The 208,491-nt window shown below is 40.6% G+C and overlaps 12 protein-coding genes across 20 annotated transcripts; 9 read left to right on the top strand and 3 right to left on the bottom strand.

Annotated features, from left to right (window-relative positions):
* Window positions 1-20,235: 20,235 nt before the first annotated feature.
* On the top strand, window positions 20,236-30,039 carry hao2 (hydroxyacid oxidase 2 (long chain)). Of its 5 annotated transcripts, none has more exons than XM_004572995.4 (9): window positions 20,236-20,349; window positions 22,077-22,130; window positions 24,642-24,794; window positions 25,994-26,145; window positions 27,517-27,800; window positions 28,206-28,424; window positions 28,772-28,930; window positions 29,065-29,134; window positions 29,592-30,039. In XM_004572995.4, exons 2-9 carry the CDS (start codon window positions 22,084-22,086, stop codon window positions 29,645-29,647), a joined length of 1,140 nt encoding a protein of 379 aa, XP_004573052.2. In that variant the 5' UTR covers window positions 20,236-20,349; window positions 22,077-22,083; the 3' UTR covers window positions 29,648-30,039. The 5 variants fall into 5 exon arrangements, with proteins under 5 accessions (XP_004573052.2, XP_004573051.2, XP_012780702.2 ...); XM_004572994.4 differs by having other exon boundaries at window positions 28,203-28,424; XM_012925248.3 differs by lacking the exons at window positions 20,236-20,349; window positions 22,077-22,130 and adding an exon at window positions 22,997-23,112 and having other exon boundaries at window positions 28,203-28,424.
* Window positions 30,040-30,537: 498 nt separating this feature from the next.
* On the top strand, window positions 30,538-42,087 carry si:rp71-68n21.9 (kelch-like protein 9). Its single transcript, XM_004572993.4, has 11 exons — window positions 30,538-30,688; window positions 31,574-31,627; window positions 32,783-32,913; window positions 33,978-34,162; window positions 34,253-34,385; window positions 35,590-35,786; window positions 36,039-36,114; window positions 36,321-36,878; window positions 37,091-37,270; window positions 37,498-37,611; window positions 40,727-42,087. The coding sequence occupies exons 2-11, from the start codon at window positions 31,623-31,625 to the stop codon at window positions 41,224-41,226; spliced, it is 2,079 nt and encodes a 692-aa protein (XP_004573050.2). The 5' UTR covers window positions 30,538-30,688; window positions 31,574-31,622; the 3' UTR covers window positions 41,227-42,087.
* A 2,756-nt stretch (window positions 42,088-44,843) lies between these two features.
* On the top strand, window positions 44,844-48,748 carry hsd3b1 (hydroxy-delta-5-steroid dehydrogenase, 3 beta- and steroid delta-isomerase 1). The gene is made up of 3 exons (XM_004572996.6): window positions 44,844-45,203; window positions 45,502-45,666; window positions 47,171-48,748. The coding sequence occupies exons 1-3, from the start codon at window positions 45,053-45,055 to the stop codon at window positions 47,977-47,979; spliced, it is 1,125 nt and encodes a 374-aa protein (XP_004573053.1). The 5' UTR covers window positions 44,844-45,052; the 3' UTR covers window positions 47,980-48,748.
* A 330-nt stretch (window positions 48,749-49,078) lies between these two features.
* pla1a (phospholipase A1 member A) lies at window positions 49,079-70,452 on the top strand. Of its 2 annotated transcripts, none has more exons than XM_014409948.3 (11): window positions 49,079-49,808; window positions 50,994-51,210; window positions 53,281-53,458; window positions 53,612-53,720; window positions 58,558-58,659; window positions 64,859-64,951; window positions 65,194-65,376; window positions 65,904-65,993; window positions 66,301-66,406; window positions 67,435-67,590; window positions 70,000-70,452. In XM_014409948.3, the coding sequence occupies exons 1-11, from the start codon at window positions 49,742-49,744 to the stop codon at window positions 70,085-70,087; spliced, it is 1,389 nt and encodes a 462-aa protein (XP_014265434.2). In that variant the 5' UTR covers window positions 49,079-49,741; the 3' UTR covers window positions 70,088-70,452. The 2 variants fall into 2 exon arrangements, with proteins under 2 accessions (XP_014265434.2, XP_014265435.2); XM_014409949.3 differs by having other exon boundaries at window positions 49,292-49,808; window positions 65,212-65,376.
* Window positions 70,453-70,737: 285 nt separating this feature from the next.
* Window positions 70,738-85,887, bottom strand: popdc2 (popeye domain cAMP effector 2). 2 transcript variants are annotated; one of them, XM_004573000.4, is made up of 5 exons: window positions 85,458-85,887; window positions 84,278-85,275; window positions 80,824-80,932; window positions 78,286-78,871; window positions 70,738-72,783 (listed from the first exon to the last, which is right to left on the bottom strand). In XM_004573000.4, exons 2-4 carry the CDS (start codon window positions 84,769-84,771, stop codon window positions 78,335-78,337), a joined length of 1,140 nt encoding a protein of 379 aa, XP_004573057.1. In that variant the 5' UTR covers window positions 84,772-85,275; window positions 85,458-85,887; the 3' UTR covers window positions 70,738-72,783; window positions 78,286-78,334. The 2 variants fall into 2 exon arrangements, with proteins under 2 accessions (XP_004573057.1, XP_076731126.1); XM_076875011.1 differs by lacking the exon at window positions 85,458-85,887 and having other exon boundaries at window positions 78,427-78,871; window positions 84,278-85,308.
* Window positions 85,888-87,028: 1,141 nt separating this feature from the next.
* Window positions 87,029-89,045, bottom strand: cox17 (cytochrome c oxidase copper chaperone COX17). Its single transcript, XM_004573002.2, has 4 exons — window positions 88,906-89,045; window positions 87,903-88,028; window positions 87,708-87,818; window positions 87,029-87,194 (listed from the first exon to the last, which is right to left on the bottom strand). Exons 2-3 carry the CDS (start codon window positions 88,019-88,021, stop codon window positions 87,734-87,736), a joined length of 204 nt encoding a protein of 67 aa, XP_004573059.1. The 5' UTR covers window positions 88,022-88,028; window positions 88,906-89,045; the 3' UTR covers window positions 87,029-87,194; window positions 87,708-87,733.
* Window positions 89,046-92,564: 3,519 nt separating this feature from the next.
* On the top strand, window positions 92,565-100,015 carry hcn5 (hyperpolarization activated cyclic nucleotide-gated potassium channel 5). The gene is made up of 10 exons (XM_004573003.3): window positions 92,565-92,914; window positions 93,843-94,029; window positions 94,606-94,710; window positions 94,882-95,019; window positions 96,457-96,618; window positions 96,809-96,902; window positions 97,015-97,142; window positions 97,589-97,735; window positions 98,015-98,252; window positions 98,722-100,015. The coding sequence occupies exons 1-10, from the start codon at window positions 92,730-92,732 to the stop codon at window positions 98,892-98,894; spliced, it is 1,557 nt and encodes a 518-aa protein (XP_004573060.1). The 5' UTR covers window positions 92,565-92,729; the 3' UTR covers window positions 98,895-100,015.
* A 556-nt stretch (window positions 100,016-100,571) lies between these two features.
* Window positions 100,572-106,602, bottom strand: LOC101487746 (uncharacterized). Of its 2 annotated transcripts, XM_004573004.3 has the most exons (7): window positions 106,487-106,602; window positions 105,851-105,904; window positions 105,623-105,725; window positions 105,437-105,518; window positions 105,115-105,304; window positions 103,678-103,881; window positions 100,572-101,428 (listed from the first exon to the last, which is right to left on the bottom strand). In XM_004573004.3, exons 4-7 carry the CDS (start codon window positions 105,487-105,489, stop codon window positions 100,700-100,702), a joined length of 1,176 nt encoding a protein of 391 aa, XP_004573061.1. In that variant the 5' UTR covers window positions 105,490-105,518; window positions 105,623-105,725; window positions 105,851-105,904; window positions 106,487-106,602; the 3' UTR covers window positions 100,572-100,699. The 2 variants fall into 2 exon arrangements, with proteins under 2 accessions (XP_004573061.1, XP_076730777.1); XM_076874662.1 differs by lacking the exon at window positions 106,487-106,602 and having other exon boundaries at window positions 105,851-106,009.
* On the top strand, window positions 106,582-116,673 carry ska3 (spindle and kinetochore associated complex subunit 3). The gene is made up of 11 exons (XM_004573005.2): window positions 106,582-106,816; window positions 106,905-106,966; window positions 107,727-107,898; window positions 108,022-108,451; window positions 108,585-108,646; window positions 110,097-110,296; window positions 110,372-110,578; window positions 112,619-112,807; window positions 112,956-113,035; window positions 113,380-113,507; window positions 115,636-116,673. The coding sequence occupies exons 1-11, from the start codon at window positions 106,699-106,701 to the stop codon at window positions 115,791-115,793; spliced, it is 1,806 nt and encodes a 601-aa protein (XP_004573062.2). The 5' UTR covers window positions 106,582-106,698; the 3' UTR covers window positions 115,794-116,673.
* A 100-nt stretch (window positions 116,674-116,773) lies between these two features.
* LOC101463720 (uncharacterized) lies at window positions 116,774-121,752 on the top strand. The gene is made up of 2 exons (XM_004573006.4): window positions 116,774-117,065; window positions 117,770-121,752. Exons 1-2 carry the CDS (start codon window positions 116,780-116,782, stop codon window positions 119,107-119,109), a joined length of 1,626 nt encoding a protein of 541 aa, XP_004573063.1. The 5' UTR covers window positions 116,774-116,779; the 3' UTR covers window positions 119,110-121,752.
* Window positions 121,753-122,335: 583 nt separating this feature from the next.
* On the top strand, window positions 122,336-149,974 carry lats2 (large tumor suppressor kinase 2). Its single transcript, XM_004573007.5, has 9 exons — window positions 122,336-122,546; window positions 128,430-129,181; window positions 140,834-140,966; window positions 141,074-142,671; window positions 143,395-143,622; window positions 143,829-144,183; window positions 144,566-144,748; window positions 144,874-144,980; window positions 145,764-149,974. The coding sequence occupies exons 2-9, from the start codon at window positions 128,822-128,824 to the stop codon at window positions 146,319-146,321; spliced, it is 3,522 nt and encodes a 1,173-aa protein (XP_004573064.1). The 5' UTR covers window positions 122,336-122,546; window positions 128,430-128,821; the 3' UTR covers window positions 146,322-149,974.
* A 397-nt stretch (window positions 149,975-150,371) lies between these two features.
* xpo4 (exportin 4) lies at window positions 150,372-206,828 on the top strand. Of its 2 annotated transcripts, XM_004573008.4 has the most exons (24): window positions 150,372-150,527; window positions 154,445-154,550; window positions 156,030-156,171; window positions 156,327-156,465; window positions 161,759-161,875; window positions 161,980-162,133; window positions 174,640-174,752; window positions 184,961-185,118; window positions 191,787-191,961; window positions 192,085-192,261; window positions 192,347-192,489; window positions 192,656-192,801; window positions 194,120-194,297; window positions 197,811-197,970; window positions 198,128-198,297; window positions 198,613-198,787; window positions 200,139-200,345; window positions 201,675-201,761; window positions 202,168-202,348; window positions 202,445-202,566; window positions 202,664-202,794; window positions 203,219-203,336; window positions 203,466-203,558; window positions 205,232-206,828. In XM_004573008.4, exons 1-24 carry the CDS (start codon window positions 150,435-150,437, stop codon window positions 205,427-205,429), a joined length of 3,483 nt encoding a protein of 1,160 aa, XP_004573065.1. In that variant the 5' UTR covers window positions 150,372-150,434; the 3' UTR covers window positions 205,430-206,828. The 2 variants fall into 2 exon arrangements, with proteins under 2 accessions (XP_004573065.1, XP_076730857.1); XM_076874742.1 differs by lacking the exons at window positions 150,372-150,527; window positions 154,445-154,550; window positions 156,030-156,171; window positions 156,327-156,465 and adding an exon at window positions 159,083-159,152.
* Window positions 206,829-208,491: the final 1,663 nt, after the last annotated feature.

The raw sequence follows: 208,491 nt of genomic DNA, 5'->3' as shown, positions 1-208,491 counted from the left end.
GTGAATAATATCCCTGCTAGACTGCAGGAATCAAGTCCGAATCCTAGATCTGCTCAACACATGAGCGGACCCATCATGACTTCAAGGAATACCCAACAGCTCGTGCAATATGCATTCTACAACTGATGCTGCAGAGGCTGCTGTGTTTCTACACCAAAGTGACCTGATAGCCAGGAGATAGAACTGAAAAAATTTTAAAAACTGATATTTCAGTATTTAAACAGAAGCCTGTATTGAGTCATTTTCTAATTGGGAGCCGCACTAACATTACAAACTGCAAATACACAGTTTGTCTCCTAAAAAAAGTTTTTTATTACAAACATAAAATATAAATACTGAATATGAGAAATATTCTCACTGGCTGTGAGCGGCGGAAGCAGAAGTTTTTCCCCGAAAAAGTTAAAACATTATGTACAATGTAAACAAAAACAGAATGCAATGCTAGGAAAATGAACCTTTTTTTAAATAGTTACTAGCACCGAATTCAAAATAAGCATACATTTTTAATTTTTTTTAAAAAGGTCAGATTTTTATATATTTTAAGCATCACAATTGTTTTTGAATTCCTGCATCTACTTTTAAGGTGATTTCTTTAGAATATGTAGTAATAATGATCTGCACATATCAATCTTATTGCCTTTTAATTGAAAAACATTCTATTTATGTCTAAAAATAAACAAATCAATCATTTTTTATTGCTACATGTCTTATACCAGGTGAGTGATGAAGTGCTGTGATCGGAAGAACACTGAATCCGGACAGATCGTTTTGATTTCTGTATATGTGGTAAAATAAAAGTTTCACAAAAATTGCAGGTCAAACTGGAATGATTTGGTTGTTGACAAGCGCACTGATCAGAACATTTGCTGTGGTAAAGTTGTGATGATTTGTGAATTTTTTTAAGGCAACTATAAGGGGCTTTTGTGGGTAAGGAGTGGTGAGTGGCCAGGTTCCAGCCTACGGTTGAGTTCGAGGAAAGGAAATGCAATAAATCCTGCTTTTAAAACATGGACTGTGTAGTGTACAAGCAACAACAAAAGACTGAACAAATGAGCTAGCCCCTAAATGATTTAAGTGTGCAAGAATTTCTATAATTGAATTGTAGGTCATGGATGTGGGCAAATGATTTCCACTGGCATACTTTGTTTTTAATGTCTTTTGAAAGTCTGCAAGCTTTATTCAGCTGGAATAAAGCTTTAAATGAAACTCTCGAGAGTTCCTTCTAATAAGCTACTAAAAGGTAAAATGTTTCCTGTTACAACAACAGTTTACAGTCAGTGCTCCAGTGAAATACAGTCTTCATCAAAGCAGTATAACATCATCAACATTCTTAATCTTGAGTGTTTTAAAAAGGGGATAAATGATGAGAAATCTAGTGATTTGTTTTCTTTGTGGGAAAATTGAAGGCAATTCCTAAATAGGTTTTTATCAGGAAGTCACAAACCTCAAACACACTACTGTAACCAGGATCTCCTCAGAGCCAGGCTCCCACTACTCTTTTATCAGCCATGGTAAGTAAAGCAGGCATTTTTCTTTTCATTCTCTTTCCTTTTTTTGGAAGAAGAGAGGTGAGGAGAGGCAGAGGGCAGTTTTCCGCCTTTCCGTCTATCAGAGATGCGGAGCGGAGGACTTCTGCCAGCAAGCAGAGCTTTGAAAGTGAAACGTAAGAATGGCAGATCACAGAGGCCAAAGAAAAATGATATTCTCCTCGTTATGACTCCCCCGGCCAGGGCCTTTGTTGTGGGGGCTTCTGCTTTTAACTAGAAACAGGTTCCCTGTTTCTGCGGTGTCCCCCGCACACACACATATGCACACGCGTGTACATATGCTTGAGTGTACAGTACATTCAAGTACACTCACACACGTGCATGCACATTCAAACTCTCCATCATTTCTCCATTCCCTTAAAGCTTGGTGACAGCTGGTTAAACCTGATGCCATGTGCAAAGCCTTGCACTCTGCAGGATCTTTGTCCTCACCTGTCAGTGAAGACGAAGGGTGGCCAGGTGGGGGCGTCCTACTGTAGATGGCAGGTGGAAACTAAGGACTGAGATGCATTTACGGAATGCAATGCTCAAGGAGAGGAGCCTACAAAACCCCTTCTAAGCACAATATCTGTCAACACTGACCTGTTCTCACTATCAGTCGCCTCCTGTTAAAGTATTTCACAACCTGAGAGCTAAGTGGATCTGTAAAGGTGACTCTTCTTGCTGTTTTTGTGTATTGTTATCAGATTTAGATAACATTCATATTCTAAACATGTTATTACACAGATATGCAGATGCATTTATTTATTTATTTATTTATTTATTTAGGACAGTGCATGTTAATGAACATAAATGTAAAAAAAAAAAAATTACATGAATGTAAACATGCCAGATTATAGCCAAAGGCTAATTTCCATCTGTTGTCCTATTTAAAGATCAGGCTGAAATGAAAGCAAACACTGAGCTCAAAAACATCAGAGTAAATTTAGGGTGTTTGTCTGACTATAAAGTCTTCCTGGGATGATATTCCAAGTCTATTTTTTTTTTTTTTATCCTTGCTGATTCCATGACTGGAGCAGTGGTGGCATTATGGCTTCAATAGCTAAACCAAGTCAGTATTTTATGCATTTCCTATGAAAAAAATTATTAGACTATTTATTTGATTATGATATGAGACAATTCCACTTTAGTTGAGCAGTTTTACCTGTTTTAGGAATTTGTTAAAGGCCAAGATGATTTGTTCGACTCATCGATGACTCATCAATCCCAGCAAAGCAATATTTGTTTTGTATTATTCTTTATTTATAGGCTAAAGTCAGACTGCAGAACTCTGTTTTTTATTATACTCCTACTTTTTTATAATTATATTTTTTATGCATATATACAGCACTTTAATGAAACACCCCTCTGCTAAGACAAGTACAACACGTCTCACTTCATCTTTCCAGGGGATACTAACGCACACACACACACACACACACACACACACACACACACACACAAACTGAAATACACAGTCATAAACAGTCATGCTTTCCATTTGCTATCCGATATGCCTTATTTTTGTAGATTTAATGCTTTGAATCAAACAAAAATGTGAATTATTAATGTGGCGCCACTATTCATTTGATAAATATGTCTTTTGTGCCCGTCATCCTGGAACCATATTTTGGGTTAAGAGCAGACAAACAGGCTTCAGAGGCAGTGCCAAAGCCTGTAGCGAGGAGGGTGTAGCTTTAGCATGTGAGCGCTCATCTTTTTGGAATTAAAAGAGGAGGTGATTGACAACTTTCAGTGATGGCTGCAGGGGAAATTCAGAGGCCTTATTTTGACTGATTCACACACACGCATGCATAGGAACAAAGGCACATTTATGCACACACATACCCCGCCAAAGCCAACCGATCCTAAGAAGAGCGCACAATTTGTCCAGTTTTCATCAGAGTTGAAAATGAGATTTTAGCATAATGTCTTTAATAAATAACAAATCCTCAGTTCCCTCAGCCAAACCATACAATCAAAGGCTCAGATTTGACTAAAACAACTGCAGGCTTTTTGTTGTAAAACCCTGTTATTTGAGGTTTAAGAGTTCATACATACAAGAGTCCCAGTAAAGGATATGCAGCCTTTAACCTCTATAATGCTAACTTGTCGCTCAGTCATTTCATATTGGCACTGGCACAATCAGTAAAGTGTTGCCTCTCGCCTTTTTCTCATTCCACATCTGCTGCATATCATTAAATGGAAAAATCCAGTAAAAATATTTACTTCCCGCCTCGCTCTTTGAGCTAAATATATATAAATATATATCAGTCATCAGACTGATTGGGTTCTTAGAAATGGTAATGGTCTTTCTTTATGTGCAGCTGTCACAAATCAGGTGTCTGATTTTCATCAGCCAAGTCCATCCTGTGACAGACTAGTGCTGTACAGCAGCTTGCTGTGGGCATGGACTGGTGTCAAAACTGAAGCCTTCGATCCTCTGAAATCACAGTTTGGAGTTTTTCATTTTTAAACTCTTAACAAGCAGCTGTTTTTTGTTCTGCTGGAGAGCTGGTGTGAGAAAAATGCCATTTCCAGATCTAAGTGAACCATTCCTATAAGACCTCAAGTTAAAATATAGAACTTTAGAAAATAAATGAACATGGTTGCACCCTGGTGCAAAAGATGGTTGTTATCACTACAGGTACATCTCCAGCTATTTTAGTGATGTTTGTATCATTAGGCACAGCTGGATGGATGGATGATTAGATAGATACTATATTTCAGTACACTCCTCAGGCACCCCCTCCAAGCAAAATATGGTTACTTGTGCCTCCAAAGTTATGGCAAAAATGCCAAAGCTCCAGGCATCAAAACAGGGAATCCAGAAACCATCTCGTATAAAAAGTGTTTGAGACTCAGCACTCGAGTAAAATGTGGTTTAAAACATTTTCAGATGTTCCTACGAAAGCTCAAACTTGTTCATACATTCAAATATCTACATATCCAAAAGCTCCTAGGTCCATTTTGAAAACGTATTTTTGTCATATTACACCATATTTAATAACACCACTGATATAAAGCATATACTCAAAGACAGCAGCACAACGCATGAGAAAAACCAGACCTTAAATGTTAGACGGTTACTGATCTTTGTTTTGTCTGAGGTAGACAGTAAAACAAACGTACAGGTATCATATATGTGAGTATGCATGTTGCCATGTGTGCATTTGACTATCTACAAATCAGCATACTTGCCTGTTCCTACTGGACGCCATCCAGATTTAATGAGAAGTCATGGGTAGAGGCTGTACAATAGCACTAAGTTTTAATAGTAAGAACATGGCATCTTGCTATATCCCTGACTTGTGTACAGATCAAGCAGCACCCACCAGGGTTGAAAAATGAACACAATGCAGACGGGCCAAAAAACACAACCCCACTAACTTGAGGTTGGCTCCACAAGTGAGTCAATCCCCCTAGGCCACCCTGTTAAAATGCCCAACTAAAACCATAATATAGCTGTTTTATAGCTAATACGGCGGGTTCCGTGTCGGGCTCGTAGCTGAAAAATAGCTTTACTTTGTTGTCTGGGTCAACTTTGCTAGCGAGAGGCAGAGAGGCAGCACGGACTACACTGCCCATGAGACTACATTCTTTAGGGCTATGCCAACAACAACAAAAAGGCGCTCTCTCACCCAGGTAACACACACAGAGAGCGTCACCCTGTAACCATGGCAACCGCAACGCTGCCACCTGGAACAACAGAACACAGATGTCACACAAAACCCTAACAGTCCTGACCCGCACAATATGAAACAGGAAATTACCGCCGTGTAATCCATTTATTTCAACAAAGGAACTGTATTCTAAATACCACCTTTTTAAACGGTAACTGTAACGGAATACAGTTACTCATATTTTGTATTTTAAATACGTAACGGCGGTACATTACATTACATACATTACCGTTACTCCCCAACACTGCTTAGCACTAATTAGCAGATATGTCTATGCTTTGCTCTCATACAATTTTTAGACATCTCTGACCTAAATAATGTTGCTCCTCTGACTAATTATAGTCATGCCTGATTCCAAAGAACTAGCATGGCAATGGTCAAAATGCTATTGCTGAGTCAAAACGTACGGTCCAGAAACCCACGGGTTAAAACCACTGTGATTATGTCCACGTTTTATGTACAGCAAAAGATTTTGGTTTGATTCTAATTGGCCACATTATTTCTCTGCAATCTGCATAATGTGTCAGAGGATGGAAAGTCTTGCAGAGAGCTGATTACAGAAAATGTCACGGTAGATTCACATTTCAGCAACAAGCAATTGGATGTGAAGGTTTTCTAATGAGCCTCAAGGGCACACGAAACATCTTCAGATGATGAGCAAGAAGAAAAGAAAGAAGACGGGGTCAAGCGAGAGAGTGTTCTTATCCTATTCGTATTTCATAGAGGCACTAAAAGCTCAAAGCTTTAGCAGATTTTCAATGATCAGAAAGACTCATTGCACAGCATTTATTACATATTATGAAACACGAGGGCTGCGCACCATGAGTTTTATGTGTTCTTCATGTGTCTTTTTCATTTTCATAAAGTCTTTATGTTCCCACGGCAAGTATTCACCCCAATAAAAGGGTTCATACAGAAAGGCATTAGGACACATTTTTAAGCGCGTTATTAGACAAGTCCAGCTTTTTGGCCCTCGACTTCAAAGAGCTTCTTTTTTTATTGTGGAACATTGTTTCCTCTTAGAGAAAAAAAGCAGAAGAAAAACAGAATGACAACAGCACACACACGCTAACAATCCCTGAAGCTGACAGGCACTTTTCTCATCTGCGCTCATACTACAAGCACCACAAAACCAACTTATTGTTCACTTTCAAAAGTAATATGATGGTTTATCTGACTCTTCACTATATTGGCAGAAAATTCCATTTTTGTTCTTTTTTTTTGAAGATGATTACTGCAATATGACGGTTACAAAAGACCTTTTAACTTCTTTTTTATAGTAGCGCTAATAGAAGAATGTGGGTTGGCAATTCTTAGTTTACTTTAAATTCGCCTATATTCATGCATTCACCTTTTCTAAGCATTTCCTTTATTCATTAAATTCATTTAAACATTTATAGAAAATCCTGTCCAAGAAAAGGAACAGCTGTGATCTGTCAATGTCTGTATAGCAAATCCATTTTGATTATTACAAAGGCTTGGCCATTTAAAAAGTGGCTAATATGTATCAACCAGCCAGACCTCATAATTTTAGATTTTATAGTTCTTTCAGTCAGATGATTAGCATATTGCCATAGTTGTTAGAAAAGCGTGTTTATGTCCTTTAACCTTCTTTTTCATGACTGTTTATGTAATGTAGTGCATATGTTCCAGTTGTATGATTATGAAGAGTTTTCTGTTGTATTAGTGTTCTAGACAACATAGCAATGGAGACACTTAATTAAAGTATTGAAGCAAAAATGGTGAGAAAATGTTCCCATATCATGTGAGTCAAGCAAGACACTGAAGATGTGGTGGAGCTGCTCAATACAACCAGCTGTGGCTGTGGTGAGCACACACTCTGCCTCGAACCGTTTCAGAATGTTTTGATGCAATATACAGAGTAGCAATAGATGACAAATGTGATGCAATCTATTGTTATGAGAGATGACAGTAAACTATAACAACACAGGGCTGAGCTAAAACAACATAAAGAACTTAGAACTGTCATGGCTGCCTCTCGAGAAAGATTCCCAAACTCGATGTCAAGCCTGTTAAAACTCTGCTCCTCTTCAAACTGCAAATGTAACAATGCGTGCAAGTGTGTCAAACCATTTGGTACAAGACGTTCAGTTCAGTAATACTTACCAAGTAATTCCTTGGTACAGTTCATTCTGTGATTCAAACAGTGACGCAAAATAATCCATTCATTCAGTCTGGGTCATTTTGACCCAGCATTTTGAGTTCTTATGTTTTGGTTTAATTTTGTATTATGGGTTACATTCGGATTCCCTTGTTGAGCTTTTTTGATCATTATTATAAATCTATGTTTTGATTGGTAATTTATTTCAACATGTGAACAATATACAAGTACATTTAGAAAAGAAAATAAGAAAGAAAAAATACTATACAAATTACATACAAAAAAAAACGTTCTGATTAATTTACATGTTGAAAGGGAGTGGGAAGAAGTAAACACTCCCACCCCTTTGCCATAAATTAACAGTTAATATTTAGTCAGCTTCCTTACTGATATAATTTGTAATGAAAATAGTGAACAGATTTCTGATATACTATATACTATAATATCGCATCATGAGGGTTTTTTTGTTTGTTTGTTTGTTTTTTAAATAGAGACATTCACTTAATTTAAATATTTTTGTTTTCTTTATAGTTCGAGAAGATCATATTTTTATAACTCTTTTTGAACAGTTTTATGTTTGGACATTGCTTTAATTCCATATTCAGTTTGTTCCATAGTTTCACTCCATGAACAGAAACACAAAAGCCTTTTCTTGTAGTACGTACCTTCATTGTTTTGAAGTTACAAAAACCCCTTAAATTATAACTTCCTTCTTTCAGAAAAAACATACTCTGAATATTACCTGGCAGTTCTTTATTTTTTGCTTTGAATAGAATTTGTGCTGTTTGGAATTTCACTAGATCATCAATTTTCAATATTTCAGACTGCAAAAATAGTGAGTTTGTATGTTCCTGTAACCTGCATTGTGGATGATTCGAATTGCTTTTTTTTTGAAGAGTAAAAAATGAATGTAATGTGGTTTTATAGTTGTTGCCCCAGACCTCTGCACAATAGCTTAAGTATGGTGAAACCAGTGAACAGTAGAGAATATGAAGTGATGTTCTGTCGAATACCTGCTTTGCCTTGTTTAGTATTGCAATGCTACGTGATACTTTGGAATGAATATATCTTACGTGAGCTCTGCAGTTACCATAAAGTTCCAGTTTTCTTATTAACATATCATGATCTGTAGTGTCAAAGGCCTTTGTCAAGTCTATGAATAACCCAGCCACATATTGCTTTTTGTCTATGGAATTTGTGATGTATTCTATTGAATCTAATAGTGCCGATGATGTTGATCTGCTTGATCTGAATCCGTACTGACTCTCAGTGAGTAGTTTATGTTTATCTATAAATTTTTCCAGTCGGTTTTTAAACAGTTTTTCAAGAACTTTTGAGAATTGAGGTAGTGAAGAGACAGGCCTGTAGTTTGTGAAATGGTGTTTGTTTCCAGGTTTGTATAGAGGTATAACTTTTGCTATTTTCATTCTGTCTGGAAATCGACCAGTTTGAAATGATAAATTACAGATGTATGTAAATGGTTTTATAATAGCCTCAATGACTCTTTTAACTCATTCACTGCCATTGACGTCTATAGCCGTCAATTGCAGTGAATGAGTCAATGGGTTTAACTCATTCACTGCCAATGGCTGGCAGTGAATGAGTTAAGCACTATCATATCAATATCATTACAATCCAAAGATTTCTGATTTTTACATTTTTTGACAATTTCAAAAACTTCATTTTCATCAACGGCTGTGAGGAACATAGAATATGGATTTCTGTCTATCAGTGTATCCGGTTTTCCTGTGCTTTCCCAGGATGAGTGATTGTTCTTGCTAAATTTGGTCCAGCAGTTACAAAGAATTCATTGAGACTATTTGCCACAACATCCATATTGTATTCTTCATGGTCATTACAAATGAAATACTTGGGATAGTTCTTTTGTCCAGTCCCACGTTTTATAACACTGGTCAGGATTTCCCATAATCTTTTATTATTATTTCATATCTAATTGCTTCATATAGTATTCCTTTTTACTAAATCTAAGTATATTAGTTAACCTATTTTTATATCTTTTGTATCTGATTTCAGCATCTTTACTTCTCGTTCTTAAGAACTCTCTATATAGAGCATTTTTCTTTATACATGCATTTTGCAGACCTTTTGTTATCCATGGACAGTCCATATGTTTATGTTTCCTACTATATTGCTTTATTGGACAGTTGGTATTGTACAGTAATGTAAATATTCTAAGGAATTCATTATAAGCACTATTAACGTCCTGTTCCTGATATATTTCACCCCAGTATTCTTTCAGTAAATCTTTTTTAAATGCATTCATTCTTTCTTCTGTTCTTACTCGTCTGTACTCTTTTTTACTGTCCATTTTATTGATCTTGTAATTCCTATCATAGATTGTAAAAATTGGAAGATGGTCACTTATGTCGTTAATCAGGAGTCCACTTACAGTCTTATTTCCAATGAGAGTTGCACAATGTGATGTAATCCTGGTAGGTCTAGTAATTTTAGGGAATAGGTTCATACAGTGCATTGTGTTTATAAATTCCTCAGTGGTTATATGTTTATTTGGGTTTAGCAAATCAATATTGAAGTCTCCACAAATGAAAACTTTTTTGTGAGCTATTTCAATAAATGTTTCTTCTATCCAGTCTTTAAATGTATCAATACTACTACCTGGAGCTCTGTAGATACAGCTAATGATTACATTTTTACTTTTTTCTTTACAAATTCAACTGTAATACATTCTAGTACATTATCAATCACCATCGTCATCTTTTCCACCACATTAAATTTCAAGGATTTGTCCACATACAAGGCCACTCCTTCTCCTCCTTTGTTTCGCCTAGTTATAAATGTGAATTCTTAACCCTCCAGTTCAAAGTCTGTTCCTTTTTCCATATTGATCCAAGTTTCTGATAAGGCAATGACACTAAATGGATGTGAAAACTGGTTAAGATATTCTTTGATATGATTAAAATTAGCATAGAGACTTCTACAGTTAAAGTGGATAATTGATAATTTATTCTCAGTTTTAATCCTCTGATTGTAGTCTTTATTTGTATAGTAGCAGCAATTGTTATTGCTAGATGAGAAGAAGTTGTTGTCTGGATCTATTTCATATTCCAAGTCCTGTGTATTGTGATCCATATAGTTAAATGTTTTCAGTTCCAATTGATCATATTCTGCAACTGTCTGACTGATGCAGCTGTTTCTTCCAGATGTATCTGAGTTCTTCCTTCCAGTGTGGGTCATAAGTGAGTGTGTGGTTGTCTGTTACCTTGTTTGCTGTCCAGATCGTGTTGCTCACTGATATTTTTCGAGATCCGCCATATTTTTAATGGTCTGGTGATCCGTTTAGTTTAATGAATATTTTACAGTTTGTCGTCCAAGTGCTTTGGATTTTTCCCAGCTTCTTAAGGTGTCGCGCTTTTTTGGCTATTTCAGCGTTATGTTTGGTTAGATGTTCATTGATAAAGACATTAGATCCTTTTAATTTTCTTCCTTGTTTCAGCAGCGTAATCTTGTGCTTTCGATTTACAAACCTTATTATAATAGCCGGTATGTTGCCGTTCCTCCTGGGAAGAGGGTGGCATGCTTCGACAGAGTTACAGTCCAGGGCAATCCCTTTGGACCGCAGGAAAGCAGCCACCTGTTGTTCCATGGAGCTAATGTCAAGCTCTCCAGGTTCCTCATTGCTGCCGCCTGAGCGTATGACCGGGGTTTAATATGGAGCCCAGTGATGATAACGTCGTTTATCTTGGAGTATTGTTCCAGGTCAGCGACCTTACTTTCCAGGTATGCAATCTTTTTATCTTTTTTGGCATTTTGGATGCGGAGGAGCTTTACCTCCTCCACAATTTCAATGATATTTTTCTGCTGCAACCTGATAGTAGAAATTTCCTCCATTATGAAGTCAAGAGACTTTTTAATGTCCTCGACTTCCTCAGCTCTCGGTGTCCTCTTCGGCCCCATTTTATCTGGTTACCCTGGTAGCAGGTTCAGTCAGCTGATTCCTCAGTCAGCTGTTAGCCTGGTAACGTGTTGGCTAGCCTGCAATTACCTTGTTAACTCCGTTAGTCCAGTCCAATATCCTGTATCAAAGTCGTAGTCCAGACAGGGTTGTACCAAAAGTTCCAACAATTTGAGTAGTCTTTGCTCCAGAAATTGATGGCCAAATTTCAAAAATTCACAGGACACAATCAAAACACAACTTTCAAACAAATGGCAAACAGGAAGTGAACAAATGGCAAACAGGACCAGTATATTCTGGTTAAGGGTTTACTTCTTAGGTTTTGTTCTTGTGCCCTCGTGTTTAGTATAGGTTTAGTTCAGTGTCAAGTCTGTGTCTTTGGGAATTGTTTGCCTCCATGAGTCCTGCATTTTGGGTCCTTTTTCCCTGCCTGCCTGCACACAGCCATGACATAGGCTACGTTCACACTGCAGGCGAGCGCATCAAATCCGACTTTTTTGACCCTATTTGACCCATATCCGATCATGGTATGACAATGTGAACGGCACAAATCCGATATTCAAATCCAACCTGGGATTTTGTATATGGTACTGAATCCGATACATATCTGATGTTTTAGAAAGTGACTGCTGTTTGAATGGTCATGTACTATTAAATCTGTCTTTTACGTCGCTGACACAAGACCAGAGATGTAACGCGTTACTGTAATCCGATTACTTTCTTCAAGTAACGAGTAAAGTAAGGGATTACTATTGCAAAAACGGTAATTAGATTACCGTTACTTTCCCATAGGAACGCTGCGTTACTGCGTTACTAAAACCGTGATTTTTTTGCGAGAATGTCTCATGATAATGACATAAGCAAGTGCGACGTTTGTAACGACAGCTGTCTGCAGATCAACAGTGGATAATATATCGATTGTGGGAGAGAGTATGAGCGTGCAGCATTTAAAGCGTGGAAGTACTGACCTTACTTTAAATTTGATTCCGTAAAAAGTGACAAAAACATTAGTGTCCGTTGTGCGTGGGAAGAAAACTTCTTTTTACAGCGAAAAAAAACCCCTAAACTTCCAAGCAAGCACCGAGTGCGCAACGACGTAATGGGAAATTCACAGAGAAACTCGCGGATTCTTCCACTGACCGCCGCGGCACACTTGCACCAGGGTAAACCTCCGCCTACCCTACTCCTGTTTTACAGGTGAAAATAGAGCAACAGGACCGCTAGTCTTTGATTTTATTTATTTTCTGCTGTGTTTTACTTGCATCTATTTGAAAGAGTGAGTGTAAACACACACACACACACACAAAATATGTGCTGGAATGTGCAGAAAATAGGTTTAAATATTAAACAAATTTCTATCAGTCAGAGAATGTTGCATATAATAAAATTTTTGCTTGATGCATAAAGTTAAAAGATTAAAACTAATAAAACAAGTTTTAAAAAGGGACTTTTCCATTTGATTACATTTTGTATGATGGATTATGCAGAAAAAGTAGAATTGGGCTGAAAGATCTATCACTTTATCACCTATTCAGGTTGTAAATCGTGTTTTTAAAAAGTAACTAAGTAACTAAGTAATTAATTACTTTTGAAAATAAGTAATCAGTAAAGTAACAGGATTACTTTTTTGGGGAAGTAAACAGTAATTAATTACTGATTACTTTTTTCAAGTAACTTGACCAACACTGCACAAGACAGATGCCAATTATCATCGCTGGAGACGACAAACCAGAAGAAACTGTTGGGAAGACAACGTTGGAGAAACGTGAACATTTTCATTGTACTGTATAATCTGGAGATTTTGACAGAAATCTGCAACTATCCTTTGAAGCACCGCTCCTCTCAAAAACAGCCATAAGGATAATTATTAAGCCATATGTAAATAACAATATAACTTTATAACTTAAAGCAGTGGTTCCCAAACTTTTTTTGCTAGGCCCCCCTATGTTTTAGAAGAAAAATGTTCCATTCAGTACCGTAATCTGAAACTTAACGTTAGTAGGTAGCTAATATTCAGAGGTCTGTTTTCCCTCTCGCCCTTAGTTCACGTATAGCATTTTTGTTTCATTTACCTCTTTCATGGTGTGCCATTTTTGAGTGCCAAATAAATTGTTCGTTTGCACTATACCTCCGAGCCTCCGTGTGGTGTCTGCATTTGAGTCCACTTACCTGTGTCTGGCCGCCCGGTCGTGACAGTGAGGCTTCGAACGGCGACAGTCCAGTGGCAGATGAGGTCAGGCAATTATGGGCGTACTCAATCCAGGGGAGTCGCTCACTCCAAGTGGTCTGGTTGTGGGAGACGATGCAACGGAGTGCAGCTTCGAGCCCCTGGTGGGTCCGCTCTGTCTGTCCGTTGCTCTGAGGGTGAAAGCCAGAGGAAAGACTAACCTTGGCGCCAATCTGCGTGCAGAATTCCTTCCAAACCCAGGAGGTGAATTGGGGTCCTCTGTCTGAGACAATATCCTCTGGAATGCCATGAAGTCTGAAGACATGGGTGGTACATAACTGGGCAGTCTCTAAGGCCGTAGGGAGCTTTGGGAGGGCGACGAAGTGAGCTGCCTTAGAAAAACGGTCAACGATAGTTAGAATAGTGGTGTTACCTGAAGACGGTGGGAGCCCCGTAACGAAGTCCAGAGCTATGTGGGACCAGGGCCGCCACGGCGTGGGGAGCGGTTGAAGAAGCCGGAGGGTGGTTGGTTGGAACGCTTGTTCCGGGCACACGTGGCACATGCCATGACGTATTCCCTGGGGTCCTTGTCCAAGGAGGGCCACCAAAAATAACGCCGGAGGAAGGTGATGGTGCGGCGGAAGGTGGTTCTCAGAGCTTCAGGGCCCCACTTGGTCTGCGCAGCTAGGGTACAGAAATCAACAGAAAGGTCAGCCATGCTTCGCCTACCTTGCTTCAGATTGATCAAACAATAGCCGGCAGCCTCTGTACTTGAGCCTTTGTCAAACATAGACTTGAAGCGAGACAGGAAGTCATCGTAAGACATTCCAGGGCAAGCCTGCAGCTGGGCCTGGGCCCAGGCCAGGGCTCAATCCCGCAGTAGCTGGGTGAAGTAAGCAATCTTAACCCTGTCAGTAACAAATACATGAGGTAACAGTTGAAACTGCATGGAACACTGCAACAAAAATCCTGCACATTTCCCCGTCTCCCCAGAAAAAGCCTCAGGTGTTAGCAAAAGTTTATCCAGCAACACCGCGGAAGCTACTGAGGCTACCGCACTAGCAGCCGTAGTAGCTGTAGCTGCTGTAGTGGCAACAGGAGCGTGTGTTACCTGGGGAGGGGCCACGGGAAGTGGGTTGTCAGCCAATGGAATCCGTTGGGCAAAAGCCTGAGTTAGTGATGCCACCTCTCCACTGAGCCGTACTAGCATTTGTTCATGTCGGTGCAGAAGCTCCTCCAGAGACAAAGGTGCTGCCGCTGCCGAGGCTGAGTCTGCCGAGTCCATAATGGTGGCTGGATTATTCTGTCAGGCACAGGAGTGACTCAGAAGCAGACCCTCTCAAAAGTTCACAATTTATTGACAAACTGACACCAAGTGCAGATATATACAGGTGAAGGTCACAGGAAGGGGGTCTCCGGGAAACACAGGCATGGGGAGGGAAACACACGGGGCTCCTTTGACGCTCTAGTGATGACACTGACGAGTGTTACACAATAATCCAGCGATGAAGCATTCTTAGCAGCCGCCTTAAGTAGTGAGCGTGATGATGAGATGATCGTTTGCAGGTGTCAGAGCCAGGGGCTGGAGTCGCAGTAGAGCGCAGAGCGCAGGAGGAGAGAGAGACACAACACAAAGGAAAACACTTGTGGCCATACTGAGTCAGCTGAGAAGGCACAGGGACCATGACAGATTCAATGCAGAGAGGTCTATTAACACATACTGAGTGAGAAAGGTGACTGGAAAGGAAAAACTCAATGCATCATGGGAATCCCCGGCAGCCTACGTCTATTGCAGCATAACTAAGGGAGGATTCAGGGTCACCTGGTCCAGCCCTAACTATATGCTTTAGCAAAAAGGAAAGTTTTAAGCCTAATCTTGAAAGTAGAGATAGTGTCTGTCTCCCGAATCCAAACTGGAAGCTGGTTCCACAGAAGAGGGGCCTGAAAACTGAAGGCTCTCCCTCCCATTCTACTTTTAAATACTCTAGGAACAACAAGTAGGCCTGCAGAGCGAGAGCGAAGTGCTCTAATAGGGTGATATGGTACTACAAGGTCATTAAGATAAGATGGGGCCTGATTATTTAAGACCTTGTATGTGAGGAGCAGGATTTTGAATTCAATTCTGGATTTAACAGGAAGCCAATGAAGGGAAGCCAAAACAGGAGAAATATGCTCTCTCTTTCTAGTCCCTGTCAGGACTCTTGCTGCAGCATTTTGGATTAGCTGAAGGCTTTTCAGTGAGTTTTTTGGACATCCTGATAATAATGAATTACAGTCGTCCAGCCTGGAAGTAATAAATGCATGAACTAGTTTTTCAGCGTCACTCTGAGACAGGATATTTCTAATTTTAGAGATGTTGCGCAAATGGAAGAAAGCAGTCTTACATATTTGTTTAATATGTGCATTGAAGGACATGTCCTGGTCAAAAATGACTCCAAGGTTCCTCACAGCGTTACTGGAGGCCAAGGTAATGCCATCCAGAGTAAGAATCTGGTTAGATACCATATTTATAGGCTTTTCAGGGCCGAGTACAATAACCTCAGTTTTATCTGAATTAAGAAGCAGAAAGTTAGCGGCCATCCAGGTCTTTGTGTCTTTAAGACGTTCCTGCAGTTTAACTAATTGGTGTGTGTTATCTGGCTTCATGGATAGACAGAGCTGGGTGTCATCTGCATAGCAGTGAAAATTTATGCTTCTAATGATACTGCCTAGGGGAAGCATGTATAGTGTAAACAGAATTGGTCCTAGCACTGAACCCTGTGGAACTCCATAATTAACCTCAGTGTGTGAAGAGGACTCTCCATTTACATGCACAAATTGGAGTCTCTTAGATAGATATGATACAAACCACTGCAGTGTAGTACCTGTAATACCTACAGCATGTTCTAATCGCTCTAATAGGATATTATGGTCGACAGTATCGAATGCTGCACTAAGGTCTAGCAGGACAAGCACAGAGATGAGTCCACTGTCAGAGGCCATAAGAAGATCATTTGTAACCTTCACTAAAGCTGTTTCTGTGCTGTGATGAGCTCTGAAACCTGACTGAAACTCTTCAAATAAACCATTCCTCTGCAGATGATCTGTTAGCTGTTTGACAACTACTCTTTCAAGGATTTTTGATATGAAAGGAAGGTTGGAGATTGAGGATCCTTATTAACTGATATGTGGTATGATAGGTTATTAGATAAAATGCCTTATCATGCTTCAGTATGATAAGTATAAGTATGATAGTATGACTCAATGTACGACGTCAAGAAACGTGGTCTTGGTCATGCAGTTTACCTAAAACTTAATGAGAAGCTTTTATTGACAAATATTAAATTAGTCCTTTTGTAACACTGAAAATTATATGTGGAATTTCAAAATGCACATCAGTTGCTCTGCCTGTTTAAACCCAACAATCCCACAAGGACAAATCAGACATGTGGATTATCATCTTCTGGCATTACTAACTTTTGCAGACAGTAAGTAGTACTACATTTATACTTATACGACAAATATATATGTCAAATACTTCAAATTCGGGAGTTATTAATACATGAAAAATTAAACTGACTTTAGGACAAGGAACAACATGCTCATCATACTCACTGGTCAAGCACTAGACCACACCTGTCCTTGTAACCTATAACTTTGCATTCAATTTATTCTTACAGCTGAAGGTTCATGTCTGCTGTGACTCTAACACAAACTCTGTCTAAAGACACACAGACATACACATAAATACATGCCAAATCAGGTTTGCGGTAGATCCCGTTATAGTGTCTCCAGGATCACATTTTACCATAAACACATGAGGAGCAAGCAGTAACGGCAACTGTGTTATGGATGGTAACAACCAAAGTCAACAACTGGTTTCTGACTGTGGTTAAAGAGGAACAACTTGTCAAGAAATTAACATTAAATAAAAGTCGCAAAAACAAAAGTTAAAACTCTCCTGTCATCACGTTTTCCTCATGCTTAGATTCAAAAACCAGTTAACTTCCAGTTTTAATGTCATGTCAAACTAACCCTCTCCTGAAGACAGACTCAAACTCTGACTTGTGCATTAAGCATGCATTTAAATTTCAAGACGTCATATTTCCTTATAAATAATGTCAAACATTAGCATGTGACATTTACCACAAAAAGTAAAACTTAAAGACACTACAAAAAGAACTGGGTAAGAAAAATGATGTTTATTAGCAGCATGGCAAACCTAAGTGGATGTTAATGCTTTAGCTAAAACCCACAGAAGAATTCATGGTCATCTCATTCGACTTTTTATAACTTAAAGCCCGCTTGAATGAGTCTTTCAAACAAATCAAGCCATGTGCTTCTCTCCTTTAAGGGAAAAACTGAGCACCCAAGTTTAACACAAAACACTACTGCCCCTTGATAAAAAAGTGAACAAATCTGCTGCCAGTGTGTATGGATTAAATCATAAGTCTGAAATGGCATGACTGCACACTGTGAGTTATACTCAGATCTGTCCCAGACATCAAATGCTCTGGACATCCGTCACTCAGCCGCTACATGACATTTATAGCCGCTGATGTGTTCGCTACTTTGCCTTTACTTTGATACTCAAACCAATACTTTCCACTGAAACAAAGAGACACAAAAGTTATCCCAAAAAATACAGAAAAGGGACAAATTTTATAAGTGGTCTTGATTGTCTCCCTAGCTAGCATGTGTGTCAGATCTTAAAACCATGATGCACAGTTTTGCTGCAGAGACAAATGAAGGGCTGCATGGATTTGCAGGCCTATTTGTGGACTCTGTTTTATTTAGTCTGATAATAAACCTGAGAGAGACAGAGGTGGAGGAACTCGGAGCCTCGCCAGGGCATGATAACACCTTGGCAATTCAACACACATGTGCCGCAGCATGCTGGGCCACAGCCTTGGGGCAGAGCCTCAGCCAGCATGTGGAAGAGGTTTTCCACTCAGCTGAACGTCCAGTACCTCCAATACGAAGGCCCTGGAGCCAGACCTAACTCTGTGGTATTAAGCATCGAAGCCAGCTGTGGATTAACACAATTTGCACCTCCTCTCGGTGCACAGCCACACCTCCCCGTGCAGGTCCTACTCGTCAGATTTAGCCTTTGGGTTTACCTTCATGGTCTTTATGTTAAAGCTAAAATGAAATTTTAAAAAGAGAACATTTCAGGGACATGCCATACACAGAAAGACAGGCTTCTCTCAGGAAGCCAGGTCTTGTTACTGAAGATATTGTATTTACAAAGAGCAAATTCAATTCAAACGCTGAAGCGTAATTGGAGCGAGAGAATCTAATTTAGCATCGCTGCACCCCACTGCTGTTTTAAAATGCTTGAACAACTTTTTGAGGCATTTTGTTACATCCAGAATGAGCTGAGACACTGTGGCATTCATACCATTTTCTCTCATATCTTTCCATCAAGCCATCACTCACTGGTGGGGACCTAAAAATAACAAGCTTATTATGTCAAAGGTTGGGACATCTGTGTTTTATATACAGAGATTCTTAAAACACCTGTCATAGTGTCCCCACTCCACTCAACAGTTTGACATTTCCAGGAAGAGTCTCTTATCTCACAATGCTTTTTTTTTCTTAAATTCGATGAGATTTGGATCAAATCTATTACTGTACACTCGTGTTTAATAATCCAACTAGCTATTACAAAGCTATTCTCCTTTCTTGTGCAATGAAGATTCAATATGGAAGGGTCATTCGTTTTACTTTGCTTAAGAGCTTTTCAGAGGCGCACACACACACACACACACACACACACACACACACAGTCACATAATTGTTGACTCTCACAAAATATTCAAAACACAAGAAGGAATGGTTTTCAAGAGGAGAAAATAAGCAAGAAAGGGGAAACTGGAGGAATAGAAGGAAAGAGGAAATGCTTTAAAGAGTGAAGCATAAAGAAAGGCAAAAGAAAAGGAAGGAGTGTTTATCGGGAGGAAAAACGAAAGGAAGGAGATATGAAGATAGGAAGGAGGGTTAAAGAGCGCATGTGAGAGAGAAAAGTAGGAAAGTTGGGAGGGCATCAAGGAGGATGAAATAAGCTTCAAATAAAAATCAAAAATAATAAGGGAGGGATGTCTGAGAATAGTCGTGCCTTTGCTGAGGAGACAGGATGGCTACATGGCATAGACCATAGGTGTCAAACTCTGGCCCGCGGGCCAAATTAACAACGTTTTGTTGTTTAGTATTAAGCTTTGCTTGTTCCATATTCAGTTTTCCAGCAAAACTTATTTGAGTCCATAAGAAAAGATTCATTCTTATATCTGGAGGAAGATTTTTTTTTCAATGAATATTAATGTTAGCCCGTGACTTTGTTCCAGTTTTGAATTTTGGCCCACTGTGTATTTGAGTTTGACACCCCTGGCATAGACAGTTAAGGGGATTTTCATGCAGCAGTGATTCTGGGGATTTTTCAAAGATAGAAGGAAGCTTTCATACAAGTATAAAGAGATTCTGTCTCATTGTACAACCAGTCATATTCTTCTGATGTGCCCACAGCCTCCCCGTGTTTCTGTGTTAATGAACTGTTAAACTTGAAAACTTGCTGAGACTTATTTGCCACAGTTTAAATAAAAAAACAAGAACAGGAGGTGTTTGTTGCTCCAAGTGTTCTAAGTATTTCTGCATGTCAAACACTAATCGATATTGTGAGTTTGGTATATTTATGAGTGATGGATCAATAGAATTGACCTGACCAAGCTTTTGGTGGTTTTTGGCACAAAGAAAGACCAGCAAAAAGAGTGCTGACAAGTGGCTTAGCTGTTGTTGACCCACTGTGGGCGGAGCCTCACACTGTGAGAGAGCTTGTGGTGGGGGAGGTAGGATTCGGGGGCTGCACTGCCCTTTGACACGACCTTGCCACATGAGAAGGGAACCAACACCTACTGTAGGCCTGCCAAAGAGCACAGGTTAAGGTAAGACACTGAATTATCCACTTCAGCAACTATCTACTTACACTGCCTTCCCGTTATTGGATTCATCTAAATGTAGGATCTCAGGATTTAGCCGCCAAATAAATTAAAAACAGCAAAGTGTCAGTTTCTGTTGACTTCTTGGTGAGCAGCATTACTTAAGCCAGTGTACCATACACCAACCTACTGTATAACAGTAGCTCATTAAACCTTCAAATTGCTTTGTATCTTACATTGAAAACCAAACACCAGGTATTCTAGAAATCTACTTGGACAATGTGCTCACAGCTGCCATTCAATGGAGCTAAATAACTGACACCTTTCACAGTCTACACAGGACAGAGGCTCACATTCATCACACACATTCAGCCACACTTAAAAAACTGAACCTAAAAATAAACATAATATCTCAGTCCTGCCGAGCTGTAAAATAAACAGTGCAGTAAAAGCAGGTTATTTTTGTGTTTTACACATTTTTAGTAAACATTTTTTTAAAAAAGGAGATAAGAAAAATCTAACTGAGCAAATTATCCCATTTGTATTCAAGTATTTTTATTAAAAGGTTTAAATAATACATAAAAACTGGGATATTAATACATTCACGTTTAACAGACCTCTGAGCGCAGGGTTGAACAAGGTTTATTCCGTGTTGTGCTGTAGTCTTAGATGTATAGTGTTCACGGATGACAGACATTAAATACAAGCTCTTTATCTGGTTTGCAGATGTTGACTGGAGCTTTAAGAAAGGACCTTCATTCAGTATTAGACTGCCCTCAAGTGTTCATAGCTGAAAGCTATTCTGAAAGGTTTTCTGTTCTAAAAGGTTTTTGTAGGTTACTATTAAATAATACTTAACACAGTGGATTAACTAAAAACAAATGCCGCCTTATCTCTGGATATGATTTAAATTCACAAACTTTGTCTTCACTTTGGTGAAAAATCTAAAACAACCAATTCTTTAAAAAATAGTAGGCACAGCTTTTATATCTCAAATGCTAGTAGACGTAAGTATAGCAGCATAGTTACTATATAGCAGACACAGCAATAATACTTTTTAATGCACCTTTTTTCTGACAGCGGATGTCAGAAAGTGTTATTTCCCAACAGACATTGGAAATAACAGTTAAATTAACTGTTTAGGTGAACTCCTTAACTAGTACACATCAATTGTTTTAATTGATATAAAAAGAAAAAGAAATGGTGTACAAAATAACAGAACTACTAACAGTATTAATTTCTGCAGTGTTGTTATTTTATATGTATGGATTTGAAGTGCTAGTAGTATTTAGTATTTAGTATTTATTTATTTATTGTCATTGTCAAGAACAATGAAATTGCGTTTGGGGCTTCCATACAACCCAAAAAAAAAAGAAGAAAATAATAAATACCCCTTAAAACCCAAGTGTACATATTTAACCCAGTACATGAGCAGAAGTCAGAAAAAGTATCAGTACTATTAGCTGTAATCGTAGCAGTATTATGTGTAGGAAAGAGCTGCAATGTCCGTTTGTCTGGTGGTTGTAGTTGTAATACTTGTAATACTACTAAAATGTAGCAAATGTAGCAAAAGAAGCAGTATTAAAAGCACTGGCATAGTACGAGTGTTAGTGCTGTGGAACTAAAAGCAATGTGGGTCACATAATTGGCAGTAACGGTAGCAGTAGTAGTTGTAGTAACAGTATTGCCAATAATCATGTTGTGCTCACATTTTGGTTGTGGTCTGTTTACAGGTTATGAATGTGTCAGGAAAGAAGCTCTGCTAAAAGAATGAACAATTGTAATCGGTGAGTAATTGATACAAATTTAACATCCGTTTTATGCTTTCTGTCTCCCGATTCATTGACTGCACTGCCAGAAAGTTTTTGTCAAGTTAGCAGGGATTGTAAACACATTAGTTTTCTGCACAAGTCGGCCATCCAGCACACAGCCTCTGGATTCCAGCTTTGTTCAAGCTTTGGATAGTTAAATGGTCTTAAATGTCATCAAAGCTTTCTTAGCAGTTTTACAACTCCATGGTGTTTTCATAAAACGTAACATAAGAAAACCGTTTTAACATTGATTAAATTTTTATGGTCACGTTAATAAGTTAATAAAGACAGAGCATGCAGGTTTTCTATATCTAAAATTTAGATACAGTGTTAATTACTGTCATGGATAAAAGAGCTAATGAGTTCATTTTCAAAACATTTTGTTGCTTTTCTTATAACAGTTTATCAGCTAGCTTGTCGTCCTGTTTCGTCAGACCTTTTTTTTCGTTGCTGTCACTTTAAACAGAGAAATTCTTTCTATTTTATACATTTATTAAGATAAAAACATATTTCGTAGCGTGAGTTGAGAATGAAATTTGTTTATTTATTTACTTAATTAACTTTTACTTACACTTAAGTTCATTAGTAACGCATCTCCAGCTGGAACGAACCAAAAACAAATAGTGTGTGGGGGGATTCTGTTTGTACAAGACAGACTTCAAGACAAATATAAACATACAGAGAAGTGTCTTTGGTTTTTAATTTGTACTTTAGACCCAATTAAAACAGTCAAACACACTTTAATTATTAAAAAAATATTTTAAAGTATCTAAAAATGTTTTTTACGGGAGCCTAAAATTCAATAGGCACGGCCAAAGATTTTGAGATGAGTCACAGGTTGGTTCGGGTTTAACGCTAAGAGCTAACAACGTCATTCAGCACTTCTTTCTCAACTGTCCCACCTGCTAACGTGCTTGTATCAGCACACCGAGAAAGGGGAAACGGGCACCTGTACCTGGTAGGCCCATGTTCATGTCACAATTACAGCTTAGCCTTCATATTGGCTAAATTTAAGCCTGTAGCGTGAAGACTCAAAGGGTCTATGCTGTGGTCATAAATGGACAGACGTGGTTATTAACAGATAGGCCGAGGCATTTAATCAATGCTCAATTGGTACTAAGGTGCCCAAAGTGTTCTAAGAAAATATTCCAAGATGAATCCATGTATTCACAGCTGCTCTTCTAGATATCTTAGTTGTAATGGGTAGTTATTTGAGTTAGAATTGTATTCCTGTCAGGACAAAAGATTCTGGTTATTCACCTCTGACCTCTGGTATCAACAAGGCATTTTCTTCCAGAGAACTGCTGCTTGCAGGATTTTTTTTAATTTTTTTTTAGCCCTGTAAAAATAAGAGATGGTGGTGCTGGAAAGTCCCAGTAGATCAGCAGTCTCTGAAATACTCACACCAACCCATGTAGCACTAACAAGCCTGCCATGTTTAAAATCACCTTTCTTCTCCATTCTGACGCTCAGGTTGAGCAGGTCATCTCATGTCTACATGTCTAAACGGGTTGCTGCTTTGTGATTGACTGATTAAAGACATTTTCATCAACAAGCAGATGGACAGGCGCACCTAAACTTTTTTTCAGCATAAGTATGTTGAGCATACCCTCATAATTTTATGCTGACTGTTAAGAACATGTAACAAAACAGGAGCTCCCACCTGACAAAAGCCCCTGTTGTATATATGTTAGCATGTAGGATCCTGGGTAAACAGTGAGTAAATATGTATGCCCATATGCTGTATGTTCCATCTGGACCACACGACACTGTCAGATGCCTCTCGTCCTCACTATAGTCGCAGTCATCATCAGCACATTTCCAGCTTGTGTAAACACAATAAGGCCAGGGGTCACCTGCTGGTCGCTTACACTGTCAGCGGCTCTCATAATGCCGCAATGAAAGTTTGATTTTGATTGAGACAAAAGCAAAGGTAGGAAAACAAGAACTTGGACGCAAAGTAGAGGAAAAAGGAAAACTAAACCAGTTTATGTTTCTTACTCAGATGTGCGGAACTTTAACTGGCGGGTCATCGATTGCACTGCATTCACTGATAGGAGGGGCATTTCAGTTTGAGCAGCGATGTCGCAATAGTTAGTGCTTCACAGAGGCTGTGTCCTTTTAGAGTAGGGGAATTTTGTTGTTGGAATATCAGTAGCTTGTGGTAAGTCTTGAAGCTGTAACTTTACACATGCAGAGTGACTGGGGCTGTTTATCTCGCATGCAATGCAGACAATTCTGTTTAGCCGGTTGAGTGAACAGATAAGATTAAGCTGTGATGAAGTCAGCAGTGCTTGGCATTGACCAGCAGTAGAACACTAGAAATCTTTATTTTCAGTCAGTCACTGGCTATATAGCATGTTGAAATGCTTTCATTTAAAATGATATGCACAGATCTAAGAGTACACATATCAATGCTTGATTGTATTTTCTGCTGCTTTGTTGCCAAGATTACACTGAAATCTGAAAAATTCTGCTCCTACACAGAGAGGGAGTTTGTTGTGGAGGGATGCAGATGGTATGCCTGACAGACTTTGAGGAGTATGCTAAGGAGCATCTCTCAAAGGCCACCTGGGATTATTATGCAGCTGGAGCAGATGAATGCTGCACCAGGGACGACAATCTGCTGGCTTACAAAAGGTACAGTGAGCAAAATAAAGTTGATCCAGACATTCAAGGTTATTGCACAAGCATAATGCACGTGTTTCCATGGTGATTTTTTTTTTTACAATGTTTGTCAGACCGTCTATCTAAAGGCAGCACAAAGGAGAAACATTTTTTGACCTTCATTGTGACCACAGACATGCAGGCAGCACTGCAGTGGTGCAGCTTCAACACACTAAAGAAATAATCTCTACATTATGAATAGAATAGGAGCAAACACAACTGAAAAACATTTTCAGTACCGAGCCAAAGATCATGTGAGTGCACGGCCTGTTTCTGTGGACTTTGGATGGCTGTAACTGATTTCTGTAGTACAGTTTTTGTTGCTGTGATACCAAATAATCAGTAACAGGCTGTTTGGGTTTTACTCAGTGTTGACGCTGCACCGTTCCTCTAACTTCCTGTGGTGAACAGTTTGGAAAGTTGCACTACTGCTGGGATAAAGAATTTTGGGGAGGATGTTTTCTCCCGTGTCTCCTTCTGCATTCCTCTCAGCTTTTCTAATGTCTCCATGAAGACTGATAAAGTGCCTATTTTGTAAAGTCACAGTGTATGTTTTTGCCACGAGTCTGTTACCATTTTGCAGATAACTTTTGTCCCTTTGAGAAATGATCACATTGGATTGTTTCCTTAATATATCACCAGTAATAGCTTTGGGGAAAACAGAATCCCCAAGTCCTCTTCACATTCAGAGGAATATAACTTCATTAGGAAAGTGTCTGTGTAGGTTCTCAGTCATCCAGGTCGTAATAATCCAAGGAGCTTGGAAAGAAAAGCAGCTAAGCTAGACTCGTCACATGAGCCAAGGCGTAAAAAAGGGTTTGTGTCATTTTTCACTCCTTTCCTCGTGTAATGAGGCACATGATCAGTAGTGGGTCAGCAGCCGTCTTAGGGACAACTCCCACTAGAGCTTTAAATACCTGGGACCGTCCACCATTTGGTCTTAGAACTGAAGAAGCTTCTCGGATGAGCGTTTAAACGTCTTCAGGAAACTTAAAGAAGTCCAGTTGCTTCCTTACTGATGTGTTATCATGACAGGGTTTTGACCCTGAGACACATTGTTTTTAAAGTGAAGCTTCTGCTGAATGAGTATACACAATACAGTAAAATATACAAAGATTTTCTCGTACCATGTGATCTTATTAGTTACATGTTCGACTGTGCTTCACGCTCAGGATCCGTCTGAGGCCTCGTATCCTGCGGGACGTGTCAGTGAGCGACACACGGACCACTGTGCAGGGGACAGAAATCAGCTTTCCTGTCGGTATCGCACCTACTGCCTTTCACTGCCTGGCCTGGCATGAAGGAGAGGTAGCCACAGCTCGGGGTAAGGACTTTTGTGTCAAGATTATGTGGGTCGGTGAATGGTTTTCATATCTATATGAATCAGTCTTTCTGTTTGTCTGTGTGCTTTTTTTACTCACTAGATTATTTTAAAGTATAAGAGTGTTTCACACAGAGTTAAATCCTTGCTAATTAGTGCTTAGTAGCAGCTAATAAAATGGTAGAATTTAATTGACTGAAGCGCAGATGGCGTGAGCCTTGGGACAAGCCGTTTTTTGTCAGAGAATTTCATTGGCAGCTTAACTGTTTAAATGGATTGGATTTATATAGTGCTTTTCAAGGCACCCAAAGCGCTTTACAATGCCACTATTCATTCACTCTCACATTCATACACTGGTGGAGGCAGCTACAGTTGTAGCCACAGCTGCCCTGGGGCAGACTGACAGAAGCGAGGCTGCCATATCGCACCATTGGCCCCTCTGGCCAACACCAGTAGGCGGTAGGGTAAAGTGTCTTGCCCAAGGACACAACGACCAGGACAGAGAGCCCGGGGATCGAACCGGCGACCTTCCGGTTACAGATACGCTTCCCAACCCCCTGAGCCACGGTCGCCCGTGTTTTTAAGGGTGTTTTTACACCTGTAGTTTGTTTCCTGTGGTCTGAATCAGTTTCAATTTGTAAATTTGTAGCTTTTTCCCATGGTTAGATTGTTACACAGAGAAAAATTGAAGTGAACTCCAAGCGAACTAAAAAGCATCATTATACACAAAGTGAGAACATTCACTGAGCTTATAGGCCAAATGTGTCTGGGGCAAGAGCAACAAAAGTGAATGCAAGAGAAAAAGTGCCATGTTATGGACTTTTGGAGACTGTGGAGAAATTACATTAATTTCACTGCTAGCTGGCATCTATGGTACCCTGATACATTCCAGCATGCAAAGCATACATGGCTAGTGAAAGGTGTTTAGCTCAAACTTGTAATGTACTTCTGGTAGTTGGATCAGAGTTGAACTTTGGTTGGCACTCGTTCACACCGTAAACTAATCACTCTGGAGTTCGTTTGGAGCCCGACTGAGACAAACTCCTCGAAAAGCTCTTGGTGTGGTTGTTGGAGTTGTTTTGGTCCACACCTGAGTATGATTACCGTGTTGACACCTGCACAAGGGAAACACACTAAGGGGGAAAATGAACCAGTGTTTGAATTAAACACACTAAACACTGAAAACACTCTAGGAGGCTTCAAGCCTAATATTTCATAACCCTAAGCCTTGAGATGTGTGTTATTGAGAATCTCACCCACATCTGCTGTGGACACCAAAAACACTTTTTACATGAGGCTGTAAGTATGCTTTTGCTGTAAAGTTGGACATTTAAATGCGGGAGTCATAGTAACACCCCAGCCTTCATCTCACAGCCACCGAGGTGCTCAACACCTGCTACATCACCAGCACATATTCCACATGTTCAGTGGAGGAGATCGTGGCGGCAGCACCCAACGGTTACCGCTGGTTCCAGCTGTATGTGTACCGAGACAGGAAGCTGTCGGAACAAATGGTGCACCGCGTAGAGGCGCTCGGGTACAAGGCATTGGTCCTCACTGTCGACGTCCCCTATACTGGAAAGCGCCGCAATGACATTCGCAACCAGTTCAAACTTCCACCACATCTCAAAGTAAAGAACTTTGATGGAGTATTTCAGGTAACAGCCAACAGTTTTCTCTATATTCATTGTGCTCCAAAACATGCAAGTACTTTTCTAAGAACACAAAATGAGCTAAGACAAAGACTACTCATATTCAACTGTGTTTTTGATGTTGATTTTATACCGTCATAAATGGCACAGATGCAATCGTTGCCCCTTGGCAGTAATTTCAATGCTAATTTCTAAGAATCTATTACCTTACAGTCTGGAGTACAGTATTTGTCCATCAGGAAGGTGGACTTCAACTTAAATGTACAAGATATCCAAACTCTAATGTTACTTAAATGCACCAGCAGTGTCAGAGTTGTCCCATTATTGCATTTTCAGTAAAAACAGCACATTTATAAACCAAAGTGAACACTTAAGAAGAGTTGTACAATCACAAACATGCACTGTAAGCAGGAGACAGCAGGCCCAGAGGAGTATGGGATACCAGCGAACACCCTGGACCCCTCAATCAGCTGGAAGGACGTCTACTGGCTACAGTCCATCACACGCCTACCTATCATTATCAAGGGTATCCTGACCAAGGAGGATGCTGAGCTGGCCGTGGAACATGGTGTTCAGGGCATCATCGTGTCAAACCACGGGGGGAGACAGCTGGACGGAGGCCCAGCCTCGGTACTCGCTGACCACATTCATTGCTACATTCTTTTATTCAAGATCATATTCATAAAATGTACGATAGATAACCAGTGAAAGTCTGGGATTATTAGTCTTTTTGTTTACCTCTTCACAAAACAGATTTTCAGTCTATTTCACAGCATTTTTCAAATTATGTTACCGCTTCACAGCAGTAAAATTTCATAGCAATAACCCGAGCTGCAGAAAGTACGGGGTTGCTATAATCTAATTTCAGCACGTTTTTTCTTTTTGTTTGTTCGCTCATTGACCTATAGTAGCTTACTCAGATACATATCTGAGTGTTCAATGGTGCAGTAAGGTTATCTCTGTCTCTGTTATAACAGATTGATGCGCTGCCAGAGATTGTGGACACTGTACAAGGCAGAGTTGAGGTCTATGTTGACGGAGGAATCAGAACAGGAAGTGATGTACTGAAAGCGCTGGCCTTGGGAGCCAAGTGTGTTTTCATTGGCCGTCCAGCAGTGTGGGGCCTCGCATACAAGGTACGATTATGACAGCACATTGAGGTGTTTGTTTTCATTGATTGTAGTAATTATTTAGTTAACACCAAGTACGCATTTGAGATTACAGAATTCAATTTGCTTTTAATTTAAATATGCCCTGTGTGATCTTTTAGGGAGAAGAAGGAGTGAGGGACGTACTGCAAATCCTAAACGATGAGTTCCGTCTGTCTATGGCTCTATCAGGTGAGTCTGATGCAAACTTGAAGGACATGGCTGTAATCATGCTAATATATAAACAGGCTTTAGGGAACATTTCAGCATTATTTTTATTACTGTTTTATCGATCGTGGCTCAAGAGTGTGGAGTTCGCCTTGTAATTGGAAGGTTGCCGGTTCGAGCCCCGGCTCGGACAGTCTCGGTCGTTGCGTCCTTGGGCAAGACGCTTCACCTACCGCCTACTGGTGTTGGCCAGAAGGGCCGATGGCGCAATATGGCAGCCTCGCTTCTGTCAGTCTGCCCCAGGGCAGCTGTGGCTACAACTGTAGCTGCCTCCACCAGTGTGTGAATGTGTGTGTGAATGGGTGGATGACTGGGTGTGTAAAGCGCTTTGGGGTCCCTAGGGGGGACTAGTAAAGACGCTATACAAATACAGTCATCCACCCATACATTTACCATTTACCATATATGTTTATTGATCCAGGTTGCAGGAATGTAGCTGAAATCAACAGGAACCTCATTCAGTTTTCCAAGCTGTGACCGCCAGCAGAGGGCAGCACTGAGGACAATTATCCCACTAAACCAGACTGAGACTTAAACAAAGAGCCTGAGAATTCATTATAACAAAAAAATAAACAGAAACAAGTTTACCTCATGCAGTACATGAAAACAACCATCATCAGGAATAAATTGTGGGACTTCTGATATATATTCATGCCAGACTACATGAGTGAGTGAGTGTTTTAGAAAGCTGGGAGTCAGTTCAAGGTTTATCAAGCTGTTTTAGATCGTGAAGGGAGGAAAGGATGGAGGCACTTGCCATGAAAGCTTTTTTTTTCTATTCTGCTGTAACGTGAATGCACTCTGTACACTGTGGTTTGAAATGCTGCCATTTCTTATGGCTGAATAAACTCTAGCATGTGGCAAATATCTGTTGCTCTTTCCTGGATTTATTAATTTCATGTGATAACTGAAGTGTAGTATCTGATCTGATCTATATGAAAATTAATGTTTGAACTTCTAATAAGTGGATTAGCTGCAGGTCAGGTTCTCATCAGAACCAGAGAAGTTCTACGTTGAAAAGTTCATGTTGTCTGTTGTCACTGCGTTATGTCTTGTTCAGTATGTTGCATATTTTTGGCTTCCATTCATCTTTTAACTATAGACTTTAAAATTTGAACAGTGCAGTTACTCCATTTGCAAAATCATGCAAGCACACAAGGTCACTAAAGGCCCTGTGTGTGTCAACATGATTCATTAAAAACCTAAAAGCAAAAGCAGCTTCTGAAATAACTTTTCTTATTTCGCTGACATGATCTGAAGTGTGACACTGTCGGGTGGAGAGCATCAAAATGCGGAAAGAAACCTAAAGTGAGAAAGAGAAGTAGCACAGGAAGTAACTGAGGTCTTGGTTAAGCTAAAACGGTGAAGCTCACTCAGACGCTTCAACTCTTCAACCAGCTGGCACAGTGGAGCAGACATTTTCTGCTCAGTCTTTCTTTTTAGAGTTTGTTTTGGATCAACTGCCAGGCTGGAGGGAGGGCTCGGGTCAAGTCTGCTGAGGAAGCTTTCTTCTTCCAGGTAGGTCACCCACAAATGTCCCTTTTTTGTACTTTTACAAAAGTGCAGGTGAGGCAGCTGCACAGCACACAGCAAAGTGCCACCAAGTCGTGTGCATATTTCAGCTGTACAAGGATGCTACAGAAGTGTAGCGTTTCACTTATTTATAACCAGTTACCTAGATATTATGGGTATTAAAGTCTTCTCATTATTATCATTATTATTAAGAGTTGAGGTAAACTGCAGGTGTGCGCACAATCGTTGACAATGAGCTTTATGTACGAGGTCAATAAAGGTCGAACGCAACAATATCAACCTTTCAAAAAGCAAAACCAAAGCGTTTGTCACACAGCTGATCTTATCTGCTTATCTGCTAACAAGCATGCTAATCATATTTTCAGATTGCTGAACAGTAGCTGTGAAGTTGGGTTGGGTTTTGTGCATAACAAGATCAAATATTACAGAATTTTTCACAGACTGTACGTCAGTTTCAGCATGCACATTTGAGGTTTTCTTCACGAGGAAATGCGAGAGCTGTGATGGGAATGATGACGAGAACATTTGAAGTGAAGTTCAGTGAAGGTTGTGTTGTCTGCCATCATGTGAGGCCACATCAAATATGCTGTGAAAAAACAAGAATGCTGCAATAGGAAACTTTGAAGCAAATCTGACTAAATTATCATGCGAGACCAACAAAACAGCCTAACAGAGAAGTGTTATTTCTGTGTCGAATCCATACTCACACAAGTACAAATCTTTGCCTAACTTAGAAAAGCATTGCATGCGGACCTAAGCTAGAAAGAATTTACTGTAGTAAAGTAGACACCGCAAAAAGGTGCTTTGTGGTCCGCAGATACATTTATGCAACACCAATACATTGTTACTTTTTTTTATTTCTTCATGTAGGAAGTCTCATCAGCGAAACAACAGTCCTCATCCCCAAGAGGCCAATGACATGGGGTAAGGAAGGTTTTCATCATTACATTAGATCTCATCATTTCTCATCTAGTTAATCAATATTCAACACTTTTGTGAAACATACAATAGAAATGAGTTGAGGATATTTTTTTAGGTGAAGGTTTTAGAAGAAGGAGCAGAAGAAAATTCTTTAGAGACGTTTTTACCAGCCACAACAACGAGGCTGACGTTTTCACTCAGTGTGTGTGTGTGTCTGTGTGTGTCTGTGTGTGTGTCTTATGGGAAAATGTGGTTGTGGAGACACCTGCTGCAGCAGGAACACCCACCCGAAAAAGCAGTTTTGAGCTCATCTGCAGGTGTTTTCATGTTTATATCTGTATGAAGACAGATTTTGTCAACAGCTGAGAGCGTTGCAATCACAAAGCTGCAGAGTGGAGGTTGAGTTTAAAAGATGAGTGTGCTCTGAGAAGTCTCTCGTTGTGCACTTTCACCGAAAGATTACTCATAACTTGTAACATATTGCATCTCATCACACGTGTAATTAGTAACCAAGTTAGGATCTGCTTGTCTATAGTTGCACTTCGAAAACACGGGAACATGTTTTTGAGCGGTGCTCTGTAGATTGTTGATGTGTCGTAGATTTGGATTTTATTCTATATGTGAGGCCACGTCTTCCTATTGTCGATGGAACAAACATGTAGATGCCTTTTCACCTGAGTGTAAGACCCACAGCAGGAAACCGTTTTAAGAGGAGACATAGTGCACTTTTTAAAAAAAAGTCCACTGCTTCCTCTTTTTCAGGCCACAGGACACGCACTACAAAACAGATAAGGGACTTTTGCAAATTAGGCCTTCTCCCAAGAAAAAAGCATCATTAATCAAATGTTTCAGATCTGAGATGCTTTGAGCGGTAGAGAGGGTCCGCTGAAGAAAGCAGCATTTTTACACGCTTCTAAGAGGAAGTGCTGAGAGCCAAAACACAATGAATATTCCTACCAATTAAAAACAGTGTAGCTGAAACCTAAAGTAAACTCACCAGATGTTTAATTTGTGACCTTGTTTGCACTAGTGCACATAATAAATTTATAAAACCATATCCATAATTCTGCAACATTGTTTGTCACTTCGTAAACATCACTTTGTAAAATGACAGCTAATGACAGACCTGTTCTTTTACTGTGAATCCTTCCTGTGCAGGGCGAATGGAGACGACAGCGGGGCAGGTAGGCTGAGCCGCAGACTGTCTCGTCTAGGCAGCAGGAATCAATCCAGGGATCAGAGACACCCGGCTCAGCCAGAAAGACCTCCTCCTCCTCCTGTTCAACAAGGTGAGTGTCCATGGTGACACAGAACTATCAATGTCAACATTTTGTTGCTGCTGAGTGAGCCCTCATCTGGGACTCTCCTCAGCTCTTTCTGGGACAGTGGCGCGGCTGCCCCTCTGTTGGTCTTCCTTGGTCTCTTGTGTTCTGGGGGCCTCTGGATGTCTGGAGTTTTGATTTCCTCCATACCCGCTTCATGCCCTGGAGGACGGGGCTGTGGCCCCCCCACACCCTCTAGCAGATCATTACATGAAGGAACCTTTTAAAAAAAACAAGCGCGTCCATGCTCACAGGTGTACACACGGGTGATCACACCCACAAACTACACCCTTTTTGGCTCCTACCTCAAAGCACACTGTGTTCTGTTGATCTTATGTGCTGCACAATAATGTTTAATATTTAGTATTTACTGTCATATTCCCATATATCATTGTGATGTTGTTTATTCTATTACTCGTTCTCTTCTGCTTGTTTTCTTTTTTCTTTCTCAACAGCTGATCCAGGTGATTGATATATGCATTTTTTTTATTTTTTTTATTTTTTTTTTTCCCTGCCCGTTCTGTTGGTTTTAGTTTTTTGCCCTTCTCCCCCGTCCCTCTTCTCAGCTGTTTCTCTTTCCCTCTTTCTTTCTCCCCTTCTTTCCCCCAGTCAAGTCTGTCCCGTATTCAGCAAGTGAAAATAAAATAAACAATAAAAGGTGAATCAAATGGACCATTACGGCAAGGCTGGGATGGTCAGTTTGGCAAAGTAAATCCGTTGGGCATCTTTCTTTGCCTTTAGACAATAATTCTGATGGCAAAAGAGCCAAACGGGACAGGCAAAAAAAAAAAAAAAGTCAACATTTTGTGTTTAATAATGTTAAATCTTACCTTTTACAGTAAGATTTCTGCTTAATATGTGCTTACTTTGGCTTTTCTGATTAGATTTTGATGCTAAATCTTTCATGTTTCCACTGCAGCAGAAATCCATTATTTGTTCTTAGCTGTAGCTCAGTGTACCTGCAGCATCAGCAGGAGTATTGGCTTCTCTCACCTCTCAAATTCAGTGAAATTTGTGTTTCCCCTCCATAGATGACAGACCAGCTCCACCAGCACTTATTGTGCCTCCTGCTCCAGCTCCAGCACCAGTTTTTGTTCTCCCACCACCCATGGAAATACCACCTAAACGCCCTGACAAATCAACAAAGCCCAAGCTTCCTCCCCGGCCCCTGTCCAAGGTGTTCAGTAGCACTGAACATGGAGAGGATGTGCTAAAGGTCTTTATTACTGTCTGAACAGCTGTTTGTTATTAAATTATTTTGAGGGTTCATTTTAACAACTAACCCATCGAATTATTTTCCCCAAAGGGCTTTGATAGTTTTCGGGGAGACGAGACGCTCTGTGATGTTGTCTTAGTTCCTGGAGATAGCAAGGAAAAGTTTCCCGTCCACAGAGTCATCATGGCTTCATCCAGCGACTACTTTAAAGCGATGTTCACAGGTTTGTTTTCCTTTCTATCGTTGAGGCACTGCATTGAGAAAGAAAGGTAACAGTGACATTGTAGTCATCATACAAGTGCAGTTTTGTAGGAAGGAAGTACGTATGTTTGTAACGCAGTGCAGCAGACAGAAAAGGTTTTCTGTTTGCTTAACTCAGACTTACTCTTTAGATAGATAAACATTAGCAAGCATCTTAAAACCCCCAAAAGGAAGTCTGTTTAGAGATTCTGGCTCCTCTTTGCTCACAGCTTCCTTTGAGGTGAGATTTTCACAAAAGATATTTACATCTGAATACATAATTAACAAATTCAATTCAATTCAATTTTATTTATATAGCGCCAAATCACAACAAAAGTCACCTCAAGGCGCTTCATAGATACAGAGAAAAACCCAACAATCATATGACCCCTTTTTAGCAAGCACTTTGGCGACAGTGGGAAGGAAAAACTCCCTTTTAACAGGAAGAAACCTCCGGCAGAACCAGGCTCAGGGAGGGGCGGGGCCATCTGCTGCGACCGGTTGGGGTGAGAGAAGGAAAACAGGATAAAAGACATGCTGTGGAAGAGAGACAGAGGTTAATAACAGATATGATTCAATGCAGAGAGGTCTGTTAATACATAGTGAGTGAGAAAGGTGACTGGAAAGGAAAAACTCAATGCATCATGGGAATCCCCCGGCAGCCTACATCTATTGCAGCATAACTAAGGGAGGATTCAGGGTCACCTGGTCCAGCCCTAACTATATGCTTTAGCAAAAAGGAAAGTTTGAAGCCTAATCTTAAAAGTAGAGATAGTGTCTGTCTCCCAAATCCAAACTGGAAGCTGGTTCCACAGAAGAGGGGCCTGAAAACTGAAGGCTCTCCCTCCCATTCTACTTTTAAATACTCTAGGAACAACAAGTAGGCCTGCAGAGCGAGAGCGAAGTGCTCTAATAGGGTGATATGGTACTACAAGGTCATTAAGATAAGATGGGGCCTGATTATTTAAGACCTTGTATGTGAGGAGCAGGATTTTGAATTCAATTCTGGATTTAACAGGAAGCCAATGAAGGGAAGCCAAAACAGGAGAAATATGCTCTCTCTTTCTAGTCCCTGTCCTTCCTATTTGCATAATGACTGTGCATCATGCCTACACAAGGCAAATCTTCTAAAGCAATGCAAATACATGCTTTCTGTCTCTTTTTGATCCTTGCTTATTCTTGTTCAGGAGGCATGAGGGAGCAGGAGATGAGAGAGATCAAGCTGCATGGGGTCACTAAGTTGGGCTTAAAGAACATTATAGACTTCATTTACACATCCAAAGTGAGCCTCGACATGGGCAATCTTCAGGACACACTGGAGGCCGCAAACTTCTTGCAGGTCATGCCAGTCCTGCGGTTTTGCAATCAGCTTCTGAGCAGTGAGGTGAGCACTTCTTCTTTCAGTTTAAGGTCACATTCGTTCAGGATTCTGCTAATTATATTCAAGTACACTGGAGGCCTAGCTAATGAGCTGCCAAATCCCTCTGATTGCTTCTTTGTCCTTCACATGCACTCAGGATCAGAACATAATATGACATTGGAAGGGAGCCATGGCAATGAATGACAATGCAGTATAGAGCAAAGACTATTAACTCTATCTGTTTGATGACTCTATTTTCTGTGTTGTTCATTGCAGATCACTATTGATAACTGTGTGGAAGTTGAGCGCATAGCCACAGACTTGCTTCTAGAGGACGTTCAGCAGAATATCGGTAAGTGATATGATCTTTGATTATCAGTGGTTATTATTTAATGGTTATTAAATGTTTCCAGTCATCAGCACTACCTGAAATAAGCATATCTATCCTTATATCATCCTTATTGTATGTGGCCCCTCATTGTTAAATAGAAAACTATATCTAAAACTCTAATAAACTTGGTAATTTTCATTGATTGTTGATTATCTGTATCACAACAGGTGAGTTTGTGAGTCAGAACCTCTCAGAGTTAGTGGAGTGTGGCCGCTACCTTGACCTCTCGGAGACCAGCATGGCCAACGCTCTTGCCAGCAATTCGCTGAAAGGTTTCTCGGAACTGGAGCTCTATCATATTGCAAGAGGATGGCTGGACCACGAGTCTGCCAAACGCCGAACTTCTGTTTATGCCTTGATGCGGCATATTCGCTTCCCACTGATGAGCCCCAGTGAGCTGATTCAGATCTCTCAGGATGATGAAGAAGAAAGCGACTCTCTGATGCGCTCTGAGACAGCCTGTGTGAACCTCTTGCTGGAGGCCAGTAACTACCAGATGATGCCTTACATGCAGCCAGCCCTGCAAACAGAGAGGACACAGATAAGGTCAGACGCAACTCATATTCTGGTCCTGGGTGGTGTAATGCGACAACAGCTGGTGGTGAGCCGGGAGTTAAGGCTGTACGACGAGAAAACCGGCCATTGGAGGGCCCTGAAGCCCATGGAGGTGCCACGCTATCAGCATGGTGTGGCTCTTCTAGGCGGCTTTCTCTTCATTGTTGGAGGTCAGAGCGGAGTACACACATAAACATACAAACAGCCAATTTAAGCCATGTGTTCATCTAATATGAGTATTTAATTTTGTATAAGCCAGCGTTTTTAGTTCAAGCATCATCAAAACTAAGCATGAATAAATGATCTACACTGATATGAACAGGTTGTAAATGGCCTTTTGTTGCAATCACCAAGGTAACACTGAATCTTTTCGACTTCTCAGGTCAGAGTACTTACGACACAAAGGGCAAGACAGCCATAGACAGCGCCTACCGCTACGATCCACGATTTGACAAGTGGTTACAGATTGCGTCACTCAATGACAAGAGGACTTTCTTCCATCTCAGTGCCCTGAATGGGAAGCTGTTTGCAGTGGGAGGAAGGAACGCCTCAGGAGAAATTGGTGAGCTGTAATAAATTTCTTTTTCAGTGTAAGCTAGTAACCGCTTCCTTTTTACCATTCAGTTCTTTTTCTACTAAAAAGTAACGTTTGAATTGTTCAAAAGATGTTTATGGACACTGCTGCTATCACTGATCTGTTATAGCTCTCCCTATTAGGATTATTTACTGCCATTTAAAAAGGTATTTGCTGAATAAATTGCATAAACATCCCTCTGTGATTTTGCTCAGATACGGTGGAGTGCTACAATCTGAAGAAAAATGAGTGGACCTTTGTGAACAGTATGGTGGAGCCCCACTATGGACATGCTGGAACAGTCCATGAAGGCCTCATGTACATTTCAGGTAAGACAGCAACAATTAACCCTGTTAAAACAAATCCTGCAGTATAAGATTATAAAGTAATTACTAGCATTTACAGATTTTTCCACCTTTTTTTTTTAAACATGAGAAATAGGCTGTATTTACACCTTTAATATGACACGATAAGTCCACAATTAGTGATAAGTCCTGCATTAAAATCTAAAGTAAATACAGTTAAAGTTATACATAAATAGTTTAGAAACACAACCAATTCACTAAAAATGAACTTATTTAATTGATTTATAATTTTGTAAAATTATGAAAGCCCAAGTGGTCACGCTGGAGGATTTCTACTGTAGCAGAAGCAAAGCTTATGAAATCTGTCTTAAATCTAATTTAAAATCTTAAAGGAGCTTCAAATACAGGTGTGTTCACTTCACCTGTTGAGAAAAACACAATCCCCAATCTGACTTTTAGTCAAAACTTGGTACTAACAGCACTCTCCTGCCAATTAAAGCTTATGTCTTACAGCAAGATTCGCTAGTACTTATAGCGTAAAGGTAAGCTTTGTGTATTTTAACAGGAAAATGCCAAAACTATTTACATATATTTAATATTTCACCATCTTTTCAGAATCCCAGCTAGTGAAAAGGTTTGCAAAACTTAATTTATTATTTAACTGTATTCACCTATTATTATTATTTGATTCAAATTATCTTCATATCTACAAATTGGGTGAGTGAAAGCATTTTTTCTCATCCTGTTACATTTTCAGCTCTTGTGAATGTTTAATTTTCTCAATTTGCACGATTTCAACATCTGACTGACTTTTTACATCATAAATGTTATTGTTTAGTTCACTTTTGTCGTTAAAATGTAGATATATGGGAGCATGCTAGCAAACTAAATAGTAAAATGTAACCATTCAAAGCAGATTTCAAAAGGTTAAACACTGTGCTGCACAGAAGAGTGTTAAATACCACTGAATGGAGTCTATTTGTCATTATGTTTGCAATGCAAATGACAAATGACCACATAACCATTTCGAGAACTGTTGTTTCAGTTTCATTTCAATTATAGATTTTCTATAAGAGAGAGCGATCAGTGCCATGGTCAGAGTTAGAGGAAGATTCCTGTTGTCGTTAAAGAAAAAATGAGGAACTGACACTTAGGCAAGAGGTTGCAAATGAAACAGTTAGCAAGAAAGGTTTATAGAGTGACTGTCTACAGTTGTATAACAATGATACTTGACTTCTCCCTTTTTTACTGAGAGTTATCAATAACAGGTCAAATTTGTGTTTGAACCATGCGCTTTGAATTGGTTCGTTTTAATATATTTTTTATTTTTTGCTCGTCGAGATGTTTTGTCAAAGTTTTAAAAGGGCTGTCTGGAGAGAACAAGAAAACCCACCCTGACAAAATGCATTAGATAATGCTTCACGGCTGACCTATTTGAAACCACTTCCTGTTGAGATGCACAGTCTCATGAGCGGCTCTCACACAGTTCTCAGGCCTGTTTCTTAGCAACCTTGGACAGGAAAACAGCTTTTAGAGTTGAGAGCAGAAAGACGGGTTTCACTTGTGAATCAGGAAACCTGTAGTTGAAGGGGACCACATCGCTTTGCAACAAAGTTCAAACCCACAGTCTGAAGTTACAACATATATCTGCATTATAGCAGTTTGAAGACAACAGCGCATACTTTACTTGGACATCCACACATCCATTCTCTTTCTACCTGAGGTTCTTTGAGTTAGACAGTATGCATGTCATCAAGAAGCCCACAGTGGTAATGCATGTAATTTGGTGTACGATTACAAACCACTGCTTCAACAAAAGGTTACCGAAGTATTAAACTTGTAAACGCTAAACAAAGCATTCACCATTTCTTAAAACACAGACTTTCACTGTTCACTGTAGTTCAGTGGTTCGCTTGTTGTAATTAAAATAACCTGATTTCTCAATTATTGAATTAGTCGTTAGGTGTACAAGGATCTAGGGTTATTTTTCCTTTTCAAGAGGGCAAGTGTTAATTTTCTGACTAATGGATCATTTGAACTCTAAAATAAACAAGACAAACCTTCACCTAATGACAAAACAGCCACTGCTCTGGATGACAAACACCTTGGCATTTATAAATAATAAGCAAAAGATCAAAGAAAGAACACTGGCATCGCATTCATGGTGTGAAAGGAAGGACGTTACTCACATCTGTTTTTAATGTTCGGCCACAGGAAGCAGTGTGTCCATTATCTCATACTCTCCTGCAGACGTTCACGTACATATCGATCTTATAAACAACATCTGCTGTTTCACTAACTCTGTATTCTTTTTGATTAAACACATTTTAGTTTATTTATTAGAGATAGAAAGTAACAAGGTCACCTTACCTCAGTACTTCAATAAAGCATAATAATTCTTGCAGTTTACTCTAGTATTTATATTATTCTTTAACCATACTAAATTTCACAGTGCAATATTATACGACATATTATAGCTTACAACATTCATTTGAAAATTAAGGCAAACATGGATTTTTAATATTTACTTTTCATACATATAACAAAATAAATAAATAAATAGCATGCTCTGGGCAACTTGCACTAACTAGACCATGACCTCCTCTGTATATCAGAGTATTCTAGAGTCAAATGTGAGGCAGTCTATTCGCAGCTAAAGCTTGCACCACGTTGGGTCATTTAACAAGAAAATGATCCCAAGCACCCTGCAAATCTACAGCTAAAAAGGAGAAGAATCAAGGTTTTGCACTGGCTCTGTCAAAGTCCAGACTATGTTAACAAATACAGACAAACCTCAATGAACTGAAGCAAATGTTGTCTCTAAATGTTATCAGAGACTGATAGGCTTACAGAAAACAATTAGGCTAAACTAAAGATGGTTCTAAATGCTGTTAAATCATGAGGTTTAGGTACTTTTTCACAGGATTTCATAGAGTTCTGCAGAAAAGATTTTTTAGCATGACTGTACCAACTTGTATTAGTACAAATAATATCTAGAGTCACATCATATCAGTCAAAAAGAACATTTTACTGGACAATGAATAAGTAGGATTTTTATTGGAGTATTTTGAAGCAGTGGTATTTATGCTTTTACTTGAATTAAATATCTGTATACCAATCCTGTTCTTGTGCCAAACAGGCGGCATCACCCGTGACACCTTCCAGAAGGAGCTTTGGTGTTACGACCCGGTCGCTGACACGTGGAGTCGACGGGCAGACATGACGGAGCTCCGTGGCCTGCACTGCATGTGCACTGTGGAAGACAGACTCTATGTCATGGGCGGAAATCATTTCCGAGGCTGCAGCGACTATGACGACGTGCTGGGCTGCGAATACTACAGCCCTGACACAGACCAGTGGACGGTGGTGTCACCAATGCCTCGGGGCCAGAGCGACGTAGGTGTGACTGTGTTCAATGGACAGATCTATGTGGTGGGAGGATATTCCTGGAACAGCAGATGCATGGTCGACATCGTGCAGCGATATGATCCAGACAAGGACGTGTGGGACAGGGTGTTCAACGTGCTGGAGCCTCTGGGGGGGATCCGTGCCTGCACAATGACAGTTCATCTGCCAGAGGGGTCAGTAGATGAGGCTCAGATACAAGATTGCCCACTTCCCACAGCTAAGAGCTCATAGCCACAGACGAGGGGGTTTCCGGCTGTTGCTGCTGTGAGACCACAGCATGATGAAATTTACCTGCACGCTGTGGCGAAAAGAAGGCAAAACAGGAAGTAGTGTGGGTTGCAAACACAAGTTGCATGTGCAAGCAAAGCAGGCTAGCTTACATTAGCATTGAAGACTTTACTCGTACTTACAAACACTGTGCTCTTGTTAGTATCGTTTCCTGTCCTTTCATTTACTGCCAGCTATGTGGCACCCCAGCTAATCTGTTGATTATGTAATGAATATGCATAATGTACATAATGCCTAAACGAAAGCTCAAACCCACCATCCTGATCAGTTTGACTGGACATTGATTCACTGGACACTGAAGGCAGCAAGTCAGAATTAGCGGCAAAATCATCTTTTCATATAAATTACACTGAAAAATTGAATTAAGAGAGAAAATCGACATTATTTCAAATGCTATTTTTGTATAGTTTGTAATTCTGTAGGCTTTTTTGATCTATTTATTTTATTCCATCTCTAAACCGAAAGGAATTAGCTGAATCATTTGTGTCATGATGACGCATGGATTAGGTGATTAAAACACCACAGGGTTTTGGGCAAACATTGGAAAATAAAGAAGTTTTTATGGCACAGAGTCATAAGATTTCAGCTAGACTGTAGCGTCAAAGACAACATTTTGGGTGTGGAACTTCCTATTAATCAAGCCTGTATCCACAGACAGTCATGCTTTCACGAGGTTTGTTTCTGCTTTTAAACACAATGTAATGAGCAAAGATGTCTGTTAATGCTTTCCATTAAATTTCATGCTGCAACACAGAATCGCATTATTCGCTGTACGCAAAGTCCTCTCAGCCATTAACACATCAGACTGTTGTTCCATAGATACAAAGAAGCTCACACACATTCACTCCTTGGTGTTTGATGTCAGCAAATGACGATGAAACTGCCCTTGAGACTTTATCCTTCACCTCCTCAGCACACAGCTATCTTATCGGCTGCTTTGCCAAGGTCTTCCAAATAGAAACACTAACATGCAGTGCAGGAGTGTGCGTGGATGAACTGTTGCGGTTTCTTTTTGTGTGTTTAAAAAGTCAGCCAAAGTTGCTCTAAGCGAGTGCTAGCGCTGCACTTCACTGTTAGCACTCGTTTTCAGTATACTGACCTAATTTTATTAAACTGTTGAAAACTTAGTGTAAAAAACAAAGCTTCTACATCGGAATACACAATTAGCCTATGTGTAATAGGATATGATGCCGGAAACAGTGTCATTGTCAGCTATAGGTCAGTTCTAAGAAAGGTATCAGCTCTATATATGATGATTGTGGTGCGACCATTAAAACCCTGTAACACCCAGGAGTTTCCAGCCCAGTGACCAGTGTACCCACTGCTGAATAAACAATGGCCGACTTTATAATAATAATTCATGTATATGTAAAAACAAAGTTGCCCATCTGGCAGACAGATGTTACCTTGAAATGTCGGCTGTTTTTTTCTTTGGCTCATGTAGCCTTGCACCTTTCTAGACAGGCTTTGATACTTAATCATTGTTAGTAGAGTGCACATCTCATCTACTCGTGTTTCCCCTTAAAGAATCCCTATAAAACCCCTCCTTTGAAAATCTCAATAAAGCAGAAAAACAAGTCTGAAATAGACTTGTTTATATCAGTATGCCTGGACGGTAACATTAAAAAGGTTTTTTTCTAATATTCAACCATAGTAATCTAACTGAGTTTTACATAGTAGTTGAAGAAGTACTCCATAGTCTGCAGGCATAAATAGTTAGAGAAAAGGGTTAACTAGCAGCCAATCAAGCAGTAAAGCCAATGTGGAAATGCCTAAAACTGCATTTCTTAAAATGGCCACTAGAAGTTAGCTAAAAGTGACCTAATCCAAATTGACAACCTCCAGAATTAAACTGTGCCGAACATAGACAGTATAAAAGATAGATGTAGCTTCCAAGTCTGAAAAGTGAAGCAAGCATAGAAGTTGTAATGAAGTCCAGGAAAATCGACCTCGGTTTGCTCTCTCTGTGATCTCAGCAAACACTTATCTGATGACTTTCTAGCCTTGACAGCTAGATTAAGGTCATACTGAGCAGAAAATCATAGTCATTCTTATGGTCAGAAAGCATGGTTAGCCATGGTTCTCATTAACTAACTTCTCAGTTACAGGTTGTTTCCTAGTAAGTGTGTGGTTTCCCAGTCAGATCTTTCTTGCACAGCTCTCTTAAGGTCCAGTCACAGTATTTCAGCTTGAAATGTGACTTTCATTGGACCATTACAGCACCTTGGTTTAGTTATTTTTCAGTAATTCTATTTCAGTTATTTGCTGTTGTGCTGGGGATTGCATGACCTAATTTCAGTCAAGCTTTACACAGATGGCCCTGCATTTGACTCTAGAATACAGAGGTACACAGCCCTGTGGTTGCAAAACAAGCACAATCATCACGCCACCACCGCCGTGCTTGACAGTTGGTATGAGGTGTTTGTGCTTGTCAGGGACCAAGCAGTAAGGCATAGAGGACACAAGTGTTTAATAAAAAAAAGGGGGTTTTATTGACGCAAAAATATGAAAGATAATTAACAGAACCAAAAACTTGGCCAATAAAAAGGTCAACTCAATAAACTAAACTCAAAATAGCAACTAGCACAAGACAGTAAAACTCCAAACACCTCCCCAGGCAATGAAGCGTGTGGTTTAGTCCAATAAGGCTGTCAGCAGTACTTCAGACCCCCAGCCCTTTGCCACACCTTTTGCCAACCAGGAAGGAGAATCCAAACCCCCAGTTAAACTCAAACAAAGAAAGATATGTTAATATAACATAAAACAGAGGTTTAAACATTGTCATCACAGTGCTATTAAAGACTGAACAATACCAGTTCAGTGTTTTTCTGTAATTGCACTGCCATGAATTTAATATTTACCATGCTATCGGATGCCTTTGTGTGTATGTTCCTCCGTAGTACAGTGTAATGTGTAATTAAAAGGTGTATGAGTATTGTAGGCACGCCCTTAAATACAATAAAAGACACACAAAATGCATTACCAAAGAGCTGAGAAGCCAAAGTGGAATATAACAAAGTCAAAGATATTGAAGTGCTATGCGGCAGGTAAATCGGTTATTTGACAGAGGAAGTCTCACTTCATGATCTTTTATTTAACTAGTACATTTCAGTGGGAAGAACCTGCTCATGTTTTATATATGTAGGTTTATTGTTACATATTAGACTACTCAGCAGTAGTTCTTCTGTACTTTAATGGGATTTTAAACACTTTACTTGTAATACATTTTTTATTCTGATTCAGTGTTTGTTGAGTGCTTCTTAGGCCGGGGTACGTGCCTCTCCGTGTAGAATTGTTCATTTTGTGAAAGCAGAAAGCAGCAAAGAACCCTCAGCTCCTGCTTTGTCACATGCTGAGTCTCCCTGCCTCTTCTAATGAAATACTCCTTCTAATTAAGCAAAAGATTACATTTTCCAAAAGCAAATGTCCTTGGCATACGGTGTAAGCCCTTCCAGCTGCTTTTTTGTCCAGCCCTAGAAAGCATCACATTCCATGCTGGAGTAGCTGAGCCCATCCCCTTTTTCAATACTGCCTTAGAGAAAAGAAGGGTTTTTTTGGAAACTTTCTGGGCTTACAAAAAGGGCTGAGGTGGAGAGAACAGAAGGTGTTGTCCGTCCCTCACAGACAGATCACGAAACATCCAACACCAATTCTGTATTCGGGTTTTTCTTCATTTTTAGCCGCTGTTTTTGAGAAGGCTCTGCATCAGAGAGAAAACAACTGCTTTTTGACTGTTAACGGGCCTTTATTTTATACAAAGAGACCTGCAATGTCTCTGCGAGGTGATGTGTGCGTGGTGACGGGGGCCTGTGGATTCTTGGGAAAGAGGCTGGTGAGGCTGCTGCTGGAAGAAGAGAAAATGGCTGAGATTCGACTTCTGGACAAACAGATGCAGCTGCAGTATTTGCAGAGTTTGGAGGGTAAACCGTTCTTTTCTACAAAACATCCCCTTTTCCAGATTAAAATTCATGAATTGATATGAAATGGGCAGGAGTAGATTTGTCTTATATATATTCTTTTACTGACATAATCGAAGAATATACCAATATAAAGATTTGAGAATTCAGCTTTTCTGACTTCCTCAATTAAAAGCTGTAATGTAAATGTGTTTTTAATGTCTCCAATACAGTAGATTGAAAACCAAATATTTGCTTTAGATTAAACTAAATAACTTGCGTCTTGCTGCTTTGTCTCGGTGACTGGTTTGTTTTGTGTCAGACTGCAAAGGTGAGACAAAGCTGCGAGCTTTCGAAGGGGACATGAGGGACGGTGATTTCCTGATCAAATGCTGCCGTGGGGCATCGATCGTTTTCCACATCGCATCCATCATTGACATCAAAGACTCAGTGGAGTACAGTGAGATTTTCGGAGTGAATGTCAAAGGTAAGGCTGTCACAAATCCACCGAAGGCTTACCTAATTCATGTGACTTCAGATACATTTATCAAATCACATACATAAAACAAAGAAGCAGAATTATTTACAGCTGAAAGTTTTTGTTTTTTGTACCACTGACATTTAAAACTGCTTTCATTACTTGTGTTAACTGGCCGTTGATCTGCTTTCACTATTACAGCCCAGTGCTTACTTCTACTTCCTCCAGTTCACACTTACTTTACACTCCTTAAAGCACTTGCATGTCATATGAATATTCCTGCTTCTTTGTTTTAGTTAAACCTACAACTGTCCAATGCATTTTAAAAACTGTTCACCAGCAAATCAAATGACAGTTTTCCTTCCTAGTACTGGGCAACAGTGTTGAGCCCTTCCTCATTTCTTTACAGCATATGAGGCAAAAACACCCTGTGCAATTCTAACAAGCTTGAAAGTCATTGTTTTGTATGACCACCTTTATTCTTCAACACAGCCCGAACTCTTTTATTCAAGCGTCCTTGTTTTTCTTAAGTAGCCTTCAAGATAAGTGTTCCCGGCCTCTTGAAGGACATTCAAAGCTCTTTCATACCATTTCAATAATGTTGAGGTCCAACTCTGGGAATGCCACAACTGATAATATCAAATTGTGTGTTTGTCTATATAGGTGTACTTTTACAGCATCAGCAGTGTGTTTCAGATCACTGTCGTTTTTGGTCGTTTATTTCTAGTAATAATTTGGCAAAGCTAACCTTCTCTCCCTGTTGCCTTGCCTTAAAAAAAAAAAAAAAATATATATATATATACACATATATGTACATATATATGTATACAAACTTGTGTACCCAGTTCCTGTTTGTTTAAGTCTTTAAAGATTTTGCTGTACAATCATTCCTCTGTGGAAAAAAGAAGAGTTTGAATAAATAACTAAAACCTCAAAATTACCATAATATTCACGTCCGTGATGAGTGGATGTAAACTCCTAACCATAACTGTAGGTGCCTTTTTTATAATTGAGTGATTCACAGGGTGTGAATAGTTGCAAACATGTTTTTATCTGTGCGTTAGCCTTGCGACAGACCTGTTTGGGGTGTACCATACCCACCCACCTGATTTGAATAAGTGGAAGAAGATCACTAGGGGGAACACATTTTCCACTGAATATTTTATTCATCAAGATCCAGTGTGTGATTCAAGTGTTCTCTTATTTTTTAACATTTTGGTTTTTACCATGTTCAGCACCACAGCACAAGCGCCAGGTTTCATTATATATAATGTATCTTAAAGCAGATACATAGCAAAACTGGCAACCTGACACGAGAATAACCTGAACAGACAAACAGCAGTTAAATAATGAAGGGAAAATGCATAATCAGAGATGACATAATATAATTGCAGATATTTGAAAAGTCACTTTATTCACTTGTTGCTCTGATAACATAAAAGTTTTGTGCTGCTCTGAGATATGCAGTGTTTATTGTTAGTTATATTAACTCAGCAGCATCTTTGCCTCGTAGGAACCCAGCTGCTTTTGGAGGCATGTATTCGGGAGAACGTGCCGTCCTTCATATACACCAGCACCATTGAAGTGATGGGGCCAAACTCCAAGGGAGAACCCATAATCAATGGCAGTGAGGACACCGTCTATGACATCAGTTTGGGCATCAACTACAGCAAGACCAAGAGTGAGGCTGAGGAGAAAACCCTGAAGGCCAACGGTGAGGTGCTCCAGAACGGAGGCCAGCTAGCCACCTGTGCACTCAGACCTGCGTATATCTATGGAGAGGGCTGCCGCTTCCTCCTAGGCCACATGGTCGATGGGATAAAAAACCGAAATGTTCTGCTTCGTATGTCGCTCCCCGAGGCCCTTGTGAAGCCTGTCTATGTGGGCAACGTGGCCACCGCTCATCTCCAAGCATCCCGCAGCCTCAAAGATCCGCAGAAAAGAAATGCTGTTGGAGGGAAGTTTTACTTCGTTTCTGATGACACACCACCTGTGAGTTATTCAGACTTCAACCACGCCGTGATGTCTCCTCTGGGTTTTAGTATTCAAGAGAAACCCATGTTGCCACTCACCCTCTTCTACTTACTAACTTTCCTTATGGAGACAGTAGCCTGGATCCTACGGCCTTTCATACGCATCGTCCCGCCACTGAACCGTCAGCTCCTCATCATGTTGAACACGCCATTCAGTTTTTCCTATGAGAAAGCCAAGAGGGATCTAGGATATGTCCCCAAATATAGCTGGGAGGAAGCACGCAAACGCACCACTGAATGGCTCGCCTCCCAGTTGCCAGCAGAGAGAGAAAGAATCTTGTCTAAATAGATGAAAAATGACCAAAAGTCATTAGCACCCAAAATTAATACTTTTTTTTGTGAAACTGTTAAACATATAGACATAATTTGAAATTAACCATGGAATTGTGAAGTCCTGTTTTTAAGGCTTAACTTTCTAAGATAAGATAATAAACGTCATTAACCCACATGGGAAGTTTGATAAAGAGTGCTACACATACCTGCATTCACAGAAAACAGGGTTAAGTGCTAACCTTTGAACTAAGTCTAGCAAGCATATTATGGAGAGTCTAGGGGGACTGACATACATGTAGAGCCAGCCTCAAGTGAGCATTAATGAAACTACAGCTTTAATCATTTCCACATTGGCTTCAAGCTTGAATACCTACAACATGCACACCAAACACCACTAGCTACAGTAACAATGTTTCTGTTGTGTTTTGTTTCCATTCTTGCCAATTGTGATTTTTTTACATGAATAACACAGATTTATAGTTTTCCTGTGACAGTAAGCAGAAGTGTATAGCATGTGAAAACAGAGCATGAGTGTTGACATTTCTTTCAAATGGCATGTTTGTGAAAGTTTTTCAAAGTACACCTTGATAACTTTGTCATATGTTTTTGTTCGACTGACAACACAGCCACTAAAGTCATACTGTCTTAGAGCAGGAGCTGTGAATCTGTACTGCTAGCCATTTATCCCAAAATGACACAGAGGATATGTGCTCAATTAAAAAACTACTGCATGACCTGCTGTTTCTGTCTTACGAATACTAATAAAGTGTCTGTGAGAAAAAAAATTCCCATTCTCATTGTATTTTTACTGATGTTTTTTAGTAAAGCTCATCTCAAACTTCAGTGACATTGCAAACTTTGCCATTTGATAAAAAATAAACTCGCCGTACTTAAGTGGAGAGTCCACGTTGCACATACGGCTTTAAATCACATTAACACAAAGAAAATGCAAAGGATTACATTTGTGCGTGCATGAATGCATGTGTGTATCAGTGTTATTAGTGTGACATACAGTCAGACTGTGGAAACCTGCCTCTCTTTTTAACAACAAAAAGCAACTCCTCACGGTGTAAGTCATGCAGTTTGTGATGAACACTTGGATTAAGTATAGGTTAGGTTTCCAGAAAATGAATGTTGTCATAGAGACTGAATAGTGTGTGATGGACTCACATGAATTGCTTGATTATGTAAAAAAAAGAATTAAGACTCAAAAATCAGTTGATTACTGATTTCCAGATTTCTCCGGTCACTGTCTTATGCCTCTCTCTCAAACGCACACAAACGCACACACAAACTAGTGGGCAGCCAGGCCAGAGTCCAGCCTTTTAAACAAACAGCCATTGAATACAAATGAGGTCATGGATTCACCACCAGGCAAAGACTTTCAACCACTTTTTCAGAGCAAACCCAGACTGGGAAAGGAATAAAAAAGAAAACTCGCCCCCTAATTGAATTCGGTGAACAAAAAGAAAATGACACCGAGAGGTTTGATGTGGATACGTTCAGTTTAAAAGTGGAATGTTACAGTGAACCCGGGTCTTTATATTCTGGACTAATTTGGCCTGTTTTATATGGATTCCAGCATTGCTTCACCCCTGATGTTTGCCAGATAAACTCTGAGTTTCTCTTTCAGTGTTACAGCACTGCACAGAGCTGGGATTTAGTCAAGCCTAAAGCTGATCACCAATCTGGGAGCTAAAGAGAGCAGCTGAGCACCATTAAGAACTAACAAACTCCTGGCAGCTACTTTCAACCTTCACTTCACTGACACCACAGAAATGCTTTGGGAGTGCAAAACCTTCCTCTTCTGTGTTTTGTCGGTCTACATCACATCACTGGTGGTGGGTAAGTATTGTGCCAATGAAGGAGATTTGCTCTGCTGCATCATTTTTCCATACAGTTATTCTAAATATGTATGCAAAGAGGGTTGAAAGACGGAACAGGGACTGTGTTATGTGAGTTTTTGTCGCAAGTCAGTGATTACGTAACACATAGCACCATATACAAACGAGGAACTTGTCCTCTACAGTAAAGTGGGATTCTTTTTCTGCTATCTGCCTTCCAAGTGTCTTTGTATGAATCAAAGAAGAAAATGCTAATTTCACATTTTACTGGTAATACTTAATGTATTACCAGTAAAATGTCCTAAAGATGGCTGTCAAAAGTGAAGCTATTGTCCTAGCAGAAAAATGCCTGAAGTGACTAATATAGTACTATGGCTGACATTATTAGATTGTTAATCATCTGATCATTAAATATGCATAGACCTATAAAACTTGTCAAGAAGTCCCGATTAGGCACTGCTTCATAGTTGACTGAGAAATGTTGGTTAAATGTGTGTTGTAAATTACTGATGACGTTAGGGGTCAGATAAACGTAGTAGAGACAAATTTTAAATAATTACTTCCAAATATAGTAAAGCCAAAGTCTTAAAGCTGCACAGGACTGCCACACTAATTGTTATGTGATGTTTGAAGTAAAGGGGAAGACAATTGGTTATCCAGTTTTGAAAAGGTTAGGATGCTGTGCAGCATGTAAATAAAAACACAATCCAGTGATTTGTGAATCATATGAACCCACATTTCACAATAACATCAAAGGTTTAAACTGAGATAAATCTACTAATCAAAAATTGAAATTCCTTTTGAAAAACATGGACTCTTCCTTCCATAAAGAGGAAAGGGACCATCCAACTTGTCATCAGTGTTTAGTTCGAAAACCTGCAAGTCTGATGGTATAGGGGTGCATTAATGTCTGTTGAACTGGCAGCTTACACGTCTGGAAAAGCGCCATTAATCCTTAAATGTGTCTATAGGTTTTAGAGCAGCACATACACTCATCCACGCTGTGCATATTTTAGCAAGCCAATGGTAAAACACATACTGCATCTATTACAACAGCATGGCTTTGTAGTAGAAGAGTAGTAATCACAATGCTGTCAAATACAAAACCCGCAAGTTTTATTTCGTGATACAGTGAGGCTAAAACAACAACTACATAGTATGTATTACGCCCTTCTACTTCTACTAGCTTCAGATGAAAGGCAGCAAGATAATCACTGTGCTGATCTCAACAACATCACATGGCGGGAATACCAGCAGCAAAGAGTCAGACTGAACGTCCAGTATCTGCTGCTGACCAGGAAAAACATGGACTGTCCACAAGCATTCAATGAGACGTCCCTCACCATGGAGAACTCCTACTTCAACCCCTCGCGTCCTACAAAGGTTATCATCCACGGGTACAGGTGAGATCCTTATTTCGTTTCAGAGTACGAGCCTCTGAATCTTTAAATGAAACAAATGTAATAGTTTTGGACCGATCAGTGCTATTGCTATTCTGTGCACCAGTTATGTTAGAGTAACAGCCACAGTCAGTGTTGGGGAGTGACGGAATACATGTACCGCCGTTACGTATTTAAAATACAAAAAAAGAGTAACTGTATTCCGTTACAGTTACCGTTTAAAAAGGTGGTATTTAGAATACAGTTACTTTGTTGAAATAAATGGATTACACGGCGGTACTTCCCTGTTTCATATTGTGGCGGGTCAGGACTGTTTGGGTTTTGTTTGACAGCTACGTTCTGTTGTTCCAGGTGGCACGGTTACGGTTGCCATGGTTACAGGGTGACGCTCTCTTTCTGTCTGTGTTTCCTGGGTGAGAGAGCGCTTTTTTGTTGTTGTTGTTGTGCTAAACTAATCCGTTGTTCAGTGATGACACGACGAATCCTACTTCCGGGCCTAAAGTAGTCTGCGTTTAATATGGCTTTTGTGTTGTTAACATGTTTAATGTTATGTATTTTCTTCTATTTGATCTCAAAAAGCTCCTAAAACAGTCAGTGATCACTGTTGACCTCCCTCGGCTTTTATTACCGCTAATCATTTATTTAAGCTCAGCTTTTAAAACCATAGGATGTAACTACAGCCCAGCCCATGCAGCAGTATATGAATGACTAACCTCGTATTGTGGATGGATTATCTCAGTTGTTCTCCTGGCTGAAGTTTGGTCCTTTTACAGCATCCTGCCATGCGATTACATTTGTTCCTGACCACCGAGAACACTCACGTTAACTTTTATCGAGTGGAAAAAAAAGTTAGCTTGTTTATGTTATGCTAACATAGCTGTGTCGCTAGCGGTCACGTAGCACGTCATTATATACCAGCTAGCCAAACTTCAGTAACCCTACAAACGTCACTGCTGTTTAGTTTTCTGTCTTCATTTATGTTGGAAGTGATAACAGAGCTGTACGTTTTCATTTGTTTCCAAAACCCTGCAGTCAGGGCATGCTATATTGTATTTAGATAGAAGCTAGCGAGCTAACTCCCTGCTAACTTCTAACTCCGTTAAATGTCATAAATTCCGTTTTTATGGATGCCTGGATGTTAAACTCAATTGTTACACCTGGTAGAGCAGAACACTGATCATTTTATTAAAGACGAAAGATTTTAGACAGTTTTTCAACTCTCAGTAATGCCATAGTGATCGTTTGATATATGGACCTGCAGCGGAGTTTAGGCCCAGACACGGCTAGTGACGTCAGACTGAACAATCGGGCAGAATGCTCTAAAGAATGAAAAAATAAATTAAAAAAAGCTCTAAAGAATGAAAAAAAAAAAAAGCTCTAAAGAATGTAGCCTCATGGGCAGTGTAGTCCGTGTTGCAGGGAGAATGGACTGCCATACATGTTATGGGTCTGTAAGCGCGAGAAGGGAGAAAAAGGCGAGTGGAAAAGTAGGAGTTGTCATCGAGCAAAAACGGGAGCTGGAAGCATGTAAATATAATAATAACCACTGCAGCCAAGAAGAGTGCCTGACGAGCCCAGTTGTAAGTAAGCTATTAAGACTCAATGCGCTGTGTTCGTGTTTTCCTCCGAAAACAATAAGTTCTGTTGGAGCAGCCTTTCAACGCCTCTCTCAAGCAAAGTTGACCCAGACAACAAAGTAAAGCTATTTTTCGGCTACGAGCCTGACACGGAACCAACGTATTAGCCAGAGGTCCCTTTACTATGGTTCGGAGCCGTGGACCTTCAGTAACAGTAATAAATCACAGCAATAATACATTCACGTAGTTGTAAAAAGCATGATAATATATTAAGTAATCCAAAGTATTCAGAATACGTTACTCTCATTGAGTAACGTATATAACGGAATACGTTACAGAATACATTTTGGGGCATGTATTCTGTAATCTGTAATGGAATACATTTTAAAAGCTCATCAGCTTAGTGTAGTTTATAAAGAGAATTTAGTAGTTATTAACTAGACTTTTAATATTAATATACTATTAATTGCCTTCTGACCTCAACCCATCCTTGCAGGGCCCGGGGGAGTAAGCCCTCCTGGGTGAAGAGGTTAGGCCAGGCGCTTTTAAGATCTCAAGATGTGAATGTGGTGGTGGTGGACTGGGTCCGCAGTGCGTCCTTTGCCTACAACCTGGTGGTAGAGATCTACAGAGAGGTGGCCATACAGATTTCTGTCCTCATCAATCAGCTGCAGGTGCGAAGCTGTTCAAATGCTCGTTAGCCACAATACGACCCTGAGCAATGTAAAGGCACAATTCATTTTACTCTTTACAGAAGTATTTTCTAGATATTATGTAGTCTATGAAAAAAATACAGAGTCTATTCTTGCGATTGTCTTCTCCAACAGAATCATGGCTGCAGACTCCAATCCTTCCACTTTATCGGGGTCAGTCTCGGGGCACATGTCGCTGGTTTTGTGGGAACTTTGTTCGAAGGGAAAATAGGAAGAATCACAGGTGAGATCAGACACCTTACATACATATTATCTCTTGCAATGTAAAACTGAATTGGAAACACAGCTGCACACTTAAAAAGTCATTGCACATGTGCTCCACCTCAGAATAATACTCCTTGTGGTGGAAATAAAGTTTAGGTTGCTGGTAGCTGGTATTGGGTTTACAGAAATAAGGAGACAACAGGATTGAAGACAGTGAAGGTTTTCACAGCACAGGCTCTCACAGATCTCAGTGAGACCCTGAAAAATTAGCAGGGCTCTTCAAAGAACAACAGTACATTGAAAAGAGACACTGTGAAGTGTTTTGACAAGGCTCAGTCCCTTTCAGCAGAGCACCACCAGCACAATACACCACTGTTCAGTTGATAATATCAGGTCTTTTTGTCTGATGACACAGACTTGTGTGGGGTTAAATCAGAGGCTTCACTGATCCCAACAAGAATAAAATTTGAAAATGACACCAAGCTGATGAATAAAGAAATTCAAAAGCTTTCACTAAATGTCCCCTTAGCTTATTGTTGATTGAATGGGTGGTCCACAGGATGGGTGGGTTGGTTAGTTGGTTGGTTGGCAGGCACAATGGTTGTTTGACTTGCTTGTTGGTTTGATGGTCAGTTAATCAGGACGGTTTTTTGGATTTTGTTATTGTTTTTTGTGACTGGTAGAGTTCATAAACTTTAAAGCTAAACTCACTGTTTACTGAACATTTAATTGAATATTTACTTTCTCTCGCTTCCTCTCTCCTACTGTTCCCATTTTTTTTTTACTCTTCAGTCCTGCCAAACCTCTGCCTTACAAACGGTCACTGAATATGTAGAGAATAAACTACAACCATAAAATCCAAACTAAAAACCTCATATAAAAAGACTAGTTATGTTCCCAGGACATGGGGACACTGTTTGACATTTTAAACACAAAGCAGGACAATGCACTAATGTGTACTACACTGACCATAGTTGAAGTTCTTTCATTATGAGACTACTGGAGAAAAATGACTCTTTTTGTTGTTTCTAGCCCTTGGATAGCCGTCAAAATTTACACCCTTTCACGGTCGCCGGGACCCAAAATGGTCCCCATCCAAAAGGTGATATAGCAATGGATTTTATGAATTTTTTTTTCATTTTTTTTCACATCAGATCTTTTAAACAACTTCAGACCTATCCACTGATATAAAGTTTTTCATAATTTTTTTCATATTTTTTAGGTTTTTATGGCTTTATTGTCATAAAAACCCCTGTTTTTTGGGGGGTAAAAAATCACAATATGCAATATTTTTAAAAAATGAGTTGCAAATGGAACTACTTGGCATGAGGTTATTAGAGCCTTGGATAGGTAAAAAATTCATAACAGAATTGATTTGGATGCATTATTATTTTTGGAGCAATAAGAGTTTTTCAAATTTACACCCTTTTATGGTCCTCGGGACCCAAAATGGTCCCCATCCAAAAGGTGATATAGCAATGGATTTTATGAATTTTTTTTTCAGTTTTTTTCACATCAGATCTTTTAAACAACTTCAGACCTATCCACTGATATAAAGTTTTTCATAATTTTTTTCATATTTTTTAGGTTTTTATGGCTTTATTGTCATAAAAACCCCTGTTTTTTGGGGGGTAAAAAATCATAATATGCAATATTTTTAAAAAATGAGTTGCAAATGGAACTACTTGGCATGAGGTTATTAGAGCCTTGGATAGGTAAAAAATTCATAACAGAATTGATTTGGATACTTTATTATTTTTGGAGCAATAAGAGTTTTTCAAATTTACACCCTTTTATGGTCCTCGGGACCCAAAATGGTCCCCATCCAAAAGGTGATATAGCAATGGATTTTATGAATTTTTTTTTCATTTTTTTTCACATCAGATCTTTTAAACAACTTCAGACCTATCCACTGATATAAAGTTTTTCATAATTTTTTTCATATTTTTTAGGTTTTTATGGCTTTATTGTCATAAAAACCCCTGTTTTTTGGGGGGTAAAAAATCATAATATGCAATATTTTTAAAAAATGAGTTGCAAATGGAACTACTTGGCATGAGGTTATTAGAGCCTTGGATAGGTAAAAAATTCATAACAGAATTGATTTGGATACTTTATTATTTTTGGAGCAATAAGAGTTTTTCAAATTTACACCCTTTTATGGTCCTCGGGACCCAAAATGGTCCCCATCCAAAAGGTGATATAGCAATGGATTTTATGAATTTTTTTTTCATTTTTTTTCACATCAGATCTTTTAAACAACTTCAGACCTATCCACTGATATAAAGTTTTTCATAATTTTTTTAATATTTTTTAGGTTTTTATGGCTTTATTGTCATAAAAACCCCTGTTTTTGGGGGGGTAAAAAATCATAATATGCAATATTTTTAAAAAATGAGTTGCAAATGGAACTACTTGGCATGAGGTTATTAGAGCCTTGGATAGGTAAAAAATTCATAACAGAATTGATTTGGATACTTTATTATTTTTGGAGCAATAAGAGTTTTTCAAATTTACACCCTTTTATGGTCCTCGGGACCCAAAATGGTCCCCATCCAAAAGGTGATATAGCAATGGATTTTATGAATTTTTTTTTCATTTTTTTTCACATCAGATCTTTTAAACAACTTCAGACCTATCCACTGATATAAAGTTTTTCATAATTTTTTTCATATTTTTTAGGTTTTTATGGCTTTATTGTCATAAAAACCCCTGTTTTTTGGGGGGTAAAAAACCATAATATGCAATATTTTTAAAAAATGAGTTGCAAATGGAACTACTTGGCATGAGGTTATTAGAGCCTTGGATAGGTAAAGAATTCATAACAGAATTGATTTGGCTGCATTATTATTTTTGGAGCAATAAGAGTTTTTACAGTATACATCCATTGGTATCCCTTGGGACCCAAAGGGGTCCCCATCCAAAAGGTGATATAGCAATATCATATATGAATTAATTTTTCATTTTTTTTCACATCAGATCTTTTAAACAACTTCAGACCTATCCACTGATATAAAGTTTTTCATAATTTTCTTTTACATTTTTTTAGGTTTTTATGGCGTTATTGTCATAAAGACCCCTGTTTATTTTTTATTTTGGGGGGTAAAAAACCATAATATGCAATATTTTCAAAAAATGAGTTGCAAATGGAACTACTTGGCATGAGGTTATTAGAGCCTTGGATAGGTAAAGAATTCAGAATAGAATTGATTTGGATGCATTATTATTTTTGGAGCAATAAGAGTTTTTCAAATTTACACCCTTTTATGGTCCTCGGGACCCAAAATGGTCCCCATCCAAAAGGTGATATAGCAATGGATTTTATGAATTTTTTTTCCAGTTTTTTTCACACCAGATCTTTTAAACAACTTCAGACCTATCCACTGATATAAAGTTTTTCATAATTTTCTCAATATTTTTTATGTTTTTATGGCTTTATTGTCATAAAGACCCCTGTTTATTTTCTTTGGGGGGTAAAAAACCATAATATGCAATATTTTCAAAAAATGAGTTGCAAATGGAACTACTTGGCATGAGGTTATTAGAGCCTTGGATAGGTAAAGAATTCAGAATAGAATTGATTTGGATGCATTATTATTTTTGGAGCAATAAGAGTTTTTCAAATTTACACCCTTTTATGGTCCTCGGGACCCAAAATGGTCCCCATCCAAAAGGTGATATAGCAATGGATTTTATGAATTTTTTTTCCAGTTTTTTTCACACCAGATCTTTTAAACAACTTCAGACCTATCCACTGATATAAAGTTTTTCATAATTTTTTTCATATTTTTTAGGTTTTTATGGCTTTATTGTCATAAAGACCCCTGTTTATTTTTTATTTTGGGGGGTAAAAAACCATAATATGCAATATTTTCAAAAAATGAGTTGCAAATGGAACTACTTGGCATGAGGTTATTAGAGCCTTGGATAGGTAAAGAATTCAGAATAGAATTGATTTGGATGCATTATTATTTTTGGAGCAATAAGAGTTTTTGCAATATACTTCCATTGGTATCCCTCGGGACCCAAAATGGTCCCCATCCAAAAGGTGATATAGCAATGAATTTTATGAATTGTTTTTTCATTTTTTTTCACATCAGATCTTTTAAACAACTTCAGACCTAACCACAGATATAAAGTTTTTCATAAATTTGTAAATATTTTTTATGTTTTTATAGCTTTATTGTCATAAAGACCCCTGTTTATTTTTTATTTATTTATTTTGGGGGTGGGGGGGGGGGGGGGGGAAACCCGTAATATATATTATAAATATATTCTCAATCACATTCACACCACTCTCTTATATCAGTTCCACTACATCGAGACTATTTTATGGTGGTCAGCTGTTTTATTGTCATGTATTTTGCATAATAAGATAACCATGTCCTGCATTCAAAACCACTGAAAATGTCTATGGTGGTGCTGTACCTAATATTGTGCTCATTGGATCCGAAACATATTTTTCCTTTATTTTGAAGCCTGAGGCTTAGATCCATTAGGTATTCACGAGAAAAAAATTATCACATGTCAGGATTACAGTATATCGAAAATATGTGATTATAATGGGAGTCAATGGGACCCAAAATGGTACGAGGACCACAGATGGTAACACTTATGTGAATCTCCTTTACTATACACAACACCATAGAGGGGATCAATGAATTTTAAAAATAATGCTAAAATGCAACTCCTAGCCAAGTTTCATGCAACTAGTCTTTAAAATGACTGATATATTGAGAATCAAAAATCCAAGGGGACCCAAAAGGGTCCCTATTTTGACGATGACCATCAGAGGGCTAGTAATATAAAATTTCATGGCATGTGCTTAATCTAAAAGATATTAAACTTTCAAACAGGCCTGGACCCTGCTGGACCCATGTTTAAAGGAGCGGACACCTATAGCCGGTTGGACCCTTCTGACGCTCAGTTTGTGGATGCCATCCACACAGACTCTGACTGTGAGAAAACGTTAACTTAACCTGCAAGTTTATTTCCATCACTAACATGGCTTAGACCACTTACTGTTGTTGTAACTACATGAAACCCCTTAGAAAGCATCATTGACAGATCAGCCAGGCTGATGACTTCTGTTTTTTTTCTCATTACTGGAAGTTATGAACAAAGAGCAACTGTGGAACTGTAACATTACGCTTTACTAAGGCACACAAAGATATGAATGTGCTTTTGTTTGAGTTTGAGGTGTGATAAAACACATTGGTTGTGCATATTATTCAAAATGCCTGATGACATCAAAGCTTTGAAAGACTCTAATGTTCTCAAGAACAATCAAATCTTCTCTTTCAAATAACACTAGCGTCCCAGTGCCACTGGCAGTCATTCAATTCAATTCAATTCAATTCTTTATTTATTTGTCACATGTAGTTATAGCTGGTACAACATACAGTGAAATGTTTTTTCTGGCTAAAAAAGTACTCCCCCCGACTGTGCAAACATGCTAAAAAGGATTTTACATAAGCTAAGAAAAAAAGGAAAAGAAACAAAAGTTAAAAGTAAAAAAATATATAAAAAAAACAATGTAAAAGTCCATATGTTTGTGCTTATAAATATATATCCATGACGTGCAAGATATTGCACTGTAATGAGTTGAATGAGAAGACTATAAAAATATACATATTTACATAGTACAGATGTATATAATAAGGTACGGATAAGGTTCAGAGAAGAAAGATAAAGTGCAAATTATGTACTGTGTGTGAGATTGTCCATCATGTTGTCCGGTTTGTGTTTTGGTTGAGGAGTCTCACAGTTTGTGGGTAAAAACTCCTCCTGAACCTTTCTGTTCTTGTTTTCAGGCTACAGAGGCGCTTCCCTGACCTCAGTGGCCTGAACAGTTTGTGGGCGGGATGGCTAGAATCCCTAATGATCCTGATGGCCCTGGATCTGCACCTTTCAGCATAGATGTCCTGCAGTGCTGGTAGAGATGTTCCCATAGTGCGTTCAGCTGTGCGCACAACCCTCTGCAGGGCTTTCTGTTGCTGTACTGTGCAGTTCCCGTACCACACCATGATGTTGTTGCACAGGATGCTCTCAATGACACCAGTGTAGAATCTCCTCTGTATATTCTTGGAGATCTTAAACCTCTTTAGACGCCTCAGGTGATAGAGGCGCTGTCTGCCTTTACTAATGAGGAAGTCCGTGTGTGTACTCCAAGTGAGGTCCTCGTTGATGTGGACACCGAGGTATTTGAAGTTGGAGACTCTCTCCACAGGGGTTCCATAGATCTGAATTGGGGTGTGAGTTTTCTCACCTCTCTGTTTTCTGAAGTCAATCACCATCTCCTTTGTTTTACTGATGTTCATGGAGAGGTGATTTGCCACACACCACTTTGCTAGTCCATCCACCTCACTCTGGTAGGCCGTCTCGTCGTTCCCAGAGATGAGTCCCACCACCACTGTGTCGTCAGCAAACTTCACAATGGAATTAGTGGGGTGTCTGGCCGTGCAGTCCGCGGTGTAGAGGGAGTAGAGAAGGGGGCTCAGTACACATCCCTGGGGGGCCCCTATGTTCAATGAGAGTGTATGGGAGTACACATCCCCTATTCTCACTGACTGTGGTCTCGTGGTCAGGAAGCTATAAATCCACCTGCACAAAGATGTACTGAATCCCAGATCTTGGAGCTTACCCGAGAGGGTGTGGGGAACTATGGTGTTGAATGCTGAGCTGTAATCTATAAACAGCATTCTCACATAGTTCCCACATCCCTCATCTAGATGGCTCAGTGTGGTATGCAGGACCTGTGCTACAGCATCTCCGGTAGATCTGTTTGTCCGGTATGCAAACTGCAGTGAGTCGAAGTCGGGAGGAAGGAGGGAACTGATGAAGGGTTTCATGAGCCTCTCAAAACACTTCATCACTACAGATGTTAGGGCTACTGGGCGATAATCATTTAGGCTGGCTGGGCGGGTGTTCTTCGGGATCGGAACAATCACTGATGTTTTAAAGCAGGTGGGGACTACCTGCTGAGCCAGAGAGGCATTGAAGAGGCTAGTGAAAACTGTGGTCAGCTGATCTGCACATACTCTTAGCACACGTCCCGGTATGCTATCTGGTCCCGCTGCCTTCCTGCAGTTTGTTGCCCTCAGAGCTCTCCTCACATCATGCTCAGAGAGTATCAATGGTGCTGGTTCAGCAGCGGGGGCAGGTGCGGAGCTCTGAATTGCTGCCACAGCAGGCACCTCGAAAAGCGCAAAAAAGGCATTGAGGTCGTCAGCTAATTCTGGTTTCATACATCTCACAGTGCTGGGTTTATAATCTGTGATTTTTCGTAGCCCGTCCCATATACGTCGGGAGTTACCGTGTTGGAAATGCGACTCCACATTGTCCTTATAGCGCCTCTTAGCCGCTTTCACAGTCTTCCTTAAACCATAAGAAGCTGCTTTGTAGCTGGTCATATCACCCGATGTGAGCCCATTTTTATAGGCAGTGGTCCGTGCTTTGAGAGCTCTCCTGACAGTAGAGTCAACCCAAGGTTTTTGGTTGGGAAAAATCCGGATTGTAGCCGAGGGGATGATGGTATCCACTAGCATTCCAATGAAGCTAATCGCTGTGTCCGCGAACTCGTCAATGTTTACGGAAGTATCCTGGAATACATCCCAGTCTACGTCACCGAGTGCGTCCTGCAGCGTCGCCTCTGATTGGACAGTCCAGCGTCTGACCTTTCGTGTCACCGGGGCTTCCTGATGAAGCCTTTGTTTATATTCCGGTGCGAGTAAGATGGCGGCGTGGTCTGATTTCCCAAAAGCCGGTAGAGAGATGGCTTTGTAGCCGCCTTTAAAAGAACTGTAACAGTGGTCCAGCGTGTTGTTGCCTCTGGTGGGACAGGTGACATGCTGGTGAAAGTTAGGCATGACCTGTTTTAATTTAGCCCTATTAAAATCCCCCGCCACAATGAGGGCGGCGTCTGGATGTTTAGCCTGATGGCCGCTCAACACATCATGGAGGTCCGATAGCGCCTTGTTGTTGTCCGCTTGTGGCGGGATGTAAATCGCAGAGATGATCACAGCAGTGAACTCCCTGGGGAGATAGAATGGCCGACAGAGAATGGTGAGAAGCTCCAGGTGGGGTGAGCATGACCGGGACAGGACCGTGATATTCCAAGGGTTACACCATCTGTTATTGACCATAAAGCAAACCCCTCCACCCCGCAATTTACCGGACTCCGCGGTTCTATCCGTGCGGAAAACAGAGAATGATTCCGCCGGGGTTATCGCGTGGTCCGGCACAGAGCTGGTCAGCCAGGTTTCAGTCAGGCAGAAGATGTTGCAGTCCCTGATGTCTCGCTGGTACCTGGTTCTCGCCCTAATATCGTCCAGCTTGTTCTCAAGTGACTGGACGTTGGCTAGCAATATGCTAGGCAATGGAGGACGGTGTGCTCTGGTACGCAGCCTGTTCCGGACCCCTGCTCTTCGTCCCCTGTGTTGCCGTCTCCTTGGACTCCGGCGACCTCTGGGGTCATTGTTCTCATCACGGAGGATCTCTTTCGGCCACGACGTTGTATCAAGCACCGTAGCAGAGGTAAGTGGGAAGTATTGTCCTATGTCCAGTAGTGTGCCAAGGTCATATTGAGTCAGACCTTGTGCAGCACGAGCAAAAAGACCAATGAAAAACATAGATAGAGCAAAATAAAAGCACAGTCGTCGCGGAGCTACCAGGACGGCAGCCGAACTCAACGGCGCCATCATCACACTGCCGCCGCCGCATTTTACAGATGATGTGGGTTTTTTGGATCACGAGCTGTTCCGCGCCTTCTCCACACTTTTTTCTTGACATCATTGTAATAGAAGTTGAACTTGGTTTCATCTTTCCAAAGAATATTTTTCCAGAAATGTGCTGGCTTTTTTAAGATTTTGTTTTTTAGCAAAGTCCAATCTAGCACTTTTGTTCTTGAGGCTTATGTGTGGCCTGCACCTTGCAGTGAATCCTCTGTATTTACTTTCGTGCAGTCTTCTCTTTGGATATCGATATTTCAACCTGCTGGAGAGTGTTGTTCACTTGGTTGGCTGTTGTTGAGGGGTTTCTCTTCACCATGGAAATGATTCTGCGATCATCTACCACTGTTGTCTTCTGTGGACGTCCAGGTCTTTGTGCATTGCTGAGGTCACCAGTGCTTTCTTTGTGTTGCTGTTCACACCAAAATCTTCCAAATGCAAGCACCACACATCAAATCAACTCCAGGCCTTTTATCATTTTATCTGCTTAACTGATAATGACATAACGAAGGAACTGCCTAAACCTGCCCATGAAATAGCCTTTGACTCCATCCATCCATCCATTCGCTTCCGCTTCTTCTTTTCAGGGTCGCGGGGGGCGCTGGAGCCTATCCCAGCTGTCATAGGGCAAGAGGCGGGGTACACTCTGGACAGGTGGCCAGTCTGTCGCAGGGCCAACACACAGGGACAGACAACCATTCGCGCTCACATTCACTCGCACATTCACACCTAATGGCATTTATGTTTTTTCAAACCAAGCTTGATTTTTTTATTTATCTTTTTTTTAGCTCTAAAAAAATCAATCAGACCAATCAGAACACTGCATTTGCCAACTAGTGTGTTGTAACTCAAAGTGCACACTGGTACTGAATATCCAAATAGTAAAATAATACTATTTTACTTAAGACACGAGACACTGCTCCAGGTCTGCCAGCTCTGAGATTATTTCTCTGCCTCCTCAGATGTGGTCCCAGTTCTGCCAGCAGGAGTTCAAACTGGCCAACATGAAACATATACAAGAACTATCCAACCCTGCTGCTGCTTTGGGAACTGGATTCTGGATGAACCCAGAATGTCTCATCATGGCTTGATATTGACTTTTTTGTCACAATAGATTTTTTTAGGGTGGATTTTCTGCAAAAACAAACCCCATTCAGTGTGTGTGTGTGTGTGTGTGTGTGTGTGTGTGTGTGTGTGTGTGTGTGTGTGTGTGTGTGTGTGTGTGTGTGTGTGTGTGCATTACGCAACAAAATCTGAATTTCACATTGTTTTTTCACAATAGATTGTTGTGTAATGGTCTTAACACACAGATGCATGCATAAACATGCTTATTTATCCCCAGCATTGTTCCAACTACTTACTGCCAGACCCTCCTGTCTCTGGACAGCTAGACAAAAAGTGATTTCTGGTATTTGCCAAAAAATGATTGTAGGTTTTTAATTAGTTGTAAATTACTTGTTGGCCTATTTTCTGTGAAACATATGTCAAACATATCTCTTATGAGTGATCTCAGTTAACAGCCATTTTAAGCCAGAAAGAACATTTTGTCACCAGGTAGAAGCTACAGTCAGTTTTTGGTAAACCAACTTTAACACTCATAAATAAAATTATGTAAAATTCTCATTGATATTAAAAATGTGATTTTCAAGAGAGATCGGGCCAAGAGGGCAGCAGAAACTGCAACAAATATAACAGTTATAAAGATATTTTAAGTTGCCAAAAAAAGACTGGACTGATTATAAGGTAGAACACAGTATGTACAATAACGCAGTCATAAAGATAATTGTAAAACAGATCATTTCTTTACTTTATATATAACCCCTTTTGTAAATTCTGTTGACTGCAGACTATTTATGAATATAAGCAAAGATATTCGGTGTTAAACACGTGTGTACACACACACACACACACACACACACACACACACACACACACACACACACACACACAGAGTTACTACAAATCACTTTTTGGCACAACACCAGCTAACAGCCGAGTTTAGCTAAGTATACTAGCTAAGCTAGGTTTGAGTTTCCTAAAAATCACACTTTACCTCTGATAAACAGTTTGATTACATTCTCGCATCCTGAGACTTTGTTCGCTCATGTGTCCATGTCCAAAAGTGTTACATTCACTTCAAAGAAAGTTTCACTAGTAACAGCTAACAGAGACTAACAGTAGCTAACAGTAACTAACAGCAGCAAAACCAGCAACGCTTCCACATATCTTTACCAACTCACCTCACTCACCACTCTATTTTTTCTGTCTAATAAAATGTCCTAAAAGACTGTATTATTAGTTCATTGGAAGTCTTTTGTATTTATTAACACTTGTATTACAGCTGATAAAATCACATTGTGTTTATACCTGAAATTTTGTTTGCAGTGCAATGTAGCAACAAATTGCTGACAGTTTTCTTCTGTATCAGATTTTGGCATCTCCATCCCTGTTGGCCATGTGGACTTCTTTCTGAATGGAGGGAAGGACCAGATTGGATGTGCACGCTCCAGGTTTGACTCAAGTAAGTTCAAGACCCACTAAAACAAAAACAAAAAGAGAGGGGGGAACTAGAAGGAAAGGATCTCTTTTTTTGTTGTTTTCACATTGGTGTCTTTCGCCCTTGTTTTTTTGTTATAAATGAAATTCCAGTTACAGATGAGTAGATTTTGAGCAGAACCAGTTTTTCGTCTGGACATTTTTTCCCATTACTTTAATGAGAGTCTCTGGACATCTGTCTCCCTTAGAAGTTCAATATTTTGTCAGTTTTCTTGTATTTTTTAGTGTACAGTTATGTGATATGTGACCACATGAGGGCGCTGGACGTCTACATGAGCGCGCTGAATGGCTCGTGCCCGTTAATGGGGATCCCGTGCTCCAACTATGAGGACTTCCTGAAGGGACGCTGTATGGACTGCGACATCTTCAGAGGGAAATGTCCAGTAATAGGTAATAACACGTGGGTGACCACCTGCAGCACACGGACTGCTGCTGCTCCCTTTTATCTGCTGTTAGTTTCTAACTATCCTGTGTCTTACTGTGAAAAGCTGTGAGTGCATATTTTGGGAGTGTCATTTGTCTCTACAATAAAAACGTTTCTCAGCTCGAGATTAATATGACACTGAGTTATAAGTTATATTAATAGTCCTGCAGCCTATAGTGCTGCCTCATTATTTTTACAAGACTTGCTGCTGTCAGTGGTTCTTCCATTCTATTGCAAAACACTTGTTCCAACAATACAGTCTATTAACTATAAAGTAAATCTTAAGTATTTATAAAGTTGTTATGACATTTCACTTAAAGTAAACTGGATAGGTTCTTTTTTGCTTCCACCTCCAGTGGAGCCGACACTGTCACGTCGGCTTTTGACAGCTTCTTATTGTTTCAGCTTAATATACTTCTACATACTCATACAGACATAGTTAATGCACGTGAAATTACTTTTGACTCATTCCTTTTAATTATGTGTGTTCCAGGTTTATCAGAAAACAGTGGGATATCTATATCTCCCATTCCCAAAGAGCAGACGCTATTCCTCCTCACGACTTCTTCACAGCCATATTGTGGTGAGTGTTGCAGTGTATTTGTGAGACGGCGGAATTTTTCATTTTTTCTTAAAAAGAAATGTTATCTTCTTGAATCTCCTGTTAAGAAAAATTTAAAACTCTTGAGTAGTTTGAATGACGTTCATTAGACTTAACCTCTCGTCACTACACATAGAAGGCAGCTAAATTATTTTAATCATTTATGCACTCTGACTCTTCCCTACCAACCCACCAATAGCAAGATTTCCTCTACTAAACTAGCACGGTTTAACAATTCCTGTTTTACCGTACTTTAAAATGACATTTTTCCCACTGTTTCCCTGTTCAGCTCACCACATCCTGGTGGAGTTGGAAGTTTCGAAACTGGATAAGAGCGCTGAGATTGAAGTGACCCTGACAGCTGACATCCTGGAAACAAAGCAGATCCTCAGGCTGTAAGTATCACAAATACCATACGCATGTCATATTGCAAAGATCCTACTCTTTAAAGTTAATGAATAGTACAATATGTACAGTTGGATGTACTGTATTCAGTTCCATACCTAAAAAGAACAAATTAAAAAATTAGGAATGACCAAAACTCATCGCTAGCAGAAAAATCTGACTTTAAAAATGTCTGCATTCAGGATCTGAATCCCTGAACGTGCACTTTATTTGGTAAAGTATATCAACAGTTTCGGCGTTCCCAAAAAAGCATCTGTTCTTGATGTTGCGGATCCCACATGAGGTGACTGCATCATGTAGGTTTTGTACCTGTGCATCCTTGATCTCCACTTCTGTTACATCCCAAAGTGTCCTTCTGAATTCAGAGCAGGTTATGGTCTCATGAGCACGTCACTTTCATGAGACCCGTTTGAGAAAGCAGCTTTTTGCTTTGTGATGTTTAGCATTATCCTGCTGGAAGCTGCCATTAGAAGATGATAAGTTGGGGCTATATAATGATGCACATGTAGGCTGATGCTTATTTGGTATCAAGAGGCTCAAAGTGCCTAAATAGTTGATTGAAGACATACAGTAAAGGAAGGTGAGCTGAGATTTCAGTAACTGTTGAATAAGACCACATGATAAAGATAGTTGTTCCTGTGTTTACAGAGACTAAAAGACAGTGATGAATATTGGTAGTATTTTCATACCAGTTTGCAGGTAAATTAAATTCAATAGGAATGTATAACAAGTCATTCTTTGTAAGCAATTTTTGTGTGTTGTTTTTTTTTGTGTTCACTTTTTATTTTATCAGATGTATTGTATGGGTAGAATAGTTCAGATGGGAAAAGTTTTGGGAAAACGTGTTTTCAGAGCACAAGTTTAGTGAGTTTAGTCATTTTTTTATTAAATCTGAAGAATGGCACCACCTTTGTTTTAGCTGTGACTTCCCAGTATGATAAATGTTGATTGTGTGAAAGCGCCTGTCTCATCTTGTGTGGTTTATTATTTTCACATGCACTATATGTGTGTATTACAGTCAGACAGATACAACAGTGTACAGGACGGTGATGGCTCACTCTACCCCCCAGTGTGAAATCAACTCCATCAGGCTGACAAACACAGGAGCTCGCGTCTACAGACAGGCAGAGATCCACGTCAAGTCTGTCTGTGTGACTGAGTTTCCCTCTCTCAGGTAGGACGCAGACACAACATGCACATAAATACAGTTCAGTTCAGCCGCCGGTCCTATTCTCATTGAAACAAATACTGGACTGCTTTTTTTAATATGTTCTGTAGCACATAAAAAGTCAAACACAACATTTACCAATGAATTTTAACAAGGCACGATTTACAGGCAAACACCTGTATGCTCAGCATATGCTACAATTGCTTATTCCATCCATCCTTTCCATTTTCTTAACTGCTTATTAGGGTCATCGGGGGGCTGGAGTTTATCCCTGCTGTCTTTGGATGATAAATTTGCCAAAATATGTAAACACACAGCTTCAGTTTGTTGTTATTGCAGTTTCCTGTTACAGTACTTTGGACAAACAGAAGCAAACGTTGCTGCAATGAGTCAATGAAGGTATAGTTTTCAGCAATACATGTTGTTGTTTTGTCACCCAAAGCCTTACAACAAATTGCTCTACAGAAATGCCAGCGATGGTGTTCTCTCTTTAGGTAATTAAGAAACAGGGTAAACGGACATACTAGAGAATAGTGTCAGGTCTGTCAGCTGTTTAATGTGCCAGTCCTGCAGTCTGCTGAAAGGTTATGTCATGATATGAGAGAGAGTTGAAACCAGACCGTGCCAGTAACACACAGTGTTGTCCAAAATGTAAAATCCATTCATTCTGTCCTTTTTGTCCCACCCTTAGGTTGGCATAAACCTGAAATGACCCTGAAATGAGTAGTTTACAGAGCATTACTGTTCCTCAGAGATCACCAGTGGGCGGCCTTCTCTTTGTGATCAGAAGCTGGAAGTTGAGTTACTTGAGCTTCAGATCAAATCTAACCTTTTGCAGAAAGTGTGAATTTGGCCAGTATCAAAAATGTGCTTAAAGTTGCTTAAATAGTTCTTTATTTCACTTTGGGGAGTGTAGAGAGCTGACCACATGATTCATGATTGCGCCATCTCGTCTCTCACCCCAGTGTTTCCTGTTTATCTCGCCTCTCTTTCTATGAACAAAAAAGGCTAACAGGCCAACATTAATCGTCCTAAAAATCAGTATTTGGACACTGACACCATGTTTGTAATTTTGCCTCTGTACACCACCACAAGGGACTTTAAATCAATCAAGAAATGATTGTAGTGCAGACTTACAGCCATTTTCAGAAGCTGAAAAGTAATTGGACAAACTAATATAATTTTAAATATAAGGACTGTTTTTAATACTCTATGAAAATCCTTTGTGGTCAATGACTGCCTAAAGTGTAGGACTCATGGACATTACCAAAGCCTACAGCTGCCTTCAGATGCTGCTTCTTTGTGAGTGTCTTTGCATTTAGTTTTATCTTCAGTAACTCAAAAGCATGATCTGGTCATGCTACAGAGTCTACAGAACTGTGCAGACTCTTTCAGATGTTTTTCTAATCGGTCTAATCTGGCCTTACTGTTCTTGAGAATAATCAGTGGTTTGCACCTTTTTTGTATTTCCATTCATGAAGGTCGACTTTGACAGTTATTTGCAGGGGTGCACATAAGTGGTCCGCAGGTGTGCATGCGCTGTCAAAATAAAAGCCGCGCACCAGATAAAAAATTGCAACGCGCGTTTGTGTGCATGTAAAAGGCACTGTTTTTGTCCGCTACCGTGGGATTTTCACGGCATATTCTGCACCACATCTCTATGCGTTCATCATTTGTTTGAAACCAGCTCACCTCCTGCAACCACTTTTCTGAGAATACGCGCTTCTTTTGCGGTTCGGACTCCTTCTGACATTTCTTTGGAGGTGGAGGAACACCAAAGTAACTGCTTAAAGGAGTTAATGGGGTTTAAGAGAGGAGGAAATGTCTTATGTACGCAATCGCGCATTGCAACTTCTTATCTGGTGCGCGTCTTTTATTTTGACATCGCATGCACACCTGTGGACCACTTATGTGCACCCCTGGTTATGTGTCTACCTCCCTGAGAGTGTTCTTGACTCAGATGTTTTTCTTTACCTTGATAATAATTTTCCAGTCATCTACTTCTTCTGTCTTCCATGGTCTTTTGCTGGTACTGCTGATTGGGCAGTAAAGTCCTCCTTTATTTGTTTAAGATCATTTCTAAAAAATTTTCTTTCTTCTTCAAATTTTCAAATGCTAGACTGGTGAGCTGTCCAGGGTGCACCTCGCTTCTCTCCCTGTGATAGCTGGGATTCTGGCATAGTCTCCAGGATCTGCTTAATTTGTCATGGAATTATAGGAAACGGGGCTCATTTGGCCATAAAAACTGTTTATCAATTGTCCAGTTACTTTTGAGCCTCAGAAAATGGGCACTGCATATAAAAATGTCAGTGATTCCTAAACAGTTACTGGATTCTTACAATGAATATGCTACATATATTCACTTGGACTAAAGTCTGTTTTGCACAAGTGTGTGTTTTTGTTTTATTCTTTCAGGCGCAAAGATCCTGTGTGTGTGAACAACATCAACATCAAACGGGGAGCTCGGTGGTCCCACGACCTTGTGCAGTTGTGTGACTTCTAAAGAGAATGATCTCCTCGACAACAATTGAAAAGTGCATAGTGTGCAGCAATCTGACCTATGAAGATACTAACACAGAGATGGTTTCACATTTTTATACCTTGTTTAATTTTGAGAAAATATCATTGGAGTTCAACCTCAGGGGGCTGAGCCTTATATTTTCTAACATCATGACTAAAACTGGGGGGAAAAAGGTTATTTACATTATCAGTATTTCTGGTACAATATTATTAATATTATAATTATCTTTCTTTTTTGCCTATACTCACTAAAGCGTTGAAGTGTTAATGAAACCAAACAGTCTAGTTTCACATCCTAAACCCTTGTTTTTTGTTCTTTTAGCATTAAATGCAGCAACAAACTCTTAACCATGTCTTTCTTTTCTCCTGATTTCAGGATTTGTCCTTTTGCACTGAGGTGAATCTGTGTGTACTTTGACTTTTTGGGGGTGGAACATAAATCATTTTGAGCATCATCACAGTGCTACATAGTGCGGTTGGGACAGATATGACAGGAAGCTAACAGTCAGAAAATAAACAACTTAAATCATCTGGAGAAATCTTGGCCCCATGAAAGAATGTTTTCTAAATACTTAGACTTCATTTTAGTCTCATCACTCGTCTTTTGAATTCAATAACACACAAATACCGTGATTCACATTATGCCTGTGTATTAAACACACCAATGTTTAAAAACATTTTTAAAAAATCAGGCTTCTAATATATATCCACCAGAGAGCATGTAAAAGGATGAATTTGGTAATCTGATCACTAATCTAAACATGACACATCAAAACATTGCAGTGAAATGGTAGAAGACAACAGAACCAGTTGGCAGGTAAAATGTTCCAGACAGGTCTGAAAAGATCAAGGATACAAAGCCAAATGCTTTCCAGAGCTTGAAGGAAGATTTGATTGTAATGTACATCTGCCAATGTTAAGCTGTTTCATAACTTAAATCATGTATTGTCAAAGCTATTTAAAATCAGACCCAGAAAATGTGCAGCAACCCTCCTACATTACATCAACATTCATTAAAATAATTATTATTTATTTGTGAAGCAAATTTCCAAAGTGAAATGTAACATTAAATCACGTGAAAATCAAATCTGAATAAAAAACAGTTCCAATCTGAAATGTAAGCAAATTTAGTCACATAATATGAAATGACATTTTAGACATTAAATGTGCTGGTAGGTAACAAAGTGAAGGCTGCCTGTCCTCAGTTCTACAGTGCCAATCAATATGATAGTGTAAATATGATTTTATTTGGGGCCTAATTCATAGATGAGGACATGTTGATAAAATATCAGCAAGATAGCATGTCTGCTGGAGAGATCTTTCTCTGAGTCTTTTAATTTGTTAAACATGTGATTTTATAGTCTATTGTATTTAAAATGTTAAAGGCAGATTTCAGACTCGTGGTAGAGAGGCCATGAAAGATCAGATACACTGCAACTGAAGAAAACACCAGCAAATGGAAAAATGTAGCAAAAGCACAAAAGAACACAATGGAAGCGCTAATTAGCATTAGCAAAACAGAAAAAAATAAAGTGGAAAAACACTGCAAAAGCTTACCAAAACAACAACAAAAAATACCCTCACAAAATACTGTTTTTTGGAAGACATTAAAGTGACAGAATAGCTGCAAAAGTGCCAAGCTAACAGTCAACGGCTAATAGCAAACATGTCGCTACAGTATTACATGAATCATGCAATTAAAACACACATTACCTGGATCATTTTCTCCCTCACAACAGAAATAAGTTTTTGTTTGCTGAAGAGATTTACCACTGAAACATTTTTCAATGGGGTCAGTAACATCGCAAGCAAAATAATACGAGAAGGCCCAAATTGAGATTCACTAGCTTAGCTATAATTGCATTACATGCTAATTAGCATAAAAATATTAATTGTGAAGCATAATTTTGGCTGTTTCACACACACAATTGACCATGTGCACCGTGTACTGTGGCCGTAGGATCACTGCAAAATTCTACAACAAAATAACCGGCGCACACTGAACCTGACTTCTGCTACTATGGCTAGTAGCAAACATGTATCTACAGTACTGTATGAAGCATGCGATTAAAACACATTACCTTCCAACTTTTCTCCCTCACAACACAAATAAATTTTCCGCTTCTTTTAAACGAGTCTCAGTGCAATCCTTCATGTTTAGGTTTCTGTCACTTTCACAAATTATTGTCTCCCAAAAAACACTTATGTTGTGAGATTTTGTTTTTTTCTACTTTAATATCTGTTGAGTTTTATTCACTTCCTTCATGTTTTATTCAACTTCTGTGTTTTGTTTTGGCTTTTTGCAGCATTTTTGTGCTTGCCAGTGTTGTCTTAGGTTGTAGGTCATTTACGCTCTCAGGGTCACTGTATTTTGGGATAGCATGGCCTAAAGGCCTAAAGACTAAATGGTAACAAGGAAAATGTTAACACTCCTAAATAATATGTCAAACTGTTAAAAGATGTCAGTAAGGTTTGTTGTATGACTTAAATTTTAATTCAAATAGTTAAATGTTAAGAATTTATATTCTTCATACTCTGGACTGAAGAACAGGAACAGAGAAAGAGGAGGAGATGGTATAGTAGTGTTTCCAGGAGAGACGTCTCACAGTTTAGGGGTTTCAGTGGGAGCCAGCGGCGCTCTGACCCTCTGGAATCGAGGTGGTAGATTCCCATCACCTCCTGCAAAGCCAACATCAAAGCTTAAATTTAGTTCCATTAAGTTAAGATGGATGCGATCTTGCAGCAAACTCGTGTCCACACCAATTTCCTAATTGCATTACAGATGACGAAAACATGTTGCGCTCCTATAAAGTGAAACAGTAATAAGTAGCAAACTAGAGATACTCTTGTAACAGGATCACACGTGGCATGATGTTCTTGGATACCAACTGGCTGCTGAGAGAAGTTTAAGGGATGTCTGCCAAAAAAGCCTTACTAGTAGACAGAGTGCATTTGGTTGTAGTGGATCCCTTGACAAGCACTAGATTTTTGCAGCAGTGTTGTTTCCTTGGTGAAACTAAATGTTGGTCTTATTTCTATTTTAGACGTGGTTGGCTTTTTTTTTTCTCAGTTAATTTGTGGTTAGATTTAGGCACCAAAACCACTAGGGCCTTTTCATGATGTTAACCAGCTGTTAGGAAGCTTTTCTGTCATAAAACTCTAAAGGCAATAACACCCACCAATTGTCACCTTTGGCCTTCGTTTTGATGTAAGCCACACAGATGTAACAGTTCTTGCACAGATGAGATGAAATCTGTCTCAGTGTGTGCCAAAATACTCAAAGCTACCTTTGTAGTTCCTTGTATAGTGTCCTCAGGAAACACTCATTTAAACTGGAGTTTTACTGATAGTCAGCAGTTTGTTACTTGTAGGATATGAGAACATATTTCTAAGTTTAACTTCGTCCAGACAAGGTGGGCACCTCTGTGCTGGGTCCTGGCCATGATTTATTTATTTTGTTAAATGCAGCCGGTGCAGTTTTTCAAGGATTATCAAGGATGACACATTCATTGAAGTAACCCCCCCTTCTTTTTATAGGTTCAACAGCTTCCTTGTCACTGACTCTTACCCGCCTCCAATTTATATTTTAAATTTTCTCATTAATTGCAAGAAAAATTGTCAATATTTGATTGCCCCAAGTATTTCTTTTCTGTGATACCCAAGGATGTCCAATCTAGCGCTACAGTTTTGCAGTACAAAGAGACACTGTGGCACTAAGTCAGGGGCGGGGAACTCCAGGCCTCAAGGGCCGGTGTCCTGCAGGTTTTAGATGTGTCCTTGATCCAACACAGCTGATCTAAATGGCTAAATTACTTCGAGAAGCCTGGTAATGAACTAATCATGTGACCCAGGGTGAGATCTGAAACCTGCAGGGACATCGGCCCTTGAGGCCTGGAGTTCCCCAAAACTGCTGCAAGGAGTCACGGGTGAAAATAATACCAGAAGAACCAAACTGAGATTCCCTAGGTTGGTCATAATTTCATTAAATGCTAATTAACTTAACTATATAGAATTGACTATGTGCACCCTATGGTCACTGCACTAGCTGCCTTGATGCCCTTATCATGTAGGTTATAAAACAAAATAATGGGCATGCATTAAACCTTTCCATTTGTCTAGGTTCAAAAGCAGGGCTGGGCAACTCCAGGCCTCGAGGGCCAGTGTCCTGCAGGTTTTAGATCTCACCCTGGGTCAACAGACCTGAATCAAATGATTAGTTCATTACCAGGCCTCTGAAGAACTTCAAGACATGTTGAGGAGATAATTTAGCCTTTTGAATCAGCTGTGTTGGATCAAGGGCACATCTAAAACCTGCAGGACACCGGCCCTTGAGGTCTGGAGTTCGAGACCCCTGTTCAAAAGGTTGTTGACCCTTTTCCCTCTTGAATACTTGAGTGGATTTTAGCATTTACACTCTCAAGAAACTACTGTGCTTGCCTGTAAATAGCCAGACACTACACGGCAAATATCTGCAGTATACTTGTTCTGTGTTCATATTATTAATGTCATGAATGTGAATGTTGAATGCTGGTCACTGCCTGCTGTGATTCAGAGGAGCAAACGGCTTATGTTTTTCTTCAGTTCCATTTCAGTTTACGGTTGCTCATCCACTCACACACAGACCCACAGATGCGATGACTATGATACATTTGTGTGCAAGAAGAGGATTTCTTTCCTTGTAGTGTCCTGATTTTTGAAATTTTGTGAGCATATGATTGCTTGTCCAACCCGCTTTGAAGTCATTGACTCCAATCTGAACTGAGAGGTATGCTGCAGCTATGACAGATTTGACCTGCTGCTTCACAGCTGCTGTGCAACCCAAGCCTGACACTGACTCCACTGTCCAGCTGTGAAACGTGATCCTCCACCTGTGATTGGGCAGGGCAGACAGAGATGGAGGGGAGGGGTGAACAGATAAGCAGACAGAAAGCCAAAGGGTGGGGACACTGGATTAATAGCATGGCACGGAATTTTCTGAACATCCCCTAAATTTACAAGCTCTAATCCTCGTCAGATAAGGACACAGCTGGTGCCTGCCCAACCTCAACAAAGCCTCATCATCATGTAATGAGACAGATGAGAAAGTAAAGAAACAATTCCCCACAGACACACACACACACGGAAAATACACCCACACACAAGGCCCGATCGACTGTCTACAACCACAGTGGGCCCACTCTATGTTCATTTGTTAAAGTGTTTTCACTATTTACAGAGAACAAGTTTAACTCTGCTAACTGTGCCAGACATAACTAAGCATGTGAGCTGTGTGGCCAAAGCACACTAATGCATAGCAGCTGGCAGGGAGGGAGTTCTGATTTTAAAGCATGGGAGGAGGCCAGCAGAAAAGAATTCCAGCCACCATTTAATGGCAATCTACCATGAGCATGAACTAGTTAGAAAGTTTTTAACAAAAAAAATACAAGTGCAATGATTAGTCAGATTTATTGTATATGTTGAATACTTTTAAATGCAAAAGAATTCCTCTCAAGATAAATGAAATAAGGGGAAAAGAGTCAACTTTAGAGCAAAATGACCTTTTAAATCACCTGTTTCGCTAGTGCTGGATGATGTGATGGTGCATTGAACAAATGTTGGCTAAATTAAGCGATCCAAACTATTAACTGTGTGCTAGCTGTAATTTAATTTTTTTTTCTAATTGATAAGCCTTCAATTTGACCTAATCTTAGCACATTTGCTAATAATGCACATGTATCTATTTAATAATAGAAAAACGTGTCCAGTTGTCAAGGAATTACAGACCTTTGATTTGATTTTTTATGTTTAAGTAGAAACACCTTCACTTGAATTTCCAAGCTCCTGTTTCTGAGGTCAAAAAATGAACTTTGAACCTCATAAATGTGATTTTCTTTTTAGGATATTCTTAGGTCATATATACACACACATACTTTTCACATATGTACTTTAACACAAAAGAATACATATGTAATACAAAGTCATATATGTATAACTTTACATGTAAAACTTTTATGCACTTTCAAAGTAAAAGTATTTATTATTCCCTTCCCTTCAGTGTGTTAATAATATAATTATATATAATTAATATATAATATATAATTATTAACAATAATATTATAATTTATTGTTATTAATCCATGAACATCTAGGCAGAATATTGGATGGCTGAGACTTGTCAGATTTTATATAATTAACCTTTGAATGTGTTTTTGGGTCATTTGAGCTGTTGATCTGTCGTAATGTAAATAAGGTAAAATTAAAACCACACTAATTCTTGTTAAATGCAGTGAAAATGGAAATACTTAAAATGAATGTACAACCAAAACAAACACTCAAATGGACTCATATTTTTATTCTGAGACTCTACTAGAGTAGATTTTCCTTGTTTACACATCAAAATAATTCATATTTATAGTTGTGGTCAGAAGTTTACATACACTCAACATGGGCTTGATGTCGAGGCAGATGTGAACTGTTATTTTTCCAGGGTAGAATAGCTCTTTAATGTCTTTACAAAACAAGAATTGGATGGATTGTTTTTTGTTTTTTCTCTAATCAACACATGGTTAAAAGTATACATGCACCGTTTACTAATGTTTGGTTAAATGTTAAAAGTTTAATCTCAACCAGATGCTTTTGGTAGCCATCAATAAGCTTCTCACATATAACTATGTGGATATGTGACCACTCTTCTTGTCAGACTTGGTAGAGTTCATTGAAATTGGTTGGTGTCTTGGCACAGACCCAGTTTTTAAGTGTATTCAACAAATTTCAAAAGTTGAGGTCAAGGCTTTGGGAAAGCCATTCCAGAAACTTAATGGAGCAATTTCTAAACAACTGCAGATTCCAGGATCATCAGTTCAAAGAACAGTACCAAAGTACAAGCTGTTCCCCTTTTTCAAGTTACAGAGCACTTTGAGTGCTCAAGTGAAAGTGGAAGCAATATATAAGAACCAGACCATTTATTCAATGTGTCATCATGTTGCCAAGCTCTGGAAGTAAACTGCAAACTGTTAACCAACTTCCTCTCATCTCAGGGTCAGGGTCATGACCAAAAAGAAGCCTTGCTCCAAAATGAGCTTGACTGAAATTTGCAGCTTCTCACATAAACAAGCCAAAGTTTTTTGTTCAGACGAGACAAAGATTAAACTATTTTTCCACAATGACGAGGTATGTTTACAGGAGTCGCAAGGTTTTCAGACCTAAAGACACTTTACCAACTGTCAACCAAGATGGTTGGACCATCATGTGAAATAATAAACAAGGAAGAGTATCTCCAGATTCTTCAACTTCAACTTGGAAGGGATAAATCAGGCTAACATTAAGATTCTGGAATGGATTTCAACCTCAACCTCATGCTTAATGGTCAGATCCATGCCAGGATATTAAGCAATTTAAAATCAGCCAGAAAGGTGGTCAAATACCCAACCAGAACTGTGCCAGAAGCTTGTCAATGGGTTGTATGTATCCAAAATTCAAAGTTGTGCACCCAATTCTTGTTTTTGATTGTCATTAAAGACGTGTGCTGTACAATCATTCCACTCTGGAAAAAAAAAATCAAGCCCAAAATTACCATGCCCATGATGCCTGGATATAAACTTTAGAATTGAGTTCAGTTTTATTTTTATATGGAACCAAATCACAACAGCAGTCATCTCAAGGTGCTTTATCTTGAAAGGTAAAGACCCTACAAAAATCCAAACACATCTGTATCCTTGTATCTTTCACTGGGCCTTTGTGCAGCCCCTCAGTTCATCCACGCTCTGAAACAAGTTGTTTTAGTGCCTGACTGGCTACTCCTCACAAACAGAAGGTTTAAACAGCACATGGGTGGGACTACGATAACCATATTATGAATATGTTCTCTCTTTGACATCATAAAGATCCACGATGGGTAAAACTTCTTGCCCTCAACTTTTGACTCACAAGGATTACTTGATGACTTTCTCATTTGAGACTTGTTTAATAAGAGCATCCGCCATCTACCAACATATATATGACAAAAATGAGGAGTAAGAGTAATAGGTCCACTAATGTTGAATAAAATAATGATTATATTAATTATCATATCAGTCATTATCATTATAATGATTAATATGATTATATTGCAACACAAAGCCGGGTTAGTAACAAATGTGTACCACAAGCCTTCCATGCACACACACCACCCCATGCAACCCTTCGCCCAGGTGCGGTACTTACATGTAGCTTAAGTGGTGCCCCCGTGTGTTAGCTCCAGCACCCTCCCTCTCTACCTCAAATATTCCCTCTCACTGCCATAATCCGTTAAGGAGCCCGCCACATCAGCAAAGTCCTCCAGGACTAGGCTGGTGGAGTCCTCACCAATGGGCAGCTCCGGGTCAGACGCCCAGGAAGGGTGATAAGGGTCATGCAAGGGTTCTTCCACGGCTGTCTTCATTGGTCCCTGAGGTTTGGGCTGGAGAGGCTGAGGTTTAGATCTGTCAGGCATCTGGTAGGTGAGCTCTGGGTCTTGGCACTGCTGTTCAGTTTGTTGCTCCCTGGCAGGGCCTCCATCACTACCGCTGCCACCCTCACTGCCCTGCGAGGCAGGAGCCAGCACGTGGTAGAGGCTTGGCAGGCGGATGTCCAACAACACGCCACTTTTGATGTAGAGCTTGTTGTTGAGGTTGTAGAGCTTTTCAGCAATGTCGTGTCCCAGCATTACAGAGAAGAGACGGGCGATGTAGCGATCCTTTGATATCACCATGTAGAGGCGGCGGCGACGCCATGAGATGTAACGGGAATCTTCCTCTGCTGTCAAGGTCACCTGGGCAGAATGAATGACACACCATACTATCAGTGTATAAAAGAGGCACTTTAGAACATTTGACCACTATTAGCAGCATGGAACAACGTCATTAGAAGCTGGCTCTGGTTTTGCTTGCAAGCACTGGAGCAATAGCCTCACCGACATATTCTCATTCCCAAAGCACCGCATACTGACAAAGCTTCCAGGTAAAATAAATGTAAAGAAAGAAAGAAAGAAAGAAAGAAAGAAAAAGTGTAAGTGCCTGAAACCTCGATTCTTTTTAGTGACCATCAGGGGGCGACACCTAGTTGCAAAGAGAGTCCAGTTGCATAGATGTCTGTAAGAAAATGGACGTGTTTCAGATTTGTTTGGTGGCCTGAGAGGTCAAACACACTGCAACCTAAGAAAACACCAGCAAACAGAAAAACGCTACCAAAGCATACAAAACACAAGAGAAGTAATACTGTGGAAACATCTTTGCTATCAGTCGTTTAGTGTTAGCCTGTTCTGTCACTTATGCTGTGATTAATTCATCTTTTTTTATTCAGCTTCCTTTGCATTTGGAGTGTTTTCTATTTGACAACGTTTTCTTCGGTTGCAGTGCGTTTGATCTTTCAGAGTCACCGTAGCTTTGTGACTTCATTTTTTTAGGAGTTAATCGTCTCAGTCAGTTGTTTATTGCAGAACATTTTCTACATTTTAATGTCACATTTAAAGTAGAATAATTAATAGGTACACTTCATTTGTGGCTAACTCATTATTGATAAGTTGGATGTGAGTATTCCTGAGTTCCTCGGTCAGCGCCACCCCGATCTTATGACTTGTGCTTTAAAAGACTAAACAAAATAACAAGCCAATATTTATCAAAGTCTAATGCATAAATCAGAAGTCACACTGACTATCTTATAATAACTACTGCCTGCACAGCAGGTCACTTTGTGAATTATATTGAGTTTATGGACTACTCTGAGCCTGCTAAATGGGTAATTGTGTTAAAATGTCACACTGAGAGTTCCTCACCAAGCTCCTGTATCCGAAGAGCTGCGAATAAGATCTCCCTTGCCACTCTACTTCATTCATTGACAGTTGGGTTTGTAATGTAGCCTTGAAGGTTAAAAAAAAGCTACTAGATGTAATTCGTAAAATATAACTATTTATTACAAGTGCAATTATAATTGTTTTAAAATGATCAGTGTATTTGCTGATACTTTTAAATATAATTGTAAATTAAATATCTTTTGGTTTTAAACTGTTGATCTAATTAAATAATGTCCTCAGGGTGACATTTATTATATTTTACCGTTTTGTAACATTTTAAACACAATAAATAAATAAAAAAACTGCTAATTAAATGATAATGAAAGCAGCCCATACACCTCTGCTTGTATTAGACTACCTCATCAGATGGCACACCCTCCCTGTCTGAAAGCCCCTTAAAACTAAAGCACCACCCAAACGTCCAACAAGATTTCGAGGCCTTGTTTCTACTTTAACTGAACCAATCAAATGCAACAGGATATGTTTCCCTGCTTTTCCCTGTTCAGCTTATCAGTGAGATGCTGAGTGTGATGGAGGGCAAAAAACACAACTTGATATCCACTTCTGGTTCCTCATTCAAGCTCATTCAGTGACAGCTTTTCAAGTTGATTTTACTTCCACGCCTGAGATTTACAGAATTAAGCAGAAACTGCATCAGTGTCCTGTATTTGGTTGTTGATCAATGGTCATGACAATTTGGGCAATTAGCATCAAGAAACTGACCTCACAGCCCATTGTTGGTCAGTGATGCTAGTGTTGGTCATTATGCAAATGTACAGCTGGGGAAACCTGCAGTCAGATGAGACTGAAGAAGTCACTTGGATGAATGACGAAACGTTTCACCCGCTAAAAAATGCCAAGTTCAGGTGAACAGAATCAGATTTTTGGGATTTCCTTACCTGGATGATTGAGCATGCATAAAGACACTGTACCTGGAACTTTCCCTCCTCGTTTGGTCTAAGAGACTCCCACTCGGGAGAGTCGAGGAACTGGTGTCGGTGGATGTAATGCAGAAACTGGCCCTCCAAAGACACGTTGATCCTGAGACAGAGAGCAACAGATACAAGGTTAAAAAGGGAAACGGGATTAAGAAGTGATAATGACAGCAGAGAGAGTTGGAGGTCACAGCAGGTCTAAGACGCTGGAGGTGGATATGGGCAGAAATACCTGCCGCAGACAAGCTACCGGACTTTAGTGGACAGAGGTTAAGTATGTTATTACTAATCAAATGAAGTAAGTTTTCAAATAGGTTGAGAAACGGGACCTATTACTTAGAATTAGCAGCTCTAATAAACAATCGTGTGCAGGGATTTTTTGTCCTGAGGTTTCTTGCAAAAGATTTTAATTCAAGTCATTCCCACATGTGCTGCGGCACCACTACTACTTTGTTTGTTTGTTTGTTTTAAATTAACACATGATTCTTTCATTTCAAGGACCAATTATTTCTCTATGCACGACAACTTTATTGTGTTTTGTTCTTCATTCACTGTAGGCTGAACGTGTTCATATCAATGATGGGACTATCGTGTATATTCGGTCATCTGACTAAATCTAAAGTCAAATCTGAAGTCACTACAACCTGATGAGGGCAAGCTAAGGCAAGCCCAGATTACAAAGACATTTGTATTGGAAAAAGCTGTATCACTGTTATTATGTTAATGGATTTCTCTCTAGAGCCTATTACTGTGTGCTAAAACTGCTAGAAGCATTTATTTAGACACTTCAAAACAATAGGTGTTAATTGCAAGCTATTTTCCAGAGTGTTGTTGCATTAATTACCCTCAAGGCACAACCAAAGGTATTTCAATTGGGGAATCCCATTTTAAAAGTGTCAGTGCACTGCTGGCACTTTGGCATATGTACTATATGGTCCAGATTTTGTGGACACAGGCTTACTCCAGAGTTCTGTTTCCCCGATTTGATTTGATTAACTGTTGTTCCTGAAGGGGAGCAAATACATAAAACCAGGTTCCTACAACTTGCTAAACCTTTCCAAATCTTCCCAAAAGATGCAGATTTATGTCCACTGTTTTTAAATGAGAGGTCACATATGTATTTGGCTGTGGAATACAACCATATCAAGCATCTGGCTTTGAAAATTACTCATGAATTGCACAGAAAAGAAAGGCTTTCCAACACAACAGTAATAATACGTGTTTCTGGCAAATCAGAAGATGCAGATGAATAGAAAAATAAAACGGAAATCTTTGCCAAGAATTCACAGCGTAAGAAAGGAAACGTTTAGCTCATTTGCTCGTAGTTCCAAATTTGGCTTGTAAACTCAGAGCTGTCAGCACCGTGGCCAACATTTAATTTAAGGTAAGAGGAGCAGTCAGTGTCACTCTCCTGTCGGGAGCACAAAGATATGATTTAACCAGCTGGCAGTGAGCAGGGGGACGACACACCAGTGAGTCACAGACAAAAATACTCTGTTTACAACATTTCTCTTGTGTAGCTTCCAGGACTGTGAGATCTAATGCAGCTCTGCTTTGAGGATGTTTGGAGGAAGAGGACAGAGTTCCTTTGACGGTTATTATGTACTGCCAACAGTCTCAGAGTCATTAATTAAGTTTACTTTTAAATATTTATGTGATGTTATGGAGGGGGAGGGGGGGGGGGGGGGGGGGGGGGGGTTCCCAGTATTGGAAAAATGTAAGCCTGCGGTATAAATTGACATTCTTTAAGCACCTTCTGCTTCATTTATTCGGTCTGTTACAGCACTCTTATTAACTTTGCCTACTAAAGTGACTTTATTATCTCAACACTCTGTGGCAGTATGTGGACAGAATGTCTGCACAACAATGCAAAGCACTCATGCAGATTGTGTCTGCATGCATTTGAGTTTCTACATCGAAAATAAAGAATACTACAGCATCTTTGCAACTGTTAGCCTGCATGTGCATATAGGCCCAATAATAAAGGTGCAAAGTTTTTGTTTTTAACATCACTGTTGGTTAGGGTGCTCTGTGTTTTTAATTAACAGACAAAACTACTGTATTGTTTTATTATCATTGCCCTCATTTTCATCATTTTTTACTAACCAGCGAGGACATTTAAGCAGATAAATTCCAAATTAAAAAAACAGAGAAAAAGGAGAAGAAATCAGAGCTTGAAAAATAGTGAAAATTGAATTCTAATGAATGTTATTGTTGTTCCATGCCAAGTGGCTCTGTAACTGGGCAAAGGCTCGGTCACACTGGATTAAAAATAGAACAGCAACCTCAATGCAACTGGAAATTGGTAGCTGCCCTTTGATTACACTAAAGAGACTGATTGCAAGTAGTTGCACAGACCAAATGGTCAACCACTTTTGATTGCAAGGTGAATGGACAGGTCACCTGGTGGAAGGCAACCTGTCTCAACACAGCTACAGTCCAGCTCTGACTGACTGCAGTCACTCAGATTCATTAGAGAAGGTTTGCAAATCGTTGCCTTCTAATTTATAAATGCAGACAAACTGCCAACAGTTTGCAATTAGTCTGAGTCAGCTTGCACCAGTAATGTTTTAAATACTGTAGAAAGGCTGAATCAACTGGTTGCCAACTGGTTATATTGCAATTATGTTCCAATATATTGCAAAAAGACCACTGAGACCCTGTATCATTTTGGGATTTTTGCTGATTCTTCATATTTAATCGCCATATTATCACAGAACGACTGCCCAATTGCCATTTTATTGGTATATTGCTTGATTTGCAACTGGTTTCAGCTAAATGCAGGTGGCCACCATCTTTAGAGAAACCGTTTCAAAGACAATGAGACTGCAAGTTCATTGCACACAGCTATGGCAGTTTTGGTAAGACTCACAGTCTCCAACATGTTCCCTGCATCACCCTCAAAGGTGATACAGATTTGGTGTTTGCAGCTTATTTCTACTTTTAAAAAGAGCTTTACCTACAAGTATTTTTCTTTTATCATGCAGGTGTTTGGGGATTCACAGAACCCTCGATGCGATACAGTAAGATACAATCCGTGATAACAATCACTCTACAACACTACTACAGCTAGCAAAATCGAAGATATGAATACCACCAAAAAAAAGTAAAAGCAGTAGCTATGTGTGTATTCACAACATTTTGAGATAGGTTGTGTTTGTATTTTTATGTATGAATATTACTGTGTCAGTTCTTTTTATTAGCTCTCGGATTAGCTTTTTCCTGCTGATTGCCACTTCATTAGCCTGATTTTTCTGTAAAACGCCTCCACCAGGAGTCATAAAGCAGGGATCTTGGCAACTTAAAGTGGTGCATCACAAGACGATATAATAAAATGTAGTGCTACATGTGTTTTACGGCCACACTTTAGGTGCGTGCCATCTTGGAGATGTGTGTCAAAGTGTAATCGTCTGTGCACACAGACACACAAACACATTGCCCACTCACTCACCTTCCAGAAAGCAGAAAGGAGAGCCGGTCAATGGGGGTCTTTCCCTCCACAGCATAAGTCTCTCCTGCTTTCAGCTCCAGCACCTTGTTCTCAAAAGCCTTTGCAATCTCCTTGAACACCTGGACAGGCACGCCCAGGGGCAGGTAGACCGCCTGGTAGAGGGAGGCCAGCTCCTCACCTCGTATGCCCTCCTGGTGCAGCCGGTAAAGGAGGTGACAGAGCTGAAGCAAGCAGACCAGCAGTAGAAGCAGGTTCCAGGTGAAGACATCCAGGCCGCACACTGTAAGCAATCCCCACAGAAGAAGACACAGGAAACCGGGACAAAGGAAGCCGAAGATGAAGAGGCACCCGTAGGCCCCGCTTCCTCCCATGTAGCCCAGAAACAGGATGGTGTTACCCAACTGGTAGATGGCTCCCTCTGTGTTGTTGCTCCAGCCATCGCAGAGAGGGGGAAAGAGCAGGCTGTCCAGCAGGCTAGAGTTGTCTGCACTCATGTTTAAATCTTTTCGAATAAGTTCTGGAAAGGTTCTTGGTGCACAAAGCAAAGTTTGTTTGTTTTGTGGGGGGGTTTTTTTAAGAAGGGACCAATAAGACTTGTTTTCCACTCAAACTAAGTGCTGTTTCTGTCCTATTACTAGATCATCTGTTTGGATTACAGCTTGATTAAAAATAAACAGCCTGATACTGACCAAAAATGTCAGAGGTAATTGCTTGTTCCCTTGGCGTGCAGCGGCAGAAAATTCTTCACCATGAAGATATTATCACGACTCTATTTGTTGCAGAAACACAGCTGGAATGGGTTTCCTCTGTTTCTTCTCCTCTCATCATGCGTCCCTTCCTCTCTCCTCTGGCTTCTCCCGTCTTTCCCTTCCAAGTTTTCCCGTAGTCTTTCTTGCTGTGCTTTTCTGTCTCTTTTTCTCACCCTCTGGCCTGCACCGTAGAGCCACCAGCTGGAAGAGAAAGGGATAAGGGAGGCGAGGGGGGGAGTCGATAGGGCCCTAGAAGGATAACCATGTTTGGAATTGAAACCCAAGGAGGACAGAGTGGCAGACAGAAAGCAGGCCTGCTACTTAACATAACAGAAAGAGAGACAGAGAGGGGAGAGGGAGGCAGGAAACAGGAGGGAGAAGAGGGACTATAACAAGTAGTATCTCAGAGAGACTCACAAAGTGTCACCCACTTTTTTTTATCTGACAAAGAAGTTCCTCCAGGGGGGTTCAGAGTTTCACACAGGCTTCACTGAGTCCAGTTTGCTCGCAGGAAGTGTGGCTCTGCTGGTGCATATTTAGAGGCACTGCAATAAGTAGGATGGCAGCTCAGGTCAGATTTCAGGTATAAACACACACCAACATCGCCTCACATATCCGGCTCTCAGTGTGTGGACAGCTCACAGGGACTAAATATCAGTCTATATGAATATTGCTCAGTGAAAATAAGAATGAATACTATTTTAAAATTAAAACTTTGCAATGGAAATTAATATTAAGAAGTGTTGATTTTCAAGGTACAAGAATACAAAACTCCATATATTCAGCAACAGTGCTTCCAGTTTTTGACTGATTTTTCTTTCTCTCCGTTTGGCTGTTTGTGTCGCTGTTGCCCTGCCAGTTGTCTCTGGTTAACAGGAGGACAGCAATCTGAATCCTAGTGAATAAAAGCAGATGAAAGCTAGTTGGGCTTCTTATGTCTATGATTTCCTTTAGGGTACGGTGAGTGATGAACCAATATATCAGCCAAACATCAATATTGGCAATAAGGAGACACACTGTTTGCAGTACTAAATGATCAGAGATAATGTAATCAAAAAAAGGACTTTAAATTCAGTGCAATAAAAGTTACAGCCAGACGTGCTTTTTCCTCCCGTCAGGGTGGAGAGTGTGTTTTCAGTGCAATTTGTCGGAGAGGTGGATCACGTGCAAAAGAAGAAAGCAATAAATGTAGGCGAATTTCTCAATTGCTTCATTTTTAATTTGAGAAAAAGAGCTTTGGTTTTAGCATTCTCTATGAGCACCCTTCTGTGTAAGATTTCTCTAATTTGTTGCAGACATAAAATTATGAATGTTAGCTAAGTGAACAGATAATCTCTCATTTTAAGTTAGTATAAGCATGCACTGAATTAAGAATCTGACATGATTTGTGGTGACTTTTAAACTGCTGACTGGCAACATATATATATATAACATAATAGTTTCAAACTGCAAAATTATAAAACACATTAAATTAGAAAATGTAAATTGTAACATAACTTATGTTAACTGGAAAGATTGTTTATACAGCCTGTGTACAGTATTGAATCTTTTATATTAATAATTTTACTTTACACTTGTCAGCCTACAGAGATGTGAGAAACACTTCCTACATGACTACTGAGGGACATTTACTATGTTTAAAGTGGTCCTATATATGTAATGGTATACATATAATATGTATGTATATATTCCCTTCAGTGTGGGCATAATATGAAGTGAATTAGGAGTGTTTTCCAATACACTATCGCATTCCTTTCAAGTGTTTTTTCAAAGTGTGAAAATGATGTCCACAGCCAAGCACACTTCAGTGACAGTGACACACTGTGGAAAAAGAATGCAGATATGCAAAGTATTGACTTTGCAGGGGCAAGAGTTATTTTTAACTGTAAGTGCATACCAGGAACAGCAACTGTGGCAAGCAACCGTTTCCCTTGGCAGAACTGATCTTCAATGCAAACCTTAAGATGAGTGCACGACTAATAAAAAAAACCTTCACAACAAGTTTATTGCATAGGATTTTTATTCAATGTCACATCAGAATTTCTCAGATTTTGCAGACTTGAAAAAATAGTTTTCGCACAGTTAATCCAACAAAAGGTATAAATAAGAAGTGCAGGGGGGAGTGAAGAAACAAATACCCAGGGTCACCTTCCACACACAGCAGCACACTGCAAGAGACCAAAATGCACACAATCAGCAATTCACATGACTACTACATCACACCTGACGCTGTATGCAAGTGAAAATCTGGAAGATATTTTATTTAAATTGAGCTGCCCTAAAAAGTGCTGCCCTGGCAAAAGGGGAAAGCCGTTAAACCCAGTATAAACAAGTAACGCTGATACCACAGTAAGGTCCGGCTTTTTCATGGTTCACAGAAAGGTCAGGTGCCCACTTTCACGCCACACTGACTCTATTCAAACATATATTGAGGCTGTCAAAGCACATTCAACTAGTGGCATGGAAACTCAGTGTGCACCCATCACATGCAAGATTCATTTCAACAGTATGAATAATAATATTGATAAATGTGTGTCACTCAAAGTTCTTGCAATTCTATATTTATATTAAAGCTCACAGCAACATGTTCTAGTGTGGTATTTAATCGCTACAAATGACTCTAGTTCTCTAGAAAAATTAAAACACTGGGACTGTTTGAAGTGGTTTTATTCAATACTTACCACACAAGCACGCACAGAAGAACTAGTTAGACCTTGAATCCAAGTGCCCTCATGCAGTCTTTGTGTGCCTCAATAAGGTCCCTGCAGTTTTCCTCTCCCTTTTCAATGATGCTGGTGGAAACAAACATGATGGATGAATAAACATTCTCACTTAAAACGAGAAGACCATTTCAATTTCTCTGGCCAGCTCCTCACCAAGCATCCCTGACTTTTTTTGTTTCTGGACATGCGCAGCATGGCTTCAGTGGCTTCTTCTGCTCTGTGCTCTCAGTCACAGCTGCAGTCCCGACGCTGGCTGCAGACAGGGCTGACATCTTCTGACTGAAACAAGGAAATGAGCTGATGAGGACTGGCAAACTTTAACCACTGAGTAACATGCATGTATTTTCACTCAGGCTTCATTTAGATTTACATACGTCTTTATCAGCTGACAAACACTTTTCACAGGGATGCTGGAATATGCAACAGGAATTTTTCTTCACGTGTCAAATAAAGAGGTGTGAACCGACTGTGATCCCATGAATTGCTTTAGCTTTGTTTTAATATTCAACGAAGGACAAATTGATATTTGACGACTAGAACACGGGATGAGGAAAGCAATGCCACTAAAATACTCTAAACACTCACGGTCCAACCAAAAAGCTCATAATGATACAAAATACAGTTAAATAAAAGAAAAGTGTGAGGATTCGCCAAAGTAAGCCACTATTTTATATTTTTTGGTGTCGCTTCATTATGACGTTTCATAAAACTGCTAATCAACTAATGAAACGTCCTACCATTACATTTATGCTGCTGCTGAAGGGCGCTGAACTGATGCAATGACAAGGTAGTTATGTACTTATGATTAGGTCAACCGGCAAAGTCACCACATGCAACACACAACACATGACTCTGAAGCATCCGAGCCTTCAGAGTTGCTCATAATAATTTAAAATAAATAAACAACAACAACAAAAACAAAACAAAACCCCACAAACCCTCTGTTTGCCTCAGTGTTGTGGTTTACTAGCTTTATCTAACCCTTGTTGCGTAATGTTACTGTCAGCTAACAAAGTTAGCTCACGGTGGCTAACAGTGATGACATAACTAATAACATACAAGCGTTTCGCCCAAACCTACTCAAGCCGTAACGTAGCAGTTAAGCCTCCTGCTCGTTATTAACGTAGCTAAGCTATATTGTGTAACGCTCTCTTACTTGTATGGGGAGGCCGACACTGCCGCCAGTACACCGACGATTCACCTTCAATATGGAACTAACATGCGGGAAACACGTGGTCGCCTGTCAAAGTCACGTGACAATGTCATGTGCCGTGTTAGAGACTTTTGGGAAATGTAGTACTGTATTACCACCAGGCAGACAGGTATGTGAATGTATGGTAAACTTGTTAGACGCATGCTGAAATTATTCTCAGTGCTGAATATTCAAGCATTAACTTATGTGTTGCTTATTTATTGATTGGTTTACCTTTATTAGCTAATTTGATTTTTTTTTTTTACATTAACTTACATTTAAAATTGAAACCCTTAGCTAAAATTGCTTAAGACGATGCTAAGTTTAAGACTTCTTTTTTAGTTAGTTTGTTAGTTAGCTAGCCAGCTAGTTATCTGTCATATTCCCACACTGGGTCAGGCTATTTCAAATATTCTGTTTGAACTGAAAAGAGGGATCACAAATAGTTATGTCCAACTAATGTCCCCTTTTGATTGTTAAAGGTTTTTCATAGTTAAGGTTTCATTTGGCCAAACAACCAAAACAATTGTATTTCTTGTAATAGGTAGGGCATCTATATAGTCCTACACAATGTAGGACAATATATTTGAATAAAAGACCCAAATATCACATTACAGATGTAACACCAAGAGAAATGTTGCTAAATAAATTATGAACTATATAACTATAACTGCCTATATTTCCACTAAAAAAATACACATACACATCAAGTAAAGAAAGCGATAATATGAAAAATACATTATATATTTACATTTACTTAGACAGTATAAAGAAAACCTGCTTGGTATAGAGTACAGAATACATCTGAAAATGTTTCAAACTGTACCTAATCATTTCTTATTATTTTTATTAGTCCTTTATTTATCCAGGTAAAAAAAATCTCATTGAGATTAAAAATCTCATTTCCAAGAGAGACCTGGCATCATGGCAACAAAAGTCACATACCACATAGGTATATAACATTTAATTTCTACAGGTGCTAATGCTAAAATGTTCTCAAATTCCCATTATATTATGTTCTTCTGTTTTCTGTTTTGTAGACAGACAGAATTAGTACATTAGAAAAAATGTACAAAGGGCAGCTGACATTTATGATTCAGGATATCAGGTTCATCCACATGGTCGACATCACCAAGCATGAAGTTCTATTGCACCGTGCTATTAATGATATGTCAGTGCTGGATGATTGCAGATTATTGAGTCCAAACTCAAACATTTAACTTTCAAATGTTCACATTTGAGTAGCTGCAACCAGATTTTTAAAAAATATTTTTATCGTAAAAGTTAGAAATAATTTGTTGCAGCATCACGCTTCCTATAAAACCTACGCTTTAGTAATGATCAAGAACGTGTACACTCAGAAAATTAACATCAGCACTGCACAGATTTTATTTTTCTACACAACTCTGTAAGATATTCTGTTGTGTAAGACGCAGTTGCTGCTGGTGGGCGCAATATACACAATGTTGCCTCGGGAGTTTTGGAATATGAAAAATGTTCATTTTCGGACCTGCAGTACCGAAAGGTATGTGTGTGCTTCAACATGTCTACTGGGTCTATTGTGCGTCACCACAACAAAGCAATGCGTAAGCAGCGGCACAGAGTCACTTACTCTAGTTTGAGGGCCAGCTGTGTGCTAGATAAATAAGCAAGTAAGCATATTGTTCTGTGCTGTGATACATGCACTTCCATTTTCTGCAGTCTTTGCTATGCTTTCCACTGTATTACTGTGTATATGACACATATATAAATGCATATGTTGTCTGCAATTTATGCTCAATTTGATCCAAATACTGTTTTGGTGTTCACAAATGGAAGACAGGTGGAGAGCCACAGTTTGAGTCCTGATCGCCCGATGCCTTGTTGTCCAGTTGGCAGAAAACTTTCAGCAGCTTCTGACAAATGTAGGCCTCCTATTTTACTATTGTTTGATTAGTATTTGAAACAGAGAACTTGTGACATACACTGAAAACAAAGAAGGGCAGTTGCAACTAAACTGCAGGTTGGGTTACTCACTGAGCTGCTTTTGTCATGGCTTTCTAACAACCATGCAGTCATCCAAAGCATGCATCGGGGACAATCTGAGGTTCAGTATCTTGAAAAAGAATGAACCGAGTTTCTGATTAGCAAACAACCAAAAGTACCTCCTGAACTACAGATGTCCTGAATGTGTTGTGTATGTTTTAATGCCAGAACTGGAAGTTGAGGTAAATGGCTTACAGAGTGTGTAATGTGTTAAATCCATTGTTTGTATCCTATATTAATATTGTTTTACTTAACTTTACTAGATTAACCATAGCCAAATACACCAAGAAAAAAATATAATACATTCTTAGTCATAGAAAATCACTGGAAAAGCAATTTATGTTGTTTTTGGAATGTCGTAAAAACTAAATTCCTTCCTCGCCTTCATTAATTTATTCGTTTTTGGTTTCAGTAATCATTTCCTCTGAAGCAAACCTACACATCACCGTCACTCAACCAGATCTCTGCCAGACATTGCATTATTATTTGAAGACATGTAGCCTGAATTCAGCGCTTAACACTTACATGTCAATGAAAGTGAAAACTACATCAGTATGACATCCAGTAATCTCGTAAAAGTCTTTTTTTACATTTGAGGTCACAAAGGACTGAAGCCTATTTTAGGACACCCACTGAGGGAAAGAGACTGTGCACCTGGACAGGTTGGCACAGGTCTAACACACACACACACACACACACACACACACACACACACACACACACACACACACACACACACACACACACATCAATCACGTCAACAGCATTTCCCTTGCAAATCTGCAAAGTCTGGACTCTAACAGAGAGAATTTTCTTATACACGACCATTTTTATTGTTTCCTGTACCCTTCTCCACAGGGACAGTTGTACAAAGTTATTAAAAAAGATTTCATCTCATAAAATGTAGCTCACATTATTAGACACATCCCATGGCCTAAGCTGCCAGTAATTCACCTTACCCACTGACACGGTCTCTAAGTTAATCCCACTGTGCTGGCACAACCTCTAATATCAGTTTTATTTTTCGTTTGCTAAACTAACAAGTTTGCAATGAATCCCACCCACCCAACAGAGTTCAAAAAAGATCCAGGTAAATCATCTCCAAATTTTCCATTTTGTCATCCAGGGAAATAAATATTTCAGCCTTTGTTTTGTTTACTGTTACTGATGTGATATGTGCAAACAAACAACATGGGAGCTGGCTCAAAGCTGCATGCATATGTACAGTATCAGGTAACACAGTACAGGGTTTAATTACATCCCCAGTTAGAGGTGGCCCAGGTTGAACTTGTCCCTGTACATGCTGCCAGATGTATATTTCACATGACAATAATTGCGATCCCTTCCCATCCCCTGTACAGGCACACACCCATCATTGTCTTTGGTATTAATGTGAGCTGGACCTTGCCCTCTTGACACGGCTTGATTTATGTGGGGATGAGACACAGATACTGAATAGTTGATGAGCTGGGTGAAAAAGAAAAGAAGTGTAGGGGGGGGAGTGGGGCAGAAATAGAGAGAGGCAGACGGAGAGGGTGCGGAGGGAGGGAGGGATCGAGCAGAAAGGCGGGTATCCACTCGCCTCGCTCCGCGCAGCTTCAATAAGCCCTGAGGTTGGGAGGCTTGTTAGAATATTACCTTGTGACCAATAGGAGAGGTCAGAGCTGGTAGAGTCAGGCTCTACTCATCCTCAGAAGAGGCAGAAGCAGCAGTAGCAGAGGGGAGGATGGCATTCGGCTGATCACAGGGAACTAAAGTTGGCCATGGAGAAATTGAAAGGTCCCAACGTAGCATGCACCAAAGCCAACTGTGGATGGAGAGCCCTGCTTCTCCCGCAACTGAACAGACAGTCCCTGTACGTGTACGGCAGCGAGGTGGCCGTGGAGAAGGAGTGTATCCGACAGCTGGAGAGTGGAGTCTTTGTCATTCACCCTTTCAGCCTCATGAGGTATTTAATATATCTGATAGATTGAGGTCAGTCATGCATATCACTTCCACTGTTTCTTTGGTCTGTCTCTGCAAGTTTTTATAGTTAACCGATTACTTAATTTCTCCCTTACATTTAATGAATAATTATACATGTTATAGTTCAGTTTTTGGAGTATTTACCGGAAATACAAAGGTGCAATGCATTAACTTGTTCCTTTGAATATCATTAGAATAAGTGCATTAATGAAAACAAATATAGATACTGCGTATAGATTTACTGAGTACCATAAGTTTACCATATTACATAAATCACACCGTTGTTGGATGAGACAGAAGAGGAATTCCTCTTGAGTCCTCTAGGTTAAACTTTTAAAGTGTTAAATGCTAAACAGTATTTATTCATCCAGTCATTAATTGGCAATGAGAATGATTTTCTTCTGATATCACAATAGAGAAAGCCTTAGAAATAAAGCCGACAATCAGATGCATTATTTTTAGGATAAAAGGAAACAAGTAGATTTTAAAGTGACGCAAGAAACCTAAAAGAACGATCCAAGGTTTATAAGAAATAACCGAGTTAGAAGAAAAATACGGACCTATCAAATGACTTCTTTAAGGAACGCGTTTTCACAGAGAGCTGGTTTTGTATTATATATGCAGGATTGCTAATATTAGTCTGTAAGATGATCAGATGGAGGGAAATTAGAGAGGGAATGAAACAATTGAGATCAGAGAGCAGAGTTATTTGAGCCTGGCAATCGTACCCTGGCTGAGGAGATGTACACTTACATTATCAGAGTATTTAGTGTGCATGAATCGGCTTGCCTTACCGGCTGTCTAATGAGTTCTTTTAGCAAATGATGTGAGACTTTCCACTACACTGTGACATGGAAAATAAGAGTTACTGGAAAGTCACACATATGTTTTTGTGGTCATTCCTCCCCTAGGAGTTACTACATCTTGATCATGATGGTCATCACATTTCTGAACCTGATTGGGATTCCCATGGAGATAGCCTTTCTGGACGGAAACAGCGGGCTGGCATGGGAAGGCTTTAACGTGTTTTCAGACACTTTGTTCCTAATAGATGTGGCACTGAATTTCCGGACGGGGATCATAACCGAGGACGCAGAGGTGAGAGTGGCTATATTCTATTTTCAGACACAATCTGGAAGTCTATAATCCGGGTGCAGACGAGCGCATACATTCCATCTCTGCACCATCTGTAATCTACTCGATACACGAAAGGCTAGATTAACGGCATCCCCCTTAGCTCCTGGACACGGGCGAAAACGGCTACTGCTGTTTGATTTTGTAACGGGGATTATGATGTTGTGGATGAATGAGAAGTATAACATTTCAAATTAAGTATTATGCGCAATATGTCCTGTTTGTTTTCGCTGGCTCGTGTTTCGTGACTTCTGTCTTCCTAATGGCCCATCTGTGATGTTTTTCCTGTGTTTATTCTCGACCGCACATCTGGTTTTGCCAGATTTACTCTTGGTTGGTCTGCTTGAAATATTGATGCATGTGCCTCTGTAACATTTTCAGAACCCTGCCAAGCTCGTCTGACATCACACTCACTTACTTTTGGATGAACTCGCCAAATATTGTTTTAGTTCGAGTGTTAAATTATACATGCGATTGTAGCACATGGTGAACGGCGCCTTCATCTATCTGCTCACTCTGCTGCTCTGTTCTGTTTTACAGGAAGCAATTCTGGATATCAAGCGGATCCGAGTCAGCTACCTGAGGACATGGTTCATTCCAGACGTTATAGCAGCTTTCCCAATTGGCTACATACTGCTGTTTGCGGTAATAATAAAGAGGAAGAGGCAGGAAAAGCCAACACTGTACTTCTTCTGTACTGTATATGTTAGCACTTAGAAAAGCAAGAAAGCGTTGCTGACACTTAAGCAAAGTTATAAATGAGCAAATGAGGTGGATTAAGATTCTAATTGCAGCATTTTTAATGTACAATGTCAGGGACTACATTACCACAACGATGACAACCCCTCCAAGACCAACAAGATGATGAGGATACTGATGTTTGTGCGGATCCTCAGTTTAATCAGGCTGGCTCGAGTCTCCAGGCTGGTCCGGTTCTTCAACGAAGTGGAGAAAGTAAGTTTAAATGCCAGAGAGTCGTCAAAGCTCACCTCTGAAATTCAATCAGCCTTTCTCCTCCCTGCTGCCGATACTTTACGACACCGGGCTCTAGTGACAAATCTGACACTTAGCAATGTCATGCTCGTGCACTGATGGGCAATATGCTTATTTTCTAAGTGAATTTGCCTGTCGGTGTTTAGTAAACAGTAAATACAGAAACACTGGGCTCAATCAACATGGGTTTATGTAACAAATGGTCAATATAATGACAGTTTCATATAGAACAACACTGTTATCTCTCTGGCAAGGTGTTTTTATCGCATTATCTATCTAGTTGCAATAATAAATGGTTTGTAGTGTGTGTTTTGTTGGGGGTTCCCATAAATCCTGGAAACTTTATGCTGTGCTTTAGCTGTCTTTCTCTTTTGATGAAAGCTGCCTGTCTCATCTCTAACAGATCGTGCAGCCAAAAGTCTGGGCTCTGTTCAGGAATCAGATCATGGTAGAGTGGCAGGCTGAGGGTTAATGTAGTGTTTTATCAACACGTCGCTCGCGTTTTGGAGGTGTTCTTGTTGCACTAAGCTTCTTGTCCGTTGTGGCAGTTTGTGGCATCTGTGGGTAGTGTGCTTTTAACTGACTGGTAAATTAGGTTTGGATCAAGAAATCTGTCCTTAGAGCATATTTTGAGTTTATTAAAAAACATTATCTTTTTTTCTGAAGTCACATTAAGCTAGAAATACAAGCAGCTGAATGATCAAACGTGTACATTGGCACAAGAAAATGATTAAACCATTAGCCCACGTGTTCCTCATAGTTCACACATCAACGTCCCACTCCAACTTTGAGCTTGTCTTCTTACAGCAGTCGTGTTCTCTCAGCCTTCCTTTGCAATTACCATTATTTTACTTGCAAATAAAGTCCATTACATATATTTTACTCTCCACTTGTGTAGGGTTGGGGCCAGCTGTGATAGGGTGAGAGGCAAGGTACACCTTAGTTAGGTCATCAGACCCATCACAGGGCTAACAAATGAGGTGGTTAAGATAATCTGACTAAACTGCCGGCTCACTTACAGCCTAGCTCCTCATGTTTCTCGTACCATCTGACCTCGCTGTATTGAAGTGATCGTGCAATGTTGTATATTTCAACAATGAACAAAACTATTAAAGTAAGACCTGGGTTCTAATAAACCAGAACGATAAAAAGGTCAAATTGATCCTTCAAGCTTGCCCAATAAATAACTAAATCATGGCTGTTCCACACCCCAAAACAACAACATTCATATGAGTGAATATGAATCCTTAATACAGTAGAAAGAGCTGGCTGACCCTAAAACAAGTGTACACCCTGTTTGCTGCTGCAAAGATGTCCACTCAGTCAAACACTCTATCAGTACAGTGTAATGCTGTGTATTACCCGCTGACCAAGTGTCGTGTACCCTTTTCCTGACAGGTGTCAAATGCAAACCTGGAGGTGGTTCGCCTGTTCATCCGCATCATGTCTCTCTTCACAATGATTTTCCTGCTGTGCCACTGGAACGGATGCATCCAGTATTTTGTGCCTATGCTGGAGGAGTTTCCCAACGACTGCTGGGTCCGCAAAGAAAACCTGATGGTGAAGCTCATTTTACACATCAGTGCTTACTGAGATGTTTTGTAGCTCTCGCTTTGTCTTCAATGTAGACAATTAAGGACTGTAAAAATGCAATAATGAGAAAAAGAGAAAAAAAATTAACAATGTTAACCTAGAAGCCTGTCTTACGATGATAAATAATAGACAATAATGATTGAACCTTTCCTTTCAGAATGCCACGGTCATCGTTAAGTACTCATGGGGTGTTTTCCGAGCTCTCTCCCAGATGATTGCTCTCTCTTATGGCTCTATGGACGCTCCAACAAGTTAGGAGTTTAAGTTTTCTTTCTCTGCCACTTTAAAAAGGAAATATGATCTATATTCTCCCTCAGATGTGAACACTCAACTGCACTGGCATGTCTTTGTTTTGTTCTCTAGATTATGTTGAAATGTGGATCGTCATGGTCAGCATGGTGTCCGGATGTCTGATGTACACCGTCCTCGTGGCCAATGCGACAGCCATGATCGCCAACCTTGACCCAGCGGCCAAGGAGTACAAGAGCAAGGTCTTCATGGGTGACACTTATACTCCTTAAACAGCAAGTACAGTGTAGAAATAAACAGGTTAAACCGACTAAAAACGGGGGGGAAGCACTGCACAGTATATACGTTCTGCTTGGCTAAGATGCCCCAAGCAACTAAAGCCATGATTTAGTTCCTGGCTCACCAAACCTTTGTCATTCCTCTACTTTCTGTCAATTCTACCTGAATTCTATCGGAAATAATAGAAATTAGCAGTAGTGAAAATATATTGAGTTCCTTTCAACATATGTAATTTCTAAATGAATTTTTTCCTGATTAATTTAGACTTTTTGTAGTTAGATTGAACTTTTATTGACAAGTAATCACTTATCGTTATTCTGAATTCAATTGTTCAAGTAATATATTTAAAACTTATGATATAATCTATACATGGTAATCTAATGTAATATATTCTATCCATCTTCAACAGATGAGCCGTTTGGAGCACTACATGGCCTTCATGAAGCTCCCTCCAGAGTTGCAGCTTCGCATCAACAACTACTACCAGGCTCGCTATGGAGGGAAGTGGTTTGATGAGAAGGACGTCATGGACACCGTGTCCTCAGCACTCAAAGAGGTATAGATGGGGTTATTGCTAATCTCCAAACTGGCTGAGATTGATTTGTTTTGGTTGATCTCATATTGATATCTATATGAGATGTCATCCTCATACATACAGATTCACAGTTATGCTTTTGTGTATCTTGGTCACATTCACTCAGTGTACATAAATATCTGTTTTTCATTCATTCTTTAATCTTGCCTGAACTGAGTGTGATTTGTTGTTTCTTAGCTCACGTCTATCTTCATTTGTCATACCAAGCTTTGTGTTTGTTCATTTGTGTGTATTTTTCAGCAAATTGTGACAGTGATGTGCAGCCGGCTGCTGAGAAACGTGCCGATGTTTCAGAACAGAGATCAAAGCTTTATCAACACCGTCCTCCTCAAACTGCAGTACGAGGTTTTCCAGGAAGGAGACATCATCGTCCGACAGAATGTCCCGGGCGACCGCATGTTCTTCATCGATCATGGCCAGGTCCTTGTGGAGACCGATTCCTATGAAAGGGAACTGTGTGATGGAGACTTCTTTGGAGGTGAGTTGGATTTACTCAAATATAGTTGCTGCCGGTGTCTAATAATAATTCATGAGCTCTAAGACAGGCCTTGCAAAACAATAAAAAAAATAACTGGTGATGGTTAGGGGTTCAATTTTAGGCATGTGTCATGTGTTTAATTTGAAAAGTTTCCAAATTATTTCCTCTGCAGAATATTTATTATTTGTTTGTTTTTTTGTTGCCATTTGTGTTTTAGAAGAACAGTGTTGAACCAAAGTGATTAAATCTTCTCCTTTTTTGCCAATTTGGCTGACTTCTTTAATTCTCCATCATTACATGTGCACACTTCCAAATCTTTTTGGCAGCAGATCTCTGCGACGTTTAAAGCTTAGCAGGCCTCCCTCGGACAACTCAGCTTTAATTTAGGATTAATTGTCAGATCTCATCCCCGTCATGAGATTTTATTTGCTCATTAACCACAGTCTTACGGACCCTTCTGTGTGTACAGAGACATGTGTGCTGAACAAGGGCAAACATCTGGCCACAGTGAAAGCACTGACCGACTGCCAGTGTTTCTCTCTGTCCTGGGACGACTTTCAGGATGCGCTGGAGGGCTTCCCAGATGTCAGGAAGGACTTGGAAAAAATGGCTCTGCTCAACTCTGATGGTGGACTCGTGTAAGAACAAAAACAGCACTTGGAATTACAGTATTACCTAAAAGGACGACGCGTTTCTTGGGCATTTTAGGTAGTTGCGTCATGGACCATGAGACTCACCCACATGGACGCCAGTTGGACTCTTATTCAAGGACATTATGGAAAGTTTTAAAGTCTTTCAATCTAGGAATTATTATGTCTGCTGATCCAACAGTTATCAGTAATAAACAACAGTAAACATGGTGAAGGATTTGATCTCAGCCACCTTCTTCTCCGTATCCCAGTAATGAAGCTTATCCTGGTTTAGTGTTTACATGGAACACAGAGAAATCTGGTCATTCACATCCTTATGGTCATAGGAAATACTTATCATTAATTCATCTTTGCTGTAGGCTGTATGCACATGTGCCTGCTAGCCTTTCACCCTTCCACTATCTTTTTCATTTTGAAAGACAACACTTACGCTATATAAACTAGCCATTTTTGTTGCTAGGCAAATCGTTTCTGTTACGTCAGCTGTATAGGTAAGCAGCAACAAGAAACTGGGCACTCCGGCTATTCTAGGATTTCTCTAGACTGGGGTAAGTTCTTAGACAGGTTATGGAAATAAACAGGATTTTACATTCATACTAAAATACTCAGTCAGTGCATATTATTTGTGGCAAAAGAATATAAATTTGGTCAAATGTAAGCAATAAGGAGAGCAGTAGTTTTACACTAATTTGGCTGTTGGAGGAACTTATTTATGCAAAAGGCATACAGTAAAATTATTGCCAATTTTTTCAAATAGTTATCACAGTTAGGGACTGTTGTGGAGGGCTACACCAATAATAACAAATAATTAGTGCGGCCATCTGGAACAGTCCGTATCTCATGTGGTCCCTTGGAAAAATGAAATGCCCACCACTGGTTTAGACCAGCTGTTTTATCTTTGATCTACCTGTGAGTGCTCCTGTTCATGATGGATGTTTTGCCTCAAAACAGTCGTAGTGTGGCTAATCGTGAGTATGCACTTTTGACTGTCTGATTTCTTGGGTTCTTAACCTCTTTGAACTTTTTATTCCCAGATCTCAGCAATTACATTTACTGCCATGTTAACAGCTCTGCACTGTGCACAGTAAAGACACTAACTTTTGGTTGATGAAATGTTGAGTTTCTCAGGTATTTGGCTTTAAACTATTAGACAAAGAGAAATTTTGGTCTTGTGCTCCTCAGGTGACCATAGTAATAAAAATCTTCATGCAGTCCAGCTCAGATTTTCTTTAAATATTTTAAAATGATGAGCTAAAAAATTATGATCACCTCTCTAATATGCTCCGCCCTGTGGTTATCTGGCACTTTGTGGCAGATCCTCAAAGTCCTGTGAGTTGCAAGGCGGCGCCAACGTGAATCCAAAAACGTTCCCTCAAACCTATTGTCACCAGGTGACAATAGGTTTGAGGGAAGTTGTTACTAAAGTGTTCCGACCCAGTTGTCTGGCCATCGTGATAAAAATCTGGTCCTAGTCACAGACTCTCAGGTCTACACATGCAACTTTTCTCCCACATTCAACAAAATGACTGTGAGATCACTTATTGTCTAATATAGCTCAGAGAATCATTTCATCTGTGATTGGTTGTAATGTTTTAGCTCATCTGTGTGGATAAGACCCAAGTTTTAATAAACTGGACTTTAGCCATAAAGCAAGGCAAATACTCGTGCATGTTGTTTTTCTCTAAAATAATATTTATTTAGAGGCAATAGTACACAAGATATCCACCAACAAATCTAAAGCTGATAGTGTAGCAGAATTATGAAACATGTGCATGAGACCAGCAGACGATCTCTCTTTCATCCAAACACACACACGGTGCCTGAGGCCAGCCGGTGTTTGTACTCATAGAGGTAGTAGGAGGCTTGAGGGAAGTTGCATTTCATCTCCATCCTGCCCGGAACAACATGGACGGCCACACCAGATCCCAACCCCTCCTGCAGCTTCTTCAGCATGCGGGAAGCCAGGTAGCGCCTAGCCCTGCCTGGGTCTTCTTCTATGGAAGCGTACACCTCAGGTGGTGGGTTGGGGATCTTCCATTCCAAATCCACGATGAGCTGGTGGATGCGGCTTTTATCCAGTGTAGTGGGTGTGTCCCGGTAGCACGCCACCACATGGGGGATAGGAGCTTCAGATGCCACGGAGAGCAAATTGCCAGGCTGTCGTTCTGTCGCTTCACCTTCATTTTCTCCTCCTTCCTCCTCCTCCTCCTCCTTGGGTCCCACAGCGGGGTGGAGCATCACCGCCCAGCGCAGCCAATCGTAATTCTTCTCCAGGGTTTTCAGGATGCTCCCTGCCGCCTCGTCTGGGGGCAATCGGTTGTGGACGGCCTCCTGCAGCTGCTGCCGTATATCCTCTTCCGCCTGCTCCAGGAAGTAGCCTAAGCAGCGACCTCCCGTGTTCTTCATTTTCCTGTACAGGGCGCCCATACGGTCAGACCAGCTCTTGATAAGCAGAGCCTGGTCTCTTCCTGTTAGGGAAGCTTGAGTGAAGAGGCAGAGCAGACCAGTGCCCAGGACAAAATTTATCTGTCAGAAGAAAGAGGAGAAAAAGAACGTGAACATGTGAAAGTGTCCATGACCCATAAATCCTTTAGCCAGCATTTTAGTCTGAGAAAGTGGAACCACAGGAACAAAACAGCTCTTTAATAAACATGCTTTTTGCCTTTAAATGGTGTAAATACACCTCACCCTAACACTGTATGTTGAAAAAAATGACAATGCACATGACAAACTGACTGTTCTCCTGTGACCCAGTCACCTTTCTGAGTAACAGCTGTAATTCATAATAAAATCACTGCTCGCAAGGCTTTAACAAACCTGACCTTTATGAGTCAAAAAAGCACTATCTGGATATCCAGTGTTAGTCAGGCTCCTTTAGTGACAACACAGAGGGTTCTTATAATAATAATATTAATAATAATCAAAGCATTATTATTTCAGGTTTGGGTAATTATCTTATGTAGATGTAAGATTTTGTCTGGTTTAAGACAAAATGACATCGCCTTGGTTCTTGTTTCAGCACCAGAAGCATAATCACAGCAGATTACGTTATCACCTAAAATATGTTTATCTATGATAAGTTCTTCAAGGTTAAAGAAACTTGGCTGTAGTTTCTTTGATTAGCAAGGTCGGGCTCTTCAGGCTTGACCACATGATTTGCAGCCATGACTTTGATTACTATAGTTGGTTCAAAATGTCCTTCTCTCAAAGTAAACCCTGCAGCTATATACACTGTGTGCAAAATAAGCTCCGTTTTCTCATTTTTATTTAAACCACACCATGAAGGCACATTTTGCAACTATCATTTCACATCAGTTAGCTCGCCGTGTTTTTATATAAGTGCACTTGTGCAAATCAGTCCTTGAAAAGAGAAACGTGCAAACAAATTTACTCATTCAGAAGCAGAAGCTGCTTCAGCATTAAGGCTAATCCACACTTAAGCCCTTTAATAAGTGGACTCTGGACTGATTTGACTTTCTTGGATGGAAACTCTTCTCTTCACTGCGGTGATGACTGAAGAAAACAACTGTTCTAAACGGACAAGCAGCGCAAAGTGTGCACACTTCCTTTAACACCGTCTTACATTTTGTTTATAACAAGGAGGTCAGTGCTGACCCCACACAGCCAATTATGGTTTAAAGATAATCATCTAACTGCTTTTATATAACAAACAAGCCTGTGACTTCTGGGAGATTCATTTCCTGTAAAATTGGACAGTCGTTATGTAGCAGACTGGCTCTGTGTGTCTTGCCAAGGGGAATGACAGATGGACTAAAGGACCCACAGTGACCATCAGGTCACTTTTAAATGTAAGAAATAGAAAAAAAGAAGTCTGTTTGATTCTGTGCATAAAGGAGGAAAATGCTTTTATGGTAATAAAACCAGTAACCTTTCAGTTTCTTTACAAGAAACTAATGATTTTTAAATTTTAGCTTTAAAGCCTGAGCTCTTCATCTATCGAAGCAAGCAACAGAACACATTTGTTCCCAGCACAGGCAAAGGTGGAATTTGCTGACTCAGCTCACGAGAAAGACAAGAGAAGGTCACAGCGCCGCAGATTAAATATTCAGTTTATTTTCATAGCAAGAAGACAGATGCAGCATGCTTCATTCCCCACGGGACCTCAGTGCCTTTCTGTCACATTTATCTTTTTTGCTATGAAAACTAATAGTTAATCTGGTACAGCTGTGCTTCTCACTGCATTTTCCTCTCCTGCATTTTTTCCATAACTCGTTCTCAGTGGGATTGGATATATTTGTGCTGTTATATATGTGACTGCATCTAACATAGAGTCTTCATTTTTGGATCTTATATAATGAAGTTCCAGGATTGTTTTTTAATTATATATTTTTTTCCTTTCTCTTGGTTTGTACTTGATTGGAGATTTGTATTTACGGGATACCAAACTGCTTTAGACCTTGAAACTGAGGGCGTGTTGAAAAAGTGACCAGTTCTTTTTTTTTTTCCAGACTGTCCTTCAATGGGCTGTTTGAAGTATTTTGGGGGTGAGGTTCGAAGCTAATTTATGTTTGATCGGGGGACCAAATAATGCATTTTGCCAGTGAAGGTTCTCACAAAGATAAATGTGCCAAAAAAAAGTGTGTGTGCATTTGTGCATAAGATTGCACAAACCTCACCTCAGGCTTGCGTGCCTGTGCATAATGAAAGTCAAATAAGAAAAAAATGAAACTTTAATGACCCCGACTCCCTGCAGCCAAATGAGTTAATCACAAATACCCCTCCACACCAAGCACCACCCTTCCACATCCACTAACCTTGACGCAGAACTCGCTCAGCTCCCAGCGTTTGGGCTTGTGGCTCAGTATGACCTCCTCCAGCAGTGGGGGCTGGTCTGTCAGCGCCGACACTCCCATTAGACGATTGTAGAGTGCTGTTAGCTGCCTCTCCAGCCGGTAATCCTGCACGTACTGCAGGAACACCTCAGTCTCCTTCTTGGTGAAGTCTGACTGGGCCCTCACCTAAAACCAGAGGAGATGGAGTGCATCTAAAACCCAGTGGTTCGGGGCAATAATAAACTCTATACTTCAGTTTACTACAGGTCAAATTAAAAACATGGCATTTTCCTTTAATATGAAGGAATGTTAGTAAATAATCTGGACAAGGACACATAAAGCTTTTCCGGTTCTCACACTCAGCACCTTTTCTATCAATTTAGGTGTTTGCACTCACATTTGGCAGCTTTTAGCTGATGAAGAGTCTCATTATCTCTCATCCGTTCACTCCAAAAATAACCAGCCACCCAGAAAATGACAGTGGGTAAACGTTTCCATGAATTCATTTGCTGCCTGTGTTTTTGTTACCACCCCACCTTGCCACCCTATCCACCACCAGCACCAAATTCAAATACCTGTAAACTTATGACATAACCAAATGCCACACTTAGCCGCGGAAATAATTAAAGAGAAAAATAGAAGGCGTAAGCCTGTTAATACGAGTCAGTAGAAATGAGCAGATGCTTTAATCATACATCTGGTCCCATATTTTTACATAATACACTCACAGTGATGAATTCAAATGCAGTCCCAGTGTAAGCTTAGGGGTCTTTGTGCTTTACTTTTAAATATTTGTACTCTTCAGGCTTTATATATGCCAATTTATTGCCATAATACTGTTTTACATCCACCAGTGCTTCCAAGTCCTTCACCCTGTTTTCAGACAATTTGATAAAAAAGACACTTCCCAGGATTAATTTCACCTTAGAGAACTGACGGTGAAGCTAGCAATTGAAAATTTGGCCCAGGTTTTGATAAATAAACCTGCTTCCAGTCAGAATAGGGTCCAGAGGTTGGAAACTTCACATATATTAGACTATAGGCGTATGTAAGAAGTGTTTTGAGTAGAAAAGGAGAGCACAGGCAGGATTTCTTTTTAGCATTTTTTTTTATTTTCTTTGATTTTAATTGTGGATTATTCAGTCTGTGTATGGTTTTATGTTAATGTATTTATTTATTTGTCTGTCATGGGATCAGTGAATAAAGATAAAATGTTCACGTCCCAGAACTTGAGGCATGATGTTCCAGTTGCTCATTTTATCTGCATACCCATTAAATAATTATATAATAAAATTATCACCATTGCTAATGAAATACTTGCTTTTATAGTCTCTTTTCTAGACTTTGCATCATTTATTCAGCTATATTACACAACCTTGCACATAAAATTGTGTTTATGAGGTCGTAGAGTTTTCTCACCGCAGTGCCCAGCTGGTAGTACACCACAGCCAGGTCGTTCTCCAGCTGATGGACCTCCTGGTCCTTCAGCAGGCCGTAGCTCGTTGCTCCCAGCTCCTGGTCGATGTGGTCCAAGTTCTTCTTGGCCAGCTCAGTCTCCTCTTGTGTAGCACTGCCACCAAGATAGGAACAGATGCCCTGGACCAAGACCCTGTGCACAGCAAGTAAGTAAAGACACTCCTGGTTTAGCCCCCCCCCAAAAAAAGACAAAAAAACCGTTTGTATATAACAATAAGTTTGCATAGCTACAATGTGAATTATCATGTCAAAGAGGAACACCCACCTCACAGTCTGCATGTAGCCCACTGGCTCCAAAACCTTTCCAAACATCGCCATGGCTCCTGAGCTGTCCTCTGGAAGGTTATCTAAGGAGAAAATGAACAGTTGAGATTTAGAAATGATGGAAGTTGGTGTAAATCACTGTGACATTTACCAGATCAAAAATCCTCTGGTTCTTTTTACACCTCACCTCGCTTGTTTGGTGTGCAGGTTTGTGCTGACCTTCACAGTGCGCTATTTATATACAATCAGTGTATCTGATAAGCGCCTTCCACCTACAATACCTTTTTGAACTTGAGAGGAAGAAAAAAGTGATGCGTACAGATTAATGTAAAGCTAGATTAACATTTGTGAAATGCTGAGAGGTGCATGTTCACCTGTGCACATGTATTGCAGGTGTTATACTTTCACATAATACCTGTATAAATAGTACATGTCATTTTCCAATCGTTTAGTCCAGTGCAGATCCAGGCTGTGGAGACAAACACAAGATCCTCTATTCATCAGAGGTTTCCTGGGTTCAGTTTCTCTGGGTCTATACAGCTCCATCTCCTGGCTGCATGGTCTCAGTATTTAACCTTTTATCCGGGTTATTTCTGGGGCATGTGGAGCCAAACAATATTGACATCTCTTTAAAATGGAGGCAACTGAATGTGTTAATATAGACCTGGAGCATTATCTCACATTAAAGGAGGGGTCATCTTCTATTTATCCTGAAATATAGCATTGCAGACTATTCAAAATAACATATACTGTACAAAAAAGCGCATCTAATCTTTATACTTGCTACACATGATATCCTTCTCTGTTCCATTCTGTTTATTTGCACAGCATTTTGAATTGAATTCTCCAGAAACATCTTCTGATGTAGGTTGCATAAAAGGTCATGGAGTATTAAGACAAAAGCAACGTTGAAATGGAGTCAAGTCGATTAAACAATATAATAAATATTTCAGTGTCACAATGCCGAGCACGATATGAAGAAGTAACCATATACTCATGCCACTAAAATGCGCTGTCAAATAGAAAAATATCAAACGTTCGTCAGTTTTACCTTGTCTGTTAACACAGGGGGCGCGAATAAAACCCTTTGCACGTTAAACACTAAAACCCAAGAAGAAGAAGAAGAAGTCTCTTCCGCTTAATACCGGAAGAGGCGCCAAAATTGAAATTTAGTTCTTTCTGCCGACATAGAAACGATAAACAAACGGCCTTTGAAGGTCTGACGTCGGTTTCAGTTTGCTCGTGTCGGACTTTTGCCTGAAAATGGACTCGACTACACAATTCTTCAGGAAGCTGAAAAAGCTGGCAGTGACTCTGGAATCTGAGACTGCCAAGCTCCAGCTCGTATTTGAAAACCGCAACAGCGACGACGACGAGAGCGGTGAGAAACACGCTGACACACAGGCTGCTTAAATCGCTTACAGTGAAGTCATCGCACATATCTCAATATGAATTCTTTTCTATTTCAGAAAAGACAGCCAGAGCGATGCGAGCCTATCATGAACTGAACTGTGACGTAGGGAACCTGAAGGTAAAAGTTAGCACGTCTTTTTTTTTTTTTTTAAATTGCATCTAAAGGTGGCGACATATACACAGGTTAGCGCGACAATGCAATATTTTATCAGCAGCTGCAACAAAGATCGTTAAATGCGTTATGTAAAATTAACCAAATGCATTCAAAAGTCCTGCACTCAAAATCTTACTTTAGGCAAACTTTGTATTTAACATATTAAAGGTAGAACTGTGGTGATGCACGATTATCTATTACACTTTTACATCCTTTATACTGTGGCTCCCAACTCAGAGACAGACCCTTTCAAAAGGCCAAGATAAATGTGGTTATTCTCTAATTATTGCCTTTCTTTTAAATACAGTTTGGCCTGCATCGTTATAAAAGCAAGTCTTGTCATTTGAAATGCCTGAGTGCACTTGTTCAGAAGGCATAAAAATTAAATTGCATTTCTGTGCTGTGTAACTGCGTACAAAACGCTATTGATTTTACCTACAAAATTACTACCCGTTATGTATTACTGCAGGTAAAACCATTTTGCTATTGTTGAACTCTCCACTGAAGTGAGAATAATATAAAGTCTTTAGCTGCCAAAGGTTTTCCACGTCTTTGACTTCTGTTAACTTGACGCTTATTTCAAGCATCATAAGGAATATCTGTGTGTCATTTATAAACCGATTATTCATAGCAATATCTTTATTGAAGACTAATATTGTAAATTGTTCGGGCGGTTCATTTTTGAATGGTGAGTGCTCATCACTTCTAGTCTCTTCTCGGGTAGGGACAGATCCAGGATGCCTTGGCTCAGCAGAAAGCAAAGAATAATGAGGCGAGCAGCTTCATTAAGGCGTGTAGAGTAATGGACCAGAAAGTCTTCAAGGACATTGAGAGGCTGAAGAGACACTGCGAGAACTATGGTTACCAAGCTCCCTGTGACACCCAGAGATCAACCAGTAAGTATTAACAATGGCAAAACGACTACATAACACTGGTAATCACGTGTAATGATTTCTTTTCACTTAAAAGAAAAGCGACATGCATTTATGGTTTTCTTATTGTGACTTTTTCTTGTATAGAGCCTAAAGATCAGGCGGAGGAGGCTAAAGATGAAGAAGCAGATGACGACTCAGTAGAAGAGGAAAATCAGGAGGAGGATGGAGGGAATCCTTCCTCAATGGCTCCAAAACCAGAGCTGCCCAACACTGATGTGCTGCGAACTCCACAGCTCTCTGATTTTGGTTTGTCTGAACTGCACCTAAGGAGAGTTCTGGCTGGGACTGAGTGGTGTTCAGAAGTTCCCCCAATGCCTGAGATGAACCTTCCTCAACCCTCACTCAAAGCATCTCTACCATCGCCCATGCCCATTACCCCCAAATGTAACCTGCGAATGGATGACTACGAACTCCAAACACCCCAGATGCACGACTTTGGCATCACAGAGCACACAATGTGTCTGAACAATGACTTCACCATGAATCTGTTCAAGAAGACTGAGAACCAACCAAGGTAGAGTGGTATGAACTATAATGACCCCTGTCGGCCACACTCAGGGTTTGTAGTGTTACTACTGCAGGTCCTTTAAGACTTTACTGTGTAAAACTGCTTTTTCCTGCTTTATGAGTCTCTTCTTGTTCAACAGACCATTACAGGACACAACTGAACCACCAGTGAACGGTTTAATAGACAGTTTGCAGACTAAAGGTATGAAACTGTCAACCTCATAGCTCTTCTTCACCCCACAATAGGTGACTGTCATCTACACTCATGGAAAAGAGAAAGTTTTCACAAAACTCTACGCTGTCCTGTTTAAAAACTAAGTACGCCCAATGATTCAGTACTTTGTAGACACGTCTAGACCCATAACTTGAAGTAATAACTTGAAGTAAATATACAGACAATAACTTGAAGTAATTGTCTGTATAACTTTATCAGTCTGTCAGTTTGTCCTGGAGAAATTTTGGCCCACTCTTCTTTACAACATCAAGTCTGTGGCCATTTATGCACCGCTCTCTTAAGGTCTGCACTTTGATTGTACCATTGTTACACATTGATTCTTTTCTTTGTCAGCCATTCTGTTGTTGATTTGCTGATATTCTTGGGATCGTTGTCCTCTTGCATGACCCAGTATCAGCCAAGCTTTGTCTGTCGGACAGATGGTCTCACATTTGATTCTAGAATCCTTTGGCATACAGAGAAATTCATGGTCGATGAATGACTTCAAGGTGTCCAGGACCTGTGTCTGCAAAACGATCCCAAATAACCACCCTGCCTGAATGCTATTTGATTAGCTGCTATTTAAGATCTTAGTTTCTGTGGAACGGTGTACTCACCTTTTCACAGGACTGAACAGAGTTCAGTGAAAACGTTTTTTTCACACAAATGTATAAAGTATACATCTTTAGTAAAGAAATCGGATGTCTTTACTATTCAGGAAACAAGATGTTTCTCTTCTTCAGTTGTCTTTTTCTTGCATGACTTTATCCAGCACTTAGTTTATGATCAGATGTTTCCCTTTGCATTTATTTTCATCTTACATTTTCTAAACAGTGTTTTTTCGAGTGTTATAAACTATTTAAAATATCTTACTATTTATTTATTAGTAAGTTGTAAGTAATCTTATGTCATGACATATTCTGATGCCTGTTAATTAAAAAGTGCATGTTTGAATATGGTTATGTTTTCATTGTCTTAAGTTTAATAATGATACAAAATCCCCAGCGTTTAGCCAGTGGAGACTACAAGTTTCCACATCACACTTGTGCAGATTTTTTCACTACTTGGATCTGAAAAAAAAAGTGTACTGAACATTTTGTTCAGCGAAATCTGACGTCCAAAAGAGAAATAAAAAAACACTGACCAAAACGAGCTTTTCATAGAAAATGATCAGCTTTAAGTACTCGGGAACTACATTTGTTTTTATTAAACAGCTCAAGGCTTTGTCAGTGCACCATTTTTCTATCTGAAATGTTGCTTGTTTTTCAAAGATGCCACCTGAAGGTATTAAAAATTCTATACTATGTATTTAAAATACCTAGTATTTTGAAAAATAAAAGTAGCACATGTAGAGAAACGGCACCAGGCTGTTAAGAGAAAGCACTGCAGTGAAATGGTTCTAAATATCTTCCTGTGACATTGTTTTGATTACCTTCAGCTGAAAAGCTGGAATCACCAGAGCCGCCTGTGTTTTGTACCCCGGGATTCAAGATCAAAAAGACAAACGGTCACTCGTCTCCAACTGCACAAGGCACTGGTGTCCCAGAATTCCCCTGTCACCCTGGCAACCTACCTGCCACACCCGAAGTCCCAGCATTTCAAACGCCGTACGTGAACAGACTAGTCAGTACCAAAAAGGTAAGAAATAAAATGTAACTGTGTGTGTTTTTGTTTCTGACATTTTAATTTCACATCACCTTTTTAATTTTTTAGAGCACACAGCAGCCTGAGCCATCCGTTATGCAAACGGATAATGACACCCAGACCTTGGATCTTCCATCCCCACCTTGTAACAGGGCAGCTGGTTTCAAACGCACCTGGGAATATGATGTGCCCGATATATCCACCACGGGTTTAGAGGACAAGCAGTTGCCAGTGATGCCCAACCTAGAGTCTGCTTTGGGAAATTCTTTACAAAGCGTAAGACGAACAGGAAAGCATTTACTTTTAACCAGAGATCCTCACGGCTTTATGGCAAACAAAATGACAAGTCAGATGTAATACAGTGGGGCAAAAAAGTATTTAGTCAGCCACCGATTGTGCAAGTTCCCCCACTTAAAATGATGACAGAGGTCAGTAATTTGCACCAGAGGTACACTTCAACTGTGAGAGACAGAATGTGAAAAAAAAAAAAAAAAAAAAAATCCATGAATCCACATGGTAGGATTTGTAGAGAATTTATTCGTAAATCAGGGTGGAAAATAAGTATTTGGTCAATAACAAAAATACAACTCAATACTTTGTAACATAACCTTTGTTGGCAATAACAGAGGTCAAACGTTTACTATAGGTCTTTACCAGGTTTGCACACACAGTAGCTGGTATTTTGGCCCATTCCTCCATGCAGATCTTCTCAAGAGCAGTGATGTTTTGGGGCTGTCGCCGAGCAACACGGACTTTCAACTCCCGCCACAGATTTTCTATGGGGTTGAGGTCTGGAGACTGGCTAGGCCACTCCAGGACTTTCAAATGCTTCTTACGGAGCCACTCCTTTGTTGCCCGGGCGGTGTGTTTTGGATCATTGTCGTGTTGGAAGACCCAGCCTCGTTTCATCTTCAAAGTTCTCACTGATGGAAGGAGGTTTTGGCTCAAAATCTCACGATACATGGCCCCATTCATTCTGTCCTTAACACGGATCAGTCGTCCTGTCCCCTTGGCAGAAAAACAGCCCCATAGCATGATGTTTCCACCCCCATGCTTCACAGTAGGTATGGTGTTCTTGGGATGCAACTCAGTATTCTTCTTCCTCCAAACACGACGAGTTGAGTTTATACCAAAAAGTTCTACTTTGGTTTCATCTGACCACATGACATTCTCCCAATCCTCTGCTGTATCATCCATGTGCTCTCTGGCAAACTTCAGACGGGCCTGGACATGCACTGGCTTCAGCAGAGGAACACGTCTGGCACTGCGGGATTTGATTCCCTGCCGTTGTAGTGTGTTACTGATGGTGACCTTTGTTACTTTGGTCCCAGCTCTCTGCAGGTCATTCACCAGGTCCCCCCGTGTGGTTCTGGGATCTTTGCTCACCGTTCTCATGATCATTTTGACCCCACGGGATGAGATCTTGCGTGGAGCCCCAGATCGAGGGAGATTATCAGTGGTCTTGTATATCTTCCATTTTCTGATGATTGCTCCCACAGTTGATTTTTTCACACCAAGCTGCTTGCCTATTGTAGATTCACTCTTCCCAGTCTGGTGCAGGTCTACAATACTTTTCCTGGTGTCCTTCGAAAGCTCTTTGGTCTTGGCCATGGCGGAGTTTGGCGTCTGACTGTTTGAGGCTGTGGACAGGTGTCTTTTATACAGATGATGAGTTCAAACAGGTGCCATTCATACAGGTAACGAGTGGGGGACAGAAAAGCTTCTTACAGAAGACGTTACAGGTCTGTGAGAGCCAGAGATTTTCCTTGTTTGAGGTGACCAAATACTTATTTTCCACCCTGATTTACGAATAAATTCTTTACAAATCCTACCATGTGGATTCATGGATTTTTTTTTCACATTCTGTCTCTCACAGTTGAAGTGTACCTCTGGTGCAAATTACTGACCTCTGTCATCATTTTAAGTGGGGGAACTTGCACAATCGGTGGCTGACTACATACTTTTTTGCCCCACTGTATGGCTAGATTTTATGAAAGGTTGGTTAAATAAAATGAACTGTAATCTCCAGAAGGGAAACTTCCTTCTTATAGTAACAGACTAATATAGCTTCTAAAAAAATGTTTTCAGTCCATCATAATATATCAAAATATTTTTTCACCACAAGAAATTTTTAAGAAAAAAGGTGTAATAAAAAAAATTAAAAGCATCTTACTAGCAAACAAATTCTGTTGTTTTACATGAAGTCAAAAATGAGCTAAAATTGCTCATTTGATTTTCATTCCTGTGCACAGATGAGATTTATCAAAATGTGAATGAAACATGTTTAAAGGTCAAAGTTTTTCCTGTCATTTACAGAGCAATGGGAAAATCCTGAAGTTCAGCGAGAATGAAAAGGTGGCTAAGGAGCCCAATGTCAACAGCCTGGAGTTGGATGGACTCACCCAGGAGTTCAGCTTGGGGACACCTCGTATAAGAGCACACTACCAAGAGCCAACCACCCCGGAGATGCCAGACCTGAGCTCTGTCACACAGGACATCTGTAAAGTTAGTCTTGTTTAGTCCCATAAAAGCACTTTTGAAATCCATAGGTTTGCTGTTTGCAGATAAATTCATGTTCCTTGTTGACGTAAATGTTACATAACATTTATAATTTGTGAACTTTCCTCTCGTGCTCTTTCCTCCTATTTTGTAGCTTGTGTCCCAGGCTCAGTTGAAGAAGACAACAATGACAAATGAACACCCACCTGTCAAGCCTGACAAAAAGAAACACAGGTAGCCCGTTATAAAATAAGAAATATAGATATAGGTGGCAATATTTAATTCATGAACTCTAAATTAGTAGCTTTTATTGTGTGTCCATTCCAAAGTTGCAGATCAGGCTGGTGCTCGGTAGCAGAGAAGAATATTAATGTAAAATATTAGATATGAGATATCATTTGTATATATTTTTAATAAATGTTGAACTTTTGTGTTGCTTATTTCAGTCTCTCCTGATGAAATATGTGTTAATTTCTTTATTTCACTCAGTTTTATCCATTCTTACATGATGCGTGCCTGCAGTCTTTCTTTCAAAACTTTTATTGTGACGTGTCACCTTCCATCCATTCCTCTCCCAGATCTGCAAGTCTGCCTGAAGTGTCAGAGAACGAGTTCCAGAGTTTACCGAGCTACCTGAGGCAGATGAGCCTGAACAGCCTCAACCAAACGGTTCACAACATCAACAATTTCATGGCAGAGTATCAAGGTCAGTGTTATATTTGTGCACAAGGTCATGGATGAATGCAGCTCTTGTTTAAACAGCTCCGGTTATGGAGGATGGCTGCGCCCTCCATGACTCTGGTTCTACCGGAGGTTTCTTCCAGTTAAAAGGGAGTTTTTCCTTCCCACTGTTGCCAAGTGCTTCCTTATAGGGGGTCCTCTGATTGTTGGGGTTTTCTCTGTAATATTGCAGACCTTTACCTTCCAATATAAAATACCTAGAGGCAGCTATTGTGATTTGGTGCTATATTAATAAAACTGAATTGAATTGAATAGCTTTGTAACTGTAGTGGAGAAGAATGTAATCATACATTAATGTACTACAGGACACACCACAGTCAAGGTGCGTGAGAAACGGAGACTCTGACGCAGCAGTTTAAACTTCTCACTGAGGCAGTGGTGTTGATGTCGTGGTCAGTAGTTTAGAAAACACCTGTGATCTCACACACAGTGGTTTTCAGATTGGCTGCAAACTTGGAAAACAAATTATCTTGCTGGTTTGACTTTTGTTCAGTTGGATTTGATTACTGCAGTTACACTGGACTTCCACAGATTTCCTTTATTAAATCAGAGGAGCGCTTCCTGTTTTAAAAATAGCGTCCAGTAGTTTTCACGGTTATGCTGAAATCCTTCCCTGAATAAAGCTGTCATCCTCTGTTAGTTTGGACTGTTAATTAGCAGCAGAGGGTGCTATTTGCATAAGTAAACAACCAAATGGGAATGAACAGGTCTGTGCTGGCGATGTTTCCCTTGGTTACTCAATGGGAGATCATCTATAATCCACCCCGTTGTAGTTACAAACATGAGAGGTTAAAAAATGGTTTAATTGTTTAAAAAAACTGAGCTTCTAAAGTAACAAGAAATCTGGATTCACAGAAGCTGCTTTCGGCTGCTTCCTTGTCACAAGCGGGTGCCACAGCAGGTAGCGCTGCCTGTTTGATTTGGCAGTTTTACACCAGATGCCCTTCCTGACACAACCCCAATGAGAAATTAGGATTCATAAACCTGTCAAATTGTTCCTGATAGCAGCAAGAACTAGCTGTACTGTGTTAAACTTTTAGATTGCTTCAGACTGATTACACAATACCATCAGGGAAGCACCTGATCAGACTGAAATCTGAGGATTTGTCCCATTTTTAAAATCAAAGCGTGGGGACATCACATATAATATCTGTATACGACCAAGCCTGTCATCATATTTCATATTTTCCTGTCATATACATACTCTTACAATAGTAGATGCTCATTTTAAACACGACCAGAGTTTCAAATGATGTCGGTGATCCTTGTAAGCCCAAACGCTCAGGTTTCAAACTGCTGTCTTTTCACTTGTGTTTTTCTCATAAGAAAATATCCATTATATGCTCTTGTAAGGCGCACAGCTCTGTTTGTGAGGAGCATCCCATGAGAAGAAAGTTGGCTTAAAAGGAAGTGGCCTTGGGAAGGATGGTGGTGAAGGAGGGAAGCTAAAACTGCTCCTTTCACTGGATGAACTGTGGGGGCTGCACAAAGGGCCACATTCAGATAAACAGTTATTTAAAGCTGTGAATCATGCAAAGTTAACTTGATGTAGTCCAAAAATAAACATGTCAAGCTGGAAATGAGCATATTAGGTCCCAGCTGAATAGATCTACATCGTTTTCTCAAAGTACACACGGTCATATAATGGCTGTATCCACTGTTGTGCTTTCAGATAATTGTTTATACTCAGTGCTCAAGATAACAGTATGATATTTGGAAAGTAAACAAGAGATGTTTGTTATTTCTCTGATTGCAGATCTCTTGATTAAAATGTCTCAGGACATTTGCTACCAGCACCAGGCTGTTCATCTTTATTGTTAGCAGAACAGTCAGTTTGTTTCTTTGCCTGGTTTCATCAGTTTTACATTGATCTGGCTTCAGTGAGGTTTCAGCTACAAAATTACCATCATCAGTTACATAATTGGAATTGTATACCAAATAGATTTCCTCCAGTTTAAGCCCCCGAAACGTTTCAAAAAGCCAGATTTTTACAGACATGGTGTGTTTGTTATTTTAGCGGTATCCCAGCAAATCATCATGTGAACAAGCTCTCATTTCTCTAATCTGTCCCTTTTCTGTGGCGCCCTCTGCAGGAGAAACAACAGAGTTTCAGATGGAGAAGCTGAAGAAGATCATCAGTGTCGGAACCAAGGCCCCCGTATACATCCTCTGTCTCACAGAGCTCAAGAGACTGAAGCATGTGAGAGGAGACCGGAACACCTCTGTGTACAGACTGATCACACACATCTAAAGCTTGTCCATCCGTTGGCGAAAATCTATGTGATGTTAAGCACTTAAGCTGCAGGCAAAGATTATCTATCAAGTCAAACAGCAAAGAAAAACATACATTATGAGAAGAGTCCCAACAAATGAACTCAATCAGAGAAAGCAGCTATCCTTTATATTGTATATGGTTTGTGTTTTGATTGTAAATAGTACATGGACCTGTGAGTCAATAATTTGCATTTCCATGGTTGTATGAAATAAAATGGAAACTGGTTGTTTAGACAAGTAGTACAGATTCGTATAATACATAAAGATATATATTGAGACATTGTTGGATTAAAAAGGCTAAACTTTTATCAATAGCAAGCTCAGTCTTCTGCAGCGGGAGTATAACACATGACTTGCAGTAACCAATGGGTGTTAATAATTCAGCCACATGAATATGCATTGTCAAACTATAGATGGTTTATCCATCTACCACAGCTCACTTTTAATTGTCCTTACCCATTTGTATAAAGTTAAATAAAATAGCAAATGAGACTGTTAATCAGAAAATCCTGAACTTTTATTGCTCATTGCTGTGATGTGTTGCATGTGACTACTACTATCTTGATCTTTAACAAATTGGTAATTGGCTTTTCAAATATAACTAGTGAGTTTTATCTTTGTGCAGTCTAAACACACTTGTATTGAAATAAGCTACTGTATCACAGTTGTGTGCTGTGGATGAAAGCCAAGTACTGTACTCCAGTTTCAGAGCTGATTAACAGAGGGATCTAATAAGCTACAGGTATATTGCATCTGTTTTATACTGTCTGTGGTTGTTTCCAGTTGCTGTGGTTTGTTTTTTCCTTCGTCATGTTCATTTTCGAAAATTAAAAAAGAGCAAATTAACCATTTGTGTGATTTCGGGACATTAGCGTTTCTGCTTCTCGGCGTGAGTGAAGATCGCATTTCAATGACGTCGTCCCGAGATGGTCCAATCAGAGTGACGAAAGCTAACGGCCGTTGATGACGGAACTACAGTTTTTTTGTCGCCCTCTGGTAGACCACCATTTTGGGAGTCAAAACACCCAGCAAACTGCAGCGCACACTTCCACGCTTCTCCGTGGCCTTACTATGGTTCACACCTGTGTGGTGGCAGGCTGCAGGAACAGAAGGACACCAGGCACCACCTTATCTTTCTACCGTTTCCCACGGGACCCCGAGAGGAAGCAGCGCTGGATAGCTGCTGTGAACCGAGAGGGCTGGGTGCCGAACGACGGCAGTCGGCTCTGTAGTACTCACTTCATTTCAGGTATGAAGGCAAAACCACTCTGAACCCTAAAAGTGTCCCCCTGTGTGGGTTTTTTGTTTTGTTTTGTTTGTTTTTAAAGTAAACCAGTTCATACTGATGTTGCTAGGCTTCCACATAAACACTCGTGTCTAGAAAACCAAGGAGTTTGGGTTTTTTTTGCTGTCAGTGCAGTGTTGTGTTCAAAGGTTGCATGAAGTCAGGAGGGACAGTGGCATAGTCGGTGTAACTGCAGCGGGTAATAAACATGTTTAGGTTCACTATCACATAGTAAAAACCCTCACTGATTAAAATGACTGGGAAAAGGCGGTGTTTGTAGCTGTAAGCCTTTGAATATCTAAAAAATAGCTCTACGAAACTAAGTTCAGATGGAAATAAAATGTAGCATTACTGCAATTAATTCAGCTGGGATGGGTTATAAATTTTGTTTACTAAATATATGAAAGTAGATGCCGCTAATGGTACGTGGTATTTTAATGCTAGGTTTGTTTTGTTTTTATTGTCTGGTGTGTGCAATCTTTTTGTGTGCAAAGATTTTCATGCTTAAATTTTGTTTGTAGAGGAAAAATTAATTAGGGATGTACTGACTGAACAACAGCAACTGTTTGTTCTTTTATGTATTGCACGCTACAAAATGAGAGAGCACTCTAAATCACAAGTATCATAAACAGATGAATTTGAATTTGATTCTTTTTTTTCACATGCAGGTAAACAGGTGAAGAATCCGCGCTCTCCGGATTATGTTCCTTCTGTGTTCACGGCGGCTCCCTTATGCCCAGAGATGAAGGAGCCGGGTGCCTTAGAGATCGTGGACAAACAGGAAGCACGGGTGGAGGCAGCCAATGCCTTGCTGTTCCTCCAGGGCCAGGGCATGTCTGCGGTGGATGAACAGGGCCAGGAAAAGCATCCTGAGGTGAAGGAACAGGAGACCACTGCAGAGGAGAGTGCCTCCTCCTCCCTCAGCACTGAAGATGATGATGATGACGATGACGACGAAGATGATGATGATGATAATGATGATCAGTCTGTGAGTGACAGCAAGAAAGGAAAGTTTGCCCAGACATCTGATGTCCCGGTGAACTTTGATGACATCTTGAAAGCCCTGAAGAGGGAGAATCAGGCCCTCAAGGAGTCTGTGGAGAAAATGTCTCTCTCAGAGAACTCCTTAAGGAATGATGCTGAGAAAGTGAAGTTTTACACTGGTTTACCCAACTACTTTGTCTTAGAGACAGTCATGTGGCTGCTGGCACCTCACATGGATGGAATGAAAAACGTCAAGCTCTCCAAGTTCCAGCAGCTGCTGCTGACACTAATGCGTCTCCGCCTGGACCTCCGCAATCAGGACTTGGCTTATCGCTTTGGCGTGAAAGTCGGCACAGTTACCAGAACAGTTCACCGGATGGTCAGCATCATGTCCTCTACTCTGGTGCCAACGGCTGTCTTTTGGCCCTCCAGAGCTGAGCTCCGTAAAAACCTGCCAGCTGCGCTGCGAGCCTCTCACCCTGACTGCGCCGTCATCATAGACTGTTTCACCGTGCCTTTCGAGGACCCGGTCTCTCAGGGGGCGGGGCCAAGTTATAACGTGTTTAAGTATCTGATTGGCGTGGCTCCACAAGGCGTGGTCACTTTTGTCTCTAGGGGTGTGCTGGGAAACGTCAGTGACAAGAGCCTGGCTGAGGGCTGTGGATTCTTGTGCAAGCTTCTCCCGGGCGATGTCGTACTGGCAAGCCGTGACCTGGACATCGGAGACTCCGTGGCAGCACGTGGAGCCTTGTTTAAAATTGCTGACAGCTACCAGGGAGAAGCATATGGGAGAACAGAGGGCTCATTGCTGGCTGATCCTTCCTCTGAGACAGTGAGCGTGCAGAGGCATGTGGAGAGGGTGATCTCTATGGTAAAGCAGCGGTACGCCATGCTCACGGGCCCTGTCGAGAGCGCCTTCACCGCAGCCTCTGAGCGCACGTCGAACCTCTCAACCTTTGATAAGATTGTGCAAGTTGCCTGTGCCTTAAACAACCTGTGCATCTCTGCTGCTCCACTCGAGTGATGTGTAGACAAACGCCTCGTGCTCCTTTAATGCTGATCAGGCTCTTCAGTTCCCTTTACTGCTTTGGACTGCACTTCTTGCTGTCCCTCTGTGTCTATGTGTCGACACTACATCATGACTACAGCAAATAGATCTATACTTTTCCACTATACTAACTTTCAATCTATGTCACTCCTTGTGATCTGGGTCAGTTTATACTTAGCAATAGGACCATTTCTCCAAATACAGAAACCACATTTCTGAGATGTGATGTCATTAAGTTATGCACCTCCCCTCACAAAGAATGGCTGACTTGCAAGAATTTATTTTGTTTAGGCTTTGGGTGAAAACTGAGTAAAACCCTTATGAAATATGTCTTTATTAGCTACTTGTAAATGCTGAAGTATACACACTGCAGTTTGGGTAATGCATTTCCACTGATCCCACATCTCTGACTGTTAAGTGTGTCTTCCCCATCCCTGACTGTAGTTACCAGATTACATCCATCTGCTGCAGAGAAGTGGCATGTTGCTTAAACCTTTTTTAATTTTTATTTATTTTTTTGTTGCTTCCCTGCATCTAAATCAGGAACTGTGCACATAGGAATATGCATAGAAAGAGGTTAAAATAACAGAAATGCCAGACAAAGTAGTACACCGTAGTACTCCTCGGCCACAGTGTCTCCTCTCTGTTCACAGTGCAGGGACAGAAATGTCCTGTGGTTTGTGAAGGAGTACTGGTTGTAAACTCATCGTTTTTGGCATAGTCACATTTTTGTAAGCCAGGTACTTTTTATAGCAAGAGTACAGTCAGCTGTGATGATTAGCTACAAGTTGGCAATTCGAGCACATCTTGGAATGGCAGATGTCTTCAATGTCTTCATCAGCAGTGATTTGCTGGTTTTGCAGGTTTAAAAAATAATAGTAATGATGACGTTGATGAACAGAAAATTAGACTTTAGCTTGAGCTGTATACAGTGATTAACAATGATGTCCTTTTTTACTGAGCCACGTGTTTAGGTAATTATTAATTTTCCCAAAGTAGTTAAAGCTCCTTATTTAATACAAAAATCTCAAAAGAATCATCTTTTGTGTTGGTGCAGAAGTAAACAGTATTGCTGACATGCTGTTGAGCCTGAAGAAACACATTGTTAGATGAGTACATCAGCTACATTTAACATGTGGATTCATTCTCACTGGTTTGTCCTCTCCTGTGGGAGACTGTGACAGGCTTTGGTCCATGAGCACGAGCCACAGCAGTAGTTATGATACAAGGCTGCGGGTTATTTCCAGAAAGGTTACCCAGCAACTGAAATTTTGATCTTTTTAAAGGGTTTGACCTTTCAGTAATGTAGACACACCAACTGAAAAGTTTCTACTGATATACAGTATATCTGCACTTTTTTTAATTTGAAGATAACCCCTCTGATTATTGAATTACATATTTTAGTAGTGCTGCTTTGCTGGTGCCTTAGTTTGTAAAGCTGTTCCAGATCAGCCCATATTTTCTACAGATATTTATTTTGACATCATGCACTATTCTTTGGACTTTTTCCTGGTTTGGTCCCTAAGCCAGATGTGCATGATGAGTCAGCATCTGTAGTCAACAAGGTCTAAATGTGTGTTCCCATTGTTTTGTTGTTTGTTTGTTTGTAAGGTACATCATTCTTGTGTGCTCAACCTTCTGCCAAAACTAATCTAAAGTCACTACACTTATACTTATGTTTTCTCCTAAGGTTTGAGGGGCTACAATACAATTGGCTCAGGGCCCAAAAATGAATTGGGAATGCTCCAATAACAAAGACTACACTTAAGTTCAGGTGATGCTTCATAATCGGTGTTAGGTTCAGAATGTGCCTTCTGTTCTCAGACCCCTGGATATCCCAGACAACAGATGCTTGTCTGTCTTTTCTGACTGGTCATGTTTTGGTTGACACTGTATTGCTCTGGGGCTTCCATAAGGACATCTAGCCACAGTATTTAGTCCACTTGCCTGCTTTTCTCCCCTTCAATTAGCCATGGTGTTTGGCACTGCTGATGCTCTAAACAAACTATAAAAATCAAGTTAATTAGCAGTACTATGGGTTGATATATTTCTTCAGCAGTGCATGTACTTTGGATGAACACATGCTTCATTTTTTTTATTTTTTTTTAAATTAAGTCTTTGACTGAGTAGACTGTATCTGCAGACCTTGCTTGCTCTTTTATGGAGGGAGCAAAAAGCCCCCTTTTTTGACTGATTAAAATAGTCTTACAGGCTGGTTTAAATGGTGTTTGCCCGTTCCTAAGGTAGTGAGTGGCGCTGGAGGACTGTTATCAAGCAAGGCCAAATACCAGTATTAATAGTAGTTAAAAGGCTTTGTGAAATGACTGTTGGTTTATTCTGTCTGTATTTAGTTCTTACATGCATAAGAACAAAGTCAATACTTCCTATTTGATGTTTTTTCTGCTCTAAAATAAAAGAGCTTCTAGGTTGACATGTATGAAAGAAGTTTATAAACTCATGTTCTCACACTACATTGCTGTTTGACATTATTGTTACGGACGCATGTGCTTCCATGATGTGTAAACTCCTGAAGGTTTCCTGTTTAGTTTCTCTTTTAATATAGCTCCTGTGACTGAAAAAATAAAGTTGTGGAATTGCATCAGCTTACCCAGTACCCAAGAGTCGCCGTTATGTTATTCTGTGTGTACGTGTAAAATATTGAAGCTCTGTGCTGTACGTGTTGTCCTGTGATAACTGACATTATTATAACGTTTTATTTGCTTTCACACTGAGTCATTGGTAAAAACTATTTCCAAGGCCGGAGAGGGGTGACTGAGTAATGTAATGTGCAGATATACTTTATTTATCAAAGGGAAAAATGCTTGGAGGAAGCTCCGCCTGTGAATATTTCAGAGGAAGGAAATCAAGACGTCTCACTCCGTTGCTTTTTGCAGTCACTGCAGCGGTGAAAACCACAGCTCGTTACTACTCGCTATTGCACTGACAGCGTAAACTAGAACCCCGCAGTTCTGTTTCTATACTTAACTCGTTATTAAAATCAAAAGTAAAACTTACTGATGCACTTCAACAAAAAAAGATTTGTACGACGCCGAATACACAAAAACATTTTTAATTTTAATTTGTTCGCAAACGGTAATAGCACCTAGCTAACAACGTGAACGGAGTGAACGGCAGTTGCCTAATAGACGATCTTCAGGTCCGCTGACGTGCGTTGGTCCGTCACGTGACCTGAGGAATGTTAACAATGCAGCGAGTGTCCAACTTTGTGCTGAAGTTCTGATCCTGCCTGGAGTTTGGGGAGAAAATGGAGGCTCATTTCATCATATTTACCCACTGAGCTAGGTGTACGCGTTCGACAACCGAGAACCGGACTCTTTAACGAAAAAAAAAGTTGCCGTTTAACGGAATTTATTCTCTTCATATTGAGTTATTCTCGCCACTTCTATCACATGGTAAGTTGAGAGTTGCTTTTTTTGGGAGGGGAGTGGTGGTGGTGTGCCTTATTTCCACGACTTGTTGCTGAGCAAAACGTTCCGTTATGGGTGTGTTATATAGCGAGGCTTATGGAAAACGAAATTGAAGTTTCTGTATGTTTGAGCCTCTTTGGAGCTTACAGGACTGCCTCCATTTTTTCTCTCTCCCTGCATTGGAATGTGTTGCTGCTCTCAGCCCCCAACTCAAGCCTGGGATATTGCTGAGAAGGCCCCAGCGCTTTAAAACAGGGCTCTCCGGACCTTTATGCCTATACAAATATCACTGTACGCTAGTTTTAAAGCTTTGGTGCAAATGTGGGAATTCAATTTAAGGGTTTAGTCTATGTTTAAATGTTTGTTTATTTGTGTACATTTAAAGTAACTGCATCTTATTTGGGCATCCTAACTTGTGCCTCTTCTGAGGATCACTAACAGTAACAGAAGCTATGCTTTGTAGATGCTGTTAGTCAGAAGATCCTGCATTCATTTCACTGTTTAAAGTGAGCGAACAGATTCATAGTTAATAAGAACTGAGCTTAATAAAATAATTCATAACAGGTCAGAATATTTTTTTATATTGTATCTGAAAATGAAAATGGAGTCATCTGATTTGATTCTGTCATTTTCACTTCTCTCAGGGCCTGCATAGTTTGGCCCTGATGCAACAGTGCGTTTCATTCAGGTGTACTGGTACCACACTACTATCCACAAAACACACTCACACACACTCTTTCTTTCTGCTTGACACACTTCTGTCTGTCCAGACAGTCCAGCGCTTTGATTAGTTCAGCAGTGACAGCAGACCTGGGTGATGCAAACCAAAGTCACATGTTTTAAATGGACGCTTGATGTTCATGCCTGTCTGTGTCCTGTAACAGGGGGGTCACATTTTCAAACAGTCGGACCAGTTTCACTCAGACTAGGGTGGCGCAGCAGTGTGGTGTCATGCACGTCAGAGGTATCTGTCAAAAAGGAACCACTGGGATACAAACAGATGCTTTGGTGGTGATGTTGTCAACACAGTGGATTGTAAGAAGTATGCAGGGATTATTACATGTTATTACTACTACCATATTTGTTTTAAAGGGACAAATGTACAAAAGTGGGCTACATGCACACAAAAACAATATAGATGGGTAGATGACTCGAAAGGCTACAGGGAAAACATATCGGTTTGATTTTGGGGTTGAGCTGCAGTACATCAGATACACACAGAAAGAGCCAAATTGTTTCCCTCTTATATACACACACTTGCACTCTCACAGCTGCAGCCGGTTTCCATCAACTGTTGTCCCTGCCTGCACATTTGTGATGTGTCCTGCAATGTTAACTGAGTTGGTCCCACCCACCTCTACCCCCTGTCTTACTCCACCCAAAGCTTAGTTGTTGGCCAGCTTTGCCCATTAGGAAGTTGTGTTCTTTCCTCCACCTCCGCCTCCTCTTGCTTCGTAATTTCCTAAACACAGCAGAGATATGACCGTCCACATTCTCTCAGATCCATCAGGCAGGTTAGAGGCAATCTTATTAATATTAACCTGCCAGCTGCTCGCGTTGCTCAGTATTCTGTGGGGTCCAAGATTGCAGAATGCATGCTTTCCCAATTTAGCATCACAGTGGGCAGCTTTGTTTTTGGTGAGACCAAAAAGAAAGCTGTGGTATAGTGTGCTAAAGTTTGTTATGAACAACACATGTCCACGAAGACATAACCTGAAACATGCGTTTAAAGTGTCACATGTGCCATTAAAAGGCAAAAAGTCCAAAAGCATGAAGTTTAAGTCATCTTAGGTTTAGGGTTAGGTCAAAGGAGGAGTAAGGTTCAGTGATGGGGGTGGTTATGTGTAGAGCATTGTTTTGGGCAGAGTCATGTCTTTTTTTTTTTCTTACAGATTTGTAGTTATAGACAGATACTGTCCGTGTAGTTTGTGTTTTGGGTTATTTTGGTCAGCGTACTGCCCCGTGATTGAGCTGCGGTATTTTACTTGTACTTACTTGTGGAAAGGAATGCTCATTGCTTGGACACGACGCCTGAAGCATCGCAGGAATGGAGGCAAGAGATCTCGGAGATGGGGCAACATTTATGGAGCTTGGCCCCATGTTACCCCACCACCCAGCAGTGTAAAAAGAAAAAGCATGTTTTTGTCTATGCAAAGTTTGATCTGTACAAACAGTGAAGGCTGTGTCCTCCTTAAATGGCCCAAAGGGATGGAGACTGCTAGAGAGGAGGAGCAGGAGGAGGAGGAGATTGGGGATGCAGTTCAAGAGCTTTTAATGTTTGGAAGCTTTTTCCTCTGCAGCTGCTTGGTAGTAATGCTGAGGGATGTAAGATTAAGATAATATTGTTAAGAATGTATTTTTAATTATCTAAATATAGAATATCACAGCACTGGGTGGATTGTGTTTGGCATTGCCTAAGACCAAAACTTGACTTGTAAATTTTAGTTTTGGTGTGTTTTCTTTTGAAGGTATTCTTTTGTACCTCCACACAGACACACGGGAGTCTCTGGGATAGTGTAAGAATTCAGTATGATGCATCACCATCGCTTCAAAGTTTTCAGACTATATTACTTTATCAGTGAATCAAAGCTGTGGCACGTTTGAAACTGATGGAAACATCTGGATGTTTAATTTGGTATCTGCAAACACTTTCTTTAAATTGAAGTCATTTGCTGCTTTAAAAGATCTCTGTTGGCAGCTATAGTAAGTACAAAAAGAAGTTGTGGTCATGATATCTCAGAGACAAATGTTAATGGTGTTTGAGGAGGAAAAAATTAGAATCCACCCGATGCTCAACTGGCTACTTTAAGACATTCAATAAAACATTTTAGGTTGTTAAAAAAGATGTATGCCATCGAAATACTCCCTCAAGTTTTATACATAAATGTTAGTTATATAAAAATTGGAACATTTGGGGGTGGGGGGTGGGAATGAAATGCTCTGGGAATACTACCGCGATCCTGAGATAACATCAGCCGGGGAAACTTGTAGTAAATCAGCTCAACCAGAAAACTCCAAAAATCCAATACTGCACATACTTCGCTATCTGCTCTGTGCTAATTGAGAACAAACACGCGACTCAGTCATGAGTAAAAATAGGACGTAACCTTCTTGAATCTACAAAATAAAAAAAATAGGTGGCTGCCTGGTAATTGTGGATTGTTTCACATTCTGTGGCTGGTTTTAAATAAACACATGTATATAATAATAATAGTAATAACTCATTTTGATAACTTTTCATCTTACTAGATATTGACATGGAACCATATTGAAAAACTCTTGAAATGTATCATTGTTTAATATTGAGGGCAGCTGTGGCTACAACTGTAGCTGCCTCCACCAGTGTGTGAATGTGTGTGTGAATGGGTGGATGACTGGGTGTGTAAAGCGCTTTGGGGTCCCTAGGGGGGACTAGTAAAAGAGCTATACAAATACAGGCCATTTACCATTTGACATCATTTAGTCTGAGCTTAAATTTGAGGGTAGAATTGTGACGTCTCTGATTTGTCCGTTAGAATAAAAAGCAATTTTGTCGCCCTTTTTTTTTTTTTGTTAAATTTGAATTTGAAGTAGTTGTGCGGCTAGCATAATGATTCACATTTAGAAAGCACACAAACAGCAGCTCTTCTCGTGATGTAATGTTGTTACGAGCTCATAATAACTCACCAACAGTGACACGTTCGGCTCTGTGTCCGTGTCTGTTGACTGTAATAGTACGATGACCTGCTGATCTCCTTGGTCTGTGGCAGGAGAAATAATCACTGGTCTTGGTCAGACTGCTGCAGAAAGTCGCTTTTTCCCCCTCTCAATCCATCATGCTGTACGTTATTTAATGAAAGCCCTTAGGTATTTGTTAATACGTAAGCATGTGGTGAACATAACTCATTCGTTGTTTATGCACATAGACAGGAAGGTTGTTTGCAGCTTCTCTTCAGGTCTGTGTAGATCAAGTACAGAAAATGTTCTCATTGACAAAATAACTATTTTATTTAGGCAAAGAGGAAAATTGCCCATAAGTAATTTTTCCTTTTCAGGATAATTGTCAGGTGTAATTCAATACCTGCCGAGAAGACTTTTTGAAATAGAACCCAATCAATTGAAAGATGTTTGCTTCACAAAATGGTTGGAATTGCAGACATGAGTTGAAAACCACAGCCATGTCGAAACCTGCCAGAAGAGGATTGTATCTAGCAGTTTTTCAGTGCTGGTGAGATTGGTATCTGGAGACCTGGCATTGCTTCTCTAAAACTATTTGAAGCCTGTGAGCTTCTCAGTTAGACAGGAAACCCGGCTGCCTGTCAGCTTCAGGGTCTCTCCTCTGCAGAGGTAATGCTATGCCAAGTAAGGCGAGATTTACTCACGTGGAACCAACAGAAAAGAAAGACCGAGGCAAACACATTCAAGTTCGTTAACTTTTAACGGTTTGATTTGATATATAAGCTCTTAACTCAACTGATATGGTTCATAAATTGACTAATGTGAGACATAAGTATCATATTAATCAAATCTAGTATTGCCAAATGGTCTTGACCTCTTTAATATGATTCAAGTCAGGTCTGCTGTGCTATTGTACAGTATTTGTGATTAGATGAGAATAGGGCTGTTCGATATAACGATATATATCGGATGACGATATAAAAACGTCTATCATTTCATTTTACGCTATCGTTTGTTTCGTGGTGTCGCAAAATAAACTGTTTACAGCAATATTTTTTCATCATTTTGATGGTCACTGTAGTGGCTATATTAATTTCTTAAAGTTCTCTCTTTCTCTTATATTTAATATAACCACACTACGGACGGACAAGCGCCTGTTTTTATGCTTTGTCGTTAGCAACAACGACGGTAAAACCATCGCGTGTCTGCTTGTTTATGTTCCACATAAACCTTTCACAATAAAGCTCAAGATCCTGTTGAGACTTTTCAAAATAAACTGAATCATGTGAAAGAGCAGATTATTTACGGATGAGAAGTAAAAAAGCCACCAGGTGCTAAAAAATAGACCTTAGACTCAAACGTTGGAACAGGCTTTTCCCCGCAGCACGCCGTGTAATAAATACTCACAAAGAAAACGGCGGCCGTTACAACGTATGTTTAAAAATGTATAGTTTCATGCATCGGTTAAAACACTCGACTCCAGGTACATGACGCGCAGCTGGAAACACTTCACGCAAGTCGAGCTGCCCGAGATTCACAGAATTTACAGAAAATGTTACATTTTTGTGATTTATATCGTTATCGGACGATAAAATTCTTATATCAGGATATGAGATTTTGGTCATATCGCACAGCCCTAGATGAGAAGCTTGTAAAGTTGAGGCTCTGGACAGAAAGCCCATCTGCACTGGCGGAGTAACCTTCTTGCGGAGCATGGTCTTCTAGATAAGATTGTCAGACAGTGTCATATGTAAGATCACAGAGGAGCATAAAAGGCAGAGGCGCTGATGCAGGGAGGGTCGGACATTTGTGTTGACCCCATGTTCTCAGATGGGTGTTTACCGATGACCAAGTATCAGCGTTGACAGGAGCTGAATTGTTCAATCATAGCTATGCATTGATGGGGTGGGGGGCAGGTGGTGTTTTTTAACCTCTAGCATTCCTGGATTATGCATAAAAGTATGTGAGAGTACATATGCAGTGCTGGTAGTCAATTTGACCTCCAAAAGGTCTAACTGGCTCCACAAGGATTACTTCACTTTATATTGGTGCCGAACAGCTTACTTTTGTGTGGTATCTTGTGATCTCACATTTCTAAAGTTGTTAACAGTTTTTTACTGTATGTGCTTTGATTTTTAGAAAATCTAGATAAAATTGAATGGGATATGGAAGCCCAGTCTTCATGCTCTAACTTCATTTCTTCACCCACAGGCGCAGATTGGCATCATCATCGTTTGGCTCCACGATGCCCTTGTGACCAGCTGCATTTCCTGGAATAAGCTGGAACCTGAGCCTTGAAAATCACACCATGTAATGCCTATAGTATTCCTGCCTCACCTTCATCCACCGCAGCGGGAGCAGGAATCAAAAGCAGAAAGCGAGATAGAAAAAAATTAGGGACATAGAGTAGGGATCATAAAACCTGTGCCTCCAATCTGTGCTCTTGGAGGCTTTTTATCTATTTAGGTCAGCAAGCTTAAAGGGAATCTTTCGTAGGGTTGTAGGGCAGTGAGTGCCAGTTTGTGTGTGAGTGTGTTCTTGTGTGTGGTTCTGTGTGCGTGTTTCCCTTTTTAGAGTAGGTGCCTGCCCTGGGCACTGTGGCCATGAGGCCCAAGACTTTCCCCGCAGCCCCGTATGTGGGAAACACACGGCAAAGGCTTCAAGAGATCAAGGAGGGCCTGAAGCAGCCGGCCAAGCTGGTGAGCCAGGCTTTACATGGCAGTAGCTCCAGGAATGAGGGAGGCAAAGGGGCAGACTCCAAGAGCGGGAAAGACACAACCAGCCGACAGCAGCAGCTCAGACCCCCGCAGAAGTTCAACAACTACCAGAATGCGCTGCGGGAAATCCGCAAGTCCCTCAAGCCCTTTGAATCCGGCTCAACCTCCGGATCAGGACACCCAGCAGGCGCCGGGGAGGTGAACCGGCAGATGCTGCAGGAGTTGGTGAACGCTGGTTGTGACAAGGTGAGTTTTAGAGATAGGGAGTGTTTCCAGCGGCAGTATATGATCTTGTTATGGGAGCAGATGGGTGATTCTGTCGTGCAATTGTCTTACCTTAACAAACTGTTTAGTATCAGTAGTATTTTAATGCATTGCACGCAGCGTTGTAAATCAGTCTGCTTTAAGGTGACATTAAGTTACTAGAATTCAGCTGGATTTCTTTTTTAACCACCACCCCCCCAAAAAACAAACAAACAAAAAAAAACAAACCTCAGTCTTAGCGAAATAACTTCAGTTTTACCTGAATCTATGATCTTCTCAAGACCAGACGTATTGGTTGAATAAATGTGCTAAATTTGTGAAACAATCACGAGACTCCCTTAAACAGTTTTGAATATGTTAGTCATTGGTGTCATCAGTGTCGGTTCCCACCATTCCCACTTGACTTAGATGTTCAAACCCACTTTTTTCTGTCAGTCAGGAATTTCTAGAGGAAGCTTTCAGGGATGCTTTGTGCTCTTAGATAAAATACAGTGCACAGTCTGCTTAGCTAAGTGTATAGTGCCTCGGTTATGTAACACTGGGCTGATTGTTAAAACACCAGGTGGATTTCCTAAACGGGCTCTGTCCCACTTAAGAAATGCAAGTACTCCATCAGAAGTCTGGTCAGGGTGAGGAGAGAGTGTTTCCACGGGAAGTGAGGAGTCCAGTTCAAGCTTTTTCACCCAAGTCAATCAGTAAAGCTTCTTATTTTTTAGACATATTTTTATTTTACATTTTAAAGATTTCTTTGGAAAGAGAGAGATGAGCTTTGGGGGGGATTAAGCCAGATGATTACATCACAGAACATCTTCACAAAATACAGTGAGTCCAGATTTGCTACATGTTTGGTTAAAGAGTTTGAGGATGAGCCCTGTGATTGAGCACGGTATGTGAAGAATGCGCCACTCAAGCCCATACACAACATGTGAAGGGAAAAGAGTCAGGAGAATGCCCCATGCAGCCAAATCGATTTCAGCTTATCACAGCCAAACATCCCCTGTATGTCAGGTATTCGCTGATAGCGGGACCTTTGCTCTGTATTTTGTTTCGATGTGTGATACATTAGAGTTAAACTGGGCACAGCAATTAATTTGTCTGTTCGTCTCTTACCTGTTTCACTGGTCCGCTAATGTCAGTTTTGTAACTATACTGTGATAATTGTTATGGTGTAAGGCTGCACATTTGGCTAATCCTTCTTACCTAACTTATTAGCCGCTACACTTTTTGTTGCCTGTTTTGTTTCTAGTTTTGAGAAACCAAATCCATCAAGTTTGTTTAATTGTCTTGAAATATTCATGTGACATCTTAGTTTTTAGTAACACATCAGATTCCATGTTTTGGCTGAGGACAGAAGACAGACACCTGGACTCCAGCTGAAAACTATTGAGCTTGATCATACAATATGGACCTCAAAGGTCTGAAAAAATGTTATTATAAGAGTTTCCTTTATTATTTTCGTTCCTTGACAAAAAAAAATACTTAAGATTATAAAATGTGTATATCTTGGGTCCTGACTAGAACATATCCTAAAGGTGTCCACCTCCTAATGCACTGAGTTCTGAACTGCAGGCCTCTCAGCACATTTAAACTGATGCACCTTATCTTTTGGGTTGTTTGAGGTTGCTGCTAATTCCTTACATAATTCACATGGCAGTTGTTGATGTCATGAAAGTGTGACATTGGGTGTGTGTTTGTATCTTAAACCTAAATTTAGTAGTTCCTTCTCAGGAACTACTAAAATAACTAATACCCCACAAGGCTACAGTGGTCTGTAGAGAAAATCTCACTCCACAACTGAGACCATGATGTTTACAGAAACTTCAGGTTTTAGGTTCCTTGGTTGGATGCCCAACAGGATGGCAGGAATGCCTCACATATTTTCATTGGCGAGTATGTTCTAAACTACAAGCCTGGGGGAAATGTTCATTAAGGTGATATGGCACTCGTACTGAGAACATTTATTCAAGCAGAACTTTGAGTTGAGATGCTGTTATAGTCTCCTCAACTAGATTTTAGAAGAAAAGTATGATATATTCAAGTAGTCTCCCATTAAAGATTACCCGAGTCATTCAAACCACTACTATCACTCTCTTTTGTTGGAACTACTGTCGTGGTTTGATAGGAGTTCCAACAAAACAGATATTAACCCCCTTTAATTTTCACTAAGTTATTAAAAATTATCCAAGATTCCATCAGCTCAGATTTATTTGCTTTAACTACATCTTGCGAACAGTACTTTGAAATTATTAGCTACTTATTAAAGCAGGTAATAGTTAGCCTAAACTGCTGCCTTTCTTGGATGCTTAGAAGTGTGTTGGCTGGCATGTGGCAATGGCTAATTCAAAAGGACCAAAGGGATTACCACAACATCAGGAGCACGTAAATAGGGGTAAAGCACAAATATTTAGGCATTAAGGAATGAATCCCTTTCAGACTAGATTATTTGGTTGCTGATGTTTTGAGGTACATTTTAGATTTTCTCAAGCAGACTCTGCAAGTCAAGTTGAACTCAAAACCTTTACCTGGATGTTGTTACATAAGTTCACTTTTAATTACACAGCACCAAATCACATTAACAGTCTCTTCAAGGTGATTTGAGGTGACACATTTTAAATTAAATTGTTGATTTAACAGGGAGGCAGTGAAGTGATGTTAATATGGGAGAAATCTAAACTCTCTTTCTAGTCCCTGTCAGGACTCCAGCTGCAGTATTTTGGATCAACTGAAGGCTTTTCAGAGACTTCTTATGACAGTCAGATAATCATGTATTATAATAATTAAGCCTGGAAGTAATAAATGCATAAACTAGTTTTTCAGCATCACACAGAGACAGGATCTTTTTAATTGTGAGATATTGTGCAAATGCAAGAAAGATTTTTTCATCTTTGTTTAATATACACGATTAAGTACATATCTGGGTCAAAAAACGACTCCAAAATCCCTCACAGTGTTCCTGGAGGCCAAAATAGCACCATCAGGTTACAATAACATCAGTTTTCCCTGAATCTAGAAGCAGGTCTTTATATCTTTAAGAAATTCCTGCGGTTTAACTGATTGGTGTGTGTCATCTAGCTCCATGGATAGATAAAGCTGGGTATCATCTGCATAGCAACAAAAATGGATGCTGTGGGTTTGAATAATAGTGCCTAAAGTGAGCATGTATTATATAAATAGAATTGGTCTTAGCGTGGAAGCCTGTGGAACTATAATTAACCTTAGTACTTCAGAATACTCAAAATCTGAAAGTCTTTTAGAGTGACTTATCTTTTGCTTACATTGAAAACACTGAAGTATACAGGATTCCTTGTTCTGCTAAAACAAACAATTTCAATGGGCTTAAAATATGAGCTAGCTATTAGCTGGGTATCTAAACCATCAATGTCACATGCTGTCACCAACAAAAAAAGCCTAAATTGTCTTTGGGGTTTTTTTGTGGTAGTGGTGGTGGTGGGTCTGAACATGCACATATATAGAAAAGTTATTTTGGACGCTATCACAAAAAACACTGACGGGCTACTGCAGTCCTGCCTAGATGACCATTGCTACCACCATTTTGCACTGTGGGCCCAGTCAATACAAACAGGAAGTGAACATTCAATGGCAGCAGGGTGGAACAGTTCCTTCTGCTGCAGCCAAGTCACCACCCAACGTGTCGCCTCTCCTCTCCTACTCTTCCTCTGTCTCTGGTCTGTCTGTCAGACACTGTGAATACAAAGAACAGAGAGACTCGCAGAAATGTACAGAAACAAGTCAAAGTAAAATCAAGTTGAAGTAAAATCAGTAATGATATACCTTTAAAGACAGGTAATTTGAGCTTGGAGCATAGTTTCGGCTGTCACACTGAGAACACGTGCTACTAAAAAAAAACCCACAGTGTGAGGACACGTGCATGACATTCAATATGGATAAGAGAATTTGAATGTCATATCTAAAAACAATCTGTTTAAAGGATCGTCTGGTGAATATTAAATATTATTAAATATTGTACCACCAGTTGTTAAAATTCACCATATTCCATCCTTACAAAGGGATTGTAAAGTATCTTTGAATGAATTTGCACACTTGGAAGACTGTTGCTTCTTCACATTTGGTTTGTGTCCCCTGACACTCATAACCACCCTCGAATATTAAGCAGCGACAGATTCCGATTGAGCAGCTGTTTTGCACCACCTAATCCTGAGTTGAGGCAGACATTAGCAGAGTTGTTGCCTGACTGACTGCCCACATTCACATGTTGTGTGGGTGAATGTTTGCAGCACTTTTTCACATCAGAAATTTTAGTACATTGTGTTAGGAAAAGTAGAAGCCATTAATGATGCCTCAGTAACATTAAGTGTCTTTACATGTATGCTTTTTCTGCTGTGAAAAACCTTTAACCACATATTAAGTATAAACTGCAGTGTCTCATTGCTTGTGCACACATACTACTGCTTTGTTTGTTTGCATCATTAATAAGCCATAAGTACTGCTCTATTTTGAATTGAGCTGCTAAGCTCCTCCCCTCTACTCCTATTTTCTTTTTCCATATTTTTTTCAGGTCAGCTCTTATCAACTAGTCTTGTCTTTCTTCTCCTTCTGTTCATCTCTCATGTCTTTTCCAGCGACAAATTACATAGCTATGTGGCTCGTTACATAATAATATTTTTTTTAATAGGCGGAAATGTTTTGGAGGGGGATCGAGGGTGGGGGAGGAATGCAAGGCATTGAGATGAAATGGAATGAAAGGAAATAAGGGGGCGGGGCAGGGGGGGCTACATTCTTCGATTTTTGTTTTTCTCCTCTAAACTTCTAGGCCATCCTCACAGGCCCTTTCCTGTGTCTGTGAACTGGCTAAGCATATTAACGTCTGAGAAAACATACATGATAGTGTTTATGTTGTGATGAGGCCAGCAATAGAATAGAATAGAATAATCCTTTAATTGTCCCACAAGGGGAAATTTGGTTGTAACAGCAGCCAGAAAGACACATATACAACAAACAGTACACAGGACACAGAACAGAAAATACACAATTTTTCTTACATATTTACATATGGTTACTATAAACAGAGTACTGTACAGTTATTAAATTAAATAAAAATAACTACAGATAAGAGGCAAACCAGGTTGTAGTGCGAATCGGTTGATTAAATTATTGCAGTTACAGCGCAGGTGTAAACATCTGTGATTGTTGGGAGCAGTTTTGATTGTACAGTCTGACAGCTGCAGGGAGGAAGGACCTGCGGAAACGCAAGACGTGACTTGGATGCAGTGTGGCTTGTGTTTGTGATGTTAGGGTAGACAAAAAAGGCTCTCCTCAGCTAGCACTGTAATAATGACTGTAAGAAAGGCGTCTCTCGGCTTAAATGTTGTGGTGCATTTGTTGTGTCTGCTAAGCAGTTTTTTGCATGATGGAACAGGACAGAATTATTTTCTTTTACAGCCCTCAATGCAAAAATGAGGCATGGACGCCTCTCTCCCCATGTCCCATCTGCACTGCACTCCAAAATATCTCCCATGTGGCTTAGATTTGAAGGGTCTTGCACTGCAGTGTGTCTCAGAAATGGGTGAAAATGATAATTAAAATTCCCAAATCACCATAGTGCAGGGAAAAACAGTGTTTGTTTGTGCTTGTTCTGTCAATGTGTCACAGCAGGTTGTGTGTCTCCGTCTAGTTTGTAGGCTGGTGATTATGCGTTTGGATAACTCGGCGGCCTGCGGCCTGCAACCATTATGACAGGGGTGCAAATGTGGCCTGGATATTTTCAACTGAGAGAGAAAAGGAGCGAGATGGGAGAGAGCCCATCCAGATTGCAAATAGCTTGAATTCTTGCTTCCTGAGCTGAGGAATGTGAGCAACGAACATCTGTCGCCATGACAGCCAGGGTCACCAGGCCCGCCTCTGCTTAACGCACACACTCACACATACACAAACATAGAGCATTGTTAAACAGAGGAATATCCAAAAAAGCAGAGTACTGCTGTATTGAGGGTTCAGCATATCCCACTTTCTCTGTCTCACAGCTGTTTAAGTTTCAATTATTGTTGTATTCAATATTTTTGGCTTATTAAAAAAACAGTTTTACATGATTTAGAAGCTACATTTTTTGAAGAAATGGAGATGACTGTGGATAAGGAAACACCTTTAATGGGTTTCACCACTTATCATTCTGAATGTTATTCTTTTCCTTCATCTGTTCATCCATCCGGTTGTCCTTATCAGGGTTGTGGCAGGGCTGGAGGTGAGAGGCGGAGTACAACCTGGACGGGTCTCAAATCTTATACAGGACAAACATAGAGACACAGACGACCATTCACACCTAAGAGCAATTTAGAGTCACCCATTAACCTCACCCCACTTAGTGCATCTCTTTGTGGGAGGATGCCGTACCTGTAGAGAACCCACGCAAACATGGAGAGAACTTGCAAACTCCACTCAGAAAGGCCCCGCCCAGATGGTGGAGTCGAACTCTTTCTTGCTGTGAGGAAACAGCGCTAACCGCACAATAAATATTATCAAGCTTTTTAAACTTTTCATGGCCAAGATTTACAAAAAAATTTTTTTTTATTCAATTTGACCCCAAATGAGTGAGTAAAAACTCAGCAGGAAGATATTTACAGAAGTCAAACACTGTTTTCCCAATTCCAATTCCCAATATATAGGCTGGAAATGTTTTTACAACCGCAGCTATCACCATCTGGTGGCCTTCATATTAAATAGCTCTCTTCCCCAGCATGTCTTTTGTCCTGTCTCCCTCCCCTCACCCCCAACTGGTCGCGACAGATAGCTGACCCTCCCTGAGCCTGGCTCTGCTGGAGGTTTCTTCCTGTTAAAAGGGAGTTTTTCCTTCTTACTGTCGCTAAGTGCTTGTTCATAGGAGGTGCTCTGATTGTAGGGGTGTTGTCTGTATTACTGTTGGATCTTTATCCTACAATATAAAGCACCCAGGATACTGTTGTTGTGATTTGGCACTTTATAAAAAAAAAAAGAAATAAATTGAAAGCAGGTTTAAGGCACTTACGCTTTAGCCTTACTTTTCCAATCCAGAAGCTTCATCCATGTTTTATCATGTGCACGGTCCTGTGTAGAAATAAGCTGAATGCATTGGAGACCTTTGAAGAGCAGCTGCCATCTCCATGTCATCTGACTGTTCACCGTATTTAAGTGCAGCTGTTTAAAACGCCTAAAAGGCATTGGGTCATTTCTTCTAGGTTGATTTGAGAATATCCCAAACTTTACTACCACTGAACTTGTCTGAGGTTTTCTAAAATGTTGGAAACCCCACACCTTCCCTGGTTGTAAGAAAGGGAACATGTTCTGCATGTTCTGTAACTGATGATAATGCATTCGCACCCACTCAAGGAAAGAGGCAAACACTCAACATTTTGATTTCTATATCTCTTTTCCACTTGTCACTCCATAATTGTGTCCATTTCTGTGCCTATAACTAAGAGAAATACTAACTTTATCTCCTTCCTGGAGAGAAAAAGAGAATGTTTAAAGAAAAAGTCCTACATGAGAAAAGTGCGCAAGGTAGAAAGACTGAAGGGAGAAGGGTAAAAAGTGACATTACTGGGCGGCTCTGGCAGCCAACACTCTCTGCTGGCTATGCAGGAATGTAACACACACACATACACAGGAAACAAAGTATAAACATTGGTGTGTGTGTGTGGTCAGTTTTAAGCTAAGGCACATAAAGTTATGTGCATGCAAAGGGAGGAGACACAGAAAAGGAGGTTTGTGCACGTTGCATCCAGTAGTGTTATTTATACACACATATACAGAGATGAATGCCGTACACAAACACACAATACCGTGGGCACAGAAAGTGTGTCGCCTTGGCATTTCCTGGCTTTCAAAGACATCCGTGCCCACAGTTGCTGCATGGTCCCATTTTTAAGCCATTTAGTATGTTTGATTTAGGTTACTCCTGACAAATAAAGGCAGCCAGTCTTTCTGAGAAACCGCAGAAAGTAGGGTCACAAAATGGCTCCTCGGGGATAAAACTTTTCTCATCTGCTCATTTCCTTCCTTCCATTCAGACAAAGCCGTATTTTGTTGCTTCTGATGTTCGATTACACGCTTTTCCTTTTGTTTTATGTTCTGAGAAAACGCCTCCAGTGTTCCCTTAATGTGTTTAGTGTCAGTGACAACCATGGCAAGTCTGAGTCTGAGTGTTACATATAGATAGATTATATAGCATGTTTCAAACAAGGACAGCATTCAAAGGACTTTAGATGAGATGTACATTTTGAACAATATTTAAAACAAATTATTAATAACAAAGAAATTGAGGGTGGTCGGATTAAGCATATGTTAAAATGACAGAGTTATTTAAATATGACGATGACTCGTGATTGGCTAAAGGCTTAAATGACAAATTGTCACAACATCATATATTCAAAAACCAACTTTACATCCATGGCGCAGTCTTTTAGTTGAGTCGTTCAGCATTGTGTCATTTCAACCAAAGGAAGTATTTCATTAGCCTTTATCATCAGGTGTAAAGGGGAGAAGACGCACTTGCTGTTCCTTCATGTTGTCAGTAGGGGCGCCTGCTCTGCTCTGAGACGTCTGACTTCACATGTCTTTGCACTGAGATCATATGTCATTTGAGGGGACTTTAGTCATCTAGGTGTGGATTGCTCTCTCGGAGAAGGAAGGAGAGATTTTTGTTTTCTCAGATTTTCTCAGATTTTTGTCCCACTTGTTTGCATATTTACGGTTATGAAGGCCATGTTAAGTTCACGACGATAAATCATCATCATCTTTTACGTTGAAAGCTGTCATCAGGAGGGATTTTAAAAAACCCTGATGTTACCCTGCAATCAACAAGTAAATAACTGAGACGTTATAAATGTAGGGATTTGCTTGTTGAAATGCTGCTACTGATGATGATCTTGTGGTATCATTGGTTTCTTTAAAATTACATATTGAGGTGCAGAGGATTTGCGTTTCCAAACCGGGCGTAGCGTGAGCGACATTGGGATGATACTATTCAAGCCCTGCTGGGGGTTAACTGAAGCCGATTAAACAAACAAGATAATAACTGTATAATGGGCAACCTCTGACTGAAAAAGCAGTGTATCAGTAACAGATATCGTGTTTAACAAGTGGGTTGGGTGCTTGTGTGTGTGCACATTTAATCACTCTAGATTGTATCAGCTTTTCGAGTACCGTAATTGCTTTACTGGAATTTTAGGTCATTTTTTCTGCATGACAAATGAAATCATGACTGTTCAGAAATGCAAGACTTACATTAGAAACCTAAGCAAAGAAAGGCACTAATTTTTTCCCCACTACTTTCACATCTTTTCTTTATCTCCATCCTCCTTGGCATAGATAATTATGGAGAAACATTCTACCACTTCTTGAGATAATTGGTTTTTTTGTCTTTGCTGGAGAGTTATCTTGCTTCACCTATCTGTTTTTAATACTCCAGAGCTATTATAATCATTGAACATTGGGTTTAGGTCAGTTCAGTTAATCTTTTTTCCATCTTGCGAGGTGCTGCGAGTGTCCTTAGGCTCATTGTCATGTTGGATCTTTTGCCAGGCTACTGGTCAGTGTTCTTGTACATCCTCAGGTATTCACAGTGCCATTTACAGATGTAAAAAAGTGTCAGGGCCACTCCCAGTTTTCATCATTATTTTTTTCTCGTGTTCTTTAGGCAGTTTTTTCTCTCTCTTAAACGCCATCCTTAAAAGTTAATATCATGCAGCGTCAATGTCACAGAAACTCTGATATTCAATGATAAGCCCAGTGCCAAGTCTGAAACACGTGCCCATGTCTTGTAAAGACTTAGGTGTGCAAACCATGTCTGTGACATCACTTTAAAATAGAATAGAAAAGAATAGGATAGAATTCAACTTTATTGTCATTGCACATGTCACAAGTACAAGGTAACGAAATGCAGTTGGCATATTGACCAAGGCAGACGCCCTTAGTGAATCTCTGGCTTGTTCTGTACTCCAGCTACTGCTGCAACTGATTTTTAGATTGTCTGGCCAAGGGACCAGTGAGCACTCACAAAAATTGCCACTCCTCCTACAGGATTGGTCAGAATTCAATCACACCTACACACAATGATCATGGGTCTGAAATGAAACTTTGCTCAAGGTCAAGCTCGTATGTGTTGTTTTATGGGCAGTAACCTGTGAAATGTGAAGTGGATGAGCTGCGATATCACTGATATTCTGGTTAGTTGGTCCTCGTGTTTCCCTTTTCATCTTTAAAGTCTCGCACTGGGATTTTTTCCAGTATCATAGGATCCCCATAGGTCATAAATTGAGAAAGTTCAGGTCATTCTCTAACTGCCTTTATGCATTAAAGCAAATTGTCAGCCATTCATGTGTATAGTTTTCTTTCATTTATTAAATAGTTTGTGCACAGGGTCAGTGACCACAGGTCTGTTTGATTTTACTGCATTACGTTTCTACACTGGGGCCTGGATTCTGAGTAATGTTATTTAAGGAAACACTCTGTTCCAGCTTAGACGTGATGCAGATATTGAGAGGTGATGCAGTTTGGAATCTTTAATTCAATCATTGTGGGTTTCTACCCTCTAAATCAAAGTCTGAGCAGAGAACCATTTAAGAAGTCCCGCTTGAATGTGATAGAAGAACCAAGAGAATGATTGGCATTGTTACCATAGACTGGAGCAGAATTCTCTGCTTGTTCCCTCCTCCGCATTTTTCCTGCAGTGTCTCAATTGTAAATTACACGGCAACTGATGAATAGAAAATGCCAAAGTGGTTAACCAGCATTTTTCACATTGGTGACCTACATACCGTTGGCTTTTATAGTGACCCACCTGTCTGAGCACACGTCTCCAGGCCTGGGATTAACTCTGCGCGCCCCACCTGTGAGGAAGGGAGAAAAGCCAGGAAAAAAAGGTTTTAAATGAAAAAGGTGACATATGTCATAACAGCCAGTCTTATTCAAATGTAATTTTTAAACCAACAGAAATAAACCAAACCTGGGTAGGAAGACCAAACGAACTCTAAGATGTAAAATATGACGTTGTGGTATAAAATAGCGGTAAGAGATGTAAGGGTTATTCAGCTGGTTTGAAATGAAACTGAGGCATACATAAACTGTATTAGAAGACATTCTTACTGGTCATTCCCAGGGAAGCTGCTCTGTTAGTGCCTCTGAACACAGGACCACACCCTGCTGCACTGCGACTATGAATCATACACATAAAAAAATTTCCCCAAATACAAATGATCATGCAGCAGAAGGATAAATGTCCAAGTTGAAAGAGTTTTCTTTGAATATGGCAAAGTGTATATTCACTAACAGTCTTTTTATTTCTAAAATTTCAGTTTGTGTGTGTGTGTCTGTGTGTGTGTGAGAAACTGTGTTTGCTTTAAATCTGTCTCACTGCAAAATACAAAAACCAGTAACTAATTTGTGAGTGACTTTCAGCCCCCTACTGTTTTTGCATGTTGTCTGGCAGAGGAAATCACTGGTATGTGACCCTAAGTGGAAAGGATGCAGGTGCTTGAGCACCTACTAGGACTGTTGTGTTTTGTGTGCGTGCGTGCGTGTGTGTGCGTGCGTGTGTGTGTGTGTGTGTGTGTGTGTGTGTGTGTGTGTGTGTGTGTGTGCGCGCGCGCGTTTTTAATGTTTGCGTGTCTGCTTTCTTCACAGGAGATGGCGATACGGGCGCTGAAGCAGACGGGCAGCAGGAACATTGAAGCAGCTTTAGAGTACATCAGCAAGATGAGTTACCTCGACCCTCGGAATGAGCTCATCGTTCGTGTCATCAAGCAAACTTCCCCAGGTATGAATACAGCCTCATGTGAGCAAATTGACTTGGCTAGTAGATTTTAGTTTCTCTTCACTACATGTATTTAAACGATAACAAAAAGTTCCTCCTGCACCTTCTAGGAAAAGCTGGCATGCCAAATTCAATGGACCACCGGCCTGCATTGGAGGCTTCAGGTGAAGCAGGTGCCATGCCTCCGTATCATCAACTGGGGAATTCTATGTATGACGGAGCAAAAGGTTATGGCCCTGAGGGTGAGATGCCCAGACCATATATGAATGCTCCACCTGTTATGAACTACATGATGCCCCCATCTGGTGCAGCACAGGTCACTGGAATGGGAAACCCATTGGGTCGGCCTCCCAGTATGGGTACCTATCCATCTGTTATGGCCACCCAGAGCAACCCAGGCAACACTATGTACCCCCCAGGGGCACAGCAGAAGGGCTACCCTGGCAGTATGGAGCAACATGGGCCTATGATGAGCTACAATGTCCCTGGCCAGCCTTTACAGCTCCAGCCACAACCACCAGGTGGCCCTGTCCCAGGCCCACACTATGACTACAGCCATGCCAGGACACACATGATGGAGTCTGCAGGCTATGGAGTCAAGAGGACCCCTTCCTTCCAAAACAAGATGCCACCGCCCCCCATGTCACCCACAGATAATTATGTCAATATGCAAGGGAAAGGAGGCATGGGTCAGAATGGGCCAGCGGGAGGAGGTGGAGGATATCCTGCTAACCTGTACCTCGCCCCTCACTCTCACCCTCGACAGGCCAGCCCCACCTCACACCAAGTCCACATGATGTCCCGTTCCCCAGGTGCTGTGGCCATGGTCCCTGACTTCTCAGATCTGCCCCAGGGCTTGATGACACCTTCTAGGGCCAGCCTCAACTTGGACCTCTATGAGCACCCCTGGGCAGGGCCGCCAGGTCCTGAAGGGGCCCCTCAGTCCAGACAGCCACAGCCCCAGGGCCCATTCAGAGGTGAAGTGCGTGTCCCCAGCAGAACTAACTCCTTTAACAGTCGCTCTGCAGGCCCAAATGCTGTCCGGCCTGGGATGGCTGCACCACCTGCTAATGGGAAACAGGAGCCTTCTTTGGGCCCCCCTAATACCATCACAGCTGTAACATCCCCACCCATCCAACAGCCTGTCAAGAGTATCCGTGTAATGAGGCCAGAACCTAAGACAGCTGTGGGACCATGTCACCCTGGCTGGATGACTGCTCAGGCCCAGGATGCATCAGAGCCTCTGCCCTACATGCCAGAAGAAACATACCCGCTCGAGCCTGCTCAGGAGCCACGCTGTCCACCACCACCCTACCCCAAAAACCTCCTAATGTCTGGGACGGCGGGTGAGACAGGGGCCCTGGAAGGAGCTGCAGGTGTGTGTGGAGCTCAGGACCTCAACAACCCTGCTGCAAGAAGTACTCACAGTGGCAGCGGAGGGAGTGGAAAGGCTGAGGAGAGCCAGCCAGTGAAAGAGAAGACAAAGATGGGGAAGGGAGAAAAAACAGTGAAAGACAAGAAGCAGATCCAGACATCCCCTGTTCCCGTGAGGAAAAATGGACAAGATGAGGAAAAGAGGGAGTCACGTATCAAAAGCTACTCACCTTTTGCCTTCAAGTTCTACATGGAGCAGCACATAGAGAATGTGATGAAGACCTACCACCAGAAACTCAACCGCAGGCTTCAGCTGGAACAGGAGATGTCCAAGGTAAGACAAGATGAACATTTTTCATCCTGCACTGCATTAGATAAGTAAAATGCAGAATGTATATAATAGAAGCAAATGATTTACTGTGAAGATTAGGCTGTCTTGAACAATCTCTGAGTATTTACAAATTCATTTCAAAGTATATTTAAAGAAACCTAAGCTGATGATAAAAAAAATCATAAAAAATCCCATCAGTGTGGTTTGGGAAATGCTCAGGATTCAAGATTGAAGAACATTTTTAATGCCTAAAAAATGACCTGTAAAGCCTTCAGGTTTTTAGGTGAGAACTATGATGGGCACAGAGAAGTGACGTTCAAGAGCTTGTCATGCCAACAATTCTCCCTCAAGACTTTGCTGTAGACAGTAAGATCTTTGTCTCGAAATGACTTCACATTTGTGTTTGATGTGTTTGTCCTGAATCAGAACTTTGGCCTCTGCATTTAAAATGTATTTATTTTTTTTGCTGTGACCTAAAGACATGCTTAGAATAGAAAAAAACACCACAGTCAGACCCAGACAGTTAAGTCATGTAATGAGTTAAACAAGCAGTAAAGGTCAAGTCACTGAATTCAGCTCAAGCCTCATTCCTTGGTCATTATTAGTCAGTGTTGAAAAATGATCTCATCCTTAAACTATTTCTAAGGCTGCTTTTGAAGAGGTTGCATAGCCGTTATGTCCTCCCTTTACTGATCCTCTTCAACCTCTCTTCTTCTTCCTGTCCAGGCCGGCCTTTCCGAAGCAGAGCAAGAACAAATGAGGAAGATGCTGTACCAGAAAGAGTCCAACTATAACAGGCTACGCCGTGCCAAAATGGACAAGTCCATGTTTGTCAAAATCAAGACGCTGGGCATAGGTGCTTTTGGCGAAGTATGTCTTACACGTAAAGTCGACACTGGTGCACTTTATGCCATGAAAACACTGCGCAAGAAAGATGTCCTTAATCGTAACCAGGTGAGTTTATGCATTTTTATTGCTTTACTACACTCCTTTTGCCTTTTGAGTTCTGGCCTGTGCATTTTCACCAGGTGTATAAAAGTATTCACACATTTTTTTCTATGTTTGTAGAACAGCGCTTCAACACATTTGTGTCTTTGTGGACACTACTGATTGTGATAAGATGTTATGCAACAGGCTAAATCAGGATTATCGTTACGCAGGTGGCTCACGTGAAGGCAGAGCGCGATATCCTGGCGGAAGCGGACAACGAGTGGGTGGTGCGTCTCTACTACTCCTTCCAAGACCGTGACAGCCTCTACTTCGTCATGGACTACATCCCCGGCGGAGACATGATGAGCTTGCTCATCCGAATGGGGGTCTTCCCCGAACTTCTGGCACGCTTCTATGTGGCAGAGCTGACACTAGCCATCGAGAGCGTACACAAGATGGGCTTTATTCACCGCGACATCAAGCCAGACAACATCCTCATTGACCTGGATGGACATATCAAGCTGACAGATTTTGGTTTGTGCACAGGCTTCCGCTGGACACACAACTCCAAGTACTACCAGAAGGGTGAGACACTTTTATCTGAATATACAGACATACAAATACATGCTCCCTCAACTACGACGTGTGGATTTAGTGTGTTGATGTTTGTGACATGCGCAAATACAGACATGCACACAATTTCCGTTGGACTCTTGTACAACTCATGCTTGGTGATTTCTAATAGAGAGAGTTCAGGTTTTGATTGTGTTTTCTCAAACATTGTGTTCAGGGGAAAATTAAATGAACATGTAGGTGCATTCAGACTTTACAGGTAGCAAATTTGAGCAGTTGCCAAGAGTACTGTCAGTTGTCCAGGTTGTTAAATTTGAATTTCACCAGGCAATGTGGTATTATATCCTTCTCTTTGTGGGGTTTTAAAACATCTGCTCTCACCTTCTGTCTTCAGGGAGCCACATTAGACAAGACAGCATGGAGCCCAGTGATTTCTGGGACGATGTATCCAACTGCCGGTGTGGCGACCGGCTGATGACCCTGGAGCAACGCGCCAACCGACAGCACCAACGCTGCTTGGCACACTCCCTGGTGGGGACGCCCAACTACATCGCCCCCGAGGTGCTCCTGCGCAAAGGTGTGTGAGAATAAAAAGCATAATTACTGCACAGTATCTGATGACTGACACACCTTTGATTGTACTGGATGTTGTGTTCTAAGAAAGCATTTAGACAGTTGACCTGATGTGCGTGTTGTGTGCAGGTTACACACAGCTGTGTGACTGGTGGAGTGTGGGAGTGATCCTGTTTGAGATGCTGGTGGGACAGCCACCTTTCCTTGCCCCCACGCCCACTGAGACTCAGATTAAGGTCAGTGAAGAGGGAGGATGTCCCTGCTTTTATTTTGAATTTTAATTGGTGACCTAATGAGTCAGTGACTGGATCAGATCAGCTGCAGCAGACCAGGACAGTTAAACAGTGGCAGATTGCATTTGCTGTCCGTTAGACGTCAAATTAGGAGCTCTTCATTTCCTCCTTCTGTTCACTTTGCTTGACTCGGTAAGAGCAATTAAATTCAATGGCACAAAAAAATGACACAAAGACAAGTGAATGAAAATGCAGCCTAAACCATGAGTAGGAAATTCTGTGAACAATAGAGAAGAAGAATGAGATAGCATGGAATTACAGTCAACTTAGGTGACAGCAGCTGGAATCCAATTAAAAGTACATCCAGTAAATGAGCAGTCATTGAGTCTATTGCAGTACGGCCCACTGTATATTTACAGCTGCACAGATGTTTTTGGAAACACAATAATCTGGCTGTAAACAATTTCACTATGAGGTTTATGCTATAGCTTTTCGTGAGGTTCATCTGTTTTTCCACAATCTTATATACCTTTGATTGTATTGTGGAAAAACACAATACAACGTGTTGTGTTTTTCTCAGCTACTGTTCTCAGCTCCAGAACAGTAGCTGAGTGGACCTTGTAGAGACGTTGTCTTACTCAGATCCTGTTGTCAGTGTAGATATTGACTTTAAAGCTGAAGTCAAAACTGTTGCATTGAATTTCTCCAATTATTAAGTATGTATACAAGAGCTGGGTCATATTTTATTGTTGATTTAACTTCATGCATTGTCTCGCGGCTCTGCAGGTCATTAACTGGGAGAGCACTCTGCAGGTGCCCGCCCAGGTCAAACTGAGCCCAGAGGCTGTCGATATCATCGGTCGCCTGTGTTGCTCTGCAGAGGATCGCCTGGGTGCCAATGGCGCTGGTGAGATCAAGGCTCACCCCTTCTTCTCCCAGGTGGATTTCTCTAGCAATCTGCGGCAGCAGCCGGCCCCCTACCGGCCCAAGATCGCCCACCCAATGGACACATCCAACTTTGACCCAGTGGAGGAGGAGGGTGGTCCCGGTGCATGGAGTGACAGCGGGGACAGCACCCGGGCTTTGGATGCTCTCTGCTCCCCTCATGGGAAGCACCCAGAGCACGCCTTCTATGAGTTTACCTTCCGCAGGTTCTTTGACGATAACGGCTGCCCCTTCCGCTACCCTAAACCGCTCGAGACAAGCGAGGTGTCGCTAAGCATACCTGGAGCCATCGGAATGGGCCCAGACGAGGAGGAGGAACAAGAAGAGGAGGACGAGGATGAGGAAGATGAAGAGGAAGAAGGAGAGCAGGAGGAGGGGTGTGAGCCCGTGTATGTGTAGAGCTGCATGCTGACAGTCTTCCTGAGTGGCTCGTGTCTCTTACCTGCCCTTGTCATTCAGCTCATGACCCTCCCACCTATCACTTCTCTTCTCATGTATATGTAGAGGTGTGCATGTGTCTCTGTGATTGTTGAACTGCAAGAACAGGGTAGATGAACACTGCCCCCTTGTGGAATGCATATATACAAAACATCCCCCTCATCTGGGACCAAGAAACGGCAGGTGTGAGCACCCACATCGAGGGTGAAGCGTAGGTGGTCAGGAGAGCAGGACTCAGACACTGTACTGGTCGAAAGGAGATTCTGGTTCTTCCAGGAGCCTCTTGTCCCATTCCTTCCACCTTTGGTCTTACGGACAATTAAAACACCTCCACAGTGACCTTCAGACACAGGATCTACTTCCTGTTCTAACTGAGCTGCTTTACACTCAAATATTTGACACAGCAATGTGAAGAGTGGAACCAGTTTACTTGTTGATTGCGCCTGTTTTCACAGCTGCTGCAAAATAAGCTACAAAGACACGCACACACAGCTCAGTAGTGTAGGGATGTTGGATTTCAGGTTGATTTCAGTGTCTATATTGAGGTTTCAAGAGGTTGGCTCACACTAGGTGGACAAAGAAATTCTTCCAGAGTCCTTTGACACACATTCAGCCACAAAAAAAAGAGTTTCATTCTTGTGGTGTGAGAGAAAAATGTCTCCTTTTTTTTTTTTTTTTGCAGCAGTTTTCAGAATCTTATATATCCACACCTGCCTCATTTTGTGCCAACTTCAGCTCAGTGTAATGTTTTGGAGCCTGATGCTTTTTAACTCAGTTTTCTGTTAGAAATATTCTTGTGTTGTTAAAATGCTTCCAATCACAGAGTTTCTGTCCTAACTTGGCTCTAAATTGGGCTCTAAAAGTCAAGCCAGGTTTAGTTTGCAGTAAATTCTTCTCTTGAGTTAGATCAGATGAAAGAAGCTCTTGTATTGAAATTATACTATCTGTTTACTGTGGGGCAGGTTGCTAGCACTTCACATATTTTCTCAGTCTTCAAGAGAATTAAGAGAACCCCCCTAATCTATACAGGATCCGTTGGGTCAGATTAGGCTTAGTTAGTTGGGTTGGACTGAGAATCAAAGCTCCAAATACACACACATATTCACCAAGATGCACACTTGTACAGCTATTTAGCAAAGATCAGTCTGACAGTTGTAACTTTGTAAATTGTAACTTAACCAATCTCCTGTGATCTGGAGGATATCATGAAAGAAAAACAACAAAACAAAGCAACATGTCCTTACAACAGCCAAACATGTGATAGTATGACTATGTGCAATACAAAAAAACATTATATATAGTTTTCTAAACACTTACTATCCTTTTAAAAATTTAGTTCTGAAATGTACAAATATATTGGTTTATATAAATATATATATATATATATATATATATTCTCTTTTCAGTTACATCATGCTGCTTATTATTGTGTTTAATATTATTTACATTATTATTATAATTGTTATTACATGTTTTTTTTTTTTTTTGTGGTTGTGGTGAAAGAAGTGTCGACTTAAGTGTGTCTGGGGTTTGAAAGTAACGAGCTGAGTGCCTTTCTAACTGAATATCAGAGTGCGTGACGCCACTCGACGACGAGCGTGGGGGTGTGGATGATTCGAAGGTAGGCTCTTCTCCTGCTGCAGCCAGGCTGGCCCTGAGTGTAGAGGAGAGGAGTCAGAAGTGTTTCTGTTTCAGAGAGAGAGATGGAATCGAGTTAGGAGATGAAGAGCAGGGAGGAAAGTTGGCTTCGGGAAATTCAGAGGAAAAAAAGAATATGAATATGAATAGCTTTCTCTATTTACAACTTCAACAAAGAGTTAGTGTTTTGGTACACGTTCTTTTATTTATCCAAAATGACCACAAGTTCAAGTGTTTGTGTGTATAACTCTGTACTTTTTACTACAGACCAGTGCCATGTTGTGTGTTGGACTGCTGCTCATCAGATGACGCTAACATCCAGTACATTCTTGCTTACAGACAATCAGCCAGCAATTCTGCCGAATTGAACTGTTTGGTAAATTAATCCCAAACTTTCCAGGAGTATTCTAAATTTCTCTCGATGACTGGGGACGCTGAAGAGGTCACAGCTTTCGAGCGATTCTGTGTGGATAAGATTTGTTACAGTTGATTTTTGTTGTTTTGCATTTTTCCCCTGTAAACGTGCCTTAACTAACACGAGCAACACAATGTTAAACGACTGCCTTCTTACTTTGGTCATAATTTTCAGAGACTTCTTATACCTGTTGTTATTCTTGATTGGGGGAAGGCAACAGAGCGTGCTCTATTTCACATCAGCGCTTGCTGTGCTTACACACGACAGTCACTCTTTAATTTAGAATGAGCAGATCAGATTTTCAACTAAAAGTCAACAATCAACAGTGCAATATTACTGCAATATTATTAAATTTTTTTTAAAAATAGCAGTAATGCTGTTTTGCTAATCTAGAGCTTTGTTTATTGTAGATTTTATTTATTAATTTTTTTTAATGAATCAAATTTTAAATTGGAGTGCACGGATGGGTCAAGACCGTCTTTAACCATGATTTAAAAAAAACATACAAAGATGACAATTACAAAGTTATTTACAACATGATCATACGCACAGTTTTGACATGTTAAGAATATTACAGTAATGGTCAATACACAGCATTCAGATAGCTTTTTTTCAGTTATTATTTTTTTGCAACTTTTTTAGTTGCTATGCATTGTTTTAGGAAAGGGAAACAGGGTTTTCACCACTGTACAGTGTTACATCTCAGGTGTTGTTTAAACTTCGGAAGCTGCTCCTTGGTTGTTGTTTTTTTTTGTTTTTCTTTCTCCAGACCGAAGTGGATAGTTCAAAGTTCAAATTTCACATCAGATTTCAAAACATAGTTTAGCTATTTGTTATGACTGTGTCCAGTGGTGGTTTAAGGTAGAGTAGCAGCATTGTGTGTGTAAACACAGCCAAAGTTTTGTCTGCGAGCTGATAAAATGGGATCCATCACAGATGATGTGGTGATGCATCGCCTCACTGCTCTGTTGCTGTTTCCCCATTCATTTTGTTCTCTCTCAGCTGGTCCAGACATCTAACACTTCTCTAAATATCATTGACTGGATTGCCAATCCACACTGACCAGGATGAACTGCTCCTTTAACAAAAAAGATAAAACAAAACAAAAAAAGCTTTATAATTACAGCCATGGCTCTCTGCTGAGTGTGTGAGGTGTTTCTTGGATATGTTTTGTTTTTAAGGTTTGAGAGTAGTGACTGACAATCTTTGACTGACTTTATGTCCTCTGTTCTGATTTCTTCTCAAGACTTACTCATGTATCCTTTACATTTTGTGTTTTTACTCTACAAAGTCTTTGCTTGTCTTTAATGTGTGATAAAATTCTGTTACTCTTGAATTTATATTTATACAGATATACATATTTTTTTGTATCTTTTCTCCTTTTTTCCCCTCCCCCGAGTTCCCCTGTGCTAATGTTAAAACATGTCTACACAGTATTATAGATGATGTCATTTGGACAGCTCTCTCTTTTTTTACATTTATGTATGAACTGAGAATTTGTAAATTCTTTCACTGTCCCTGTGTGTAAAATATATGTATAAATTAAATTAACCAGCTTGGATTCTCGTGAATTACTTTATAAAAGGAACATGACACAGAAGTTCCATACTGATTACAGTTTGTTGTTACAAAGAACAGGAGTATTTAGCTTCATGGCCACATATGGGCGAATTTGATCTCAAGAAATATGACAGAAATGCAACCGTTATTGCAATAGTAAAGAACAAAAAACTTATTAGTAACTTATAAGTATACGTGTGTACGTTTAAACAAATGTTGATTTAAATTAAAAAAAAAATATCCAAGAATAACATTCATTTTCAGGTCGATTGTGGATGTATCTACTTCTAATCCATTCCCAACAACAACAACACCAATAATAATGATGATGATAATAATAACTGAATATGTTGCTGGCTGCACGAGCCGTCACACTGGCAACCACAAACTTGTTGTGGTTACACAACCCGCCGTGTGCACGCGACGGGTAACCAGCGCAGTAATCCCACAATGCAGAGCGCATGGCGCGTCATTGGAGAGGGACGACGATGATGGCGGCGGTCGGTGCACCAGAAGTGATCACACAGCTGGAAAGCGCTGCCAAAGTTTTAATGGTGAGACATTCACTGCCGGTCTGCGGCCCTGGGAAGGACGGTGAACGTATCTTAACTCAGTCTTGGGTGGAGTAAGGCGGTTGGGGGCTCCGGCGGGGGTCATTTTGGTCCCGGTTGTTGTTGTTTAATGTGTTCAGTTTTTACCGGAGAATGTGAGCGATGCGTGGCGCAGCGCCTGGGTTGTCTCCATCCCGCAGAGAGAAAAAAATAATCCGCTCTTTCTCCAAACATTTCTCCCGCTGTTCCCTGTCGTTCCTATCACACGGCACCATCACCTTAAAATATTTCTCCGTGTTTGGACGCTTTCCAATGTGGCTCAGTTTTCCACAAACTTCAGCGGTTCGTGTCGGTGCTCTTTCAGCCGTTACATCAAGTTTTTTTTGTACTCTGAGCATCTCGGTGCGGTGTACTCGATATCACTGTTGCTAGCTTATCCCGTGCTTCCTCCAACACTCGCTCGCATCAAGTGTTTGACCCTCTGCCCTCCTCTCGTAACAGCTCCCGTTGCTACAAATTAGGCTGAATACTTCAGCTAAGAGCAAGTGGCTAACCATGTGCATGTCATGAGTCTGAGTGCTAGCTGCAGTCTGCTCGTACTTTCTGCCATCTTGTTAGGGTTTAAAACTAAAATCACCCTTTCTGATGTCATGCACAGTTAGGAGAACAATATGTTCTAGCAAACGCACAAGTCCTAAATGTTCATATTTCAGTCAGCAGCAGGTGTCTTCGTGATGTCTGCTTATCAAGCTCCTCTTGTTTTATGGATTCATGTACACACACAAAAACACACACACACACACGGGTCACTTGGCTAAGTACACGTTGCTAGTACCGAGTTGGACTCTCGTTATGCCTTAAGAACTTTTAATTATTCATGGAAAACATTCAGCAAGGTGCTGGAATAATTTCCTTTGGTAAATGTTGATACAAGGAACAGATCCATGCTTTCAAATTCTGACCGTACCATCCGAATGTCACAGCAGACTTTTGTTTTCCAATTCTGCTGCTGCTGCTGCTGCTGTAGTCCATCTCCTTCAGGGTTTGGTGTGATGTGCATTCAGAGACCTCATTATGAGTTATTGTGACTCTGCTCGACTTCCCTACTCTGACCTCTGACAACAACAAGGCATTTTCATCCAGAGAACTGGGGCTCACTGGATGTTTTGTCTTTTCCGGAGCATTCTCTGTGAAACCTAGAGATGGCTGTGTGGGGAAAATGGCAGTAAATCAGCAGTTTCTGAAATACTCAGACCGGCCTGTCTGGCGACAACAACCATATAACATTCAAAGTAATTTAAATCACCTTTTTTCCCGTCTGATGCATTGTTTCAACTTTAGCAGGTCCTGTTGACCATGGCCTAAGTGCAGTGAGTTGCTGCCAAGTTGTTGGCTGATTAGATATTCAGTTTTCCCTAATAAAGTGACTGTCTATATCAACACAGTGTGTGACAGTATGTTAACATTATGCTTATCAGGTAAATTTTTTTTGGGACTAGTGCACTCTAGAATAGGAGTGTTATACATGCAGCCAGGGGAACCAGCCCACCGAGTGATCCATGTAGGTCCAAGGATGGCTTTTCTAAATGTGTGCAATGATGCAGCAGTATCTTTGGTTTTTCATTTAAATACAATACTACACCTTGTGAGGTGATGGTAACATTACTACGCAGTGAAACTCAAAAGTAAAATGTTTTGACCCAAAGAATAAAATTCTATTAAGATCCTAGAAATTATTTTTGTTTTGTTTTTAGTTACAAAAACTGAATATGAAGGTTTTGCCCTTTATAAAAGACATAACATTCATTTAAAAAAAAAAAAAAGTTAAGTCTAACGCTCTTATCCTAGAAAGCAGAGCCCAGCTGATACTGGGTTTTGTTTTTTTTGTCTAAATGTCAGGAGTGCGACCACACCTCATACCTTTCCGGTTCTATGACTAAATGCCTACATAATGTTTCTTGTCATTTTTGTGCCTCTCATTTATTCAGGCCTAAAATCAAAGCTTATTTCGCTTCTCTTTTAAAGATGTGTTGTTAGACTAATTGTGGATGTTGTCCCTGCACAAATTTGTTAGCAACTTCCGAGTTGGTTTGAATCCCCCAGTTGGCCGGGGTTTTCTGTGTGGAGACTGGGTATTCCGGCTTCATCACACAGGTCAAAGACATTCATGCGTGCATGATAGCATAACTGGTGATTCTAAATTGTCTATAGGTGGAAATGTGGGCGTGAATGATCGCCTGTCTCTCTGCGGTAGACTGGCGACCTGTTTAGGGTGTACCGTGCCTTTCACCCTATAGCAGTTGAGATATGCTTAACATGAAGACACAGCTTGACCCCACAACAGTGGTTGTCTGTGATACTACTCTGCTACATATGCTGCTGAGAATATAAACAGTACATTTCTAACATAGTATGATCTTGATTCTTATTGCTCTGCGTTTTATTTACTGCGTGTCATTGTGGCAGCTTTATCTGTTTTACATTTATGTTTTACTATCAAGGGAGATGATAGATTGTATTATATTTTAGTGCATTGTCTGCCATCTGACCATGGTAGTTTATGTGGCTTAAAAAATGAAGTCTGTGTATGTGTACGCGTGTCTGCGCTCTCAGATAAAAAGGCCTTTCTTTCCTCTGCTGCCTTTCGCCGCAGAGCTGCTTTTACTGCAATTAGGTCTGGAATGTGACTTTCCTGCTGAGCTGTATCATGGCGAGCGTGCTCAATAGAAATTTCTGTGTTGCACTATCTCACTTTTATTTCTGTGTATTTGGAGTTAGTTAGATTTTTCATTCTTATGAAGCTTTCTGTCGTTATTTTGTGTGCTTCTGTAAGGTACAAAAACAGTATTTGCTGCCAAGTTTTACGATAGTATTGATTTTTATAACGAGACATTTCCTCTGTACACTGTACATACTGTACTGTGTACTGTCTCCAATCTTAGTGATGCTTTCTGTCCTCGGGGCATTGCCATTGAGCTGAGTGAGTGGCTGCCAGTCAGGGCTCATCTTTCAGTTCTAATAGCACAGAAGCTGTTAGATGGTGGAATGGATTGACTGATTGATTACATTTAATAACAAAGAGAGAAACAAAAAAACACGACTCAATCCATTTGTGTAGTGTCCTGTCAAATATCTCAAATGTTTGCTATTAGCCATGTAAGTTCATACAGACTAGGATTTATTGATTTTAATATGAAAGTAAAATTAAAATTGGATAAAACAACACTTCACAAATACAAACAATAACATCAGGTAGAATACAGATAATCATTCTACCATATTCCCTTTAAAATGTTTATTTCTATTGCATATCTTAGTAGTTTAAAACAATTTGTTTGCCTTTTATTTTCCTGGGCAACAAAACTGTACTTAAGACTTACTTATGCAAGTCTGTCTCTGAAATATTACTACTACTACACCCTATTCTGTTGTTTTCTAAGTGATGCAGCTGTCGCCTGTTTACAGCAGGTACTAAACAGCAACCAGGCAACTCACGGGGAACTCGTAAAACAATCCCAGACAAATTACACTGGCTCCCCATTCATTACATAATAAGATTTTATTGATTGCTTTTAAATAACTACATGGGGCGTCTCTCATTTGTATCGCAGAGCTCTTAACCCTTTAATCCTCAGTTTAAAAAAGGTTTTAGAAACCTCCCATACAGACCAGCTTTATTAGAACTAGTGTTGCAAATTTGCAAACCTGGTTTGAAAGCTGATGTAGAAGTAAATATACTTTTTATCAGCACTGTGCTAACAAGTTAAGCCATTCGAAAATTGCCATCTTCTGTTAAAGCTTTGAAAGTGGTATTTAATTCAAAGTCATTCAGTGGAGAAGAGTTGATGTCCTGTTTAAAAGCTGTGTGTAAGTGGTTCGACCTCACTTGCAGAAAACTGACTTTGTTTTGTGTTTTACAGGCACCGCCGTCTATGGTCAGCACAGAGCAGAGACAGCATGCTGAACATGTATTCCTCTCCTTCAGGAAGTCCAAGTCCCCCTTTGCCATTTGCAAGCACATCTTGGGTAAGCATTGTATTTAATATTTTAACTTGCATATTGTTTTATAAATATGAGTTTATCTTATAAAGGCTACTCAGTGTCTTCTCCCCTTCATGTTTTTTTCCTGTCATAAACCTTCACCTGTGGTGTTTGTGGGTATGATCTAGACATTTTAGTGATGTGGTCTGTATGTGGAGTCTCATGTGTACAGAATATTATTATTGTTTGATCCGTGACTTATGTACTGTATGAAAACATGTGAGCTGTGCAGCTTTGAAAACAAAATATGAGTATTCATTGGCTTTTTGTTGCAAACCCCATCAACAGAGATATGTGGACATTGTGTTAACTGTACAGTTTTACTGATTTGAACCTTATGTTTGATTGCTAATGGTACAGAGTCCACTGTAAATTTCGTGGCAATAACAGGTTGAAAAAATTGTCTGTGTTGTCTCATGTTAAAAGAAATCCATACGTGTAACTGACTACCAGGTAGGGTTAAATGGTTACATAATTGCCTATAGAAAGTGTCTCTCACAAATATGAATGGAGAAAGTTCCCCATTGTGTGAGCAGCTGCATAGTTCGACAATTAAAATGTACACGTTAAAAAAAATCTCGTCCTGAATAGACGCTGGGATGGCATTGCGTTGAAAGCAAACCTGATTTTGTGGTTAAAGATGACTGTGTGGGCTCAGGATGATGTCGGACAGCACTGTTCACCGATGCATCAGTAACGCAAGTTACATTTTTCATGATATTGGTGGACCTTTATCTATTAACATCCTCCTGAGCTCAGTACAAGGGAGACTGGGCTAAAGATAAATTAAAAACTGAAATTTGAAACTTTCTGAAAATATTTGAGGCTAAAGAGGAGAAACTTGCATCTTGGTCACAGTCAGTCACATGGAAGCAACTTAGGCTACGTTCACACTGCAGGTCTTAATGCTCAATTCTGATTTTTTTTTATCAAATCTGATTTTTTTTGGCTGCTTGTTCACACTACAAATAAAATGTGACAGCAAACGCGCTCTAGTGTGAGCGCTCAAAGCGGCCGCAAAGAAGACGTCACACACAACGCGCTCTGTTCAGACCCAGACCAAACAGTATTGTTTGACTGATGGCCTTAATATAAAGACTTGTTTCGGACTTTATGTTTCTCAGTTTTGCTTTAAGTTATAAAGTTATTTTGTTATTTACATATGACCTAATAATTATCCTTATGGCTGTTTTAGAGGAGCGGTGCTTCAAAGGATAGTTGCAGATTTCTGTCAGAATCTGCAGATTATAGAGTACAAAGAAAATGTTCACGTTTCTCCATCGTTGTCTTCCCAACAGTTTCACTGACATCTACACTGGATGGCCAGGAAGCATTCACAATGTCTTCAATGTCATTATGTTAAATATTATTATTTAACCCATTATTTTCAACCTTTTTTTTTCCCCCACTATCTTTTTCACTTCTAATATTTCTCTTTTGTCCCATTATTTTTTCCCTCTCCAGAGACCAGTAAGGTGGACTATGTGCTTTTCCAGGCAGCCACAGCCATCATGGAGGCTGTCGTGCGGGAGTGGATCCTGCTGGAAAAGACCAGCATTGAGTCACTCCGGGCATTCCTTCTCACCTACGTTTTGCAGAGACCCAAGTAAGAAACAATAATAAATGCATTACAAAACCTTTGTGGTTTACTATATTATTAAATATGTAGAGCTTTTACAGACCTCACTACAAAAATGCCAGTAGAACTTAATGTTTTGGATGCGGGAAAAATAAATCAGAATGCCTTCCTGTTCCTTCTAGTCTGCAGAAATATGTGCGTGAGCAGATCCTGCTAGCTGTGGCGGTCATCGTGAAGAGAGGCTCGCTGGACAAAAGCATCAACTGCAAAAGCATCTTACTCGAGGTCGGACAGCTCATCAGCAGCGGGAACCCTGCAGTGGTGAGAGAGACGCAGCTGAATAATACATGAGTAGCTCTCAGTGGCCTAAAGAGTACGTGTTGTTAGTTACAATGTACACAAAATCAATCATCAAATTCAAATCAAATTCAAATTTTATTTGTCACGTACACAGTCATACACAGTACGATATGTAGTGAAATGCTTGGACAACTGCTCGTGACCTAAAGAAAACAAAAAAAGGAAAAGGCTATGAATAAGATAGGAAATAAATATGAAAAATTAAAAAGGGTAAATTTAACTAGGAAGGAATAAAATATAAATTAAGGTTAAAAATGAAATAACTGTACAACACAAATTAGAATGAAGGGTAAATTTAACTGGGAAGAATAAGATAAAGATAAATATATAAATTAAAGTTGAAAATAAAATAACTGTACAACAAAATACACAATATAGAACTATATAAGAATGTATGAAGAAATCTAAATATAAATAAATATATACACAATAACAGCAGCTGTACAAGTATTAACCGGAAATGAAGAATATAGTGACCAGTGTTGTGCAAAACCAAAGTCCAGAAAGTCCAGTGTGTGTGTAAGAACCATATGTGTGGGTCAGTACTGTGTGGTGGTGTGATTGAGAGACCGTATCGCCTGCGGGAAGAAGCTCCTCCTCAGTCTCTCTGTGTTGGTCTTCAGGGAGCGGAATCGCTTTCCTGACCTCAACAGAGAGAACAGTCTGTTGTTGGGATGGCTGAGGTCCTTCACGATCTTCCTGGCCTTGGTCCAGCACCGCCTGCTGTAGATTGAGTGCAGGTCAGGGAGCTCGGAGCGGATGGTGCGCTCAGCTGACCGCACAACCCTCTGTAGAGCTCATCTGTCCTGCATGGTGCTGTTCCCGAACCAGGTTAAGATGTTTCCCGCCAGGATGCTCTCTATGGTGCACGAGTAAAAGTTCCTGAGCACCTTGGAGGGCAGTTGGAAGTCTCTCAAGCGTCTGAGGTGGTAGAGACGCTGCGGGCCTTTTTCACCACGGTGTTGATGTGACAGGACCATGACAGGTCCTGCGTGATGTGAACTCCGAGGTATTTGAAGCTGTCCACTCTCTCCACTGGGCACTCGTTGATGACGGGGGTCTGGTAGTTCCTCTCCTGCTTAGTGCTGAAGTCCACTATCAGCTCCTTTGTCTTACTGACGTTTAGAAGGAGGTTGTTCCTCTGGCACCAGTTCTCCAGATTCCTAATCTCCTTCAGGTAGGCCGTCTCGTTGTTATCAGAGATCAGGCCCACCACGACAGTGTCGTCAGCAAACTTGATGATGGTGGTGGAGCTGGTAGTGGCCACGCAGTCATATGTGTACAAAGAGTACAGCAGGGGGCTCAGAACACACCCCTGGGGGGCTCCAGTGCTGAGAGTGGTGGAGGCTGAGACATGTCCGCCCATCCTTACTGCCTGTGGTCTGCCAGTTAGGAAGTTGGAGATCCACTGACACATAGATGAGCTGAGTCCCAGATGCTCCAGCTTGGTGGTGAGTGTGGAGGGAATTATGGTGTTAAATGCAGAGCTGTAGTCTATGAAGAGCATTTTAACATAATTCCCCCTTCTAGTGTCCAAGTGAGTGAGTGATGTGTGGAGGAGATGAGAGATGGCATCGTCTGTGGAACGATTTGGACGGTAAGCGAACTGTAGTGGGTCCAGTGTGTCTGGTAGTGAAGAAATGATGAAGTCTCTGACCAGGCGTTCAAAGCACTTCATCACTACTGAGGTGAGGGCTACAGGGCGATAGTCATTGAGAGAAGCAGGGTGGGGTTTCTTCGGGACAGGAACAATGATGGACTCTTTGAAGCATGTGGGGATCACCGACTGAGATAAAGAGATGTTGAATATCTCAGTGAACACAGGAGCTAGCTGGTATGCGCAGTCTCTTAGGATACGACCTGGGATGCCGTCTGGTCCTGCTGCTTTCCTGGTGTTCACTCTCTGGAAGGCTCTCCTTACTTCATGCTCGGAGATGACGAGCACGTTTCCGGTGCTGGCAGTATCTTCCTGTCTGCAGCCGTTAGCGCCGCTAACACTAGCATTGTTGGAGTCCTTAGCTGCAGCCTCGAAGCGAGCATAGAAAGTGTTCAGCTCGTCTGCCAGAGTCACGGCCGCGTTCGTCATACCGGTTGTTGGTGCTTTATAGTCCGTTATTGTCCTTAGTCCCCGCCACAGGCTCCTAGAGTCACTCTGTTGGAGTTGTGACTCTAGTTTCCTCCCGTAGCGCTGCTTCGCCTCTTTCACCGCCCTCCGCAAGTTATATGACGCGGCTTTGTACGGGTCCATGTCCCCCGTCATGAGTCCCGTGTTGTAGGCAGCGGTGCGGGATCTCAGAGCGTTGCGGATGGTTTTATCCACCCACGGCTTCTGGTTGGGAAACGTTGTGATAGTCTTTGTCTCCACGGTATCATCCGCTAGTTTCCCGATGAATCCCACAACCGCTTCCGTAAACACGTTGACGTCATCGTCGGAGCTGTTTCTGAACATGCCCCAGTCTGCGTCATCGAGTGCATCCTGTAACGCGGCCACCGATTGATCCGTCCAGCGCGCGACCTTCCTCTGAACCGGAACTTCCTGTTTCAGCCTTTGTTTGTATTTTGGCATGAGGAAGATGGCGGCGTGATCAGATTTGCCAAACGGGGGGCGGGATTGATCATCATCAGGTTAAGCAAGAGAGGGGAAAAAGGTTTTTGTCTTTGTTCGTTTATTTTTAAATATGAGGATTTTTAGGTTTCATTCATCATACATTTGCACAGATAAATTGAAAAGAAACAACAGTTGAGACATTATGGCTCCAAGACTTCACATTTATACACTGTCAGAATAACTGAGTAATTGCCCAAAAAGATGGAAGAAGTTATCCAGACTTTGCAAATGTGCACAATTAATGGAAAGTATTGAGTAACTTCTTGTTAGTAAAACTGGATTAAAGCTTTGATTCGTATCTGTTATATTTGGGGCTTGGTGAGCCTCACTGGCTCCCTGGTTCAGATCTGGCTCAGATTACAGCGCAGTTGGAAAACAGAGAAAGAAATGGCACAAAGGCTATGTTGAGAAAGCAGCTTCAGGCATGTTCTTGCGGTTAAAAGAAAGGACATCGAGGACCTGTGCTTCGATTATTATCAGAGAAAAAAGGGAAAAAAAAACATACCAGGGTATAAAATTAATGCCAGAGTACTTGTGCGCCTTACCACATTTGCTCATTAAATGCAAAATAATTGTCTCCCATATATAGAAAATATAATCATATGACTTCAGCATGCTGCTCTGAAAAGAAATCCTAATCCAGTAGGTGGCACTACTTCATTTGTTTCTCATACGAGAAGGCAACTATGTTGTGTAAAGGGCTAAAAGTGCTTTTTTCCCGCCCCCTACAAATCAGACTGAATTTTATTGATCATGCACAAACTTATTTGTTGTTGTTTGCACTGAAATCCCCCAAATGGCCACCTTCTAATGACACCATGTTCCCCCAGTCTTTTGAATCTGGCCCTAAAGCCCTTTTTTGGTTATGACGTCTTCGTCAGACGTTGAAGTTGAACACTGTAAAATGTCAATAAAAACTGAATCTAATAAACCAATATTTTATTCACAAGGGAGCACAGAATAAGGATGGGACAGGACCATGTTTCTCACTGTGTAGCAACAACATTGTGTAAACATCTGGGAACTGACCCACTGCTGGACCTCTGGGAGAAGAATGCTGTCCCATTCTTGTCAGATAAAGGATTGTAGCTGTTCACAGTCCTGGGTCTTTGATGTATTTTTCATTGAATTATGTGCCAAAATGTTTTTATAATTGGTAAAAGGTCTGCACAGGCCACTTCAGCGGCTGAACTCTTCCACTGTGAAGCCATGCTCTTGTTATAGATGCAGTATGTGGTTTAGGAAATATTCAAGGCCTTCCCTGAAAAAGGCCTCATCTCAATGGGAGCATATGCTCCAAAGATCACAGGCATCGAGTGTCAATATTTGGCCTTGTCCTTTGCACGCAGAGATTTCTCCAGATTTTCGGAATCTTTTAATATTATCTTCACAAGTTTACCTCAAGGACTTTCTTTCATAAACTATTCCACTGTTTGTAGTGGGAGTTTTTTGCAGACTGGTAAACCTTTACCTCTGAGACACTCCTTAAGATTCTCTTTTTATACCTAATCATGTTATTGACCTGTTGCCAGTTTACCTAATTAGCTGCCAAATAATCCCCCAGCTGTTTCTCTTTGGTACCACTTTTGCTGCCCGATTCCAACTTTTTTGAGAGCTTTTGTTACCATCAAATTTGAAATGAGCTAATATTTTTCTTAATGATAGATTTTCTCTGTTTAATAATTTTCTGTGCTCTATTGTGAATAAAAGGTGAGCTTATGAGAATTGCAAATCATTGTTGTTTTTATTTACATTTTTACAGCATCCTAATTTTTTTTAATTGAAATTTGTACAGTGTTTTAAATATTGAATTTCAAAATCAATAATTAGTTGTTGAGACATATTAATCAAGCAACTCTTGTTCAGATTCTTTTTTCTTTTTTTATTTATTTTTAATCATTGTTTATCTTTTGGATGAACAAGAAATTTAAGGATATAATGGGTTGATTCGTCCTTTTTATATCCAGTGATGACTGGATATCTTCTTGCTGGTCCATAGACAAGCTCATACAAAAGGCAACACAAAGTGTTTTCTAATTTTTTGTTTTCTCTGCTGTCCAGTTAGTGCTCCTGTTACCAACCACAACTTGTTTTTGTTTCGCTTCTTCTCCGATTTGTGTATCGCGGGACATTCATCAATAGCACGCTCTAAAACATGTACACTTACGGATGTTTTTCACTGTTAAAGTTGCAGTTGCTCATAATAAACATGTCCTCAGTTTTAAACAATGAGATCAGTGTGTATACATGTAATTCCTGTAAACCAAAGCTCAGGCTTCAGATAGGATGCTGCGTTTTGGCTGTCGGCAAAGCTTCTCCAACCACTTCTGAAATCTTTTGTGCAGCCAATCAGAAGACAGGTGCTTTATTTGGAGCGGTGAGCTGCATTAAGAATAAGGAAACTGTAAATCATGTAAAGTTACTCTACTTGACTCCAAGAATAAAAAAAGTGCAGATGGGGATAACTGTAACATGCGCCCTTTAATCATCTGTGTTTGCAGTTAGCAGACGGTCTTTTCACGTGAGGCCTCAAGAGGTTTCCTTCTTTCCGGCTCGTGACAAATAATCTTCGAAAAAGATGGATGTTAGTGTAACTTTTTATGTAACCATTAACCTGCACAATCATACAATCATTCTCTTCTGCAGCAAACGCTGGCCTGCTCCATCCTGACCGCTCTGCTCAGTGAGTTCTCCAGCTCCAGTAAGACCAGCAGCATCGGCCTCAGCATGGAGTTCCACGGTAACTGCAAGCGACTGTTCCAGGTTTGTCCCCCACTGTCCCACCTGTCCTCTACGCTCTCCTGACGTATTCACTTTATTGCTCTTTAACTCATGCATCCATCTGTTCTTCCATCCACTTCTTCTAGGAGGACGGCCTCCGCCAGATCTTCATGATGACCATGGAGGTGCTGCAGGAGTTCAGCCGCCGAGAAAACCTCAATGCCCAGATGTCTTCTGTCTTCCAGCGCTACTTGGCTTTGGCCAATCACGTCCTCAGCTGGAACTTCCTGCCTCCCAATTATATCCTTTCTTTCTAAGAGACCAAGAGGTTTGATGCGAGGCTGGAAAGTCCACAATTAAAAAATTAAATTTTTAAGTCTTGACACATGAAGGTCAGGGGGAAAAAAACAGGCCCATCCAGCTACACTATTGAGCTCAATCAAACTACACTCTTTGTTTTGTCTTTGGTAACCTTGTTACATGTTTGATAGGATGGAGTAATAAGGTCTAGGAAGTCATATTTGTAGTGTTGATCATCACTTCAGCTGGTTATGATAATATTTAACATTTTATGTCAGTTTATGAGCTGAAATCTGAAAACATTGTTAGACACAACTTGAGTGCAAGAGGTTTGGCAATAACTGCGAAAGTTAAACAGTATTACGATGTTATATATATATATATATATAAAAAGTGTGTGTGTGCGTTTACGTGGTTGTCTGCTTTGTTTTTTGCAGACCTTCCTTCTTTTATTTTATTTACCCAAATATTTTTAGTCGACTTTGTTTGTAAGCATCCTTTTTCTGAAGGTTATGGGTTTCAGGAGGAGACTGAGGGGAATGTCCTCATAAGTGTAGGTTTTTATTTGTGTGTACTTTTATGTGTTTTTTTTTAGTGTAAATACAGCCTCACTATGGCCACCCTAATTGGTATTAGTATGTGACTATGCTGGTATGCATTGGCCAGGAATTCATATCGGTCTATCAGTTTTGCTTTGTTGTTCATCTCTTTTGCACACATCCGTGTAATCTTTGCAGTTGGCTGCATTGTTGAGTCGACATAGCCACTTAGAGTGTGTGTGTGCGTGTGCATGTGTGTGTGTCTTAGTGTGTGCGCAGCCATGCTCATTACAGTCTAAATCCCAACTGCTTGGCATCCTCTCTGCCTGTCTGAGGGGATCTGGAGTGGCGCTTGCTGCCAGCCAGGGCAGTGTATCATTTTCAAAGAGGTGTCTGTATGTCCATCCCCCGTATCATTCCAATACACCACCACCCCCGGCTCAGCTTGTCGAGGCTCCCCTTGGTATGCCCAGCTCGCTCGAAGCAATACGTGTGCGCTCTCAAAGATACACTTTTAAGTCTTCTGTTTGTGCGAGCACAGTCAATTTTTAGACAACAGTTGAATTTGAATTTAGTGTCGGGTGTCTATACGAAGCCTCCAGAGCAGTTGCTGTACGTGTGAGGGACCTATTAGGTTGAGATAATGTGACTGGGAGCTTGCAACTAATAGAAAATAACTGATGATTAAATATAAATTCCATTGTGTAATTAGAAGTCTAGATTGCTTGCAGTGCACATACCAGGCTTCTGCATCTGTTACGTGTAATAGCAGGATAAACTGACAATTGCTGGACCACAGCGTAGCATGACCACATTCAGTACAGGCATGTTAACAATAAGGCTGCTTATGCTAGCACTCATATTGTTAGCTACACTGATCATTTTCTTCCTTAGTTTGGGAAGCTCATAACTTCTTCCACAGCTTATTGCAGGCCCTGATGACTCTTGTCACGGGAGCAGACCATCAGCACGTCAGCGGGCTAAATGTAGATCCAGAAGTGTTGCTGTGTTTACTCTTCTATCAACAAATAGTCTATATTTGTTGTTTGTGCTGGCTGGCTCTCTTCTGTCAACAGGACTAAACCCAAAATACTTAAAGTTTACTATTTACGTTTCATTTGCGACTTGCAGCCCCATGTTTCACAGTTCACTGAGCTCAGCTGGATGTTCCTTCATCAGAAGCTGCGCTTAGGTTTTTGTGCAGTGCACTACAATATATCATCTCACGATGGCACATCAGTGTCATCTTATCGGAACAAGGAGCATTCTATCTATATACCTACATACCATTTTATAGCTTGATACCACCCAAGCCTTCTAACCAGACTCTATTTATAAATGCAAATGTATTATTTTTTTTTAACCAGATTTCCAGATGATATTATAACATTGCATGTAGTAGTATTGAGGAATTTTTCATCTTCGCACACCCTGACTTTAATAGAATTTTAATCTTTTGTTTATTCAGAAGAGGTGAATCTTGAAAATTGTACAGTCAATCCTATGAGCCTGTACATTGCACATGACAAATGTAATCACTTTTATAGTTGATATTTTAATGTGTAATGTTATTTTAAATTGAACTGCAACCATAAGAGCAGGTAGTGCTTCAGTTAGCTTGAATGACTGAGAAGCAAAGATAACTGCATCATTTATATTTAAATCGCTGTATAAGCTGGATGCAGATAGAGCTGTAGTTCTCTGGTTTCTCGATGTTGAGTTGTCATAAATGTTCAGTGGACTGTCTTCGGCCATAAAAATAACATTTAAATTCTTAATTCAAGTGGTATTCTCCTTGATGTCCATGTGAGCGTATGTGACGTCTTCAAGTGTCTGTTGTTGAAAAGGGGAACAGATTGATGAAGACCACTGGGAGGCCCGGATAAGTGCGGCCGCCTGTCTGCAAGTGTCACAACACGCCTGTGCTGCTGCGTGGCGACGAACGTATGCCAGTGTGGTTATCAGGGGGCCTCTCGTTAATTGCATGGCTGACAGCAACTACCTTTCACACGAACACACACACGCACAAGCGCGCACGCATTTCTCTCCTAGTTCAAAAGAGCCTTTTTAAAAAGCCTCCCTCCCTCAGATGAACCGAGCGGCATGCATGTCATCTGTCCTCGCCGCCGTCTGAAGCTCGGCCCTTTGGCTCTGGTGTCATCTGGTGGAGACACGCTCCCCAGGCATTGGTAGGACACTGTCACTCCACACTGAGCTTGACTCTTGCCAGGGCCGCATTCGAGCCTTGAGGCTGTGGCGGCAGTCAGGTGCTGTAAATGGCTGTCTGAGCTAACAGATGGATAAGCCTCCATCCCTGCGTGTTTGTTTTATGTAGATTTTTTTCCTTATGATTTGGTTGTCTCTGCAATCAGTCTAAGTTCGTCTTTTCTCTGTAGCGGTTCATACTTTTATTTTTTTACCCATCTGTTTTTTTCCTCAGTCAAGAGGAATGTGTAGATTTCACGGCGTATCAGCTCCCTGAATGTCAAGTTGTTTCAAGTTAAAGCACGGCTTTCTGTGCCTCTGCCACTGAGACGGTGTCTAAATTGCGATGTCACGTGGCCTGTTTACTAGGGGTGCAACGATACACAAAATTCTCGGTTCGGTTCGATACTTTGGTGTCACGGTTCGATATTTTTTCGATACAAAAAAATGTTCATGCCTTTTTAATTTGTCATTTATTAAAATTATAAATATATATTCTAACTCAAAAGTACAGTTTTTAAATTTAATGTTGCTGAAACAACAAAGTAATAAAAATAATAAATCTATCTGATCGAGAAATCACTCATCTTTGGAAAAGAGTTTATTTCAGAGAAATGGCTCTTTCCAAAATAAAAGCGATACTATCTGCTTCTTCTGGGCTATATTCTCAGCAGCATATTAAACATATCAGGTCCCCCATAAGGAGAATCCTGTGCTAACGGCTGTCTAAATGACTCGGGTAAAGTTTGTAGCATGCGTGCTTGTTGTTTTTGTCTGCTTCCACTTGTCTTTGCACGAGGATGATGTCGGCGTAAATGTGCAGTCATATTCGTTGTGTTCCCACTAGTGGCGTTAACGTCATTTCAACGAGATTAACGCTGACAGCACAACGCGGCAAATCTCCGTTAACGAGCTACCGCGGATCGCCCCGTGCGTGGGGCTGGACGGCGTCAACACGTTAACGAGCTAACTGCGCTAACACACTAGTTCCCACCCATGTAATTGAGCATTGCGTGGCACATCCAACATACTGTTTTACTTTAGTACATGACTCGCTTACCTTCAGAGTCATACATCACATAAAAACCAAAATAATTCCAAACGCCAGATCTGAATGAGGGTGGGGGAGGTTCAATTTGCCATGTTGCAACCAGAGCTTAACTTCTGTCTCGCTAGCTTGCCCTGCACTCAGTGAATCTGCGTTCGACTACTCCGCCTAGGCTGCACTGTCGAGTGCAGATCCACTGAGCGCTCAACACAGACAGCATCGTCAGAAGGAAAGTTGATAAAATAAATAAAAAATTTTGTATTGTTCAATACATATGCGTACCGAACCGAAAGCACTGTATCGAACGGTTCAATATCGATACGAGCATCGTTGCACCCCTACTGTTTACACGTTTGTGAAGCTTAATAAAACTGGCATTACCTTCTCTGAGAAATAATTGCCCCCAGCTGCCTGAATAGGAGTTATTCTTGTACTGAAGAGACAGTCGTCTCTGCGTGGCTCGCTATTTTCTCGTCTTTAAGGATCAGTCTGTAGGCATTTTGACCCTCAGGTTAAGGTTAGGATTAGGAGCGTGTAAGCTGATGCTGGATGTTTGCCTTGGCCCTGACCTGTATGGCGAATCTTTAGCAACTACTGTCTAAACACAGGTGGGAGGGAGAATACAGATGCAGCATATGCTGATGGACATTTAGTCAGCCAGTGCATTTTTCAAGGCTGTGAGAAATTTCAAGTATATTCTGTTTCTAATTCTAATCATTTCACTTCTTGCTGTGCGTCATCGATGACATTAATTAATTAAATTAATATACAACCAACTTTCATAGCCTTGTCCACACAGTATTACTTCCTGATCTCGAAAAAGCAAGCTGACGTTGAGCACAGTGGTGTAATTACTGTGTTACTGCTTTAATCCAGTAGAGGGAGAATTAATGACAACTGCTGTGTAAACCGATGGGGGGGCCAAACAGTAGAGGAATATTGGGGTAAAGAAAGGGAGGGGGTGGCATCGCTGAGGAAGTATTCCTGGACTGTTATTTCACATGGCAAGGCTGCAATTGAGTCTTAAGACAGGATATATCACTTAAACCCTACCACGTGCCTTAGCATAGCGCTGCGGTCTTCACACAGCCACTGGCAGACTCTCATCCAGTCTTCCTGTGCAGCGGGCCCATCCTTAGTCTGGATCAACAATAATGAATAGAGGATATAGGAGAAGCTTGCTAATCCAGGATCCTCCAGCATCAAGGTTGTCTAGGCTTGCAAAACGTTGATTGCTGAGATGGACTGATTGTTGGCCATTTAAAACAGTTACAAAAATACTGTCATGCTGATTTGCAACATGCTTTGTCTGCAAGTAGCTACTGTTGTGAAGGAGCTGGAAATGTGAAGCTGAAATAGATGTTGCAAAGGGGCAAAATCAATTTAGTCACAGAGTTGCAGAAACTTGGCATTGGTTAGCCATTTGAAAACCAATCTTTAGTCTGCAGTCAGCAAACTAAAGTGAATCCTCAATACTGGCATTGATTGTTTTATGTTAAAAATTGGAGTCTGAGAACATGATCTCAGTGCAAGAAGAGAATAAAGGAAGCAAGAAGAAATTAACACAGAACCCCGTTTACCTTCAGCAGTGCTGTAATTCTTCATTGCAGAGTTTCAATAAGGTGCTGTATAGATTCCTCAGAGATTCTGGTCCACAATGACATGATAGCATTTTACACTTGCTGCAGATTTCTTGGCTGCACATCCTTATCTCCTGTTCCACCACAGTTAAAGGTTGCTCTATTACACTGGGATCTGGTGAATTTGGAGGCCGTTTGAGTACAATCAGCTCCATTGTCATGTTTAGGAAAATAGTTTAAGGTGCTTTGAGCTTTGTGACATGGCACATTATTCTATCAGAAGCAGCCACCAGAAGATGTGTACACTATGGTTATAAAGGGAGGGTCATGGTCAGCAACAGTACTCTGGTGTGCTGTGGTTTTTAAGCAATGCTCAGTTGGTGCTAAGGGATCCAAAGTGCTCCAAGAAAAATCCCCCACACAATTACACCACCACAAGCACCTTGACCCATTAATACAAGGCAGGATAGATCCATGCTTTCATGTTGTTTACACCAGATTCTGACCCTACCATTTGAATGTTACAACAGAAATCGAGACTCATCAGAGCAGGCAGCGTTTTTCCAGTCTTCTGTTGTCTGATTTTGGTGAGCCAGTGTGGTCTGTAGCCTTACTTTCCTGTTCTTAGCTGACAGGAGTGGCACCTGCTGTGGTTTTCTGTAGTTCTCAAGTCTTTCTATCGGCTTGAGAACTGCTGCTGACTGAATATTTTTCCCTTTTCATACAATTCTCTGTAAACACTCGGATGGTTGTGTGGGAAAATCCCAGCAGATCAACAATTTCAGAAAAACTCAGACCAACCCGACTGGCACAAACAACCGTGCCACATTCAAAGTCACTTAAAATACCTTTCTTCACCGTTCTGCTGCTCACTTTGAACTCCAGTTGGTTGTCTTGACCATGTCTGTGTACTTACGCAATGAATTGCTGCCATGTTATTGACTGGTTTAGCTATTTGCATTTAAAAAAAAAAAGAAGACAAAACAAAACTCACTGGCATCGTCCTTTTTTGCGTCCCCCTACAAGAGTTCACTATTGTGTTACAACCTGAAACATCTTAAAGATTGTTCATAAAATTCAGGATCCCACCAATTTCATATAAGAAGAGTTTAGTTTTAGCATTAGTTGCCAACAGTGTTATTTAAAAACATTGTTTAGGCTTTCATGGAGGCACAGCAAGAAATGACACAAAACAAAATGTAATAACTTTTCTGATACTTTAACTTCTTATCTAGAATGATGAAGTCAGATTTGTCCTTGGCTACTGTTGAAATATTGGTAAATGTAAATAGACCCTCGGTCTGTTAACGCTTGTTTTTTTTATTCTAGAAATCTGTAAAGGAGCTGACAACGTACCATTAGTGTTCATATTATTAAATTTATAGTTTGTTCACTTTGAGTAGCATGTGGTAACAAAATCATCAAACCAGATTTGGCGTTGAAATATTGTGTTGTTTGGACTTGTGGTGCACATAATTCAGCTGCTCAGTACGCCATGAAAGGAATCTGCCCACATTTGCTCCGTTTGAGTCGTGCGGTTGCTTTTTTGCTCAGCAGTGTGCATTGAATTATAGCTCACGAAGCGAAAGAGGATGGTTTTTAACTGCAGCTGTGTTCCCTCACGTTTCGAAGAGGGGAGCGCTGCTTTGATGCACAATACCTGGGCTGAGGTAGTGTGCATCCATGAGTGCTGAACAGCCAGCTGTTTCTGATTTATTAGTGTTTCTTTGTTGGCTGGAGTTAATGAAGGTGTTACAAAGTTGGTTTGAATGTCTGTATGATGGCAGTTTTGGAAGCTACATGTGAGAGCTCTGGGTTTTCAAATCTCTTCATTTGTATTTGATTTAAACTCTTGTGGTCAGTGGTTTACTGTGTGTGTGCGTGCGTCTGTCAGTACATCTTATCTCTGCAGTGGGAAAACTGACGTGTCACTCTGGTTATTCCTGAACCTGCTGGAACAGTTCATATAGTAGCAGGTGATGTCTTTTAAAAACCCACCAAACCACAGCCACATGTCCTAGTCACTCCATGCATATTACTCATCCTGGAGGCACGTACGCTACACACACGCACACAAACGCACACTCAACCACACCATCTTTTTTTTTTTTTTTTTTTTTTTTTTTTTCCCTCTTGTTTTTAAAAGAGCTGTTGAAGTTGTAAATTCACTCGTCAGCTCAGCAAGCTCCTCTGTTTATAAGCAGTGAACGTGAAGTGCGTGAACAGTTAGTGAGAAGTGGGTATTCAAACTGTAACTTTTAAGTCATGTAACTGCTTTAGAAAAGTACATAAATGTTTTAATCGTATTTAAGTGAGGAAATAAAAAATTGTCCGTAGTTTCTTTTACACAAAGGACATATTGGGTGTACCACATCTATAAGTAAACCCAGAGAACATGCACGAGCCATGCCATACTAATAGCCAGTGCTTAACGGTCATAAATTACATTAGTTATTACAAATATATAAAAAATGTAATGTCATTATAATTCAATTCAATTCAATTCAATTTTATTTATACAGCGCCAAATCACAACATAAGTCGCCTCAAGGCGCTTCATAGATACAGAGAAAAACCCAACAATCATATGACCCCTATGAGCAAGCACTTTGGCGACAGTGGGAAGGAAAAACTCCCTTTTAACAGGAAGAAACCTCCGGCAGAACCAGGCTCAGGGAGGGGCGGGGCCATCTGCTGTGATTGGTTGGGGTGAGAGAAGGAAGACAGGATAAAAGACATGCTGTGGAAGAGAGACAGAGGTTAATAACAGATATGATTCAATGCAGAGAGGTCTGTTAATACATAGTGAGTGAGAAAGGTGACTGGAAAGGAAAAACTCAATGCATCATGGGAATCCCCCGGCAGCCTACGTCTATTGCAGCATAACTAAGGGAGGATTCAGGGTCACCTGGTCCAGCCCTAACTATATGCTTTAGCAAAAAGGAAAGTTTGAAGCCTAATCTTGAAAGTAGAGATAGTGTCTGTCTCCCGAATCCAAACTGGAAGCTGGTTCCACAGAAGAGGGGCCTGAAAACTGAAGGCTCTGCCTCCCATTCTACTTTTAAATACTCTAGGAACAACAAGTAGGCCTGCAGAGCGAGAGCGAAGTTCTCTAATAGGGTGATGTGGTACTACAAGGTCATTGAGATAAGATGGGGCCTGATTATTTAAGACCTTGTATGTGAGGAGCAGGATTTTGAATTCAATTCTGGATTTAACAGGAAGCCAATGAAGGGATTATATTATATTCACCTACAAATACTTAAAGGTAGGTAAAGTGCAATAAGAGGTTAACAAGTAATGTTTTTACAGGAAACAAAGAAAGAATTATGCTGTAATTTAGGTAACGTGTTAGTAATTTTAGGTAACGCGAGTCATTTTAGTGCTACTTAATTTCAGGTGTTTTACAGGAAGGGTGACAAATTATTCTGCAAGTAATTTTAAGTACTGCGTAATTTCTTGGTAATTTTGTGGTTAAACAAGCAATATTTCCCCGTCTTACATTGCAAGTAGTCGAGTAGTGGAGTCTTTTAACTTTACCTAACTTCCAGGTATTTTACAAGAGAGGAGAGACTCCGTTTGAACAATGATTGTAAAAGGAAAAAAAATTAAGTCAGACTCAGTGATTGTAAGGTCGTGATTGCCTATAATAGTGATGGCATGTATTTTTTTTCTTGTAAGTTAAAGGAAAACAGTCCTTATCGCATTAATATTGGTAAAATAAAAGAAGAGTTGAATAAAAGAACATGGTGCACAGCAACATGGCGACTGTTAAATAAAGATGTAGGAGGAGAAAATGTTTCCACTCCATAATATGGTCTTGTAAGAACCTGACTTATTTTAGCAGGCCTGCCCTTAAATATTTACTTTCAAATAAAATAATTAAAATTCCATTTCGTTACAAGGACATTGCACAGGTATAAAAAGTGTTAATAAGCATGCTGCACTTGGCTATATTATGTTATCTTTTTCCTAGAAAGTTGCTTCCAAGTTATTTTCAGTCATCTGCTTGGAAGTTGTAAAGATAACATGTATTCCTGAGCACTAGTGTTTATAATCTGCTCTTAATCCAATACAGTGGAGGGTTCAAACCAGTTACATTTCTTCCAGTTTTCCTCTAATTCTGCCTGTCAGACTGCATCACTGCTCTGTCCATCTGCATGAAATGTCTGAAGTAGCTGTGTAGTTATCATTCCTGAGGTTTTGTGAGTTTAGTCTCAGTCATTTGATCTTTAGGAGTGTTTGTACGACCTTTATCACAGAGGTGGTCCCTCCCTGTGGAGACTGCGTCTAGTTGCGTGTCGCAAGTTAGCCGCACTTGCATTAGGACCACGCGTTAACCTGCTTCTCTCTTTTGTCTCTGGCCTCATAAATATATTTTTTTTTCTCCTGGGCTTTTTCACTGATGATTGACAAACAGGAATTTGATTTAGAACATGACAGGAACGTTAAAAGGCAACAACCTTGGTTAGTTTTATAAAGCCAACATGACAACTGACATTTAAGCTAAACAAAAAAAAGAGTGTTTAAAATCAAGTTAAGAGGGGCTTTCAGAGGAACTAATTGTGAAAGGAAAGTGTTTAATCAGAATGAAATGGTTAACTCCAGTTGTTTGTTAGTCATTGAGGAACACTCACTACTTATCTGACCTCTTTCTCATTCCCCCTAAGGTTCAGTTAGAGGTCCTGTGCCTCGCCACGACTATTTTTAAAGTAGCCTGAAAGCCAATCATTGGATGGACGGACACACACACAATCCCACAGGCCCTTAAACAGGTGCCAACTTCTGTGCCGAGAAGTGTGGTGTGGTGTGTTGTGGTGGGGTGTGTGCACGGGGAGTGACTGTCGACTGGTGTGGCAGGAATGCGTGACCTTGCCAGCCTCTGTCGCCGTTTGGCTTTGATCAAACATTCCTATGGAAGTTTCCTTGTGCTGTCACTGAGCCGCAGGGTAGTGATATGGATCGGTGTGCTTTTTTTTTTCTTTTCTTTTTTTAATCTTGTTTTGTTTTGTTTGTTTGTTTTTAAGTTATTTTTTCGTTGGGTTTTTTTTTTTCTCTCCACCCTGTGTGTCCCTGAGTTTCATGTGAGGGGAGGGTGCAGCTTTGGGTGTGCAGTTAGCGCGTCCTGCCTGTGCCTGCGCAGGTTCTCCTGTATAACCCAACAGTCCAAATACTTGCATGTTGGGTTAACTGATGATTCAAAGTTGGCTGTGCACTTGAATGTAAGTGTGATTGCTTGTCTGACTCTCTGTGTTAGGTCTAGTGACCTGTGCAGGGTGTGTCCACCCCCCTACCCCGTAAAAGCTGACATAGGCTCCTGCCCTCAATGACCCTGAATTTGATAAGCAGTTAGGAAAATGGATGGATAGGCCAGTTTAGCCTTTGGGTTTAACTTGGGATTTAGCAGTTGGTAGCAACTATGGAAATAAATTTTTCACACATGAAAGCCGATGGTTCTCCTCAGTTGTAGCTGATTCTGGTCGGGCCTTAAACCGTTCCTCTGGCAAACAAAATATTTGATGTCATCCTTTGGTTTGGGATAGTGTCTTTTGTTTTCTGTCAGAAAAATCCATCTGTCCATGCGCTTTAAGCAGGTTATGAGAGAATGTGTTAGAAAAATATTCAGTAAATTAATTCATAATGAAAAGCGTCAACTGAAGCTGTGAAGCTGTTGATATATACAGATAATCTCAGGTTTATTGAGTCTCCTGTGGGAGTTTGTTTTGACGAGGCCGGCGTTGGAGGGAGGATTGCAGAGAGGCCATGAAGAGAGAGGTTTGATGGATTGTTCTCTAGTGAGGTAAGAGATTGTTTGCACTTCCAAAAGCCAGGAGGACAGAAAACAGAAGGAACCTACTTGTTGTTTGATTTGTGGTGAAAATGTATTTTACAGTAGGAGACAAATTTATTATTTTTGGGGGGATAAGGAAAAAAGAAGTGGTTCTTGATGGTGGTTAATAAAGCAAGACAAATTGTCTGATGAGTGCAAAGTGTTGTGGGTTTTTGTGAGGTGCTTGGTTAAGGAGAGAGAAAAGCCCCGGTTGGCCTAGGGAAGGGAAGTAGTAAAAAGGATTGTTCTTGATGAGCTAAGGAGAAAATAAAAAGCTTGTTGTGGATGTGTCTTTAGAGTTTTAGAATAAGGACAGGGAGAGTGTGTGTGTGTGTTGTGGGTTTGTGAAAAGCTTGTGGGTGCAGAGAAAGTCTTAAATAAGGAGACTGTGTGTTGTGAGAGCGTGGAAAACAGATTTGTTTGGGAGAAAGGAGACGAGGGACATTAAGATGAAAATGTTTTTATAGCCTTCAGAACAGAGAGTGATTGTGGGTTTAAGATGATGGTTTCAAATGAGAAGGTCGGGTTGTGCGGACAAGGAGAGAGAAAGTGTCATGTTAGGACCAAGGAGTACAATTTAAAAATGTTCATGAGGGAAAAGAGTGTTGATTGACATGAGAGGACAGAGTGTGATAGAAGTATGAGGGGGGCCTTGGTTTCAGGACTGGGAAGCAGTCCGAAGGAGGGACAAAGTGATTGGCTGAGGAGGGAGGGGGAGTGTTTCAGGGCAGTAAGGAGTCTCGAGGACGTCTTGCAGAGGAGTGGACAAAGAGGCAAAGTGTGGATTGGCTGCGGCGAGAGTGTGTCTGGAGCTTTTCAGATCTTGAGGAAGCAGAAGAGAGAAAACAGCGAAAGAAGGGAGGGCTGGTAGGAAGAGGGGTGAATAAGAGGACAAGAAGGGAAGAAGGTGTCAGGCAAAGTCAGAGGGTAAAGACCGGGGAAAGTCTGAGAAAGCAGATGGAGGGAGAGGGACAGTGGGCAAAAGTGTGAGAAAGAAGTTGAGATTTACTGTGTGGGTAAAAGCTGTGGCAAATGAAGAGCTGACAAAGGAGAAAGAAGGAAGAGCGAAGAAAACAAAGCCACCAAGGAGGGCAGGGTGAGAAAATTAGAAAAAACAAAAACTCGTGGAATAAAGATTGACAGGGTCAATGAGAGGAAGAGCTGGTTAACAATTGACAAGTTTCTGCTGCCAGTCAAACGAAACCAGAATATCAACTGAGAGTGTGCTCTTTGTGTGGTACTCCTCCCTCTCCTCCTCCTCCTCCTCTTCATGCTGTTACTGGCCTTAACTGGCGGCGATTCACTGGGGCGCCACTACATCGCCATGTTCGAGGCCACGCAGAACGTCACGCTTAAGCCCACAGAGACCTGGAGGGAAGCGCTATTGGACACACGTGTCATGGACCTCTTCTTCACTGTGAGTATCCCGTCCATGCTGGATCTCTGTTTTTCTTCTCAGAGCTCTACCAGCTTCTCAAAGTTGTATTTTATTTTAATTTATTTTGAAGTGTTTGATGCTGAATTTGAACCTTAAACCCTGATGTGAAGTATCATGAGTTCCTCTGCACACTTTCGCATGCATGAAGTTGTTACAGTAGCTTCTGATGAAACTTGTATAGCAATGGTTGCCTCCACCAGAATCACCACTACACCAGAAGACTTCTTTTCCCCAAAGTTTTCATCCAAAACAAAGTCATTTTGTCTCTTTATTGTGTTGTTCTTGTCTCCTCCTTTCCTCTCCTGACAGGCGGTTTATTTATTATAAGCAAAGAGAGAGAACTCGTCTTTTCATGTGGGGCAGAAGGATTTCATTTGACCGCCTCGTTTGGCACATCTTAAGTTTGCACTAGCTTTGTGGGTTTATTGAATGCACCATTAAGTAGATTTATGAGTGCTTTGCCGTGGGGTCGTGTTATTGTGTTACTGTCCAGAGGACCGCCCGGTGAAGTAAATGTGTATTTTTGTTCCGTGTGTTTTAAGAGACGGCCCACGCTGGCTGAGCACACAGTGCGGATGAGAGGATTGGAACAAACTGGTCAGCTCTTCTTCCTTCCAGCATCCATCTATGCTCACTGGCAGCCAGTTACCAGATACTGCTTCACTGTACAGCCTTTCAGTTGCCTGCTGCCATATGTGGCTCCTTCCTTTTATCTTCCACCTGTCTTCTACATCTCTACTAAACGCTACTGAAGCTGTGGGCTCTTTTGCAGACATACTGCCGAGAGCTGACAGGCTTCGATTGTTTAGTTTTTACAATTGTGGTCACACATCAAGCCTCGAGGTGGCTAACTGGGAAACCCTGGATGGGTGACTGTTGATTTCTGCTTAGGTTACAGACGGTAGAATTAACATCTGCATCAGTGATCTGGACTCCGGCTGATCCCTCTCTCTATATTTTAGGGCATATAATACAGATCAGTGTTGTTGTGGTGCCACAGCTTATCTTGGGTGTTATTCTTTACAGTGTGCGGCTACTTCCAACATTTTACAGCATCGTGTCTCTCACTGGTTTCAAAAGCTTAACTATATCAGGAGAATTCCCCATATTCTAGATTTGAATCCAGTTTACGAGTTTTGAGGAAGAAACTGAAAAATCTGCAGAAATTATTTGATTCAATCCAGTGAACATGAAAAAATCTTAAGGGAACGTGACCACCAAAGGGACCCTCCCTCCTAATAATGGTATGCTTTTTTCTTTTTTTTTGTATTCATGTCAAGTCATCTGCACTTTATGCTTCCATCAGTTGAAAATTTGGGGCTTTTTAAAAAAAAAATAAAAAATCAGGATTTAGCATTTGTCCACAATGCCAGAACTACTACCATATAGTTGAGTTTGAGTTGTTGTTGTTGTTGTTGTTCAATGATTCACGTTAAGATGTGAAAAATGAAATGTCATAATTTATTTATTTGTGAATTATTCTGAATGCGATATTTCATTGGTTATATGTCTGCATATCCTGTTGGCCAGAGGTCTGAGTTATTCTTTCTCAGCTGCGACTACAATCCTGTCATTTTCCTCTGCTGTGTCTGGAGAGCTTTGTTGCTGTTGAACTGGTGAAACACTCATGTTTTGTTCATAAGCCCTCATTTGCATTGCCTGATAATTACCACTCTTTGACAGTCTCAGTCTTTTTTTTCCTTCTTCTTTTCTCTCTACACAGCAGAAAGTTTTCCCTCTGATTGTCACAACTTTGATCACAAAGAAATCACCATTAACTGTAATTGGCGCTAAGCAGTGGATGTAATCACAGTTTGTTGTACAAATTACAGCAGCCTAATCAAGGACTTGATTGGCTGATCGCGGCCGTTTGGCTCGAATAAAAATATTTGTCGTTTTTCCGTAGCTTCTCTTTGCTGCTGGAATCTGCGGGAGGCTTTTTGCGGCGGTTTCAGTTGTCAGACCTCCCGTTTCATCTCTCGCTGCGGTATTTCTAGTAGCTCAACTGTTTGTTATTGTAAGGCTGCTGTGGAGATGTCAGCTGCCGGTGTGTGCGTGTCTGTGTGCGTATGTTGCACCATCATCCTTCTTGTGTTGTCTCCATTTTCATGTGTGTTGCTAACACACGTCCGTCTCTGCGGGATTATGTCAGTTTGACAGTTTGAGCTTGTGCACTAGATGTTTGTGCATACCCTCTGTTTGGATCTGAGGTGTGTTTGGGTGTGTTTATTCACTTTAATGGGATACTCTGCTGTCTCAGCTGCCGTGTGTCCCTGAGTGGCAACAGGCTAAAGAGTGTGTCTGTGTGTGTCGAGGGGGGGTCTTATAGACACGCGCCATCAGGGTCACAGTCCAGTGGCAGGATTAGAACCCAGCCCAGGATTAGGGGCCCCTGTTAACAACCACAGTAACCCAACCATAACACACACACACACACACACACACACACACACACACACACACACACACACACACACACACACACACACACTTCATCCTATTGAGGGCCTCTTGGGAGTCTCCCTCTGTCTGTGGGTGGGTGCCTATCAGTCTCCCTTCCTTTGCCCTCTTTATCAGTGCTGTGAGTTTAAAAAAAGAAGCTGTTGTGAATGCAGACAAAAAAAGTTTAGTTGTTGATCAGAGACATTGCACATATTGTTGATTTATTTATTTTTGTTTACCCCCTAAGCTGTAAAAGGCTGATGGGGTATTGTCACCACACCTCCAGTGGGCAGGCAGGCAAGCTTGTGAATCCCAGAACTCAAGAAGGAGGCGATGTACGATTTTCAAATTAATACCATAGGTCTTCGAATCTCGCTAGCCTCAACCTCAAGGTCAGAGGTCAAGTTTTCTTAAAATCTTGTGAACACAATACATCAGGAAAGATGTCCCCTAGGATTTTCAAATTGATGCCATATGTCCATCTACTAGGAAGCTGAGGGGAGTAGCACCGGCAGCTGCCAGTATTTTAAAATTTTATTTATTTCTTTTTAAATGGTCTTTTAAAAAAATGTTTTAATTCTCAGCAATCCAGAATATTTTTATAATTAAAAGCTCTGGACTTTTTCCTGTCAACGGTTTCTTTTTTCTTGTTTTTTCCCCCCGTGTTTATATAGAAGGAGGAAGCAAGAAACACAAGCTGCCAGGTGATCACAAAGAACTTCCGCAGTCCTTCACAGTAGCTGAAACTTACCTTGAAAGAAAGGGTAAAACTAAAAATTAGTGTTTATACTGTGTGTTATAAACATCAGTTAAACTTTACAGAATGACTTCCTGGTTAAACTTTGACTTGCCTGGAATGTGGACTATAACAAATCTGACCTTAATGGGGACAGAGCTTATGAGAGTACGGATGGTTCTTTAGGTCAGTAATTACAAAAGTAATGTAATGTAAAGTAATGTTAATAGTTATAAAGCTATGCAAATAAGGTCTAAATTGAACAGCAATAAATTGGAAGTAGCAGGTTAACTAAATAAAAGTCAAAGGCAGGCATTAAAGCAAGTGGCTTGAGTCAGTCTGTAAGTTCACTGACAATTACTAGAATGAATCTACAAACCAATGAGATAATACTGGAGGCAGATGATTAGTGACCACCCAGAGCAGAGGTTGAGATCTCCATTCTGGCTGAGAGGACGAGCACATATCTCAGAAGTCATCTTGATAATTATGCAGCGCGTCAAAGCCATTCGGCTGCTGAAAAGACGCTCAGTCCACCCAAGTGTCATTCTGGCCCCTTGGGTTTTTTGGAGAAAAGCACTTATCTGTTTTCTCGCTTTAGCTCGGGACAATTATGGCTGTGAGATTCAGGGAAGGGGGATGATGGATGAAGAGAAGAGGGTAAGAAACAAGAGATGGGAAGAAAATACAAACAGTAGGAGGAATGAGGGAAATGGGAAAGAGAGCGAGGAGAAAATTAGAGGAGGTGCAGGAATGGAAGGAGGTAATCTTGGTGGATAGAAAAAGATGGAGCAGACAAATACAATTTAGAGGGAGGGAATTGTGGATGCAATTTTCAGCAGTGAGAGAGGTTTGGGGATAAATGGGCTGCTGGAGATTGAAAGGAAGAAACCGCCACTGATTGCTCCTTCAAAATAAACGCACTCCACTTTTGTCGATTTTTAGCACCTCGTGATCACGGCGCACCCTGCCACTCCAACCGAAAAAGAAAGAGCAGAAAAGAAGGCAGCACAAAGGGTCGCGCACACAAGCGGAGGCACGTATGTTTTTGGCCCCCCAACTATGGATTTGTTGTTTGCTGTTTGTGTTTTTAGTTTCAGTTTGCCTCCAAGTGTTTAGAGAGCAGCATCAAATTGTGATTATGTACCCTCGCACTAACATAACTCATGCAATGAAATCAGATGCATCTGGTTTATTTCATCACGAGTAGACACGCACGCAGTGTGCAGTCGACTTGTGATCTTGTTTTCTTTGAAATGGATGCTTTAAAGACTGAGACCAGTTTGTTGTTGTGACTTTGATGCGTTAGGATGAAACCAGTCAGGTTTTGGGTTGTTTGCAATGGAATTGGATCAAGTTGGCAATTCTGATTAACTACTTCTACTGCCTCATAGATCTGAAACAGAAATTCTGAAGTTCCTCCACAAATAACGATGTTGTTGCTGCAGATCGGGGATTTAACTGCATAATGACATAGACGCTCAGGAAAGCAAGACCCCATGTATAGCCTCCACCTATATACATGCAATAGGTGGAGGCTGCTGGGGGATTCTCATGATGCACTGAGTATTTCTTCTTCAGGCACCTTTCTCACTCACTATGTGTTAATAGACCTCTCCGTGCTGAATCATACTTGTTATCTCTTCCACAGCATGTCTTCTATCCTGTCTTCCTTCTCTCACCCCAACCGGTTGCAGCAGATGGCCCCGCCCCTCCCTGAGCCTGGTTCTGCCGGAGGTTACTTCCTGTTAAAAGGGAGTTTTTCCTTCCCACTGTTGCCAAAGTGCTTCCTCATAGGGACTCACATGATTGTTGGGTCTTTCTCTGTATGTATTATTGTAGGGTCTACCTTACAATATAAAGTGCCTTGAGGCGACTGTTGTTGTGATTTGAGTTTGAATATAACCAGAATACAACAAGTTGGTACCTAGTTGAATTAAGTCTCATGTTGCAAAAGAGACGCATCATATAAGAGTTACATTCATTGGTGCAGATTGACACAGATTGCCGAAGTTTGTCAAACTGTCTGCATTTGTAAATAAGAAGGAACTTATTTGCAAACCTTCACCAAGCTGTCTCAGTCTGACTGTGGTTGGTTGGAGAATGGTTGCCTCCTACCATGTGAGCTGTGCAGTTCCTGTGCAATTGAATGTCGTTACCCAGCAGTTGAGGGTTTGCACACTCAACCTCTGGGTAACTAGTTAGTCACTGTAACTATTTGCAATCTTGCAATTTTTTTCCTATTGACAGAGCCATTAGGCATTTAAATTTACACATTTCTTTGAGAACCAGCTGGTTGTTAAGGTCAAAAGTTTAGTAACTAGGATTGTGAAATGCCTTAGTCTCTCATTTGCCAGTTGTACCTAGATATTTAGGTTACGGGATGACTCTCTACTAAACCTCTGCATCAGCTATTCTGAACTGAGAATGAGATAGAGGATGATAGAGTATATGCTGTGGGACATTTATCAAATTTGAGAGGTTTTCTAGGCCAGTTTTATTATGCAAATTTAAGTGCACGTTTTTTCTTTTTAATTCAGTATTTACAACAGTAGCGAAAACGAGCACCGAATTATAATTACTGTCTATTGTTTCTTAAGTTATATAAAATGTACTATATTACGATGTAGATTACTGGGATATGAAATTGCGTTTACATGCCAACTAGAAAAAAGCCTGCATGCGCTAAAGCATTACATGTTTACCAGTAAACACAATCAGTGTGGAGTGCAGGGACTAATGAGGCTGCAGCAGAGGCCTGCGGGCAGACAGTAACCCAATCTGAGACATGGAGGAAGAGAGAGTGATGGTGGAAAAGAGCGAGCGAAGACAATAAGTTGGGAGCACTGTGTTGATTTGAAAAAACAGAAAGATGAGCCTCTGAGCCCCCTGAGGTAACAGACACCAGGCTTTGTCTCCTTCTATAAATATCATTCCTCATTTCTCCCTGCCTTTCCCTTTCTCCCACTCCTTTTCTTTGTCTGTTCTTTTGCTCTTCGTCTGCATCCTCTCCCCGTCTTGTCTACCTGTCCTTTTCTTTCATTTTTTTTCTCTTTGCTGGTTCTCGTCTTCCTCACCCCACTCTACCACTCTTTCTTCTCTGCCTGGCTACATAATTTATCTACGATAGTGTCAGGTGTTGAAGCTTGGTACTTTGATATACACTGAAAAGCGTGTGTTTTGGAGTTTGAATCCTGTTTAATCTAATGAGAGCTGCTCTAATGAAAGTCGAGGTTTGGTGCCTTGTCAAAATATGTAGTAGTAAATACATTTGAACTTCAGGGTATCAATGATAATCTCCACAACAGGGAGTATTGCAGTCAGGATTTCATATTTGATAAATCTAGAAACCAGTCGTGCTAGTGATCAGCAACAGGCTTTATATAACAACATATTTTAACAGTGAATTTGCAATCATCTCCTATAGTTGTCTTCTATGGTCTTTTTTTAAGGCCTTTTTATTTTGGCGAGTTGATCAGTGAACATCAAATTTTTAAGATATCTGCCAGATTGATTTGCCCCTCCAAAGTTTTTGCTAAGATAGGTTTATTTTGTTTTTCAGTGTAGTGATGGCCTCTTTCACATGCAGCAGCATCTCTTTGGGCGTCAGAGTGTTGGAAAAACAACCAAACAAAGTTCAAGATGTTTTATGTGCTTAATTTGTGATGGAATAATCAAGGATTACTAGTGTTTGTCAGCGCGCCGATATTACACCCTCCCATTTCGTAACATAAAGTAGTTTTCTAAAGCGGAGTATAAAAATGATACCTGATTTAAATTTGTCTAATAGTCCCTTGAGGGTCGTCTCCTTGTCTACCTCTGGACTGTATTAGTGCTCCTTAAAAGTCAATTTCTTTTTGTACTTCCAGTCTGCAAATTTAAAATAGACCTGAAAATGCATCAGGCACAAAGTTCTTTGTCAAAATGACCCCGCTTTCATGTCGAGGACCATTATTAGCAATGAGAGCTGGGTCCCCAGCTACAGACAAATGGCAAAAGAGCAGTTTTCAGAGGAGGAATCTGCATATTTCAAGGCCAAAGGTGTCAGGAGCGCATTTCTTTCTTTATTTTTTCTGGTTTGATTTGTGAGTCGTGAACCATAAATCTGTTACCCTGAATTGGATTGTTAACACAATCCAAATCATGGCCAATTCCAATTCAGTTTATTGAAGTATGGGGGTGCCGGGGGATTTTGGCCACAACAAATCAAATCTTTGCTTATCTCTGCTTCGTTTGCCCGGTTTACCTCCCTGGAATGTTTTCATTTTCTTTTAAACACGATTTGAAGTTAAAGGACAAAGACGGAGCAAGGAGGGATGCGATGCTTCAATAACAGATTCTCGTAGCCTTGGAGCTTATTAAATTGGAATGAGAACTCACTAACAGAAGATGCCAAATGCTGGATCCACAGAAATTCAGGAGGATGGAGGTTGATTATCAGTTTATTATATAGCCTGTTCCCATTTAAAATGATGTGAACAAACTGAACTTTACAACCTTTTGAAAGAAGATCTTTTGTTTTGGAATAGAGTTTTTATTAAACTGGCTAAGATTCGTTTAAATAGCGAGCTATCCCTAATATACTGATAAGGGGTGTTTTTTATATTCCTCAAAATAAAGAAAATCACCTGTGCCAGAAAGCTCTCCTTGCTTTCATCCACTCCCCCCGGACACACTCACTCGCACGTGCTCGCTGAGTATCTCTACTTATAGTCAGAGTCGAGGCGACTGACATTACTGACATCGCATGGTTCACTCGCTGGTGCAGCTGCTTTTTCAGAGCTCGCGCTGTTCAGTCCTTGGGTCTCGCTTGGGTCTGCCTCTTACACCCCTCCCTCTTTCTCTCTCGCTCACTCACCAGTTGCCCCTCTCGCCTCCTCCCCTGTCCTCTCGCTGAGCTCTTCCAGAGGATGACTTCATGCTCTGGAAGAGGGCAGCGACGGAGAGGACTAACGTTATGCTACGTTAGCATCTGAGATCTCTTCCCAGCAGCGCGGCTTACGACAAAACGGACACCACAGCTGTAGGGAAGAGAAGAGAGGAGGAGCGGGGAGAAGGGGCGATAAAGAATTTAGGGGGGAAGCAAGAAGGGGAGAACATTTGAGGGGAGGAGGAGGAAGCACCAGCAAAAGGAGAGAGGGAGGTTGAAAGTTTGATTGCCTCAGCGATGGGGCCATGTGTTGGTTTAAGAGTGTGGAGTTGATGAAGGAGCACTCTCTCTGGATTTAAGAGGATGACAGTTGAGGAGACTGGAGAAGAAAAAGGAAAAGAGCCCGGACCGGCTGAGAAGAGAGCCACAGCGCACAGGAAGAAGGAATTTGAGCTCCAGACGTGCACATAGTGGAAACACATGTTGCTGAGAGGCTGTGATGACTTTCAGAGCTTTTACTGCTGCTGCTTTGCCATACACTTGCCTGTCTGCATGCACAGTCAAATCCAATAATGCTTTTTCTCTTGCTGAAGTGTGACCTTAAACAACAAACCAACCCTCGAATCCCACAACTGAATGGAAGCTCGCAACTGAGACGGAATCATCCAGTTTAGTTTTCGTTGTTTTTCTCCCCCATCAGGAGTCTGTTTCTTCCTCTTCTATTTTGATTGAGGCTGCTCAGCCATTGTTTGTTTGAGACCTGGGTCACAGTGACAGATCACAATCAATTCGCCATTTCACGACGCTTCAGTGTGCTGTGTAGTGGGATTACACCAGTGAGTATAAATCCTGCAGGTTATCAGCTGGTATGGGGTTTTTTGTTTTTTTTTTCGCTTTTGGGGACAGGAGGATGAGGCAGGTTCACCTTTTTATTCTTGACCTGAGACATTTCTATTTCAAAGTGGTGTTTGTTACATTGCAGTTTAATTTTAAGAATAAAAACTTATTAAAATGCAGAATGCCACGGGCAGTGTTTAATTATGACATAACAGTCACACATTGATTAGATATTATTTCAGAAATCATTATCATTAAACTTCTGATGGGTAAGACATATTGTCAATAGCGCTGTCATTAAAAAATATCTAAGAAAATGGTCCATAGAGGATGTGAACGGTCGGTCTAAGTATTCATGAATGCTGCGTGCTGCTTGTCTTTTATGAAAATATTACAGGTCAGTATATTTACAGGTCACTTGGTTGTGCCACAACAATCTCGCCTGGGATGGTTGGTCATGTTTGTTATTAGGAACAGACTACATTTTACTGGTCAGACACTTATCGTGGGCTTTTGTTCTTGAACCTGCCAGAAAGGTCTGACGATGAACATAATAATAATAATTTTAATAAATAATATTGTTGAAATTTAGGTGACAAATAATTTCACAGTAATTTGCAATGACTTTTGAATAACTGGAATACCATTCCTAAGTTAAAAGAAAGAGAAAATAAGACTAATAGGTTTTGCCGAGCCCACCCATTTTTGAAAAGATTTATATAAATCTTATAAAGTTTGTATCTGTCTTGTGTGAAACTTGTATGAAAAGCATACAAGAGTGAAAACAGATATAAGATCCCTAGAAAATTATATAAATGAAACTTGTATGTTTTGGACACTTCCTAAAACAATATATGAAAGTGGCCACTTTCATGAGTAAATCATATAAGCCTTCTATGAGTCACTATATGAAGTAGTCCACATCTGATGCAAGGCTTTTATAAGTTTTTTCTATTTCTTTTCCATATGGACAGGTCAAGTGTGTTCAAGCGCTGCTCAAGATTGTTGTTCTCTAGGTTATATTAATATTTGATCATGTGTAGTCCAAAAGAAACTTTTGTTTCCTTTTGGCTGATGAAGACTGATGAAAAAGATCATCTTTTCTTCTTCACTAAATTGTTAAAGCTGACAGACGGTGTTCAGCAGTTTTCCGTACGTTTGCTGTACAGGAGTACTTCATTATCCAGAGCACTCACTGCTTCATTGTGGACTGATTATTGTAGAGGTTCTGTCCTTTTTATGCGAAGGCTCTGCTTTTCTACTTTAAAAACAATGATAAAAAGAAATTCTCCTCTTGTTCAGGTACACAGGAAGATTCGAGAGGACTCTGACATGGCCCAGGATTCCCTTCAGTGCCTGGCCCAGCTGGCCTCCATGCACGGGCCTGTATTCCCAGATGAGAACGCCCAGATCTCTTACCTGGCCCACCTGATGGAGGGGCTGCTCAGTATGATCAATGGGTGAGTGACTATAATAGTTACTGCAGTAGTCTTCGTTTATGTGCTTGTGTTGAGGTATTGAAGTCGAATTTTGGCACAGGTATGGAGAAATGTATCAAAAGTAGATACCAAATTGAATTCTTGTTATTGAGAAACATTGATGTTTTAGCCATGTTAGCAGAATCGTAATGTCCGACGGTCAGTTGAATGTCATTGATTTGTGAAGGATTTAAGTTATAAACCACAATATGATAGCAAGCCAAGTAAAGGTCAGAATTTCCTGCCAGTGCCATCAGCCTTATCTGTGCTTTGCATTTTGTTTTGGTTATTCAGAAAGGGTTAGCTTGCATGCTTGCTAATCTGCTCCACATGGTGATTATTGTACCTACTAAGATGAGCATGTTAGCTTTGCCATTTAAAACACATTAGATTTTGCAAAGTATGCACTCTTTTCAATTATGCACTCTAACTTGCTAATCAGGTGCTGCAGGCTGCTGAATGTAAACCACATTAAGTTGGGCCAGTCTCTATGGTGACCACTCTTTCCGCATTAAATTTTAAGCACAGAGCGTTGTTATCAATAACAAGTAAGTTTTGTGCTGTAGGCTCCATGTTAAAGTAGCTTCCCCATAGATCGCAAGGTTAATACACACTGACCACAAGCTGCACTCAATGATGTTTCCTTTTATTAAATAATTCCTATTGTGCACGTGCATTTCCAAAAATATGTAAACTTAAAAAAAACGCATTAACATTAACACACATTAAAAGCATTCAAATCATCTAAGGGTGAATTACTGAGTTTACAATTGATCTTTGTCTTGCTCCATTAATAAAGTGTGTCTACAGTGTAAAAGCTATTTACCTTTATCTACATCAGTCACACAGGTGGTTAAGCAGATAAACCAGGAGAGAACTGGGAAGAGCATTGTGTTACAAAGGCTGAAACTCTGCAGATTTAATTTTAATACTCCATCTAAAATGTGTTCATTTCGGCTGAATACAGCACATTATGCACAAAACAGTAGCAGCAAGCACTGTTGTGGTTACATTATCCTTGGTGACAGCCTCAAAAGCTGTTTATCTCCCCCCAGTATCTCAAGGTTGTCATGTTTCTTAAATTTAGAGACTCAACAAGTGATGGAGGCCAACGTCAGCAGAAGCGTGACTCATACTGTACCATTTGTGCTTTATTTACAGGAAGTAATTGCTTGTTGAGTCTCTGTTTTAACAGCCTCTGATTGTAGCATCTGCGCGCTCTGCAGGAAACTGGCTTCCAGTTCAGTGACAAATGCAGCAAACTAGTAACTTATGTTTCTCAGATTCCTCTTAAACTAAATTTACGTCGAAGTGGATTAAATTATCCCTTTATTCTTCTCACGGAGACACGTTTTTAACCAAAGAAGACAAAAACTGACATTAGCGAGCTCTCGAACACTGGAAAATACCGGGTATGGGTGTGTTTTTTTGTATCAGTTTTATAGTCTTCCTCTAATCTAATACAGAACTGCCTGACCCTGTAATAAAACTGATGTGGTTTGCTTGCCTATTCCAGCTGGGCAGCTCGTGTTGAAACCCTTTTAGCATCTCTCTCCCTACAGTTTAAAACCTTTTGTTTTTATTTGAAAAACCTGATTCTTACTAAGTACAAGCAAACAAAAGGGTTTATGTAAATCACAACAGACCATATGAACTGTAAGAAGATACGTCTGCTGTCGTGGATGTTTTATATGTAGTAAATGCGACTATTTTGAGTGATTTTGCACATCGTTTCAATCAGATTGCCTGCTTTATCTGTATTTTTAAATTAAATTAACCGATCCAACCCATCAACATGAGAGCGTGAAGTCAAAATATGAACAGAGGACTAAAACGAAAAGGATACATCATGTAAAAAGGAAAATAAGCCTGATTTTATTTTTTAATAGCACATTTTTCAATCAAATTTTATGATATAATTGTTAGTATTAACTTTCCATAGTGTAGAGGTGAGATAACGCAGCTTTTGTTTTAAGGTTTTTGGTCAGCCACAGTCGAGCATCTTATTCTATAATCGAAATGTCTTTACTATTGCTTGCTAATGTGAAAGCTGGAGGTAGCATTTGCTCTGTTGTCAGAAGTACTGTGTCTTCATTAGTTGTAAAGAAAGAGATGCACCAGAATATTGCGCAGCTTCCACTAGACTAAACTGAGTGTTCCAGCGTTCAGCTTATTATCAGTGCAGTCTATACATGTTTTTCATTCCTGGAGCTCAGCTCGAAGCCAGTGCTTGCCTCAGTGCTTCACATTTTTTCAGCCTTTTTACTACAGATGTTTCCAGCCACATCCTATAGGGTTGTAATTTTGGTTGAGTCATGACTCCGTAACCAGAGCTTCCAGTCAGAGGTAATGCAGCGCTTGCCTTGTGACATTCTCTAACAAAATAATCTGGGAGTCTGGTTTCAAGGATTTATTACCAGAGTAACCTGCGAGTGTGTATGTCTACCTTTGGATAAGACCACATCTAACAAAAAAAGCCCTCTTTAATCTCCAAGCGGAGACCAATGTATATGCAAGCATATTCTAATTTATGCTATATTCCTTGGCTGACTCTATTCAGCTGTCACAATGAATTGTGCTGGCAGGTGTGTGGAAACCAAAGCACTTCCTCTGTCTGGGGTTCCTGTTTTGGAACCTGCTTGTTAGCAGTGCTCCTGTGAAGGTGTAGAGCTTGTGATCTTGTGGTGAATATTGCGAGGCTATTGATTGTCTCTGCATCTGGGTTCAGCCAATCAGTGTGTTTTGGGATTGGGAAGGATGCACTGAAAGAGGTTACTTCTCCATCTTTTAGCAGCAGGGTGGGACAAGAGTTACTGGTTAAGAAGCTGAAGCTGGGTTTCAGGCTGAAACCAGTGGCGGTCTGAGCCTTGTCCCAGTATAAATAGTTGTTTTGTTGTTTTTACTTCTTCAGTTTATATTAATGTAATCAGTCTATAAAATGACAGAGAACCAAAACATTAAGTCCAAGGTGTTCTCTTCAAATTCCTTGTTTGCCTAATTGATTATGATTCAAAATGCAAACGAGAAAATCCGCACACTGGAACAACCTTGAAGTCATTTTCTTTTTTCTAGAAAAAATACATTTTTAGTCGATGGACAAATATTTTCAGTGGATCTGTAGTGTAGGAGAGCCGGTGTTACACACTGCTGAGTGCGTAACACAGGTGCTGGATCTTACCAAACTCCTGATTACTTCTTATGTTTTGGATCAGTTCGTATACTTTCATTAGAGATTATATGAACAAAAATGATCAAATATGTATCCTTCACCTACAACAGTGGCCTTCACACGTAGTTCTTATCTTCATCTTCTCTGCAACAAACTGATAAACCCAACGATCGCTGCAGATAATTCAACTACTGATTCATCTTTTTCTCGCTTAGTTAGCATCCTGGCTGGATTAACCTTGGATTTCAACCTTCCACTTTAATCAGACTGTTTTTAATGAAAACTATCTATAAACTGCAGCATTTAGAAAAAATGTTTCCAGTCAAACCTTTTTCTAAAACAGTGTTTTGATGATTTCTAATTGGATTTTCTTAACAGATTCACTTTGTAAAACTGATGGCACTTAAAAAAAATTATATTATAATGTTATAATGAAAAGAAAAACTGTCAAGTGGAAGAATGAATTTCCACAACTATTAAAGGACACATGTGATTAAGCTGTGAGAGTCCTATAAATTCAAATATTCTTGACTTATGTTTGTTCTTAAATGTGAATAGGATATGGTAATAAATGTTTTAATAGGATATTTCTCTAGTAAATTTCAAGTACTCTAGCTGTTCTCTAGGAAAATTCAAAATATTAGATATCAAGAGGTTTTTATAATTAGCATAGTTTAGTTTTTATGGGTAATATGCCTCATCAGAATTTTAGCATTGGATCTTTCACCTTTAGGTCAGCGATGCCTAACCTATTCTCTCTGAAAACCCTAAAAATGCCTGCAGCCTGATTGCCCAATTTAAATCACTTTGAGAAGGTTAAATGCTTGAATGTTTCAATGAAGATGGGACCTGTTTTCGTGTTGTAGCGAGCATTGATGAGAAATTTAAGTTATTTCAAACTATTACTGAGCCCTTTGTGAGAAATAATTTTGACCCAGATTTGGACTTTTTTTTTTTAAACGAAATGAGTGAAGGTTTTATATTTTATTATCAGTTGATGAAATTTCCAGAATAAAAATTTCTGAGTTGTAGCGGCCTTCAGAATGTCGATGAGCTTCAGGAAGGGTTTCAGGTTTGTCGTTGTGCCAGCCGGGACTGTTTTAATTCTCTTCTTTCCAATGAAGTGCAGTCTGGTTCAGAGTGCAGCTGCTTTTAACAATAAGAGGATAAATAAGGCAATAGATGAGATCCAGTTACTCCTATTTTTAGGTTTCCGCCTCTCTTCCAGGTCTTTTTAGAATATAATTAAAGATTTTATGTCTTGGCAAAAAATCTGATATGTTTGGACCTCGACCTCGATTTGACTTGTTTTGGCTACAAAACAGTGGAATCACTCCAAGCCCTGTACTCCTTTTAAAAACGACACTCTTGCTTTAGTTTATTTGATTTTTTTTTTACTGTAATTGCTGGTTTGAGTTTCTGTGCAAATTGCATCACAAGTGTTTCGCTTTAATAAGACTTTAATACCAAAGTCTGTCAATCAGATACTTTGTTTTTTTTAAGGCACTGATTAATATTTGAATACGTGAAATCTAAGATCAATGTGAATAGGTTTACTCACCTTAGTCAGCATTTGTTTCACTGAGTTTCAGCTTATCACTTTTTAGTTTTTAGCCCAAACAAGTTTAAAATCAATTCATACAAAAAACCCACATTTACTTAGTTACATTTATTCTATATTTATACTGAATAATACTTTAGTTTGGTGGTAATTTTAGTAACCAGGCTTGCACTCTTTATGTTAGCATTAACCATTAATAGAAGTCGCCATATATAAAAAAAAGAATTTTAACACAGTAATGTTTTTAATTAGGGTTTTTGCATCAAAGTGATACATGGGTCTGAAACAGTATACTAGAAAAGTTTTCTATTTAATTGTGGGTGTATGTGAGGTCACTGTGGTTCTGATGTGAATTAAATTGGTGCACTTGTATGTGCAGATCAGACACATAATGCACACACATGCTCGCTGTTGAACCATGTGACCAAGTGAGGAGGGGTCTCTATCTTTTTTCTTTTTTTCCTCCTCTCAGCAACTCTCACTCACTGTAATGACCTATTCTTGGAGCTTTTTTCCAGTTGCCTCATCGGAAAACCATGTGGAGAGGGACGGCCGAGCTACATCAATTGAACGGTTCTGCTCGCAATTTAAGTCCATCGGAGAGGCCTTGGCTAGGCTCTCTAACAATGTTACTCTCTGACTTGGTCTGAGTGTGGAGAGGTGTGTCAGCTCAAATGCAAAGGCAACACAAGGAAGGTGCAAATACATTAAAAGAAATCTTCAGGGTGGTTTGGAGTGGCGCTGCGGCTTTTCATTATACTTTAATTGGACATTTATTACATCGGGTAAGCAAAAGCTTATAGCATGGTATAAAGGGCCCAACACACTCGTTGGTAGCAAGCCAAGCATGTCTGTACACTGTAAAGTTTACGAGGGTCTAATGTCCTGCTCACTACATGATTTGGTTGAGATATAATTATTAAATATTATCAGAATATTTCAAAAACTCTTTAACATCAGTACAGCTAGTTTTAAAAAAGCCTTCATGCTCACAATTGACACGAGGATGTTGTTTTAAAAAGATACTGTATATAAAATTCCCTTTGCAGCACCTTTATTTATATTATTGTTATTAAGTAGAGAAGTATTGCTTTTAAGTAGGAAGTTGTTTTTTTTTTTTTTTTGGAGAAACCGTTCCAGCCTGGTTTCATCAGTTATGTTGTTCATGTGGAGCTTCTTTTCCCCCCATAAAACTCACATATAAAAGATGGGACATATTTCAGAGTTGGATAAATGGCCAGCCATAAGTTTCAAAATTCTTAACACACAATAAGATTTTAAAGGCCTTTGTTTCTGTTTTGTTTTTGCCTTTTTGACAACCTTTTGAAATAAGACATTATCACGTGTCCTTTTTTCTTCCCACTTTAAACTGATTTAAAACCATTCAAATCTCATTTTCAGAATTCAGCATGTGAGGAAAGTATGATTTCCAGTGTGTCCCGTCACGGCATGCTTCACAGTGCAATCTGATGACAAAATGCTCTTTGAAATTGAATTCTTGCAGCGTGCGTGCGTGGTGGTGTTTGATGCTGAAACACTATAAAAATAACCTCCGATGCAGCTGTGGAAAACAGCTCAGGGGTCAAGTTGCCCACGAGTTTTGGTTAAGGATCAACTTTCATGTGTGTTTCCAAACCTCCGTCACCAGCAGGGAAACTCGGAAAGTGACCCCCAGTTCGGCCTCAGCCTCACCCTGTGGAGTGGAAACTGGCCTTCCTTGGGCCAAAGCACTGATTTTAACTGAAAATTAAACAGATGCTTTTTGAAAGTGTTTGAAATGTGCATCACGTTTACTTTCATTTATTTTCTGCTGGTATTCCCACAGCAGATACAGTAAACCTTGATTTATGGCTTTAAAGATGAATCTGCTGCATATTTGTAGCTCTGTTAGCTCATAAAGTTTATTATCCTCATTCTCAGGATTGAGATCGAGGACTCGGAGGCAGTCGGCATTTCTAATATCATCTCCAATCTGATCACCATGTTCCCACGGAGTATTTTAACGGCACTGCCCAGCGACCTCTTTACCTCCTTCATCAACTGCCTCACGCTGCTCACCTGCTCGTTTGGACGCAGCGCCGCCCTGGAGGAAGTGGTGAGTTTCGACCCCTCTTCATCGAATCCAGTTCTCAGAGAAAGGTTTTAGAGTTCACTTTGCGGTAATAAGTGTTCACAGGCCTTCCAATTTTGCTTAAAATGAATTTATAATAAATTTCAGCTGGATAAGGATGACATGGTTTACATGGAGGCCTATGACAAGCTGCTGGAGTCGTGGCTAACGCTCGTGCAGGACGAGGAGCATTTCCCTCGCGGGTGCTTCGTGCAGCCAGCCATCCAAGTTTTCAACTCATACATCCAGTGTCACTTGGCAGCTCCCGACGGCACGCGCAACCTGGTGAGCCTTTTTCTTTACTGTACACGAAGAACACTGGACTCGGCAACATGTTATTTATCTCACACTTTTCCTGAACCACGCTCAGTCGGTGAACGGGATTTCCTCTCACGATGAGGAAGAGATCAACGAGCTGCAGGAAGACGACAGAGAGCTGTTCTCAGACCAGCTGTCCAGCATTGGCATGTTGGGACGTGTGGCAGCTGACCACTGTATCCCTCTGCTCACAAGGTAAACACACAGCAGCTTACCAGCTCGACCTGGTGTGACCTCTTTCAGATTACAGATCTGGTGATTGTTTCTTTATCTGGTTAGTTTTTTGTATTCTTTTAGTTTTTTTTAAGTGCTGCACTGCATGTGTTTCTATTTTTATATTTCCATTTTGACCTGTTTGCAGCCTGCTGGAGGACCGAGTAACACGACTGCACGGCCAGCTGCAGAGGACCCAGCAGCACCTTATGGCCTCGTCTGACCTTGGATCAGTGGACCGTAAAGTCCTGGATGACTTATATGAGGACATTCACTGGCTCATACTGGTCTCAGGTCAGCAGCAGGACAGAAATATTACGAAAAACAGATTGACTCATACTGCGTTTGTGTGTGGTTATACAGTTTCCCCCCTCCTCTCTGAACCTGCAGTTACTGTAAATCCAGCACTGTTGCATTACCTCACGGTGGTTGTTTCTGAGAGTAGAGAGTAGTTTCCCAGTGTTTGGGGTTCAGTGCAAACTTCCCAAGATCAAAAATAATACATGCACACATAGTATTGAATACACTTTGAGAAAGTAAATGAGAAGCCATCTGATGTTCTCGTAGAAAAGAATATGGCTGTTTAATAAGTTCTCATAAATGTTTTTTCCAGTGCAGCTTTTTTCCATTTAATGGCTTTATGTGTTAGTAGGACAGAAGAACAGAACCCCACCCAGTCTGTGGGTTTAATTAATGAAATATTGCAGCCATTATTGTGAATTTCTCTGTATTACCATTCAGGCAGGGTTGACAAGTGTCCCAAAAGGAGACTCCTTTTTTTTCTTCTTCTCTCAAATCTAATTTTAAAACGAGTTCAGAGTAAGTGTATTTCATGCATGCAACACTTTTTTTGCACTAAATTTGTCTCTTTTCAGTTATTACAAACAATTAGCACCCTAGCCCTGAGAAAGTAGAGCTGTGCCTGTTTTTGACATGACCAATGCCATTTTCATATTTTATTTTTGATAAATAGTTGCTAATTAGCAGTTAATTATAATATTAATTTGAATTAAATGAATTAATTGTTTAGCTTGCATTTTGACAGCTTTAGTTTAGCTTTAGGGTCGTAACCAACACCATAAGCACATTTTAAGACCCCAGTCATTTGATTAATGAAGGTGACTGCCTTATAAGGCGACCTATTTCAGTGCACCTATTAGCTAAAGCAGCTACAGCATAAGTCGGGTATATAAAAATGTATTCCCTGTACTGTTAGCATCAAGGAAGAATGAGTTGGAGAGACCAAAATGGTATTCTTGTGTCAGGTTGTAAACATGTTTTTTTTTTCTGTGGTAAAGTTAGAACATTTAACATGGGAGTCTATGGGGCTGACACAATAAATAATCATTTATTTTTTTGTTATAATTTCATCAGAAGGTTCATTAAACACTCCATCTTTAAAAAAAATTGAATGTTCTGGCAAATATATCACAGTCCAACCTTTAACAGTCTAAGAGCAAAAAATGTTCCAGTTACAAACATAGAAGACTGGAAATGAAACAAAAGCCAAAGTTAGAGCTTAAACTGTTAATTTTTCTTCACTTCACTTTTACCCTCATAGTAAAATGAGCAGGCTTCAACGTGGCTACCTGTACTTGTCTGTGCTCTTTAGGTTATCTACTAGCAGACGATCCTCAGGGTGAAACCCCGCTGATCCCCTCAGAGGTGATGGAGTTCTCCATCAAACACTCAACAGAGGTGGATATCAATACAACGCTGCAGATCCTCGGCTCACCGGGAGAAAAGGCCTCGTCCATACCGGGCTGCAACCGCACAGACTCTGTGATCAGGTATTGCGCTCTGTTTATTTCATGTTTGTTTGCTTTTTGTTTTGTTTTTTTGTCATAGCCTTCACATTTTTTTTCAGATGTTTTTAAAAATTTAAGTATCTTAAGTTGAGCTGTGGTACGCTGTTACTTGCTCTTCTGGCTTAGCTGTTCAGACAACAATCTGTTTAAGGTTCCAGCAGCTGTCTGAGAGTTTTGTCATTGTGTCTTCAGATGTCAGCAGAAGTAGTTGCCCAGTAGTCGGGGACCCACACATGTTAAAACCATTTTTTCTGAGTAGCTGAGATGCTTAAATCTCACATTCATTGCTGTTTTCAAAAGTTAGAATTTGCAGCTCCAGACTGTAGAAACGTTGAATCTTTGTTTGCTTTGTGCTTTTTGTTGCATTTTGACTGCTGGTTTATAATTCTGATATCACATCTTTGGACTCATACAGATTAAACTGTGTGTTGAGTCTAAGCCTCCCTCTCTACGTGCAGTTTCCTCACTGCCGGGAGTTAGTTGGACGCAAAGTTTGTCACCGTTATTGTCCCATAAATCTAAAGGTGGGCTCGTTTCTTTGCATTCACTCAGGTCTGAATGTGGAGCTGTAAAAACACAGGAACACGTACTGTGGTAATACGATAGTTTAATGTTGGGCGGTCCAGACAAACTCTTTTAAATATATCTGTGAAGGTTCTCAGTCATCCAGGTCATCGTAGTCAAAGGAGCTTGCACCTCACCATTTGACCTTAGAACTGAAGAAGCTTCTCGGATGAGAGGTGAAACGTCTTCAAGTAACTTAAAGAAGTCCAGACGCTTTTCTTTGCAAGCTCCTTTGACTCTTTTAAATATAAATGCACACGTATGACAAAACATGCATCAGTGTAATTCACAAATATTTGAGTTTTTACTGAGGGTGGCTGATATTTCCAGCTTTTTTTCTTTTACGACGGCAGCACCTCAGTCATTTTTTCTAGTTTCTGTGTCGCACTGTTGTTACTCTGGGATTGTTGTACATTAGTGCAAAATGTTGGTGCTAAAAATACACCAGCAGATAATTAAATACGCTCAAGCATGCAAAGTATAGCTCTAGGAGCTGTTACCGGATAGGATTTATTTTTTAGCATCTATTAGCTGTGCAGCTTGCAGTGTTGGGAGCCTTGGGCTGCTCGGAGGCTTTATCATTGCACTGGATGCTCGTCTGTTTAAAGGCATTCGTGTGTGTGTGTGTGTGTGTGTGTGTGTGTGTGTGTGTGTGTGTGATCACAGTGACGACAATAGACATTCACAGCAGCCACTGATGTTGTCTGTTGAAGGTCATGGTGCTGTTGTCTTTTCTAGATTGTTCATTGTGTATAGGTGTGTGTGTGTGTGTGGTGGATTGCAGATATGAGTGGCTGATGGCATCAGGTTTCCCAATAGCGAGCGGGCGACCCCAGCCCCATAAATGTCAGCGTGGTTTTGTTTTCTGCAAACAATGTGAAACTGTGCACTGTCCTCCTGTAAGCTGCTATAAGCCCTCTGTCTCTCTGTCCTTTTGTATTGTGTGTGTGTGGACTGGGAAGCTTACTCTTTAACACACGGGCAGCAAGAGGATCATCAGCTGATATGTGATCATTTTGCTGTAGCGGTGGGGTATAATTTCGTTGCTAACAATAAAATCAATGGCCAGGCATTAAATATGCCTGTGCACAGGGTATAAGTATAAAGTGTCTACACAGTCTCTCCATAGTCTCCTTGTTGCGTTTTAATTCCTCCAGAGCTGTATATTCAACATTGGTATATTTATTGGCCATCTCAAAATGGATAGAAATAAAGACACTGAACATGCTGAACCATGTTAAACGGTTACAAGCGTGACGTTCTCCGTGGTTTCTCGAGACCTTTTCACATCTGTCACTTCTGCTCAGTGTGTGAAAAGCACAGCGTGCCAGTGGTGGGCCTGCCAATTCTGGTAATCAATGACAAATGCCAGTCTGCTTATATGGACTCATTAGAGCAGTGGTTCCCAAACTTTTTTTGCTGGGCCCCCCTTTGTTTTACAGAAAAATGTTCGCGCCCCCCCTTGCGCACGCACACACACGCACGCACAAACACAAACACATCCTCCAACCACACACACATATTTTGCTCCATTGCAGTTTATTTCACACCTCAAACATTTAGTAAACAATTAAGCAAATACAAGTAAACTGCAATAAATAAACCACTAACTCTTTTATGCTACGTCCGCACCTACACGGGTATTTTTGTAAACGCAGCTGTGTCGTCCACACGGAAACGGCGTTTCAAATCACCGAAAACTGAGATTTTTAAAACTCCTTTTTTGCGTTTCCGTGTGGACGAGGAATACAGGGTTCGTCACGCAGCGTCAAAGGTATGCGCCTTTTTTCACGTCACGCTGTGCGCCACGTTATTGTTTACATGAGAGGAATTGCAGAAACAAAATACTGTTAATCTGACTATCTTCAGTTTTTACACGCTTACACACACGCAGTTACTGTCCCTCCGTTTACAAAGGCAGAGGCGTCACGGTGTGATTATTTTACATGTAGTTGTTTTTTCCTGTGTAATAATATTCAACATTGCTATCAATACATTTTTCAAAAAATGCCTCCCTGTGCAAAATGGGTTTAAAAACATCAACAGCTGTGGGATCCTGTTTGTCTGTGATTTGAACCGGGGGAACAAATCGTGACAGGATCAGCCTGATATTATTTGTATCCTGCTGTAACTTTACTGTATAAAGAGCTAACATCTCCAAAATGTCAGGAGTAGTTAGTCATTACAAGTGTTTGTGAACTAAAAATTAAGAATGTGGGATCCTGTTTGTCTGTGATTTGAAGAGCCCAGCGCTGCTCCCTACAAAGGAAAGACCAATTCTGCAGGGAGACCTACCTCGGCACTTGTGCAGGTGAAACCAAAGGGCAGACATGCTTCACCATATTTTCTAGTCTTTGGCTTAGAATGAAGTTGGTTTGGAAACATATTCAGTGATGCTTCCTTTCCTGCTTTGCGTTTGTGTGGGCGCCCGTGCTAGCAGTGTCCAAGCATTGTTGTGTTTTGTTTTTTCCCTTTTCATGCCGCACCCCCCCTGCAATGGCCCCACACTTTAGGAAGGTCTGCATTAGAGGGTTTCAGGCCCTCAGGCAACCCTCATGAAGTCTTTTTCTGATTGTTTGATCAGAGACATTTGCAACAGTGTCATGCAGAAGGTCAATTTTTTGGCTCTGGCAGTGCTCATTCTGTTCCTTCTTGGGACTTCTACGGCCCTGTCCAGCTCTCCTGAGTAACTTCCTGTCTCCTGGAATGTCCCCCATGCTTTTGATACTGTGCTGGGAAAAACAGCAAACCTCCTGGCAATGGCAGATGTTGATATGCCATCCTGGTGGAGCTGGACTACCTGTGAAACCTGTGTAGGGTGCTTTTGTGTGACAAATATACCTCTAGGTGCTGTTAACGGATAGGATTTGTAAAAACAAAACAAAAAAAAGATGGCGGTGAAGCTCTAAATCCAACTTCCTTTGCCTTCAGGTTGCTGTCAGCGGTGTTGAGGACGTCAGAAGTGGAGTCCAGGGCAACCAGAGCGAATCTGACGGAGCTTTTGAGCCCGCAAATGGGGAAGGACATCGTGTGGTTCCTCAGACGATGGGCTAAGACGTATCTGCTCGTGGACGAGAAGCTCTATGGGCAGGTATAAGGCTGAGCTAACCGATCGCTTCATCAATCAGATCTTTTCTACACTGTCGCTGTAATACACATTTTTGCACCAGTTGGTATTTTTCTCCAATAATGGCCATAAAGCAGGCAGTCGTCTTCTATCCAGCTCATCCTTTTCTACCCTTCCTCAGATCAGCATCCCCCTCAGCACAGCGTTTGGTGCCGACACAGAGGGGGCCCAGTGGATTGTGGGATATCTCCTGGAAAAGGTGATCAACAACCTGACCGTGTGGAGCTCAGAGGCTGAGCTAGCCAACGACACCGTGGAGCTGCTGGTGACGCTGGTAGAGAAGCGGGAGAGGTAAGAACATGTTACTCTTTGATAGACAAATAATGTTTTCAGGTAATCAGAAATAAATGTTCAGTATTTAAACTGAATGTTTAGATGACCTTCCCATTCCCCAATGACACATTTGTTACACATAATATAACCACATATAATTTAACCATGAGCATGTTTGCTTGCTTTTCAAAAATATTACATCTCCCTTCACATCTTGTGTTGATAAATGCAGATTTTTATAAGAAAATCTATTCTTTTCTCTGGTTAGCACTGGGCAGGAGTCACAGTGGATCGTCAGACTCTAACAGACCCATTGCCTCCCTCTCCATTCAGGGCAAACATCGTGGTGCAGTGTGAGAGCTGGTGGAACCTGGCGAAGCAATTTGCCAGCCGGAGCCCACCTCTCCACTTGCTGTCCAGCTCCGTGCAGAGGACTCTGATGAAGGCTCTGGTCCTGGGAGGCTTTGCACAAATGGACTCTGATGCCAAGCAGCAGTACTGGGCTGAGGTGTGCTGATACGTGTAGAAGTACTTAAGTGATTTACTGATTAATGATTGTTTAGTAGTAGTGGTTGCACTGGGGGGGGGAAGCAAAGTAAATGAAGTCTTAGTACAGTGAAACAGGAGAATTAGCAGAAGAGTAAAATGTAAAAGGCCGTGACATTTTGGTAATGAGCGGCGTTGCTAAGAAGCAGTCAGTGTGTGTCTCTGTGCATCGGATAATTGTTTCAAGTGCTTGTGACGCATTAAGTTGTTTTCCCGTATAAAGTGGGTTTGATCTGTTTGTTTGCAGCCTGCTTCTCTAACTACTTCTCTCGTCTTGCACAGTTTTATCTTTTTGTAGCATCGTCTGTCAAATCTAGCAAGCCAAAGCTTTTTGCAATTCTTTTTAACATTACAGCTCTAAAAATCACAAAAAATCCTTTCAAAAAAAAAAAAATCAAATTATTTAGTCCTGTTTAGAGATGAGGAGCTGCACAGAGTTCAGTGAGCTATGAGGATTAGGACAGATGGATGAAGTCGATAATATTCCTGCGTTTAGTCTTTCTCCCGTGTGTATAACATGATCCTCGCCGTGATCCTGGAGGTCCTTTTCTTAATAAGCTGACAGTAGTAAACGGGGGTGCAAAGCCACAATGACTCCAAAGTAATTATGGTGAGTGTAGGAGTGAGGTCGCAGCTGTCGGTCCGTACAGCTGTTCTGTCTGAAGTCAGATCGCTCTGTGTTTGGAAGTAGAGCGAAGCACCTGATCAAACACGGCTTTGGTTGATCTCTACTGTAGTGATGTTTGTTTACATGGACAGAAAATTCTCTTTTATCCTACTTGTTCAAGTCACTTTGTTTGATTGAGTTCAGGCAAACCCTTTAAAGGGTTACAAGGAGGGTCTTGAATATCCTCCACGCAGTTACACCATCACCAGTCTGAAACATCACAGCAGAAATTGAGACTCATCACCAAATTTGGTGAGCCTGACATTACATCAACAAGGCATATGTGCCCAGAGAATTTCCTCTTTTTTTGTGGATCATCTTCTGTAAATCCAGAGATGGTTTTGTTGGGAAAATCCTGCTAGGTCAGCAGTTTCTCAAATGCTCCAACAAGCACGTCGGACTCCAACAGCCATGCCATGTTCAAAGTCACATAAACCACCTTTCATCCCCATTCTCGGTTGAACTTAAGAAGGTTATTTTGCCAGTATCTGCAAGTGCAATGGGTTGCTGCGCTTTTTGCTAACAAGCAACAGTTGAACAGTTGTGCCTAATTAAGTGGCCAGTGACTCTATATTATACCGGTAGTCAAATACTCTGTAGCTCTAATGCACTGTCTCGCCATCTGACCTTCTGCCTGTCGTTGCAGGTGCTTCACCCGCTCCAGCAGCGTTTTCTTAACCTCATCAACCAAGAGAACTTTGCTCAGATCAGCCAAGAAGAAGCTGTCAAACAGGAAATCGTCGCTACGTTGGAGGCGTTGTGTGGCATCGCAGAGGCGACGCAGATCGACAACGTGGCCTCGCTCTTCTCTTTCCTCATGGACTTCCTGTCCAGCTGCATTGGCCTCATGGAGGTAACAGAATCTAACCCTGTAGATATAGAGATTGAAAATGTGACGTCACTCAGGGGTAAAACCGCAAAGAATTCTGGGAACTCGTGGCAAGAGGTACTAGCGCACGCAGGCTTTCAATTGAAATCAGTTACACAGCGATAAAAAGAAACGCAAAAAATGGCAAGAAGCTGTTGTATGATTAACTGCAATAGCCGGTCGCATGACAGCCACGGGAAGCCGACGGGTAAAGAGATCGGTTGTTATCGGATTACGTCGTTGAAGAGAAATTGTTCGAGCCATGTTTCCGAAGTAAAAAGAGCCGACGGATGGCCTGGATATACCAAATATAACGTCCCAGAACACTCCAGCTCACATGTTAGTCTGCTCCAAGCAAAACACTGGCAAAGGTCAGTGTTTTGTAGTAGTTAAAACGTCATTTTTCTTAACATGCTTGTAACCTATATCACCAATTAAGTCTGGCGCTGAACAGAAATTGTCGCGCTATGCTCCTTTGTTTATTGTGCATAAATAGTGAATTGTCCTGACACAATATTGCGTTTCGCTTCTGTTATTATGGTACATTGACAAAAACACATACTTTTATTCACAGGATAAAACAGTTGTTTTGTATCACTAATTGCCCAGTACGATTACAGCATACAGTATTATTGTCACTGCTACATTTCTGTGATGCTACCAGAAATTATTTCCACTGCTAATTAATTACCGTTGAGCTCAAAGGTCCTATTAATAAACGGTTAACGAATGTGTATTTATGACGACGATTTGTGAGACTGGTAAACTTATGATACGTACGATGGTCTTTCGTTCTACACGGTGCATTTCAAGGTCCTGTACCCATCCGTCGGTAAACTGTACCTGGGCTTGTTGCAGTGACCTGAAGTTACTAAACTTCATGAGTGTGTGCACTCACTCCAAGAACCGTATAATTATAAATATGAGCGTGGTGAAAGTTGGGCAGCACGCTAACGTCTTTTGTCCACTCTGTGTGCTCGTGAGGGTCTGACCCTTTCACTCCTTTGATTTTTTCCTCGTATCTTTTCTTTGACTTTTCGTTGAGTCTGTCTTTGTACGGACCGGCATTGTTCTCCTTCGTTTTGTACATAATTTTTTTGGGGGGCAAAGAAAAAGCAAGAATTTATTGGAACCGGAGAATGAAGGTTTGCGGTGCTGCAAATGCTTGCATTTGATGCGGTACTTGGATTGTTTTGCCACGAGTTCCCAGCATGCAATGTGCAAAAGTCACGTGGTCTGTCAATCTCTATTGAGCTGAATTAAAACCTGAATCTGATCTGACAACACCTTTTTTTTTTTTCTTTTGTCACCCAGGTTTACAGTAACACACCGGAAACAATCAACCTCATCATTGAGGTTTTTGTGGAAGTGGCTCACAAACAGATCTGTTACCTGGGAGAGGTGAGAGATGTTTCCACTGTGTTACCTGCAGACAAGGTTTTAAAGTATAAAATGCTGGTGGTTTTCCATCTGGCATAGAAACAAACTCCAACTGTATGTCCAAGACTCACTTAATATATTTCTGAAGAAGGAAAAAACTGCACTGGCAACCAAACATAGGATTTTCAATTTGACACCATCTAACGCAAATCTTGGATCACTTTGAAACTTGGTGACTCTGACCTCAAGACTAAGGTCAGAGGTCTGTTTTCCTGAGGATTTTTTAAACACAATCACTTGAGAAAGATGTCACCTAGGGTTTTCAAATCGATACCATAGAGGCATCGACTGGGAGGCTGTAGGTTAGCATTTTTATCGTCATGGAAGCACAGTTGTAATAGTGGTCACTTGTGTACTCCTGATTCAGACTAAGTCCATGAAGCTGTACGAGGCGTGCCTAACGCTGCTGCAGGTCTACTCCAAAAACAACCAGAGCAGGAAGCGAAGCGATGCCACGGCCGAGGAGGACCAGTACCAGGACCTGCTGCTCATCATGGAGCTGCTCACAAACCTGCTCTCCAAAGAGTTCATCGACTTCAGCGACACAGGTGAGGTTTTTAAAAAAAATAGATTTTGCGTATTTTTCCTCTTAAAAAGAAGACGTTGCTAAAGTTTAAACTTGACCAAGTGGCTGTGCGTTCTAGATGATGTGTTTCGAAATCAAGACCAGGGAACACCAGCATCCAATCGAACAGTATCCGCTGCAGATGTCGTTCTCTATGGTGTCAATATAGTTCTTCCGCTCATGTCTCAGGACCTGCTCAAGGTAAAACATAATCATGGATGTCTCTTTATATATTGATATAATATCATGTCTGTGACATATGTGAGCTCACGCTGATCCTGTTCTCGTTATTTTCCAGTTCCCCTCTTTGTGTAACCAGTACTACAAACTCATCACCTTCATCTGTGAGATCTTTCCAGAAAAGATCCCACAGCTGCCAGAAGACCTCTTCAAGAGCCTCATGTTCTCCCTGGAGCTGGGAATGACCTCGTATCCTCTTGCTGTGCCAGCAGTATTGATTGTTATGGTGGGATTTATGAGAGAATATCCAGTATCTGTAGAATATCCACATATTGGCTGTAGAGGTGGGCGGATTGATCCAAATATCGATAGCATTGATCTCAACGCTGGTATTGATATCGGTTTGATACTAGTGGAATAGGATCCTTTTTCTATCCTTTAAGTTCAGTATGTAGCCTACATAATTACATAATTACATAGAACTGTTGACATAGATGTTGTCTGGAATACGGCAACAATCTTTCTAAATACTCAGAAGGCCACACCACGGGAGATTTGTTCTTTTCTTGCACTTAGTCGTTTTCCTGTTTGCCTGCTGCAGCTGTGGACGAGCCTGTCAACAGGCAAAAATGATTTTGTCAAAATAGTTTGTGCTCCTTAACATCTGTTTCAGGATGAGTTCTGAAATCAGCCAGCTGTGTTTGGAGGCTCTGTCTCCTCTGGCTGAACAGTGCGCTAAAAACCAGGAGAAGGACTCTCCTCTCTTTATCGCCACCCGTCATTTCCTCAAGGTACGATACGCACTTCATGTTGTCATGACAGCATTACAATAAAACTTTTATAAAGGAAGAAAGGGGGGGGGGGGAGTACTAATAAGTAAACAAATGCACACCAGCTCACGCCGTCCTCTGTGCACTCAGTTGGTGTTTGACATGCTGGTCCTGCAAAAACACAACACAGAGATGACCGTGGCGGCAGGAGAAGCCCTCTACACACTCGTGTGCCTGCACCAGGTGAGTAACACACAGTGCATGCAGCTCAGTGAAAATCTTTTTTCCCTCCCTCTCTTGTTCTGTGCAACAAATGAAGGCTTTTAAGATGCTGAAGGTCTTTCTTTTTGAAGGTTCCCAGGCTCTGCTTTTGTTCAGCTTCTAAATTGGAATTTCTTTTCTAAGCAGCATTTTAAAATGTGGGCTTCATCAAATACAGAAGTGCTTCAGGCTGAAACCCACAACTGTGCCGTTATTAACAGACTTTTACTCAGTGGCAAAAATGTGTTGATTACTGGACATAAAGCTTTTTGGTTTTTTTCCTCCTTTTTTGTGCGCTTTTAGCAAATGATTGAAACAAGCTGGCTTTCTGTTTCTGCCTTACAGTTAAATGTGACGGCACATTTTTAAAAGTAACAACTGTATATGTAAGAAAATCCCTTTACTGGGACCTGAGTTGCTCCTGGCGTGCAGGCACAGTTTCATAAATGACGCAAGAAGCCCTCTAGTGGCTAGTTTGCAAAAACACAGCTGCACAAAAACTTGACCAGTTTTGTGATGTGCGAGTAGTTATTCTTTCAACCAGAGCTATTACATCGGGCATAAAGTGGTTGAAAGATATGCAGATTCCAACTATGTATTTATTTATATACTTATAATACTGACTTTTAGCGTATAGTGACAACTAAACAAACATACACAAATGCAGTTAAAAGGCCACATGACATTAATACCCAAAGATAAAACATTTTGGATGTTATTTTCATGACAGTAAACAACTAATATTCATTAAATCTATTTTCTGAATATCCATCCATTGCGTTTATCCGGGGCCGTGTCGCGGGGGCAGCAGCCTAAGCAGAAAAGCCCAGACCTCCCTCTCCCCGGCCACCACCTCCAGCTTGTCCAGTGAAACACCAAGCGGTTCCCAGGCCAGCCGAGAGATATAACCTCTCCAGCGTGTCCTGGGTCTGCCCCGGGGCCTCCTCCCGGTGGGACATGCCCTGAAAGCATACTCGTCAGATGCCCAAACCACCTCATCTGGCTACTTTCAATATGGAGGAGCAGCGGCTCTACTCTGAGCCCCTCCCAGATGGCTGAACTTCTCACCCTATCTCTAAGGGAGAGGCCAGCCACCCTTTGGAGGAAGCTCATTTCTGCCACTTGTATCTGCGATCTCGTTCTTTCGGTCACTACCCACAGCTCATGACCATAGGTGAGGGTAGGGACATAGATCGACCGGTAAATTGAGAGCTTCGCTTTTACACTCCGTTCTCTCTTCAGCACGAAGGACCGGTGCAGCGTCCGTCGTCTGTCGATCTCCTACTCCCCTCTCCCGTCACTCGTGAGCAAGACCCCGAGATACTTGAACTCCTCCACTTCTTTTCTCATTAAATCCTCTGCAAACTACTAGTGTTCATTTTTATAAAATAATGAATACTTTATTTAAAAGTTGGGAAATTTTACAGAATTGCAAGCAGAGATACCGACATGTGACTATGACGTGTACGCTGCAGTGGATTACACTGTAAACTGGAACATTGAATCTTGTGTATGTTTTCTTCTTTTTAACAATATAAATTATAAAATTAAAACAATTTTTCAATGTATTATAATGAAAGAGGGATAATACTATCTGCTTTAACCCTTGCCTTCGTTTGACACTAATCTGATGCTACATTGGTTTTCCATGTCAGGCGGAGTACTCGGAGCTGGTTGAGACCCTGCTGTCCTCTCAGAGAGACGCCATAATCTACCAGCGGTTAGCCGACGCCTTCAACAAGCTGACAGCCAGCAGCACGCCACCCACCATGGACCGCAAGCAGAAGGTTGCCTTCCTCAAAAGCCTGGAGGAGTTTGTAGCCAACGTCGGCGGCCTGCTCTGCGTGAAATAACCACTGGAAAACCAAACCGGCCTCTAATCATCGTCGTTCTGAAAAGCAACCAATCAAAGACGCCCCCTGCTTCATCCCTGAGAACTATGGGTAGAAGGGACGGCTGAAAGCCTCGGAGGACCTCTCTGGCAGCTGGGGCCGGTTGATCTCATGCCTGAATGTTTACCCTGTTTTCACCTCCTTGGATGTCTCCTCCCCCCCCCCTCTTTCCTACTGTTTCACCCGCCTGCCCAGCATGATCAGCAGACGCGATGAAGAGGAGGAGGAGCTAATTGTGGAGACTAAACTGCTGAGCAGATGGACTCAGAGGTTCATGTTAGACTGAAGCAACTGAGCACGGACTGTCAAGCAGCAGCCGATGATTGCTGGTGTCCTCCCTTTCCACCTCCTCCTGCTCCTCCTCCCCCTCCTCATGTGCCTGGATCTTTCTGGAGCGCGCGCGCGCGCGCACACACACACACACACACACACACACACACACACAGGAACATAGAGAGCGACACTAAGGGCAAAACAAGTTGCTGTTCAGGTTTTGTATGCAGTTAGAGGCATTAGAGGGGCCAACCCACCCTAGTTCAAATACACACACACGTCACCCCAGTCCTTCCCAGAGTGCCTTTGTTCTGCCGATTGTTCTCTATGTGCGTCTGTGTGTTATAAGGAGAGAGAATCATGCCATACGAAAAATGACAACCAGTAAGGACTGTGCCTGCCAAAAACCTAAGAAGACATACAAAGCATGAGGTGTGGCCGGCTGTCTTTGAGGCTGCTGATGCACTCGGAACAGGAGGACATTTGTTTGTTGGGAACGTCAGAAAACCAAATTGAGATTGTGTTTGACTAAAGGGTGTAAATATCTATAAATATATAATGTTTTCAAGGCTGATACCCTTCAGAAATGTACGTTACGGGAATTAAAGATGACGGAAATGTTTTTATACACCAGTAAAAGGCAGGCAGAGATGTACGAGTTCAACAATGTATGAATTCAGCTAAAGAGGGAGCAATTTTCTCGCTGTTGACCTTTGCTGTTTGATATAGTTGGGTTTTTTTTCCCTTCCTATTTGGATTTTAGTTTATATTGTGGCCCCCTTGCCTCTGGACACGTGAAGGCCAGAGACAGATGGCGCCTTGAAAGTTTAGCAGGATGATTTTATTAGTATTTTTCTACAGCAGCACCTCCACCCGATCACTCTTCAACACACACACACTGGATATTACAGAGACTGTTGGAGTTGAAGGACAGCAATAACAAACCAAATAAAAAGGATCAGAGCCACTTGCTGAAGCATTATGTTGGAGACAGAACCCTCCTCGTTCACAGTCCTATCCCTGTTATTGTAGATGGCTGTTTTGTTAATGAAGTGTAAAGTGTACATAAACGTATTGTATAAAACGTCCTGGCTTCTGTACTTTCTTTGACATGTGCGCTGGCTGTAGTAAACTGTTGATTTGTCGATTGTTCTACAGCAGACCTTTGAGTCTGCAGACTGTGAAGGCAGATACGTTTCAAGACATCCTGATCAGTCTTTGTTTTTTGTGAACCTTTAAAAGATTATGGAAAGATTTTCATTAAAGGAAATGATCAGAAGTGGAGGATTGCCCAATCCAGAAGTGATCTGGATCCAGGAATCTTTGGAAGGATTCTTTACAAATGTAAGAAAAGACTAAATTGGTCTTTACAAATACGTATCCGACTGAGTTAGTATTAATGTTGTCGAGAAAGCATCTCTTTCTGGATCCTGGGAATCAGTTAATGGGTGGTTTTAGCTTTAGCAAGAGTATGGAAGTGCTTACAACCTCAAAAGGTTTTATTTCAGAAACAGAGTAGAAAGTAGAAATCTTTCTATATTTACAGCTTATTTTGAATTGTTACACTATAAATGTTGTGGTTTGTAGTGAGCTTCACATTTTATTATAGCTGGAACCAACCAGTAGAGAATTTCAGGGGTAAATGTTTGATGGGGGTTCAGAATTTAGGAATATTCAAAATTGAGAATATTTGGGGTCTTGTAGATGTGTGTGTACATACCCAGCAACTCCATTAACCTGCGAAGAGAGCTCATGGATTGTTTCCAGCTTACTGTAAAGACGACCCAGGACTACACACCACCATCTGCTGTGATGCTGCTCTGCTACAGGTGCTGTAGACAGCTCAGAAGATCATAAACAATGGCGTGGAAGTCATTCTGCTGGACAAATTGTGTGATAACAAATTAAAAAGTGTTCTGCTTATTATGTTCTGTTTAAATTTAAAACAAAAACACAGAACAACATTTGCACTGAATGATGAAGTTCCACAGGGTTCTGTCCTGGGACCAATTCTGATTACTTTATATTTATCCCTAAGGCAGTATTCTTGAGATTTTTTTTATTTATTTTTTTACCTTCCAATATATGGTAGCGTGAGAGTACCGTCCAATGGACATAAAAGTACTCTTCCAGCAATAAGTAGATTCCCAAAAACACTTGCCACGTTTCAACATGGCATGCAGAGTGTCCTTAAAAAAATTAGGAAACTGAAAAAGTGGATGACCAAAGAAGTGCCGAGACTGAAAAACGAAGCCCAGCTACAGGAGAAAAACGGTATATAAAAGTCCTGACCTGAGAGTTTCATGTGGATCAGTGCATCTTCAGCTCATCTGGCTACTGAAGCATGACAAATTACACAAGAACTGGACTAAAAAGCAGCGACAATGGGTCCGATCAAGATCGCAAATTTGTTGTGTTTAACATTGTCATCAGTACTTATGGAGGAGGTCAAAAGATGGGTATAACAATATCTACAAGCATCTGTAAAACATGCCCGAGGCTCTTTCATGTTCTGGGGCTGCATTTTAGCCAGTAGTGACAATAGTGAAGTCGTGTGGGATCATCTTAACATAGAACAAAAGACAGCCAACATGCAAAGAAGAGCTTCCAATGTCCTCAAAGAAGCCTGGAGAACGATTCCTGAAGACTACTTAAAGAAATTACAAGAGAGCTTGGCTAAGAGTTCAGGCTGTGATGAAGACTGCAAATGTATTTCTTTCTATGTGTCCAGATATTTCAATAAATCACTG

Source organism: Maylandia zebra, linkage group LG16 (genome assembly GCF_041146795.1).
Source record: "Maylandia zebra isolate NMK-2024a linkage group LG16, Mzebra_GT3a, whole genome shotgun sequence".
Lineage (NCBI taxonomy): Eukaryota > Metazoa > Chordata > Actinopteri > Cichliformes > Cichlidae > Maylandia > Maylandia zebra.
This window is presented reverse-complemented; position numbering and strand designations above follow the sequence as displayed.

Coding starts and splice junctions, on each gene's coding strand:
- hao2 (XM_004572994.4), top strand. CDS start 22,084: ATGTGTCAGGAAAGAAGCTCTGCTAAAAGAATGAACAATTGTAATCG. Junction 22,131..24,641: donor AGAATGAACAATTGTAATCG/GTGAGTAATTGA, acceptor GCTCCTACACAG/AGAGGGAGTTTGTTGTGGAG. Junction 27,801..28,202: donor ACTTTGATGGAGTATTTCAG/GTAACAGCCAAC, acceptor ATGCACTGTAAG/CAGGAGACAGCAGGCCCAGA.
- si:rp71-68n21.9 (XM_004572993.4), top strand. Junction 35,787..36,038: donor ATCAGCTTCTGAGCAGTGAG/GTGAGCACTTCT, acceptor TGTTCATTGCAG/ATCACTATTGATAACTGTGT. Junction 36,879..37,090: donor CTTTCTCTTCATTGTTGGAG/GTCAGAGCGGAG, acceptor TCGACTTCTCAG/GTCAGAGTACTTACGACACA.
- hsd3b1 (XM_004572996.6), top strand. CDS start 45,053: ATGTCTCTGCGAGGTGATGTGTGCGTGGTGACGGGGGCCTGTGGATTC. Junction 45,204..45,501: donor GTATTTGCAGAGTTTGGAGG/GTAAACCGTTCT, acceptor GTTTTGTGTCAG/ACTGCAAAGGTGAGACAAAG. Junction 45,667..47,170: donor TTTCGGAGTGAATGTCAAAG/GTAAGGCTGTCA, acceptor TTTGCCTCGTAG/GAACCCAGCTGCTTTTGGAG.
- pla1a (XM_014409948.3), top strand. CDS start 49,742: ATGCTTTGGGAGTGCAAAACCTTCCTCTTCTGTGTTTTGTCGGTCTAC. Junction 53,721..58,557: donor GAAAATAGGAAGAATCACAG/GTGAGATCAGAC, acceptor ACTTTCAAACAG/GCCTGGACCCTGCTGGACCC. Junction 67,591..69,999: donor ACTGAGTTTCCCTCTCTCAG/GTAGGACGCAGA, acceptor TTATTCTTTCAG/GCGCAAAGATCCTGTGTGTG.
- popdc2 (XM_004573000.4), bottom strand. CDS start 84,771: ATGAGTGCAGACAACTCTAGCCTGCTGGACAGCCTGCTCTTTCCCCCT. Junction 80,933..84,277: donor TCCTTTCTGCTTTCTGGAAG/GTGAGTGAGTGG, acceptor TCTCTGTCTCAG/GATCAACGTGTCTTTGGAGG. Junction 78,872..80,823: donor ACGAGGAGGGAAAGTTCCAG/GTACAGTGTCTT, acceptor CATTCTGCCCAG/GTGACCTTGACAGCAGAGGA.
- cox17 (XM_004573002.2), bottom strand. CDS start 88,021: ATGTCAGCCCTGTCTGCAGCCAGCGTCGGGACTGCAGCTGTGACTGAG. Junction 87,819..87,902: donor AAAAAAGTCAGGGATGCTTG/GTGAGGAGCTGG, acceptor TGTTTCCACCAG/CATCATTGAAAAGGGAGAGG.
- hcn5 (XM_004573003.3), top strand. CDS start 92,730: ATGGAGAAATTGAAAGGTCCCAACGTAGCATGCACCAAAGCCAACTGT. Junction 95,020..96,456: donor TCTTCAACGAAGTGGAGAAA/GTAAGTTTAAAT, acceptor TTTTCCTGACAG/GTGTCAAATGCAAACCTGGA. Junction 96,619..96,808: donor TCCGCAAAGAAAACCTGATG/GTGAAGCTCATT, acceptor CTTTCCTTTCAG/AATGCCACGGTCATCGTTAA.
- LOC101487746 (XM_004573004.3), bottom strand. CDS start 105,489: ATGGCGATGTTTGGAAAGGTTTTGGAGCCAGTGGGCTACATGCAGACT. Junction 103,882..105,114: donor ACTACCAGCTGGGCACTGCG/GTGAGAAAACTC, acceptor CTCTGGTTTTAG/GTGAGGGCCCAGTCAGACTT. Junction 101,429..103,677: donor TGAGCGAGTTCTGCGTCAAG/GTTAGTGGATGT, acceptor TTCTTCTGACAG/ATAAATTTTGTCCTGGGCAC.
- ska3 (XM_004573005.2), top strand. CDS start 106,699: ATGGACTCGACTACACAATTCTTCAGGAAGCTGAAAAAGCTGGCAGTG. Junction 106,967..107,726: donor GTGACGTAGGGAACCTGAAG/GTAAAAGTTAGC, acceptor CTTCTCGGGTAG/GGACAGATCCAGGATGCCTT. Junction 110,297..110,371: donor GACTAGTCAGTACCAAAAAG/GTAAGAAATAAA, acceptor TTAATTTTTTAG/AGCACACAGCAGCCTGAGCC.
- LOC101463720 (XM_004573006.4), top strand. CDS start 116,780: ATGACGGAACTACAGTTTTTTTGTCGCCCTCTGGTAGACCACCATTTT. Junction 117,066..117,769: donor TAGTACTCACTTCATTTCAG/GTATGAAGGCAA, acceptor TTTCACATGCAG/GTAAACAGGTGAAGAATCCG.
- lats2 (XM_004573007.5), top strand. CDS start 128,822: ATGAGGCCCAAGACTTTCCCCGCAGCCCCGTATGTGGGAAACACACGG. Junction 143,623..143,828: donor ATGTCCTTAATCGTAACCAG/GTGAGTTTATGC, acceptor ATCGTTACGCAG/GTGGCTCACGTGAAGGCAGA. Junction 144,184..144,565: donor CTCCAAGTACTACCAGAAGG/GTGAGACACTTT, acceptor TTCTGTCTTCAG/GGAGCCACATTAGACAAGAC.
- xpo4 (XM_004573008.4), top strand. CDS start 150,435: ATGGCGCGTCATTGGAGAGGGACGACGATGATGGCGGCGGTCGGTGCA. Junction 202,567..202,663: donor TGTCTCAGGACCTGCTCAAG/GTAAAACATAAT, acceptor GTTATTTTCCAG/TTCCCCTCTTTGTGTAACCA. Junction 202,795..203,218: donor CTGGAGCTGGGAATGACCTC/GTATCCTCTTGC, acceptor CATCTGTTTCAG/GATGAGTTCTGAAATCAGCC.